Below are 283,936 nucleotides of genomic sequence, written 5' to 3'. Positions count from 1 at the left end.
CTTTGACCAGCTATCCGGGACGGTGTAGCGGAGGACTCCAGATGGACTCCAAATTAGCTAGGACCAGCTATCAGGGACGTTGTAGTGGAGGACTCCAGACTAGCTAGGACCAGCTATCAGGGACGCTGTAGTGGAGGACTCCAGATTAGCTAGGACCAGCTATCAGGGACGCTATACTGGAGGACTCCAGGTTAGCTAGGACCAGCTGTGGCTCTCAACGTGCGCTCACACCGCACAGCACACGCATGCTTTTGCGCTTCGCCACCACCGAAATGCGGCTTCCGCGGCCAGTATCCAACCTGCAATCTTGGGATCAACAGCCTAGCGCCACAGCCGTTGAAGCATCGTGAGGGGTCTTGTTTGGTGTCTGCTGTCTGAGAATTCCTCTCAACGCAAATGTCGCACAACGTGGGTGGGTCTCCACGCCTATGTTTCACAGTTATTTATTTATTTATTTATTTATTTATTTATTTATTTATTTATACTGTCAGCCGTAGGCCGACACATAGCACATAGCACATAGAACACATAGCAGGTGTTCCAAAGAAGACTTTCAAAAATTTTTGAAAATAGGCTTTTTGGGGTAAAAATATCGCTCTTGTGGCGTATTATTGTGTGGGCAGACACCAGAAAGCCGGTGAATTGTCTTAAGCAGTAAGTTCGTTAACTAATTTCTAATAACTAACTTTCTATCACAGATAGGCAAATGGCTGCAATCAGAGATTTGTAGCCAGCCGTTAATAATAGCTATATTAGGTTTTAACATTTCGAAAATGCGATTACCCTCGCCGCTACGGCTCGACAAAATTTGGCCGCATGGTGTGAAACCACATGCGCTTTCGAAAGCATGCAGTCAAAGCAACCCCTCCAGTGCGCGTAACTAGTCGAAAAACAATAATTTTGTCGAGCCACAACGCCAAGAGTAATCGCTTTTCAAAATTCTAAAACTTGATATGGCTGTTACTAACCACCGGCTACAAGTCTGTAATTGCCACTAGAAGCCTAATTCTACTATTTAAAAAGTTAATTATTAGAAATTAGTTACCTAGCTTACTACTTAAGATGATTCAGCGGTCTTCTGGTGCGCGCCAACACTGGTATACACTGTTACGAAAAAAACACCTAAATGGGAGTAAAGAGCTAGTTCTGTAGCGACACACAAAAGGAGATGTTATTTACTCCATATAAACGAAGTATTTTATTTACTCACTTCTACAAGAGAGGTACTTAGGAGTACAGGGGAGTAAATTTCTTACTACAAACAGAAATAAAACCTAAAAATGGCGCCATGTTTAGTCATCCTCATTCAACACGGTCATTTAACACATTTTTACTCCATATTGATGGAGTAAGTGTTTCCCATATGGTATGGTGTGCGCCAACACTGGTATACACTCTTATGAAAAAAACACCTAAATGGGAGTAAATAGCTAGACCTGTAGCGCGCACCCAAAAGGAGATATTATTTACTCCCTATAAACGGAGTACTTCATTTACTCCTTTAAACAAGAGAGGTACTTAGGAGTGCAAGGGGGTAAATTTTTTACTACATACAGTAATAAAACCTAAAACGGGTATCACGTTCAGTCATCCCCATTCAGTCTCAATCCTACCGTGGGGCCAGCGGCGGACACGGACAGGCAGTTGCGGGGGCCACCTAGCCACCCCGCTAGGTGGCGGGGCGGATGGCGCAAAACTGATTTTTTTTTACTTCATTGGGGACTTGGGGTGCATTGAGACCTAGAAACTCTATTAAAAAATAAGAGTTATAAGGAGGAAAATCTTCCTTTATGCCCCATTATTGGGTACAAAGAGTAAAATAGGTAATTTAACACATTTTTACTCTATATTGATGGAGTAAATATATCCCATATGGAGTTTAAAAGGCGACGCCAGCCATTTCAACTCCTTATTTGGTAGATCCTTGTTTACGGTCTACTATGCCGCAAAAGACATATTTTTACCCCAAAAAGCCTATTCTTGAACGTGTTCACTGAAACACTCGGTATTTATGGCACATAATACAAAGAAAGAAAAGTTATTTTAAACATACTTGATGCTTATGAGTTGCAGCAGTGCAAACAATACAATTAAAACCACAGGCAACCATATATGAAAGGGGGAGGCTATGAAATTCAAGATTCCACATCAGTCTGGAGTACAATGTTTTAGTATTGCTGAAAGCACATTACAGAAGCGCAAATTAGGTTTTTTTTTTTTCCTAGACACCAGACTTTTCAGTTTTGTCGTCGCATATAATGGGGGCCATTTTCACACTGCCTAGCTCAAACAGCTTTCGGTGGGTAAATCTAGCAGCTAGCATGTAAGGTATCGGTAGCGTTCGCGGGGGTCATCGGAACGCGGCTGGGGGCACTCAAAGCGGAGCGTCTCCTTTCTTGGAACGCGGCCGCTCGCGAACGCGCCGGGAAGTACGGGTGTCCACCCGACACGCGGTACCGAGCACGAATGTATGTTTGTGTTTATTTTCATTTGACACGACCGTGCGTTTGGGTTTGTGGAAAGGGCGTTTTGCCCTACGGAAGCTGGAGGGCTGGCCAGGCTCTCGATAAACCAATCATGTGAACATCGTAACATGATTGGAAGCCACCAAATGTGGGCCGGGCCTTTAAGTCTTTAAAACCGGGCCCCGGAGCTGGAAGCGGGGTTCTGCGCTAAGGTGAGATGCAACGCATCTTCGGCAACGCCGAGTAGGGGCCTCCCCTAGTATTAGCCAGATCCACCTTTTTGTTGTTTGTCTTTTGCCGTTTAATTTGTCTCGAGTGTCTAAACTTCTGTACGCTGTAAATATCTGTACATAAACCTCAGTTATTGCCCTTTTCTTTATCCCTGCGTGTCAACACATCTTGAGACCGTCTCTGACGGGGCACCGCTGGTGCAGAGATCAAGCTTCAGTCTTCGAGTTGAAACCAACCGTCTCTGGCGGGGGCACCCCTGGTGCAAGGAGAGTGAAAGAACCTGTGAAACTTTACTTAGCACATCTCATTTTGTCGAGAAAAAGTGTGCCCGGTAGCAATAAAAGGGGGGGCTGTACAGAGCCACGAACCGGTTCGGAACGGTTCCTTTGAAGCGTTCCAGTTCGGGTTCAATTCCAACATGACCAAAAATTAATGGGTCCGGTTAGCTTCTGGTTCCGCGGAAAAATACGGGTTGGGGCTTGGTTTCAGGTTCAGGTGCGGTTCCGGTTCCGGTTCCACACCTTGATTTTTGACGCCATGCTGACTGTCATCTAAGGTTCGTGTCGCTTAGATCTGCCTTTCTCTGTTGTAGATGCCATATTGCGTCCCGGTGACACTTTTACTCATTCGGAAAGAACTATAAGTCCCTGGCAAGGACAAAAAATCTACGCAGTACTTCAGGCATATCAGGCGGAGCTCTACTAATCGGTCACTGCTACGGCATCATATGTATATGTAACGAGGGTGGCTCCTCGCATATCGTTATATATTTCCCTAGCAAATTGTAGAAAAAGTCATAATTTATTTCTCTTTTCTACTTTAACACGCTCGTATTTAAGCAGATAAAAGAATTCTGCCAGTGTTTGCTTTAGGTTTTGCGGTGACTCTTCTGCCCTTTGTAACGAGGCTTTGACACGTGGTAAAAGCAGGATGGGAAAATACCACATATTTTATGACCCGGAATGAATGAAATGCCTGGGTCCGGTTACCTAAGCGCAGTGAGTGAATATGCTTGTTTTTCCCTTATTGCTTCAGCTTTTCTTTTTTTTTTTTAATTGGGAATTGGTAAATTGAATTTTGAGGAAAAGAAACGGCGCAGTATCTGTCTCACTATCTGGATGGACACTTGAACCGCGCCGTAAGGGAAGGGAGGAAGGTGGGAGTGAAAGAAGAAAGAGAGAAAGAGGTGCCCTAGTTGAGGGGGAAAAAACGAAATTTGGTTTTGTGGAACGAGATGACGCAGTAACTGTCTCACATATCCCGCTGGACACCCGAACCGCGCCATAAGGGAAAGGAGGAAGGTGGGAGTGAAAGAAGATAAAGAAAAATAAGTGCCGTAGTGGAAGCCTCCGGAATAATTTCGACCACCTGGGGTTCTTTAACGTGCACTGACATCGCACAGCACACGGGCGCCTTTTGCGTTCCGCCTCCATCGAAACGCGGCCTCCGCGGTCGTGTTCGAACCCGGGTACTCCGGCTCGTCTACCGACCAAGAGTACCCGTACCTGGGTTTTTGCGGAATCCAGTTTTTGAAAGTAAACTTGTATTTACGTTTCTGCTTTGCGGCCCGATCAGTTATCATCCCACTGTTGCTTTTTTTCACCGCAATGGCCATTTATACTGCAACCAATAATCTAAACACGATCATGTGTGCGTTAATTACTTACACATAAACTACTCTTCCTAACAAAGAAGCCAGGATACACTATACGTGACATTTGAACGCAGAAGGATGCCGAATGTATCGCCAAAAATACAACAGTAATTACTCCTCTAGGAATGGTATTCGGCAATAAAAATCCATAATGGCATCCTGAAATAAACACGAAGGGAGATATGCAGTCTACTGCTTCAGAACTAAACCAAACCATGTCTTCTGCATTACCACTGCTTGGCGCACCCAAGGCCACAACGCCCAACGGGACAATCTTAAGGTTCGTTGCTATATTTCGGGCCACAGCCTAAAGCTTGTTCCAGATGCAAGCCAAAACGCTCGCGATTTCTTCTGCTTCAGCGAAAAAAACCTGTTTCGAGCGGTCGCGGCGGCTCCAGCGACCAGAGTGACGAAGTTGGAGCAAGATGGAAATTGTTCGCAACTGGTACGGATATTATTTACGGCGGGCTACACGCACCTCAATAATTAAGTAGCCTTAAAGTAATAGTTAAAAAGTTAACTCTTCAAAATTTGTTGATCGTGGTAGTTAGCATGTCGTAGCTATAGTCTGATGTACTACACCGCTGACAATTATATTCCGAAAAAAGTAGTCTTCTAACTCAAATTTCCTATATTTAAAAATTGTGCAGTCTTAGGTGAGACACGCTGTATATAGAAATGCAAGCAAATAGCTGAGTAGAGAGATTTTAGAAGCCAACTGTATTTTACGGATACTGAGCACAAATAGGTGTTGGCTTGTACCGATGCGTTACCACGCTCTAATCGCGAAGAGACCACTCTCGTCGAAAAATTGGCTGGGGTTCAACGTGGCTTGAACCTAGTGATATGAGCGAGACCTCTGTTAAGCATGGTCACCCCTGTGTCATATCAAATGTCACGGTAAAAGACGAAGGTCAAGTTCAGGTACCCAATGGTTACAGTCATATTATCACGTGGTCATACTACCATAGCTTGGGGCATACCACCAGGCATTTAAGTTCGATTTAACCTTGTGAAGTACTGATCGCTATTGTCGATGTGGTGCACACACTGTCTCAAATCAAATGTCAAGGTCAACGGTCAAGGTCAGGTACTCTATGGTCATGGTTATATGATTACTTGATGATACTGCCATAGCTTGGGCCATACCACCCCGCAGTTAACTTTGGTTTGACCTTGTGAGGCATTGAAGGTCTTTGTGTCATCCACATCGAGGAGTAGAACTCGCACTCTAAAAGCTCATAAAGCGAAATACAGGTGACGTCATCACCAGACCATTCAGGAAGTAAGAAGCGTGCGTCGACATCGACTCGTTTCGAGTTATCTAGGAGGCTGCACTACCGTTCACTTCGGTTGCAACTTTTCCTTATCGGTAAAAACGTCACGAGTTTGATTCCACTGACGGGAAGAGTGTGAAATCCAATTTTCTATCTGATATATACGTATTTCGCTGCTTGACAAGCGTCAGCATAGCAAGGAAAAGGCAGAAAATCAATTTTTACTGAGAGCAATAATTGAATAAAGTTTTCCTCCGTGGGCTATGAAAAAACAAGGTGATGAATGTACCGTCATTCCATCCCTGCCTTTCTCACTGAAAGAAATTGCTTGCTTGAATGTCAGTTCCTCGTGGTTTACGTGGGCGCTTGCAACCTCTTCATGTTGTCTTTTATCTGTTATCACCTCATATTTTTTCTTTACGTGTGCAGCTTTCCGAAGTAAAAAGCTTGTAATGTTGAGCGGTTGACCTGTGCGCTGATTACATATCTTCGTCCCTTGAGCTGGCGCACACGTTCAAAGAGGAAGTAGATAGGAACAACACATTTACTCAGTAGATTGGACGGTCTTTCTACAGCAGTTGCAACCAGCGTTTCACGTGTGCTTCAGCAGTTTCATTCTTTTTCACTAATGAAATAGAACTAGTAGAAATGTCAGTATTCAACTGTCATTTTTGTGTGCCAGCTTAATGGGAGAAACTAGACTGTGCAAAAGAGAAGCTTTCCATTGAATGCCTTTCTTGCGTCCGGTACGAACCTTCTCAGACGTAAAACATGAAAGCATTGAGCAAAAACCTGTGTTAGATACATCTCGGATTCATCAAGCATTCTTAAACCCAGCTTTATTTATTCTGATCGGTTTATCTGTAACGTCTTCACATGGTTATTAGCATATCTTCAACGCACTTTTCGTAATGGGTGGACAGGTTTCGGATATATGGAAAGCCCTTAACACACTGTTTAGCATTTACTGCCACGGTTAGCTCATGAATATGCGATATGAATTTAGTGTGTATCGCTATGGTGTCACATGAGTACACTACGAGCCTTTCCGACGTATGATGTACCGAGAGCAGCTCAGAAAACGTCAGCAGGCTGATGTCCTCGGCGCAGCAACCGGACTATCTATCGCGTGAGCTACGACCGTGTCTGAAGAGGACCCTCGAGCTATAAATGTGCGGGTTTTCTTGATTCGCCTTAGGTGTTGCAGTCGGTCGGCGTCAATCACCGCAATCTTCACCAAATCCACTCACGCTCTTCTTGAAAGGAAGCGTCTGCTCTGCTTGACACCTACTTCCTTCTTCGTACTGCCAGAGCTTTTCAACGCCAACTCTGTCCATGACGTCAATGTACCCCTCGCTTCATGGTGAACTTCTGAACTTTTTCTTGAATGCGCTTCCTATTGACCATTTGTTTTTAAAAGTATGCTGCAGAAAAAATTAAGTTAGACTAAATCGATAGGTAACAGCATATAAACTACGAGGAGACCACTACCACCAAATACTCAGCTTTTATGAGGCAGGAGAGCCAAAAACTAAAACGAAATACAGGTGCGCCGTAACCAGTGATGTTCCAATCATACCAAAGTTTTCTCAGTAGATGTAGAATTTCCTATTTTAGGAATTCTTTTCCTCCAGCATCTTGACAACGCTGTCAATTTAGAAAATGGCAGACATTTTCAGTTCCCAGAGCTCATTGAAACTCTGTAAAAAATTTCCTTTTCGCCAAACTTTGCCCGTCTAATTCCCAGAACGGAACATCACCGGCCTTCACTGGCCGATTTATCAGGAGAAATGCGGATCTTGGACGCTTGGCTACTACGCCATTCACTTCAAAACAACTGCAACAACCTGTCCTTATTGGTGCGGTCGTCACGAGTTTGAATGTAGTGGTGGGAAAGCTTTTAATTTCAGTTTTGTCAGCCTTAGAAGGGTTTTCACTGCTGGACAAACGCTAACACACCCTGAAAGAGCTAGAAAGTAAATATTTAATAGATTCAATAAATGAATGCAGTTGTCCTCCGAGTTTCTTTAATGCAGAACTGTTTTGTGCGGTGTTTGCAATACATGATTTCATGCACTTCACAGCCACCATTTTATACGTCCACACCTCGCGACGACACTTTAGCGTTCGCCATTTGCGGGGTTTACCAGGAAACAGTTCAGATTTCCCTGATTAACGACAGAGGCAACCACTGTCTTTCGAAAGTTATATACAGCTGCTGAGCTAGGTCTAGGAATGAACTTATGCAATGTCTCGAGTTCAGGTCTTAATTTAAAACTGAACAATTTTTCACGCGACACACACACACAAACACGTACGCGCGCGCAAGCACGCATACATACACACACGCACGCACACACACAAGCATGCACGCATACACACACAGACACACACGCGCACACACGCGCATACACGCGCAAGCACGCATGCGCACACACACATGCATGCACACAGACACGCAAGCCCACACATGCACGCATGCACGCAAGCACACAGACAGACAGACAGACAGACAGACAGACAGACAGACAGACAGACAGACAGACAGACAGACAGACAGACAGACAGACAGACAGACAGGCAGACAGGCAGACAGGCAGACAGGCAGACAGGCAGGCAGACAGGCAGGCAGACAGGCAGGCAGGCAGGCAGACAGGCAGACAGGCAGGCAGACAGGCAGACAGGCAGACAGGCAGACAGGCAGGCAGACAGGCAGGCAGACAGGCAGGCAGACAGGCAGGCAGACAGGCAGGCAGACAGGCAGGCAGACAGGCAGGCAGGCAGACAGACAGACAGACAGACAGACAGACAGACAGACAGGCAGACAGACAGGCAGGCAGGCAGGCAGGCAGGCAGGCAGGCAGGCAGGCAGGCAGGCAGGCAGGCAGGCAGGCAGGCAGGCAGGCAGGCAGGCAGGCAGGCAGGCAGGCAGGCAGGCAGGCAGGCAGGCAGGCAGGCAGGCAGGCAGGCAGGCAGGCAGGCAGGCAGGCAGGCAGGCAGGCAGGCAGGCAGGCAGGCAGGCAGGCAGGCAGGCAGGCAGGCAGGCAGGCAGGCAGGCAGGCAGGCAGGCAGGCAGGCAGGCAGGCAGGCAGGCAGGCAGGCAGGCAGGCAGGCAGGCAGGCAGGCAGGCAGGCAGGCAGGCAGGCAGGCAGGCAGGCAGGCAGGCAGGCAGGCAGGCAGGCAGGCAGGCAGGCAGGCAGGCAGGCAGGCAGGCAGGCAGGCAGGCAGGCAGGCAGGCAGGCAGGCAGGCAGGCAGGCAGGCAGGCAGGCAGGCAGGCAGGCAGGCAGGCAGGCAGGCAGGCAGGCAGGCAGGCAGGCAGGCAGGCAGGCAGGCAGGCAGGCAGGCAGGCAGGCAGGCAGGCAGGCAGGCAGGCAGGCAGGCAGGCAGGCAGGCAGGCAGGCAGGCAGGCAGGCAGGCAGGCAGGCAGGCAGGCAGGCAGGCAGGCAGGCAGGCAGGCAGGCAGGCAGGCAGGCAGGCAGGCAGGCAGGCAGGCAGGCAGGCAGGCAGGCAGGCAGGCAGGCAGGCAGGCAGGCAGGCAGGCAGGCAGGCAGGCAGGCAGGCAGGCAGGCAGGCAGGCAGGCAGGCAGGCAGGCAGGCAGGCAGGCAGGCAGGCAGGCAGGCAGGCAGGCAGGCAGGCAGGCAGGCAGGCAGGCAGGCAGGCAGGCAGGCAGGCAGGCAGGCAGGCAGGCAGGCAGGCAGGCAGGCAGGCAGGCAGGCAGGCAGGCAGGCAGGCAGGCAGGCAGGCAGGCAGGCAGGCAGGCAGGCAGGCAGGCAGGCAGGCAGGCAGGCAGGCAGGCAGGCAGGCAGGCAGGCAGGCAGGCAGGCAGGCAGGCAGGCAGGCAGGCAGGCAGGCAGGCAGGCAGGCAGGCAGGCAGGCAGGCAGGCAGGCAGGCAGGCAGGCAGGCAGGCAGGCAGGCAGGCAGGCAGGCAGGCAGGCAGGCAGGCAGGCAGGCAGGCAGGCAGGCAGGCAGGCAGGCAGGCAGGCAGGCAGGCAGGCAGGCAGGCAGGCAGGCAGGCAGGCAGGCAGGCAGGCAGGCAGGCAGGCAGGCAGGCAGGCAGGCATTGAATAGGTTGGGGCAACCGAAAAGGAAACAAAAATAATAGGCCCCTGCCTGCACCGTTTACACACAACAGGCTTAACCCAATTGAAAAATAAAAGAGGAGGCCCGTAGGCAAGTTGTAATTTGACCACCCGTGGGTGGAAAAATAAAATATTAGGGAAAATGCTACATTAGCGACCCACAGCCGAGAGAGCGGGCCCGGGGAGGCTCCCCTGACCTCCCCTGGGAAGTAGCAAAAAGGGAAATGGGACGTGGGAAGGGAATGGGGACAGCGAGTTTTTTGCTCTGATCCTTCAATTATCTCGACTCCATTACTGGCCCGCCTGGCCAGGGCAGGGAGAGCATCGAGATTGCCCAATGGTGCGGCCCCACTCACGGGATGCCCGACCACCCACCATACGCAACGGGCTCCGACCGTCGGAGACAGGAAAACCTAACACGGGGTCAGTAGCTACCTGGGGCTCCTCATCGCACACTAGAAGGCCTTTCCCACCTGCCGGCTACTAGCCGTCGAAGGTTTTTCGCGGTTTTTCGGACACCGGAAGTATGTGTGATAGTCCCGAGCCAGTGGAGGTCCAGAACGTCAACGGCCTCGCGGCCTCAGAACTGGTCGCTCCGGGGGGTCCATCTATGCTTCCTCCAACCATCCATGCACTTATTTCCTCTCCTAGCTTACTCTTCTCCTACTGAGGAGAGAGTGTTCAAGGCTGGGCGACCGGGCCACTAACCAAGAACGTGGCTTAGGATGAGATGACCCGGGCCTACTCCACCGGTACTCCACACATCTTCGGTTTTCGCCAGACTCTTACGAGGCAGTACTAAGCCCTCATCCCCCGGCATCCCGCAGGCGGTTAAGCCTGCGGCCGGCCGTAAGGCCGCTTCCCCGAGGCGGCGGTTCCTCAGAGCCTGGCCACTATGAACCCCCGCGCGGACCTGGTTTCTCCGTAACCAGAAACCGACGCGTCGGTAGCCAGACTTGCACGCCCCCGCGCGCAGAGGAAGGAAGGTAGCATGTATTGAAAACCTTTTGGCGTTTTGACATGCCTTCCGGGCCGGATTTCGTGGTTCCAACCTGAGTATAAACCCAGGCCTGCCTCCGCTCAGGCATCGGACCTCACGTGCACGACTGGCCCTCACAGTCGTCTGGGAGTCGCTGCCACTCCCATTGGGGGTTTGCATCCCCAGAGGATGGGTCCCGGCCATCCCATCCCCACTGCTGGCATTGCACCGAAACAAAGCCTAGTAGCCGAAACTACACCGGCCCGTATTCGGTGGCGGGGGGGGGGGGGGGGGGGGCACGAGCAGGCTGCACAGTCAGATTTCCCCCCAGACAGACAGACAGACAGACAGACAGACAGACAGACAGACAGACAGACAGACAGACAGACAGACAGACAGACGTTAAAGAACCCCAGGTGGCCGAAATTTCCGGTGCCCTCCACTACGGCGTCTCTCATAGCCTTAGTCGCTTTTGGACGTTAAACCCCATAAACCAAACCAAACCTAAACCAAACCAGACAGACAGACAGACAGACAGACAGACAGACAGACAGACAGACTCGTCCATTCATGCATTCATTCACTGAGGATTTCTGCGGGCACGTGCTACCTAGTGGATTACGAGGCGCACCTGTTAGTGGAGGGCTTCTGATTGATTGCGATCGCGTGGGGTTCTTTGCCGCGCAGCGGAAATCGTTCTGCCGGTAAAAAAAAACCACAAATTGTGAGATGTAATTAGGAGCTGTCTAACGCTGAGAGTGCCTTACGGCCTACGATGTTGTTTTGGAAGGTAAAAGTCTCTTAACCATAAACATTTGTGCATCTCCTGAAAGCTTCAAACCTCTTCAGCTTTTTGTTCTGCACATAAAGAAATTTACTGTGAAATCGCCGCCAGCTTTCCTCGTCACCAATAACTCAAGCCCAGACACACCTGCTTCCAACCACACAAACAGGGCGAGTCGTAAGAGAGGGAGAGAGAAAGAAAAAAAGCGGTTGAAGGGCGCAGAGGTGTTTCAAGTACTTGTGCGCCTGTGGTTGGGCAAGGGGGAGATAAGGGTTATTTATTGGGCTCCTGTCAGCGGCAGTTCCGCAGTGAGAAGGTGCTTGCCAGGAGCGCTGTGCTACATACCTCTTTCATCAAGGCTTCCGAAGTGTGAGAAGTCCTCCGTCTTACGGTCTAAGGCAAGTAAACGCCAAGGAGGAATCATGGAACATTCCAAAAGGGAGAAAATCTACAAGGTAAGATATATGCCCACGGCTTCTGTATTTTTTCCTTTTCGCCACGTCCCATGTTTGCTCTAATTTACTCGCCACTAATATTTCAGTTTCGACAGGACTTTAAGGCATATTGTTGGCTCTTGTTTTTTATTGCGTGTACGTGCGAAAGTCCTCCCTTACGGAGACCCGTCACTGATTTATTGCTACATTTTTTTATTTCTCCATTTTTATAGCATCATTCGCTTAACCATACGCGTTCAAATCTTGAAAACTCTGCGTCTAGCTGTCAGTGGTGAAAAACATGAAGAATGTCGGATAAATGTTACGGAAACGTCTGTGCGATGGGATGCGAAGTCGTGCTTATCGTTTGTAAGGCTGCTGGAGTCACACAAAGTGTATATGCTCAAAGTGTTTTTATCTGCTGGGGACAGGGTCCCAGAATACTCTCGAGTAGGCGCCTTTTATGCTGTTCTGGTCACCGCACCCTGCTCGTGATACCGGCCCCGTGCGCTGTTTCCTTCCGCTTCCATCAGCAACGTGCTCTCTTCCCACGCTTCAGGAATAGCAGTGCGAATACTCTAGTAACGACAGACTGTGTCCCCCATCCCAGAAGAGGGGCCCGTATAGTCAGCGTGGTCTGTAGTCTTGTATATGATCTGTTTTAAAAAAAAAAGCAAAATAAAGAAATTACACAGCAAATTAAGACTGCAGGAATAACACTGCGCTGAACACTTGAATTGCTGTCTGTTCTAGCTCGAGAATTCAAACATAACTATTTAAATGCAGTGCTCCTCAGGATACTAATATTTCATTGAATACAGACATCAGTCCAGCACGTGTCAAGAATTATGCGTTTACTTATTTCGCTAAGGTTCATGGGCACTGCATGAGCCTCCAAAGTAAGCATGCTTACGAGCAAAAACTTGCGCATTCGAAACACCTAACTGCCGCTCAGTTGTAAGTTTACGGTTATATGCCGGTGAGTCAGACTTCATAACAGAAGAAATTGGGGATGTTTAAGGTTTATATGTTGCAACTAAAAAGTACACGTAAATGGGCTTGACGGCGGCCATCAAGAAAGAAAACACCACAATGAAGGTAAACGTCACGTGCGGTATACTTTAGTACTAATAGGTCTGCATTATAAAGGTAAGACTTATACGTCAGCTGCTTCCGATGGACTAGCTATCAAATCTGCTTAATATATCTAAGCGCTCGTAATTTTTTCGTCCTCTTCGAATAGCTCTGTAGTCACTGCTAAATGAAATTTTTGATGCACGGGATAGTTCATTATATTTCCATGTTCACAATAAAACTGTAATTGTGTGTCTGAAAGTAAAATCTTATGTTCTGGTTTCGTTATTAACATATGCGCCCTGGTGCGTAGTTCGGTGAACGCTTCTCAGGCACCGAGGCTATGATAAACGGCGAGCCTCAAGACTACGACGCGTTGCTGGAGCAGTGTTTGGAGAGTGGAAACCTTTTCGAGGATCCGGAGTTTCCGTGCACTGAAGCCACGGCCTGGGGCACCGCGGATCCCGAGATCAATATCGTGTGGAGGAGGCCTTGGGTAAGAACCCATTGCTGTGACTTTCTTGATTTTCTGAGAAAAAATACGAACATGCAAGCCATGTAGATTACTGCGTGCTTGCTCAACCACCTCCTTTTTAGAGCGTGAGCTCTAATTAATACTCGGATTAATCAAGATCGCGTTAGTATGAAACACAAGGTCATAAAACACAAGTGGGACCAGTCGGTGATACCATTGGTACACCGACTGTGGACCCGCTAATTGGCATAGATTGTTCGGAGTGATATCAAACGATTCAGCGCGTTACGGAGCATGAGATTACTAGTCGAATCAAAAGGGTAGAAATTTGGGCAAGTCGGTATTGATCCATAACATAAGAGTAGCGCAAAACCAGGACGACGGACAAAAGGGGAGAGAACACACACCCACACCACAGCGCCTGTGTTGTTCGTGTATGTTCTGTCCCCTTTTGTCCGTCGTCCTGGTTTTGCGCTACTCGAATCAAAACATAGCCTACCACAGGAATTCGCACCGACGACCTTTGGTTCCCCCAAACCGTGACTCCTTGAAACTTCAAACGTCCATCACGGCCAAACTAATTGACGTAGGACATTCGAAGTGGTGTCAAATCATTTGTCTTCTGGTGCTGTATACGTTGGCGTCAAAGAACTAGGTATCCGGATATAACAAAAAATTTTAACGGATATTGCGAAGATGGCTAATACTGAATATTCGTTCGCTATTGCTAACGCTCGATACTCATACTCTGCCTCAGCGTTTTGCTCTTTTTTTTCATTTTGTTTTCTCGTCCATGTTTTAAGGTGCCAGTAGCGATGGTCCTAGCTATCAGACAGTTTTAGTTGTTCGTCCGCAAAAAATTTGCGCACGCACCGCGCACGCAACGGGCGCACATCACGGCGCATCGGCTCCTGTCTTTGCTACGGCAGTTTTAGTTGAGCGGGAGAGCTATTCGTAGCGCTCGTGAAGCGTAACACACGCCATCTAATTGCACCAAGAGAAAGTTTCTGACCTGTGTGAGCAAAAATGTGCTTATTTTAAAGCGTTAGTATTGGAACACCCATTATCGCCAAAAATACCCGGCGATAGTGTGGTTCTTTGCATGTGAAGCCTGTGCATCTGCTCAGTCTCAATGAAGAAGGCTTTACAGATGAAACTGAACACTGAATGCTTTTACTGCGATATCGTGCTGAGGTTTGACATGTCTATTGGTTTCTGAGCGTCAGGTGTATTCATTTTTCCCACGCGTTGGTATAGCCTAATGGCAATCATTCGATTAAACCCACAGCAGTTTCTACGTGTTCAATGTCAAGTATGCACAATTATTTCTAAAGCATCACTCTGTCGTCCGTGGCGATGAATTATTTTGTGTGCTTACGTGTGTGTGTGTGTGTGTGTGTGTGTGTGTGTGTGTGTGTGTGTGTGTGTGTGTGCGTGTGTGTGTGTGTGCGTGTGCGTGTGCGTGTGCGTGCGCGTGTGCGCGTGTGCGCGTGTGCGCGCGCGTGTGTGTGTGTGTGTGTGCGTGTGCGTGTGCGTGCGTGCGTGTGCGCGTGTGCGCGCGTGCGCGCGCGCGTGCGTGCGTGCGTGTGTGTGTGTGTGTGTGTGTGTGTGTGTGTGTGTGTGTGTGTGTGTGTGTGTGTGTGTGTGTGTGTGTGTGTGTGTGTGTGTGTGTGTGTGTGTGTGTGTGTGTGTGTGTGTGTGTGTGTGTGTGTGTGTGTGTGTGTGTGTGTGTGTGTGTGTTTGAAGCTCTGTTTTTGATTATTGGATGAAACAATTATACCTTCATTTCCATAACGAAAACCAACAGCCACCGAAAGCAAAGAACGTAGGTGATGCTTTTTTATAATTTGTGGTTTCATCATTAGGAGTTCAATAGGGCAATTATTTTAAAGATAGCAGATCTGAAAGCAGAACAAAAAAACGACCACATGACGCATATGGGATCCGAACCTACGACCTCCGAATTTTGCGTTCGGTGCTCTACCAACTGAGCTGCGGCGACGGCCGTCCAGTCTTCTGCTTTTGGGGATATGTGTGTAGTGTAACCGAACCTTGAGAGTGTTCACCAGCGCCACTCTCGTCCATAGCGGCGGAAGTATTACGTCCTGTATTACCGTGAGTGTCATGTAGTAACGTGACCGAAAGGTGAGGACGGAAGCTGTGCCAGAACCTTTGGCAGGAGGACTCCGAGAATCGAGGCTGTCGTTAGCTACTGAGCGGGCAAGGGAAGAGAAAGAGGGGTTCGTTATGACAAACATGACGCGGAAGCCAACAGCCACCGAAACCTTATAGGAGTGTAGGGAATTTCTTAAAAACTAATTTATGGTGTTTATCAATCGGATAATATTAGAGGGAATATTTTACAGATAAATGATTCACTCAGCAAAGTTTCGCAGTCACCACGTGCCTTGTGGCGTTAAGTCCTTTTGGCGGGCTAGCTGGTTCGTCCTTTACTGCGTGTCTCAGGCCACTCTGTGTGCATCATGGCTGAAGAATGAAATAGCGCAAAGTACATGGTAGAAAAAGACAATACATGCACTGTTCAGTGTTCAATGTCCCCGTCTTTTGCTCCCTTTGTTTCTTCAAAATGACACTAAATAACCACTCGCCCATGTGTGTCTTCTTATGCTTCATGGAGTTTGATGCACTACCCCCTGTACACCATCCGGTTCGAAAATTCCCTCACCACCAGCCCTTGCCGTGGCTCCTTCAGTGCGGCTCCCATATGAGAACCACGCTTCATTAAATTTATTTAATTAACTGATTAACATTCTAAATAACTAACCGATTTAAAAGAAATAACTGGAGGGTGAGAACAACTTGCCCCTCGACCTTTCTCAGCTGGAAAGTGTCACGAGTGCCACTAAAGCTCCGATACAGGTGCAGGAGCAAACTCACTTCCAGTGTCCTGGGAACTTTCGAAAAGTGCGTTACTTATCGAGTGGAAATGTTTTAGTCGTTGCTCTGCGTAAGCTTCGTGACGCTCACGAATTGTGTCATCGTACTGGCAGGAAATCATCGACAACCCGGAGTTCATGACGGAAGGCTTCAGTCGCTTTGACATCGAGCAAGGATCGCTGGGTGAGTATATCAAAAACTGTCTTTCATCCTATCCACATTTCCTTTTCACACAACCGCCGGAAGTAAATAAACTTGGGAATGTGAGAAGCCAAAGTTATCAGCGATACGCTCAACCATTATCGCTTGAATTTCAGGAAACTGCTGGGTGGCCGCTTCCATCGCCGCCCTAACGATGCACCCGAAGCTGCTGGAGAATGTTGTGCCTGCGAGACAGAGCTTCGTGGAAGGAGAGTACGCAGGCATCTTCCACTTCCGCCTCTGGAGGTTCAACAGGTGGATCGACGTGCCCGTCGATGACCGGCTTCCGGTGAACGAAACGACCGGCGGACTGGTCTTCATGACCTCCAGCGCCGACGGAGAGTTCTGGAGCGCCCTACTCGAGAAGGCCTACGCCAAGTGAGCAGATACCGCTAGAGACTGAATATTGCGGAGCTGAGCCTTTACTTTGGCTTCAAATGATATATTACCGTAACTCTGAAATGTCGCAAGCTCTGCCGAGGTGCGCTGTAGTTTTGCTATTTTCCGCACAAGCTATGTGGTTGCGCTCTCGCTTACCAGGCGTGGAGTACGAGTAAACAGATTTTACTAAATATATAACCATGCTCTGGCTGGATGGAAGGAAAAAATTATGAGTAAATAATCGCCTTGCGTTATGCGTGTACTTCAAGGGAATGTGAGTTCTAGCAGTGAAGCACAAAAGCACATCATTGCTTTATATATTTTGTCCTAATCCGCGTTGTAAAATACTTTTTAGGCGACTAAGGGGGCACCAGGTGAGGCGCCCAACTTGTATCACCTTTTGTGTTGAACAGCGTCAATACTGCCTCATAATACTAAAGACACAGCAGGAAAAGCCTTGTCCTTATGTTCATTTTCAGTAAGGTACAGACCGTATTACTTCGGTAAAGCCATAAACAGCTGGTTTTAAGTCCGCTATCGTGGCCGTATGCTACAAGCCAAAAAGATTTCCAGGTCGGCGTAAAATCACTTGTCCACTTGCGCATTCCCTGATGGTAATTGACGTTATTTTGTCAGAAGGAAATAAAAAAATTTAGCCCCGCCCGCAGAGATTTATTTTCCGGCCGCGATGAGAATGCTTATCACTTCTTTCTAGGAACTTGTATGGGTTGATAAGGGAATGTTTTGCATGCCGAAAAGGATGCTTTAAAGGTAGCCCCCGAGTGCTAATTTCACAACCATTAATGGCAGAATCAGAAAACTACGGGAGATTATTTTGCTTACTCAGGAAGGTATGTTTTGGGCTCCTCTGTTCTCGTCGGAACTTTTCTTGAAGCTGTGACAGACTGAGAGCATTTGGGAAAGAGCTGAAGTGATACTATGCCAATAATTTTATTCTAGTGAACGTGGTGAATTGTACAGTAGCTGCAGTCCGCATAAAAGTAATACAGTACAGTAACTTTGTTCCGACGCTCAGGGAGATGGGGACTCAGGAAGAACTAGGAGCTGTGTGGCGTCGCTACACGAGCCACCGCAACGGCATTGCGCAGTGGGATGGGAGCCAAAGGATAGAGGAGGGATGGCAGACGCGGTGTAGGTAAGTGGCCATGCGAGGAAAGAAGATATCGCGCGCACCGAATGATGAAGAAGGAAAATGTGTGAAAAATAACACGTTTTCTGTAGTTGTACATACAAGTCTTGCCTGAATTATTTGCCTCAATTTACAGAAAAGCTGAAACAGCTATCTGATGAGCTGCGCTCAAATTTCGCATGAGGAAGTAAATTAATCATCGGAATTTTTTTAAAGCTCATTCAAATGTCTATCCAATGTAATAACATTAAATATTCCCCTGTAGCAGTTAGTAATTAGCAGTGATAAGCAATGGCTTTTATTTCAAATTTCATAAGAAGATTCCGAACACCCGAACAGGATCCAGTCAGGCTTAAGGTGAAGGAACCTAACCTTCAAAATGGAGTTTTCTTCATGAACATGAAAAAAAACGGTTTAAAGTGGGAACAAACTCAAGTCATGCTACACCTATTCCACGCCGATTGGCGGCGGGTATACAATCACTAGATAAACAGATACCATTTATAGTATATACCATTTATACTGTATAGTATGTTGGGGAACCACGTATGCTACTCATCTAAGATCATTGCAGATAATTCAAAATCAAGCCATTCGTATACTTACCTACAGTTCTTATTACACTGATGCAGCCTTCATTCCTCAGGATCATAACATCCTCTCAGTATCACAGCTTGTTAGATATTCTCTTTGCATTCTCATGTACAAACTTGTCAACAATCTAATCGCTCTTCCTCTCATACCACAGTGTTATCTTGTAAACGCCAACATAACTCGGTTCGCACTCGATAACAATATTGTCCTACCTAAAGTACGCACCAATTACGGGAAACAGGCAATTCATTTCTCATCAGTTGCTGTTTGGGACACTATACCGATAGAACTAAAAAATGCTCCTTCAATTTTCAACTTTAAAGCGCACATTGAACGATCAATCCTTAGCAATGAGAGCTAATTCTGATTAATTTGTGTTCATTTCTTCCTACATGCATTTTGCACTGCTTCATGATCTTCATTACAATTCAGTATGACATCAGCTTGCTTAGTTATGTACAACTTTATATGTTTCGGTGGTCCTTTTTAATAGCTTTTATTTCTCACCCATGTGTCTGCTTTAATTGTATCTCATACGTGTATATTCTGTTTTGTATATTTATCTGATCTGTCGTATGCTGTTAAATGTTTTACTAGATGTATTTAATCAGGAGGCCTCATTACAGTCTCTGACTTCGGGACCTCCTTCTGCATAATATGCTGTACTTTCAAAATGTATCAACAAATAAAGACTGATTCTGATTCTGATTTCCCAGTGACGGAATAAATGTCTAGAGCATGGAAATTTAAGCGATATGTGTTAAATTGAAACCACCATTTCGGTATATTCATGTTCAGTGTGTAGGGGTGGCATGCCTGTCACTTATGTTAATGTTCCTATATTTTGGTATTGTGTGTTGTGATTTCGTAACATAAAGAAAATGTAAAATATGGGCTATAACGCAAATGTGGGTAATAACTTCGTTCATCCGCAGTGCCATCACCCCGCTAATCTACATCAATCAATCAGCCAATCAATTAATCAATCAATCAACCAATCAATAAATTAATTAATGAAATCGTCCTGTTTTCGCAGGCTGCATGGAGGCTACGCTGCACTCGACGGAGGCTTTCCGATCGAGGCTTTCCTCACATTCACTGGGGGACTGACCGAACAGCTCGCTGTGTCCAGTGAGTCTAAGGATTTCTTTAGGATCCTACAGAGGGCGCTGGACAGGAATTCCCTCGTGTCTTGTGCCATCATGGTGAGCTGAATTTTAGCACTTTGATCCGCGCTGTATTCAGCTCGACAAACAACCTGAAACTTCCTTCGCAAACTTAACAGGACAAGGAGAAGGCAGCCAAGGGCCTCCGTGGTTTGCACGCGTATAGCGTCACCGGCGCGGAGAAGGTAAGCAAGCTTTCCGAGAATCTCGTGGATGCAAAGTGGCTGTAACAATGGCTCACTGCTCCTCAAGAAAATATCAATAGTAATACAAAATTCCCGTTATTTTATGCACTTCGTTTTCTTGAGTTTCTATTGTCTTTACCTAAAAATCATAGGTTGCGTATGGGAACATTAACAAATACAAATCATCAGTTTTGTTTTTGCTGGTGGAGAAAGTAATTTCTACAGCTCTTTGATCCAGAGTAACCGATCACTTCACTGAGGTACTTTCACTGATGGAAGCATAACAAAAAAAACGTATTCAAAATAATAGACAGGCAGTTTCAAAACGATTTGCTCTTTTGCAGTTTTCCTTTCATCGCACATGTACGTTGTTTTTGACGTCTTTAGAAATACTGCACTCCTCATCAGCTTTTCACGGCAATGCGGGGAAGGCTACAGGGGCCGATCGTTCGTAGCTGTGCCATTTCGCCAAACAATTCGGCTGCAGGAGTGTGCACACCAGGCCACCTGCCCATCGCGTCACTCCACCGCTGGTGTACTTAGCGCCATCTATGTGGTAGTTTTTAAAGCGGCAGCGTAAGTGCTTCGTTCAGCGGTGACCCTGGAGTCAGTGGCGTTGGTGTGCAGAAAAAAGTTTAGAAAAAAATACCGACGATTACGTTACTTCCTAATGCGAAATTTGAGCGCAGCAAATAAGCTGTTTCACCTTTTCGATAGTGAGTCAACCCCAGCTGCGGAGTTGGTTTCAGGGACAACGCCGCCGATGCCGACACAAACAATATGATACCCTCGCTTCCGCAGCGCTAAGAACCAGGTCTAGCCGTGGGAAGGTGGTCACGTATTCGTAGACGTGCCGGGGCCTACGTGAAATAACCGGCGCGTCGGCAACTGAAGAGCACCCTATCCGCCACACAAGAACAGGGGGGGGGGGGGGGGGGGGGACCCTTTCCTCCTCTTTCTGCATGGCGGCGACGGTGTTCTATGCAGTCACGTTATCTTGACTCTCTAGCGGCGTCAGCGGCATCCAGCGGTATCAGTCGGTCGCTGCTAGCGCTGGGGGGATGAAAGGGGGGCGGAGCTGGTTACGAGGCCGATGACGACGCGAAACCCAGGAACGGACGCCAAAGAGCTGCGCTCTAAAAAGAAGGCGGCCCACGCGCCACCTAGGTCCTGTGACCTTGTGACGTCATCACAACCTGCCCATCATGGCGGGTGGCAACCTGCCAATCGAACTTTGAGTAAACACTCTACCGTAGCAGGTGGCAGTTAATTTAATGACCGATCGCGAGAGCCTGCTCGGGAAGAGCCCCCCGAGACGCTTAAGCCCAACCGATGGCTGTGTTTGAAACAGCCACCTGCCTGGGAAGTGGCGCATCGCTTAACTGATTAACCATTTCGCCAGGAGTGGTAAGGCGGAGAACAGTCCCCTGAAGTTTGTAAAGAGACGTTTATAGTTAATTTATTGCAGTCAAGAAAACTGTTTATTCCATAAAATTGCAAAATTTGAAGGCGGCAGTTGTGTTATAAATCTACTTTCACTGATGAATATTGACAGTATACTGTGTTTAAGAGTAAGCTACTACCAGCAACGAGGACCATACTCCGTGGGAAGTAAGGGTGTGTGTCGGCTCCGTAACTCCCCGCTACGCTGCCAGAAAATTTCTCACTAAATATAGGGGGCATTCACGTGACGTCAAGGGCGCCGTGTTGTTCTCCAGGGCGTAGGTTCAGGCCGGACCAGAAAGCAGTAATTCCTTTTGTACACCCTGCCGATCATTTGTAATGTTCCACAGTCAGACACACAAAATGGCGGCGGTTGTGACATCGTGAATACTCCCAGCATATAGTTGGTTAGTTAGTTAGTTAGTTAGTTAGTTAGTTAGTTAGTTAGTTAGTTAGTTAGTTAGTTAGTTAGTTAGTTAGTTAGTTAGTTAGTTAGTTAGTTAGTTAGTTAGTTAGTTAGTTAGTTAGTTAGTTAGTTAGTTAGTTAGTTAGTTAGTTAGTTAGTTATTGCTTCCACGTATGAAGGCTTCGTAGCGGCGCTTAAGGAATGAATTGTTCATGCCCAGTCGTCGAATCGTAGTCTCGCATTCTGCGTTTAACTTTGGCAAAAAAAAATATAAAGCCGCAATGGCGGGAGTGCATGCAAGGCGTCGATTTACGACCGAATTAAAATTGCAATACCTCAACAGGATGTCACTCTGCCTTTAAGGTAACGAGGGTTGCAAATTAGGCATAAACAAAAATTATGCTCAGGCATATTCAAATACATGAGTGCCTCATGCACCGGAATATGCCAAAGAAACGCGGCCGCTGAAATAAGGCAAAGATATCATGTCTCTCATTTCAGAAAAAAAAAATTCAATTTGAGCACAGAGGCAGTATTCAGAAAACAGAACAGTTACAGCAAAGCTGGCCTGTTCGTGCTTCATATTTCTTGCTGTTTCAATTGTTTCAGGTGTCGACAGAGGGAGACGTGGAGGTGAACCTCATTCGCCTGAGAAACCCCTGGGGATGGTCTGAATGGAGCGGAACTTGGTCGGACGAGTAAGCACTGGCCAGTTCTGAATTCGTGAAGGATTGTCACTTCAGCAAGACGCTTCGGCAGCTTGAATTCCTTGCAGTCAGATTAGATCGCGTCATGTCACGTCGAACCATATTTATTCACATCCAGTCGATGAGTCGATGGCTTATGAAAGTTATTTATGTTTAGTTTCGAAGCCTTTTCAGTCTCTCTAATGAAACATTTTCCTTTTAGTTCGATAGTGAATTTTCGCTTTTTCGACGCTCGGGCTACCACGCAACTTTGTTCTTGTAACGATGTGAATTCAGATATCAATTTATAACTTCTCCATATTCCGGCTGAATAGTTACCAGGCAGTAAATTAGTTCAATTTTATTTCATCACAAAATTCACCGCTATGGCGCGTCGTTGATCGGCGGTTGGGGAAAAAAATGTCGTGTCTGTACCGTGGATAATTTGGGGCAGCAGTTTTACAATGGGAGGAAACTTTCAATTAGTAATACGCAGCTTCGAGCGTATTCCATCATCAATAGCTTCGTTTTGGCCCTTCTCTCCAGGCTCGTGACAAAAATGCGGCGACTGTGCGAACGCGGCCACTAATTAAGAGCGTCCGGCTCAGAAAGAATTCTCGCTTTCGTGCGTCACAAGAGAACATTACTCGGATGTAACTGGATTCGCGTCTAAGGCATGTGGCAGCCGGAGACTAAGGACGATTACGCACAGGCATGTCATTGAAACCCTCACATAAACTCAGAGTTTGATTCTTTCGTACCAGAGTAGTCAATGATCAACCCCCATCCCGCCCCCTGACCTCTGAACAATGTTCTTTTCACTTTTCACGACATTCGTGCATTCGGTTCTTTTTGCAGCTGTGAAGAGTGGAACAAGATCAGCGAACAAACACGCCAAGAGTTAGGACTCGTAGTCAACGACGATGGAGAGTTTTGGTGAGTTGCCGCCGTATGTCGTCACCGAACACTCTCACTTTGACGCGTTGGCAGAGGAGATTACCATACGTCTTAGCCGGGAGTCGCTATTCTAATCGGTTGTACCCTGCGTTTTCGTGTGATCCTTGCAGGTCTCAGCCATGCAAGCATTGTTGTGAGATCACTGATGTTGGATCAGAGAGCATGTGCTAAAGAATGTTTCATAAGTCATCACGTGTCCGGGCTTTAGAGTGGGTACAACTATTATCGCTCTCACTTGTACACACCGAAGGAGGAAGAAAAGTGTGGAGAATTTTCCCATTTTTCTGTGTGTGTTGAGAGATTTCTGAAGCTTTGCCCCTGCAGCTTACTGCGTTTGGTGTAGATGCTGTTGCTGCTATCGCATTCGCCGTAGCTAGAGAGCCCATTATGGTGGACAAATTAAAGGAGAACTGAGCAATTCGAACGCGTAAACTTATAAATAGTGATAATAAGTTACGAACGTTACATGTCTGCCCGGTTAATTGCGAGTTCCGGCATGCGTTGACTGCCTTCGTTGGGTGAAAACTAATGGAGCCATTATTTGAAGTTTATCGTCTTATACTGCGGTGTTTCCAACTTTTTGTGTTCGCGTTTTTAATTATATCTTTTGCGGCCAGTCACGAATGTTCACATCCGCTTAGATAGCGTGATCACTGGGAGTCATCATAATGGCACTGTGAAATTGTGACAACAGGGGAAGTTGCCCGAGAACAGGAAATGACTTCAAGAAAAATGGAGCCTCTTAAGGTACGCCACAAAAAAGCTAGAAAAGTAAGAACGCCATCTAAACAACAACAAAATTAACGTTCATGAAATATGTGCTCCTGTGCTTCTCTGCGATCCTCTAATACTTGACAATTAAATTTAGCAAAAGAAAACGAACAAACCATGCAACGCAGTTCTTGAAGCATGACGCTGCTGCGAATGACTAGGGCGAGGTTGCATAAAAACAATGCAGCATGAAACTTTCACGTTGCTCCTAATCTGAGCGGAATTTTTAACGGCAACCGCTTCAGGTGATGTACTATCGGGAAAAAAACGTTCATTGTAGCTTCATCTCGCTACGCAGCCGCCTGATCCATGCGATCCATGCGTGCACGCATGGGTTTAGACGTCCGTTCCTGCATTTGGCGTCGGTGATGATGGAGAAGAGAGTGCAAAGAAGAGAGCGCATGGCGGAAACGTTATCGAAAGCAGGCAGCCGGGATCGGTTCCTGGGACTGCTGAAGTAATAAATAACCGGCTTCGAAGACTTGGAACAGTGGAGACAACTTCGGGCATCGAGGCGTTGGGTTCGCCGCTCGTTTCTGTCCCGAGTGCGGTGACAGTGAGGAGTCCTTAGCCACCCCCCAGGTTTCATTGCTTTGTTTGTTCGAGACGTCTCATCTTTGTAATAATCCGTGTTTTAGGAAAGAAGAAAGAAGAGGGAATATGTGGGCGGGGCAGAATTTGGAGGGAAGAACAAATAATATGCGCGTCATGTTCAAGGATTGAATGTATTGTTTCTTTTACTGCGTGCTTTGGCTCTTTGCATCAAAAATAGATAGCGATTTAAGAGTAAATGCATTATTTTCGGAATTAAGTGTAATGCAGTGACATTACTTTTTCTCAGCGGTAGTTCGTTATGTAATTGAATTACTTCCGGGCGCATTTTAGAAAAGTAACTAGCAATGTAATTTAATTATTTTAAAAGTAATTTTGACATGTGCAGAGGAAGGACAGAATGAGTGGCGTAAAGTGCCACGCTCGCTCTCTGGCGGCTGCTGCTTAAAGGAACTCCGAAACACCTCCTGAGGAGAGTCCATAAACTCTCTAAATCCCTACAGTCTCGTCACGAACACCGAGCCATATGATACACTGTTACAATCAACAAACAATCCACAATCGCTCGCGAAAGTTGGCGAGTCCTTTCCGACGACTTTTTATGCTTGCGTCCTCTTCCGTCGCGTGCTGCTGCGTAATTCTGTTGAGAGATAGCTATTGGTTACGTTCTTTCGGGCGTCACGCAGCTACCACAGCCGCGGCCAGTCAGCCGCTGTAGCGGGTCAGAGAGCAGTACCTTCGTACTCCTGCCTGTTTTACTCCTGCTTTATGTTTTGTAAACTTCTTGAGCGATGCCTGAGCTTCTCATGGAGGCATTCATGACCAGAATGTGGGCATAATACTCAGTGTTACAATCGTATCGTTCCGAAACTTCAAATCGAAGCCCAGGCATGTTCAATTGTCGGTCTGTTATAGTCAACGAACTGCAGCGCCCCTAACGTGTTGCGCAGGCAGCTATCAGATCCGCACTAATACGTTACTTTTACACATCTGACACAATCCTGAGACATCACTGCGCGAGTGGCACGAACGTCGGGGAGCCCTCAGATTTAGGACCACGTCATTGTGATGAATTTAGATGATGATGAAATAACGTTATTTGCACCCGTAAAGGAATCAGAGGGCGATGAAGATGATGATGATGTCATCAGGCTTAATGGCGATGAAGACTAGAGTCTTGACCGCCGTCATCTTCCTCCTCTTTCAGCAGGCTGGGATCCCTTGGGATTCAGCGGTGTCCAGGGCCAGACGGATGACTTTTTTTTGTTATTCTTTCTGGCTGGCCATTAAAGTATCCCAGGACTCTATATTCCTGTCTGGTTCGTTGTGGCTAGGGCATGTCCGCACCATGTGAATCATGTCTGCTATTTCATTGCACTGTTTGCACCTCGGGTCTTGGATCGCCGGATGCCATCTGCTTAGTGCTAGTGGTTTGGGAAAAACTCCCGCGTGTAACCTTTTCCATATGACCTCTACCTTTTTGCTGAGGCCCTTGCATGCTTCGGGTAGTGTCTGTCTTCCTAATTTGCAATGGCTAAGAATATCTTGGTACGTTTTCAGCTCCTCGTTTCTCTGAAGGGGCTATCTGCTCGACGAGACCGCACTGGGCTCCCGGTGTGTGAGTCCTCGGGCCAATGCGTTCGCTGTCTCGTTTCCCCGGAGGCCCTCGTGGGCCGGAGTCCAAACTAGGATAATTAGTTCTGCCGGTGTCGGGCCGGCAGTCAGAATTTTGGCTGCTTCGACAGATACCCTGCCTGCGTTGCATTGTCCCTGCGAGATCAGCAAATGGTATTATACAAGAGTTCCGGTCATAAATGGCCCAAATTATGTAATTGAGCGACAACCATTGAACACTACGAGAATGACGCACCGATGATCGCGTTTTTCGGCAGGATATCTGAGTCATGCTTTCTGGAGCACTTCGATCAGCTCGACTTCTGCCACCTGGACCCTGGATCCATGGTCGAGGAAGCTGAAGACGAAGGTGAAGTAAAAAAACACTGGGAAGTGGTGAAGTTCGAAGGTTCCTGGGTGCCCGGTGTCAACACTGCTGGATGGACGGAGGATAAGGGTACGTATAAGCTAAGTACGAAGTAATCGAAGTTCTAAAATTTGGTATATATATATATATATATATATATATATATATATATATATATATATATATATATATATCACATAAAGTCACCGGAAATTGAAAAACATGACAGGATGTATTCTACGACGTTTAGGCTGGAGGACCAGCCGTTCTCGAGTGTACTTGGAAAAGGCTGGCCCTCCGACCGAAACGTCCTGAGTTAAATCCTGTCATGTTTTTCAATTTCTGGTGACTTTATCTGATATTGATCAATCAGTGTGTGTGTGTGTGTGTGTGTGTGTGTGTGTGTGTGTGTGTGTGTGTGTGTGTGTGTGTGTGTGTGTGTGTGTGTGTGTGTGTGTGTGTGTGTGTGTGTGTGTGTGTGTGTGTGTGTGTGTGTGTGTGTGTGTTTATATGCCTTAGGAAGCATAAGAGGGTTCTCACACAGCTTCCACCCTCGCCGTTCGATGACGTTCCACGTCACACCGGCGGTAACTCAGGACGTACTACGTCCGCCGCTTATGAACGTGGGTGGCGCTAATGAACACTCTCAAGGTTAAGTAACTTGTAAACATAAATACCCCCGAAAGCAGAAGATCCGACAGCCGTCGCCGTAGCTCAGTTCGTAGAGCACCGGACGCATAATTCGGAGGTCGTGGGTTCGGTTCCCACCGGCGGCATGTGGTTGTTTTTTCTTCTGCTTTTCTAATCAGTTATATTTAAAAACGATAACATATTCACTAATATTCCCCACTGATCAACACCCAAAATTAGATAAATATTTTTTTTAAATCCCCTTTGTTCCCTTGGTTTCTGTGGCTGTTGGGTTCCCTCGTATATATATATAAGCCGCGGTGGCTCAGTTGGTGCTCGGCTGCTGCCATGACGACAGACGTGATTTCGATCCCGCGATCCCGTCTGCCGCGGCCGCATTTCGATGCAGACGACGTCGATGCGACGTCAGTGCACGTTAAACATTCCAGGAGGTGGAAGTTTTCCGCCGCCCTCCACTGCCGCGTCCCTCACAGCTTGAGTCGCTTTCGCACGTTAAACTACACACAAGCCAAAAACTAAGTTTATATATAATCCGCTTCGTTTCTGTCATCGGGCCCACCGTCAATGCCACTCTTCGCGCGCCTCAAACTGGACCTTAAACTGTAAACACGAATACACCTTTATGCGAGTAAAAGCGAGGAAGCTGTCCTGTAGCGCACTCTCTTTTACAAAAGGAGTCTGCTCTGCGCCTTATTAAGGCGAAAGCCTTTAACGGCTCATTCTCCCGTCCGTCCGTCCGGCGTTACATCCAGCGCCTGGGGTGACTCACCGACGAGTGCAGCTGCCAATCTTCGTCGACAGGTTGTGGGGTTTATTTGGGGAGATAAATACGTATTCCCCGTTTAACCGTGGCTGACACAGTTCAAAACCGCGCGGACCAGACCCCATGGTCGCGAAGGGCCTTGCTCTACGGGAACAAAGGAACGATACACTGGCTGACACAAACAAGGCATTTATTGATATAAAAAATAACGCCAGCTAGCAACAAAATACACAGAGGAATCGAGGATGTCCGACTCACCAGCACGGTTACGAGCGAACGTTCGGCCACTTTAGGGGAAGAGGGAAGCTCCGAGGCCGGACGGGACGCGCTGACGGGAACATGTTCCGACCACGAGGCGCCCGCGGCAAAGAGCGGAGCGGCGCGCGAAATACCCGTGTGCTTCCCCGGTCCCGAGAAGAAGAGAGCCGTCAGTGCCCGTCACTCCCCGGCGCGCGCACAGCAAAACGCCATCCGTGGCGCTGGTGTCGCTGCGACGCGGGCGCCCTCCCCTGTTAGTTAAAGTAGCACAGCTGAGAAGAGTGCCTTGCGGGGAAGTTAACCACAGTTTGGGTGCATTGCGGGAAAGCGAACTACAGGGGACGAACGAGTGCGTCCCCACAAGGTAGAGTTGTCGGCGCGGCGGCGTCGAGCGCTGCTCCGTCGTCAGTCGGTGTGCGGCAGCTAGTGGAGGAAGATGGCTCCCAAGCGGTGCAGCCGTAACAAACATAGGCAGTCACTGGCAGTCGAAGTAGAGCGACAAAGGCTTTCGCCTAGCACATCCTAGGCTGCCAAAGTGTCCCCGTAGTTTTTGTTCTTGGTGCTCACGCGCCACTTGACAAGGCTGCTGGGCACATCATATACCCCAGTCTACCGGCACTCGTCGAATTCACTTTAAGAAAAGGCGCCTCCTTTCCCCACTGGACGGAAACTCAAAGGAGCAGCGGCGTAGGTACACGGTACAGCCCAAAGGTGAAACAGTCTTTCGCAAGGTGTAGAAAGGTGGTTTAGCATCCGTTGCTGTGCATGAGATGACTGAACTGAGAGCTTTAAAAGAATGAATTGTTTTATTTATTCAATTTATTTCATCGTACTTACACTATAAAAAAGCTACTTACAGCTTCTCTTATCATCAACATCAGGCTTTGCTTATCTCCTTGGCCACCATGAGCACTCGGTTTTCCTGCCGGCTGCTCCAACAATTTTATCTCCTGAGGTCTGAGCAAAGATACTAACACTGACTCAAGAAGTAGAACCAGACATTCAAAAAATTTTTCAAAAGTTTTTCAAGCATTGTTATTTGGTCAAATTTTCCTTGTTTTCTTTTCTGTGCTGCGACCGAAAGTTCTCGAGGGGAGTTGTTCAGTGTTCCAAACGTCTCGGGCGGGCGCCTTCGACTCTAAGGGCACTAGAGACATAGGCGCGACACTTCTGTCGTGTAGCTGCACACCTTTTGCTTTTGAATAGAAGGACCTCATACTCAAGGGCCTTTACGATGCCCGCGTGTTAGACGCGACTGAACCGGAACTTGGCACTCCTGAATAGAGGACAACAGACAGGGTTCGGCAGTCACCGCCACCTTCAATACATAACTTCGGTACTGCGAGTGCCGAGCCCTGACTTTAAGTTCAACGCTCAAGATCAGATTCAATAGATTCAGTATCAGAAAAATCAGTACAATCAGTACAACCAAAATCGCCGCTGGAATTTCTAATTTTCAGTGAATCCGACTGATTTGCTACGGCCGTCCAAAGTAGTTGGTGTGAGCGCAAAGAGCATTGTCGTACCCAAGTATTCTGGACAAAAGCATGTTTGAACGCGAAAGAGTTGATGAGAGCAATTGTTTTTTTCATATATTGTAAGATTTTCCTATAAAATACAATATATTCGCAGATATCCCGTACGCAGGCTTGGAAAAGCGTTCCCCATTGGTTTTCTATGGCAGTCTCAGCTGCTCTATACGAGCGAGGGAAACGCTATAAAACAAAGATTTTGCAACATATAGGATGAATGGACCATTTCTATCATTATTTCTATACCAGTATCTATCAATATTCAATACTTTTGAACAGTAATTTTGGACATGTATACGTCTGATGTTGCAACCAGGAGGAAGCTTTGGCACGCTAATCACGATATCCGCCCACAAGCTCTCGGTACTATGTGGTTTTCTCAAAATTGACAAACTATTCGCGTTCAGTTACGCGGTGTTTTCTACTGGCCACCAGCAGATGGCACTTAGTTGCATAATGTAGGCGGGTGAAAAGGATGTAACGTCCCAAAGCTGCTCAGGCTGTGAGGGACACCGTAGTCGAGGCCTCCGGATAACTTCGACCATATGGGGTACTCTACATAGTAGAGTACTCGCGCCTCTAATAGTTCACCTCCATAGAAAGGCGGTCGCAAAACCCGGGATCCAAATCGCGTCCTTCGAGTCAGTAGCCGAGCTTCATAACGACTGATACACCGCGGCGGCAGTTGCGTAATGTCCAGGAAAGCGCGCATGGGTGCGTGCATGGCAGGGGTTGTCTTTGACCAAAGGAAACGCAGTCATCACGGGTCACGATGATGTAGTTGTCAACAAAAAAAAAAAGCCCAGCAAGGTTTTGTTTTGACTACCACACCAGTGAGCCCTGTTTTTACGTTATCTGTATCGGTCAATCATGATCTCTCTGCGCACTCAGGATCACATATATTAGAAGCCCCTACCGCGCAATATGAGCGCTGGTCTCCATCAGAGTAGGCAGCAGGCACGAGCGAGCTATTATACGAAAACATACAGCCACCGCTTCGATATCCTTTATGTCGACGCGGCACAAAATTCGAAACCAGGAGATTTCACGGCAGTCGCAGCCTATGAAGACGGCACAGTGGGGGCCGCCGCCACTATCCGGACTAATTCGCCTGCAGAAGCGGAAGGAGCCGCCATCGCACTTGCTCTGGCCCACTTCACCATTGACAAAAACGTAACCGAAATTTGCACAGATTCCCAGGCCGCGTACCGGCAACACATTGCATTCTTGCCACAGTCACCTCTCCCGACCGAATGGTTACTCTGTCGTGGGTCCCTGGGCATGCCTCGATCACCGGTAATGAGCGCGTTCATGCGCTGGCCCGAGAACTCTCCTCCCGGACCCCGGATGATCAGGCACCCAACCCTGCGAAAGAGGCTATATCGGTCCTGTATACATATCATCAAATTACAACATTCTACAAACTCAGCCGCATGACACTGCCACCACCCCACAGTACCTTGTCGCCCTCATACAGCGCCACATGGCGACAATTACAGACAGGCTGTTTTATTTCCCCCCACCGTCTCTCATGCTTACACCCCACCTTTCCTCCTGATTGTACCCCCTGTGGCGTGCCCAGATCTACACTTTTCCACTACCTTTGGGAATGCCCTTCCCCAAAGGCAGTACCCCCCATCCCCAATCCCACTCATTTTTCCTGGGAGGCTGCTTTACGGACCGCTCAGCCCGCCGGCCAGAAATGGCTGGTGGATCGGGCTTTACGTGAAGCGCAAGCCCGTGGACTCCTGGACCAGTAGGGAACCACCCTGGAAGATTTTGTTTTGGTGTAATAAAGTTGTTTGCATCCATCCATCCAGTAATGAAGGGCCAGTATATGAGATGTGCACGTGTCTCGAGCTGAAAGACTGAAATACTTGACTCGGGCAGTTCACTGAAAAGGCTGGCTGTACAATACCGAAGAAAAAAAAACTATTTTCTCCAATTCATACTCCGGCGTATACACGCTACACTACACAGAAAGGAGTAAAAAAGGGCAGTAAGCTATCCTCTGGAGCACTCCCTTTCATAAAAGGGAGAGCGCCAGAGGACAACTTTACTCCCTTTTCATTCCCTTACAAGCGTACTCGTGTTTAGAGTGTGCGAGCCTCTGGTGGTCGGAGGGGGTGGCTGACAAAAGCTCAACCATGTTCACGCCAAGGCGCAGGTATTGCGGTCAAGCCACGCTGCATCATTGTTATCGAACGTGAAAGTTCAAGCTACAAGATAAAGCTCGGAACACCTAACATAGCGCCGCAGGCTTCGTTAGAGTTTTTCAGCCCATTCGTTGGCTGCTCTGTGTGACGTTTGCGAACAAGTCCATACTGCACAGTAAAGTTCAGGTTCTTCTCCTTCCTTGCACCAGAGGTGCCCCGCCAGAGACGGTTTGTTTAACTGGAAGACTGAAACGTTATCTTCGCACCAGGGGTGCCCCGTCGGACACGATCTTACGATGACTTGAGACGCAGGGATAAAGGGAATACTTGGTTTTATATACAGATATTTACATCGCATACAAAATTAGCCACTGGAGACACATTAAACGGCAAAACGATAAAAACAACAAAAAGGTGGAACTGGCTAACGCTAGGGGAGGCCCCTACTCGGCATAGCCGAAGATGCATAGCACCTGACCTTAGCTCAGAACTCTTATTCCGGCTCCGGGGCCAGATTTTAAAGACCTAGAAGCCCGGCCCACCTTTAGTAGCACCCAATCATGTTATACTCCTACCATGATTGGTTCATCGAGAGCATGGCCAGCCCTCCAGCTTCGGTAGTGTAAATCACCTTCTCCGCCAGAAAATACAAGTAAAAACAACACACACGCACAGACGTGCCCGCACGTGCGAGGTAAAACATCCTTTACTTCGCACAAAAATACACGCGGGGCGAAGGACACCCGCACTTCCCGACGCGTTCGCGAGCGGCCGCGTTCCGAGAAAGGAGACGCTTCGCTTTGAGCGCCCCAGCCCCCCCCCCCCCCCCCCCCCTCACGCCGGTGGTGTCCATTGAAGACGGCAGCTGGCGGGGTCGTGAGGGAGAAGCACCGGTCCCGGTGACCCCGCGTACACTACCGATCCCTTACATGCACTTTTCCCGAATCCTCATCTGAGCCTTCGTTGGAATTGTAGATGTGTGGGAGACATCGTCTGTCCGCTAGTTCTAACGGTGTGGTATTGCCTCCTCGTGAACGCAGAAAAGTTCGCCACAAATCCGCAATACCTGGTGGAGCTGCGCGAGCCCGACGACGAAGAAGAGGACGGCGAATGCACGATGATCGTGGCGCTCCTTCAGCCGGGACGTCGTTACTTCACAGCGCCCGAAGACATGTGGCTGTCGATCGGCTTCTCCGTCTACAGGGTACTGTTTTTCTTTCTTTTTTTTATATGTGGCCGCAATGTGTCGTTCAGTCCGGTTTTCTTTTTACACATTTATCCGGGAATATGTGCGCAGATAAATAACATAATATCAGCCATCCGCAAATCAATCATGCGAACAGCTGATCGCTCTCTCAATGCTCGAAAACAATAGGAAATGTAGGCCCCGTCGCCGCAGTGGTTTATTCAAGAAATCCATTTCTATTTTCGAAAGCCAAACAGGGAAACCAGCTGTTCAGCAGTGAACGCGTAGGAATATTTCCATGTGGACTGGAAAGCGACGACAAAACAACGTGAACACTATATACACACTCCACAGCCTTCGCTCAGGCTGCTGTTTCTGGGAAGGGAATTCCCTGCCCCAGTACTCATGCTTTTGTTGCGGCATTTTTGAGTAACTTCTTTCTTGGCCCCGACTGTGTCGAAAGCCACTTCCAAGTTCTCTTCGCAAGATTATTTCGCACAATTTTCATTAATTCGCTCACATTCGAGCACTTTCAAAAATATTCATTTCATCATTTTTTTTTCCTGTCCTGGTACTAACGCCGAGCGCAACGAGCTATGGAAAGAAAAATGATAGGTGTAGCGTTGAGAGACAAGAGGGCAGAGTGGGTCACGGATCAAACGTCGGTTAATGACATCGTAGTCGAGATGAAGAGGAAGAAATGGGCTTGGGCAGGGCATGTAATGCTAAGGCAAGATAACCGCTGGTCCTTAAGGATAACGGAGTAGGTTCCAAGAGACGGCAAGCGCAGCAGGGGGCGGCAGAAAGTTAGGTGGGTGGATTAGATTAGCAAGTTTACTGGTAAAAGGTGTCCCCAGCTGGCACCGGACAGGGTTAATAGGAGAGATATGGGAAAGATCTTTGCGCAGCAGTGAGCGCAGTCATGATGATGATGATGACTGATGTTGGCAGCATATAGCCTGACTGGTCTGCTGCTACCACGTGAAATGTATACCTTCTTGTTAGGTTGAAGACCCGGACAGCAGCCCAGCCCCGCTGACAGGTGAGTACCTGACCGAGGACCAGCTTGTTTTCGAACCCGAGTACTTCAAGTCACAGCAGGAGGTGAGCCAGCGCCTGAAGCTCTCGCCGGGCACTTTCTGCATCATACCGTACACCTATGAGGAGCACGCGGCGGGAGACTTCCTGTTCAGAATCTACTCCGAGAAAGAGAACTGCTGCAGGTGCGTACACGCGTGTTGTGAAGAATTATGACAAACTCAATAAGGCGACTGATGATTCGTCACGGTCTGCTTCATTAAGGATTCGTTGACGTAATGAAGTGCTGGCGATCAACTGACTTCTCGTATTAGGCGAAATAGACATGGACTACGCTGCAGCGTAGATCACCAAAAGCTTCCCACACCCGATATCTGCTGTATAAATGCGGAAATCATCAATTTCATTTTATTGCGAAAGCAATACTCGCTGCACTTTCAGCCCGTCGCGTAGCGAGGCCGGTAGCTACCGATGACCTTTAGCATGACCCCCTGCTGTGACGTCATGCCATCTGCCGCAAAAACCAGGGGCCCAACTCGCGCCGTCGCATGCGAGGCCGCAGCTACCAAGCGCGGCCTAACTCCTGCTCCTGCCACGCGCGGCGCGCTTAGCGGTCTGTCGTCACAGCTGCAAGAGCGGGGCTCCAACTTGCGCCGTCGCGTAGCGAGGCCGCCGCTACAACTCGGCAGCACGTCAGATGAGCTAGAAGGGGACTTGGCGTCTCTTGCGCAGCCTCATCGACCCTTCTCAAACGAAAGGGGAGACGCAAAAACAGCTCCGGCGGGCTCTGCACGGGTACCAAGGTACGACGGCGCAACTTGCGGACACTTTGTGCGACAGGTATCTTTGCCGCACAAATGACCCGGTTGGGCCCGAGTACACGTACTCCGGCAAGCCAAATCAGGATTTAGACGCCCCTTTTGAGTTGCATGACCTTAAGGCGGCCCTGGCTAAAATGCGTCGAGGTGGGGCACCGGGTCGGGATCGCATAACAGTGAAACTGTTGGCGAACCTCTCCGACTCTGCATACCTCCACTTGCTACAATACATAAATCAGATCTGGGATGGGTGTCCACTCCCACCCGAATGGAAAACATCGCTTGTAACTCAAAGCAGGTAAAGCCGTGACTACGGACAACTTAAGACCCATCTCATTGACCTCGTGTGTGGGAAAACTCATGGAGACGATGGTTCGGGATCGCCTCTCTCCATACATGGAGGGTAAGGGCCTCTTTGCAGACACTATGTTCGGGTTCCGCCCGCACATGTCTGCACAGGATGTCCTACTCAAACTACACAGGGACATATTACGACCCACAGCCATGCAACAAAACGACAAGGCCATTGTCGCCCTCGATCTTAAGGGGGCGTTTGACAATGTTAAACATGCCACCATACTCTCTAACTTGAACACCACTAACTGCGGGGCGAAGGCCTTCGCCTATGTCAGAGACTTCCTCTCTGCGCGTCAGGCACTCCTCCGGATCGAGGACGAGGAATACGGCCCGTACTCTATGGGTACACGAGGTACACCACAGGGGGCGGTGTTATCACCGCTCCTTTTCAACATCGCCATGATGCACCTGCCCGGCCGACTGGCTCAGGTGGAGGGCATAAAACACGCACTCTACGCAGACGATATTACAATCTGGACCACCGAGGGGAGCCTTGGGGAGATGGAGGACCGCCTTCAGCAGGCCGCCTCCATAGTCGATGCATATGCTACCGACTGTGGTCTCCAATGTGTTCCCGCCAAATCAGAGCTTCTACACGTCAGGACAAACCACAAGGACAACACGTCTCTACACATATCTCTGTCGGGCGGTCCCATCAGAGAAGTGGCAGAGCTCCGGATCCTGGGTCTTTTCATCAATAACAAACTTAAGCCGGACTCTACTATAGCAAAACTCAAGAGCATAGGTGAACAGGTAGGGCGCATGATCCACCGTGTTTCCAACAAGCGGGGTGGTCTGCGGGGCAGGGACGCGCTTCGGCTCGCCCATGCCTTCGTGACCAGCCGGATCCTCTACGCCGTGCCGTACCTACGCACCACCAAACAACAAGACGAGCGCATTGACGCCATCATCAGGAAGGCAACAAAGCGAGCATTGGACCTCCCGGTGGCTACCTCCAACGCCAAACTGAAGGCGTTGGGAGTGGTAAACTCCTATCAGGAGTTGCGGGAGGCCCACCTCGTGAACCAATATACGCGGCTATCGCAGACGGTTCCTGGGCGCCGCCTGCTAAACCGCTTACACATCCAACACACATGCATACCAGAGGGGACGGAGAACATCCCGGTGCTGTGGCGCCACATGCTTTTGGTCGCTCCGCTCCCTCGTAACATGGACATGGCTTCACATGAAGGCAGACGACAAGCGCGGGTTCGCACGCTTGAGAGGCAGTATGGATATAAAGAGGGCGTTTACTACGTGGACATCACAGGGCCGTCGCCCACGGGATTCTTCACGGCTGCCGTAGTCCACCGGGGAATGAATGTCGATGGCCTATCTTTTCGGGCCCCAAATTCAACGCGAGCGGAGGAAGTCGCAATAGCTCTCGCTGCCGCCGATCCAAAATCGAGAACAGTTATCACGGACTCTCGCCGGGCCTGTGAACATTATCTTGCAGGCGAAATATCCCCTCTTGCCTCCCAAATTCTAAGACGCGCTCCCGCCGATCCAACTCGCACAAAAGTGATCTGGGCTCCTGGCCACCAGGGTCTACGAGGCAGTGAGGCCGCTGATGCGGCCGCCCGAGCGCTCACACACCGGGCTCCTCATCCTAGCTTTCCTGGCTCAGAAGCTCATAAACCGCTTCTGCGGTTCCGCGAAATCCTAATTCATTATTGTGACAGCCACCGTCTCTACCCAGTACCTGCCAAAGGGCTGAGTAAGGCGGAGGAGCGAACTCTGCGGCGCCTGCAGACAGGAACTCTTCTCTGTCCTGCCATAGCAAAACACTTCGATCCGAACACAGATGGGCGCTGCCCGCACTGTGGAGAGATCTGCGATATCTTTCACATGGTGTGGGCATGTACTCGGAATCCTCACCTTCCCCCTTCCCCCACCCCCACCCGAGAGGCATGGGAGACTGCCCTCCTCAACTGATCCACACTGGAGTCTCAAAGGGCTCTAGTAAAGCGGGCGCGAGACGGGGCCTCGTCATGCGGTGTCCCGGACTAAGGATACCGACCATGTAGCAGGGTTTCTTGACCCTCAGACTCTCTTTGTAAATAAAAATTTTTCACCACCACCACCACTACGAAGCGCGGCCTAACTCCCGCTCCTGCCGCGCGCTTAGCGGTCGGTTCGGGTGTCCACCGAGATAACAGAGAATTACTGCGCCATTTTCTTTCCTCAAAAAGCGGTGCGTTCAATGGGCAAGGCATGGCGCAGTAATTTTCTGTCATCTCGGTGGACACCCGAACCACAGGCAGGGAGGACCGCCACCACCCGTTCGGCGCGATGCCTTGGCCTTTGAACGCAACGCTTTTTGAGGAAAGAAAATTCTCTGTCATCTCGGTGGACCCCCAACCGCACCATGGAGGAAGGGAGGAAGTGGGAGTGAAAGAAGAGGGAAGCTTCTAGACAATCATCCGTTAGCGTCAGCTGCCCGTTTTGACGACCGAGGCACGCATAAATCTCCCAGCACGAGGGGGCCCTCGTGTGGTGAGTATAATGCCATGTAAAACAAATGGGCAAAACTTTCATAAACATAAGCTTTACTAAGAGCACTACCAAGACACACCACCAGCCAAACCAGGCGCAGCCAGGGCTATTGCTTTCGCAACTTGCCGGGCTTAACCAAGCTAAGCCTCTGGCAATTTTTTTTTCCTGGAACCAAGGGCGCTGATTCACTCAAGTGTGCGATGCTTGTACAGTTGCATAATAGCATACACTGCAATCCATGTAATCTTTAATGAGGCTACTCAGTGTTAAGAAGCCAATTGAAATCTGGTTTAGTTAATCTATTACTCGTCATAAAAATTTAAGGCACCACAAAAAAAATTCAGAACAGCGAAATTGAAGCACGCAGAAACATGTGCAGCGTTCGATCTTTTGTATCTGTGCTTGTATGTCCTCCTGCCTGATGTTTTTTTTTTTTGGCGCTGTCTTGAATTTTCATTTATAAAGCAAATGAACGCAAATAATAAAGAAAAAACACTGTCAGCCTCGTGCGCCACGACATAATGGACGTTTAACTCCCAGAGAACGATGAACCTAGTGGCATGGCAACTTCATTCTTCAAAAAAATTACCGAAGACACTTAGGAGATTCTAAAGTGTGCTTGGCGAAAGGCTTGTGGTCAAATCACTGCCGCTTCCCCGAACCGCTTGGCGCGGAATCACTGGGCCGCTTCGGAGCCATGCGTCTCACTCACTCGACTACAACGAGACGTCTGGGGAAGGAGCGGCGGTGCAGCTGCCACCGCCGACGCGCGCGCGCTCGTTCTACCCTTACTGTGTGACGTCACAGTTGCTATGCACAGCTGCGCCCCCCACCGGCGCGCCAGTTCCTAAGGAGGGAAGGAGGTTGCGCCGCTGCGCGGAGGAGAGGCCACAGTTGGCACGATTCCAGCGCACGGACGGACAGCGCGACCATGAGCCATTAAAGGCTATCGCCATAATATTTGGCACCGTGAAGAATCAGTAGTCTTGGCTGCCTTAGCAGGAAAGGCACATTGTCCCTTTCAGGATGGCACATCAAATTTTCTTTCATATGCGCTGTAAATAAAATCATTTAGCTTTACAGTCTATGCGGCGTTCATTACGCAGCAACCTATACTGTGTCGTTGTTTCAGAGTTTGCTTTGCTTTGACTGTGCTCTTTTTTTTCTAAAAGAACTGCGACAAGCTTCACCTCTGTCGAGGCCTTTATCGTTTCTTTTGCATTTTTTTTTTTTCAGGGAATACGATGAGGAAGTAACCATCTGCCGACTGTCATCCAAGGTTCGTGCCGCTTAGATCTGCCTCTCCTTGTTGTGGATGCCAGGTCGAGCCCCGGCAACACTTTTGCCTATTCGAAAGACACAAGTAGAACAGGTAATCGGCCCTATATTGCTAATGGATGGCTTCACTCTGGTCCTTTGTAAGGCCGGCTTTCGTCAATAATTTCCAATACTGGGCCGATTACCTGTTCTGCTTGGGAACGATAAGTTCATAGCAAGAAAAAAGATTCCGACGCAGTATTTCTGGAAAACGAGACGGGTGCTGTACTAATTTACCACCGCTGCAGCACCGTAAGTATGTGTAACGAGGTTGGTTGCTCATGTATCGTTATATATTTCGTTAGCGAATTGCAGCAAAAGTATCAGATTTTTTTCTTTTTAAGAACTTAAGCACGATCGTATTTACGCGTTTAAAAAAAATACTCTCAGTTTTTGCTTCCGGTCGTGCAGTGACTCTTCTTCTCTTCATAACGAAGGTTTGACGTGTGGTAAATGCAGGGAGTGAATATATTGTTACGCGGCGGCCAGCCGAAGAATGAGACGTGGTGAACCATGGCTATGAGATGATTTTAATGGCCGCTGGCCTAGCGCGGGCGCTTTGTCCCCGCTTTGTGGCACCCATTTTGTGGCCTGGGAAACGAACAAGCACACACGCACACATTTTATAGCCTCTGTCGGATTCCTCGAAGCCCAACTCGTACGTTGTAACAGAAAGCAGAACCGAAAGTCCGGCTGACTGATGATGTCTGACTGGAGATAAGGGCACGTACCCCCTCTGTCAGAAGTAACCGAGCAGCAGGTTTTTGCTTCTTAGCCGTATAACGGAGCCTTTACGGCACCCTTCAGGGCCAAAAGATGTCGGAACTTGAGGACAAGGGTTGACCTTACTCTACACAGATCCATAGCTTAAGGGCTGCCATGGGTGCTTCGCTACGCTGCTAAGAAACGAACCACCTGTGTCCGGTTACTTTTGACAAAGACTGTACGTTGGCTGGGAACAACAATAGCCCTTAACAGTGGAAACGCGCGTGTTACTAGCTATGGAAAACTTTCTTAAGAGTAATGACTGCTTTCCCAGGGCGCAGAGCGGCCAGCCGACACTGTTAACGGTGAGGCTGACGATGGTTGTGAAGATGAGGGCGGCGACGACGAGGACGAAGATGAAGTAGAGGAAGACGTCAAAGAAGCCTTCGATCTGGTGGCCAGCAACGGCACCGTCGACTGCTACTCGCTCCAGACTCTGCTAGAAAATCTGACCGAGGAAAGTACGTTCGCAGCAGCTGCTCCTTTAGTTTGAATGACATGCCTAGTAGTGTACATTATTATTAGGTAGGAATCTCATTAATTCCAACTAGCATAATTAGAATGATTGGATTATTTGAACCAAAGTTCTGAATTTGCAAACAGAAAACTTTTTTTTAATAACAGGTCTGGTAAAATTTGGACTCGTCATAGTTCCAACAAATTTCCGGACGACTTTGAGTTCGGGTTCTGGAGAGTCGACTGTAATGCGCTTAAATTTCTACTTAGAAGTAGGAGCATGCATTTGTCTGCTTTTACGGGGACAGACCACATTCTTACTGGAGCAGCGTAAAGGAGCGTGAAATCAATTTTTGAGAGAGAAGAAGGCAGGAGAGTGCCGATAAAAAAATATGCAGGTAACCAAAAGTGGCAGTTTTTTGGCTCCAAGTTTTCAAGTTTTCTCACAGCAGCGAGATGCTTGGAAAAGCCTAAGCAGGAGAGTGTGCCAAATTCGGTTGTGCTTCGAGCCTCAATGACTGCGTGTGGAGTTCTTGGGGGAAACATTATCGTGGACACATTTGTGGTTTCAGACGGAAATGCCCTGGAGTTCTCCCTGGATATGTGCCGGAGCATGGTGGCACTCATGGATGTATCCTTGGTGACTTTTGTTTGTTCTCTTGTTGTATGTTGGCATCCATAAGCATAGCGCGGATGACGGTCAGCATAGGCGAATTAGTAAGCCAGTAGGTCAGACGGTAACTCAGCATCCTTGTGTTTCATTTAATGTAACAAAAGGAATTCGCATCTATACCTAAGATTGTAAGCTGTCTGCAGTTTCAGGGATCTATATACGAGTAAATGAGCATCGCGGTCTGAATATTGAGAAACAGTGTCTTTACAAGTGTTTCCCGGCCTTTTATGGCCCAGATATAAGAGGAAATTAAAAAAATATAACGTTCAGTGGTCGTTTCACTCGATTCTCGAGAAGAAAGAGACATAGATGTGCACCCAGCGTAGTGCGTTTCATCTGTTATACTTGTAAACGTGGAACTCACACGAAACTGATAGAAACTCACGCTTATTAGGTTTTGTGTGCAAAATTTGTTACCTGCACCGCTGCACAGATCGCCAGTCTCTGCGTGGTGCGTGCCATGGTGATGAACCGGTCTTCATTCAAGCTGGTTCAGGAAATCAATGTACGATGATTACAAGGCCTGTGAATGGATAGAAAAGCTCTCACTTTCGTATCCCAGGTTGTAGTTTTGTTTGGTTACGGGACCATAGGTTTCTGTTATGTAGATCTTTTCTATTGAAACTACTTTGTCCAAAGCAAGCGCAAGAAGAAAGTTGAGAATTGTTATTTTCAATTGAAATCGTGCCCTTCTTGCGAAGGAAGACAACGAATATTCGCTGAGCATACGCCGACTGTCCGTCATGATTGGTCGATGTCTTTTAAGCGTTGTGGCCCTTAACATTCTTTGGTCAGAGCAATTACAGTGGAAGACTTACTCTGCGAGAGTTCGCCCGACTTCACAAGCTTATTACCAGATGGGAGGTAAGTGCTTCTATGGCTCAGGAATGTGACCGAGAAAGCGAGAGCGATTGATGTGATGAAAACTGTAAGCTGAATACTCCAAAAGAACAAGCAACGGATGTTGCTTGAGCACAAGCGATTAGTCATGGTAAAAGGAAAATTTCACAGGCGGCACAGTAATGATGTAGAAACACCATGAGTCAGTGTATACGACATGCAAGCCCAATAGTAAAGTATTAATAAACGGTTCTATAACTACTTCATGGTAACCTAAAACAGTGGAAATAGGTGCTAGAACAAACTCTCCTTTCAATCTCTCACTAAATGGCGCTTGGCACGGTTAATATTTTACAACCAGGGAGCGAGAGCTTACCACGTTTCTGACGTATTGAACTGTATCGAAATTTTCTTTCCATGTTGTAACAGCATTATTTCTTCTATGACAGGAAGCCTTCAGCGATCACGATAAAGACTCCTCTGGCGAGCTGAGCACGTACGAACTACGAAAAGCACTGCGAAGGGCAGGTGAGAACATTTTTCAAACATACAGATGTTCCGGGCCACCACTTTCACAACATGTGAACACTTGTTGCGATGTTGTGCTCTACATGTAATAGTAATCCGTAGTATAGCTAGCTGGTGAATCGCAAACACAGCGGAAAACCGCGCGAAAACAGGACAAGAGACGATATACACAGGGCGCTGACGCTTACTGGGGGGGGGGGGGGGGGGGTAACTAATTGAGAACCATGGCTTGAGAAACTTTCGTCATGCTGGCCGCGTGAACTTGCCCGTGTGAAAAGGAAAGCGAGGCAAGAGGAGTGGTTGTGGGGGATAGAAAGAGGCACAATGGCACCCGAAAAGGAAAGGCAGGGGTGGTTACAAAGGAAGTCGTGTCAGCCTTAGTGCTGCCTTTGGTTTCCATGCGATGAAGCGGCTGCTTGTTGGGGCAACCTCTTCCCAGCGACGGTGATATACGCGGCGTGCTCCATCGGAGATGCCCTCTCGTCCGGTATCTGCACACTCCGGCTTATTAAACAGTGTCGTAATATGCCGCCTCGCCCTGCTTTACTGAGAACAAACAATGCAAGCGAGGATATGCGTCAAGTGATTCTGCACCGAGCGCTGAAGCGTACCGCCACTGAGAATCGAGCGCGCGTACGCGGATCAACACGCGTTTCTCCCGCCCGTAGCCTGCTCCCAATAATCTCAGCCCTCCGTTACCGACAAGCAGATTGTTATATTCCCTTAAAATCTTGTTAGTGTACCTCAGAGCTGGAGCAAAGGGAATATTTTCGAGATCCGCGATGGCGCGGATGAAGCGGAGGTGACCAAGTCAGCGCGCTTCCTGAGGCGAAAACAGATTAGGCGGGAGAAACAATGCTCCGAACCGGAATAGGCCAGAGGTAATCTCATTGCTTAATCGCGGGGGGATTTCGTGGCGTCGAGCGAAAAGTTTTGGGCAGGCAGTAACGAGCGACAAAGGAAGCGACACTGGCGAAACACTCTGCGTGGCGGCGCCTCTCGTAGCTTGCCGCCGTCGCTTGAGCATTGGCACGAAATTTCGCATATATATGCTGCTCAGCCTTTGTTTGTTCGTCGCCATCGGCGCCGGTAAGCAAGACGCAATGGTCGGGACGGCCGGTTTCGTGTGCCATTGAACCCAGTCTCATTTCCTGTGTTTGTCGTTTCTTTATTGCCCCTTTTCTATGCGCTCTTTTCCGTCATGTCTAAATTTTAGTGAAACGTAACGACACTTGAGTGAAGTGAACATACATTGGAAGAGACTAATGTTAGGGTACACGTATACTCAGCGCAGTGCAATAGTGCCGCTTTAGGAAGTATTCACGCGGAAGACTCCAACGCGGATGGATATGTAAATGAGATGGACGACGTCACCGACCTGCCAGGCTCCGCCTCTGTTCCTGGATTCGATATTCACATGGGAAGCAGAGAACCGCCGACAGATACCCAGGAAAGCGAAGCGACGGAGATGAGGAGGAAGAGTGCAGAAGGTCATAGGGGAATTAAAGAAGGGTCCTGAAGCTCTACTGCCATGCTGAAGGAGGTGGACTGTGCCGGCCGGAAGATAGTGGAGGCAAAAAAACGAAACGAGAGTGGACATAGAGAACATATCAGATAAGAGAGTTAAAAGACAGGGCTGATAAGATAGAAAAAAAAAACCAAAGAAGGAAAATAAACTCGGATAGATGGTACCTAAGTAGCACGGATAATCGGACCGATATTGCAAACAGATGGTTTCTCTCTTGTCCTTTGTAGGAGCAGCATTTGTCAGTATGTTCCCAATATTGGGCCATTAACCCAGATCCTAGTGCCGACAGCGAAATCAGCTTCTGTGGCATGTGCAGGCGTCGTCATGCGGGGTGGTCCGCTTGACGCAGACCGCTTCAGTATTCCCAGTAATTGTCGTGGTGTAGTCTGGCCGGCTGGTGACGTCGAGCATGTCCTCTTCACATCCATCCTCGGCGGGTTGCCCTGTCCACGGCCGGTCTCGAGGGGGGCGCGCGCTCTTTCCTACGGCCTTCGCATTCGCCGCGGAAGCAATGCGAGTTTTTCTCCAGGAGTTACGCCGTCCGCCGCCGCCAGGGGCGCGACGACCCCACCGCTCGCGACCGCTCTCTCCTCGCCTGCTTCTGCGGCGGCTGCCGGTGATCGCCTGGTTCCGTGCTGTTTTCCGCTGCTTATCGGTGAACGATTCACGGACAGAAAGCAAATGCTTTGTCTGCATGTCAGCCAAGAAGTTCACACGTAAAAGGAGCTTTTATAGCAAAATTCGGACGTTAGTACCAAAGCGCGTCCTCCGAGACCAGGAATGAACCCGAGTCGTCTGGCTCAGAGTTGAGCACTTTAACCACTGCGCCATCGCGGCGGATTCATACAGGCGTCATTAGGTCCAGTCATCAGCATCAGCGACGCCCTGCCAGAAACCTACGTGCGTCTGGTGCGTCTGGAGCACAGCATCATCCATCATTCCTGGGCCCATAAACCTCGCGTTATGAAAGCAGTTGCGGCCAGTTTTATCCGCGCGGCCGCAATCATTTTCACGGAGGCGAACGGAGAGATCCGAACCAGTACATTGGCGCCTGGTCGGTCAGTTGCAATCAACATGCGGTAGATGACGCGCCGCCGATAGGCCAGATTCAAAGTGTGAATGATGCCCATGTACGCTGCAGCTACATCTTCCACGCAAAGCCGATTGGGCAAGCGATGCCATGCCGCGTGACTGGCTGGGACAGCGAGGCCCACCACATGACTTTAATTGAAACTGCAGATCGCTGCCATTTGTTAATCACAGCCCTGTCAGAACGCTGCCCCTGCCTCAGGCTAATCACGCTTTTGCATCTACTTTGGATTCCGCTGGCACGAACTAATTGGCACTGTTGTCTTCTGGCGCGCGATTGTCCTGCGGTTATATGCAGTTTCAATGCCGCTATATCTATTGCTTTCTTTTTGTCGCCAGGCTGTCAGGAATAAGGGGTAGCATGGTGCTGGGAGACAATCTGGCCGTTAAGCAGGCAGACTATTTCTTTAAAACTCGACGAGCCACGCCGCCGCCCGCAAGGTTTTACTCCCAAGCATCGTGTGCATTCCGCGAAGCCGTTAACGCACTGTTAAAGCATGAACAGATGCAAGAAAACAGCGCAAAGACAAACACGCAACCATGCAGGACCGCTCTAGCCACACTCGCCCTTTCACTGTCCGTCTTCGGGACATCTGATCCTCGTTGCACGGTTATTAGGAGGAATCGACAGTAGCCGTGCCATAAGTTCTGCTTCTTTAATATCTGAGAAATTTCTCAGAATACTTCTTGTTAACTACACCAAGGAAGTCACCGACCGGAACGAGAAGCCAGCTAATTATATGCGCATAAACCGTCAAGGAAGTTTTCCAGACTGTGAACTTTTCTATCGCCGGTCATGCTTATGTACGACTTGTGCGGCTAGTTATGTGCGGCAGTTTCAAAAGAATGTACAGTGTTTGAGAAGAATAATTTTTCCTTTTTTTTCCGCTCTTCTCACCAGCGTTGTTCATGCCTGCTTCTTTGATTGGAAGTGGTTGATCAATCTAATAAACCAACTAAACCTGTGCGCAATTCGCGAGACTAGATATACAGTATTTCAGCCAAATGATATGTTTTGAATGTAAAACATTGAAGTTATGGATATGAACGCTCTGAAATGGACAACTTGCATTTAGCTGTGAATAAAATTGTTTTCTTTTCTCTGAACCCGTGCAGCATCATGATTTCTTGCTAAAGCCGCTTTCCTGCGAAACGAGAACGGCAGATATTTCATGAGCTATATTTACGCTTCGGAACCCTTAGGAACCGGTGACGCAAAGGCTTCAGGTCGCTTATAAATCTGCACACTGGTCAATACCTGTCAGTAGGCGAACTGATGAGGCTGATAGAGTTGTTTTTGTGCAAACTTTAGGGGTAAGAAGTGTTGACGTCAGTTTAACCGACCACGCAGTCATACTGAAGGAGAGAACGCGCTGCCCCGTGGTAATTATTCCGTTGTTTTATAAATCTCAGCTGTCCAATCGAAGAGGCTGATTGCACGGTCTTTGAATAATGCATAGTGATGAAATATCAGGACCTGACGGTTACCGCTCACGCGGGACAGACTTGGAGCGGGCGCGCGTTCTCCTTTCGCGTGAGCGGCGGAAACAGCGGCGGAGCGGTGGGGCAGTGGCGACCTCACCGCGATGCGGTGGGAGGCGGAAACAGACCCCATTGCGAAGGCCGTAAGAAAAAGAGCGAGCGCGCCCCCCTCGAGACCGGCCGTGCCCTGTCATGGTAACACTTTAGCAGAGAGAACCCGCATTCATAACGGAACTCGGTGAGCGTTTCAATGCAACGCCAAAAGTAAAATAAAAATCATGGGCACGTACCAAGCAGCCCGCGCTCTCGAAAGACAAAATGCACTCTCAACAGAGAGCAGTAAAAAGGGAGTAAAGTTGTCCTGTATACACTCTAAACAGAAAGGAGTAAAAAGGGAGTAAAATTGTCCTGTACGCACACGAAACAGCAAGGAGTAAAAGGGAGTAAACTTGTCCTGTATGCACTCTAAACAGAAGAGAGTAAAAAGGGAGTAAAATTGTCCTGTATGCACACGAAACAGCAAGGAGTAAAAGGGAGTAAACTTGTCCTGTATGCACTCTAAACAGAAAGGAGTAAAAGGGAGTAAACTTGTCCTGTATGCACTCTAAACAGAAGAGAGTAAAAAGGCAGTAAAATTGTCCTGTATGCACACGAAACAGCAAGGAGTAAAAGGGAGTAAACTTGTCCTGTATGCACTCTAAACAGAAATGAGTAAAAGGGAGTAAACTTGTCCTGTATGCACTCTAAACAGAAAGGAGTAAAAGGGAGTAAACTTGTCCTGTATGCACTCTAAACAGAAGAGAGTAAAAAGGGAGTAAAATTGTCCTGTATGCACACGAAACAGCAAGGAGTAAAAGGGAGTAAACTTGTCCTGTATGCACTCTAAACAGAAAGGAGTAAAAGGGAGTAAACTTGTCCTGTATGCACTCTCAACAGAGAGCAGTAAAAAGGGAGTAAAGTTGTCCTGTATACACTCTAAACAGAAAGGAGTAAAAAGGGAGTAAAATTGTCCTGTACGCACACGAAACAGCAAGGAGTAAAAGGGAGTAAACTTGTCCTGTATGCACTCTAAACAGAAGAGAGTAAAAAGGGAGTAAAATTGTCCTGTATGCACACGAAACAGCAAGGAGTAAAAGGGAGTAAACTTGTCCTGTATGCACTCTAAACAGAAATGAGTAAAAGGGAGTAAACTTGTCCTGTATGCACTCTAAACAGAAGAGAGTAAAAAGGCAGTAAAATTGTCCTGTATGCACTCTAAACAGAAGAGAGTAAAAAGGGAGAAAAATTGTCCTGTATGCACACGAAACAGCAAGGAGTAAAAGGGAGTAAACTTGTCCTGTATGCACTCTAAACAGAAAGGAGTAAAAGGGAGTAAACTTGTCCTGTATGCACTCTAAACAGAAGAGAGTAAAAAGGCAGTAAAATTGTCCTGTATGCACTCTAAACAGAAGAGAGTAAAAAGGGAGAAAAATTGTCCTGTATGCACACGAAACAGCAAGGAGTAAAAGGGAGTAAACTTGTCCTGTATGCACTCTAAACAGAAAGGAGTAAAAGGGAGTAAACTTGTCCTGTATGCACTCTAAACAGAAGAGAGTAAAAAGGCAGTAAAATTGTCTTGTATGCACTCTAAACAGAAGAGAGTAAAAAGGGAGTAAAATTGTCCTGTATGCACACGAAACAGCAAGGAGTAAAAGGGAGTAAACTTGTCCTGTATGCACTCTAAACAGAAAGGAGTAAAAGGGAGTAAACTTGTCCTGTATGCACTCTAAACAGAAGAGAGTAAAAAGGCAGTAAAATTGTCCTGTATGCACTCTAAACAGAAGAGAGTAAAAAGGGAGAAAAATTGTCATGTATGCACTCGAAACAGAAAGGAGTAAAAGGGAGTAAACTTGTCCTGTATGCACTCTAAACAGAAGAGAGTAAAAAGGGAGTAAAATTGTCCTGTGTGCACTCTAAACAGAAGAGAGTAAAAAGGGAGAAAAATTGTCCTGTATGCACTCGAAACATAAAGGAGTAAAAGGGAGTAAACTTGTCCTGTATGCACTCTAAACAGAAGAGAGTAAAAAGGAAGTAAAATTGTCCTGTATGCACTCTAAACAGAAGAGAGTAAAAAGGGAGTAAAATTGTCCTGTATGCACTCGAAACAGAAAGGAGTAAAAGGGAGTAAACTTGTCCTGTATGCACTCTAAACAGAAGAGAGTAAAAAGGGAGTAAAATTGTCCTGTATGCGCACGAAACAGCAAGGAGTAAAAGGGAGTACACTTGTCCTGTATGCACTCTAAACAGAAGAGAGTAAAAAGGGAGTAAAATTGTCCTGTATGCACTCGAAACAGAAAGGAGTAAAAGGGAGTAAACTTGTCCTGTATGCACTCTAAACAGAAGAGAGTAAAAAGGGAGTAAAATTGTCCTGTATGCGCACGAAACAAAGGAGTAAAAGGGAGTAAACTTGTCCTGTATGTACTCTAAACAGAAGAGAGTAAAAAGGGAGAAAAATTGTCCTGTATGCACTCGAAACGGAAAGGAGTAAAAGGGAGTAAACTTGTCCTGTATGCACTCTAAACAGAAGAGAGTAAAAAGGGAGAAAAATTGTCCTGTATGCACTCGAAACAGAAAGGAGTAAAAGGGAGTAAACTTGTCCTGTATGCACTCTAAACAGAAGAGAGTAAAAAGGGAGTAAAATTGTCCTGTATGCACTCGAAACAGAAAGGAGTAAAAGGGAGTAAACTTGTCCTGTATGTACTCTAAACAGAAGAGAGTAAAAAGGGAGAAAAATTGTCCTGTATGCACTCGAAACAGAAAAGAGTAAAAGGGAGTAAACTTGTCCTGTATGCACTCTAAACAGAAGAGAGTAAAAAGGGAGAAAAATTGTCCTGTATGCACTCGAAACAGAAGGGAGTAAAAGGGAGTAAACTTGTCCTGTATGTACTCTAAACAGAAGAGAGTAAAAAGGGAGTAAAATTGTCTTGTATGCACTCGAAACGAAAGGAGTACAAAGGGAGTAAATCTCTCCTGTCGAGCACACCCTTAAAAAAGGGAGTGCACTAGAGGACAGCTTTCCCTCTTTTTACTCCCATACAGATATATTGGTGTTGAGAGTGTGGTACCAGTGTACTGGATGTTGGCCTTGTGTTGACGCTGCAATAGGCTCTGAGTACACAGCGAAACACGTGCTCGAAATTCTAGAAAGAGCGTTCGAAGCCCCAACGCACAGAACAGCTCTGATTGGTGGAGAGTCATCTAGCATACGCAGGGCCCCTGAATGATCGCCTTGTGTAATACTCTGGCCCTCTTTTTATTTAATAAACAGCCAAGGGAGCTTGTAGACACATTTACAACATTTTGTTCTTGTATATAAGCCTTGCTGCTGGGCACTGCGTACGTCGGCTTTGTTAAAACTCCTGCTTTCCCTCAACCTGCCGCAGGTTACAGAGTGAACCGGCACGTGCTGAAGGCTCTCGTCCTGCGCTACGGCCACGACCGCAAGATCAGCCTCTCAGACTTCATCGCCTGTGCCGTCAAGCTCATGTGCATGCTAGGTTGGTGTGACACGGCTCCACTTGCTGGCACTTGTTAGAAAAAAGAGGGTGATCATGCAGTTTGTAATTTGTAGCCATCCGTCTCTAAGTATAGTTTGCGTAGCGAAAAAAAAAACAATTTTTTAGCTACGCGACGGGCTTGATGAAAAGCGCTGAGGGCATAATAAACACCAGATTTAATGGTTGAAGACTGTTTGCGGGCTAAAAAAAAGGAGGGGAGGGGGGGGGGGTATGTGCATAACGCCGTATAGAGGAAGGTCCCGAATGAAATTCAAGCACAAAAGCAGCTCTGAATTTATTATCCGGCAAAGTACGACCACCAAAGTAGTAATCTGAGGTGGTCACAAAGTCTTTTGGAAAGGGTCTTCGTGTAAAGCCCGGTCTTAAGACCAGAAAAAGCTTTCTCCAGAAACAACGTATGACCGAAGTTTTGTACAGTTTCGATGCGGCCTGAAGCATGGGCCTCGGTGATTTATACTCTCAGTCATGTTTTTTTTTTCTTTTTATTGTGGCAGATATTTACTGCGACTTGGATCCGAACAATGAGAACGCGATTGTACTCAGTCGCAACGAGGTAAATATTTTCTCCTAAGCGAAACCAACATCAACCACTGGTATATATCTGAAAAGCGTGTATTCTTGTACTCCGTTTTTTGTTGTTGTTTTTTTTGCAGTGGCTCAAGTACACAATGTACTGCTAAGCGACTGAGCGACACCATCTCAATGGACATCTCCAATGGGTGCTGCGAGAAGTTCAGGAACATTGGTTTTGTGACAGCTTCAACACCTGATAAAAAATAAAGCGTTATTCTTTCGATCACAATACATCCTCCTATGCAACGTGATATCCATCCACTACGACAATGCGAGCTAGCTGGGCTTCCATCGTGACAGTTATTGATGGCACAGCAGTCACCTGTCCAGAGAAGGAAGGAAGTAGCGAAGGGAAAGGGTTCATACAGTCGTCCAGGTATATGTAAAAAAATCCGGGTAGGCTCGTGACTTGTTCGAAATTGTCTTGAATCTGCCTTGGACGACGGTGTTCGTGCGACACGCAAGTCGACGGGGCCTGAAAACCGTCAATGCTTTACTTCCATTTTTTTTTCAAGGCCGGTTCAAGTGTTTGTCTTCTTGCGGTACAAGGCTGCGCTAGGAGCGCGCTACACGTGTTCAGGATAACTGCGTCGACGACGGCAAATTTCGCAAACAAAAGCAATGATGGCTGAAAAACGATTCCAAGCAAGATTACTCGCGTTACCAGGCTTCGTTTACACGACAAGGAATTCTTAATTGCGCGCAACTCACACGCAGCTGCTCAGCGGTATTTTTAACGAAAAGTTGTGAAATCTGAGCCACTGAATACGGCTTGCGCGATTTTTGTTTTTCTTGAGATCTCCTAGTTTAAAAACTCTCCTTTCGCCACAGGCTGTCAAGCATGCACAGCTGTTTGCATAAAAGAGTCCCGCATACATTTCCACTTTTTCTGCCTTCTTCTGCCCAAGTTGCGTGCTTCACAATAGTGTCTGTGGTTCCAAACCTCTTAAATAGTTCGGCAAACCCACAGCATCTGCTATTCAACCCTGATCTAATTATTTCTTTGTTTGTTTGTTTGTTTGTTTGTTTGTTTGTTTGTTTGTTTGTTTGTTTGTTTGTTTGTTTGTTTGTTTGTTTGTTTGTTTGTTTGTTTGTTTGTTCTAGGTAAGTGGATGTTTATTTTTTTTCGGACGCAGACGTTCGCTTGCCGGAAACATGCGCGCAGCTATTACATCAATTTAGCAAACAGAAAATTTCCTTCATACCTCCCAGGTTGCACAAAATATGGAAATAAACGCCTTCTGACATAAGCAGAAACTAGTGGATTCAGGAAGCTATGAAAGAATACAATTAGGCAAGGGAAAAATAGATTAAAAAAGGTTGCGCAAGATTTTCTTCTCTTTAGAACATAACTATGCTGCGTCTCCTTGTTTCGTTAACGCAACCAAACAACAAGAAAAACTAACCACAGCTCAAGTGGTGGCTGATCTCAAAGAACGGAAACCAAGAGAGAGAAAATAACCAATAAAATTGAACTATGAGTTCCGGTAGACAATTATAGTTCACACATTACGGCCAATATATAGGACTCCCTTCCGCAATTTAAATTTCGGATTGCTTTCCTGTAACTGACAGTGCCCATAGCTTTCTTTTCCTGAGTGTCCTTTCCGCCGGAATTTAGGGACGAAAAGTCGGGCAATATCTATCTTTTGAGCAGCAGTTCAGATGGAACCCGCCTTATTCCTAAAAGAAAAAAAGAATCATACCTGGTTTTTTCGGATATTTTTTACCAAAAAGGACCACTTACTAAAGTCGAACCTGGCTGTACCAAAACGGCATTTAGAGAAATACTATAGATATAACGAAGGAATAGCAATTCTCCTCTAAACTCCAGTAGAAGGTCACATGACAGATATCTCTTTTTTAAGTAGTAAAATTTTCCTACAACTGGATATGCCGATATTCCAGTTAAACCTCCTGGCCATTTTGCGCCGAGCATGTGATTATATAACGGCATCTAACACTTCCCTATCGATCCAAACTTATAAATGGCTGTTCGCCCATTCTCCAACCTGCACACGGCCCAGCGCTGTGCTTCCCATGTGCAGTTCTGTTTCTCTTTCCGCAGCTTGGTCGCACGGTTAAAACCGCTTGCAGTGCGCTTGGTGAGTTTGGCGGTATCGAGGTCACACCGGTTTCTTAGATACAAACAGCGGAAAATGAAAGCGTGCAAGAATTTTCGTTGGCCAGGAGGCGGTCAATATCAAAATTTGTTCTGGAGTACGCGTTCTCCACAAGACATTCCTGTCATGAGAAGTGTTGTGGCCTACGCGCTCGCGAGCTGTGCGGCGAAGCCAGCAAAACAGGTTCTCGTGACAAAATTGCCGCAACGCACCATATTGTCACTTTGTAGTGACGGCCGTCCAGCGGTCAGGAAGACAGCAACAGGACTTGCACACGAAGCTCTTTATTTGAGCTGACTTGCGCCCGCGAAAGAACTCAATCACTCGGCGGCGGCGTAAGCAATTAACAAACGTGCTCGTCAGTCGTCGAACTACGGAATGCCCGCCGCTCGCGGCATCGCTCAATTTAAAGCCGGCAAGGAAACTTCGAGATAACAGGTCAAAATCAACTACAGTAATCTGGATCTTCATGGCTGTGATCAATCGAGATTAGTCCGGTCGCTTCTCGCGTCACGAACGACAATAATAATACCCCTTTCCTGCAGCCTTGAGCACGAACGAACGGACACTACAATGATAAAGTAAAACTCTAGTTTGGATGAGTTGGTTCATGTTGAAAGAAAAAACTGGTAATGGCGCAAGTCCTGTCTTTTGTGTGCCTTCTGTGTCCCCGTTTCTTGCGCCATTACCAGTTTTTCTTTCACTACAATGATACGTGGCAATAATTAGCTACCTGCATCGCCTTCAGCATCTCAGAAAATGAAGCTAAATATTATGACCAGGTCTTTCCCTGTCCTCTAAGAAGATATTCCTCCAGGACCCGTTTTCTAGGCTCTGTTACCCATGCAGGCTGCACCTGGAGAATACACGGGCGCGGGATAGAGACCGTAGCATATTCGGTTGGTGGACGTATATTCGTCCACGTAGAGGACGCTTCGTGCGCTTGCTGGAGGCTCCCGCAACGCACATCGAAGCCGCACTAAACGCTGGCTTTGTTGTTCTGGTAACAGGCAGTGGGAGGTGTGGGGCCTACTTGGGGAGATAAATACGTTCTCCCCGTTTAACCGCGGCTGACACAGATCAAAACCGCGCGGACCCCACCCCGTGATTGCGTACGCTACCGAGCGCACGCCGACCACGGTGGGCCTTGCTCTTAGGGAAGAAAGGAACGACACACTAGCTGACACAAACAAGGTATTTATTGCTACAACAACAATAACGCCAGCTAGCAACAAAATACGCTGATGAATCGAAGACGTCCGACTCACCAGCAAGGTTACGAGCGAATGTTCGCCCGCGGTAAGGCAGAGGAAAACTCCGAGGCCGGGCAAGACGAGATACGGGGTGAACGTTCCTCCCCACGAGGGTTCTCGCCAGCCGACGAAGAGCGGAGCGGCACGCGACACGTCCGCGCACTTTCCCTGTGCCGAGCAGAAGAGCCGGTCTCTCCCCCGCGCGCGCGCAGCCAACACGCCATCCGTGGCGCTAGAGACGCTGCGACGCGAGCGCCCTTCCCTGTTAGTTAAAGTAACAAAACTGAGGAGTATGCTTTGCGGGGAAGCTAACAACAAAGAACGAGTTGAGGGGGCATTGCGGGAAAGCGAACCACAGGGGACGAGTGCGGCCCACAGAGGTTAGCCCACTGGCACGCGGCACTTGCAGCCTGGATCAAGTGTCGCAATAACGGAGAAATGGCGGAGACCTTTCCACTTCATTATTACGAAGTTCAACTGTATTAGCACCCGTTTTACTTCGAAAGCAGTGATTTGGTAACATCCCCCGCTATTCTCCAAAAATCTGCTGTCTGCTAGTGAACCTCCAGCCCAAGCGAGAAGCCATCTCCCACCTCCATAAACACCACACAACAGAATGCTTTTCTTTTTTTTTTCAACGCAAAAAACACAGGACGAAGAAAGGAGATACACGCAGGACGAACGCTGAAAAACAATGCATTCTATGCACCAAGACCAACCAGCCCGTCTTTCCACTTTAACCACACAACAGGCACCTCCCCGTCGCCTCAACCAAACCCAGCCTGACTTTACTCTCCAGAAGCGCCACCCAATGCCAATTCACCTCCCTCCACTGTCCACCCACGCAGCAGCTGAAGGAAGAAGCGAAGGCATAATCCAATTCAAAGACGCTGTGGTAAAGCCAGCTGTCCACCCCACTTGAGCACCAGCCACACCAGGTAAATCTAGAGAATAAATTTATCAATGCTACATCACCTTGGAATTTCCCCGAGCTCCCAGAAAGTCCAGAAAATGTTTTATCAAGAGCCTCTCCGAACGTAATAAATTTATCATTGGAACACCACCCTGGAGTTTCCCCAAGCTCCCAGAAAGTCCAGAAAATGCTTTATCAAGAGACTCTCCGAACGTAATAAATTTATCAATGGTACACCAACCTGGAATTTCCCCGAACTCCCAGAATGTCCAGAAAATGATTTATCAAGAAACTCTTTGAACGTAATAAATTTATCAATGGTACACCACCCTGGAATTTCCCCCAGCTCCCAGAAAGTCCAGAAAATGCTTTATCAAGAGACTCTCTGAACGTAATAAATTTATCAATGGTACACCACCCTGGAATTTCCCCGAGCTCCCAGAAAGTCCAGAAAATGCTTTATCAAGAAACTCTTTGAACGTAATAAATTTCTCAATGGTACACCACCCTAGAATTTCCCCGAGCTCCCAGAAAGTCCAAAAAATGCTTTTTCAAGAAACTCTCTGAAAGTAATAAATTTATCAATGGTGCACCACCCTGGAATTTCCCCCAGCTCCCAGAAATTCCGAAAATGATTTATGAAGAGAGACTCTGAAAGTAAAACCCAGCTCTCATTAGTCAGTGCTAAAAACAAATATTAAGGCCTGTCTAAAGCTTGTTTCGCGTGCAGTTAAAAATGATAGCTATTTCAGCGGCCACAGCGACTAAGTGCCTACGGATTGGAAATTCCGAAGCCTCGCTGCTCAGTCACTAAGTTCGCTCGGTTGCATGCATGTATTTAGTCTTAAGTCCACAAAGTTTTCTTGGTAAATTGACAAATTTTTAAAAACTATAATTTTTGTTACCTAATTAAAGCATCTAATGATCCAAAGAATTCAGCATCCTAGGATTATGTTGCCAGAGCTGATGTCAAAAATATTTTTTCAGCTGCAACACGTAGCAGAAATTGCTACACATGAGCACCGAGCTCGTTTTCACCGCTAATTAGCTAGGAAGTACCATGAGTAGTTCTTGTCCGTATAGTTAAGGCGTGGTTTCTTATGTGGGGCTCAATGTCTCGACGGTGCACACAGACTATACGAAACCCCGTAATGGAGGTCTCAGAATCGATTTCGACCACCCAACATCATTCAATGTGTACTGACATCACACGATACATGAGCGTTTTTTGCAATACGCCTTCATGGAAATATGGCCACCACGGCCGAGTTTTGATCCTGCAACTGCTGCAGGCTCAGTACCTGAGCACCAAACCCACTTAGCCACCACGATGGGCGGGTGTTTGGTTGGATCGCAAACAGTAATTATCTTTATGCAAGCCCGCACGCACAAAAATTTCGAGGGGGCACTTTGGTGATCTAAAGCGCGATGAGGCGAAAGCCTTTCCGCAACACTCTCCAGCTTCCTTCCGCTAGACAAGGAGAACTGCGTATGCGTTGTCAGGAAGTCGGCGTAGCATGTGGATGGGTGGCGCCATCTGTTGTAAACACCACAAATCACAAACGTTTTATGTAACGGACGGACGGACAGGGTCGTCACCGTGAGTATGAGCCATTAAAGGGACACTAAGGAGAAATTGAAGTTGGCTTGTATCGACAGAATACCAGTTCCTGACTACAAAAACGCCACTCATGCTGACAACACAGCTCTAGTAACGTAGAAAAGAGCAAGAATCAAAATACAGGTATCGCCGCCACAGGCCAAACTCGCAAGTACAAGCGTGATGACGTCATAGGACAAAACAGTGTTGCTAGAATCAAAGGCTCTAGCAACACTAGGACACGAGAAATCACGAATCACAGAGGCGCAGCCAATGCATGCGCAAATCTCCTTGACGTCGCCAGATGGCGCCACGTACCCGGCAGCTACGCGCGCGCCTGCAGCATCGGGACCAATCAGCGCCTGCTCATCGGCGGTAGGCGGGCTACCGGTATTCCGCTAGCGGTAACAAGGTACACGGTATGCTAAAGGTGTCTATTTGCGAGAACTTCGTTGACAACTTCGAGAGCGGATCCATCGTAACGCTGGCAAAACGCCGGGGCAAACGTAAGCGAAGCGACTGTAGCGACGGCCGCAATAGCCGATAGATGCCTTCAACGTGCGGCCGGCAGTAGCTTTCTTTTCGGCTGCTTCTAGGCCGCACTGCTGGCCGCCAGAAATCACGGAGTCTGCGTTACGTGATGTACACGTCATGTTTCACGTCACTTAGTCCTGTGTCGTCATAAGAGAATCCCAAGTTTGAATCAGAGCGGCGGGAAAAACTTTTTCAACTTCGAATACAAATTTCTCAGAAATGAATGCATCTTTCGCTGCCGGCCAAGTGGCAACAAAGGCATGAAATGCCGAACTATCGGATTTTGCTTTTAAAAAATATTAATAGAGCTTTCCTCACTGTCCCTTTAAAGACTTTCGCCTTAACATTTCATTGACAAAGTGATCGTGTTGGCGACATTGCATGCGCAGAGGCGCATCTGATGGAGCAGGAGGGCGTGCATGCAATACGTCGCATATAGTGCTGTTCCACGCCGGCAACATCGTAGCAGTGCAAAGGGCTACGCTGCGAGGTTGGTCTACGCAAGAGTCCACCCTGAAATCACGGTTGTAAGGCTACGCGCCCCTTCGGCAGATGCGCTTTGCGTAATTCTTCACAAAATAGAGGTTGAATAATTATTTATTTCTGAAAATATTTTCTTTATTCTCATTATTGGCTAATTCATTTGTAGCGTGAGCTACATTGCTCACAGTCTCGTCGTTTCGCGTGCTCTCTTGCATGATCATACTGCGCATGCGCGAGGAGCAAGTGACGTCACTAGGCACAGCTGGCGTGCCTCGCCGCACGCGCTCGCCTTCTTTTCCTTAAAATGATCCGAGTGTATAAAACATCAACGCCAACGTCAATGAACACAACGAACGCCGACAGCGTATGGTAATTGGTAAATTGGTTTTGAGGAAAGGAAATGGCGCAGTATCTGTCTCACATATCTCGGCGGACACCTGAACCGCACCGTGAGGGAAGAGAGGAAGGTGGGAGTGAATGAAGAAAGAGGTGCCGTAGTGGAGGTCTCCGGAAGAGAGAGAGAGAAAACTTTATTTACAAAGGAATTCGGGGCACGCCCCAGGGTCCCCGCACGACCCCACTGCACTCAAGTGTTTATGTTCCTGAGGTCCATAACACTGGCAGCACGGCCGGTGGCGATGGTCTGCACGGCCGGGTCCTCCGAGCGCAGCAGGGTCTCCCAGTCCTCCCAGGTCTTGAGGTTCTCTAGGTCCCGCGGGGGAGGGTCCGCCGGGCAGAGGGAAAGGATGTGGAGGGAAGAAGCGAAGGGTTCTGGGCATAGGGCGCAAGCAGGAGTGGGGAAGGAGGGATGATAGTGGGTTAGGGTAAGGGGCGAGGGGAGAGTATGTGTTTGTAATCTGCGCCAGAGTGTTGCGTGTCTATTATCTAGGGAGGGGTGGGGCGGGGGGTAGAGCTGGCGAGAGGCTCTGTATGCCTGGGTCAGCTCACTGAATGAGTGCATGCGATCCTTCGTGAATCCCCGATCCGAGGCCACCTGAGCCCGGTTTAAAGAACCTCGGGCTAAAAGGTTGGCGGCCTCGTTTCCGGGATTCCCGGAGTGCGCAGGCACCCATATCAGCTCCACTTGGCGGGGCGGGGGTGCATCGGGCGAGTCCAGTATGCCAAAAGCAGGGACATGAACTCGGCCTCGAGCAAAATTTAGAATCGCAGTTTTAGAGTCAGTTAAAATATACCGGGCTTCCGTGCGGGTTATAGCAAGTGCAATGGCGGCTTCCTCTGCAGCCTCTGGGGACGTATCTGGAGGGAGAGGTAGTGTGAGGAGGGTGGATGAAGAGGAGTCCACCGCAGCTGCTGTCGCTTCATCACCCGTGCAGGCAGCGTCCACCCATACGGCGTCCGGCTGGGGGCCGTACGCTCGATGGAGTGCCTTCGCACGGGCTCTGCGGCGCTGCTCATGGTGGGACGGGTGCATATTCCTCGGGAGCGGCCTGATGAGAAGCTCTCGGTGAATGGATCGTGGGATGGCGAGAAGGGTTGGGTCGTTGGCCGGTATTTTGATTCCCAGGGAGTCCAGGATATACCGACCTGTGGAAGTTTTTGTGAGCCTGATGTATTGGGCCTGTCGGTGGGCCTCCACCAGTTCCCCGATCGTGTTGTGGAGGCCCAGGCCTAGTAATCTGTCTGTGGGTGTGTTGAGGGGAAGATGAAGTGCTACCTTGAATGCCTTGCGAATCAAAGCATCCAAAGCGTTTATGTCATGTTTGGACAGTTGTAAATATGGGGTAGTATACAGTACACGGCTGAGGAGAAAGGCATGAATGAGGCGACATAGGTCGCGCTCCTTCATGCCTCTATGATGTCCCGAAACCCTGCGGATGTGGTGCGATATCGCGCCTGCAACCTGCTTGAGTTTCTTGAGGGTAGTGGTGTTTTTGCCATCGTTCTGGATGTGCAAGCCCAATACACGGAGGGTGCCAACCTCAGGTACCGGGTAACCATTCAATTCAATGGCAATGGGGGAGCGGGGACAGCGGTGGTTCTTAGGCCGGATGAGGAGCAGTTCGGACTTCTCTGGGGAGCAAGACAGTCCGATGGTCCGTGCGTAATTTTGGGTGAGGGTGGCTGCTTCCTGCAAGGTGTTCTCTATGTCGCCGTCACTGCCGTGGGTGGTCCACAGGGTGATATCGTCGGCAAAAAGAGTGTGCTTGAGGTGGGGAATAGTTGCCAATTTCCGGGCGAGGGGTATGAGGGTTATGTTGAAGAGAAAGGGGGAAAGGACGGACCCTTGAGGGGTGCCGATACTCTGAAGTGTGTAGGAGGTGGAAGACAGAGGGCCGAAGTGTATCTCAGCCGTGCGGTCAGTCAGGAATGCTTGAATGTAGGCATACGTGCGCACACCCACATTCAATGGGGATAGAGCAGTCATGATCGCCTGATGTTCAATGCGATCAAAAGCTTTGGAGAGATCCAAAGCTAAGACTGCCTTGGTGTGACCTGGAAGAAGCGGGTCAAAAAGGTCGTGTGTGAGTTGCAGCATGGCATCCTGTGCGGATAGATGAGGGCGGAATCCCACCATGCTATGCGGGTAGAGATTGTTGTCCGCCATGTGACTTGTGAGTCTCGCTAACACAACATGCTCGAGGAGCTTCCCGAGGCATGAGGTTAGCGAAATCGGGCGAAGGTTTTGAATGGTGAGTGGTTTGTTGGGTTTTGGTATAAATATTACCTTCGCGTGGCGCCAGGACTGCGGGAGGTTACCCTCCCTCCAGCACTGGTTGAAGTATTTCGTAATGTGGGTGATCGATTGGTCATCCAGATTACGGAGCATGGAGTTTGTGATTTGGTCTGCACCAGGTGCGGAGTTGGCGCGGAGAGTCAGGAGGGCCGCTCTGACTTCCGTCTCCGTGATGTCTGTGTCGAGTGTTGGATTTGCTTGTCCTGTGTAGTGCGGTAAAGGTATGGGGCCGCCTGGAGATGTGTACATGGTTTGAAGTGTGTCTAGAAGGGTGTCGGGATCGTCAATGTGTTCATGTGTGAGGCGTGTCACGTGGTGCTGTGCTGCTGATTTGGTGCGTGTGGGGTCAATGAGGTGTCGGAGGAGTTGCCATGCACGTTTGCTGGACAGGTTTCCGGCGATGCCGTCACATATCTGTCCCCAGTTGGATCGACAGAGCTCCTCAGAGTGCTGTTGGATTTGTGTCTGCAGCGCGGCCAGCCGCTTTTTAAGCGTTCTGTTGTGTTTGTTGCCTTTCCAGCGTTCCAGGATGCTGTGATAAGCCTCCCAGAGGTGGGCTAGGCGTGTGTCAAGGGTCGGTGTTTCGGTTGTAGTTTCAATGTGTCGCGTGTTGTGGTGAACGTCATGTTTGAGTGATTGCACCCATGCATCGATGTCTGCGATGGGAGTGTCTGGGAGGGCGGTGCGTGCAGCGCGAAAGGCATCCCAGTTAATGAGTTCGTGTGTCATATTTGCGTGACGGGGTGGTTTGTATGGGACAGTGATTTGTATAATGTAATGATCACTGCCCAGTGTATGTTGTGTTCTGTTCCAGGTAACGCCGCGGATACAGCGGCTCAGCGTCAGGTCCGGACTGGTGTCCATGCTGACACTGTTGCCGATCCGCGTAGGCGTCTGAAACGTGTTGTGCACAGTGAGTTGGAGGTTCTGCAGGAGCAGCCAGAGCCTGCGACCTCGATGTGTCGTGGTTGTGTATCCCCAGTCAGTATGCTGACTGTTGAAGTCCCCACCGATGAGTAGGGGATGTTTCCCTGCTAGATGGTGTAGCTTTCGCAGAAGTGATTCTAGCGGGGCCATCGGCAGGGACGGGGGGTGGTATATGTTTGCTATAAATATAGAAGGAAGTGAATGTGTGTGATGTATAATTTCCGTGATCACGCAGGGCGTCTCAGACGTAATGTGATGAGTTTTGTAGGTGAGGCTGCGGTGGATGAGTGTGGACGCCCTGGGTGTGTTAGTGGTATCTGAGTGTGTAGATGTGTAGCTGGGGAGGGTTGCTCGGTGTGCAGTCTCCTGGAGAAGAAGCATGTGGGGCGTGGGTGTGATGGTGGGAAGGAGAAGTTGCAGAGGTGCGCGCTTTGCCCGGAAGCCGCGGCAGTTCCAAGTTATAATGGGGAGATAATTAGTGTTCCCCCCCGCCATATTGGATGGTGGGGGGATTGAGGAGGGTATTAAGACGGGTGTCAATTGGTATGTGTGGCTCAGGGAAGGTGTTTTGTGCTTGTGGTGGTAGGATGGGGGGAGTGGAGGGGGTTTGAAGTTGGGTGAAGCGATGGGTAAGATTATGCTCCAAGAGCTCCATCATCTTGGTAAGCATAGCGTCCATGCGCTGCTCAAGTTTTTCGGTGAGGGCGGCGGCAAGGTGATTGAATCTGGCCTCGAGGCGGGCGTCTAGCTCCTTTAGTTTATGGTCAAATTTTGCTTCGAGTGCTGCTAATTTAGCGTCTATTTCTGGGGGCACGGGAGGGGGTGTGGCGTCTGTGGTGCGCTGTTTCTTTGCAGGAGGGGTGCTCGAAGTGTCTGTGGATGATGAGCTCGAATTAATGACAGGGGGTGCGGGTTGAGGGGGCATGGATGGGGCGGGGGTGCTTAGGAGAGAGGAAAGGCGGCTTACCTCGTCACGCAAGGCCTTGAGTTCCTGGTCTCTCGGGTCTGCCTGGGAGGACTGGGGTGGTGGGGGTTGACGGGTGGTTTTGCCGGAAACGCGATCTGCCCAGGTGAGACGCGTGGCGTACTTGCTGCCATTCTGCCGGCTTGTAGAAGACGACCGGGAAGCCGTCGAGCTGCGTCTGCTGGCTGTGCCTGGTTGATCGCAGCGGGAAAGCCGCGATGTACCCGGAGGAGAGAGAGCGTTCTTCGGGGACGCTAGTTTGCGGCCCCGTCCCTTGCAGTTCCTGGTGCCGGTCATATGAGGGCCTCCGCAGAGAATGCAGCTGGGGGTGCATGAGGGCACATCTTCCTTTGGGTGGGAGTGCCCACAGCGGGGGCACTTATGGGATCTTGGGTGGACACACACGTCTGCCCGGTGACCAGGGACGCGGCAGTTAGTGCAGGCGTCTATATGCCCTCGATAGGGTGTGCACCTGTGGAGGGCTCCTCCATAAAGGACGGCGCGTGGGACAGGTCCAGCTCGGAAAGTGATTAAGATGGAACGCGTGGAGCCCATTCGGCGGGCGTCCACGATGAGGGCGTCTGGGTTGCCGGTGATCAGGTCTTGCAGGAGCTCTGTCGGGGTCTCATTCCAATAAGCATTGGAGATGACTCCGCGTACCGCTCCATCCGGCGGGGCTATGTAAGCTGCGACGGCGAAGTCCTTGCCTTGGTTTTTGATGCTGGTTACGCTAACCAGGGCAAGCGCGTCAGCTTTTATGGGCGTGCTTACTGTGCACGTATTGTTTACGGGGTGTACCCTGATTTGGGTACGCGTTGGTTCGTGTAGCTGGGACGCCGCTTGAAGGATGGCTTCCCGTAGTTGTCGGGGTGGAAGCAGGTCCAGCTGCAGCCCGCCTCGTGATCTGAACACGACCTTGTAGTCTGCAGCAGGAAGCGGCGGCTGCTGCCGCGAACGCTGCGCAGCTGTGCGCGTTGCTTGTAGGTGCGCTGACTTGTCAAGGCGCGCAGACTTGGGGGCACCGGTAGCAGAGGCTGCGGCCTCCTGGCTTCGGGATGGTGAAAGGACGTCCTTGGAGCGGGCAGGCACACTAAGAATGTGCGTCCAGTCCCTTGGGTCGTAGTCGTGGGGGTTAAGAACCTCTCCCTGCACCTGCACCTCCATGATGGTGTTGGTGGCGGAAGCGTCCGACGCAGTAGGCCTAGCTCCCAGCGGAGCGAGGCCTATAGCTCAGGCGAAGAGGTCACAAAGAAAGGGCCGTGGGTGCCCGAAAAATGGCTTAAGCGGGCCAAAAATTGATGGCGTGCGGCACTCACATTCGTAGATCAGTGGATGGTGAAATTTGGGCCGATGATGCTGGCGATTGGCGAATTCCGCTGTCTTTGTGCGGAGCCGATGTGGGGTGCGTCTGTACTACTCGGCCCCCTAGCGGCCAATCCTCTCTCCGGAAAAATTTTGACCACCTGGGGATCTTTAACGTGCACTGACATCGCACAGCACACGGGCGCCTCTTGCGTTCCGCCTCCATCGCAAACGCGGCCGCCGCGGTCGGGTTCGAACCCGGGTACTCCGGCTCGGTAGACGAGCGCCTTACCACTGAGCCACCGCGGCGGGTAGCCTATGGCTTCAGCGCCGCGTTTCTGGCACAACGTTGTCCATGCCAACGAAGCAAGCGCACACCTGTCACTACCACCACTTAGCTTCAAGCATGGTTGAGATGTCCACTGTTCCAAAAGGGGCAGTTATGCGCCTTCCCTCTGGTTCAGGTGTCCACCGAGATGCGGACACCTCACCTCATGCTAAGTATAGCCTAGCATAGCAGAGCTAAGTCACTGCCAATTATTTTTCTTGTTCTTTTAGAGCGCAGCTCTTTGGCGTCCGTTCCTGGGTTTCGCGTCGTCGTCGGCGTTGTCGTCGGCCTCGTAACCAGCTCCGCCCCCCTTTCATCCCCCCAGCGCTAGCAGCGACCGACTGATACCGCTGGATGCCGCTGACGCCGCTAGAGAGTCAAGATAACGTGACTGCATAGAACACCGTCGCCGCCATGCAGAAAGAGGAGGAAAGGGTCCCCCCCCCCCCCCCTGTTCTTGTGTGGCGGATAGGGTGCTCTTCAGTTGCCGACGCGCCGGTTGCCGACGCGCAGTTGTCGACGCGCCGACGATTACGTTACTTTACGTTCTGTGATAGCGCCGACGATTACGTTACTTTACGTTCTGTGATAGCGCATACATGTGTTGCTCGATTTCTTTGCCTCAATCTATCGAAAAGGTGAAACAGCTTATTTGCTGCGCTCAAATTTCGCATTAGGAAGTAACGTAATCGTCGGTATTTTTTGTTTTTTTTTTGGGCCTACAAACTCACGCCATTCCATTTGTTCTCTTTGTGTGCCTTTCGGATCTTTTGTTGTTGTTGTTGTTGTTGTTGTCTCTCACTCTCTATGACTTGTATACCCCCTTCTCACTCTTGTGTGCTTGTAAAGTCAAAGGTGTTCCTCCCTCACGGGGCCTGGAGCACCTTACCACTTGGGAGGCTTGGGAAACCCTACTGCGCTCCGAGGACCCGGCCAAGCAAGCCATCGCCGCATGCCGGGCTGCCAGCGTCATGAGCCTCCGGGAAATGAACGTTTGAGTGCAGTGGGGCCGTGCGGGGGCCCAAGGACCTACGTGTCCCAAACTCCCCAGTTTGGGACACTCCCTCGAACATGAATGCTCGAGGTTTCGTCAGCCGAGTAGGTGAGCCGGACGTCCCGGGAAGGTCCACGAGAGATGGGCTGGTATCCTTTCATGACATTACTAATCATTTCAGACTTGAGCGGAGGATTTACCCACCCCCGGACAAGCAATTGGTGAAGGCGCAGGAATGCGTCTGGCGACGATTGCAGACTAGATGTTTCTTCAACCCATATGTGTTGAGCAAAATCTACCCGGACATTCAGCCGGAGTGCAAATTGCGTCACGAATTGGCAACATATGACCACATATTATGGAGCTGTAGCATAGCACCGCCCCCGGCGGACATTATGCGTGATCCTTCCCTCGAGCAGTGGGAGGCCGTGCTGGCCAGCTCAGACCCGGTCATCCAGACCAGGGCCGTGGAGTGGGCCACCCAGGTCGCCGTCAGCCATGGGTTGATGGCCATCTAACACGGAATCGTCCACACATGCTTTCTGACGAAAATAAAGTTTTTCCATCCATCCATCCCCAGTTTCAAGTAAAGTTTTTCATCATCATCATTATTTTTAATTTATACATACGTTCCACAACTAGGTCACTGATAGCGCCTGCTTCTCCTTGTTCGTGAAGTTTCTTATATGCACTGTAAACTACGCTCCCCCCCCCCCCTCTCCTTCCCATGTAATACCCTCGAACGAGAGCCTTCAGGGGTTACTTGAATAAATGAATAAATATCTTTCGACTTCCGTGCTAGGGTTTATACTCATGCACGAACGGACGATCACGCCAGCTTAGCGCGGTCTCATGAGGACTCTAATTTTAATTACAAGCCATATTTTTTATTTGTTTTCGTTGCGGTCAGCGCTGGGGTTTCGGCAGCAATTTTTGACCGCCACGAGCCACATTTTGAGGAGGAGGAAGTTGCTTTCTGGCTTGGCCAATCCCCCCGCGTGGATATGTGCCATTATAAAGAGGATGAAGAAGAAGAATGAAGAAAGAAGATCATGTGCCATTTTCATAGGGTGAAGAAGAAGAAGAAGATGACAGCGGGAGGACGGCGGCCAAGGCGACTTCTGCCAGCGCTCTGTTTGGCGTGCACGTGTTTTGTCGTCCTATTATTCAACACGAGCTGGAACGACATGTGTGAGTTCTGCGTGTGGTATTCTACTGCGCCGTGTATTGAATATACTTTGGAGAATTTTTGCAAAGCATCGATAACTGTTCATTTGTTTAGCAATAATGTTTTTTTTTTTTGTTTATGGGGTTTAACGTCCCAAAGCGACTCAGGCTATGAGAGACGCCGTAGTGGAGGGCTCCGGAAATTTCGACCACCTGGGGTTCTTTAACGTGCACTGACATCGCACAGTACACGGGCCTCTAGAATTTCTCCTCCAAAGAAATTCTAGCCGCCGCTGCCGGGATCGAACCCGCGTCTTTCGGGTCAGCAGCCGAGCACCGTAACCGCTGAGCCACCGCGGCGGCTTTAGCAATAATGGCATTCATTATGTCTAAATTTACGTGGGTGCTCACATTCTTGAAGTCTTACCGCGATAGCTGTATTAGAAACTTACCCACGTGGCAAGAGGCGCCGCAGTCATACGGTGCAACAAAAAACCACATACGAGACATACAGGCAAGCAGAAAAACCATACAGGATATAGAGGGTGTTTCATCTAAGACTTTATATAATTTTTAAAAATAGGCTTTTTTGAGTTAGCAGACCGCTTTTTTTGGCATTGCATCGTCACCGGTGTAGCACATCAGAATACTGCTAAGACGTGCTAACTAGGAAGCTGGTTGATTGATATTGAATAGTTAACATTTAACTATTACTGTTAGGCTCCTTAATTACTGACAGGCGTGTAGCCCGCCGTAAGTAATGTCCATATTAGTTTTTAAAATTTCGGAAATGCGGTTACACTAGCCGCTGTGACATTTTCGCTTTTTTCTGCGAGTTGCATGCACTGAAGAGGTTGCTTTGCCTGCAAGCTTCTCGAAAGCGCATATATTTTGGCGCGATGTAGCGAAAATTTGTTCGGCCGCAGCGTCGAAGGTAACCGCATTTTCGAAATTTTAAAAACCGATATGGACTTTACTTACGGCGCGCTACACGCCTGTCAGTGATTAATGAGCCTAACGGTAATAGCTAAAAGTTAACTACTATATATCAGTTAACCAGGCTGCTAGTTATCGCATCTTAGTCGTATTTCGATGTACTACGCCGCTGACAATGCTATGCCAAAAGAAGCGCTCTTCCAATTCAAAAAGCCGATTTAGTACGGTCATTGCCGGCAACGTTTAAGACGTTGTTCGCTAAACGTGAGATGCATTAGCTTAGCGGCGCGCACGACAAGGTCTTTAAATGAAACTAGACTCACCGTTTACTATCATTTCTGTCATTTGAAGCACTCGAAGATAACCGTGCCCTTATCTCAGAGAAGCGAATGCCTCTTGCTAATCACCGTGCATCGTTGAGGGGTCTAAAAGATTTCCTTTCATGCTAGATGCCGCCTTCGTGAAAACAGGTCGGGATGTTCTCTGTGGCAGTATTCTAAAAGCTGTTCACTTTCCGCTGTTCATTTTGCGTCTGTTCGGTCTTCTGCCTGCGGTCACTCAGATATACCCTGTACGTACTTTCAAGCGTCTGTTGTAAGCGACCCGGCCATTGGGCAGTTGGCGACCGGACCTTACCCTTGGCCAAAATTGGATGCGATATGCGGCCAATGGTAAGGCGCATCGCAGCGCTCTGTCAACAGCAGGAGACCAGATCTGACCACTGGCTGCCACTTAATGTGATTAAAGGGCCACTGACCAGGGTCCGGACATTTTTGAAAAACAAGCCCACTGCATAGATGAGGCATCGAAGATAACCTCTGCAAAATACTAGAGCCATGCGCGCCCCGAAAAGCTGCGAAAATTCAAATCAAAGCCCGTTCGTTCTTTCCTTCCTTCAAAAACGGGCCCCGCCCACTACTCTGCACCCCGCTGACGTCAAGGGTGGCTACTTTCGCTAAAGGCACTCCATTGGTGCATCGTTCTGACTGACGGGAGAAGGTTGGGCGTAGCCTTGGCGTCGCGTCGTCTGCACAAGGCTTTCCGCAGCGCCTTCTGTTCTGGCTCATGCCTCCAAACCCGCATGAAGGAAAAAAAAAAAAACTGCGGAGGGAGCGTGCGGCGACAGCCTTGAACCCTTGCCATAAAAAGTAAAAAATAGTAAAACTGAGGGAGTTGGTTCGCCCCCCCCTCCCCCCCTCCCCCCCCCCCCCCCCCCCCCCGCCGTGATCACGTCACGAGACGCTCTGCGTGCGCGCTCCCTTCTCAGTTTCTTTTCTTCTATGCGAGCCCCCCAAAACAAGGTTTTAATTAGTAGTGAAGCAGAGCCTTTCCCTCGCTCGTCCACTTGAGCGCTCCGCACAGACACCGCTTATCCTCCATGCATCTTGCGTACGCCCTGACTCCAATGAACGACATGGGCTTCGGAGCGGAGAAAAGACACAAACACACAGAACACAAACACACATGAAGAAAAGCAAACGGGCGGTTGCCGGGTCCGCACTTCGCCGTGTGTTTCGAACAGAAACGACTTCCGCCCATCCGCTCGTGAAACGGTGGGGAGGCCTAAAAAAAAAAAATGAAAAGGTGGCTCGCTAACTGGGAATGACAAACAGATGTATGAAAGGGTGCGCTCGCTAACAAGTCTAGGTGGTCGAGCCGATCGCGCCTCTCGATCGTTCAGTGTGCGGAGAAAATGCGACGACGCTGTTTCGTCGTTGGATGCGCACGCAGCGACTGGAGTCGAAGCACGATCTGGCACAAATTGCCAAGAGATTATGAGTTGAGTCGTGTCTGGCTCCAACGCATCGGCCTTCCGGACACAACGGTAAAGAATGTGGTGGTTTGCGGAAGACACTTCGCTCCGGACGACTACGTCTACGATCCAAGGCTACTTCAGGCAATGAACAGCCTCCTTCAGCCGCGGCTGATGGACCCGCGGCAGGGTCCATTTCAGTGCGAGGACGATCGCGAACTTTCGAACCCAACGACAACCACAGCGCGGGAAAGACAGGACACAGTGACAGACATGGCCGGCGCTGGTCTTCCGTTGGACATTTATTTCGCAGATCGAGGAGCGGAGAAAGAGAGCCCGTCGAAGGGCAAGACTGCACAGGGTGCTAGAAGCAGCAAAATATAGCTAAAAAAACATCAAAAGCGGCGGGAGAAACCACGCACGTGTTGACTTCTCAAAGGCCTGCCGCGAAAAAAAAAAAAAACCTCGCCAAGGAAAAGCGGCCTCAGACAACACGGAAGCAAAGGCACGCGCGCCAAGCATGGCTCAGTGACCATGGAAAAGCGAGGGACGAATACAGGCCGGTAACAGGGGTCGAGCAGTTTTGTTGCACCCCCAACCAGGAAGGGCAGGGAATGGAGTGGCGATAGTGACAAAAAAAGCTTCAAACAGGAAAAAAAACAGCAACTGGGGAGAGGAAGGACAAATAAAAAAAACGCGGCGAAACACCGCGAGGAGACCCAAAGAGCAAAACAGAGAGGGTGTTAGGAAACCCGCAGCGCCCCCTCTCCCCTCGAACAGCCCCAGCAGCAAAAACCAAGAAAAGAATTCTATTGAAGGCGGGGGCCATGACGTAGCCCCGTGACGCACTCCACAGACACCACGCCTCCGGCTTACGTCGGAGAAGGAAGGGGTGATTTTGCCTTGCCGAGCCTACTCGACGAGGAGCGGGAGAGAAGAATTTCGAGGAGGGAATGGAAGGAGAGGAGGCTCGCTGAAAGAGAGGTAGAGAGTGTCTGCTGAGCTGGGGTGGTCCGTGGCCCTTTAATGTGATTCACAGCAGACTTTAGGGCAGCGATCCGAGCGAATGCACGTACTCGCTTCGCGGAAGTAGTCTAGAAGTAATTTATGTTTGTGTCCTCTTTACTACCACCTTTTTTTATTCTATATCTTAACCAGTGAGAGTGATAAGGCAAGGCTACATTGTCCCCAGTGTTTTCTTGGGAACAATAATAAGTAGAGGAGTAAAACAAAGCTACTCTTCTTGCGCTGCAGTCTTGGAAGACGCAGCTTTCCTGGGAGGAGAAGGCAAGCGTGCGCGAAGAAGGATATTCTTTCTGGAAACGTCGGAGACTCGAACCATCGGGGCAAGAGCGGCGTGTGCCTTGGAGTCAGCGTCTCGGCTCCACCCTCTGTGGTCGGTGCACTACCTGCACGCCAGCTCAAAACTACTGTCGCCCTTTTGCCGCTTCTTCAGGCTTCTTCGCACCTTTCCGAACGTGCACCTCGCCTACTTGAACTACATGAACCATTTTAAGGTAATGAGGACATCCGGCATTTTTTTTTCTCGTTTTTACCAGCTTGCCCTTCCTAGGCGCGGCTGAACAAAAGCGTGTCTTGATTTTGACGGCTAGAACGCCATTGTTATAAATGATAAGTTTCCAAAGCAGAATTGCGGAAGCGACGTTTCGAGAATGTTGCCGCACAGCCACCTAAGTACGTTAAATTTATTCGCCTAATTATAGCCGATTTTTCGGCAAGATGCAAGAGTTTTCATACCGACCACTAAATGCATTAATTCGCTTCCGTCATGTAGGTGTTCAGAGGCAGCATCCATGGGGCTTATTCCATAAGCTGTCCATTTTAAAATAGCCATTTCGCGTCCGTCTGGTCCTAGGTAACTGGTCACTCGTGGTATACCCGCGGCTTTCAGGCGTCTGTGGAAAGCAACCCTGCCATGGGTGGTTGGCGGCCCGACCTCCCCACTGACTGGCATTGACTACGATATGCAGCCACTGCAGAAGTACATCGTAGCACTCTGTCGACACCACGCAAACCGGCCTGCTTACTGGCTGCCAATAGTTGCCTGCTGTTCACAGAGCGCTGCGATGGAAATCACCTGTGGTTGCATATCGCTAGTCAATGGGAGCCAATGGTGAAGTACGGCCGCCAACCACCCAATGACCGGGATGCTTTCCACAGACGCCTGAAAGCCGCGGGTATATCTGAGTGACCAATGACAGAGGACCAGACAGACGCGAAATGGCCGCTTTAAAATGGACAGCTTATGGAATACGGCCCCAGGGTGGCCCAACTTTGGCTCCTATTGGCGCTGCCATTCCGTATGCGGGAAGTGGGGTCAGAGATGTGGCAGTCGGAGAACTATGGGTGCTTCCTCTCCCCCTCTCCTTCCGCAGGACACCGCTCTCGACCTGTGGCTCCGCGAGGGGGCCTACAAGCGCGGTCCTTACGAGGTCGTGCACCTGGCCGACGGCCTCCGGCTGGCTCTGCTCTTGAAGCACGGCGGCGTGTACGTGGACACCGACGTCGTCTTCTTGCGCCCCCTGGACGGCGTGGGCGACGCCGTGGTGGCCCAATCGGCCGACGACACGGTCACCAACAACTTCTTCGCCTTCCCCGCCCGCCACCCATTCATTGAGGAGTGCCTCAGCGACTTCGTCTCGGGCTACTATCCCAAGGAATGGGGATACAATGGACCAAGGCCAGTGTTCTGACACTATTTTTAGCGCAGAAAGGCCTTCCAGGGCTTGTGTTATACATTTTGACTACTTCTGCGTCTGCACTGCAGTTCAGCCGATTATGTCTAGGAGAGCGCCTACTGCATGCATGGCCATGTGTAGTCATAGCAGGGTAGATTCTCCTTTTTATCGAGATGAGCAAGGAGAAGTTCAAGATGAATGACGAAGTGTTAGATGAAAAACTCTATATATCGTCGATACAATACGACTTTCTACAGCGTTGCACCTAGCGTTTAAAGTGCGTATCTGCAATTTTTCCGCTTTCACTAATGCCGAAATGTATGTAAATAAGCTGACATTTTTATGTGCCAGCGCAATGAGAAAAACTTCACTCTGTAAGTGAGAAGCTTTTCGTTGATTGCGTTCTTGCATGTCGTGCGAATCTTGCGGGTCATAAAACATGACAATATTAAGAAAAACATGTTTAAGGTACACTTCGCATTCATAAACAATTCCTACACAAACTGCGATTTCGTTTCATCGGCGTATCTGTAACGTCTCCTCATGGCTATTAACATGTTTTCCGTGAACTTATCGTCCGAAGCCACATTTACACTCCATTGGGCGTTTACTGCTGAAGTCTTCTCGTGACTACGTGATATGAAATTAGTATGTATAATGCGCAATGGCAGCGAAGTTATATGCTTTTACGTATACTACGTATACTACGTATAGTATACGTAGTGCACCGAGAAAAACGCATATCACGCCAATGGACCCGTATGATCGCGTCCGGGCTATTGCGTGGCCCAAGCACACTTCTGATGACCCGTGCGCAATTCAATTACTCTTCCGCTTAGTCTTTGGTGTTAAGTCCGCTTACTTTAAAAGTATATATATTGTGTTCATGTCTATGTGAAATGTATGCGTGTTATAATGGCCTGCATGAAGACTAGCGAAAAAGCTTAGAATTGAACTGAGAACGGTAAACGTGAAGAGACAGGAAGAGAGTTGAGTGGATCAGGGAACAAAATTACATCGTAGCTGAGATCAAGAAAAAGTAGGCATGGACAGGGCACGCAGTAGTAACGGAGTGGACTCCCAAGGGAGTGTAAACGTTGCAGGGGGCAACAGATACTTATGTCGGCAAATGAGATGATGTTTGGGGGTGATAAGGTAACAATAGGAGTGGGGCACGGTTTAATTGGAAGTCATTCGGAGGTGCCTTTGCCCGGTAGTAGACCTAGTTAGGCTGATGATAATGAAAATGGTAACTTAAACATGTTACCCAGATGAACAGGGAAGAAGTATTCGTAGCAGAAAAACAACCTCAATAAAATTCAAGGGCTCCAGGACAACCGGTAGAAATGCGTTTTCGAAGCAGTTGAGTCCAGCGTTCTGCTTGTGCATCTCCATTTTCGTCTTTCTTACGAAGCCACTCCACATTAATTCTTCTTGCAGGGTTGTGCGTAGAATCCTACTGCGGTGGTGCAATGCGACCCGTGTGGAGCAAGCCCTCGGGAACAAGCAGAGATGCCGTGGAGTGACCCTACTGGACCGCAACCGCCTGCTGCCCATGAACCACACTGTTGCGGAGCTGCTCTTCGAAGCCGCCGCTGCCAGCAACGTCAGCGAGGCATTCGCCCAGAGCTACCTTGTGCACACGTTCCACAGCGGCACTCACGACATCCCTGTACAGCGGGGATCGTTCGTTGAGCGAGCGGCCATCGAAAACTGCCCGCGCACCTTCGCCCTCTCACAGCGACTCTACGGCCGCTTCTGATTCGACATGCGGAGTAACGCAAGGACGAATTTGTGAAGGAAAGGAAGACGGGATTTTTATCCCGGAGATTTTGTCGCTCCATTTGCATACACATGTCTGACTGTAGGACTAAGTATCTGAATTCGCCCTCTAGAAGAGGTAGCCGCGTTGTGTACGTGTAGATCATATAATGCATCGAAGGGAGAAGATACTCTATGAGATCCCATCCCGTTTTACTTGGCTGCTGAGCAAGGAATTAAATTTATGTAATGTCACAATGTTCTGGTTATTCCAGCATGCACACACGCACACATGGACACACACACAAGCTGTTGAAAACAATTTTGAAGTGCCAGCTTGCAGACACATTGCACTGTAGAAGGCCCATAAGAGCGCACTTTCGTAATGCATTATGTGGGTAACGTTAAAAGTGCGTCTGGTAGCGAAGAAACCAATTTGAAAGGACTGTGAATGCATATGCGTTTCAATATATATGTAGGGCGCGGGCGAATAGTGCTTTTTCGAAACCAAATCTAATACGAATATTTTAACTATTAACCGCACAGCACAGCACACGGGCGCTTTTTTTTTGCGTTCCGCCTCCAGATGGAGCCGAAAGGCAACAAAGGTGCCCGTGCGCTCTGCTATCTCAGTGCACGTAAAAATTCTCCAGGTGGTCGAAAATATTCCGGAGCCCTCCAGTAGGGCACCTCTTTCTTTCACTCCCAATTTCCTCCCTTCTTTTACAGCGCAGTTGACGTGCCCATCGAGAAGTGAGACAGAGCGCTATCTTTTCCCCAAAAAACCCAAAACTAGCAGCAGCACCTTTCGTAGCTATTAGGTCGCAAGCAAAAGTTTTCACCGGAAATTTATTTTACGGTTTGTGTAGTATTACACAACTTTTTATGCACAACTACCTGCCGTATGAGTTGTTGACACTCGTTGAGCTAAAGGTATGGAGCTTGTGGGGACGCATTCGTCCCCTGCGTTCGGTTTCCCGCAACGCACTAGTTCCCTGTGGTTAGCTTCCCCGCAACGCACTCCCCTTTGTTGTGTTGCTTTAATTAACAGGGGAGGGCGCTCGCGTCGCAGCGACACCAGCGCCACGTATGGCGCGTTCGCTGCTCGCGCGCGGGGAGAGACAGGGAAGACAGGTCTCTTCGGCTCGGCATCAGGGAAGCGCGTGGACGTTCACGCGCAAGGCTCCGCTCTTCGCCGGTGGGCGACCTCGTGTGGAAACATGTTCCCCTCAGCTCGTCCCGTCCGGCCTCGGAGCTTTTCCCTTGCCCTAGCGTGGGCGAACGTTCGCTCGTAACCGTGCTGGTGAGTAGGACATCCTCGATTCCTCAGTGTATTTTGTTGCTAGCTGGCGTTATTTTTTTTTATAGCAATAAATGCCTTGTTTGTGTCAGCCAGTGTGTCGTTCCTTTGTCCCCGCAGAGCAAGGCCCGCCGTGGTCGGCGAGCGCTCGGTAGCGTACGCGACGACGGGGTGGGGTCCGCGCGGTTTTGAACTGTGTCAGCCGCGGTTAAACGGGGAATATGTATTTGTCTTCCCCATTTAAACCCCACAAGCTATTGCTTTCACGGCCATTCTCCATAGTCTGTTCTCTGATAGGAGACCACTGTTCATCATCATTATCAACAGCCTGACTACGCCCTCTGGAGGTCAAAGGCCTCTCCCAGTTCTCTCCAATTAACCCTGCCCTTTGCCAGCCACTGGTTGTCAAGGAAAGAAATATTCTCCATGGACATGGGCGTTACCAAGAGGTGCTTTACCAGGATGAAGTTCTCTCCTTGCCGCTTTGATCTTAAGCAACCGAAGCTACGTATCAAACAATTTTTTCCTCCACCCCACACCCTCGTGCGCCGCTGTAGAACCCATCTCAGCATCCTCTTGCATGCACGGTGTGGCATGTAGTGCATATTAGGCAGGAAAAATAACAGTTCAGAAATTACAGATGAGGTGTTTTCTGTCCGGTAACAAACAGCCGCCACTGCAACTTTGTATGATTCGTAGCTGCGTAGCTCATCAAACTACTCTCTCCGAATGTTGATTCCGTCTTCCGTGCCTAATGGTGCGATGGGCATCCTTAGGAGTGCGACAGTTGCTGCAAGTTGCTTGGGTACCACGCGATACAAGTGTTCGTAGGGGTCTCCATCACTGAATGGGTGCCCTGGGATGCCTTCAGAGGAGACTCAAGCTATGGGAACGTCTGCTCTGGCTTTAATGAGGGTCTTCCTAAAGCGAGGATAAGGGGTTGTTTTGGAAGTGGCTGTCGGTACGTAATGTCCCCGTGGTGTAGGCGCGCAGAAGGTGAAAGCAGTGCAATTCATGAACAGGACATCTAGTGACGTCATTCATTGCTCCATTGCACTGTCATGAAAGCCGTCCAGCACAATCCATTCGACTGAAGTGTCAGTGCACTTTCACCTCCATTTTAATAGGAGACTGAGAACTCCATCCAATTTTTGTTCCTGGTAAAAATCTATTTCAGCATGGTTCTTTCTTCGCATGTTGATGTTCGTCCGGAAGCAGTAGACGCAATTGTTGCTGGGAAAATTGCATTTAAAAATGTTCCTTCCACTCGATTCAAACTTTCGATGTATACACTGAAAATGACTCCGTGGTCGCAGTTTCGAAGTGAATAGCTGAATAGCCTGGCCTCTGGGATCCGCGTAGTTGACGGCCAGCCATTGTTTACATGCGAAATCGGTCGGCGATGACGACAGCTGTATTTGACTTTATTCTCGTTTCTATAGCTTACCCAAGCTCAGTCTTAGGTGAAAGCACATTTGTCGTGGCAATGTGGTAATTTATCGATGCAGGGCTACTTCAATGTGTCCTCAGTGTCCCTTTCAGCTCTAAGGCGCACTTAGGCTACTTTTGTATTTATAGCAACTGTTTGTGCCCTTGACATTTCACCTCTTAAAGTGCGGTACCATTGCACTCTCTGGTTAGTCACCTCAGATATTTTGGCAGAGCTGTTAGATTAACTAAATCAACTGACCGATCGGCCGATCGATTCATTCATTGACTCATTAATTATTTTACTGATTCATTGGCTGATTGACTGACTGATCGCGATCGATCAATCCAATCAAGCATTTCGTGCGACAACCTACACTGTGAATTAAGAGGTGCATGCGTGAGTGCGTGTGTGAGTGAGAGAGAAGAGAGAGAGGCAGAAGCAAGAGGGGGCAACCTAGGAGACAAAAACTGCGAGGGCACGCAAACACGTTCAGGTACGTGCAGAGCGAGCAGAGAACGTTGGAGTAACACTGCACGAAGGGGGCGCGGACCGGCACGCCGAAATAGTAAGTGTCGCTACACAGAAAACGCTAGGTGCAGTTAGGAGGAAGAAACTGTGCGGGCACGAAAACACGTTCAGATACGCGCAGACCGAGCAGGGAACATTGTAACGCTGCTCAAAGGGGGCGCGGACCGGCACGCCGCAGTAAGTGTCGCTACACAGAGAACACGCTAGGTGTAGTTAAGAGGAAGAAACTGTGTGGACAAGAAAACACGTTCAGATACACGCAGACCGAGCAGGGAACATTGGAGTAATGCTGCACGAAGGGGGCACGGACCGGTGCGCCGCAATAAGTGTCGCTACACAGAGAAAACACCAAGTGCAGTTAGGAGGAAGAAACTGTATGGTTACGCAACCACGTTCAGACAAAGATATTCAGATTGTGCAGACGAAGAACGTGAAGTGCAGGCAAACTCAAGTGGGAAGGATCTGCATATGTATCAGAATATCAGACGGTCTGTCAACATTCGTTTACAAGAGGAGGGAAGAATGTATTTCACATCTGAAAGCACTTGGGAAAGTCCCGGGAGTGGACTTTCCCACAGGGTACTAAGTAGGCAGAATGGCTATGAATGGTACCCTCATATTTAGATGCAACAATTAAAAGGCCTCTCAGATGTCAAGGTTCCTTCGAAAACTTACAGGAACTAAACGCGCTACACAAACTAACATACTTACAATGTGACGTGTCACAATACGCTCCTGATCCACTGGCTTCAATACCTTGGCCCTGTCATAAGTTGCTTCATCACCAAAAAAAAAGGTACCCACCTGTCTTTGGCCATCTAGATAAACTAGGGTCAATCAAGCACAGAATTGCCAAATTTTCCTGTACGTCGTTTTTATTTTTAATCATAGAGTACAAAACTCTCAATCCACACACAAAAAGAAAGACAACTTTAAACACAACATGCTGAGCTTTCTAGGAGTGGCGGTTACTCATCAGCATCGCCTGCAAAGAAACATAGAAACATTGTGGCTACCAGTAATCACTGCAAGCCCCTCCCTCTGCTGCCAAAATCCCCTCCTCGCTCAAAAACATAAAAAAGGTATAATTTGAGCAAACTTGTAAAGGATGAAAAAGAAAACAGGGAGCACTGCTGCATCGCATTCAAGCCGTAAAAGCACACTGTGCACACACGCCCATGGTTTTTGTGGTTCAAACTACATCGCTGTGGGGCCAGCAGTTTCTGCTGACACAGGCACACACTGTTCGAAGGGCTATTTCAAAAGTGCCATGGTGAATCAGGCCACACACAACAAGAACAGAACTTGCTGCCTCCAATCATATCGTAGGCTATGGAACAGCCGAAACCAAACCGTCAATCACTTCTCAATAATTTAAAATGGGGTCAGTGCTTTATTACACAGAGATTTATAAACTCGTAACAAAATACTTTACCTTCCAAACAATGAAAGACCCAAAATCTTTCATTAAAATTATGTAAAAAATTCCCATACTCATTCAGCCAACCTGTTTCGTCTCAATATTTGTAAGAACTCGTGGTCGACACTCCAAAGAATAAGCCATGTTATACAGCTGCACATCTGGCAAACTCAGTAAAGTTGATGTTTTTGTTAGGTAATGCACAAGAACAAGAAATAAATTTTGCCTTTCATGCGCCAAGCCCCAGTGCACAAAAACATTTGGAACGTGGCATAGCTGGCACTACCATCTTTAAAAGTTCGATTAACGGGCCACAGCAAGCCTCTCTTGAGTGAATTAAGGAAGTGTGTGCTCAAAAACCACAACTCTATTTTTGCTCACCACTTGTCTCAGCCATTCATGCCTGTACATTCAAGAAATGTACACAAAGAGTCCAGAGTGCATCTGGCAGGAGATTAACGCAGAAAACTAAACTGCAACCAGTGTTCCCAGTCCTAGCAATGTGCAGAAGATGAACTCGTTTTGCCTGAGGCAACGTAACGCATGATGCGGCACCAGATCACCATGCTGCATTTGCCAGGTCACAAATGTGGACAGTGGCTCCCCTGAAAACAGCACGCTTTTACCTTGGATCCCTCTCTACATGCCTGGTTCTGCCACTACCACACAGCTAGCACGCGCCAGTGAAGTATGGTGCAGCAGGCGACGTGGGCTGCTCTGGCTTCAGAACAAGAATCTTCAGGACAATGCCAAAGCCGCACGGGACAGACGTCGTGCTCATACCATAGCCACGCCTTGCCCTGAGCATTTCCTCGCCCACTAGTTTGCTGCCCCTCAATACCAAACACTTCCCTTCAGAGCAATTCATCACCTGTGGAGTATCCTTTCGTGGCCGCGGATAAAATGGCATGAAGCATGAAGAGACGACAAATGTGAGAGAGAGAAAGATTGCTTTGTTCAATGCATAATGCAATGTGTGATGCCCTCCACCGCGCACACGTGCACTCACACATCACACCAAGACGTGGACACCCCAATACCTTGGCCATGGTCAACCAGAGACTCACTGCAACTGAGCAGTCTCCACCCAAGAATACACCTGGAACCAGCGGGAGCCTCCCAAAACAGCCTCTCGGGAAGGACAACCGCAGAGCTCGAGAGCCCATTGTGGTAATGTGACTGAGGCATGTTATTGGTGCAAAGCCTGTACCATGTTTCACATGCAGAATGCGCAGGCCCCATTGCCTGTCCGTTTTCAATACCACCAGAATGCACTCCTGTGGCACATGCATGACATTCCAGCTGCTCATCACTGATGAGCTAAAAGAAAAAAAAATGCAAGGAAGCAAAAGCTGTTTGCCGTCAGTCACATTTTTTTTAAATCCGGAAGAAAGGTAAGCATTCTTCCCAGGTCGCAGCAACACTCCCAGAGCTCTGCGGCTGGCACACTCAAGTTATACTGTCCTATCGAGTGACTGTTTCAGGGCTCTTCATGACACATCCCAATTTTCACCCGAGTTTCTTCCTTCCAATCGCGCCATCCCCGCACACACACCTTTCATGCCACCCACAGGGCTACTTAATAATGCAGCAAAAATGAAGGCCCACTCCACACGAAGCACGGCCAAACAAACGGACGCATCTGAAGAAGGTGAACGAAGAGAACAGCCAAAAGAGAGAGAGTGAGACAGAGGCTTAGTAGAAGGTAAGAGTAGACAGGCCAGTCCACTGAATGTAATAATGCCCAATAGAAGAATGCACCACACGCTTGGCTCTTGCGAACAGCGGTGGAGGTTGTGAGGCAGCCAGCGAGACAACCCAGGAGGTAAGGAGGAGGGGCCACCACCAGGCACACAGTTCTGTGGAAGCAGCAGCGGCCGAAGGAGAAGAAGAAAGTCGATGGGAAGAAGGAGGAGGAGGAGGACAGAGTGCAGAAGCGGGAGACAGGAAAGGCCGAGCAGTGGCGGCGGCAGCGCAGACAGCCCGGCAAGCTCAGTGTCCCCGCCGGGAGGCTGAAGGTGGTCCCGACGGGCGGAAGGAAGGCAGGGGGTCCGAATGCGGGAAGTCATCACCTTCGGAGGTCTTGCGGGTCTTCTCGTACACCTTCTCGTCTCGAGGCTTGGCCTGACCGAAGATGGCCGAGCGGCTTGATGTGTCGGCGACGTCGCACACAGGCGCACGGACTGTGCGAGGCAGCAGCTTCAGCCGCGGGCGTTGAGACAGCTCCTCTGCATTACAGGACATCGGCGACCGCAAGAAAACAGCTTAGCAAATCTCTCCAAACGTCTTTACCTCTCGCAGAGCTAGGCCGACAAAAATCTTTAGGAGAAGCATCATTTTTTTTGCCTTTCCTCAAAATTTTTGGTCACTGCATAGTTTGGGCATTGATCCACTGGCAATCTATAAGGGCATGGGGATTCAGACGCCAGACCGGTTTTAGCCCGCAGACTAGGCATCGACATGACGTCCCACTTCTGATCCACGAGGTCCCCACCTGGCCCAGCGACCTTTCGCCATCACATAGGTGAACATAGATAAAAGGACACACACATGCCCAATCCACTTATCGCCACCTGCTCCAACCATCACTTTTGCAGGCGGCAATAAGCGGAGTAAGCATGTGGGCGGCCATTCACAGTGATATGTTCACCCACATCACAGACAAAAATCCAGTGGCCACCCCCTCCTCCATCCCACTTCCCCCCCTCCAGGAAGAAGGCTCTAGCAGTTCTTGACAGCTACTGTCACACATGGGCCTCACGGACCAGAAGTGGAACATCACACGGCGCTTGGTCTGTGAGCCAAACAAGTCTGTGGTCCGAATACCCTTTCAGAAATGGCAGTGCACCAGAACAGCACATCCTTGAGGTGTGTTCCAGTGCACTGCCTGGCGGCAGTCATAACACTACATCAGAGTGAGTGACGACTGAAGCCTGCGCAAAACCAATCACCTGATGTGGGCTCCCGAAACTCCTCACTATCCGCAGGGCGCCTGTCACGGGGCGGTCCTCTGGACTGGAACCCACCAGGAGGGCCCCTGTAAACCACAAAACATTATTAGACACCTCCAACAAACACAACCTCCCAAAGACATAAATCTCAACAGTCAGCCATACACTGGACTTGAGAAGGCACTGCTATCAGATAGCAACCAGGCGAAAGTCCAATGAAAGCCATGGGCTTTCTGCAAATGACAATCAGTATATGTCGCTGTGACTAAAATAACGAATTAAAGACCTTGCAACATACTTTACTGACTCTACTATTTACTGTACTGAGGCTTGCTTTCTTCCCTAAGCACTGTTCACATGATCAAAGGCATAGAGTGCAGCACAGCCCTCAAGCCTATCATTTTTCCCCACTTGATCATGTAAGCTTCGTCACTTGTTGCAAGGACAGCGAAGTTCTATATTTCATGACCAAAAAACTTAAAACGCTGTTGTTAGTAAACTGCTTCATCAGATGGAACAAGCGTTGGGTAGAGTGATAAAAATAGGGAGTTTCAAAGCAAAGGACCTAAATCATTTGGGGGAGCCAAAAGAAAATGCCTGTTGCCAATGTGCAAATGCACAACCTAGATTACACTTTGGTTATTGAATCTGTTTTCGACCTCTGGAGCAAAACATGACAAATCATATGACAACCTAATGCTGCCAGCATCAAGAAACTCTCACTTCTTCACGAATACAGTAGCTGCCTGATTTTTCAGACTCAGTTGTTTATGGCAACGATGTCCGCTCATGTCTCTATTAGGTCAAAAAACAGAACTCCACAGGTTCACAACATCAGTCATGAATAAGTACTGTAACGACGAAGAAGTTCCTGTTCAAGCGAAGACGACGACGAACTTCTTACCGTTGTGTTGAGCGGCATTGCCTTCGCTTTGTGTGTGTGCTCGTGGTGCTCGACCTCTGTGTCTACGAGGCCTGTGTCTCTGTGTCTACCGCCGGCGCACAGTACTCTAACCATCCCAGTACCCATCTTACATTTGGTGGAGGTGCTGGGTAGAAATCTCCATCGTGGAGCTGCGTAACCGCACTCTTCCCACTCTTGAAATGCCAGAAGACGCCCAAACCCAATCTGTGCAAACGGGACCAGCTCTCATCTGCGCCGGCTCCCTTCGCCAGCGAGATCCGGCAATCTTCAGCGGAGCCGATGAGAATGACGTGGAAGACTGGCTCGCGTCATACGAACGGGTGAGCCTGTACAATAGATGGGACGACGATACGAAGCTGAACAACGTAATTTTTTATCTAACGGGGGTCGCTAACCTCTGGTATCGGAACCATGAGGGAGACATCCGAACATGGGCGGCCTTCAAAACGAAGCTTGCCGGAGTCTTTGGTCGCCCCACTGTCCGTAAACTTCCTATGTTCCTATGGGGGTGCATTATGGTCCCTCAAAAAAGTCCACGATTGTGCACAAGTCCAAATTATCAGAGTCTGAAAAATTGGTCAGTTACAGTATTCAGTAAATTCTAACAATCTCGAAGTGCCCTTAAGTTTGGGAGTGCTCATACTCCCATCTTAATCATCCACAATCACAGCTCCCGTCTCACTCTCGTTCGCCCTTCGACCTACGCAGTCTCACCTGTCAAATTCACGGTCACTTGGGCGGTCTGGAAAGCCTCCACGGAAGCCTCCGCGGTCTCCCGGCCGGCCTCCTCGGTCACGATCTCCGTAACGCGGCGGCCCACCGTCCCTGGGTCCACCTCCTCGGCCTCCGCCCCGATCGAACCCTGCAACCAGCCAACCAAGCCACACTCACGTTTAGAAGGCACAACGGTCAACAGTTTGACTCTAAAATGTTCCATCTTGGCAACTCCAGTCAAAACTTGGAGAACACCGCCCACACAAAAAGCTGAAGCTATCTGCACAACTGCTATCATTCCCCTCTACTGCATCACTTCCATGCAATGGCAATCCCCAGCCAAGAGATTGATTTCACCGTGCTCACTCCACTTTAGCATGGCTTTAGCGTGGGCCTCGCGACACCAGTCAGGCAACAGATCTCAGGATAGGCCAGCAAATGTGAAAACAAGAAATGCTGTGGTGAGAACACACACTCGCCTACACAGTGCCCGTCCAGCACGGCTGCCCACAGGCTCTGGCCCCAAAGAAACTATGGTTTTCATACAGCCATCCATCTATAACAAAGTCAGAAATCACACCAAAACACTCAACACATGCACGGTTGATAGCCCCCTAAATCTACACAGGCTTTAAACACACCTTTCCATCAGCCACGTCACGTGGTCAACAAGACCTAATACAAACGAAGTCACAGCGGTGGCAGAGGCGGAACACACTGTCATGTCGGTAGTGTGCTCAGGGCACTTACAAGAGGCTGATGATGACAGCAAAACCTAAACTCACGACAGGTACATTGTACCCATCATCCATGAGACAGCTGGCGCGATAGACGTACCGAGGCGGCTTGCAAGCTCGCAACAAGACACGCGAAGTGCCGTTGGTGCTAGCAAAGAAAGGGCAGAAATAAAGGCACCAATTTAATCGCAAATAAAGGATTTTCCCGTGAGTTATCCACAGCGCATTTTTGGCGGATTCTTAGCATGCCAGGAGACAAATTTTGACATAGCAATATTTCAATATTATGAAGTAAACTGCCAATTTTACCAACTTCGTTAAATCAAGGTTTAACAGCACTACTACTGTCAGTGTGTCCGGCATGACATCGTTGACATTTATACATCACCTGTTCCTTATCTACCTCCTTGTAGGCAACCACATTCGTGCGTGAACCCTTGTCTTCAAGGTGAATGCTAGCTATAGCTGGCACAGTGCTAGTTTTCTCACGAGCGGCCCACACAGCAATTATATGGGTGCTGACTCCAGACAATTGCCGCTAGCCAAAGCATCTAGGAACTCGAAGTATGCTCTTTGAGTTGTAACCTCAGGCACAGAATACCACCCATTCGGGAGCTCTTGTGGAATGCTGCCCTGCCTTCCTATCCCCAGCGACTGATAGCGTTCAGGCTTTCAGTTTTGCTTGAAGAAAAAGGGGCTATCAACATGTTCAAGACAAGAAGCAAGTTTTCTAATGCGTCCATTCGTAGCAACCAGCGCATATGCTTGCATGCATGCACGCACCTCCTCCTCCTCCGCCTGGTCCGCCTCGCCTGTTGCTGAATCCACCACCGCGGTCACTCCGCCGGCCCTCGGCAATGTCCACTCGCAGAGACCGTCCTTGAAGATCCTGGGCAGGGCACACGCACACAGTTACAGTGCTGGGAATGGCCACGAGCATTTGTAGGCTTCGCAGCCAGCAGAAAGCTAATTTCGAGCAGCCTCCTAGTGATACTGAGAATAGGGTGAAAACATCAATTTTTGCTCTTTAAAGGAACACTGAAGAATAACTGAAGTTGGCTTTTACCAATACATTACTGCATTCCGACGACATTGACGCTACTTCCATTGAAAATGAAGTTTTTACAAGAGAGGATAGTTTGTGTTTGTGTTGAGTTTTATGACACATAGGCAGCTAAGGCCATCAGGCACCAAGCACAAGGACAAGAGAGGATAGGGCAAGAAATTAACACAGATGTCACCACCCTGGCCGTTCTTTCAAGCAAACTGCAGTGCATCTACACAGATTTGTGTGCGTGGATCCTCGAGGCTAAGTAACATTGACATCCACTCCCGCATGGTGGTAACAAAGTCCATTTCGATGAGGGTGACACACGAGTATTGAATCAAGTCGCGGGAAATTTTAGCGTACAATTTTCACACCAACAAATATGCTTTTTGCTGCAGAATGATGCCGTGATAGTCTACTAGAAGATTCACAGAATCAATTTTTACTGATAACAAAAGTTGGGTGGAGATGTCCTCAGTGTCCCTTCAATATAAAAGCATCTCTACACCGGAAATACAAAATGTGGGCACCTTGCACCAGACATCTCTGCAAGTATCTGCAAGTATCTTTCACTAAAATATACTTGCAGCCATTTCGTCTCTCAAACTTGCGTAAATATTGCTAGGCTGTTCTCAGAGCAACCAAGTGAACCATTACACTACTCCAAGACATGCCATCTGCCTCAACTGCCTCACTTATTACAGGCAACAGCAGATATATGTGGCCTGCTGACAAGAAGATGACAGATGCAGGTGCATCACAACCTCACAACGCTGCTCACTCTCAGGTCCACCATTGTTAACGTCAAGGCCATAGGGCAATAAGAACCCTTTGCAGCTGGCTCAGTCAAAAGACATTACCTAAACTGCTGGAGACCTCTTTCTACAAGACGAGCAGCCAACTTGAGAAATTTGTAGTGGCCATCACAAGAAACTACTAAACGGTTCCGAGTAGCTTCGATGTTTCAGCACGGAATGAAGTCATGAAAAATCAAGCTTACAAAAAATAAGGCATTTAGGGATGCTGTCAAGAATGTTCGCAATACACATTCCTTCCATCCCTTATTGTGTCGCAACCATTTTTACAATGGCCGTATTTCACCGTAACAATGAATGCTGATGGGTCCACTCACAGCAGAGTCAAACTCCAAAGCCTCCTTCAGTGAATCAAGGTCAAAGAACTCGACATAGCAGTAACCTAAAAAGCAAAGTAACACACTTTAGTAAAGATCATAAACAGCAAGAGAATGAATGCGATGAACACTGCAAGGAGAATGTGGAACATCCGCTTTACCCCTAACTTCACTTTTAACTTTTGCACTTTTACCCCAAAGAATACCGAGCATGAAGCATAGTTCCTCTACTTCTGCCCACAGCCAAACATCGCACAAACTGCTCGCACACTGTAACCCACCTTTGAATTTGTCCGTCTCCTTGTCCCTCACAAGGCGGGTGCTCTTGATCTGCAAAAGAAATTACAACATGCAAGTATGATTAGTAGGGATCAGTAACATATGGTGGCAAAACGCAAAACAGTTCCAAAACAAGCCTTAGCTTTATTAACTACTCAATGAAACAGGTTGGTTTAGTTGGTTTATGGGGTTTAACGTCCCAACATACCCGGCAGCTAAGCGCGCGCCTGCAGCATCAGGACCAATCAGCACCTGCTCACCGGCCGTAGGCGGGCTCCCGGTAATCCGTTAACGGTAACAAGGTACACGGTATGCTAAAGGTGTCTATTTTCGAGAACTTCGTTGACGACTTCAAGAACGGGATCCATCGTAACGCTTTCAAAACGCCGGTGCAAATGTAAACGAAGCGACGGTAGCGACAGCCGCAATAGCCGGTAGATGCCTTCAACGTGCGGCCGGCGGTAGCTTTCTTTTCGGCTGCTGCCAGGCCGCACTGCTGGCCGCCAGAAATAACGGAGTCTGCGTTACGTCATGTGCACTTCACGTTTCACGTCACTTAGTCTTGCGTCGTCATAAGAGAATCCGAAGTTTGAATCAGAGCGGCGGGAAAAACTTTTTCAACTTCAAATCCAAATTTCTTAGAAATAAAGGCATCTTTCGCTGCCGGCCAAGAGGCAACAAAGCCATGAAATGCCGAACTATCAGATTTTGCTGTAAAAAAAGTATTAATAGAGCTCTCCTCACTGTCCCTTTAATAAAAAAACCTATGAGGCTGTGCATCAGTAGCAAAGGCCTTTATGAACGTGACGATTTCTGTGGCATTATCCTCCATAATACGTGATCAACACACTAAGCTCAAATGTGGCTGAAGAACTGCTTCCCCTGCATTGGGATTAGCCCTGCACCTTCACTGTATCCACAGCACTCCACACTCTACCTTCAGCGGAACTGTATTCAGTAGCACGGACATGCCACCAAGCCACCTTTTTGCGACCTCCACTGCACTCCACACAGATACTCAATTCTTTGCTGGGAAACTCAGAGCCGTTGCGAGCGCATGCTAGCCTGTATTGTTTGACGCACGGTGCTCATAGAGTAGGAGGTGTCGACAGGAGGCATGGTCAGCAAGGACACAGGCACAGACATTCCAACACATGTAGCAGATGAACTCCTCAGCCGTGTGACAGTGTGAGCAGGTTACGTACGGATACCATGCATGGCTGGTGAGCACTAGCCATGTTTGCAAGCCCTCCGCTGTGGACCTCACAATGCAGTTGACTGCCACAGAAGCTGTCACACAGAAGCTCTATCCTGGCGCTGGTCGTATGGGCACAGTACAGCAACAGTGACAGCTTCTGCCCTGAGGACATCGACTCAGTTCCACACTCTTCCCCAGGTCCCTAACCTGTCATCGCCTGTCATGCCTGGGTGCTGCTGCGAGTCAGATGCCACTCTAGCAGCACTTATAAAGACGTTTCGCTACCACCTCACATGCCTCACATGACAACCAGCCGAGGTACCCCTGCACCAGTCCATTCAGGGTGCCGCAATGCACACCACGGGCGGCATGGCCTGTTACTCACTGCCAGGTCTCATGGACTTGCCACCGACATGCAGCCAATTAAGTTGGTGAAGGTCAAGTTTGGTAAGGCCACCGCTTTCCATGTAGTCCGGGTTACCTCAAACCAGCCAAAGGCCTACAATGAACGCAATCCAAGGTACGACTGATGCACTGCTGCCTTCATTTTCGGGGGCTCCTCGAAACACTGGACGCAGTTCAGCTGCAACAGCAGCTCTGCATCCACTCAATGCAGTCACCCTGCAAGCGTAGCAGCAAGTCGACAGCTTCTGACTGGAGAAAAGAATGGCTGCCAATTTCTTTACATTGGACCCCAGAGCAGTTCGTTCCTTTGCGCAGATGTCAAGTCAAGATTGGAATTCCTCACAGCCAGCAAAACAATGTCACTGGCGTAGAAGAGTGCAGGCAGATGTGTGTAGCTGACACCCTCGCTTCAAATCCAATCCCCTGTCTGTGAGCTGCAGTTCAATCACAGACATGCAGATTATGAAGAGGAGAGGAGACATCAGGCAGCCTTGGCACACTCCCCCGGTAAGTGGTCTCACTTGCCGAATGGACTACAGCTTGAGTGCTTGCATAGAGGGCTCTTTAAGCAAGCATAGCATTTGCGGTACCAGTCCTATTCTTCAACATCAGCAGGATCTGGAAGCATCTCCAGCTTGCAGACACTTTCTCTGTCAACATGGAAGCATTTCAAGCTTCATCCAAAAAGTGTTATGTTCATTTTCCAAAGCCCTTGAACAATTAAAGGATATGCTTGCATCAAGCCCAGCAGCAATCTTGCTGCACAAATACTCAATGATCCGCTCAAGCTCATCCAGCACAAACACATCGCAAGTGACCCAAGTTTGCAGGGAGAGTAAGTATTGTAAGGAGGCAGCACTTTCGTACTTCTGCCTGGCAGCCATATCCGCAAAAATGGAGAGGGAGGGGAATTTTGAGTCCTGGGAAATATGTACTGCCACAATTTGTTTCTTGCATCTCACTCTACTGCTTCTACTTCTCAGAGGAGTGTCCTATTTGCCATTTTCATTTTTTTTTCACTGTGGCCATGCTGTCTTTCACTTCTCTGCCTTGTGCCCAGAGACGGCAGAATTCCTCGTCACCTCCTCCCCACTGCAAGGCACAATGGTGCTCTCGAAAAGCCTGTTTACAAACAGTGAAGGCTTGAGCCAGTTTAGTTTGGTGTACGGTTTATAAGGGTTTAACGTCCCAAAGCGACTCAGGCTATGACGGACACCGTAGTAAAGTGCTCCAGAAATTTCGACCACCTGGGGTTCTTTAACATGCACTGACATCGCACAGTACACAGGCCTCTAGAATTTCACCTCCATCGAAATTCAACCGCCGCGGCCGGGATCGAACACGCATCTTTCAGGTCTGCAGCCGAGCGCCATAACCAAGCTTTAGTGCGTACTCTGAGTTTGCATCTAACTTCTTTACAGCATATGCTGAAGACAATGTTTTCAAAATGCTCATCACCCACAGCCTGCACACACTGTGCATCCTCCAACAGGACTGCTCCCATCAATAAACCCAGTCAGGTAGAGCGCAACGGCTGGTTCTGTGCCTGACAAGTGGGGGATGGCGGTAGCAAAAGAGCCGGAAGCTACTGTGATCACTGCAAACACTGTACTGTCTTGTCATCTGGAATCAAAATCATCTCAGCAAAGACAGGAGAAAATCGTAGGAAAGACAAAGCAATAGTCGACGCATGGAAATTCCTTGCCACTGCCCATGCATTTTACAAGCTGCACTTGTTTGTGTTCGTCATCATCAGTTCCCTTTTGTCAGCCCATTCTGTTTGCCTCACTGTCCAGCTCATCAATATGCCCACTCGAATGTCCATCAAGGAAGAGTTGGGAGGTTCAGGGTCACTATGTCTTTTCCCGTGCGGCCCAACACTTGTGTTCTTTCGGTATGCATTTCTTCCAGTCCACACGTGCACTACACCTAATGCAACCTTCCATGCACCGCTTTTACCAAGAAGCCACCTTTGCTATAAACAAGCCTTGTGCACCCTGTCTCATGACGCACCTGCTCTGCAGAGGACAACCGCACCACCACCTTTCTGTTCCCCTAAGTGACAGTTCCGCCCCTGCCACGCATAGCTTTGGCAGGGTGGAGGAATTGCTGCACTGCGTGTGTGAGGCAACAGCAGGCAACAGTAAAATCACTTTTCTCCAGAATATGGAACAACACTCCCCATTTTGATCCCGGACACCCCCATGGATGATAAAATAAAACAGCACCTGTTTCTTCTTGCCAGCCCCCTTGCATCACCATTTGCTCGGAGCTGACTTGTGTTTGCTATGCACTGTTTCGCGACTGTGCTCCACGCCACATTTGTCTTTGCTGTCTGCTGCCCTGCACTTGCCTCCTCCTTTCTTTGGTTGGTGTGGTGCTCTTGTCATTTACAGAAACATTTTTTCTAACACCTTCATAAGAGCAGGAAGCCGCACAGCAGATGCACCGATGTAGCCATATCATGCCGTAAGAACAGCACAAGAACAGCAGATCAAACCAGCTGTGAAAGTGAAACCTGCTTCCAGGAATGCACGTGTCCGATGACAATAGCTTTCAAAAGTTTAACACTGCAGTGATGCCTAAACTGCTCACAGCCAGGCTCTAATGCAGATGCTCAACCACCACACCCCTCTAGCAAGGGCAACCAACTCTAAAGATAAGAGAACTACATCTATGCCAGCTCCCTTTAGATATCACTCACATCACTCAAGTGCATGAGTTCAGACCACACTCATACCTTCTGATGCATGCTTACCTTGATGCCATGGAAGATCTCATCAATATCGCTCTGCACAACACCATCAGGGAGGTTCCCTACGAATGCTGTGAAAGGTGGCTCAGTGGGCATCGGTCTAGATGGCTTGCCATAGTGATCTCGATGGCCACCAAATCTGGAGGAAATGACATGCAACCCAAGTGATCTTCAAGCAGTCACTGACACAAGAAACCACTCTACGCGCAAGATGCAAGCACAGAATGGTAACACGTCCCAATAAACAGCGGCAATGGCTCCAAAACTGCCAGCATATGACATCAGCACTTGACTGGCTAGTGCAGCTTGTCACACAATGCTAACACAGCAGCACGGCACTCAAAGCACTTTATGGTTGAGGTCAGTGACCAGTAAACAAATGGCACAGTGCACATAATGAAAATGAACACAGAGCCAGTTCATGAATCACATTTTCAACGGGCACTTTCTTGAGCACCACATCACGACTCTCATGTCTTCCTTTCACGCGTAGGCATATCGCAGGTAGATAAGAGCGCTTGCCTGATATTGATTACACATTACAGACTCTACATATTGCTTCAGACAAAGCTGTGTTTGGCAACTGACAATGGCATTATGGTGGCTCATCTGCAGATTGGTCTCTGGCATTAAAAGCCCAAGGAAAGCGGGATCACTAAGTACCTTGAACACATTGTGATCCAGCAACGGTGTAAATGAGTGCAACTGGCAAGGCTACACGTAATGCGGAGCTAAGTGCTGCGACGAAATGCTGCTGTTCTAACGAGAATTACCCTACCGATGCCCTATACACCGCACGGAGCATGCACGCAATGCCGTAACTACAGAACATGTTAACTGTTAGCAGTGAATCGAAGTTAAATTGCCAGCAACCGGTGGCCAACGGTCAAGTTCACAAGAATATTTCGTGGACCGGCGCGAACATGCCGACTTTAGCTTGCTGCCGTATCCGAAATCGAGAAGCTCGAACTCACACCCACCTTAAAACTGCCATCACGATCCAAAATGAGCGAAAATATCAGTCACAATCGCCTAACTTTGCGCTGCTAAAATCAAACACACCGTTTACATCACCGGGTCACGTTTTCTTGGCGACGATCACGACCCGCCTTCCGAAGCCAAGTGCAGCCCGGGTTTTATTCGTCAAACTACTTCACATGCCAACCAAATACAAACACGCAGTTCAGCCACGACGTTCAGTGGTACGAATGGCACTGTTTTTGAAGTTCGGAGGAGGCTACAAACAGCAAATGCGTTTAAGCCAAACGTGTGGCTGTTGGGCAGCCGTTTTTTCATGCTAGCGCCGCACGACGCTCCCATGCCAAGATTAACACAGATCAAGGGGCCGACGCCTGGTATTCCCTTAGGTCAGAAGCTAGCGCAGCTTTTACAGAGCGCGATGACGTCGCGTAATAAACTGCTAGAGCATTTAAACGACAATTTTACTTACCTAGACCCGTAGTCACTGTCATACCTGTCCGCCATGATACGATACAAAAGCCGCTGGGCGAGTGCTTTTCAAACCTAAATGTTTAGCTCTTATAATTGTTTCGTTTGCTTAATTTTTATTAATTTTAGGATATAACTTACTCGCTGTTATTGAATTCAATAAAATATGTTCTGCTTTACCGACCACGTGCAGACCGAGATAAATATGGCGCCGCCCATCGCAGCCCTAATGGCTTCGCCGAGGCATCCGTGGTATCGTGGTGTACCGTGGTCGACTCAAGATCGGTTTTGCGGTGAACCACGGAACGGCCGGTGCTCTACCCGTCTCCGAAGTGCATTCTTCCCGCCTCTGACGCGCACACGCACAACAGCCTGTCTTGGCGATTAATATTTGGGCGCGCACGAATTCCTCCTGGCCCCAGAGTTTCTGCTGCTTACGTTTTCGCTTGCTTTAGCTACGCTGGTTTTCACTGCTCGCGTAGACGACAAAGTAAAAGAGTACGTTCTTTAAAGGGAAGACAATGTAGAAGAAAAACCTCGTGCAGTTTCCATGCCCAGTTAAATGTAGAGGAAAAACCTCGTGCAGTTTCTTTGCCCAATTAAATCCAGCAGTTCACCGCCCGTGTCTCGACCACTCCCCCGTAGTGGGTATGTGCCATCTATATTTGAGGCCGACCAACCAACCCAATCCTCCCCACCTGAATCAGCTCAACATCAGTCTCGTTTTCAACTTTCACTTGCCAAAATAATTTCTTATCGAATTAGCAACTGCCTTACGCCTTTTAATTCTCGGCCGCCGTTTGACATATGAAAAACAGCTCTGGTCATTGTCATATTCCCCTTTACCTGCGCATCAAGGAAAGAAGGAACAAGTTTGTGCTGCCTTGAAATCGGGACCATCGCAAGGAGAAATCAACAGTGCGATATCGGCAACAACTACGCAGTAAACAGAACAGCCAAATACTTTGTGATAGTTTTATTCATATACTCGTATCCATAATGAATGTGTAAATGGTAAATTAATCTGACGCACGGTCTATTTACAAGCGCCGCTATAAACTTGTGTTCTTTGTGCTTTTTGAAGAGTGTTCTGCTGATGTCTTGACCGATGGGAAGTCCACTGCTTTGTCAATCATCTGGGGATAAAATAGGGAAAACAAAGACAAGAGAGCATAAGGTCACATGGCCAATACTTGCATGTGCTAAGTCATTAGCAAAGTACAATTTAATCTTGTTTTGGTAATTCACAAAACAAACAATTATGCGCAAAATTGTAACCAGCAAACCTGAAAAGTGGCCGAGATGGTAGAATGGACGGAAAAGTTAAACCAACTGCCAAAAGCCAACTCCAGCCGTGCATCATATAACGGAAGTGATTTCTTTAACAGGAGTACCTGTACATATGTCAGTTTGTAAACAGAATACTTGTATATAGTACCTCTCTCCCGAGACACTACACTCTCTACCTGTCCCCTCACCTCTCTCATTTCATTTCTCCAGTCTGCCTTCTATCCCTCTATTTCCGCTGCCCCAGCTCAGGTGCTTCCTGTAGCGATGACAGATGCAGGGGCTAGCAAAAATCTTTTCCTTCCTTTTTACTATTATTTTAAATAAACCACTACTACTACTACTTAACAGGAGTACTTTGGTACGATCTGTACCAAAGAAACAGGAAGTTTGTGCATGCAGTATCTTGTTAATGTCTCATCACGTCACAGAGACAAGCAAAAGCAGGACAAGAACTCACCGCATTCGGCCTGACGTACGACAGCACAACATGGGTGATATGCAGGATGAGGATGACTAGCCAGAAGATTTGAGCAAAGACAAAGCCACAGCCTTTTGCCCTGTTCCAAGACAGCAAACGCACATTGTCACACAACAAGAAAACGGTGCCTTTGCTGCAATGGTGTAACAAACGACAAGTAATGCAGCACATCCCACTGTTGCCCCACTAAAGTATAGTACATGTCTAGAGCACTCAAACTGTGCACCAGCAAGTACATTTGTGTCATTTATGAGTGGCCTAGGGCTCAAAACAAGACCATCATTCATGCACATTCCCATGGATCGCGTTTAAAAGCTATATCGGGTCAAGTAGGTGAGCATTACGAGTGAGCAAATTTGTTAATTCAGGCCACTATCTGTCAGTAGGCATAGCTGCCAAAGCACCTCATGACTTTAGTTAAGCAGAGTATATATTCACTTTTCAACTCGAGAGAATTATGGATCCCGTTGTGCGGAAGGCCCGGCATCGTCGGCGTTGGTGTGAGTGAAAAAATGGCTGGGGTTCAACGTGGCTTGAACCTAGTAATACAAGCAAAAGCTCTATTAAGCATGGTCCCCACTGTTTCAAATCAAATGTCAAGGTAAAATGCCAAGGCCAGGTTCCCAATGGTCATAGTCATATGACCACGTGGTCATACTACCATAGCTTGGGCCATACCACCACGCAGTTAAGTTCGGTTTGACCTTGTGAGACATAGAAGGTCATTGTCTCATCCACATCGAAATCGAAAGTTGTAGCTCGAGGAGTAGAGCTCTCACTCTAAAATCCCTTAATATCTCACAAGCCCCGGAGGTTGCTCGGGAAGAGCAACCTGGGTCTTGCAAGCCCCTCCTGTGTGCCAGGAGTATTATGAGGACTCCATCAATCTATGAATGTAAAGTGGAGAATGACCAAGTCTGCTTATATGGGCATTAACCAATTAAAGATATAGCGTCATACCAAGCGATCCTAGCATGAGCCCAGTGTCCTCTAGAACCTAGAAGTACTGCAGGAAAGCTGGTTACCTTAACACCTATCTAATCGGAAGGCCCTAAGAAGACATGAAGAGCAGGTATTCTCATTTAAAAGAGGTCTCTGAGCATTGAGCTTCAATGTAAGCAAGAATCAATATTCATCCTCAAAACACAACCAGCCTACAAAAACAAAACCAGCACATCTCAGTTTCCCTTTCAGGACACAGACCCATAAGCTCTGTGTGTGAATCAACTAGCAGCATAGCCTGGTCACAGTAATACACAGCACTCTTTGTATCCTTCACTGCTCAGAAGGCACTTCGCCTCAGGTGGTGCCTACCTTTCCAGCCTCTCGCTAAGCGAAACCGGAGGCTCATGTTCAATGGCATCGTAGACAACTTGTGTCCGCCTGGCCACGTTCTCCCACTGGTACATTCTGCTTACTCGCGCGTGTGCCTCTGCAGCCGGCACAACGTCGCCTCGGCGGTGTCGCTCTATGGCACACTCCAGCCCTTCGAGAAGACCTGCACAGTTGAGCGCATTCCAATTAACAAATAGATCACGCGCTCCAGGATAGCACAAAGCTCGTAACACTGCAATGTTCAAACTCCAATAGCTATCATAAATAATATACTGGAAACATGGCAATGGAATAACACAATCATGGGAACTAGACCTGTGAGAAATGGAACTTGCATATACACAAAATTCCGCTTTTAGTTCACTAAACAGATGCAACTTTCCTTCCATAAAATTTCTCTTATGACTTCGATCTGTTGTGATTACTTGACCTAGATCAATATACTGCATCACTACTCGAGCAACCTCACAACGAGTGCATATTGTCACACCTTTGCCAAGCTGTTGAATGCTACCCTGACTGTTAATTCACATCAACCTTTACGCTTGCCACTGCACTTTGCACTTCTATGCCCTTAGATGTTTGTTGCAATTCACACCGTAACTAAAAAAAGAACACTTTCACCTTCAAAATTAGTTAAGAGTTCTACAGAAAAAAATACTCTAATCTAGCACCACACCGGTGATGCACATCATGATAATTTAAATACAGCAAGTGCAGTGCATACTCCTAGCACGTTTGCATGATTGATGCTGTGGCACAACAGTTAATGTGTGAAAGTGACGGATGTGTCAAGTGACCAAGGCTAAACACATATAGCTATGTTTCACGCCTCACTCACTCCCGCCCCTCTCAGAGTGGAGAGGAGAATTTAAAAAAAAAAATGGCTGAGGCTTAGCTAAGGTTAAGCCTAGTCAGATGCGAAGCATATTGATGGCTAGGCTTGGTAATACATGGCTTTCCTTGGTTGAATACTTGGTCATTTTAATACAACCACTAGAAGCCTTCGTCGTGGGGGAAGACAACGGCATGGCTACAGCGGAACACCGACTAACTCCGAGACGCGCATTGGGTGAGCGCCTGGATTGCCACGGAAGCCGCGTCCGCCTGCCCGGTGGAGCGAGCGTTTCACCTACACCGAGTGTGAACGCGCGTTCGAAATGCGCGGGAATGCCGCTCGAGGACATTCCGGCGTCTGTGCGATGGCATCGTTCTCCCTCTCCCAGCGCGTGACGGCGATCTGTCGTGACGTCATCGTGTCACGTGGTTGGTCGCGTACAGCTCCGAGCGACGGCGCGAGGTGGGGGACCTGTTTCTCATCTGTCATGACGTCATCGTGTCACGTGGTGTGACGTCATCGTGTCACGTGGTTGGACGCGTACAGCCACGGTGACGGCGTGGGGCATAGCTCTAGCAATATGCTTCGCATAAAAACGGAGAAAAAGATAAAGCCTGAGCTGGGCTCGACTTGCCTCGCACGCTGGGATCACAGAGGTGGATCAGGTCTGGTGGCAGCACCTCGGGCACGCCTCCAACCCTGGTGCTCACAACCTGCAGGCTAAGCAGTTGGCACAGAAACAATTAGAACGATCGGCATACACAAAAAAGTGTGCCAGACAAGAATTTGCCCCGAGGCTTAGCAGAATAAAAGCCAATTCCACAGGTTCTTTTCTCCACCAACAAAGCCCACGAAAGTAAGCTCACCCGCAAGCACATGCCTCCACAATAGCCATGCAGAATGCTTCCGTCAACGAGGCATTGAGGAAGATGTCCCCTTGAACCATCACCTGAGAAAGATGGTCATTGCAGTCGGGCAGTCAGGTACATGACTTAAACTATGATTGTTATAATTCAGAGGTTACAGTTCAAATAAAAAAGTAATAGCAACACAAAAGTAATATAAGGCTGATCCTTATCAGGTCAAAAAACTAGTTCAAGTCTAATAAATTCAGCATGGTAACATTACACCAATTACGCAGTGAAGAGTGATCTGGAGGAGTGAAATATGAATGGGTTCTATTATACTCTTATTAATGATCAGTGTGCTGAATAGCTGATCATGGGTTGACATTAGGGCTCAAGTCACTGGTAAAGAATATGACTAGAATAAAGCACAAAGGAAAGCTAGAGATGTTCATGAAGTATATGCCATTGTAGCAAATGTCAGTCTTAACACAGACCTAAAGCCTTTGTTGATTATTCCTTTGTTGCTGCCCAAATTCAATAATATAAACCAAATAATTTTAATAATACTGCAGCTCATGCACCGAAAAAATGGCAAATAACTGTCCATTCTTCATAGCTTGCATTCTTCATAGACTGATCACAAATGAAAGGCTACCCTGAATGCAGCACTCACATCTCTCACAGAGTCATGCTCAATGGCTCCCAGCATCGTAATTCGTTCCTGCAGGCGATGTCTTTCCCTAACTTCTTCAATCACCAACCGTTTTGGGCCATCACCACCTGAAGTTAAGATCGGAATGGTGAGAGATCATTTACATGCAGCTCTGATTTTCTGATTTCATCAAGAAAAGAATAAGAAACTGGGCAATCAATATAAATTTTGAAACACGGCTAAGACTGGACAACACAGAACTGAGCAGCACTGGCACTGTCCAATCAGGCACTGATCTAGTCGCATGGATGTCAAACACTCACTGTGCACATTTCTTCAAAAATACTTTAAAAATTTAAAAGCAGAGTGAAAGAGGCTTTGACATGCTCCAAGAGATGCCTTGAAACAACCATACCTATCCAAGGAATACGCTTTCCCAAGATTTAACATCAACAAAATTTGTTGCCAATAATTTGAGTACGGCAGCAAACTACTTTGCAATTCAAGCAATTTACTCGAGATTGTGTGTGAGATGGATAGAAAAGCATTACAGATATTACCACTGTACGAAACAATGGGGAGCATAACTAGATCCCTGTAAGATGGCATAACTTTGCTGAGATCTTCACAACCATGCACACTTCTATGCTGAGTTGGTTTGTTTGCCATGCCTAAAAGACAATTAAGAACCTCTTTAAGGTATCAAAAATTGAAAAAAAAAAAGTGTTGCTCCACAAAGGGCAAGTGTAAGCATGGCCTCCTTTCAAGGCATTAGCCTAGAACCATCCTGCATAACACAAAGAAACTTAACAGCAAGTATCCAACTGCCACATCACTGCAGGCACAAACAGCTGCTATATGTGTGATATTACTCCTATAGCCTGACCATAGTAGCTGTAGGTGCATTCTCTATTGATAATTTCAGCATCAGTATCAACACAAAGGCTTCCACCGGTTCAACTCCACCATTTATAGCCTTTTTCCTTTTCTCAGCGTAACTTCAAAAATCATAGGAATAAACATACTTTGTAATTTCGTGGCAAAGTTTACTTCAGTCGGTGAATTCTCTGTCTCCTCAACAACACTGACCACAATAGACGCTTTTAGCATAACAGAGGTGTAACATCGCAGACGTATACCAGTTTACCAGATGCCTCCTGCGCACATGCGGTGGCATGGATGGGGCCAGGTAGGGCCACTGTGCGTACGCAGCCGGCGTCCGGTTAACCAGTATGCGCCTATGCTAGTACCTCTCTGCTATGCTAAATCTCTCTGTTGAAACCCCAAAGCATTTCATGCGTTGAAAAAGTCAAGATCACCAACAGCAGCTGCCAAAGAAAAAATGAAAGTGAAATGGAAGTATGTGAATGCTAAAGGTAGTCCTGACAAGTAATGGTACAAGCATGGCCAGTTGGCCCGATTCATGTATGCCAATACATAAATCTGTGTTAATTGACGCTGCTTTTATGCACAGGCCAAGGACACAGTTCTGTCGGCGAACTCTCCTGCTTACCTATGATGAACTGCACATCAGGATGCCTGTTGCAGATCAATGGGATGACACCAGCCATCAGGTCGACACCCTTACGGTACACCAGCCGACTGACTACAATGATCGTCACTGAAAAAGGAGACCATCATCTTGGTGATTGTAGCAAAACATGCCTCTTATAGACATACACACCAATATGTTACTTTGTTCCGGTGTGCGAAAGCAGGCTGGTAGCACATACTGGTGTGCACACAAGATGAATATGGCAGTGTAACACACAAAATAGATTTATTCCCTGCTTTCAAAGAGTAAGTAGCAGGAGCGTGTGAATATTTGAGATCTCTAGTGCAAGTCCAATACATGAATAAACTCTACAAGGACAAAAACTAAACAATGTGTGCATGATACCACTGAGCACTGGCTTACCCTTGCTAGCTGTCTACAGGTGACATGTTGTCTAATATGTAATTCAGCACCCAACTGGTACAGCAAATTTTATTTCACAAGAAAAAGTTGGCTCATTTACGCACACATAGTTAGGCAAGGCATGGGAGAAGCACATGGGAGGATGCTCTCATCCTGTGTCCAGCCTCGTGTACATGTAATTCCCACACACTTTGCTGTATTGAAGAATGTACCAACTAGCCTGATAACACGTTGTGTTCAGGTACTGAAATACAGGTCTTCACCTTTGTTTGAAGGCTTTTTGTTCAGGTCAGGGAAGAAAACTGCCGTCTCCACAGCATTCGGAATGACAGACACCCTTGCAGGGTGCACTTTTGCCCTTAAAACAGTGTTCTCTTTGCTGAAAAGCAAGTACAACAAAAGCAAAACTCTGTTTAATGGCCCAGAATGACAATAATGTGACGGCTGCTATCAATGCCATATCATAAGAATAAGGCTACACAAGCAGACAGCCTGAGCTTTAAGACAAGTGCAAGCTGACTTTCCTTATAAATGCGGAAACAATATGTCCTAGCTCCTTCAAGCGCTCGCACATCAGATCTCTTCTAATGCACTACAAAGTAGGCACCAAAGTTTGTGCAGTCAAAGCAGGTATCAATGCGCTCTTTCCATTCTGTTATCATCATGCAGAGAGAGACTGCATGCATTTTCATCACCTATCCTGGTTAAATCAAGCGGCATATTTCAGGATCTGCTAATGCCAATTCACAATAGCCCCTAAAAGAAGCGCATTCATTTCTAGTGCCACAGCTATATACAAGGCAACTAAAAGTAATCCAAATGGACATACAATGCAGTACCAGCCCAATAATATGCGGTTGCCCAGATTGAGCGCAAAATGCCACCAAGCTGTGGCAGAGGGGAAAAAATAAAGTACAGCCAAGCAAGAAAGAAAGGCCAAACAGAGTTACCCGGTATGAGAGACGCATATCACGTGGTTGGCAAAGGAGAGAGACATGCTCAGTAGTTTGTTTGTGATGATTGCACTGGCATCCGCAAAGCCAAACAGCGAATGGTCCGTGAAGACAGCTCGAAGGCCCAAGGTGGAAGCATGGAGCATAACCTCCAATGCTAGCGATGAGAATGCCTTCAGGAGAAAAAGGGTTTGAGGTCAGTTAAGAAAAGCATAAACTGCCTCCTGCAATCTGAATAGCGTAACAAAAAAATTATCAGGCGGTGAATGTTTAGCGAACCATGATGAACAATCAGATATCTACAGGTTATTCTCTCTGTTACAGTAGTGCTGCTCACAATGTGATACATTTTTCACTGTCATTAATTGAGCGTCTGCATATTCTTTCCTTGTACTTGATGTGTTTAGTTCAGGTAACAGTATTATTTATTCCAGTGACAACATGAGCCAAAGGGCAATCGATGCTTACTGAATGTGCGTGGACAACCGTGATCTCTTCTCTTATGAGAATGTTCCGTATGAGCGGAAAAGAGATCATAATGGTAGGCAGAGTGCACTGGTTGTATATAACAAGAAACGGAAGGTAGTACACCTGGAAAAGATAAGACGAGTAACGACAAAGCAGCGCTTAAAAAAATATTCGGCAAGAACGTATCGTACCTTGAGTCCAGAAGTCATGTACCGTACCCCCTTCCTGTCGCCATAAGCGTGTGTTATTACACAAACTTTGTGTCCCAGAGATAACAGACACTGTGAGAGTTGATAAATGTGACTTTCTACGCCTCCTGTGTTGGGATAAAAGAAGTCCGAGACCATGCTGCAAGAAATGAGCAGGTATGTGACGATCCGAAGCACAAAAGTGAAACTAGCCATCACGGACTTGTAAGCGAAGAACGATCAAGCCATGCTTAGTAGGAGGAGATTATTACCAAATTCGATGCCGCTTTCGTTCCATTCTCATAAGCTAGTGAGTGTGATCCTACAAGTGTGATCCGAAGGGAACGCAGCACAGTCGAGTCATCGCAACACACCGCACACAACGAAATCGGTGGTGGGCCGAAGAAATCGACGACATGCGCGAAAGTGGTCACGTGACACAACAACTCTAAAAAAAGCTGGCCTTATGTAGACAAATGAACACAAATGGCCCTCAAAATGTTAAGGTGGTAGCTACGACACCACAACTCAACTTCAGTGTTCTACTAGCTTTGCAGTCTTGTCAACTCTATTGTGGCGCCGCACCCAGTTCAACGTCAATATAGGAAAAGTTTCATTCATTGCAGTGTGCAGGCCGAGTGAAGCCGCCGGTTCCGGGTTTCGGTGTTTCGGTGGTTCGTCATCTCGCTGGCTGGGGTCGCGGTGTCAAGGGTGTTCAAGGGTACGAAAACTGCCCTCAGTTGGTGTCGGCTATTTCTTGGGAGCCCGAGTTTCAGTTCAGTGCGCGTTTACCGTCTCAACTGCCGCAGCATGTCGAATGTGTGCCTAATTGTCATCGACGGGTGGGGACTTTCGAACGACCCGCACGGTAATGCCATCCTCAATGCCAAAACACCGGTGATGGACGAACTTTGCAAAGCGGAAGGTCAGTTCCTGCCGCTGGAAGCATCGGGGCTTGAAGTAGGCCTGCCCGCTGGTCTGATGGGCAACAGCGAAGTCGGCCACCTCAACATCGGTGCCGGCAGGATTGTGTATCAGGATATTGTTCGTATCAACATGGATGTGAAGAGCGGAGCCATTCAGGACAACGAGTTCTTCGTGGAGGCCTGCAATCGGGCCAAGTCCAAGAGCGGTCGCCTCCACCTTCTTGGGCTTGTCAGTGACGGCGGAGTCCACTCTCACATCGACCACATCTTCGCCCTGCTGGAGGGCGCTAAGAAGCACAACGTGCCCCACACCTTCATCCAGTTCTTCGGCGACGGCAGGGACACCAGCCCTACGAGTTCCATCAAGTATGCCCAGCAGGTCCTTGACAAGACTGCTCAACTCAAGTACGGCTCCCTTGCGACTCTGATCGGGCGCTACTACGCCATGGACCGAGACAAGCGGGAGGAACGCGTCAAGATCGCTTTCGAAGGTCTTGCTCAGGGTATTGGTGACAATGTGGACCAAGGCAATCTCATCAAGCACATTCAAAGCCTGTACGACGCTCCTGAAGACAAGAGACAGACAGACGAGTTTTTCAAGCCCATCATCACAGATCCCAACGGCCGCATCAAGGACGGCGACACGCTGGTCTTTTGCAACTTCCGTGCAGACCGCGCCCGCCAGCTCTCTGAGGCTCTCGGAATCAAGCCCAACTTCGAGACCAGCGTTATTCCCAAGGACATCAAGCTGTACACAATGACCCAGTACAAGAAGGAGTTTCCTTTTCCGAATTTGTACCCTCCCACCGTGCCAAAGAACGTACTCGCCGAATGGCTTGCCGCCAAGGGGAAGAGCCAGTACCACTGCGCCGAGACAGAAAAATACGCTCATGTGACCTTTTTCTTCAACGGTGGCCAGGAGAAGGCCTTCAACGCAGAGGAGCGCTGCCTGGTGCCCTCGCCCAAAGTGGCCACTTACGACTTGATGCCCGAAATGAGCAGTAAGGGAGTGGCTGACGAAATGGTGAAAGTCATCACCGAAAAGAAGCACCCATTCGTTATGTGTAACTTTGCTCCGCCTGACATGGTCGGACACACCGGTGTCTACGAGGCCGCCATAAAGGGTGTTGAAGCAACCGACATAGGAATCGGGCGCATCAGGGACGCCTGTAACCAGAATGGCTACGTGATGCTGGTCACTGCGGACCACGGGAACGCAGAAGTCATGAAGACCCCGGACAACAAACCTGTCACCAAGCACACCACAAACAAGGTCCCCTTCTGCATGACTGGGAGCCACAAGTTCTGCAAGCCAAGCCACACCCCAGCTCTGTGCGACGTGGCCCCGACTGTTCTGGACCTGATGAAGATTCCCCAACCTCCCGAGATGACCGGAAAGTCTCTGCTAGCGCACTAGGATGAACTACAAGAAAACACATCCTCCCGGTGTCCTGGAGGCTCTACTCAGTTCCTGACCTTTCAGAGAAATTCGTAGGTTCCAGACCCCCTAATTTATCTGTCACTGTGTGTCAATAAACCTGTCACTGTTGTCCATTCGTGGCTTTTTATTTCATATCACAATTGGCACTGGCAATTGTGTAACAATTCAACTGGTTTCAGGTGACAGCTAGTGTACCCAGCATATACAATCGCCGTGAAAAGTAACTGGAAGGCGACTTTGTCAAAAAAAATTATTTTTTTTTAAATCTAAAGCATAATGGTCCATGTTTTTTGGTGCACAGTGCAATTCGCACAATCACAATATAGTCTTGCACATATGTATTCAAGGATGCGTGAATTGAGCGGGCAATGATTAAATTTTTTCGTTAATATTGCCTTCCATTTACTTTTGACGGCACCTGTACATGTGCATATGTATCAATTTTTTTATAAACGGAGAGGTTGATATCCTCAAATGTGCTGCACTGGCAGCCAGCGTTGAAGAGTAAGCAGAAAGGCTAACGATAAGAGGTTATTGCGAGCCGAAGATTAGCTCTAGCAAGGAATTTCGCAACGCATGCATATGGACAAAGCGACGTCGGCTCTGCCCATGACGCAGGAGCGCCCGGACTACGCGCCACTGCGCGCGATCAGTCACACCCTCTCCACATCACGGATGCTGACGAACCACCGCGCGCGTAATGACGTGAAGGCGCGCTTACGTGCGTGGCACCACGCGCGCACGAGCGCATTTGTTTGGCGCCAGCGGCGTTTTTGAAGGCGCTAAATTCCCTAGCTAGGGACTTTAGACGGCGCCAGCGCTACAATACATAGATAAAAAAAAAAAACGCTAGAAGTGTGAGCGAAAGGCACGGTGACGGTGAAAATAGACCAAGACATGCGATGCTAAAACAGTCAACAGGGTTGCTTCAAGGCCGTCGCTCTCGCGATCTTCGCGCAGTGTCACAGTTCAGCCGTCAATCAGGGCCATGTCTCACTGGAGAATTGATAGGGAAAACTCGAAGGATGCGCGGAGCATCGTTTAGTACGAGGACTCTGCACCGTGTACAGACTCAGAAACGTGGCCACGACACGGCGGTCAAGTATGACACCAGGATAAAATTCCAAAACAAGCTGTGTAAAAATCATTTGCAGTGCATGAGAAACGCTAACTACGGCTTATGGCCGCTTGTGCTACTCCAATTAAAATGTGCTTGTGCGCACATTCTAATTCTAGCAGCATAGAATTCAACTGCATTTTTTTTAGTTGTTAAATGACAAAATTTTTTGAACCTTGCTATGAAACTCAAGTATGTAACTGTATTTGTGAGCAGCATCAACAGGGTTTCGCACACCTGTGCAGGCTTATAGAATACTGCACCCAAGCAGATGCCTCTGAAAAGCTATAATACACAGTTGCGCAGACATCAAATGCAATATAATTTTTTTGCATCACTTTACTCATTTGCATAAATAAGCTTTGCTATTCTGTGGCTTACAGCATAATTTGATATGTCAAACCTGAAGCCAGGCATTGCTTCATGCTAGAGTATTTACCGAGCAGAGCTATTGGCCAAAACCCACGTGGTATTTCCACAAGGGACCAGCTGGTCACGTACCATGCCATCTCGATGCATTACCAACTTGTCGTGTCCGGTCGCTGTGTTGAATGCAGCGAAAGACGCACACGGTACTTTTAGACTTCGTTTATTTAAAGCCGATGAGGGTGCGACCAGCGTCGACCGAGGTAGGAGCCGAACTGGCCGCCCGAAGAAAGGAGGGAGCGTAGAAGCGTCCACGGGAGGGAGTGGCTTCCCAGAACAGGAGGAGGGTGCGGGGGCGCACCGTGGGGGGGCATCTGGTGACAGCGTGCGACGAGGGGCAAGTGTCGTTAGGAGGAGGATTGAGTGGTCGTTAGGAGGAGGATGCGAACTGTCGTTAGGAGGGGAATGCGAGTGGTCGTTAGGAGGGGGCGCACACACACAAAAGCGATAAGGGGACACAACACTTCCTTCCCCCTTAGAAAGTTGCCTGGTATCGTGCAGGGGGTCGGCGCTCACGCGTGGAGGCGCGCTGGCTTTGTGCGCTCGGGGGAGAAACACTTGTAGGCTGGCTGTTGTTCGCTGTGTCTCCTAGGTCTGTCCTGGGCGAAGTCTCTTCTTCCGGGAAGGGGTGCCAGGCTATGTGGGAAGATGGTGCACGTGTTCTCTCCGCTGGCGGACAGCTCTCAGACGGCGTCGTAAATCTACGCAGCTGGTTGAGATGTCGGCGTGCTACTGTGCCATGTATGTTGACGAGCCAAGAGCGCAGGCCTATGCGTCTGACAATTGTAGCTTCCTCCCAGCGTGGCTTTTTCAGAAACTGTCGGGCGAGGACGCGCTGCCCCTCATTAAGCGTGCCGCAGCGCGGAATTGCTTTTTCTTCCCGGAACGTCTCTGCCTTTGGCTCGGGGAGGATGGCTGTGAGCTGGGTTCGCATTTCACGCTCGAACATCATTTTCGAGGGGGTCTCGCCTGTTGTGCTCTGAACCGTCGTGTGCTGCTTGAAGAGAAAGCGCGCAAGGCGGCGCTGCAGCGAGCCTGTCTGATCTCTTTCAAGGGCGCGTTTTAGCTCGGCTACGTAGCGCTCGGCTTGTCCGTTTGTCGCTGGGTGGTAGGGGGCCGATGTAACTGATGAGATCCCGTTGTCGCGATAAAACTTGAGGATCTCCGCAGACACAAACGGTGTTCCGTTGTCCGACACTACCTTGCGCGGCAGGCCGAACGTTGCAAATAGTGATCGGAGGTTGTCAATGACTGCTGCCGAAGTCGTCTGTCCCATTTGCCTTATCTCAAGCCACTTTGTGTAGGCATCTACGACCACAAGGAAAGTGCAGCCCTCAATTGGTCCTGCAAAATCAATGTGCAGTGTGTGCCATGGTGTGTCTGGCTTTTCCCATTCTGGGACAGGAGCTTTCGGCGGGGCGCTCCGGCTGCTCTGGCAAGGCTTGCATTCTCGCACCACTGTTTCGATGTCGTTGTCAATGCCAGGCCACCACATGTAGCTTCTGGCACACTTTTTCATTGCAACGATGCCCCGATGTCCGGCGTGGATGAGAGACATAGCTTGTGCGCGTAGTTCTCTCGGCATCACAACTCGGGACCCAAATATGATGCAGCCGCGATGGGTGCTCAACTCTGTAGCTCGCCTGCGGTAAGCGTCGAAGTTGTCCCCTTTGAGTTTATGCACGTTGCCTTGTTGAACAGCTGTGTAAACTAGCCGGAGAGCTGCGCACTTCTGCGTAGATGCTGCAACTGTGCCTGCTGTAAGCGGAGGTTCTGGCAGTGCTTCGAACATCAGAACGTCTCCTGGTGGAAATGGTTCGTCAACAGTTGCGTCTAGTGGCAGACGGCTTAGCGCATCGGCGTTTTGATGTTTACCAACCATGTTCTGGCTCGGCGTCTGGTGTATGCCGCATATCATCACGCCTAGTGGAGAAAACCAGTTTCTCCCTAGAAGGCTTGATCCTGTGCCCTTCACAACAAGCAGAGGTAGCGTATGGGTCTGGCCGTTGTAGTTAACCTGCACGTTGGCAGAGCCCAATAGTGGCAGATTCTGTCCTGACCACGTTCGCAGGTGCGTGTCGTCTTGTTGCAGGGCGGGTGCGTCAGATGGCCATGAAGTTCGGAACGTGTCCTCACTGATCAGAGTACAGGCTGCGCCGGAGTCCACCTCGAACTTAATCAGCTGGTGATGTACGCTTACTTCTGTAAAAATCTTCGGTCGCGTGCCGAGATTCATGGTGTTCAGGTCGTACAACACAGATGGTGTTGCTGATGTTGTTCCATGGAGATCAGATAGCGGCGTATTCTCTGAGGCGTTGACGCTGTGATTAGGCTGGGAAGGTGACTTTATCTTGGCAAGTCTCCGTTTCGTAATGCATGCTCTTTCGATATGCCCTCGCTTGTGGCAAAAATTACACGTGGCTGACTGGAATCGACATCCCTGGGGGTTGTGTTGGTCGTCACACCGCCAGCAGCGTTGTGCCTTTTTGACCGATTTTACAACAACAGAAGGCTTGCGCACCTGGTTGCTTGTCTGGTGTACCGGCTCGGTGTTCCGGCGAATCCCTCTCTGCTGGTGACCGGCGCTCTCCGCTCGAACGGCGATGTCGTAAGCTTTGCTGAATGTGAGGTCCTTCTCAGCGAACAGGCGCTGCTGCAGTGACTCGTCACTCAGTCCACACACAAATCTGTCGCGTAACATCACGTCCAAGGGAAGCACGGTGGTGTTAGCAGAAGAAGCTGCGTCTCCCTCCTGCCCGGTAGCTGTTGTCGACAGCGTTCCAAAATTGCAGTCGGCAGCGAGCTTCTTGAGCGCGGCTACGTAGTAATGAAGGTGTTGTAACGATTGACACTGCTATAATAAATTCACTATGCCGAGTACCTAATAGCTAGTGCTTCATTACTTGAAATTCAGCCAAACTCCGCGAAAGTCTGTGACTACAAAAAAATGAACCACCACGAGAGGAATGCCTACGTTCGCAATGAGCACACACAGTTGACCCAACACGCCGTGCTCCAGCCCAAGTGGTGCCTTTCCGTGGCAAATGTCTCCACAGTTTTTGCAGTGTCACACCAAGTGGCACTACAACAGTTCATGTTTGTTCATGTTTGAACGCACTGCAAATTGATGCAACGCAGCAAAGAAGGCAGGGTATGTGCAGTGCATGCTCATCGCAGCCACATACGATGGAGAGCGGGGAGAGTGGCAGCGATATAAGGCGAAGGCAAGTCAGCTTCCTAGGGAAATGGTGGCCAGGCTAGCATGCTAGTCGGGCAGACCGAGAGAAGGAACATGAACAAAGAGGCAAATTCTTCCGACTCTCCTGCCTCCCCGCTTCCCTAACCACACAGAACACGCCTAGTTATGGTGCGCGAGCCACAGCAGAGATGGTGGTAGCTGCTGATGCAGTCGCATTACCAACACGACCGCGAAATGTTTCTCGCGGTCGTGTTGGTAATGCGACTGCATCACGTTCACTTCACGTTCACAACTTCGAATAATGTGGGTTTACTGTGCACAGCTGCTATGTAATTCCATGTACGTTTATTTTAGAACAGAGCTCTTAGGAGCCCCGTTCGTGGATTCTGCTTCGTAGTTGTCGTCGGTGGCATTGTTGCCAGCTGGCAGGTGACGTGTGAAGAGCTGTGCTCAAATTTCGCTTTACCAACTACTGCAATTGTCTGTCAATTTTTTTTATTTTAGTTTCTATTATGCAGTGTCCTTTCGAGTTTTCATGGGAAAACTGCACCTCACAATAACCTGCTTGTAATGAAAAATCGCAGGCTATCATTTTCATTTTATCCAGGTTTGAATGTGTTGCAGTTCATTTGAACGGTTGACACCAGTAAATTACCAGAGGATTTATTTGACAACTATATTGCATGCAAAACTGAGTTTTGCAATAGTTAAAGAGAAGAACCTTTAACTCAATTTACCAACAGGTAAGTTTCTTACATTACTTAAAAAGGTTTGGTTTGGTTTGGTTTATGGGGTTTAACGTCCCAAAGCGACTAAGGCTATGAGAGACGCCGTAGTGGAGGGCTCCGGAAATTTCGACCACCTGGGGTTCTTTAACGTGCACTGAAATCGCACAGTACACTGGCCTCTAGAATTTCTCCTCCAAAGAAATTCTAGCCGCCGCGGCCGGGATCGAACCCGCGTCTTTCGGGTCAGCAGCCGAGCACCATAACCACTGGGCCACCGCGGCGGCATTAAAGTCTAAGTCTTTTGCACAAGCTGTTGCAATGTGACCAACTTGTGTGTGAGCAAAAGCACCTTACTGAAGTGATGGACAACATGATTTTCACCATCAGCGGCTTAAAAAGACCCTTGGGGCTACAGAATCTGCATTGCATATTTATTTCTCACGTACCACTTCATCTGAGACTTAAAAAGCAAAGCATAGTTGGTTACACAGCTTAAATAACTGCTCGTATGAAAAATGTATTTACACAGCAAGCTTGCATTAGGATCACTCCTCGATTCTCACATGGCGCTGTTCAAGCTTGCGTTGTACAGTCACTTCAATTTCAAAAGCACAATGCGCCATGCGTGCCCCAGCAGTAATGTTACCAGCTGGACACCAATCCTCCACATGCCTCCACATAACAAAGGGTGGAGCGGCAAACAGTTCATTCGGCTGGTTGTAGCAACCCAGAAGTTCACACAAAGAACAGGCCCTTCCCCAAGAAGGACAGTCTGTCGAGGCGTATAAAACAGCTTCAGCTTCACAATGCAGGCAGCCGAGAGGTTTTTCCTGGTTACTGTTCGTCGATGAGCGGTGTGGCATCGCCAGCCGGTGTTGACTCGATCATTGGGCTCGGTGACGCGCGAGTTGTTGGCGTGCGACCGCTGCGTGCAGTCGAGCGTCCAGGTGTCTCCTGCTGCTGCTCCATGCGTTGTTTCGCCCACTGCTCCGCCATGCGCTTCCAGTCGGCAATCGACGGGTTGCCAGTGCTCCTGCAAGGATATGTTCACACTGTCAAAGAGAGACCAGGGACAGAGCCAGGACTGAATGCCTTCTCTTCGGGGACACTAATTCATATATTTCCACCCAGTTGCGTGTGGCAGCTAGAACAGTGTCTCGAACATCAGGCAAATTACCTGGCAGAAATGCAGCCATGGTGTGCTGGAGTGCCAAAACATAGACATTGCTGCAGGCCTCACAATTTGTTGTGCTATGTTTTCATTCAAACTAGACAGAGTGCACTGCTCTATTGGTGCCAGCCTGTACTAATGGAGGTACGAAAGGAGAAGAACGATACCCAACCATAGAATGATACAAAGGTTCACTCACAATGCCCCAATTACAGTCACTGCACACACACATGATAACCGCGCTAAACTCGTTTACCTAGCTGGGATGTTCGAAGATAACACAGCATTTATGATGAATGGCTTTCATAAAGCACACAAATTCAATCACAGCAAGCAACATGCTGCCCCCAGCAGTCCCACATGCATTCAAAAACGTTATTTCAAAATCAGCAGGCAAAGAAATGATGAAAAATGCATTTCAAGGTTTCAGTTTACATTTCTGTCAACATCTTGGTCAAGTTTTCAGTTTCTGGAGTCAAAATATTATGCACTTTTCTCACAGCATCAGAGGCCTAGAAAGCTGACGACTCTGGCTTGTACTTTAGTGCCATGGCCCTCCATCAACAGCTCAGAGCAATTTCCCTCAGGCCAGCCTTGCTGTTTTTTTACAGCCCCTCAGTATCCCCACACTACCCCCTCTCTCAACATTTTTTACAAAAAAAACTTGCAATAAAAGTGAAACGCAGCACGCGAGGAAGCTCAAGAGGAGCGCCTGCACTCACTTCGTGCCAGACACGACGGTGGGGATGGGGTTGGCCTGGATGACTGCGGCAGCGGCTACGGCTGCTGCGGCTGGCGTGTGCCGCGGGGTATGTGCGCCCCGTGGTGTCTGCTGGGCAGCCCACGACGTCTGCGGTGTCTGCGGGTACCGCGGAGTCACCGAAGGCGTGGGCACAGCGTGGTGGTACGAAGGGGTCACCAGTGGCGTCGCCATCGCTTGTGAGGGTGTGTACGGTTGCTGCAACAACAAGTGGCAACAACACAAAGTCACACTTCTGCGGCACAACTGCACAACAGTTCTCAGCCAGCTGACCAGCCCTCATTCTAGCCAGTGAGGCACATGATTCTCCATACAAGTGTACACCAGGCATTTGCCCGAATACCTAAACTATGGACGCAAAAAAGAGTAAAAACGTAAGCAACGTCACCTGATGGTATGGATATGCATTGGCATAGGTTCCACCATAGGGAGTTGGGAATGATGGCGTCTGACCGGCCACTTGCGACAACGATGCAAACATGTGACTGGAAATATTCGCCGCCGCTCTCTGGATTGCTTGAGGGTCCACGTCTGGTCGGGCAGAAAGACAACAAACATCAGTTTGAGACAAGCAAAAACAATATTACAATGTCTACAAGACACTGAGATGTGTTCCAGTGCGAAATTCTTAACAGCAATGTATAAGCCACCAAAGTTAAAACAGTTTTGCATACTGCCACTGCTAGAAATCGTGCATCATAAAGAACTCTTCTTTTCTCTGTGGTTCCCATTCTGGCTTTGCAACACACATTAGTCTATCGTGGCTGAAGCAGGGTGAGATTAACTGAAACTGCTTCAGTCTTCACTGGTGTTTGCCAAATGCTCCACAGGCACCACTAGTTTCTCCCCATCTAAGCACGCCCCAATGTAAGTCATAGCTTGGCCAAAATGCACCCTGTAACAATGCCTCACATGCCCCGAGATGAAAGATGGCAACCACAAATGCAGCCATCATTAATGAGTGGCGAGCACTCACTTGAGATGTTGATGCTGGGCGTCGCACTGATGAAGGATGACTGGCCCATCGGAGTGCGCACAGCTGTTACGCTGCTCGGCGTCCCTGGGATGGGGTCCCGGAAGTGCTCCTTGAACCACCGGAAAAGGGAGCCCACCGAATGGAACATCTGCTGCCTATACCGGAATCCCTCGGGGGTCACCGTGACATACTCGTGGCGCACCTGCCGGCAAGAATACACACAAGTGGCATCATGTAACCGGTTACAGCCCAACGAGTAACCCATGGTTGCTTTTGCTGCACAGCATGAAAGCAGTGTGACAAAGCAGTGATGGAAACAAGCGAAGATGAGGAGAGGTCCATAATCTCCATGTGCCTCCTTCACTTCACAACAGTTTTATTTGCCATCAAATGCTTTAAACGTCTTAGTTCCTCCGTTTAATTGTGAATGGCAAGAGAATGTGCTAAGCTGTCGTAGGCCTTCATGAGGAGCAGTGCTACAAAGGCATCATGGTGGCCAAAAACCTTACCAACCCCTCTCCGCCACTCCACTACGAATATTCTGGCGCCGTGCCTGAGACAAACCCACGATAATGGCGAGTCCGAATGATAGACTGCAAAGTGGAAAGAGCAATGCTTACTGCAGTCAACATATCAGACGGCAAATCCTACTCTGGGAAGTACCATCTTCCCTTGAGAAAGCTACAACCAGGCTCCGAGGCATGGCATTACGAAAAGCTCTGGCTGCAATTTGGCCACTTGGGGTTCTCAGAACATAGCTGTCTTTTGCCGCAGCCTAGCAGTTGAACATCCAAAATCATGCTCACCAGTAGGATGTCATGCCCTCTGAGTAGGTACCAGCCTGGCAGAATAAATTGCGGCGCTCTAAACAGTTGAAATAAAGTTCACGTTGCAAGCATCGCTGTTTCAGTACTAAAAAAAAATGGTGCTGCAGTTCACTCACTATGCTGAAGGCAAGAAAAAAAAGAAACTCACTACAATGTAAAAATGACTGTAATGATGAAAACTGCACCGCAACATAAGGAAATAAAAAACATCAGGCACTGTCAGAGTCAACAGTAAGCTGGTAAACAGCATGCCATCTCCATGTAGTCAAGGCTTGTCAATTCGAACCTCGTTTACTTATCAACTTTGATCATTCAAAATGCCCGCACCATTCCAATGAAGGCGCGTGTTCTTCTGGGGGAGCAAATACTAACTTATTAAAATATAAATATAACATAAAAATGATTGGCGACAACACTGGTGTCACCAAAAATTTCTGAGCAGCTGCTTCAAGCACCGAAAAAAAAATCTGCTGCAGACGCAGCAGAATCGCCCGAAGTGAGATTATTCTGAGTGCGCGCCATCTCCCCGGCCGATGCTGTCCCACGAGCGCACTACGCCGGAATTTCAACTTTAAGGGCATTTCAGAAACTACCGCCTTGCAGAAAAATACAAACTATGCAAGATACTAAAGTATGGTGTCTAAACAACAAACTAGATAGCGCAACAAATCCTCGGCAGCCACAGTAGACTGCAATCGCGCTTCGAATCCGTCTATCACCAGTGATCGACGTATACTGGCGTGGTAACGAAAGAGTTAAATGATGGTCTACTGTATGTAGATGACGCACTGGACGACGATGGAGCCAAGACGAATCCCCATCATCTAATAACGCAAGTTGATAAGGCATGCAGTGTGGAAATACAGTAGTAGGAGTAAAGCACGGAGGTCGACAAAGAAGTGATGAGATAGCTGCAATCAGAGCTCCACTTTGCCTAAGCTGGTGAGTGGCTGTGCCTCTCAATAAAGATCCAAAAAATGCGTAGTAGTTCAAGGGACAATCCTGAATAGATAACGCACCTTGACCCGTGGCAGGTAGGAGAGCAGGAACTTCCCCGGGAATTCCCGAGAGGCCGAGACGAAGTAGTGGATCTTGGAGGGGTTGCGCTTCTTCTCCTCCACGAGCAGCTTCTCGATGACTTCCCGCTTGCCCCCTTCGGCGTCCCGGAAGTACCGGAACGTGGTCAGGTCCCGTGCGAAGCCAGCCATGGGCTGCACGTGCCTGGCTATGATTTCGTCCAGGTCTTCAAACTCCTGCGAGCAGCAACATTTATTTGTTTATTTTCACCAACGGCAGCCTCGCATGAGGCCGTGGCAGGAAGGAATAAAAAAGAAAAAACATCTTACAAGCTCAACTGCGACAACTATGAAAGCACAAGGAAATGCAGAGGAAGAACATGTCAGCTACAAATCGCAGAATCTAAAAGTTCTTTTAAAGGCAAAGCACAAGTAGGACCAGGAAGGTTGCTCCAATTTTCAATAGTATGCAGAAAAAAAATGTCAGTATGATATGAAAGGTGAAATGCTTAGTTTGCAATAGCTTCTTAACGATAATGGTGTCGAAAACTAGTTCCCAAGTGACTCAAACAGTGCAGAGTGAACTGACGCGTATCAGAACATTAAACATTCAATATGACGTGAAGACAGAGTGAACCCCTATATCAGACAGATGAGAACCAGGCGAAAAATCTCTGCACATTGGATAAATATAGAACGGGCAGCATTTTTTGAACCAATCCCCATTTGTTTAAATCCACAAGCTAATAGGAATTCTAAATGACACAGCCACATTCTAGGAGTGGGTAGATCAGGTCTTTTATCTAGTAACGCAGCATGCAAAGTGTAGTGCACATATTCATCCGCGTCTTTGACAAGCTCGATTAGAAATCAAATCAACGTGTTTAGACCGTGACATATCCTACGTGAATGTAAGGCCAAGGTATTTGTATTCTACAAAGTGCAGCAAGTTTGCGTTGATCAAACCCCTTTCCTCCTACAGCACTTGGCTTTATTTGGACTCTGCAACTTCCGATGGGTCCTACTGGAGCAAGCGCAGCTTTTCAGAAGGCACTGGTTTTGGCCAAATAAAGTGACTCTCCTCCTACACACCGCTCATGTAAGATAGACAATTAGGTGTCAAGTCAGAGTCTCCTGCCCTTTTTCATTTCTCATCCATGTCTTTCCGTGCACAGGGTAATATAACGCTTCAGTACAAATCACTAGGTCAACCACCTGCACTAATTAAAAGTATGTATTGGCAGTGCAGTGAGCGGTACAAGAAGATAAATGCAGGGTGCCCACCTCGTTGTTAATCATCAGAGAAGACCCAAGGCTGAAAGCATTCTCCTTGCCCTGCTCCTTGACATCGATGTGCTGCAGGATGCCATCGTACACCTTCCACGTCACGGTGAGGTGGTCGACACCCTGTGTAGACAAGACGAGAGCAAGCCCTTCAGAGACACCAGGTCAAGAAGACAAGCAAGATCTGCACTGCCCAAAGGAGCTTCAACCTGCTGGAATAATACACAGTCAGTCTATGGAGTTAGTGGCTTTGGTAAATGAAAAGCTTAGTACTTCAACCTGGTTTTTGAACTGCTCAAGACGACAAGAGGTTTAGACACAGCATTGCTCATTCAAAATGGCCCCAACATACAAAGGTTACAGCCTTCCCATGGCATACCTCAATAGAATGAATGCTAACTAAACTGCGGCTCCTAGCAGTCAGCAAACAAGACACCTGGGCTGTTTCCTGACAATAATTCCATTTCATTTTCCCTGACTACTGCTTTGAATGGCCGATGTTTGTGACAATGACTGCCTGGTGCTGATCCAGGCAATGGCACAATCAAGTGTACTGGAACAGAATAACACAATGCTGGCCTAGAACAGCACCTATTGCAAGAGAAAACTGACTCGGAAAATGCATTCAAAACAGCACCACACAACGCAAGAAATTTTACCAATCTTCTTCCTTGTTCTCTCCGCTACTTTGTGCCCCCCTCCCCAGCAACCCCAAAAATGTCGGCAACATAGAAGGCATCCTCACCTTGCTGCTAGGGCGGATGATCACATCACCCTGGTCCATAGTGCTGAGCAGCTTCTCAGCCTCCTTGTAGGAAATGTTGTGGAACGACGGGTGCACAATCACACGCTTCACATACGCTGCAGAAAGCCACCACAGGAAAATGTCACTTTAGCAGGCGAGGCTCGCGAGGGGAATCACGGCAGTGAAAAAAAACACTTGTTCCCCCCTATGACCACAATAAATGCCACTTTGTAGCTCACTGACCAGATGACTGGCACCAACATTCTATACCGACAGGCGCAAGCTATGGCAATGAAGAGAACAGAACTAACAACTCACTCTGTCGATTCTGTTTCTTCTTACTGTCATCATCGACCTTCCGGTCCTTTTCTTCAGCTTCATAATCATAGTACAGGTCCTTTGCAGGCCTGAAAAGAAAAAGCACAGGGATGTGAGGCACTCACGCCTGCACAAGCTTGGCAGGATGATGCCACCATCTGACACCAGGACAATTAACATCAAAACCATCCTAACATGTGCACAGCTTGGCAATGGCACAAAATAGCATAGTTCCTTAAAAAAAATTTTACTCAAAATAAAAAATTTAGCTGAACCATGCATTGCAACAACAAGACTACTGTTAAAGGTTGCAGCCTTCCACTTTGAGAGAATTTTCAGTTTTGTTTCCAGGAAAATAAAGTACCGTATTTACTCGCATAATAGGCGCACTTTTTTTCCAGAAAATCCGGCTCAAAGTTCGGGGTGCGCCTATTACGCGGGGTAAAATTTCCGGAAATTTTTCGACTCTCAAAATTGAACACACCGCGTAAACGCACTCGTGTACGGGCCGCACCCCGTTTTCCCGAAGAAAATATAAAAAAAAAAGATCCGTGTAAGGGCCGCACCGAAACTTTCCACGACCCACGCGGGAATAGCCTTCGGAATGCACGCGCCGAGGCCTGTGCGATCGGCTCCAGCTGCGCGCAACGGGCGCTTGATCGTGGAGGCCACACACGCGCACAGGAGCTTCCAGACGCCACCCACGGAGGGCGCCCGAGGTAGAGCTTATCATCATCATCAACGTTTTCCTCCGCCGCGAGCTTTCGCTATCCATATATATCGCCATCAGCATCTCCAGCTCTTTTTTTGTTTTGTTTTTTGTTGTTGTCAAGTGTGGGGATCTGCGGTAGCGCGATAGTTCATCGTGGTTTATGGCTTTGCCGCGGAGCGTTGCTGTTTTAGCTCGACGGCCAAGAACCTTAACAGCTACACGGCTGGGAGTTTGCTCTTGAACACGGCTAGCGCGCGGCAGGTTGGAAAATACGACGTGGCCGAAGTTGCGACTGCGGCGTCCCTAAATTTTCGTACGCGACTCCAAGCGCCGAGGTTTTCGCGGGCCTAAGTCGGGAACGTTTCCGGCTCGAGATGAAGCTTTCCAAACAGACGTTTAAAGTGAACATCCCTGAAAACTGTGTGCGGCTGTTCTGCGCGATGTCGTTGTACGTGCTGTGGGTCCGCAGCAGCACTAGTGAGGACTAGTAGTCAGTTCAGCGAAAACTTTGTTAAAATAAAGATTGGGGAGCGGGGGGTGGCGAAGTGTCGGCTTGCAATCGTGTAAATACAGTATTGATCACAGTGCCAAGTTCGGGGTGCGACTTTTATGCGCAGAATTAAAAAAAATCTGATTCTTCGCGCCCAAACTAGGGGTGCGCCTATTATGCGAGTGCGCCTATTATGCGAGTAAATACAGTACTGAAAGCAAGCAGCTAGCTACACATGACTTTGTGGACAACTACGTTCAATGAGAAGTTTCGCTATCACGTTCAATACAATGGCTTGGGTGTCAGAAAACTAAAAATGCCCCCCCCCCCCCCCCCCCCCCAATCTTTTTTTTTATATTCAAATACGTGCTACAGCCTATGGTCATCATCAACTACATTCTGCTGTTTCCTCTGAACTATAACAGAAGCAACTTTGAAAAGCGTTTGCTTGACAGACACTTGTGACTAATTTGGATGACAAATACAGCTTAGTCCTGCCCATTTGTCATCAAATTAAGAAAAACCTTTTGGGCAGCTGCCAAAGACCTCTTTTTAATGCACAACTAGAACCTGGAAACAGTTCTCTGCTGACAGAAAGTGCACTAATTCACTTTGGAAGACCAGAATATTTTGTAACCCAAGATTTTCATTACGCAGTTTCATCAAACCCAAGATATCCCACTCTCAGTGCTCAGAAACCTGAAGAATATGTGTGACACCCTAGAGAACATACACAACCCACCTCCATTCATTGTTGACATCAGCAAGGTCCGAAGATCGGCAAGTGAGATCGACTGTAAACCTTTCAATGTCAATCTTCGTTATTCTGCAGTGGAGGATCATGCCAACCTAGACGACAATACAAGCAATATAAGAAGGCATTCTACAAAACTCTGATGAAATGCATAAAAAGGAGATATCAATGACCTAAGTTTGTTTCATTCAAATTAGCCTGATAGCATCCTCCGAGCCATGCCATCACCAACAACTGATGCAGTAAAAAAAACTTTTTTGCGTAAAACCGGCTTCCAAAATCGCGAAAACCGCCGCTCCCCATGTTCCGCCTACAAGCGATAATATTAGACTATATCTGAGTCATAACCGTGCTTTCTTCACGTCCGCAGCCTATCTCATCATGATACCAGATAGTGAGGCGCAAATTTCCGGAGCCCTTCACTACGGCGTCCCTCATGGCCCGAGTTGCTTTGGGACGTTAAACCCCAATAAACCAAAACCAAGATAGTGAGGCGCAAAGGGCGCGCGATCGCATTGATAACGGTACAGCGGGACAGCTGCAGCGTCCGCCGCGGCTTGGACGACGCACCCCGCGGTGCTTGAACTTAAAAAAAAAACTTTTTTGCATAAAACCGGCTTTCAAAATCGCGAAAATCGCCGATCCCCATGTTCCGCCTACAAGCGATAATATTACACTCTATCTGAGTCAAAGCCGTGCTTTCTTCATGCCCGCATCCTATCACATCATGATACCAGATAGTGCGATGCGGCCGCGGTCATGCCACGAATGAATGCACTCACTGCGCGAAGCAAGAACAGTCGGTTTGCATGGGGCAATAACGTTCGCGAAGACCGCGAGATAACCCGCGGGAAGACGCGAGCGGGAGCGAGCGCCTCCGATTGCAGTCCCACCTTCGCCCCCGTCTACCGCATTTGCTGTCCCGCTGTACCGTTTTCAATGCAATCGCGCGCCCTTTGTAGGCCATTGCGATGGCAATGGAGATCATCTCATATCTCGACGATAGAGAACAAATAGCCAAACCTATCCAAGCCAGTCCGACTGCGCCCGCCGAGCCAATTCCGTTTAAATCCAAGATGGCGCCTTTCGCGGTGGCGGCAAACGGTTTGGTAGTGACAGCGATGCCCGCTCGCGTCTACATTAGGCCGAAATAACAAATTTTCGGTTGAAAAACGATCACTGCAATATTGTTGGCGTCTATTTTAGTCCAAAAATTCGAACATTTAGACTCCACAAAGTCCGAATTATCGGTCGTGAAAATGTACACGTTCCTATGAGGTGCGCGACGGTTCCTCAGCGAAGTCCGAAATATCGCGCTAGTCCGAATTATTGGAGTCCGAAATATCGGTCGGCTACTGTAGTCCAGACCTTGCCCCTAGTGATTTTCACATTTTTGGTCCGCTGAAGAAGTTCCGGGCAACAAAGCGATTCACGTGCAACGATGAAGCCAAGACGGCAGTCTGACGGTGGTTCCATAGTCAGCCGGACGAATTTTATCACAAGGGCATCTCAAATTTAGTGCTGCGCTGGAACAAATGTCTGGAGCAATGTTGGGACCATATGGAAAAATAGCGTAACGTACGTAGAATAGTACATATATTTGCAATTACCTGCGTGTACCTTATTTGCTTGATAAAAAATAGGAGCAAAGACTTCCTGATTCACCCAGTAGTGGCCTGCAGTGCTGTCAAAGCTATGAAGCTACATCGACTGTGTCACTGCACAGCAAAACAAATGCACCTACAGGCACCGTGAAGCAAGGGCTGCATGAAAGCCATGATTTGGGAATTCCTCCCCTCCTTTCACGACATCCCATATGAGTGAGAAAGACAGGAGAGAGCACAAAGGGGCTCACCTGCACTCTCTCCTCGGGGTTGGTGACCTTCTTGTCACTGATGAACTTGGTCAGGATGAAGCCGTTCACACCGTTGTCGAGGCGGACCCGGACACCCATGGACTGGCCCGGACAGCTGCCCGCGTCAAAGTGGTTCCACACCTGCGTGCAGAGCCAGAGCAGGGCACTCTCAGGCAAGCTACTCACCCGCTCATACAAACAGCTAAACGGTCACTAACGACGACCGAAAACAAATCTTTCATCACATTATTCTCAACAAGGGAACAATTACAAGTAGGTCAGTCTTCCTGCAGCTTCAAATGAAGGCCACACAGCTTTACCCAAGTTTTGTAATTGCAGGAAAACTTGTCCTGGTCTATGCACTGGTCCTGAAACTCTACCAGAACAGGAGAGTCAGCCCCTTCGTGATTAGGCTAAGCATACTTTATGAGCCTTATCATACTTTATGAGCCTTATTTGACATATGTGACAGTTGTCTTCGGTTTGTGTCTGTTGTACCATGTTTTTCATGAAAGATTTTTTTCATTCTGCTGTAAAATGCACATTATTTTATTTTTTCCTTGTTGTATGATGTATTTGGGTCTTTCGCCGTGATTTTGTGCTTTTCATTTTTCACAAGTGCTGTGCACTGCCTTCATATATTTTGTTTCTGAACCCCACACTAGCCTCTGGCTATGGGTTCAGTCAGTGTTTTGGTAATTTGTATGGCAAAAGTAGAAATAAAATTAATGAATAATGAATAATAATGAAGATGATGACAGGGTGAGGAAAAATTGGTCAATAATTCAAGGTGAAGATTACAGGAGCATTTTCGTTGCATTGTGTTTAGAGCAATGCCCACAGTCGAGAGCAGCATTCTTCCTTCTCCTTTTTTTTTTAAACAGAGAAGACTACGAACGATTAACACCTGCATCATAGGCGCATTTTTAAGGCCTCTGAATCAACGGTCTTCAACTCAACGCCAACACAGGTGACTAGAATCGGCACCGAATTAAAAATCCATTGAATCAATAAAGCACTGTGGAACTCCACCAAGATTTCAGCAGCGGCAGCATGCACTCTCAGACATGCAGCGGTCACATCTACACGTTGGGAAATAGAAGGAGAGAGCACAAGTACAATCGCTCAAAAAACTGCCCAACTCAGACCCAACACCTTTGAGCAGAATGCGACAAATGCAAAGTGAGCCCATGCGCACAAGACAGACAGGCCCACCTCGCTGAGCTCGGGGAAGTCGTTCTTGAGGCAGAAGGGGCACTGCCAGAGGCCCGTGTCGTCATTCCGGATGGGGTTGGCCTGGTCCAGCTGCTGCCCATGAGGCTTGCGGCGCGCTATGCCCACCGCCTGGCACGTCACCATCTTGCCTGCATGAGAAGACAGGTGCACGACATTTACGTGGAAGAAGCCACACCAAACAACCTCATGCAGCACAAGCCTCACAGATTAAGTACCGCTGACAGTGCTCCCAGCCACAAACTACTGCACACTGCTGTGTATAAGTCTACTCCAAATATACTAAGTTGACAGCCCAAATTGCAGCCTTCGCTGACTACAGAAAAGTTGACTCTAAATATAAATAAAAGTGTAAGCCGCCCAAACTACACGAGATGACATCGCAGCATGTGCAGCTTTAAAGGGTCAGTCTACTGAATTTTATCGGCCATATTTTCTTTGCGCCAACTGCTAGCTCTTTACTCAAATTACTGTTTAGCCAGGTGTGGTGCCAAGAAGTGCGGTAGAACATTTTAAAATAGAATTTATTGATGCGGGAACACATCTGTATGCGATGGTAGTCTCATCTGTCAACCATCTGGATTTCCGCCGTGCGGCGACAAACATGGCGGCGCCCGTCGAAGCCGGACCTCTCACTTCGAATTGAATTCTCGTTGTTGCTGCCTTTTTCAGCGCGTTCACTGGCCATAAATGGGGCGCCGGTCTTTCGCTTCGTCTCATCTCGCCTATAAGAAAACGTATAAGTGATAAATTTTCTTTATTTTAATAATTAGAGTGACGATTCTGCCGCTTCTAGGCTTAAGTGGAGAGTCGATTTGTTTACAGCAATGGTTCTCGTCCCGACAACCAGATGGCGCCACTATAGGCCGAGTTTATTTTTGCGCCTCTGTTAGCATACGCTGAACTAAAAGTGGGAATGTGCCTAAGTTTAGCGTACGTATATTCATGTGATTTACAGAAAAAGCGAGCGGTACACCTTCTACAGTTTACTAGAGCAAAACGTACGTTTCTCTGACATTGGGGTATACAAACGGTAGGCAGTATATACACTTATGCTTCTACAAAAAAAGACTACCACCTGCTTGAACAAAATGAACGTTTGGGGTCACCACCATGCATATTTACGAGACTTTTAACGCCGAAATAAAATATAAATTCCTGCCTAAACCGGGAGCAGTTCCCTCGTTATTGATGCTATAGGGAGCCAACTACCAAAATATGCCTTTATTTATATACTCATATCGGTGAGTAGACTGACCCTTTAACAAAAAATTGCTGAGGCTCAGCTTGGCTAAGCCTGGGGAATGCGAAGCATATTAGTGGCTAGGCTAGGTAATACATGGCTTTCCTTGGTTGAATACTTGGTCATTTTAATACAACCACTAGAAGCCTTCGTCGTGGGGGAAGACAACGGCATGGCTACAGCGGAACGCCGACTAACCCCGAGACGCGCTTTGGGTGAGCGCCTGGATTGCCACGGAAGCCGCGTCTGCCTGCCCGGTGGAGCGAGCGTTTCACCTACACCGAGTGTGAACGCGCGTTCGAAATGCGCGGGAATGCGCGGGTGTGACGGCTAGGGGTCCCACGGCGACGGCGCGAGGTGGAGGCCAGCTCTCTCATCCGATGTCACGTGGTGTGACGTCACGGTGTCACGTGGCGTGACGGCTAGGGGTCCCACGGCGACGGCGCGAGGTGGAGGCCGGCTCTCTCATCCGATGTCACGTGGTGTGACGTCACAGTGTCACGTGGGGGTCCCACGGCGACGGCGTGAGTGGTAGCTCTAGCAATATGCTTCGCTTAAAAAAAATTGGCTGTGGCTTAGGCAAAGTTAAGCCTGGATGTCTTGAAGCGAAAAGCTGCGGCAAGGCGGAGCAGGAACCGCGCGTGTAGTGAATACGGTGCCGCTGGTGTCGCGTCCGCTGTCTCCGACGTCTCATCTCCACTCTCCGTTCTCTCTGTGTCCCGTGCGCGCGGCCGCCGAAACCGAGAGGGGCGGGAAAGGAGGGCTGCCCGCACGCGTGATGACATCGTTCCGGGGTAATCTGAGGTAGGAGGAGGGAAGGGCAGGCCCCGAACGAGAGAGGGGAAGCACTGGGCACCCCCCGCGGGAGAGGGTTTTTGCACCTCTCCTGTGTCGTCCCTCGGTTCTGCGCATGTGCAGCTGTGGCTTTTTCTAACGCCGGAGCACACGCGAGACTCGGAGTTTACTAGCCTAGTGCAGCTTTTCACTTAAAAAAAAAAATGCAACAATCCAATCGCAAGGCCAGCAGTTGGAAGAAATCTAAGGCAATGAAACAGTGCCCCATGTTGCCTTCCATTCTTCTTCTGTGCAGCTGGCTGACTAGCAGCAAACCTAACTTCCGGCAGTCCCGTAGTTCGGATTCTGGCATGATGGACACTCTGGAGGTTACCGGAAGCCTGCTCTCGTGCTATCTACCAATCACTTGCAAAGCCAGCCACGAGCACGAGCAATGGCTCGCAGTTCGAATTTTTATTAGAGGAACCCATCTGCATACAATTTACTATTTTTGTTTTATGGACACTAAGCTCCATGCATACCAATGAGAACGGGTACCAGTGCAGGATGCGCACTACCTGCGGCTTGGCAGAAACTAACTCAGACCCCGCGAATAGGTCTGCTCCGTGTACATGTTGGCCCCTTAATCTCAGATGGTCATTTAAAAAAAAGAAAAAAAAAAGAAACACTGACTGATATATATATGCAGCAATATACGGCAATAATGACTGGCTGTACAGTGAAGCACTCTGAAATGAACAATGGTTGGTTTATGGTTTATGGGGTTTAACGTCCCAAAGCGACTCAGGCTATGAGGGACGCTGTAGTGGAGGGCTCCGGAAATTTCGACCACCTGGGTTTCTTTAACGTGCACTGACATCGCACAGCACACGGGCCTCTACAATTTCGCCTCCATCGAAATTCGACTGCCGCGGTCGGGATCGAACCCGCGTCTTTCGGGTCAGCAGCCGAGCACCACAACCACTGAGCCACCGCGGCGGCCTGGGGCTGAGCCATGCATGAATTTAGGTGCTCAGGGAGCCACACAAAGCACTCCAAGCAATCAGCCTGACCTGCAGAAACAAGTACGACAGCCCCTGGTCTACACAGAGAACATTAAAGGACAACAGTTTCTGCCCCTCACCACAGCAGTGGGTGAGCAAGGGACCAATAGTAGCACGCCGCTCACCGATGTAAAAGGTCTGTGGGGTCTCCTTGGTGAGCATGTTGAAGGTCTCCTCAGGGTTGGGCGGCCGGAATGGGCTGCGCAGGTCCTTGTACCTGTGGTTCAGTTCAGCCCGGATGTCGTACAGCGTGATGCTTTTGTTGCCATAGCCTTGCCGTTCGAGCTCCACCGCAAATGCATCCAGATCCAGGTCCTGGAAGACGGCAAGGACAAAACCTGCAGCGGCAGTTCTGCCCTGCTCACTCCCTAGCCCAACACGCTTCTCTTCGCCAAAACATGCTGACAAGACCAGCATTAAGGAACCTATAAATAACCATCAGAGGCCCTAGTTCAAGCACCCCAAACACAAAGCTACAGAAAAAAAATAGACGGCAAATGCACCTGAAACACGCAGGCAATGCATACACCAAAGTTTCCAATGGTGCATCTTTTACGTCGCTGGCCAATGCGTAACCTTTTAACCCTTTGAAGGTTTTTGCCGTACGGGTACGGTTTCGATCTTCCGTTTGAAATTTTGCGCCAAAAGAACAATGCGTGCTCACTTCTTGTAAGTCTTAGGACTTACAAGAAGTGTTTGAATTTTGTGCTGCCTTCTTACGGAGATAAGCAGAACTTATGTCTAGCTTTAGCGCGGCGGCACAGACTGCGGCAACACCCCTTTTGTAGTTTTGGTTTCGCCGCGTGATCGCAACGGAGTCGCGCGAAATTTGAGTTTTCTTTTTGTCAGCACTATCTTGCAGGGGCTGCCGAAGTAAGTTGATTTCTATCTTTATTGGCGCTGCTCTTGGCTTGCTTATCACCGTTGCTCGCGAGGTATTCTCGCCCTCTGTGGCAACGCGCCTACGTGGTTTCGATTCCGCCACGGGATCGCAACGGAGTCGCACGAAACATGTTTTCTCTTTGTGGGCACTGTTTTGCAGAGGCGGCGAAAGTTGATTTCTATCTTTATTGGTGCTGCTCTTAGCTTGCTTATCACCGTTGCTATTCTATTCTATTGAACATTTTCCAGTTGTGAGTGATGCTGTCACCAAAGTACTGTTCCTAATTTTTTTTTACTATTTATTCTCGATTATATACATTTTGTAGATTCAAGATCCGCAATAAAGTAATTTGACCACCTGGGGAAGTTTTCTTCAAAATAATTCGACCCTCAAAGGGTTAAGTTATCATAATTAGCAGCACAGACGCAAGCTAGGCTAACAACTGCAGGACCTCCGGAACAGCAGAAGCAGACATCAGCAATGAGCGGACAACATGAGACATGACCGACAAAAGACTGTGTGATGGCTCAACTGTGCGACTGCCCCGAAAAGATAAGGACCTAGCTATGTTCACGCTACAGACTCTTCCTAGGACCACCATATTTTATCTGCGGTTTGTGTGTAAATACTGTTTGCTTTTTGATCACAAAAATCTGATGGGAGATAAAACCTTGGGTGCAATGACATTTCTCCCATTTATTAAGAAGACTGCCTACATAAAGTGACACGTCACTAATTCAACCCCCGTCAATTCAGAAATCTGGATAATTCTGACACCCTGTCTGCTCCCATCAAACGTACGCACTATTGAATGGCATGAAACTCTCGTTAATTCAGAGGAATCTGGCCACGCTTCTACAAACTTGGACAGGTAGCAGAACTAGGATGTGCAGAGGGTGCCGGAGATGGGCTCATGATGATGGTGCATAGGAGACTCAGAAGTCGTGCCCACTTACAACGGAACTGACGATCATGCGGAATGCGTTCATTGTATCTGAAGTTCGTACAAGTTCGTAGTAAGCAGACTTTCAAAAAACAGCCAAAAATACAAAATCATACAAAAAGGGGCGCTTGTTTCTTGAAAAGAGTTGTGCGCATCTGGTTCTTCAAAGCAGACCCGCGCTTTGTAAGCTCTCAGCGCGGTCATGTGCTCCTTGAAACCTTTGCTTCCAGAAGGCTGCTTGCGGAAACCAATAGAAGTAATCTGGGTTGAAACATTCACAGCAGCTAGCAGCAGGTCAGCTTCCTTGCCATCTTTTTCCCCAGATTCCATTGCCCCTCAGCATACTTCAGCATTTGGCACAAGGATGAAAAATAGTTACTGTAAATTTCTTGCGTTAAGCAATCAATGACTGAATATTTGTTTCAAGAATTAATGGTATGGGGATGCAAGACACTTAACTGTTTTTTTTTTTTCATCCGCCCAATGATACAAACATATTTTCTGGTCTCATAGAATTCTAATTAATGGGGTTTTACAGTACTAGAAATGAATATGTGCTGAATCGAAGATGCGTTAAATTCACCGACATGGCACATCAAAGCGACAATAAACCCACAAGTGCATATTTGTTGACCCCATTTCATGACGACATCCCGTTGAAAAATGTCTAACACCAAGACTCAAGACGAAATTTAAGTGCGAACGTTTTGTGAAACAAAACAGTAATAGGAAGCCACGACTCATAGATTGATGAAGCATTTTGCTCTAGACAATAAGAATACAAGTACCAGTCTGTGTTTTCCGTGCTAATGATATGCCACAATTTTTGTCTTTCTTTAGAACAAGAACCCCCCATAAAATATTACGTTTACACTGCCGCTCAAAATGGACTAATGCAAAGGAAGGCCTGACCACATCCTCCACTGCACGAGACAGGCACCCAGCATCACCGTGAATCATCAGCACATTTGGGTATCGCCCCCTCCCCCAACCTACCCTCAGCTTCTCAGGATTCTCCAGGATTTCCTCCAGGGCCTCGGCAGGGTTAACATCTTCAGTGACATCATCGTACTCCAGGGCATCCACTGCCATCTTGCGAGCCCACTCGTACGCCTCTGGATGCACCCGTGAGCCATCCAGCACCTCCACATAGGCATTGGTGCTGGAAGCACACAGGGGAAAGACTCAGATCCTGTACCCCAAAGAAGACATCAACAAACCTACATTGTATAACTGAGCAGCAGAAAGTGAAGACGGACGTTGAAGAAACGTACAGACGAGAACGATGCTGCCTTCAATGCCCTTGTTCGCTTTCTGCTGCTCAATTACACGATCATGAACCAACTAGCTCACCAATCTGCAATACTGCAGAACCAAACGTTACACTTGCCAAACAAAAACCTGTTTCTCGTACTGAGAATGCAGAGGGAACAACAAAATATGTAAGCGTTGCCAATCTACATGATTTTCACGGATCCATGCGTCTGCTCAAAATATATGTGGATTTAAACTAGGTGAAACTGTGTCAAGATCCTGCGATGCCTTGGTACAGCGAGGCCTCTGAGCCTACCTGTTCTCAAAGGAGGTGGTGTCGATCTTGACGAAGCCTGCACAGTTGATGAACACCTTGGGTCCCATGTGGCACACTGTCACAAGCTGCGTCCGGCTCTCCAGGCGCTGGTGGGCCTGCTTCAGTGTCTGCAGCACAGAGAAGCCATTCGTAAATGTGGCACACAGACAAGTCAGGACTAGCTGCTAACAATCAGTAATAACTCGTTAGAGAAGACAACACTACACAGCAGTGCAAGTCAATCTGAATAAAAAGCAGGAACAAAATAATTACAAGGTAATTTAGCTACTACACTAGATATGCTGGCCGTTCTGGGGCCTCAGGTATATACATAATAAGTGCACATGCATTTGCCACAGAGCACAAAATGTCAGCACCCTGACCTTGAGCAATGCGGCACCCTTGCGAGGACCGAGGCCGCACACAAACTGCACCAGGAAGGATGTGTGCACGTGAGAGATGGCCAGGTTGATGTCGACGCCCACTTCATTTGTCCGGTTGACAAACTCCAGGTTGAGCGCATTGGTCAGCTCGTCCCTCGGCACCAAGTCCTAAATAGGTGAAAACGTATCGTTTCGGACAAAATGGCTGTGTGTAGTCATGATCTTGAATGAGAATAAAAAATACAAAGTAAAACCACACCACACATTTTCTGTACTAAGAAAAGAGCGTATCTGCAGCAGCTGTTCCAAAAGCGGAGTTGGCATCCTTCGACATGACTAAAGTATAGTGTTTGGCTATTCATTACATCGCAGAGCAATCTCTGCCAAGGCTGCAAGTCGCAGACGTTATGCGACCGTTTTGGTCAAAAGGTGACAGTTGCAAATGATCACATTGGTCGAAAGGATCCGCTGCACGGTGATTGCACGCTGCTTGATTCACACCCCCCCCGAGTTGCAATGCAAATCTTTAAACCAATCAGCATTGCATCAGAAGTTTGTTCGGCGTCCAGCTTCTCTTTCCAGCCATTGCGAAACCCTTCGGGAAGGTGGCCCACAGGTCACTGCTTGGTCAAATATAGCAGCCGGTCGTACACCCTTTATTATGACCCTGAAGTGTGAATGAGCCTTTAAGGGGGGACACTGGTCTTGAAAAAATTTTTTTATTAATTTAGTCATAGTTATGAAATTTTCAGGGCACATGTGTTTTTGTGCGCTGATTCTAGATATGTCATTTAATTTCATGTAAAACAACTCCTTGAGCACTTATGCACTTTTTATGCTAGTATTTTGCGGAGAGTTTTGAAGAAAATTTGCTGCAGGAAACTCGCTGAAATGTATGCCATTGGGTTCTCTCGACACCAAGGAGTACAATAAGGGTAAAATTATCATCCTGGCTCTCATAGAACTTGAGTAATAGGGTACTGAAGCTGCCACTTCACACACAGGAATACACATTTTCCTTCTCAGTTCTGAAGCGACAACTTCAAAACTTTATAACTTAAGTTCTATGATAGGCAGGAAGACAATTTCACCCTTATTGTATTTCTTAGTGTCAAGAGAACTCAATGGCATACATTTCAGCGAGTTTCCCGCAGCAAATTTTCTTCAAAACTCTCCGCAAAATACTAGCATAAAAAGTGCATATGTGCTCAAGGTTACATGAAATTAAATGACATATTTAGAATCAGCACACAAAAATACATATTCCCTGAAGATTTTGTAACTGTGACCTCATTAATAAAAATTTTTTTTTCAAGACCAGTGTCCCCCCTTAAACATGCACTGCAAAAATTTTGGTGCAGCACAGATCTGGTGGCTGCAGTGGAAGTACTGCAAGCCATGTTTTGGTGCTTGCCTAAATGCCACACAGCAGTGTAAACTTGATCATGTTTCAACTAAAATCATATCTTTGGCTTCAAAAGCAACAGTGCACCTCTAAATTTCTAAAAGCTACCCGATCAAAAAAAAAAAGGCACATAACCACTTCGCACAGTGCTCACCTGCAGTGGGTGGTACTTGAGGCAGAATATCTCCTCATCTGGCGTACACAGCTGTGAGAACTCCACCAGTGGATCCTGCATCCGCCTGGCCAGCGATATGGCCTGCCGTAGCAGCAGTGGGTAGTCCCTGAAGTCGTTCTGCAAAAAAAAAAAAAAACAAGCACCAGGCTCAACTTGCTGCTTCTACACACTTCCACCTCAGTCACAAGGACATTTTTACTGCTCCTTACAATGCCTCCCACAGTTTCACTGCAACCTGCTTGCATGACAAAACATACACTTGATAACACTGCAGGTAACGCAGTTCTTTCAAGCCAGACAATTTTGCTCTGCCTGCGACTACCATGTTGAATCATGGGCTTGTCTGGTTGCATTTACAGGCAGCTCACATACTGCTACTCAGGCATGCTTTACAAAACAAGTCATCACTAAAGGCGTGCCTATCAAGTGCGTGCCTGTCTTTCCCACACTGTTCACTGCACAGTGCAGATTCGAGCCGAGAGCAGATCGACTGCAGGGCAAATTAAAAAACAAAGCCACGGCAGAACATGCAATGAAAAGAGAACAGACCTCGGCCTTTTTGGAGTTCATGTACACCAATGCAAGGTCATTGTCCTGAAGCTCCACATTGATCACGGGCATCTGTTCATTCTCCGCAAGGTCTGCCACTACCCCCTTGATGTCTTCCACAACCATAAGCGCCTCTCTGAAATGCAAAGGTACAAGCTAGCAAATGCCCCCTGAACATCACGGGAAGAAAGACACATCCGGTGAACAAAGCTGCCAACTTTTTCTTTTTTTTTTTTGACAGGAGAAATTCGGACATCTCCATTACTCAAACAGCACCACGGAACCATCCCTACCCACATACAGTTATCGAAAGGGCTCCGTTTTCTGGACTGCTTGATTACTTGAACATTTTCCCCCGCCTCCAACAAGTCCAAAATACTATTCGTCAATGAGTACAGTCATGCTTTGCAGCATAACATTCACTGGAAGAGGCAGTCTCGAAGCCAAATGCCAGATGCGCCCAAAAAAAAGCTGTCTTGACAATCATAAAGCGATACCCCCATGCTGATGAGTAAGCTGACAGTGGCGTCTTGCCCCCTCTCCCCCCCCCATATGCTGAGTGGTGCCCTTACCGCGACTGTGCCCCGACACATATCACATGAGGCTTCTTGGTGCGGATGAACTTCCTGAGAACCTTGAGGTCAAGCTCCTGCAAGAGCAGTCACACCAGTTAGTAAGGGCACCTTCAGCCCAGAGCAACTTCCCGTATGCAACACAACAAAAAGCAGTTATGCCCCCAGTGCGAGTTCAATTTGCAGCTGGCAAGGGCAGCTGATAATTTTAGTCCCAGTTTGCACCCACAACAACTCTCGTTAATTCAAATTCACTTTTTTCGAACTTCCGCTTACTTAAACTGATGCCTTTGCTTCCGTCAAAGTCAAATAAAAAGAAACATACACATACAGAAACGAAATGTTGGCCCCTTTCGAGTCACAATTACCAAGCAATGACCGTACTGGCCGTCGTCCATGACTCCTGCTGAGAGAAGAATCAGGCTTTGGAAGTGTGCAAACACAATGAGCTAACACAAGCGCACCCAAGTCCGTGGTTATCTGTATCCCTTTCACAAGTGAGGTCGCCAGCAAAGAGTACGAAGTTGAGAAACAGTTCGCAGGTGGAGCCAAATCATAACAAGAACACCAAAACCTTCCAACACTCTGTGCACTGAAGATAGCACTGAGTGCAACCGCTATTGCAAAGGCGATGTCGCCCCTTGCCCGAAAGAAGTTGCGCGCACCTTGAGTTCCCTCTCCTTCTCCCTCCAGGCGTTTTTCCTCTTGAGTATGTGGGGCAGTCGCAGGTACTCCATCACCTCACCCGTGCCATCTATGAGGGCACCAAAAGCAGGAACCTCCCTGCACAAAGCACAAGCACAGATCGAGTCCGCATTTCTCCCTGAAACAAGCTTACTTTTTTCACTGAATCATGCACAAAAAATCTGTGGCTTAGCTTGGTTAAGCCCAGTAATTGCGAAAGCAATATATCCGTACGTACGCCATGGTACAGCTGGTAGTGTAGCTGGTGGTGGTGCTTGTGGTTAGACTTGTGGTGATGCATCGGTTATACAACCCAATCCAATTCAATCCAATGCAATCCGAACCAATCCATTCCAATCCAAACCAATGTAATCTAATCTAATGTAATCTAATCTAATCCAATCCAGTCCAATACAATCTAATCTAATCCAATCTAATCCAATGTAATGCAATCAAGGTCAAATGAAGGTCAATGGTGGTCACCGCTGCGGCGCGATGGTGGCCACCGGCCGCAGCAGGATGGTGGTCACCGGCCGCAGCACGATGGTGGCCACCGGCCGCAGCAGGATGGTGGCCACCGGCCGCAGCAGAATGGTGGTCACCGGCCGCGGCACGCAACGGCGTGAAAGTGCAAGTAGTATTGCTTTCGCAATAAAACGTCCACCACATTTACAAGGCAAATGGCTGAAGATGTGGCTCAGTACACACAGCTGGTTACATCAGTGCCCCCTAGGAGCATCCGTACTTAAACACTCAATATTTTTTTATAAATTTAGTGCAGGGGCTCCTTAACACCATGCACATGGTATGAGATGGAAACGAATAGTGAGAGAACGACAAAAATCAAACGCAGAATTACAAAGTGGCCAGTAATGAGCAAGGATTTCAGCAGCAGTGTAACAAGCAAGTTAAATGGACTGTCTTTGCATGTGCAATAGACGATATGCGAAATGCGCAGCGCCATCTCTCGGCGCTCCGAGAACTAAGTCCTCCATGTTGGCACGGTACAGAAAACGAAACCGCTGCCCAGCGTTGGGTTAAAACGGCTGCGCTTCGTTGGAAAAGTAAAATGCCGATGCAGTGTTGCGCTACCCTCTCCACTGTGAAAAGACACTACGATGCGTGCCAGAACTAGGTGCGTTCAAGCTTTTCACTTTGCTATTTTTTTACTCCGTCCCAACGTTTTAGTAACACAAAACGCCATGCGAGGTATCATGTGTCAGCACGCGGATCAGTGCGCAGCTTTCGCTTTCTGCGCTGATTTTTGACAAATCTCTCGAGGTGATTTGCGTTTAAATTAAGATAAGGACCACAGCCTTTGTTGTCTCTGATCAAAATTAGAAGCCGATTTCGTGCATATATCAAGCTCTCCGGTCGGGCGCGAATATATATAGACGCATACTTGAACAACGTAATAGAGAAGGTAATTTTTTTGAGCGGGCCAATCGCTTGTGCCGTGGCGAAATAAGTTCACTCGAAGAACCATATGCCGATTACTGCTTAGTTTGCTACGTGTTCAGTTAAGTTTTTCCCGTGTTCAATTAGTTTTAGAAGGGCGAGCAAACTCTCTGGACCATATACGCATATGTTATACGCGGTAAGGAGTCTTTGTGAAGCAATACACCCTACGTATAAAAACTGAGGTGCGAATGGTTTATTTCTTGAGGATTCCTATACCTTCGATATCTGCGGCGACGAAAATCTGAAAAAAAAAAGCGAATAATATAGCTACTTTATTATGAAGGAGGGACGCATGTCTAAGCTAGAAAGTATGTGCAACAGTGTTCTGAAAACGCTTCAGGCCATCAGATTTTATTATCGTTGTGGCAAGCTCCAACAGCTTGCTTCGCAACAAAGCCATTTGTCCAAGTTTGGGAGTAAGCTAATTAAGTTTCGGAAGCAACCGAACATGCTAATTTCGCCCTGCACACACAGCTTGACCAGCGTATCGAGTCCGTGCATGCACCTACAGCTGTAACATCTTTCTCTAATCAAGCCGCCACGGTGGCTCTGAAAAAACAAAAAAGGTGCGTCTTTGCTTACAATATTTTGAATTATATGTGCATGCTTACTTTCCTCTTGTTAATGTCGATTGACTGCGTCTTAAGCAGGACGCGGTTTCAACGAATTGTGGCGAAAATCAACCGACGCCGGCCTCTGAAACGGTGACGTTGAAAACCGCGGATGCGCATTGCACATTGCAGTAAAGGAATCGAATTACGCAGCTGGTCGAGGGTCTTGTGTGATTATACTGCAATGCACGAAGCTCCTGGCGTCGGCGCGAACGAAAGTTCGCACTGTCACAGAAGTTTGTCAACACACGTGCGCACTCACGGCAAAATAACCGCTCGCTACCCTACCAGATGAATTCGCGTCCACCTGGGAATAAAATAGCCATGATAATGCGTGATGCTTGAAGTGGTGCTTTAATGCGAGCATTAAAACGACAGCAGCACACGGTCACGGTTCGACTTTCCAACCCATTTTCGAGTGCAGATTATCGCGATCATCAGCGCCAGACTTCAAGCAAAGCTGAGGATGCGGTAGGAGTAAGCTGGCGCTTATTGAAAGCACCTACATTTGGTCGAAGATCAGCTGTGAAAACAACGCAGCAGCTGAAGCTTGCCTGTTGAAATTCCAATCGCAAGAAGAAAGTACGCATAGCAAACGATGCACCAGCTCGACGAGCTCGACCGCGCCAAGATGGAAACCGGAAGTTGTGGGCGCGGTGTTGCCAGACCGCCAAGCAATTTCGCATATCGTCTATTCCACCAGTGGTGATGGCAATGCAAGTATTGCCTGGTGTAGGCAGCTGACTAGGCCAAGTGTGTGGGGACGCCTTCGTCCCCTGAGTTCGCTTTCCCGCATTGCACACCCCACTGTTGTTAGCTCCCCCCCGAAAAGCACTCCTCTCGGTTCGGTTACTTTTAACTAACAGGGGAGGGCGCTCGCGTCGCAGCGACACCAGAGCCACGGATGGCGTTTTGCTGCGCGAGCGCGAGGGATAGCTGGCTCTCTTCTCCTTGGGTCCGGGAAGGCAAGTGGACGTTTCGCTCGCGGCTCCGCTCTTCGTCGACGGGCGCCTCTTGGTCGGAACTTGCTCCCGCCAAGCCCGTCCCGCTCGGCCTCGGAGTTTATCCCTTTGCCCTAGCGTGGGCGAACGTTCGCTCGTAGCCGTGCTGGTGAGTCGGACATCCTTGATTCCTCAGTGTATTTTGTTGCTAGCTGGCGTTATTGTTGTTATAGCAATAAATGCCTTGTTTGTGTCAGCCAGTGTGTCGTTCCTTTGTTCCCGTAGAGCAAGGCCAGCCGTGGTCGGCGTGCGCTCGGTAGCGCTCGCGACCACGGGGTGGGGTCCGCGCGGCTTTGAACTGTGTCAGCCGCGCTTAATCGGGGAGAACGTATTTAGCTCCCCATTTTAAACCCCACAAGTGGCAGCGACATTGCTGCTTTGAGGTCAGAGCAGTCATTTGCTCAATGACATCTCACAAATGAGGGCATTGTAAATTTTCAGCAAACAATGTGCTCTGGCCAACAAACCAAGTTGCAAGGAGATGTGCTCCGGTCGACAAAAATCAAGCTACAAGGAAACTGCGGACATAAAGCAGCTCTTTCTTCCACTGTTACCAAGGGTGGCGACAGACAACACATGTGAAGCAGAAAGGTTTTTGCATGCTGAAACTGCCGCATTCAAAAGTTAAAGCAAAAGTTAAGGAAAAAAAAAGATGCCCAGGCTTAGCTTGGTTAAGCCAAGAATGCGTTGCATATTGCGCGGTCTTTTTGCGCGAGGTATTGCTTGGCGGCACTCGATTTTCTCAGCAGCTTTTCCTCCGTGACGTATGGATGGATGGATAGGAGCGCCCCCTTTGAAACGGGGCGGTGGCAACCACCACCATGCTCAGCTGTTCTTTTTTTTTTCTTTTTTCCCCCCCCCCTTTTTTTTAAAGTATTTTAGTGACGTCACGTCACGTGGTTTGGTGGCTGCCCGGCCGCGCCCAAGGGCTGAACTGAATGATTGCAATATGCTACGCATAAAAACTACCGTACTTAGTTGTGTAATGAACTCCCCCACAAAACTACAGGATTGCATCGTAATACAGCAAAAACCTTTCGAAGCGAACAATGCTGAACAGCACTGAAACAAACGCGGCTGACTGCATGCTTTTACTGATGATGGATGGACAGGCAGGCAGGCAGGTGGGTGGATGTACGATAAGAAATTTCAACTCTTGCAAAAGAACTTTTTCGCCTCGCGTAATCAACCATTCCCCCAAATTGATGTCAACTTTTTTTTTTAAAAAAAAAAAAGAGGTTTAATGTGTGAGAAAATATTGAATTAGTCTTGATAGACAAAATTTGAATTCCACGGGAGCACTTAAGTCTACTTAGGTTCAATGCGAAAGCATTTCTCTTACTGCTGCCGATTATGTTGCTCTGTGTTCGTTTCTTTATGCCTTCGCCATTTCTATGTCGTGTTTTCACTCTAACTTCGGTTTTACCACATCCAAAGATGTGGGTCCCATTGCTAGAGCGTCTAGTAAGCACACCAAAGTATTACTTAATTAACTAGTTAATTAAAGTCATTAATTGACTAATTTGGTATTTAATAATTTATCTATTCAATTAAATTACCAATGAACATGCAAATCAATTCAAAAAATGGAAATTATTAACTTGGCAATTACTACATCAATTATTTGGTACCTCAAATGAATACAACTGAATTGTTTATTTTGTTAATTCAATACTTAACTAGTTTGTCAATTTGATTAAATTACAGATTAACTTGTTCAACTAATTACTTCATCTGCTTAATCAATTACACATTTAATTATTCGTCTGGTGACTTAATTATTAATTGCTAATTACATAATTATTTAATCAACCATTCTATTAATTGGTTTGGTTTATGGGGTTTAACGTCCCAAAGCGACTCAGGCTGTGAGAGAGGCCGTAGTGGAGGGCTCCGGAAATTTAGACCTCCCTGGGGTTCTTTAATGTGCACTGACATCGCACAGCACACGGGCCTCTAGAATTTCTCCTCCACAGAAATTCAGCCGCCGCAGCTGGGACCGAACCCGCGTCTTTCAGGTCAGCAGCCGAGATAACCACCGAGCCACCACGGCGGTTATATTCTATTAATTACCCCTATAACGGATGACAGACAATGCATGCGGACAAGCTCTGCCGGCACGCTCGGCTGCCAGGTCCTGTACACGCCACTAATGACACAAGAAATGCTTTCGCATTAAAAAAGAAACTAATGGTGAATTCCAATCGCAGGCCTGGAGCAGTCTGCACGCTCTGTGACAGAGCACCTGAATCCAGAGCATGTAGGCGGCGCTCGTGAACTGCCTGAGGAACGCGGCAGACGCGACAAGCCACCGGAAATGGAGGGCACCGCTAGCGCCGCTGACAAAGAACGTCACGCAAACTTCCGGTTGACTCCGCCGATTTCGGCGGAACAGTCCCAACTGCTCCACGGAGCGATCTCTGTTTGGCAACCGCTCCCTGTCTACGATTGGAAGATGCGATCCGTGGCTCAGATCTGCGTTTGGAATACAGTTGCTCAGAAAAGAGCAGAAAACGTTGCTCCTGAAGTGCTCCAACTCTGTGTTTGAAAGTCACCATAAGATTATCTAAGACTACAGCAGTGTCACCATGCATTCGCCTGCCCAGGGGGTATCATCTCTCACCAGTTGTTCTCGTAGGCAATGGCGAGCACCCGAATGCCATCACGGGTGTCAAAGTCCTCGTCCTCCTCCATCTGGGGGTCCACCTGGTAGGGGGCCACCTTGAGCCAGTTGTACAGTTTGCGACAGCACGCCTGGGGACAGATGGGAGACAGAAAACACAGAAAATCAGCAAACATCACCTGCTACATGTCTGTGACACGCCGATACCCTTGTGGCCATAACAACGTCAACGGCACCTAAATTAGAACACAAATAAAAGCAGCAATAAAAGCAGCCTTTGAAGGGGCTCGCAAATACCAGCACTTGTCACCTTCCCTTTGTTTGACACTGACGTTTCCCCCGTTCAGCCGTTAGCCTCATGACTGTGCAAAGGCAATGCTCTGTAAAACAAGTTGCCATGCTGTCTTTGTGCTGCCTTACTTTTTGAAGCCTTTGTATAACGAATGCACTCTTTTCTACCAAAGCCATATTGACATAGCAGTACCCCCGCCCCCATAAAACAATGTTGTGCAATCAACCGAATTTGTCATAGGTGCACATACTCCCAGTGCAGCCACTTTGGCAAGTTCTCGCAGCTACGGCATTTTTGTACTTCAATTTCCTTCCTTCCTTTTCCATGAGCAATTCTAGCTCCATGATACATGAGACTATGTGATAAACACCGGGAATTTCGTCACCACAGGGGTGTCTCGCTATGCAGCCTCTTTCTCACTATGCTAAAACTAGAATTTTGAGTACCTCAGTTTCCAATTCCTTCAAGGCCAAAAATAAAACCGACGCAGCAGCACCTTCGTTGGGTGAAAAGGGGGGAGACCCGAAAAGTGTGCACCGCACCTTGACGATGCCGTCCTGAGCCTCGCTGAGCAGTTGCGCCTTGAGCTCCTTCTCAAAGCTGGGGTAGAGGAACTTGCTCAGGGCAAAGCCCAGGGCCTCACTCCTCTGGTTGTTCCACTCCTGGACATTGTTGCTGAACTCGTCCTGGGTTGAAGGAACAATTAAAAAAAAAATGCTCCAGCACCGGCCAGCGAGGTAGCACAGAGTGGCAGTAGGAGCAAGTGCAGGTAATTACCGTAACACCGCACCAATTACTGTAACAAATTTTAGCAACTTCTTCCCACTGTGCAATTCCCAAACTACAGTACACAACAAATGCACATTATGCATCTGCAGCACTGACCCGCCCTCTGCTTCCAAAACACGACAACAGTCAGCAGCAAGGTTTTCCTTACCACCTCTTGGAGACATCACAAACACTTGACCTACTGGCAAATCCAAGATTATACAAAATGGAATTGCCATAACACTGTCACCCTTTGCTATACATCTGAAGCAAGCAAACAGTCATCAAAGAAAGCACAGGAAAGCATAGGGAACAAAGCATAGGGAATGTTTCTTTCTTTTTGTAATTAGTGGTGTTAGCCAAAGAGAAAGTTACCTGACTAGAAAATAGAAGGAAAAACAACCACATGAATGAATGCATAAACAATCAATTATCTTTCAGGGAAAAAAAAATCATTCATTAATGATTTCCCACTGATCAACACCACAGATTAAAAAAAAAAAACATTTCCCTAGGCTTTCCTTGGTTTTGGTGACCAATCACTTCCTTCAAGTGCCCGTCACAACGAGCCCCCATGTCCCTACCCTTGTCTGCTGAACACTTTGCTGTAGCGGTATCGGCATAGCTGGAGTATCCGAAAACAGGCCAGATTTTCTATTTTTTGTTTCTTCAAAAAGAAACGAGCTTCGGTATCTACCACCAGATGTGACCCCTGTCAAGGCCACATCAAGTGTGCAGTAATGGGCAGCTTCTGCCACCACAAATGTCAAGCTTACCCTGTAGTAGAGCTGCTTAATCTCGTCAAGGTACACGCCGGGATTTGACTGTGAGCTTCCATCCATGGAGATGGTAATCTTGAGCAGCTTCTCATTTTCAGCCTATTGAATTAAAAAGCCGTGGATCAGTCACGTTTCACATACTGAGGGAGCACTTTCAATAAACGCATAGAAAATGCCGTCACCTGTGTCATATTGAGAAACTGGGCCCCTTCCAAGTCCCGAACAGGCTTATTTTTTAGGTACTTCACTGAGTAACATGGGTGGTTCTCGTCAATTTCCTGCGGAGAGAAAGAAAAACTGACGTTCACAAATGCACTGACAGCCCCCCCTCGATAAATCTGAACACGTTAGCCTGGAGTGCACGTTATTGCTGCCAAATTAGTGTATACGCCTTAGAAAACTGCTGAAACTTTCCCAGCTACTGTAGAACCTCGATGACACAAACCTCATGGGGTCGAGAAAAAATTCATGTAATCCAATGTGAACAAAATCTGGGTGGTGAAGCATGGGAAATGCAATCACACAGATCTGTTTACGGCCGATGGAATTAATTTGCGCTCGTGCGGCAAAGCTCTCCACTCGCGGGACACACAGGACGACTGATGTGCAGGCAGTATGGTTTGGTTTGGTTTATGGGGTTTAACGTCCCAAAGCGACTAAGGCTATGAGAGACGCCGCAGTGGAGGGCTCCGGAAGTTTCGACCACCTGGGGTTCTTCAACGTGCACTGACATCGCACAGTACACGGGCCTCTAGAATTTCTCCTCACTGACGCTCACTGTTCCCTGTGCGCACAGCGCAACACGAAATCGGGGCAATGGCAATGTGTAGCCAGCATTTAGTGCTCGAGGTTGCAGCTCCCGCATTCCTATCATCCGCAGTGGCACAGGAGAGAGTTCAAACATCAGAAATTTTGCACACTGTACGCAATGCACTCCGGAAGGCAAATTTTACAAATTCATATAAACCTTGTTGATATCATCAAGATTCTGCTGTAGTACCAAACTGTCCACATGATTTCATTTCATTTATTCATTTTTTTAGGCAATACAAGTATTGCCTACAAGGCAAGACAAAAGGAGACTATTGGTCTCCTGACTAGGTCTTGGCCTCACCGGGCGCCGCGGTGGCAGTAGTATAAAACATATCACCTCAAGCATACATCCTAATCACGATCGGATCAGATGATTATATACTCCTACATGCAATATACATATGCACAGGCTGCAAGACATAAATGGCACTTTGCTTAAGGGGGGACACTGGTCTTAGACCTATTTTCCTTATTTTTTGTGCAACAATAATGAAACTCTACCACCTTGCTCAGTTTTTTATACTTATTTCAACAATGAAATTATCTTTCTTATAAATTAGTTGGTTCCCAAGATAGTTAATTTTAATTAGTCATTCATTAGTACCTCGGTGCAAAAAAACCTGCTCAATAAAAGATCATTTTTAATCCATGGCTGCGTAGTATGGTGAGCAAAGAGTGCAATAATCAAAGCAGTTTTTCCATTTTACCCTCATTAGTAATTTTACAGCACTTGGAATATCAATGTTCAAGGTGTGAATTCAATGCATTGATAAACTTTGCGAAATTATAAATTTTTGAAGTGCGATTGAACAAATCTGCTTCGATTATTGCACACACAGTGCCTTCAGCTTCCCTTAGCAAGCAGTATGACATCTCTATCTGTCCTAGAAGTTGAGATGTCGACATACTAAGACAGCCAGATGTCCAATATTTTCATGCCATTAAACTGTCTGCTCCTGCATAAATTCAGCCCACACGATGATCTGAATTTAATATTATGGTCAATATGTTGAATTCTTGAAGGAAGAAATTGATACAGTTGGAAAATAGTAACCGTACATTCCACAAATGTGATTTTTTGGTCATTTTTCGGTCTCAAAGACCAGTGTCCCCCCTTAATGCCGATGTTGCACCACTGAAAGTGTGAGACTACTCCTTGCCTTGAGGCCCTTCTTTGTGGGTGCGATGCTGATCTTGGCCCTTTCAAAGAACGTCTCGCGGATGCACCTCCGCACCAGGGGGTCCATGGCAATCATCACAGCCACCATGTAGCGGGCCGCCTTCAGGGCTTCTTCCGGGGTGGTGAAGCGCCTGTGAGGCAAAAAAAGTCGTAGACTATCAACACAATGCATGCCGCAGAGTATGTGTTAGCATTAGCATTCCTCCTGACGGTGACTTGCTCCAGTCCATCCTAAAATTACAGTGTGCCATGATGTATCCCTCGCCACCCACCCACCCGACTCTGATTGGTGACTGCGATTCCCCTCTCGCCACCCATTGCCTTCCACTGACTCGCCCTCTCCCCCAGGGCTTCACAGGACAATGCCGGACACCTTTTCCGCTAATGGGGGTTTCAAATGGTAACAAATTAACAACAAAATGCACTCAGGACAACGCTGGCCCACCATAAACCCAGACAGAGAAAGCAAGCAGCTGGTTCTCCTAGCGCAATGCAGAATGTGTACACATCCTAGCTGTTACATTCACTCTGCGCTCAGATGCATCATGTTCTTCGCTTGATAACCCACTGCAGGACAGCATGCGGCAGTGAGATGAATAGTGGCTAATCTTCCATGCAGGTGAAAGTAAGACAAAAGAGGGAAAAAAAAAAACCTTTAGGACACACAATGCTCAATGCAAAACTCACCAGTGGGTGTTCTGAGTATGCCTGACATGGTTTTTAAAGCATGCACGCAAACATTATGACACTCATGCACTTTCCTTACGGGCTTTGCAATAATGGTTCGATTTCGAAGACGCACGCTCACACTTTCAGCACGAGTCTCGAAGCAAAAGACTCCCCAGCTCTAAAAAGCGAGTAGCAAGAGGAACTCACTTGCTGACGTAGTCGGCAGCAGCCACCTGCGGCTCGACAGGAAACTGGTCCACTTCATGTCGCTGATAGTTGTCCCGCAGATTCTCCCCAAACTGCTCCGGCGTCAAGCCAAATTTCTTGGCCAAGCCCTCTGGAAGCGCATGCAACTAAGCATTGCATTACCACATATTATACCACTGGCAGCAAATGTAATGGAGCAATGCAGGCACAAGTCAACGAACTCCTGACCACTGCAGTTCCCGGGTGCAGTTGAAAAGGTGAACCCTTGGCAACTGCCTCACTGCTTGCTTTGTGTAGAAGTTTTTTTAATTTTATCCAAAAAACTAGCAACAAACTAATGAAATCGTATTTCAAGCTGCAGCGGTCGAATATGTATGTGGAAGGCAATGTCAAAAATTCACACGCCATGCTAACGCTTGCTACGTACGGCAACACTAATGTAGTAGTACCTTTTGCAGTTTTCATTCTGTCTGCGCTTCACACACTGCTCTAAAAGAGTCACTTCTAAACACAAAGAACTTTCTCCTTTATCATGCTCCGTCAGTAGTCATTCCTTAAAATTAATGAGGCACATCCAATCAACTCGCTTATCCAAGAATCATTACTGCTTGCAAAGCAACAACACGTCTGGCGAATCACCAATGGTACCCAACATTTACACAGTTTTCACAATTAATAAGGCTCTGTTGTTGGTGAAATCTCCACCTTTAACACAGTTGCAAGGTAGGTAAGATCACAAATGACTTCACCATCCTTTCGATATGCCTGAGTAAGGCACTTCTACATGGTCGCCCAAAGTTCGCGCACACAAACACATATCGCTGCTTTTCACTGTCCTGAGAATATTTTTCACCTAGAAGCATGTCTCAGGTTTTCACTTTCTTTAGTCATTTTACAGCACTGAGACAAGGCCTCAGGTCACTAAAAAAAAAATCTCGTAATAACTATCAGAAAAAGAAGGTGATGCAATATCTCTTCAGCTGCCCAGCAGGTAAACACTCATCTCCCTAAACCTTGGCGAGAACAGGCCATCATCTATGCACACCTTAAGTCTTGCTCTTAAGATTAAGAAAAAAGAGGAGGACCCACCGAGGCCCATGTCCCGGCAGATGTCAAACAGCCGTTTCCGAACAGGGTGTTTGAGTCGCTGGTTCTCAGCATCCGAGTCCTCGCCGTCCCTGGCCGACGGGTTCTCCACATTTTCACCGTTCTCGGCTTCGGCCTCTTTCTTCTTGCGCTTGCGCATGGCCTCCTGCATGTCGGGCACGTCTTGCGCATAGTACAGCAGGAAGAACTGGTACACGTCCCGCAGCTCCTCGGGCGTCTGCACCTCCTTCAGCCTGCAAACGAGGCAGGCCCACCAAGAGGCCGGCATCACGCTCAGAGCAACGGTAAAGGCAATCCCACAGAACCTCTATTTGCTTCCAGAATCTCTGAGACCATAGCCTCGACATGTCATGCGACATGTCCTTTCACAACAACACCTTCAATGAAGCTGGGCTGTATGTCTCTCGCCTACAGCATTCCTGGTGACGCCATGAAAAACCTGATGGACAAAAGTTTTAGGCAATGCCTATTGTAAAAGAAACCACCTCCTTGGTGCAGCGTGGTAGCACCAGCTTCATTAGCAGCGCAGGCCACCAGTAAAACCAACATACCCAAACCAGCATAACCAAATTATACACAGTTTTCAGCTGCGTCCCGAGCAGTAGCTCACGTGAGCTCCCACAGACTAACCAGCAACTTTCTCAGCTTCTACATTTCATCAGCAAACTATAACCCTTCAGGGAGGCTGAAAGGTCTAACAGCATCTTGCTCTGCAACATGTAGCCAGAAGCCAGAAGTCAAATCCGCATCAGTATCCCTACAAGCAATCAATTGCCAGCAGCTTCAACTAAAGCGCAGCAGTTGTTAAAAAGTTTGAGAAGTTTCAGAATGCAAATGCCCTCATAAAACAAGCAGCTTTTAGCAGATTTCAACCTGCCATTTTTCAGAACTGCCCATCACCGCAATTAAGTAATGAACAGTACAAAGAGGGACAACAATGAAAAAGAGAAGGAACACTCACAGGCTCTATTTTCTTTGTAGTCTTTTCTGTGGAATATTTAAGATACAGTGAAAGCTTTTTAATTAAAATTTCAAGACAATTCGAACTGTACGACTTGGTCTGCCCACACTCCATTGGAGTCTGCGTAAAACAAAGCCTGTTAACACGAATGTGGATTGGTTGCGCCACTAATAAATCGAACCAAGTGCTGCCGCGCCTAGGCGGCCTGGGCATAGGCATGTGGCCAACCAAGCAACGCTCCTGCGAGGCTGTGCCACCTCTTTGTAGGAGATGTGGAGAGGGTAAACAGGGAAGGGGTGTTCTCTCTTCTCGCTAGCAGCGGCCATTAACTGCATGAACTCCTGAGATTTGTGCCTAGCTTACTTGGGTCCGTTGATTTTGAAGGCTTCAGTAGCTTGCTGTGTTATCTTTTGTTGTCGAGCAACGGATGACATGACCATTGGCAAGATTCAGAAATTCAGGCACGTCGCAGTGTCTCCGGCACTCTGAATTCAAAACCATGCTGTCATGCACAAATCCATGGCATGCGCGAAACAAATGAATTGGAGCTTTCATTGATATGTACTGCGTGTCTTTGTCTCGGTTTTCCAGTGCCCTTTGCATCACATTCCGTGGAAATGGTGTGCCACGGCGTAGTTATTTAAAAACCAAAAAGCATGCTCATCAGTTTGACAGTTTGTAAATCAGGATCAGAGAGATGGAAAATTGGGCAAAGTATGTGCCGTCACCCTGCGTAACCTCTGCAACTCGCAAGTGTGAATTTGCAAGTCGTGGAGATTGCACTACTGTTTTGATCAAAAAACAGCAGTCACAGGACGGTCGCACGATGCTCGATTTTTTTAGCTTTGCGATCATGCTCGCAGGTGGCCGAATGCCTTTCGCATTCTGATGCAGCCCTGCACTGTGCCAGTTGAGACTCGATGAATGCCGCCCACATCTTCTTAAGTTCGAAATGCAAAGAAGAGGCCTTTCGATAAGTTCGAGCAGTAGAATAGAAAGTGTTGGCCATTTTCCTCCAGGAAAAAAAAGCTGAAGGTGATGACAGAGTATTCTAGAGCAATAAAATAGGAAACCTCACTACCCGACTGCTTCCTGATCTAAGTGTTTCTGCTCCCTTTCGTTCGCTCAAACTTCAATTCAAACTGCATCCCTCGTGGAGTTTGAATTAACAAGCTTTTACTGTAAATCTCCAATAACAATATCCACAGGTATTACCACCATACGCTGTGAAAGTCCTCCTCCAAGGCGCTAACAACCCTGTGCCTAGTAAAAATGCAGCTGCTGTAACCCCACCCTTCAGGAGGGCATCAGAGTGTGCAAGCGAGCTGCATCCAAGTGAGCTGATAAGTTCATGCCCAGTAAATCCCTTCAATGAAACAGTGTTTACAAGGCGTGCTGAATGCCAGCATGCAAGCAGCCTCAGGAAGAGGAAAGAAAAAAGCAGGAAAAGATGCCCAAAGCAACAGAGCCAGCACCTCTGGAAGTCATTCTCGTCAATGGGCCGCACGTTGTCTGGCAGTGGCTTGTCCGGGTCGTCCTGGAGGATCTGGTCGCACTGGAACTCCTGCATGCGCTGGAACAGCTGCTGCAGGTTCTTCTTGCGCTGCTGCAGCTGGCACCACTGCATCGCACAACAGCGGGAACGTGGAGAGGGCACAATCTCCCTCACACACAGCAACAACCGTAACAACGAACTGCACTTTCCCCTCCATACAATGCCATGGGAAATGTACCCATGAGCACCAACACACTTCACTTTACACGCAGGTCGTGAAATAATGGCGGTGAAGTAGACGCACCTACCAAAGCATCATTTTTAGCAAATCAAATTAAGGGGGGACACTGGTCTTGAAAAAAAAAATTTTTATTAATGAAGTCACAGTTACGAAATCTTCAGGGCATATGTATTTTTGTGTGCTGATTCTAATATGTCATTTAATTTCATGTAAAACAATTCCTTGATCACTTATGCACTTTTTATGGTAGTATTTTGCGAAGAGTTTTGAAGAAAATTTGCTGCGGGAAACTCACTGAAATGTGTGCCATTGGGTTCTCTTGATACCAAGGAATACAATAAGGGTAAAATTGTATTCCTCCCTATCATAGAACTTAAGTTATAGAGTTTTGAAGTTGTCACTTCAGAAATGAGAAGGAAAGTGTGTATTCCTGTTTCTGAAGTGGCAGCTTCAGTACCCGATAACTCAAGTTCTATGAGAGCCAGGATGATAATTTTACCCTTATTGTATTCCTTGGTATCAAGAGAACCCAATGGCATACATTTCTGCGAGTTGCCCGCAGCAAATTTTCTTCAAAACTCTCCGCAAAGTACTAGCATAAAAAGTGCATAAGTGCTCAAGGAATTGTTTTACATGAAATTAAATGACATATCTAGAATCAGCACACAAAAATGCATGTGCCCTGAAAATTTCATAACTATGACTAAATTAATAAAATTTTCTTTTCAAGACCAGCCCCCCTTAAGCAGTCACTAGCAAAACAAGCAATGAATGCGTGCTGTGCTGAAGAACCCAAGCCCTGTGAAACAGCAATGGACAGAAGTGGTTCAGCACCTTTTCATCCCACTTGTACACAGTCCAGAGGTCGTTGATGTTGAGGTCCGGCTCCACATACTCCTTCCGGTAGAAGGCAATAAATGGGACCTGGAACCACACAAGAACACCGTGAGTAAGAAGCGACAAACTGTAGTGTTGAGCGATCCACAAAACTTGCATATAAGAAAACTGAATAAGCCAATAAAAATAAACGTGATTAGAAACAAAGCAACAAAACTTTTGCATCGACATCCAACCAGAAGCTCCCCACAATTCCCTTCTAGAGCACTTCCCTACGCTGAAACAATACCCCACATATGGGTTTGATACAACACTGTTCCCATTGCAGTTTTGCACACAGTCAACAGCAGTTGATCCGTACTGAAAAAAAAAAAAAAAGGAATGAAAGAAAGTAACAGAGTGGTGCGCACCTCAAAAAGCTGATTCCGCATGAACTTGAGCGCCTCAGCAATCTTGGATATTGCGGTGACGCTCTTGCGCCCTGCTGGAGGTTGATGCCGGCCTGCCAGGTCAGAGGCAGCAGACGATCCCTTGGTGCCCTCTTCCGCAGACGTCTGCACCGAGATGGTGGGGTTGCCGAACGCCTGCTTGTAGATCCACTCCGCCTCGCGCGCAATCTCTTCTTCCGGCGCCGAAGTCACCGGCACCACCCGCAGCTGAAACCTCTCGGGTATGTCCGTCGACCGGATCTCATTATCCCTGTCGGTGAAGTGACCTCGCTCCAGCTCGACGGGCTCGTACACCTCAAAGATGCTTTTCTTGGTCTGACGCTTGCGCGATGTCTTTTTGGGGCGTGGGCGCGTCTCTCCTTCCTCCTCTTCATCTTCATACTGCGGAAACAGACAAATGGTGCCACCTTAATAAAATGCAGTGCATGGGCTTTGCCAGCTTAACTTCGTTTTATCACAGCTTGGCTGAAGACAGAATAGGACAATGAGATAATAACAGTATGTCATGAGACTTCAACTTTATGCAGTTAAGCCTGCAACGCCTGGTAACGTAGACACAGTTGTCGGCTGCTCTCTTCAGGCTACATCCCATTTGGAAACACTGATGCCTAAATGGCACCGTTTAAAGGTGTTCCCTTGTAGATTAACAATGTATAAACACAGGCACAAGAACAAAAACAACAAACAAATCCTGCTTTTAAGAAAACATATTTGCCAAGTTAAAGTAAAACACGGCACGCAGAACAAGTCCTCGGACAGAAGAGGAACCTGGCTAACGAGGAGATGTTGCTTTCCAAAAGTCAGATCCTTTTCCCAACACTTCAGTGTCCTTGAAATGCAGCGTAAATGCATTCATTTTCCCTCAACGATAATACGATCAGCACACGGCAACACTGGGAAGTCCTTCAAGCCTTAGACAGGTCAGCAACACAAACCAACTCAACCACCTTGCTCTGCCTGCTACACTGGCTTTTCTATCCAAGTAGAGATCAGTCATAATAGAAGTATAGTTATTAAGTGAGATAGAAAAAACGCACAGCTGTTAAAACACACCCATAATGTTTCCTAAAGCAACCATCAACAGCTTCACTAAAATAAATATTTGTATTCCCATGGCACCTCGAGTGATACTTTTTATGCCTCATGCATAACAGCCTACAAAACAAAAATTTCTGAAAGCTTTAGGCAAAGCAACAGAGGACTGCACGAGGTATTGAAACGTAATCACGGCTGCTATTCCACATGACACTGCATAATGGGCATTACACGCTAGCAAAGAAAAAATAAGGTCACCACAAAACAGCAAACACTCACTTCTTCCTCTTCCATTTCTTCGTCATAATCATCCTGGTACTTGGAGAACTCATCGAAGTCAAAATCAACACCAAAAATGTCCTGGGCTTCTTGCAGAGCTCTGAAATGACACAAATCTGTCAGTGACACATTGTCCCCCAAGCAACCAAAGAGCAGCTGGATGAGTCAAGATATGCCCTTCTGAAATGGTTGCCTAGCATGGACATAAAAATGAGGAAAGTACTACTCACTGGTCGGTGTACTTGATGTGCCGCTTTTTCTTGCCTTTTGTGATGGGCTGACCATCATCATCAACAATGAAATCGTCGGGGTCTAATAAAGAGAAATTAATCGCAAAATTTTACTTTCTCATAAGAAGACAAGAACGTCAAAACACAGGACTGCCCATGAATGAGCCTTGCATGTCTGCAAAAAACAAATACGAGCCCACCAACATTCCCATGAGAGGTCGTTTTTAAAGAGGCTACTTAGCGCTATAAACGCAAGATGTAACTGGAGACGGAAACTGCCACGAAATTAGACCAAGTAAATGCAAGCACTGAAGCCTCCCAAGCAAAATAAGTCACTGATTTATGTATCATTCTAGCACATTCCACAATGTTTCCTGCACATTGTACCCCCTGCACTCTGAAGAAACAAAAAACGCTTGAAGACCTAGCCAGCTTTCAAGGCATAGACATCAGTGCGGCATGAGTGCAGCTAAGAAAAAGCAATGATTTAAATGTTCTTAATGCTACAAGCAGCAGAGGTCGACTGCCCAAATAGCAAGGCATTAGGTTAAAACCTCCGAAGTAGAAGCTCTATGGCGTACCAGATTCAAGCTCGGAGCCGGAACCTTCCCTCCCTTCTTCCTCGCCCTCTCCCCTTTCTTCTTCTTGCTCGGCAGCTGCCTCCTGAAACACACATCGTGTCTGCTGTTGTAGTAATAGCATTGGCACCGCATGGGAAAGATGTCCGGTTACTCACAGCGTCAGATCCTTCAAACAGCTCATTGGCAATGGCATCACGATTGGTGCTGTCCTTACTCTCCTCATTGTCACTTTCCTCGTCCTCTATCCTCCTCACACGCTTGAACTTCTTTTTCTGAAAGCAAAGACACCATAAAGAGGCTCTGAGTAAGATGTCAAGACTTAAAATGTGTGCTTGACATTTCACTTGACAGCTTCTCATAGTACATAAATACCAAAGCACAAGGCGAGCTTTTAGATGCACTAATCCCTCGACTATACAAACGTAAAGCATACAATAAGCTCGAAACTCATACAGAATTCACTGAAGCACCACTGTGTATTCACAGCTATTATTTCCACCTGAGAAAATAGCAAGAGATTACAGTATGATGGCAGAACCAGCAGTGAACCTGGGGTGAATCTAAGACCAACTTAAGGGGGCCATTAAACACATTCCCCACACAGTGGTGTTTCTTTGCATCCAGGGCTTTCCATCTCAGTATGCACAAAGGTAGAGCACCAGTCCATGCCTCCCTGGGCACAGCTTGTACTCGCTGTGCATGCACTAAAACATTCCTGATGCTTAGCTAATAGGGTGCGAGCTCATCACTACTCCTTTTTTTGTTGTTCTTGGAACACATAAAGGCAGGAGACTGGCCAATGGTGACAGTCTATGTGCTATAGTGGAATATAAGTGAATCCGATGAAACAGTGTCAAAGAGAAAAAGGCAGAGTTGAAAGAGGAAGACAGATCTGTGTTTTAACTTGCCCTTTGAACTTTGACTCCTAAATTTTCCTCTATGAGGTCATAATCTTCATCTTCTAGATTGTCGTCGAAGTCATCTGAAAAACCAGCAAGAGCAGATGATCGGTGTGCCCTCAAACAGGTAATGAAGCACATGACCCTAGTCGCAGTGGTTGTGGTACAGACCGTGATGCCGCCGTTTCTTTTTGCTTCCTACATCGTCTTCCGAGTCCTCTTCAACCTCCTCCTCTTCATCGTTGATAAGATCTTTCATTTCTTCCCTTAGCCTCTCGTCATCTGGAAGAGTGCGCCGATTATTGTTTTGAAACAAATGCACAAAATGACCACACGTCTCCTGTTTAACAAAAAGAACGTCCCAATATGTCAAAGTGAAAAGTTAATATGAAACTTCTCGCTTCCTGAATCTTGGAGCAAGCCAGTGACAGCAATCGCAGTACTGCGGTGCGGACCTGACACCAGTTTAGCCATGACCGCTAGAGGCTCCCAACTTTTGACAAGACAGTACACGTCCTACGTTTTCTGCCAGAACAGTGGCAATCTCCTTTAAGAACATTATAGAGTGGAGACCAAATTAGAAGTATCAGAGGCCATCTGGTAGCAGCAGGGATCGATCCTGCCTAAAGAAAGGACACAGAAGGCACCCCCAAATGACGAATTGGTCATTTCGGAGATAGAATCTAACACAATACTACGGACTGCTATCAATATGGAGCAAGATAGCTTGATGCACTTGGTGCAAGAGTGGCATCAACAGTTTAAGAATGAAACGTGATCATTCCTTCTGAAAATAAGGTGAAGTCAGGAAGAAATTTCATACCTCCTGTTCATCCAATGGAAGCAGCATAAAGATGAAAGAACACACTTAGTTTGCATCATGTACACCCAATTGCAATATATATGTGATGTTACTCTTGCAAGCCCACAAACGTCACAGTTAGGCAACTCTTCTTGAGTACTAAGCTGGTGGAACTGAATGTGCCCCTGCCTAAAGGAAATGGCTGCATGACTAAAAAGGAAAGTTGGGCAAGGTGCTTGATTGATGCCTACAATGGGGTCACTAGCGTGAAAAATACACAACAGACAGCGAGAAGGAACAGATGAAACAGATCAACGGACGGCTGCACTCGACCGTCTTGCGATAATCATGTACAATGGCAACAAACAGCATCTGAGCATTAATAAGAAAGATAGTTGGCACTCGAGGCACCAGCAGCCAGCGCCAAAGGAACATCAGAACGAAACCTAAGCTGACGAAGCTCGGGCCTATAGAACAGCAACATTTAAGTAAAGGTCATTAAAATTAAAATCATTCAAAGTACACATTACTCAAATTGGGATCGTGTTTGACCATCCGTAACCTACGTTTAAAAATCTGCCAAACAACTACTAGAGTCTCACAGTATTTTCTTCTGCATGGCCGTGAGCCTTCCTATACAACATGACACCATACTCCCTTACCGACCCGCTGATGCCTCTGAATTTATAGCATTCTCCCAAGCTACTATGTACGCTGAAGACTGCTGTCAAATCGCCCATTCCTTCACAGCTCACAACCAGCACAGTCAGAAAAGCACCCAGGCTGCTTCTGCCAGTCTGCCGCCTTCTTATCATCCCTACTCCTTGGTTTGGCTTTGGGTGCCATCCTTCAGCTCAGGCCAGACCACCAGACTTCTGAGCAAATACCAGGGCCCCAATCGCATTCTTCAGCAAACCTCTTATTCATTTACCTCATTAAGCCCCTCACACCTCTGGCTGATCACCGTCACCACGGCCATAAAATTGTTCACTCTGACCGCCTGAAATCCTATTATGACCCTGCTATCATCTCTCTGCCCTTAAGCCGCCAGGATGACGCCCTTTCACCAAATGGCATTGTTAAGAAAGATAGTTGGCGCCTGAGGCAACAAAAGCCAGCACCGAGCCAATGGAAGAGGAACATCTAAACAAAGACAACGCTGATGAAGCTCAGGCCTGCTATCAGAAATGCTGGCCTATGGAGCAGCAACGTTTTAGTAAAGTTTGTGGCCATCCACATTAATTGTAGGGTTCTCCATGTGCCAGCAAACTTAAGCCATGCCTTGAGAAAAATGCTGGTACAGGTTGAGGCAGTGAAAATGAACCAGTATTACTGGAAAAGTCACCCAGAGAAAACAGGTATGTGTATTATACTTCCCCCCCACAGAATAATTAGTTAAATTAATCTTTAGACGCGTGAATATACAAAAGTTTCAATAATAATGTTGAATAGCATGAAAAGAATCTCAAAATGGCATAGTTATTGAAAAGACACCAGTGTTCTTAATATTTCTTCCATGTATTGAAAGCTCTGCACAAGACACTAGGGAGAACCGACTTTCACACACAGCGATGGCGTCTGCAGTTGTGTTAAGTTGGGTAATCCATGTCAACAACCATTACGGGCATAGCGCCAGTCACAGATTTGTCAAGACACATGCTCCTTCCATGAGCATTTCGATTCATGTGCTTTGTTTGAAATACAGAAAATGTTTTGCAATGAGGCTGCCACAATGAAAATTAAGCAATCTGTGGTTTCATTTGAGTCTGTAATTTTCTATCGAGAACGTTTTGTCTCGAGAAATTCAAAAGTTGAACTGAATTAGCAGGAATTCAAAATACTCATGCCAGCTTCAGGTGGCCAGCAACAATACCGTCTGAGTTTTGCTTTCACAACTAATACAAGTTTCTACACACCCGTGACTCATGTTGTTAGCTGGAACACATTGCATATGTGGTAACACGGTTACCTTGTACTGCTCCTAGAAACCTTCGTGGACTCTCATAATAAACACTCAACTTGCACTGCCTATGCAATGATAATGGTGAAGATTACAAATGCAGGGTTGGAAAGCTGGGCCTGTTGGTAACAGTTCACTTTGGACGGAACAGCTCTCGTTTGTGTGCGCCTTCTTCTTCGTTTCATGCTGTTCCATCCACGATGAACCTTGAATCTGCCATTGGTGACTTTACAGAATGTGTCTACCGTGCAACGACAATCTTCGTAGCCACTAGTTATGCCAACATTCTCAGGATTTCTGCAACAGGGTGTGAAACACCACAATGCTCCCTTGTGGCCAGAGTACCCACCATCTTCTTCCTCCTCCTCTTCTTCATCATCATCCACCAGCGGCCGTTTCCCAGTCACCTCCTCATCCTCCGACTCCTCGGCCTCGCTCTCCAGGAAGTCAGCCATGGCCGGAGGATGGGATCTGTTGAAAGCAAGACACGCATGACAGAGATGAACACAAAGAGAATGGGGATTTGTAAAACAGCAACCAGAGGGACTGGGAGTCCCTCAAAGATTTGGTACCACATCTTTTAAATGCTACATTTTGAAAGTGTCGTTATAATAAACTAGAGTTATGATTTGGGCTTGTTGGTCAGAATGCATAATAAAAAAGGTTGGTTTTGGTTTTTGGTTTTTTGGGGTTTAACGTCCCAAAGCGACTAAAGGCTATGAGAGACGCCGTAGTGAAGGGCTCCGGAAATTTCGACCACCTGGGGATCTTTAACGTGCACTGACATCGCACAGTACACGGGCCTCTAGAATTTCTCCTCCAAAGAAATTCTAGCTGCCGCGGCCGGGATCGAACCCGCGTCTTTTGGGTCAGCAGCCGAGCACCATAGCCACTGAGCCACCGCGGTGGGCATAATAAAAAAGAGCAGTGCGAATAGACAAGGACGAACACAACACAGCACATCTATTCGCACTGCTTCTTTTTATTATGTCATTATTGAAAACAACTGCATAACAATACAAAAATGCACTGGAATGCTGAACAGCCAAATCCAACAGAGATTAGCAGTTTACGTGCTGTTTTTTAACTGTCCTATTCAGGGCTTTACAGGCGCACGACTGGCACTGTGTGCCTATGTAATGCAAATCAGAGGATAATGCAAGTCAATGAAATTCAGACAGAAGGGAAGGAAATGGTCCAGGGCAAGAAATTTGATATGGTATGAGGGATTCTACGCCCCTCATAACATGGCCTATGAGAAAGACTGTAGTGGAGGGTTTCCAAAGTAATTTCAACAACATGGTGTTCTTAAACCAGTGCTTACACTGCACAGCGCACAGACGTTTTTTTTTTTAGTTTCAGCTCCTTCAAAATACAGCCACTGAGGCTGGGATATGATCCCGCAACCTTTGGCTCAGCAGCCCAACAACAAAGCCACTGAGGAAGCTAGGTCATCTAATGCAAAGAACCTAACCTAACCAGAAGTCTCTAAAATCACACTCAAGAAACCATGCAAACTAAATGTGGTCGAACATAGCAGACAACCAGACGGAGAATACTTTAGAGTGGCCTTTGGGTGATGATACCATCAATAAACATTTTCTTTTTAACTTCTAAACCTTACTACACACAGCATGCCACATGACATAACACTTCTAACATTTAACCCTATTACTGCAAACTAAAAGTATGTACAGAAGCCACTGAAATCAATTCCTTTGAGAAACTGTTTCCCACACAACTCGCAACCTTACAGCCAATATGCGTTAAAATAAGTGCAACACTACACAAAGAGTACATGAGCTCATAACAAGATAATGCACTTTTGGAACTTTGGACTTGCAATGCCCAGAAAGTATAAATGTCTGTATATCCTCACCAGAAATTTTATAGAAATGTAGTTCTTGTGTTTTAACTGGAAAAAATAAACACATTCCTTTGTTCAAGGCAACTAGGGCACTTCAACTTCTTTTTCCAAACATTTCTTTTCCCTTCCTTCCCCCATGCAGTGACAGTCTAGTATGATGAGCATTTCACTCCTGTTCAGTGCATAAGAGGTTTCTACAGTTGCATAACAACGGGCATTGCTATAGCAACAGTGCAGTTTGGCTGAGCTAATAATGAAAATTCTGTTTCCCGCTGCAGACAGTTTTGTGCACTGTACACATTTCTGGCATCTTTTAAACTCCATTACCTTGGGGACACAATGGTTTGGTTTATTTGGTTTATGGGGTTTAACGTCCCAAAGCGACTAAGGCTATGAGAGACGCCGTAGTGAAGGGCTCCGGAAATTTCGACCACCTGGGGTTCTTTAACGTGCACTGACATCGCACAGTACACGGGCCTCTAGAATTTCTCCTCCAAAGAAATTCCAGCCGCCGCAGCCGGGATCGAACCCGCGTCTTTCGGGTCAGCAGCCGAGCACCATAACCGCTGAGCCACCGCGGCGGCGGGGACACAATGGGGCCCCTGGTTTGGACGGAACTCTAATGCAACAGCTGTCCATCTAGATTGTTTCATTTGGATGGAACCGCACCATAGACTATACTGTTCTGCTAATTCTGTTTCTCAGCAACCTCTTGACAGGTTGTCAGCAGCAATTTGCTGAGGATTGGCTATGCAACAAAACTGCAGCTTGTTCGACAGTTGTTTGAAAAATTTAGGTGAAACTAATTCTGAGCTTGATAAGCTTTACAAGAGAAAAAGAGAACAATCATGACACAAAATAGATTACTTGTGTCACATGGAAAGGAACAAAGGTGAACAATGCACCTACCCTACCTCCACCCATTTTTCACCTGCTGCTAATGCATCAATGCCACAGCTACTCTGTCACAGATAGTGCAATGAAGAGTCACTGAACTGCATCAGCTTAAGCATAAGAAACGCACAACTGTTTCAGGTGCCTTTCTTCCTGTTAGCTACAAACACAGTTGCGTCCGAAGCATTCTGTATGTCTCCATTCGTCATTACTGAGCACTGTCTCAACAAGGATAACATTTTCTTTAGGTTTGGTAACATGACAACCTGATGGTACAGTGCATAAAAACTGAACTACAGTTGTCTGTGAGCGACAACTAGTAACGTGTGCAAAAATGTTTTTTTCTCGGTGCACGTAACTTCTGTCTTCTAGTGAAAGCAATTATAAACATGATGTTTGGATGTCGCGAGCTAATGGCACTGGCTATCTTTATAGATGTGCAACTAAATACCAACTAATAACATTTATTCATTGGCATTTATTAGTTGGTAGGATGAAAAAACCGTTTACTTTCAAGCTATCAGATGAATTCGGCAAAGCCACATAAGGGTTCGGTGATACAAACAACCCTGTTCAGAGTAAAATGTGCCCTGCAAGCAATGTATTCGGGTCTTTTACTCTCAAGTTGGAACGTGCGCACCAATATACGCGATGATTAGCTATGCGTCTCCGTGATGTCATAAAACTATTGTACTGCGTTCTAGACATGCATGAATGATAAGGTTAAAGCGCTTCCTTCGTGCTGTTCATTCGAAAGCCTCCTTTAACTATGTAGTTCATGTGCATGTTTTATAGCGCTTTATCGCTCACTTCTTGCAAATCAGTGCCTGGACAGACTTCCTATCAACAAATCAAACGGCCTAGATGATATGGACACTAAAATCTCACTAGAAAAAACAAAAAGCAGTCACTTGCTCTAATACAATTTCCTTCGCCGACCCAAGGCCATACAAACAGCCGGAGCGGGTTGCGTCGAGAAAGGTCAAGAAAACGCTCGGAAGAAGCTATCCACAAGTATGGCAAGTTGGCCATGAACTACATAAAAAAAAAAGAAAAAGAAAATTGGTTTAACGCCGAACTCGGAGCACCACATCTGTCGCTTAGATTTTGCACAGAATGTTATTTCTGAGCGAACTAACGATGGGAAACAGGCAAGACATGGGCAAGGAAGGAAAATGTCTCTGGCTTTCGCTCGGAGTCAGGCCTAGGACGGAGCCGTACTTGCAGCTCGCGCATTAAGTGATCATGCTTTTCACCTTGTGCGACATCGTGAAAAAAACTTACCGGCGGCGTCAGAGAATGGCTCTGGGCTTGTAACTTTATTATCCTTAAGTGTACGCTTTGTTTCTTGGCAAATATGGATTGATGCCGAAACACACGCAAAATACGCAGCGCTTCAAAACAGGACAGAGCGTGCGAGGGCGCTGAGAGCGCTGTTGTAAAAAGTGGCGATGGCGCTCTGGCCCTTCTTTTTAATGAGGCAACAACCCTAGTGGAGATCAGTGGCACCAACAACAACAACAACAATCATCGCTTTATAATGGTCATCTATTTAAAAACTCTATGAGGCCATCTACAAGATAATGACAAACTCTGACTGCCTATGGCCTTGGCCATAAGTTGTTTGATTAGTTTAGAGCAAAATTGTTGGAGCCTTGACCCTGACAGCTCTCTACTTGAACAACATCAAAAGATCTGGCCTATTCTAATTTAAACACCGATATCAGTGTCCGAGTGGCTTGAACCAAGATCACTCAGAAAGTTCAAGCTTGTAAGTACATTTTGAGGTAATGGTGATAATAATTATGTAAGGCATGCGTATGTTCCAGTTTCGTTTCTATGAAAAGTCTCTACTTTCTGCGTCAAGAAGACCTGCGGTTTTAGGAAACCACAAGTGGAATTTCTGTGAAATGAAGAACATGAGAAAAAGTACAAAATTATGAGCACATCTGACCGTCTACCGGTCAGCTTTTCAAGTGAATAAAAAACGAAACAGTTATGTCCCGCCTGCGATTCCTGTCCTCGACGTCAGATAAAGGAACTCTGTGACAGCCCATGGCTGGAACCATACGTCTTGGGACCACTTGCTGGTGGTGCTAACAGTTGGGCCGCAGTACTACGTAGTAGAGATGCATGAATGGTTGGTTTTATGTGGTTTAACATCCTAAAGCCACAAGACCTCCAGACAACTTCGGCCAGCTGTGGACATCGCGCACAGTACCAACCAGTTTAGGAGGCACTGGCAGGCTTCTATAAAAGCATTTCGTTTTCATAAAAATGCGATCGCTGAGGCTGGGATCAAACTCTGGTCTAATGATAAGGTGTTTACTTCGTGCCATGCTTCGTGCTGTCATTCGAAAGTCCCCTTTTACAATGCTGTTCTCGAAAATCAGTGCTTCGACGGACTTCCTTTCGACAATCCAAACTGGCGCCAATCAGAAACTAAAAATTTTACAAAAGAGCAGTTATTTGCAGCATTGCCATCAAATTAACGGCAATAACAGCATAGACCCATGGAGGAAGGACATAGACCGGTCGATGAGGCATCGGTCTTGAAGTCTCGATCATTAGATTTACTGTGGCGCTAGCTGTTACTCTAACAGCGGCTCTTGAACGTGACTTACGTCTCCTTCATTTATCCAGGCGTTATTCTTGTTTATTTCTTTGAACGCCATAATGGAGGCTGCGGTCTGATTTGAGAACGCTGTGCCCGTAAGAACGTTCCATGGTCGCTTCGCATCGGATGCAATGACTTATCGCCTTAGCACCACCTCTAGTCAACGAAGGCCGACGTAACGCAAGCATGTCAGAAAAGCTGCGAGCGGCGTTGCAAGAGGAGTATCCCCTCCACTGGCTGGCCTGGCATAACGACTACGAGGGCCTAAAAGCGCTCCTCGAAAAGAGCACAGTGAGTTATCGGTTGTTTTGATCCGCTCCACTTCATGGTGAAATCGGACAGTACGAACAAGTCGTGAGATCACTTTCAACGATAGCACGGACGGTGCTGCGCTGCGTGTTGACGTAGCCACCGTTCTCACGTTTTTGAAACTAGGCGTTGGAATAGTAAATTTTCTCTTGGATGAGCAGCTTTGGCTAAATATTACGGGTGTAGTTTCGTCCCAGCGTCCTTTCGGTTCGCCTTTTTTGAGAGACTGATTTCGTGCATCTGTTAATTGGGATCGTAGCTACTAAAATCTGCTGGCGTGTCATAAGAACAGCTGTCAAAACAACGTATGCGAGATAAGAGGCTTGTAGAGCTGTCTTGTAATAAGGAATGTCGTGCGTTTTTGATTTTTATATGCGTCGCTGCAGGGGCATTGCACAATTGCCGGCAGAATTGCACTTGGGTCTTTTTTTCGGTTTAGGTTCGTATTCTGCCTTGCTTTTGAAAATATTTTCTTGTGTTGAGGAAACGTTGGCTGTCTTTAAATTCGCATCCGTCTATCAAAGTACAAGAAATAGCAGTTTCTAGGTTAAGACGGTGTCCTTAGAGGTCCGGTTCACTGCTTTCGGTCTGCAAAGTTTCAATTTAAACTTTACCTTCGACGACAGTTAGGAGTGCTCTGCATAAAGTGAACCAGTTGTTTAATGTGTATAATTGTCAGAAACCGCGATAAGGTAATCAGCATGTGCAGAAGGTTGTCCGACAGCTCTAACACCAAAGGGGATCGAAGACTGGCTGTGTTGCTTCTCCTTGCACTCCATTGCACTGAAAAACATGGACACACAATGTGGCATTAATACTACTTGTGCAGTGCACGGACTTAGCAAGGTTTGCCTTGCCACAAATGGGCAATGAAGTCGGTTGTCAAGGGGTCATCAGAATGGTGCGTGCTGTAGGGTGGGTTCTCTTGTACAATGAAAAACTGGTGTAGCTTATCTCGTGCCCCGCTGCTGCATGTTTGCTGTCCGAACGGGGCAGTTTGCAGTAAACAGGGCAGGGCTAGTGTGGGCTGCAGAAATCTGTTCTTGCTAAGGAATGTGCTGTGCATTTGAGCTTTTGTGTGCTATCTCGTGTGCCATTCCCATGTTCACTCAAGTATTATATAAAGGTTGTTAAAACTGTGTGTATTGCTAGGAAAGGCAGCAAGTGCGAAAACGAGGTGACGTATTGGGGACACAGCATGCCTGCACCTCCAAGAATTGGAGAATAAAATTTCACACATTTGAAGTACAGTGGGGCCAGCACAGCTGAGTGCTGATCTCCAAGCCGCTGCATTAGTTATTGCGACATGTGTCTTGTCACAGAACCCTCACTCGTGTTTGAGAGGATAAGGAGGGCAAGCTTTTGCAAGGCTTCGAAAAGGAAATGAGTCACATCGACCTTCTTGAAATGCCTTTCAGAATCAAGCAAATTTCACAGTTCATGAGTGGTCACTGCTTGATATCCCGCCTTGCAGTGCTCTTACTTGTTAATGACCATTTCAGTGGAGAATGTGACGTGAATACATATGCATGCAGGCCAAACTTGAGTGTAAATGATTTCTTGCTTATAGTTGATGCGTGTTACAAGCATTTCAGTTATTATGGTAGACCAAATGAAAATGTGTCAGCGCCTGTGATCACCAGAGGTGCCCATTTGACAAATGTTGTGGGGGTGATATAAAAAAGAGGGAGATGCTGATGTTAGAAGTCCAAAAAGCTCTTTCATTGAATTTAGAACTGTTACTAAGACTCCAATTACTAAGTTTCTAGCATGTTACTAGGTTTAAGAGCCATACTTCGTTTCAGAGCCTCCGTTTGGCTGACCCTCCCATCTTCTTTCTTTCATGTCATTGTTTTAGGATCCTTCTGTAGGGAAGCCAAAGTGGAGCTCGGCAAGTAAATTTTCGGCAGCATTCGTGTGCCTACAACGCACTGTGGCAGCAGACACTGCCTGCATTTTCTCGGAACATTCTGTGGCCTTGCAACTGGGTCCTGTCTGTGCTGTTGCAGGAAACCATCGAGCAGCGCGACTGTCGTGGGAGGACTGCTCTCATGCTGGCTGTCACTTTGGGTCACCTTGAGGCGTCCAAGATACTTCTCAACCATGGTGCCAATGTCAACGTGGAGAACAACGATGGTTACACAGGTATAATGCCTGACTTAGCTAGTAGAAATCCGTAAAGATATTGGGTAGGTTTTTTCGTATGGTACAGCAAGTATGGCGTTGAAGAGGTACGTTTTCAGACACAGCCAGGCACATCATGCTGCAGAGTTAGCGTTCATTTTCTTTACTTGCATATTTGTGTGATTAGCAAATTGATTATTTTTAGGTTATTTTGTGAAAGTCTTGAACAGTTAAAAGATGTCTGCAGTGATTTGTGTTATGATACTATGCCTGCACTCAAAGTTCGCTTAACTTTTATGCGCAAATAGCCGAAACAACTTTAATTTCCACATCCATCATTGGTACATGCTCCATTTAACTTTGTCGACTGGTGTTCAATCGGATCGCATTGCTGCAGAGTTGGTTCATATGATTTATCCAACTGGAATATCTTTCTGAACCAGACGAACATGTCCTATGTGAAATTTTCTTGTACTTTACTGATTTTCCTGTATAGCTGCTGCTGTCAATTGTGTGTGTGTTTGGTAAATCTTTTTCTACTTCATGATTTTCAAACCTGATTTGGTGTGTGCCTCGTAACATGAGAGTATAAAAGGGCCAGTTATATAGTCAACATGCAATTCGGTACGAGCGACTGCTTTTAGCTAAGGCAGAAGCTTTGTTTTTTATTTTGCTCTATCCTAAAGCATTATTCACTCAAATTCTCACAAGAGTGACTGTAATAAATATTTAATTTTGTAGCATGCTTGAATTACTCTAATGTGACACGAGGTTTTTTATCAATAATAATGGTTTAAAGTCAGCCCAAGGCTATAATGGAATAACTGAATTTAGATTCATTTATGTTTTCCTATTTTGCTCTGGCAAAAGCATCCCTCGCTTTAAATCATGGTCACACTACATTCGGGGAAATACAGTAAATACTTTGTCTTCTATGCTCGGGGCATGAAAATATATTATTTTTTGAAGGTATACTAACATAACTGGATTATATACACTTGCTCACATGCAAAAGCTCACTGGGTTAGCTGGTATCACTTTCTGATGCGCTTAAAGCTCTGCTCCTGGGAGCTCGTGACGTTGTCCTCTCGCGTGGTGTCGTAGTTCAGGCTCCCAGCTTCCATGCTGACGTTGCTGAGCCATATGCGAAATGCATATAATGCATAGTGGTTATCTGGTTATTGCGTGTGCTTGGCTGCATGTTGTGGCATGTCTGCTCACAGTGCCGAGTGGTGCCTGGCCATAATGAAATGGTGTACCGTGCACATGCATCCCTGTCGGGGGCAACCATGCACAGTAAAGCACTCCCCTAGGGCATCCATGGTAGAGAGAGGGAAGGTGGATAGGTTTCTTGACCGCCTCAGTGGTTGTCGTGTTCAGCTGCTGACCCGAAAGATGCAGGTTTGATCTCCGCTGCTGCGGTCGAATTTCTTTGGAGGCAAAATTCTAGAGGCCCGTGTGCTGTGCTATGTCGGTGCAGGTTAAAGAACCCCAGGTGGTTGAAATTATCTAAAGCCCTCCACTATGGCGTCCCTCATAGCCCGAGTCACCAGGGAGCTTGCCTGAGGCTTCCCCCTCCTCTGTTCACTTTGTGTTCCCCTGCAGTGTGGTAATGGCAAAATGAGGGAAGCATTTTCAGTGAAGGGAACTTGCTGAACAAGTGCAGTCATCAACTGAAGTTTTGGTGTCGGGGTCTTCTTGCCTGTCCTTTACAAGGCATGGCAGTGAGTCCTGGGAGTTAAAAGATCTTTGGTTGTGCTCTTCAGTATTGTGTTACAGTGAAAGAAACTTGACAGAGTTCCCGAAAGCATTGCTTGAGATGGCTACAGTGGCATCTGTGGTGGTAACAACTTAATTCTTCTCTCGCCATTCAGTGGTCCACGAAGCAGTGAGCACAGGTGATCCCGAGCTTCTGGCAGAAGTGCTGACCCAGCGAGACCTCCAGCGCTACAGCATATCCGTTGGGGGTATCCCAGATCTACTGAAGCGCATCCGGGACGTGAGTACAAGCTGCAGAAAGCCTCTGGCAGCTCTTGGCTCTTTTGGTTGTGTATGGCGTTTGATCATCTGTGGCTGAAGTAGCTATGCCACACTTCTTTATGCATGCCTTTTCTATCAAGGCAAAAGCCTTTAGTGCCTCATCGTTTTCGATAGAAGGTTGTCAGCAGAGGTATCACGCTTTTTCTAGTCAGGCCAGAACAAAAATGTTTTGCACAATGAGATTCGAACCACCCACTATACTTCCGTTCCCAGCCGAGCGTGCTAATGGCTACGCTACTTCCTGCCAACGCATATGCAGTTCTCCTTGTCTAGGACGCTGGAGAGTGTTTGCAGAAAGGCGTCGAATCAGACGGATGCCTCCCAGACGCCCTCCAGTGTCTCCAGCATTGAAGATTCACAGACAATTGTGTACTTAATTAGCATCTTAACCACACATCAGTGACACAAGCAGCAACACCGCGCTAAAGGCTTTCGCCTCACCGCACTTTAGGTCAACAAAGTGCCCCACTGAATTTTTTGGCCCTCTAGGCTTGAGTACTGAGAGGAGAGGCCCATGAGAGCATTTTATTATCAGGGATGCGTGCAAGTCTTCCTTGAGCTTCCGTGCATCAATGTGAGTGGCAAGGGACAGACGATTAGTCTAGCAGGAGTGGTGCAGGCTGTGTTTAAAAGAGAAATTATTGCAAAAACTTTTTTTTATGATACTTTTTATATAAACCGCAATTGTTTTCTTAGTTTGCTATGTTTTCTAACCTTAATATTGCTACAGTCTTGAAGTCTCGTGACGGGCAAAAAAGCAGAAGCAAGGACAAGGAGGTTGAAGTGTGCTGACCACATTCGACGCTCCCTTGTAGCACCTGGGTTGCTCAACCGCTTGCCGTGTGTTCCTGGCCTGTTGCACTGGCTAGGACGTTTCAGTTGTAAAGTTACGAGTTTAACAATATCAGTTTGTAGCCTTTATTTCAACCTATGTTTGGCCTATTCCTTGCTTCCCGGAACGTGAATTTCTTGTTGCAATGTTTCAGCCCTGAATCCCCATAAAACAATTATTCTTTCATCGTTATCGGATGTTATTCAAAGCAGAATGTCAAATTTCATTTGGAACTCCAGAACATTGCGTTTGATTGGAGCACTGCCTAGATGCTTCTCTATGGGACATTTTAAAACGCTGCAAAAACACTAATAGATGGTCAGAATCTAGCCCCCCCATGTTGTGCTTGTGTTGCATGGCCATGTGTTTGAACTTTTATCTACAATTTCCTCATAAACTAAAGATCTTTACACTGCATCTACAGTCAAACCCACTTATAACAATACCAGTTATAACAATATATTGGATATAACAATGCTCAGTCGCGGCACCATCAGCTTTTGCATGTGTTCTATGGTATTTTCAGCACAACCCTGTTGTAACAATTATTGGTTATAACAATGGTATTTCCATGGCACTTCAGTATTTGTTATAAGTGGATTTGACTGTAATTCACTTTTTGCAAGGGTAATAGCATACTTGAAGTCAGTGCATGAGATTGAATCAGATTTGCTTGTTTCATCGACTTCGCCTTGACACAGTCTAGATGGCTTGAAATCAGTGCTTTGTCATAATGCATAGGCACATCATCATTGATGCCCATTCATTCCTACCTTTGTTGTTTTTAACAAGCCTCCAAAAGGAAATATGAAATGTTTACAGAAACATCACCATCAACAGTGTTGGATCAGGGGTAATGTGGTGCCTTTGTGTGGCATGACCAGTAGCTCTGTGTTCAGAACTGTTTACATAGCACTTCATACTTTGTGTTTTTTTTTTGACATACTGTATTCATTCATGGAACTGTATTCATGGAACTAAAAAGCACAAGTATTTGTGCTAAGCAAAAAACACAGGATGCACCTTCCCTTATAACTGCATTTCTTTTAACGTTCGGGGTATTCATACTTCTGATGACTTGATGAAAAAGGTGTCCCCAGGATGTTTGAATTAGTGAGAAGCAACTAACTGAAATTGTAAAATATCCTTGGCAGAATTGCGACTTCCCAGATTGCCACTTAACAAGTGCAAGGCCTAGCTAGGGCAAGAAAAAGGCGGGGGTGCACTATAAGGAAGGCCGATATGCACTCCGCTTATCAGGTCACACAAGGAAGACAGCACTTCGTCTCCCCTCTGTGACCGAGGGCAGTGTTTGTAACTGCTGGGAGCTTTCCGGGGATAGCCAGAGAGAAAGATAACTTAATGGCCTTTTGCTGATGTCTTGTGCGGTCACATGCTTGTTGTTTCACTGCGCAGTTCCTGCATTGTGAGGCTTGAAGTATACTTGCAGCAATAAAGTTAACTAAGACAGAGGGAGGCAACACGCATGACTTGTGCATTTGTCTTCGTTATTTTGTGTTGCAGATATTTGAAGTGGAGTGATGAGGCAGCATAAACTAGACGAGAGCAAACCAAGCTTTTAAATATCTTAAGCCTTAGAAGTGACCAGCTAGCATGCCATAAATTTTACGGGCTTTGTTAGTATTTGTGCGGTTTCGTGTAAATCTTTTCATATGTATGGTAAAATAAACTACTGTCATGTGTCCATGGTATAGAGAGAGAGAGAGAGAGGTTTGTCAGATGTTTCTTGACAATCACAAAGCGAACAAGGGAGGGGAAATAAGGGTGCTTGCCAACGTTTTCGACACGAGGACTTGCCCTGACGAAGGCAAGTCCTCGTTTTCGACACGAGGACCTGCCCTGACGAAGGCAAGTCCTCTTGTCGAAACGTTGGCAGACACACTGAGGCTTTCTTCCCTCCCTTGTTCACCTTGTGATTACTGTCATGTGTGTATCATGTGTGAATGGCAGTATACCATGCGTGCTTGGCACATGAGAGCACTGTTATTCTTTTTGCCTCTGTTTTTCATTTTGTTCGCGTGCCAAGGCTTAAAACTGAAGAAACAGTTCTTAGCTTTTTAAATCCCTAATAATAATAATAGGTAGTAAAAAATGAGTGAAATGACAGTGCGTGCACTGGTAGCTTCTTTTACGACAGCTAGCTCAATTGAATGGTGTTTCGCCCTCTTCTTCACTTTTTTTTTTATCATTTGTATGCAGACCCCTGACTTCTATGTCGAGATGAAATGGGAGTTTACGAGCTGGGGTGAGTGAGCAAACCTTCTTATATATACTACTCATACTAATGCAGCACGAGATGCTAAATGTGATGTCTCTGAGGAAGATTAGCTGCCGTGTTTAAAAAAAAAAAAAAAAAACCCGTGAAGGTGCCAAAGATCTACATTTTTCATTCCTTTTGAGTGCATGGTGGTTTTAGTGTAACAGGCTACAATACTTCGCTCCTTATTGTACCATATAATTCACAGCATCAGTCAACCTGACACATACCTAGGTTGATTGCTGGTATGCCTGAAAAAGGATTAAACTAATGACGTTGCTTTTATTAGCTCTCAGCTGTCCACGTTTATGATTTATGAAAGCTTATGGTACGTTAGCATAAAAGCATACTTATAATAGAACAGTGCTGAACAAAAGCAGGCAATAGATTGGCCTTGCTCGGTGTATTGTGTGTTTTTGTGTGCGTGTGTGCGTGAAGCTAACGGCTGATTTTGCCGCCATGGTGGCTCAGTGGTTATGGAACTCGGCTGCTGACCCGAAAGACGAGGGTTCAATCTCGACCACGGCGGTCAAAGTTCGACGGAGGCGAAATTCTAGAGGCCCGTGTACGGTGTGATGTCAGTGTAAGGTTAAAGAACCGCAGGTGGTCGAAATTATCCAGAGTTCTGCTTGCTGTATGAAAATTTTATTATTGTGTTCAGTTGTTTAAGACATTCAACACATATACGACAGTTTTTCTGGTGGTGCTTATGATGTCATCACTGCATCAGAAGCGTTATTGTATGATAAGTGAAGCTTTTTTCTAGCTACACAGCTGAGTTTTAGTTTTGGTCTACTTTTTTTTTTTTTCTGCCTAAAATGGCTCTACTTCAAAGTCACCTAGAGTTGCCTTTTATGAACATGAGTTGAAAACTTCAGATCTTATTTTACGTGTGTCCATTAGTAGAACGGAAAGTTGAGCTAGCTGGTGCATGATTGTTCACAACGAAATAGCATAGTGACATCACGGGGACCCATCTTATTTGCTGAGTCCTGTGTTGCTTCATGGTTTCTTTGTGAAGTGCACGTCTGTTGTCATGAGGGCAGTGGTTGGCATTTTTTCGTGTTTTTTTGCAGTTACCCATTGCATAACAGGGCTGAATAATGCACAGTAGTTTTGTGTCTTGACTAAAGGAATTTTTGAATAGTTCTTAAAAAAATTAGCAGTTTGTTGAGAGAACAAAGAACATTGTTCAATAGAAAGCTTGCTACTTAGTCTGCTTAGCAAGCACATTGCAGTTCTGGAACAAAGTAAAGATTCATTCTCAGCAAATGAAAAAAGGAGCTTTCCTATTACTGGATATTTCTTTTTTTTTAACCATGCAGTTTTCCAGTGGTGCGCATTAGATTTACTTTTTTTGTTTGTTTTTTACAGTGCCACTGTTGTCCAGGGTGTGTCCAAGTGATACCTACAGAGTCTACAAAAGTGGCAAGTTCTGCTGCTACTACTTGCTCTTTTTTATGCGAAGCATACTACTTTAGCTACCACTTCAGCCCTTCACCGTGGTTATGCGCCTCCAAATCACGTGATACATGACGTCACGACAGTGGAGAAACGGGGGCCCACCTCACGCCGTCGCTGGGGTTGTGCGCCTCCAAATTACGCGACACGATGATGCTTCGCATTCTCCAGGCTTAACCAAGTTAAGCCTCAGCCATTTTTTTATAGTGAAATCTACTGGGGCACAAAGTGTCCAAGTGATCATAGTGCCATTACTGCCTTGCTTCTCATGGAGGCTGCTGACTATTGTGCATCATGTCGCAAAGCTTTGTCGAGTTGAAACTTGAGAGTAAAATTACTTTGTGAACTTGTTGTAGATGGAAATAGAAATCAAATGAAATTGTTGATACACATTTTTCTTGTGTTTTGTTATTTGGTCCTCTTCAGTGTGACTTGCTGCTCTTTGTTATTCTACTCTGCATTCAGTTTTTCCTGTTCGTCGTTATCTCGGTTTCACTGTAGGAGCCAACGTCCGGATTGACACGACTCTCCTGGGGTTTGACCAGTCCAGCTGGCAGCGTGGGCGGAGAAGCTACATATTCAAGGGTCAAGGTGAGCGCAGCCTTCTCAAACATGCTGCACGAATGCTCCGAAGGAATCTAGAGAGACACAAGAGTGCCGAGCTTGGTTGAGGAAAACTATTTCCTCAACCAAGCTCAACTAGTGACTGTTTCTCACACTTCCGTCTTCCTTATTGCTGGCATACAGTCTGAAGTGTGGAAGCAAAACTGCTGCAAAATTATGAGGTTTTGTAGGGGGGGGGTAGCAAACATTACATGCCAATCAGCATTCGAAATGTCTTTCATCATCATCCAAATCTTTTAATGTTAATTTATCCGTATACGTTAGTTTAATGCTTGCCTATGTCGCCAAGTTTTGTAAGTTTTGTAATGTGTAATTGAATATTTTTTTTTTTCCTTTTAATGGCATGGCAAGCACAAAGTGACGAAACACGCTTAGACAGGCAGAGGACACACATGAACACTCAGCCCCGGGTTTCACATGTTATGCTTGCCATGCCATTTTAAAGAGGAGACCAACTAGCACCGCACCATATACCTTTGAGCATCACGTTTTATTCCTGGCAGCAGACTGCATGCTTTTATTCTTTCTCCTTGCTTGGTAATGCTTTAGACATCTCGTGACGTTTACAGGGTGTGCTGGTTTGGTTTGGTTTATGGGGTTTAACGTCCCAAAGCGACTCAGGCTATGAGAGACGCCGTAGTGGAGGGCTCCGGAAATTTCGACCACCTGGGGTTCTTCAACGTGCACTGACATCGCACAGTAGACGGGCCTCTAGAATTTCTCCTCCAAAGAAATTCAACCGCCGCGGCCGGGATCGAACCCGCGTCTTTCGGGTCACCAGCCGAGCACCATAACCACTGAGCCACCGCGGCGGCTTACGGGGTGTGCATCGTTCAACTCACAGTGTGCTATCGGAGACAAAGCCCCCTTCAGGATGCGTGAAAAGTGATTAGATTAATGGATTATTTAAGTGTCATGTCTGCCAGTGACCCTCATAAACCGTAAACCGAATCACTTCCACACATTATCGCCTGCTGACCCGAAAGACGCGGGTTCAATCCCGGCCGCGGCAGCCGAATTTCGATGAAGGCGAAATTCTAGAGGCCCGTGTGCTGTGCGATGTCAGTGCACGTTAAAGAACCCCAGGTGGTCGAAATTTCCGGAGCCCTTCACTACGGCGTCTCTCATAGCCTTAGTTGCTTCGGGACGTTAAACCCCCATAAACCAACCAAACCAAACCAAACTTCCTCACATTAGAGCACGTGGATGCTGCAGCTTTCATTTCCACAAGTCTGGTCTGTTACCGGCTACTAACAGAACTAGTACAGACCTTTGTTGTTATTCACGCATCATGAAGACTTTTGTACCTGGCTGTACACACGTCATGTGGTCTTCAAACTGTCTCCTGGTGTCGTCTGCTTTGTTTCGTATGCCTGGTGGGCTTTCGCGGACTGCGTGACGAGACCGTCGTGCACAGTGTTTGTTTGTTCCTCTGCCTGCAGAGGACCTGGCGCTGATGATGGAGGTGGACCACGACAGCTGCCAGGTGCACATCGAGCAGATGCAGGTGCTGCCTCCGGAGTACATAGACCTGGCAGGGAGCCTGCGGCCCTCCCAGGATGCCATCTCGGCCCGCCTCACCTCCCCCGTGGTGGCCACGTACATAGACACTGACAAGATCAGCTTCGAGAGGTAGGACATGTGGCCGTTTCAATCCCACTGGATACTGAATTCTATGGTTGTGTTTGTATTCAGGTTTTGTGGGGTTCGTTGGCATGCACCAGACACTAGGTCACAATGGGCTGCCTTTTCTTTTCTTGTGGTCAGTGTATCTAAAAGCATCGTAGTTTGTTTAAAGTCTCCGCATCTCTTTAAAAAAAGCTCAAGGGTTCATGAGCGAATCCTCCCCAAGAATTGAAACAGGGTGAAATGGTACACTTTTTCTTCATGGAACAGCGAGAAATGCTTTTTTTCTGTTCTTGTATATGAGTTTTTCTTTTTCAAGAAATGAGTGGAAGGATTACTGTGACCAGGTTTCCATAACATTCACATGTGGGTTTGTCTTGTTTAGTGATCAAAAATCTGAACTGCATGTTTCTTATAAGTAGACAGCATAAAATCACTTCCATGAAGCTTTCTTGGTGTCTTCACGACTTCTGTTCACCCAAGGTAGGCGTTTCCAGGTGATTACACGGTTGTGTGTTCTACCGAGGTAGACCTTAGCTGCTATGGATTTGTGGCAAGTAAATTCATTACCAGTCTGAATCATAAAACCACTTTATTGTGTGCTCTTAACCAAGAGAAGTAATCAGGTCAGCATGAAGTAAACGGCCTTTACTTCACCTGAAATGGCTATAGTAAAACCTCACTAACTCGAGGCATGTCGGACTGCGTAAAATTTTTTAATCAAGCTGGCTTTCGAAAGCGAAACAAATCGAAAAAGGCAAGCGCAGAATGTTGTTCAACCACTTGAAGCACTTTAGAGTCGCAAAAATTGCACTCGGCAAAGCTGTGGTCAACATTTGTTCTCTCGCAGAAGCTTCGTTAAGATTCGTCGTGTTTTCCTCATCACTGCCAAGAGCCAGAATTTCTGTCACCCGGTTTTGACATCTGCAAGACATGGTTGTGCATCTGTGGGGTTTCAATAAGTGCTTTCATAGTCATCATCATCACTCTCAAGGTGACTCAGTTACTGGCAAAGCTGTTTACCTTTCATCTTTGCTTTTGTGAGATGACAATCTCTGCGCACATGAGAGCGGTGGCTAAGTTTTGATCATCATCATCAGTCTGACTACGCCCACTGCAGGGCAAAGGCCTCTCCCATGTCCCTCCGGTTAACGCTTTTCTTTGCCAGCTGCAGCCACCGTATCCCCGCAAACTTCTTACTCTCGTCCGCCCACCTAACTTTCTGTCGCCCCCTGCTACGCTTGCCTTCTCTTGGTATCCACTCCGTTACCCTTGAGGACCAGTGGTTATCTTGTCTTCGCATTACATGCCCTGCCCAAGTCCATTTCTTCCTCTTGATTTCGACCAGGATACATCAGGTTAGTGGCAAGGTGCAGAAGAGCTGCAACAGGAACAGCTGTCAGTTGAAAAGGAGGAATGAGGAGAGAGTACGTGCAGTGCATACGAGCTATGTGGGGGTGGTGAACTGTATGTTTCGACAAGAGCGGTGCAGTGCGAGAAGCACAAAATAAAAACTGCAATGAAACTTCAAGCCATGCCTCGAGGGAAAACTATGTTTCTGATTTAGAACATCTGAAATATGTCCACTGACCTAATAAAGGATGATGCAGTTGAACCTCATTATAGTGAACATGTAAAAAAAATAGTTTGGTATATCCGAAATTTGTAATGTAAAATTTAATCACAAACATGTGCAAGAGCTGCACAATTTAGTGAGTAAAGGGACTGCTACTCAAACAACTCTTAGTAGAGAGTATAACGATCCCCTTTTGTGAAGTTGTAATGCCTTTTCGAAGGAACTCGTGGGGATTGCCAGACCTCCGTGGGTAGCGTTTTGGCTATGGCAGTTAAATCTGAACAATGAAAGCTAAGGAACTAGTAAATGCAGCTCAGAGGGCTTTTACGCACTTAATGAAATATACATATGTTCTGTTAATTAGACAGGAAGCTATTGAGCCTCTAATATGTGTAATTTCTGCGTTTGTCATTTTTGGTCTTTTTTAAAGTGCTGATTCTAAATAACTATCTGCTGGAGCCAAGAACCGCTCTCAGAATTCCAATGTTAACATTTCAGTTAGATGCTGCACAAGCAGCCCTCTTTTTGGTGCAGTAATTGTTTCCGAACAAGACCTGCAACGAAAATAACGAACGAAAATATTGTTTCATGCACTACGTTTTTTACTCACTCCGCTTGTATCAACGATTACTGCTGTTAGCAGCGCATACACAAATACATTTATTTTTCAGTGACCTAAAACTTTTGTTATCATGAGTAGGAGGATTACAGCATTTGTGCAGACGTTGTGAAAAACAGCCAGTGGCTGGCGAGAGCGTGGGGACCTCTGCCTTAACGGAAGTCGATTCGGGGATTTCATGTGGCTACATGCTAAGCGGAACTACTGCTTAAGCGAGTACTACACCGTAGCTAGATTTCACTATGTGCTATGCTGCCACGTTTTGAGCGCTCTGGACACCACTGAATGCGTTGGAAGTCGGGCACAGGGTTGCTTTGGCCATCGTGACGTCATCGTGCTACGCACTGAGTGTCGCTACTCTGCGCGATGGTGCGTGTGTTGAGTTCAGTGAAGAGCCGCACTGCTTAATGCAGGCTCGCTGGTCATTTGTAAGTGGCGTGGCTCTGTGTTATCAGTACCGTATTTACTCGCATAATAGGCGCACTTTTTTTCCAGAAAATCCGGCTCAAAGTTCGGGGTGTGCCTATTACGCGGGGTAAAATTTTCGGAAATTTTTCGACTCGCAAAATTGAACACACCGCGTAAACGCACTCGTGTACGGGCCGCTCCCCGTTTTCGCGAAGAAAATGTTAAAAAAAAAAGGTCCGTGTATCGGCCGCACCGAAACTTTCGGAATGCACGCGCCGAGGCCTCCGCGATCGGCTCCAGCTGCGCGCAACGGGCGCTTGATCGCGGAGGCCACACACGTGCACAGGAGCTTCCAGACGCCGCCCACGGAGGGCGCCCAAGGCCAAGCTCATCATCATCGTTTTCCTCCGCCGCGAGCTTTCGCTATCTATATCGCCATCAGCATCTCCAGCTCGTTTTTTTTTGTTGTTGTTGTTGTTGCTGTCAAGTGCCGGGATTTGCGGTAGCACGATAGTTATCGTGGTTTATGGCTTTGCCGCGGAGCTTTGATGTTTTAGCTCGACGAGCAAGCACCTTAACAGCTACACGGCTGGGAGTTTGCTCTCCAACGCGGCAAGCGTGCGGCAGGTCGGAAAATACGACGTGGCCGAGAAGTGCGGCAGTTGCGACTGCGGCGTCCCTAAATTTTCGTACGCGACTCCAAGCGCCGAGGTTTTCGCGGGCCTAAGTCGGGAACGTTTCCGGCTGGAGATGAAGCTTTCCAAACAGACGTTTAAAGTGAGCATCCCTGAAAACTGTGTGCAGCTGTTCTACGCGATGTCGTTGTACGTGCTGTGGGTCCGCAGCAGCTGCTGCTAAATAAAGATTGGGAAGCGGGGGGTGGTGAGGCGTCGGCTTGCAATCGTGTAAATACAGTATTGATCACAGTGCCAAGTTCGGGGTGCGCCTATTATGCGCGGAAATAAAAAAATCTGATTTTTCGCGCCCTAACTAGGGGTGCGCCTATTATGCGAGTGCGCCTATTACGCGAGTAAATACGGTATAGCTTGGCATTACCGGGTTTGCAGTTAACTCAGTCGTTCCCGTAGTTACTCCAGGTCTTTGAATTAATTGAGTTGGTGCAATCTGCTTGCTTGAATTACCTGGTAAAACTTGCACTAGGAATTACAGCACCACAGAAATTTCATGGATTATCTTGTCATTTCAAATTAACTGATATCAGATCATCAAGGTTTTGTTGTATGCCTTCACTGACGAGATAAGGTTTACGCTCATCTGAAATTGCACCGTAAGTTGAGTGCAGCAGCACATCAAAGCCTATGCTCAGCAATGTTAGTCAGCATTCATCTAACTCTTTTGTTTCAAGACTTTGCAGTAGATGTATGGATAGGTGCTAGTAAGCAGGAGTCTCATGACTTTTCTTTGTTCTTTCATGCAGGAACAAGTCTGGGATCCTCGGCTGGAAGAGTGACAAGAGTGAAACCATCAATGGCCACAACTGCAAGGTGAAGCCTTTTCCAGACTGGCTCTGTTGACAAACACATACATTACATAACCAAGCTGGAATAGCATCGCCTTTGGACAGCAGTGCCCCGGTCCCAGCATTTGTGCCACTGCTGGAAAACGGTCTGGAAGTCGCATTGTATGAGCATGTCCATAATCTTAAGCAATTCACACTGGATCTCTGCAGTGGTATGGAAACAGTTACCTTTCAGCTGCATCTTCATCTTTTGGGAAAAGAATAAATCATCAGGCACTGAATATGGTGAGTAGGGCGGATGCAGAAGTGATAGCCTGTTGTGGTTGACGAGAAACTCTTGATTGAGGAGTATAAGGTGAGGGTGTCCTGGAGAATCTCAGTTTTTTTTATGTGCCACAGATTCGATTTCTTTCGCCAAAACATTCTCCCTCAAGCGCTGCAAAAATGTCGCATTAAAACTCTGTGCTGACTGTCTGGCCCGAGCTGCGACCATTTATTTGTGCCTTCTTCACTCATGGTGATGATGGGCTTAAGGGGGGACACTGGTCTTTGAGACCAAAAAATGACGAAAAAAATCGGTTTTGAAAATGTGACATTTGTTGAATTTCCAGCTATTATTTTCCAACTGTACCAATTTTTCCTTCAAGACATCGGCATTTTGACCATAATATTAAATTCAGATCATCCGTGTGGGCTGAATTTATGCAGAAGCAGACAATTTAATGGTATGAAAATTTTGGACATCTGGCTGTCTTAGTATGTCGATATCTCAACATCTAGGACTGATAGAGTTGTCATATTGTTTGCTAAGGGAAGCTGAAGGCACAGCGTGTGCAATAATCGAAGCAGATTTGTTCAATCGCTCTTCAAAAATTTATAATTTTGCAAAGTTCATCGATGCATTACATTCATGCCTTGAATATTGATATTACAAGTGCTGTAATATTACTAATGAGCATAAAATAGAAAAATGGTTTTGATTATTGCACTCTTTACTCACCATACTATGTAGCCATGGATTAAAAATGGTTTTTTATTCAGCAGTTTTTTTTTGCAACGAGGTACTAATGAATGACTAATTAAAATCAATTATCTTGGGAACCAACTAATTTATGAGAAACATAATTTTATTGCTGGAATCGGTATACAAAAATGAGCAAGGTGGTACAGTTTCACTAGGATTGGACTGAAAATAAGGAAAATAGGTCTAAGACCAGTGTCCCCCCTTAATGCAGCGACTGCTGCTTTGTCTCCGGGTCATATCAGTAGACCCAAGACTCATGACCGTTGATGATCTCGATTAAGGATGGAACTTTCATATTGAAGGATGGAGCCTTCGTAATCTCGCTGTAAACGCCCACATGAAGTGCTTATACATGAGACTTTAATACTGTAACCGCCAGTTTAGGGGTAGCCATGCAGTGGCAGGCAATGAGTGTTCCTATTTGAGCTGCTTTAGATAGTGTGCAGTGCCTTGCATTAATTTGCCATTAGTTCAAGTTCCAAACATTAGTTTGTCTGCACATCAGTGGCAGGCTGAAATCGGTTAGTGCTAAGTTTTCAACTGGGTTTTGAAAGTTTTTTGGGTTAAGAGCAGGTTAAGAAGGAACAGTGCAGCTGTTGTGAAGATGTGAACGTCTCTCTGGTGGTCTGTGTTGCTGGTGCAGGTGTTCAGTGCGACAAACGTGGAACTTGTGACCAAGACCAGGGTGGAGCACCTGTCAGAAGCAGACAAGGCTCGCCACAAGGCCGCGCGATCTCCGCTGCAGTCCTTCCTGGGCTCAGTGGAGGTTGAGGAGGGCTCTGCACTGGAAACGCCAAATGGGGTGAGCTTGTTTTTGAAGCGGCAAACACATCTAGTTGTAATTGCTGTCATTGTCTTTGGAACTTTCCTCTGAAACTGTTCTCAAAGTTTGCACATCAACTTCCTTCGAACTTTATGATAGACTTCCATCAAACTTTACATGGAAACGAATTCCTCTGGAGCAAACAGACTTTGACCTCAAGTTGCTACAGATGCTCTATCCTCGTCAGACCCCGCGTACATTATATATAATGCACATTTGTTTTTTTACGGAATTATTAAAAAACGCATCGCTCCCACATCCAAAGTTCCATTGGAAGTCAGCGAGCACTCACTGTGCCCCGACATATTTAGCTTTTCAACAAGTGTGAAATGATAGATACGCTCTGAGCGCCCTTTCGAGTTGGTTTATTTGTTTAAAAACAGATTTTTGCTCCTGTCGGCCAAACAACTCCCAAGTTTGTCGTGCTTTTCCATGAGATGTCTTGTAATTCTGATTTAAGCACGCATTCTGTCATGCATGTATTCAACTAAATATACACCATAAAATGTTGCATGTTTATGTTGGCCCAGAGGCCCTCAGCAGAGAGCATGGAGAAAACTCACGAGGGAAAAACTGTTGGACCTACTACTGCCAGATTTTGTGTGTAGATTCACGGGACCGCCGAGGCTTGAGATTTTGATTTGAATTTGGATTGTATTTGGATTAATGGTGACATGCGAAATGGTTGCTTGGGTCTGACGAGGATGTGTACATTCTCTTCTTGGAAAAAGAGGCAGCTTGAGCCAACAGCTTGGTGCTGCGAAACTTCATGTGTCATGATCTATGAAATTTATTATTGGTTGGTTCGTTATGACGAATGGCAAGAAGCGCAGTAACTTACGCTGGGCACCTCAACCACACCATGAGGGAAGGGACAGAGGAGAGAGCGGAAGGGGGAAGACAGAGGTGCCACAGGGAAGGGCTTCAAATTAATTTATACCTCTTGGGGTTCCTTGACATTCGCTGACATTGCACAGCTCGTTATGGTTTTTCGCGTTTAGTCTGCATTGAAACACAGCAGCGGTGGCCTGAATTTGATCCGTGTCCTTGCGCTGAGGAGCGGAACTCCGTGACCGCTGAGCCACTGTTGCAGGTGCTCCGAAATTCGGAAAGCAACTGCAGGGTATAATTGAATAATTAAATTAATCTGAAAATTTTTGTTTTTCGTGCATTGTAAACGGAGTACCTCCTCTGTTGTTTCTTTTTTGCTTTTGCAGTTGCAGTCTTTACTTCCTTGCTCCGCAAAAAAAATTGAGGTAGGCAGCAGCATTGCATATGGTACGCTGGCCTGACTTCTGAGTGTTCAATTACGCAGGCACAGTTGTGGGGAGGGTCAAAAGATTGGGCGCAGACGCACGGTGCCTTCAGTGGGAGGCATCTGGGGGTGTTTGTGTGAAAAGTGTGTGAGACACCGTGTCGCTTTCCTCCTCCTCCTCTTTACTTGGACCGCAGGACGTGACAGAGTGGCGGGGCAATCCGTGCCACATTCGTCCGGAGGAGTACTTCAATGCCAAAGTGGACCTGGGCGGCCGAGACATTGGCCGGCCTCGGGAGGCCACTGTGCGCACACAGAAGTTCCGTGCCAACCTGTGGCTCTGCGAAGACTACCCGCTCTCCTTACCACAGCAGGTGAGCCAGTTCCCAGCGGGTAGCAACAGATGAGCAGCAAGTTCTCCTCGGTCGTGTTACCTATTCTCTGCTCTGTGGTCGTTCTTGGTGTGTGCAACCGTAAGGAGTTTATGGAATGCAAGAACCGATGAAAGGAAAAAAATCTGGTTAAAATGAAAATTACCTTGTAGATTTATTGTGCCGGAGCTATGCCCACTGCGGCACTTGGTAGTGGAATGCTCTTAATTCTCACTCCTTGGGCTTTTTTGGCATGTGCTGTGAAATCATGCTACATGGGTGCTTTTTGTTTCACTTCCGTTGCAATGTGACCACTCTACCCATGACAGAACCTGCAGGCTCCTCAGCATAATGCCATATAGCCACTGAGCTATCACAAGTAACAAATTAACTTCTTCCCATCAAGCACCTAGCGTCCAGGAATCGAGAGGTGCATTCTGTAGTGCTCAGTGTGATTACCTGGGTTCCCTTACAGTTTTGGGCGGTGCATGCTTTTGCTGGAGGATGCATATTAAGCTTTTGTGTAGCATTCGTGTTTGAAAAATTTTCCCAGTCATCTTTGGATCAGTCGTATTTGCAGGGGATGGCTCGCTTGAGTTCCAGAGCGTGCTGCTGCCAACTAAGAGGTGCAAATTCGCCCCTTGCATTGTCCTATGCTGCCCAAAGTATACTTCTGTAGAACTTGAACGGGCCGTGGAAATTCGTTGTACTTATCAGAAGGTGCCCCCAATAAACATGGGAGCATGCTAGGTGTGAAAATACCGTGTTCTGCAACTTTATCGGCACAGGTTTGAAAAATTCTGCCGCCACAACCGTTGGCTCGTTTGTGGTGAAACCGCCCACAAAGCTTCCTTATTTTTGTCCGTTTTAGGGCATAGTAAGTATAAAAGTGGTACTTGCCAGGTTTGGTCACGCGAGATGCGAAACAAGAAGCACCCGTGTTGAGATCGAGCCGCCGTCATCGAATTTCTGCCGAAAGATACTTGTGGCGCCATCTGGCATCGCTGAAGGAAAGCGCCGCAAAAGCAGAGGGCAGAAATACGACGAGACAAGGGACAACATCTCTTTTATTGGTAAATCACCGTCAAGTCATTTAATTTGTTTACGATAGTTTTCAAAATGCGTTGGCCGAAAAATATTTCACGCGCTTAAGCAGACGACATGGCTCGAACGACGCATTCAAAGCAAGCCGCCGCGCTCGCTGCAGTGCTCGCCTCAGCGCTTTCCTTCAGCGATGCCAGATGGCGCCACCAGTACATTTCGGTAGAAATTCGATGACGACACCTCGATCTCAACACAGGTGCTTCTTGTTTCGCATCTCGCGTGACCAAACCTGGTAAGTACCACTTTTATACTTACTATGCCTTAAAACGGACAACAATAAGGAAGCTTTGTGCGCGGTTTCACCACAAACGAGCCAACGGTTGTGGCGGGAGAATTTTTCAAACCTTTGCCGATAAAGTTGCAGAACACGGTATATGTTGCATAATATAAATGGATAAAATGACCTAGCGGTGATGAAATAATTGTGAAGAAAGCATTATATATGAGTGGGCCGAAGAGTGAAGGTATTAGAAAGCTTATGTCATCCTACTTCAGTACACTGGCATTGGCCTAGTTTCTTTTCTTCACTCTCATTTTCGCTTCCTTCTGCAGTGACCACCATTTGTGTGCTTTTTCTGTTTTGTGCCTTCCCAAGGCTCCAAGCGCATTGAAGGCGCTCATCTGGCTAGTCATGTGGTACAGATTGTGAAAGTTTATGACCGTCATATCCCAATCCTTCTCTAGCGCTGCTGGGGTCAACTATGCGAGCAGGTACACCTCGTGTCTTTCTGTTCGCCGAAGGCGACGCAGCGCTGATATCTGGCCATGTCAGACCTCTGCGCCGTGAAAACTCATGCTGTTATGCCGCATCAGTTTAAATTTTGGCTTCCATAAAATTGTGTAAGCACCAAGTCGAGTAGCAGGTATATTCTGCATCGATGCGGCTTTCCATCCATTGGAAGCAGCGTGCAGCAAGTGACGCACACGCAACGCTGAGGCCAGTGCAAAGGAGTCCTGCCTCCCCTACTTGGAGGAACGCTTCTCCGCACACTTGCGTGAAGGCGTGGGGAAGCTGTCTTGAGCGGGTGAGCGATAGATGTGGGGCAGCTCATTGCGAGGTGCGTTGTCGTACAAGGAAGCGTTCTTTTCATTTTGCAGTGTGACGTGCATCTCTTACGGTTTAAAGATGGTTTCCTGGGATGAACTTAAGTTTGAGTGAGGCACTGAAGTGAGACGCTGAAGTCAGACCAGAGTGAGAGGGGAGAATGGAAACAGGTCTCTCGCCGCTAAAGCTTTCAGGGACAAGTAGTATCCCTGCGAGGCAAGGCAAGTAGTATATTGCTGCGAGGCAATTAGTGTATTATACTTCCGTGGCACCGTTGGTCCTCCCCCTGGAGTCCACCACACTGCGTTGGAGGCCTAGCTGTGGACAACCAAAAAGGCAGATGTACAGGGACCTTCTGCCATTCCAGTTTTGCCCACTAATGCCTATCAGCTCACACTGATTAATCCACTAAGCCACTAAACTTAGCTCTACCATTTTTTTTTTCTTTAGCTTGCCTCAAGACTGCCTCGCAGGCACTCCATGAGTACCGTTGCGCGGACTTGTCATGGATGGTCGCTGCGAAAGTTCATCTTAAACGAAGAACACTCTAAACAGTTTGTCTAATACAGATTTTTTTTTTTTTACAATGAGTCTATGGGAAACGAAGCATCTGTTCTCGCACTTTTCATCTTTTTGGAGAATTTGTCTTAGCCAAGTTCGTCTTAACGAGAGTCTGCTATACTTTCACCCTTGAACCGGAAAAATTCATGGTTCACGGGACAAAAGATATTTGAACTGAAATTTGGGAACAATAGGTTAGTTTCCTGTCATATCTCGCTGCACTGTACATGCCACGACAGGACAGCAGCTAGGTTACTTGGTTCCTAATTATCCTTTTTGTTCTTTTTGAACCAGTGATACAATAAATAAGGAAAAGTCTCAGACATTTTTCCTCTGAACTCAGGAGTTCACAAGTTGGATTGCTGGCTATAGTTTTCAGTATGGAAAAGTGCTCACTTGCCGAGATTTTGGCATATGCGTCCATAAAATACAACTCCACGCTGTTTGCATTGGTCCAGTGCACTTTCCTGCAGCAGTTCACAGCCTTGAATGTGTGGGGGGACTTGCAGTGGATATTGTGAGTGGTTTGGTCTCCACAACTCTGCTTTCTTGCACATTTTGTGGTTGTTTTATGAAATTTAAGAGTGGAGCGAATGCAGATGATGTTATGACTGCAACTGTCATATGCTTCTCACTGCGAGGAAGAAGAGACTGCAGCACGTATCTGGAACGAATAACGTTGGAAATGGCTTGAAATTGGTCCCGTGACTGAACTACCCTTCGATGACAGTTCGCATGATCTGATCTTAGGAGCGCCAGCTTGTAGTTTTATCTTGTACTTTATAAAAAAGTCAATGTAGACCTGACTTGATTGTGATTCGTCAAGGAGAGGACGTGTCGATTGGATCACGTGCAGTCCAAACGAAATGCGCTTCTCGCATCTAATTAACTGAAGTTAAAGCTGGCACGTTTGTGCACGGTTCTGCTCTCTTCTGCAGTGGCCATTTCGGACCAGAAGGAAATGTCCTCTTGAGCCAGTGATGTTCTGTGGAAAACGGGAGATGCCTCTAGTGCTTTGCAAAAAGATGGCCGGTCCCTGTCAGATCACCCTCTTCAAGCCATAGGTCCTCCCCTGCTCGACGCTTCAGTGCTGTCAGTTGTTTCTCTGTGCCTGACTGGCTTCACAGCAGATTAACCGTTTCCCCTTTTTAACCCTTGCCTTGCAGATTCTTCCCATCGTGGACCTCATGTCCATAAACAGCACCCACTTTGCCAGGCTACGGGACTTCATCACTCTTCAACTTCCAGCGGGCTTCCCTGTCAAAATCGGTATGGCTGTTTTTTCATGTTCATGTTGTTGTGAAGTGCGTAGTTATCATTTGCCTGGCCAAACCCTTCTAGTGCCAGTGGAATCAGAGAAAGTGGTATTAGCCATACAGGGACTGAATCGACGAAGCTCGTACAGTCGAACTGTGTTGCAACAAATTCATGGGACCAGCAAAAATTTCGCTGGAACGAAGTGTTGTCATCGTGAAGTTGAGCCAGACCATTGATAGATTTGACAGACCATTGCCATTTTCTTGGTGTTCCGGAAATCTTGCACAGCACATGTATTCGCTTAATAAATATTATACGCCGCTGCGGTGGCTCAGTGGTTATGGTGCTCAGCTGCTGACCCAAAAGACGCGGGTTCGATCCCGGCCACGGCGGCTGGAATTTCTTTGGAGTAGAAATTCTAGAGGCCCGTTAACTGTGCAATGTCAGTGCACGTTAAAGAACCCCAGGTGGTTGAAATTCCCGGAGCCCTTCACTGCGGCGTCTCTCATAGCCTGAGTCGCTTTGGGACGTTAAACCCCCATAAACCATAAACCAATAAATGTTATGTAATGCGTTTGTAGTCACGAGAACATTTGAGCAAGCATTGCAAAGTCGTCACTATGGATATGCCAAAGTCCCACATATGTATGTTCCGCCTGGTAGTATTTTGCAAGAGTTTGGGGAGATACCCTGGTACCCTCCCACACAATGCTAGGTATTTCCCGGACAGACTTCTCCAGGTAACAGATCCCTGCTTGAGCGCAGGCTTTCTCTTGCTTGCCATGTTTTGGCGCCTTCGCAGTATGAGTTGCCTAAAAAAAAATAAGAGCAGGAGATAATTGTTCGAGGTCACCATGCTGGACCCCATCTTCATATCCAAATTGGTGGAAGCGCACCAGGGAGGATAGAGACAACCTAACACCACCAAAAAACGGCAAATGCAGAAACGTAATTTGCATATTTTGAGCATTTCATCAGTAATAAGAGCTTGTTTTATCAAGCTTATGACAAGTGTGGCATGTAATAATTCTCCAGGCAAAGCATTTATTATTTTTGCTCACCAAAAGCAGCAAACTACTTTTTGGTCGTGGATGGAGGCAACGTGAACAAAAGCACTTTCTTTGAAAGCATTGCACCTGATGCATGAAATGAAGTATATACCGTAAAAACCCGCGTATAATACGAACCCGAGGCTAAGTTTTAGAGACGCGAAATGGGAAAAAAAAGTTTCACCCCCGTATAATACGAGTAACACAAGCTCATAGAAGACATTTATTCAAATCGCATCCCGCGCTTCACTTCAATTATTTTCTTCTTCAGTAGCGCTTTCTTCGGACATTTCTTTGTCCGACAAATCATCCCAAATGTACTCATCTTCCGTGCCATCGAGGGCGTTCGAGATGCCGCACTTCTTAAGCCCTCTTCAGTCGCCCGGTTGGCGTCACTGCAGGCTCACCTGAGCGCATCCACTCTGCGTAGCACCGCTTGACTGCGTCCTTGAACGGTTTGTTTACACAACCATCAAGCGGCCGCGAAAGCTTCGTCACGGTCCGCTGCACGCGAAAAGGGCTTCTTTCTGTTGTGGCCATCCACGAATGCTTCCTTCGACCACACCAAACTGCCTCCCGGCCGCACCGTTGCCGATGTTCTCTGCTGCTAAAATCGCTTGAAAGTAGCCGAGTACTGTTTTCGAGACCGTGACATCGTGCTCCCTAAAACAATATCCATTTCACGAAGCGTGCCTTACATGCGAGCACGTGTGTTGTCAACAGGCGCACAGCACACCGCGACCCCCCGGCACACCCAACGGATCAACAAAGAAACGACGACGTGACGTCGTTTGTCGAGAGTAACGAAGCCAAGCCGTAGCCACGCCGCAAAAACGAAACCAAAACTTCGAGCAACTTCAAAAATTTTTGTTCGGATCCGCAAATAGTACGAGGCGGAAATTTAGGACGCTAATTATGGGAAAAAAACCTTGTATTATATGTGGGTTTTTACGGTAAGTGACCAGTTTTTTTACTTGTGGTACATTTAGTCCAAGTGTACACAGGCTATAAATCTGTTAGTGACAATTGCACATGCTTGTATTTCGTGTTTTCTGTACTCAACAGAGATACCCCTGATTCACGTGCTGAATGCCCGCATCACATTTGGCAACATAAACGCCTTCGATAAGCCCGTCCCAGGAGTGACCACCATTCGTGATCAGGGGACGGTGATGTGCACCATTGAAGACAGCTGCTTCGAGGCTCCAAGTGGCTATGCCCGGCTGGGTGAGTCGCGTGGCACGGGTTGGTCGTGCCGAACGCAGGGTTGTCGCGGTACACACGACAGTGGCCAGATACGTTGTGGCCCACTGTGCCAGTCAGCGTGGGCCAGTGTTTTCAAGACGAGAAGCCTTGCTGCCATGTCCTTGTGTTGCCTTTCCACAAGGTTGCTCTTACTCTTCCCTGTCTCGCTTTTCCTTTTTTGTTTTCACTTTTAACACTGCAAATTTCCAGAGTGCTTAAAGGTGCACTGAAGAGGAATCTGAACTCGTCTTTTTGCCGCGGGAACTTGATCTACACGCTCCGAGCTTTCTTAGAAACTCCGATTTCTTGCCTTGTGTGGCCGATTTCCCTAATTAAATCGAATTAATGCCCGGCTCCTGCCTTTTTTTTTTTTAATTCTGCCTCGTACGGTGGGCGGAGTCGGCCAACGCGGGGAGTGCCTTTCACCCAGTCCCGTGGCGGCTTGCCGCTCTGCCATCGGCGGAGTGATACATAGTAGTCCGTAGAAGCAAATAGTCCGCGCGTATTTTTATTTCTGCGGGCTTATTTTGCGGTTATATTATCTGCAAATGAAACTATTTATTCACGGAAACCTAAAAAACAAAATGAAGCGAAAGCAAAGCCTCCACGGAGCTGGCTGAAAGGCACTCCCCGCGTTGGTCGACTCCGCCCACCGTACGAGGCAGAATTAAAAAAAAGGCGGGAGCCGGGCGTTAATTCGATTTAATTAGGGAAATCGGCCACACAGGGCAATAAGTCGCAGTTTTTAAGAATGCTAGGAACGTGTAGATGGAGTTCCAGCGGCAAAAAGACGAGTTCAGATTCCTCTTCAGTGCACCTTTAACTTCATAGATATGTTTAGCTAGCATAAGTTCCCCCATTTGTGTTCACAGAGCTCAGTATCTCTTCTTTTTGTTTTGGGATGTAATTCATAAATGATTGACCCTGTGTAACTATTTGTCTTGTAAAAAAAAAAAAGCAGGAACGATCGCCATTCAAAGACTGTACTGTTTGTAGGAACATCAAATCAAATGCCTGTGTGCGTGGCAGCAGTTGAACACAGTCACTGCATTCTGTTTTTGCAAAATCGCGATGCCAATTGACTGTTTGGTGCCATTAACTTTCTGAAGTAGTTTGCTGGCAATGACGATAAAGCTGAAGTCACCCTAAACGATCTTGGAACTGTAAAAAGGTACTCCCAAGGTGCTGGTAAAAGCCTGTGCCTTCGCAGGCTTTTTTTTTGCTTCGCAGTAGATCTTGTTCCCCAAGTTTGTTGCTTAATGCTACAAAGTTCCCTGCTTAACAAATAAATTCTCGGCACTTGTCAACATGTTCGCATCAGCATTTACCTGTAAATAGTGAAGCAAGGGAGTGCCATTTGCCAGGATGAGAAGAGGGCGTTTACAGCAATATATACCAATGGACGGTGGTTGTACTGGTCACACTATGATTTACTGCCATTCATGTTCTTCTGAATACTTTTGAAATTCCCGTTAACAGTGAGAAATCAAAAGGGGCAGAGACCAAGAGTAGTAATTATATGGTAGGAGTGTAGAGGTAGTGCCTGTTGTAGGTGTGTGTAGGCTGGTAGGAATACTTGTGCTGCTCAACCTGAATGTCAAGTTAGGTACTGGGCTGTTCCGCATGACTGCTGTCATGTAGATGCTGTCGGTGGCTGCTGTTGGAAATTTATTTGTTGCTTTCTTTTGTTGCTGCTGCTTCTGCCAGCATGATAATTGCAGATTAATACTATTGCCTGCTTTTCTTTTAGTAGGCCGCAGCCTCTTGCGTGCATTTAGTTCTGTTGTTGGAACTTTGTTTTGTTTTGTGCCATTCCTTTTTTGGGGTGAATAACCGCTGGAACATGCCGCATGTTACTGAGAAGAGCGGCAGTTGAGTGGCAGTCGTTAGGACAGCTTAACGTCTTGCAGTCTCTGAATGTGACGTAAGACGCGTTTAGTTCTTGATAGTTACGTGTGTGGCCTCCCCTGTTCAGCTTTCCTGAAATGCCTTATCCGTTTATGAGAAAGGGGTTGAGGAGGAAGAGAAATGAAATGCATTGATCCATCATTTTGAGGGATACAACCACTGGAGACGTAATGAACTGTCTTGCCAAGCCTTAATTCTTTAGAAAATCGCTGCTGTTGTTGCTAAAAGAGAAGTGCGTTGGCTCCGTGACAGTTGTGAAGGTTCGTACAGAAGGAGAAGAACATAGAACAGCCGAATTTCTTTGTAAGGAGTCGCATACTAGTAGACCTGTCTGAAGCCTTGCCACTCGTGCTGTTGTGCATCGTGATTTTTTTTTTCTTCTTCTCTTCTGCTCTGGCGGCAGACGGCCTTCGCGCTCACCGTCGAGCACCGCAGAGCCCCGAGAGTAGACGCAAACATAGGGAGAGGCGCCGGCAGGAGATCCGTGCAAAATACGGTCAAGGGTTGCAGCAACCCCCGGCCATGCCGAAAGGCCCACAGCCGGTAAATAACAACAACAGACGATACGATTTGCCGCAGCAGCACCTTGTGCCAGAAGCTGCCGCTAAGCTCTGGTCTTGTTACACGGGTCGTCTCTGTGTGCGCGCACAAGCCTCTCGCTCTGGCACCTGGTCTCCACCTCTCTCTCTGTCTCTCCGTTTTCTGCTCCTCTCAAGTGCATTCCGCACATGTAAAAGTGTCATACAGCTGTAAACTTCTCTCATAGTGCAGCTTAATAGAGATGCTAGATGCCGCACCGACCAGTAATGGCACATTCCCTAGCAGTGTACGTAAACGGACATGCTGCGTGTTTGGAACTTTAATTCGTTGTGCATCACAGTCTTGATAAGCTGTCTCATAGTGAAGGAGCTTCGATAACAACTACTTCAAAAAAAAAAAGGAAAGTCAAATGAAATGCCGGTGCATTTCGCCTACTGGAACAGCATACTGTTGTCGTGGCATTGCTGCTATTTGCAAACATAAATGAGCTCTGGGGTTTCTGTTATTGAGAAGCGGACCAATCTTATGGCAGTGATAAATTAGACGGGAAATGGCCATTTCATTCTTTTTCAGCTTTGTAATGTCTGTGACATTGATGTTGCTGTAAGGGGAACAAATTGACTCCCCCGTCTTGTTTATACTTTTAATGCAATAGCGTTAGAAGTATAACTTGGAAAAAAAAAAAAAGTTACGTCACATGATTCCCAGGTGGCAGGTTGTGTCTGGGAAGCGCTGTCTCACAAGCCGCACGAGTCACATCCGGCAAAGGCATCAACAGCTCCAAATGCTGTCGCTCTGCCAGCAACATAATGTAATCAGGTGTCCCTGCGAATTTTTTTTTTTCACTAGATTGTTGGTCAAGCTTAGCATTAGGAGAATTCCATATTAAACCCTTCCGTCTTAATAATCTTGCAGTCATTGTCAGCCGGGTTGTAGCTTGTTTAGCTTATTTTCATCTCGTGCAAGTTGAGATCAGACCTTTTAACGCTGAGTTGTTGCTGTGGCCTGTGAGAGCGCTGCAGCCTTATCGCGCATAGCATTCCTTTCCACAAAGGCATTGAAGGGAAGCTGGCATTTTTCTAGGCAAGTGTGCCTTGTTAAACTGAGGTACTTCAGCAAAGCCACTGCATTCCCATTTTCAGGCTTTGTCAGACTTGTAGCTGTTACCTGCTTTGAGACCCTGAAAGTTTGGTTTAAGCCTAAGAAAAGCAGTTGGGATTTGTCATTGTAAAGTTTTAAACACAGTACTGTTTAAGCCTCACTGTACATGAAGTCGTTTAGTTAACTAATTTTAATTCCATGCTACACATTGTGAGCTGTTCCCATTCATAGTTGTTGACTAATTTACTCTTGCCCTACCATCTGATCTTCTAGCCGTCCTGTTAGCTCAGTGGGTAGAGTGACTGCCCCGGACAGGCGGTGATCCTGGGTTCGAACCCCAGACCAGGTTTTCAACTATGAAGTTTCTGTGACAGCTCTGTAGCTTTCCTTTGTAGCCATATGGCTGCACTTTATATGGATATTAATGACATTCCAGTTTTGAGGGGCTGGCTTCTGTAATCATTTGGCTTTTTGTCTCTTTATAAGGGACTGTCGGAGTTAAAGGGGGGGGGGGGGGGGGGGGGGGCAGTTCTTGCTGTCTGTAATTTCGCCACATACCTTAGCTGATTATATTGTGATTTGTGCACTAACTCCTTTGTGGCTTTGGAGATGGTCGTCATGTCTGTCTTCTGTGTGACTGGGACACACTGCATGTTTTATGTTGGTTTGCTTGTGTGTTATTTCCCTCCTGTGGCATGGTTCCTTTCATATTGGTTTGCAGTAGCCTTTCCTTCTCATCTGTTTTTGTGCTTTGCTCCTAACGTTGGCAAGTAGGTTTTTTTTTTTTTGCTGGATTTCTAGTGCTTCTTTTAGTGCTCTGGCAACTTCATTCAAGTTTGATGGAATTTCCCTCATTTGCAACTTCCCCTCCCCATCTCCACCCCTGGCTTTTTTTTTTCTTCCTTTAGCTTGGGATTTTGCACAAGACATTTTACACCTCTGTTGTATTGTCTACATTAGGCTTATAGAATGCATCAGCAATTATTATCCAAGGACAGCCTTCGAAAGTCTAGTGGCAACATTTGCAGAATATCGGCAGTGAGGTAGTGAATTTGGCGAGAGGCGCTTGTAATGAGCTAGTGTCAATATTATGGGTCAAGCCATTTTTAGGTGAGCAAGTCGGTTGGTCATAGCACCGTGGTACCCAACAGCTTGCTTCCACAGAAAATATTAGTGTGCTGCTTGAGTATGTGAGGACAGTGTTTGCCAAAAGCTTTACTTTTCGCAAACAGCCACCGCGATGACCTATGCTTGCGGCTGATGGAGGGTGTAGAAAACATTTGGAACAACTTTGAAACCTTGGTGTATTCACTCCCAGGCTGCTTGGTGGCGTCGAGCTGCTTTCTGTCTTCGTATAATGAGAAAGTTCTCCGCTGATTGCTTTCAAGTTTCTGGCTTGCGGTCCAAAGTTCCACTTCTTGGCAGCAGATCTAGCTGTAGTGCCTCTGCTAGACTTTGTTGTGACTTTATTCATTCAGAAGCAGATCTCCTTTTGGGGGGGGGGGTGCTTCACCGTCGCCCCGATTGGTTGTCTCAGCATTCACCGATTCTTCTCTTGCTCCCCCCTCTCCAGTGTAGAAACAAATCTGCACCGCTCCACTGGGCAAGGTTGGTGAGACGCGAGGTGTTTCCCCTGGTGCAGGTGCGTTGACGCTGCACACCGTCGCCAGCCCAGGCCCCACCGCACCACCGGCGCAGCAGCAGCAGTAGTGCACGTGCTGCACGCTCAGCTAGCGGGAATGCGCAGGCAGTGAAAGCATGCACGAGCACAAGGGGGCAGGCAGCATCGCGCAAGAGCATGGCAGCCTTTTTTTTTCGCGTCCGGTCTTTGCACCAGCTACTGCTTGCGCAGAGAGAGCCTGTCAGTCGAACCGTTGGTTCTAGCAGTGCCCAGGGCAGCTAGTGCCCGTTCCCCTAGTGCGATAGGAAGCCAGCTTGAAGGCCCTGTAAGTAAATCGTAGTGATAGTGTTCGAGTGTAGTTTTAAGCTGTAGTTCTGACAGATGGAAAAAGAAAGAAATGTGAATGTATTAAGGTGTTTTACGAATTGGAAAAAACAGTGCAATCAAAGACGACACAAGAGAAGGACAAAACACCAGCGCTGACTAACAACCAAATGGTTTATTGCTACAGGTGAGGCAGCATATAAATGAAATGGCCCGGGTAAAAACACAAAAAAGCATGAGAGAAAGATACCGCGTTGTGTTGTTGTGTGGTTGCGCGGTATCTTTCTCTCATGCTTTTTTGTGTTTTTACCCGGGCCATTTCATTTATATGCTGCCTCACCTGTAGCAATAAACCATTTGGTTGTTAGTCAGCGCTGGTGTTTTGTCCTTCTCTTGTGTCGTCTTTGATTGTGCTGTTTTTTACAATTCGTAAAACATGTACCAACCAGCCCGTATTTGCCCTCTTCTGGTATTAAGGTGTGTATTAAGGATTATTATAGTGAAGTGAGAAACATATTTGAAGCCAAAGGTTGTTTCTTACAATTTTGGATTCTAGCATGTTTGTCGATCCACCTATCGTGTAATCTTATCTTACTCTCCCCAGACTAGAAACTTTCAGCACTCTTTGACTCGATATTTTCTGGCCATACTTACACCAACTAGAAATGCAGCAAAACGGACTCCATATTTAAATCCGCCTCGAATTCATGTTTATTTAGAAAACTCTACTTAGAGTGGTGTCGGAATGAAGGCAGGCAGGGTAGTCTCCTGTTCTTTCAGAAAAACAGCTCGTCGTCATGGAGGGACGATGCAGTGCTTAATTATGCCTGAACCAATTCTTGCACATTTTCACCTGTTCAAGAAACTTGTGGCTTTTAAATGTAGCGCATATGTAGTGCTGCATTTTTATCGTACTGGAAACTGCTGAGTCAGCACTAATGGTGAGCGGTGGATTATCTGTTGGCAGAGACGTGCGGTGCTCTGTTTTGCATTTCGTTCCTACTTTTTGCCTTGCACAATCATGAGCAACCCTTTAGCGGTTGTTACTTAGTGCAGTCCATACGGCGGTACCAGTGCTTTCCGCATAAGGCCTCACAAAATGCTTTGCATACAGTGCGGGTTTCTGCATGGAGCTTGGTTAATGCTCTGGACATTTCCTGTTACACACACACTTCTTTTTTTTTGTGCGTGTGTGTGAATTTCTAGCTATCATGTACGTCCTCTCCTTCCCCTTTCCCCCCTACTTTTGTTTGTGGGTTGAAGTATAAAATTTTATGAGGCTGCTCATACTATCATAATTAACTGCCACTTGCTACGAGTCAGTGCCAAGTGAGTTATCGAAGACTTACAAAAAAGCCAGTGTATAAACGTGCACAATTTATATTTATGGAGAACAAGGAGTTTGTGAGTTTACGAGGAGTGAAGAAGTGCTGCATATCTAGTGCCAGTGCAAGTCAAGTTCAATGATTCCATAAACCGCATCTGTGCTGACTCGCCAATTCTGTAGGCAGGCATTGTTTTTTGTGATTATTATTTGTGTCCAATTTCTTTCGACCTGATGCCTATAGATTCAACTACACTAGCGCAGAATTTGACTAATTTTTCCCTACCTGGTGGTGAGGCATGCCTCAATAAGTGGGTATAGAAGAGGAGTCAGGTTCTAGAAAAGTTCCAGCGTGCCGCTTGTCAGTGTCTTGTGTGTGCTGAGTGGGACTGCCCCCTCCTCCTTTTCCTTCTCTCTGCCGTGCTGATGCAGGTGCGAACAAGCTGCGACAATTCAGCGTCAACGATGAGGACGACGAACTCCTCCAGTACGCCATCGAGCAGTCGTTCGTGGAGGCAAGCGGGGAGGAGGATCAGGTACGAGAGCCTCGTATAATAACAGACAGTGGAAATAATAAGAAGAAAAACACTGGTTGGATTGGTGGAATCGAGGGTGTGGTCACTATGGCTGCGTGTAGTGACAACCATAATGACCGCATCTTCCCTTCCCTACCGCATACAAGTGGGCTTGAATGGAACTTCTTAATCTCATGAACAATAATGCCTTTTAGTATAAGACAAGGAAATTTAGTCAGAAAGGCTGCTGTAAGTTTGAGCGAGGTGAGGCTACATCATTTGAAAGTTAGAGCGCAACGCAGGAGAAGAGCGTGAGAAAGATACTACTCAGGCTAGCACTCTTCTGTCTCCTGTCTTTCTCATGTCCTTGGCTTGTGTTGTGCTCTAATTTTGAAATTATGTGATAAGGGACAAAGGATGCTTGACTCACGCGCTAGCGCTACGAGCATTTCGCTATGGAGAACTATTACTTTGAGCCTGCTTTGAGTTTCTTAATACAAAGACAAGAACATGGTTCTTCGGGCACCCACACCACTTAAGCGTGTAGGTGATGGTAAAGTTTACCGCACTGATGCCGTCTCTTGGCAGCTTTTGTAACCAGCTCCAGGCAAGCACTTGCTATTATGTGACTTCCCGTGCAGAGAAGACAACCTCAGGGGACACAAGAACAGTGTGTCCTCACACGCATTGGCACATCGCGAATGACATTAAAGACGCGACCTGTTTTCTCTCTTCCTTACTGCAGCATTCTGCCTATTCGGTACATGTATCTGTGTATGACCACAGTTCATGATGCTGTGGCATGTAGTAGCAGAGGCCTTAACTGTAATTGTTTTCGTTCGTTATTGCTGGTACTATTTGCATATGGCACCACAGAATCTTAGAGCCATTGGGACACCTTTAGCATGCCATGTACCGTGTTACCATTACGGAAGTACCGGAAGCCCGCCCACCGCCGCTGAGCATGCGCTGATTGGTCCCAATGCTGCAGGCACGCGCGCAGCTGCTGGGTACCTGGCGCCATCTGGTGCCGTCAAGACGATTTGCGTATGTGCATTGGCTGCATGCGGGCTTCCGGTACTCCAGTACCTGTAATGGTAACACGGTACATGGTATGCTAGAGGTGTCTATTCAGGCAATTGGAGCATCTGATTTTTCAGTGGCCAGCACATCCTGCCTGCCAATGTTACACTAGCGACAAGTAAGCGTTGCTGCATCTAGTGCAAGTTTGATTTCTAGTTAGAGGCTGCTTGGCCTGTTCTTGAGGAAAGCTGTCGTTTGCACTCAACTTCTACTCTGGCCCCTTCATACAGGTTCGCGCTGTCTTTCTCTTATCAGGAATACCATTGCTGATGTAATTTGATCGCTTTCTCACTCTTGGCATTCCACCGGAGCCCTTTATGAAGTACTCCGTTGGAGGGCTATGGGGCTATTGCTAGCCCCTTGCTTACTCTTCATCCTGTTTCCTTCTTGTCCAGGTCACTGTTTGGGAAGCCCTGACAGCCAACCAGCCGGCCGTTGCGCCAGAGCTCGAAGAAGACCATGCTTTGCAGAGGTGAGGCACGTTGAAAGTCGCTTTCGGTCGCTCCTGGCTATGTTTTCCTTCTATTTGAGTTCCGCTCTGATACCCCAACTGATGACCAACTGTTTATTGCTGTTCATGTTTCACACACACTTGATTTTTCACTAGGATGTCATAATGGCCATATGGCCATTATAGTAGCAGCAACCCGATTCCAAGCTGGGTGCATTGTTTTCTTTGGTTGACAGGGCCATCCAGGAGAGCCTAGCCAGCTACCAGAGGTCGGTGGGCGGCGGGAACGAAGCATTTGCAACGACGGGTGAGGCGCAGCCACAGCAGCAGGAACCACAGGAGCAACAGCAGGAGCAGCAGCAGCAGCAGCAGCCGCCGCCGCAAGACGGCAACGAGTGGATGCTGGGCGCCGGGGGCGGTGCCGACTTGGCCATGGCCCTGCACCTGTCGCAGCAGGCCAAGGAAGAGGAGGACCGGCGCCGACGGGAAGAAGAGGAAATGCTCGAGCGCGTCCTCCAGCTCTCCATGACCGAGAAGTAGGCCTGCTCGCCCTCTTCTGCTCCTCCGTGGTGGAAACTGACTCGCACCAGGACTCGGCCTTGCTTTGTTGGCAGCGCATCCCACTCCTCATATTTCTGCCTTCTTCTTCTTCTCTCTCGCCTGTCTCTCCTTTTTTTTTTTCTTTTCTTCGTGAGTTTGGAAAGTATGTTAAGAGAAACTTCGTGTTGTTTATTCTGCACAAGCCCGAAGCCGACGCATGCAGCTCGGGTTGGCTGCGTGCCCAAAGCGGTGGCGCCTTGAGGGGCTGTCCGCACACTCGCAGATTTGAAATGAGATTCTAGTTTAAATACCAGGTTGAGGCAAAAACGTTGTCTTGGTCATAGTGAAAGGCACAGGGTCTGCTGGGCAGAAACGAGCAGCTTCAAAATCAAAAGATGATGGCAAGGGTTAAAGCGAGCCGCCAAACTACACCCATTGCATCAAAATGGATGTGCCTTTGAAGACTTGGCAGTTTATGGCCTCACGAAGCGCACAACGCCGAGCACAAACTAGCAATGCAACATTACTGTGGCGTAGTCCAAAAGTGTACTTCTGTGTCAAAACCTGTGTAGCAAGCCAAAAAAGAGGGTTGCTAGTGCCTGAAGGAAGAATGAAAGGGATATCCTCCAGCTTTCTTGACAGAGATTGCTATCCTATCATTGCTATCCTTGGCTGGAAGAGGGGACGTTACAGGCCAAGAAGGAAGTACGCAGAACATGCTGTGGCATTCTAATTCCAATAACACTGCGCTTTGCAGAAATGGGGAGTTGCAGTTTAAACATGAATGGCAGTGTTGCTGGTGCAGCCGTGCATGTAATTACTATTACTTCTTTCGTGCAAGCAGAGATATGAGTAGTACTTTTGTGACAGGAGCACACTCGTGTTTACTTCTACTGGCACGCTTACATTGACATTGTTTTGGTAACATTATGAAAGCTGAGCAGTTCTATTTCACATAGCTACAGCAGTAACAGGTGCAAGTTGCAAAATCCGAAACAATGCTATGTCCAGCACAGTGCTTTTTTTCTACCTGCCATTTCTGTGTGTGGAACAGAAGGCATTTTTCAGCCTGTTAAACTATAGTGGGAATGTTTTTGTTTTTTTTACATGGAACGCACACACCTGTTTCATGTCCAGCTGTAAACAGACTGAAGTTTCAGTGACTGGAAAGAGGCGCATTGAAGTAGTACGCAATGAGTACTGGGGTATTGCATAAGCAACGGAGCCTGTCCCTACTTTCAAAAAACAAATTACAGATTATGGTTAACGGCTCAGTTCTGTTTTTCTCTTTGTCACTTCTGCTCTGTTGATAACAGTGCCCCCTACTGCATGTGGCATTTCTCTTGGACCACTCGCTCCATGTTGCATTTTCTTACTTGTCCCAGCATAGCAGAGTTGTCCCAGTCAAAAAATCTGATCGCATTTCTTACATTCTCGAGTCTTTCTCCTTCGTGCTTGGAGCTTATTATGGCAAAGACTCCACGCATTTTGTTTTAAGCGGAATGTTTACGTAGCATCAAAGCTGCTTGTAGTTCACTCTCTTATTTTAATGTTATTAACCCTATGAATGGTGAATTTTGTCTGGAGTAAACAAAGCAGAGGGTGATGGTATTGTTTGAGAGCGGGTAATAAAACAATCAAAAGCACCAGTCAAGATAAAAGTCTGCTCTCGTGTGCCTCCACAAGAGAGATGACGCATGCAAGGAAATAAACTACGTGAACGCTGAATCGTAAATCTCTTTTAGTGGTGAACAAGGCAAACATTAGTTCTTTTTCTTTTTTAACATAGAAGCACAAACAAAATGGCTCTTCTGTGTCTCAAGAGCTGGCGATACCTCCTTTTTTAAGCATCTACTTTCAGCAAGGTGCAAAATTTAGAACACACGATTGCCGCCACATTGCAGTAGAATCTCAGTGATAAAAATTTGTTAAATTTCCTGGTCGATGATACAAGCATCCGAGTTGCAACAGCATCCTTCGAGCATCACCAGTTGCACGCCGTGAGCAATGAGTGGCTGTGCACAGCCCACACATCACCAATATCTCAAGTGACCGGTGGTGCATGGTCAAATCCCATCAGCTGCAAACAGATCTGCGTCAGTTTATTTCCCGTGTTTCCGCATGGGGATTTGGCTTGTCTGGGGTGATAAAAATATTTCCCGTGGTCCCATGAGATTCGTATCATCGAGATTCTACTGTATCTGGCAGTGACCATGTAAGACACGTCCATGCCACCGTTCATGTACAGCAGCAACCATCAAAGGGTTAAGTACACGTCAATGTTTTCACTGTTCCCTCCACTACCAAAATGCTGCTTACAAAGCAACCTTGAATCTGTATCACAGCCGACGATTGTGTTCAGGCAGTGAAAGCAGTACAAAGTAGCTCCTCAACTCCATACAGATGGCTGCCACATCGTGAGAGGCAATATTATAAGAGTGCGACATCATCAGAGTTTAGAGAGTGCCAGCTTGGAGCAGCAGTGCTTGCCATGGAAAGTTTTGTTCACTGCTTCACAGCACGAGGGAGTTTGTACAGTGGTGGGGCTGTGTCAATGTCAACTGGCTGCGATTTTGCACCTGATGGTGAAAACGTGCTCATGGGGTGAAGCCATGGCCTCTGAGGAGCTTTAGCCATCCGTGTGATTGTTGTGATGCGCTTTTGTTGTTGTGCAGTGCTAGAGACTACCATTTCACTATTGTACAAGGCATGCCGATTGCAAGTGTTTGATTAAAGCTGTAGTGCTGCCAAACAACACTGCTTCGGGGAAGCTTAACTGCTGCAATAACACTACAACAGCTTGCAGCACTTGACGGTTTTTTCTTTTTTGTGCTCTAATGCACAGTCTTATTGAAGTGGCCATAATGAAGCAGCTGTTTCGCTCGGAACCCTTTGTCCAAAAAAGCACTGGTGGTTTTAAACACTGCTGATAACCAGGAGGATGCTCTGAAAAATTGCTTCAACCTGTGGCTCTTGTCAAGTGATTACTGGTATGCCTGTATTCCGATCATCCTTGTGCCACTTTTTCCCGAGTCATAAACCCTGAGCAGTGTGTGTACGTTTTTGGCCCTGGCTTGTCAGTGATGGATAATTTGTAACAAAACAAACAAACGAAAACCTGAAAAACCCAAGCATCACCAGCAACAGGGCTTGAAGTGGTTGCTGCAGCCTGAGTCTACGCTGTCACGGTAACGCAGTTGTGATGGCACTGTGTTCTGTGTCTGTGCGCCTTGCCAAAGAGGCAACCATAAGTAGCCGCAATACATGATACAAGTTGCAGCTTCCTTCAGTTGTGTGGTAGTGATTGTTTTGTCATGTGGCAGCTTTTACGCGTGTGTTTTGTTCTAAAATGTTTTAAACATTTTCTTTTCTTGATTGTGTTTCACAACTTAATTCAATTTCTTAGTTCACTTCAGCTGCTGAACATTACCAGAAAATAGAGCTACAGGGGTTCTTGAAACAAGTTTGGTTTAGTTTATTGGGGTTTAACGTCCCAAAGCAACTCAGGCTATGAGGGACGCTGTAGTGAAGGGCTCTGTAAATTTCAACCACCTGGGATTCTTTAACGTGCACTGACATCATACAGCACACGGGCCTCTAGAATTTCGCCTTCATCGAAATTTGACCGCCGCGGCTGGGAAGAAACCCGCGTCTTTCGGGTCAGCAGCCGAGCGCCGTAACCACTGAGCCACCGCGTTGCAGGAAATGTTCCTCTGCACTGTGATACCAGTTCTCTGAAAAACTAGCATTGTTAATGTGATGCAAACAGAACTGCAGAAGCATTTGTGGCGTACACATTAGAAAGCTAGTCCAGTGGCTAATGAAGTAAAGTAGGCGATTTCAGGGACTTGGAAATGAGATGTCTTTGAAAACAAAATTTTCCAGGCTTGACCTTTGTTTGTTGGCCCTGTTTTTTTAAGATCTTTTTTTCACGCAGCTTTGCTGACTGCATAAGTGATTACACTGGCTTTCGGGGAGCCAGTTGCTTGACAGACAATGTACAAGAAGGAACAACATCTTGGGCATTTCAGTCGAGATTGGCTTGTGTGACCATTGGTGAAATGGTATGTTTGTTCGCTGTCACCCAAACTGGTCCTGGGAGAAGGGATTTTGGGAAGCTGCAACAGGGCGGATGGTTGTGGGCAACACACGAGTGTGGTGCCACAGAGGCTTGTGCATGATTGCTTCTTTGTGGCCAAGCTAGCACAGATGCAAAGGTGGTTCTTGTTGACTGCACACTTGTAAGCAGAGCATGCCACCACACTGCCACGGAGTCCGCTTTGTTGAGCTTGGCGTAGGAAACGCGTGTGGTGTTGTACAGTGAAGAAGCATCTATTCTGGAATCCGGAAGAAGTATGCTGCAGTTGGAACTCCTATGGAGCTGTTGCGAGAAACTAAATATATGTATATATATATACACACACAACCAGAGGTCTGCCCTTTTTCCTATAAAACTTGAGAAATATAGAAGCGGTAAGGCACTGTGCTGCTCTTGCTTGTTTTTTTTTCTTCCAAATTTTTGGTGATTTGAGTTGGAACCAGGGAAAAGTGGCTTGCCTGTAAAATATTTCCAAGTGCATGAGTCAGGTTTTGGCGAGTGGATGCAATTCCTTCATGCTCTGGAGCTGCTGGGGAGTAGAGGTGCACATCTGAGTGTAGTATGAGATCTTGCTGCAGCATTGTGCTAAACATTCTGTTTATGCTGAATAGAAGGCAAAATGTTTTCTTTCTTCGTAAGATATAAACCTCTAGTCTGCTTATCGTGACCTGCATCTTTTGCTAACTGGTGCACAACTCAGTATTTCATGAAAGCAAAATGTGTATTAAATGCACTAAGGCCTGATTTGTGCAAAAATTGGCTACAGTATGATCCGAAGCATACAGCTGGCAAGCTGAATTGTTTGACACAATTTTTCTTGTAAACAGAAGAATAGCATTCAGTGTTTAATTGACGCATTCATACCAACACTACTTGGGTCTCCGATAGAAAGTTTGCTGTGGCAGAACATCTGTTGGTTTTTATGTTTTTACATGGCGCTTTACCATATTTTTGGTTATGCTCTCCAAATCTTCGGTTGAGTGCTTTTTTTTTTCTTTTATTTAAAGAATGTGGCTCATTGCAGGGTGTTGTACGCAGCTCGAGCGAAGCGTTTAAGAATGTTTTTTAGAGCGGCAGGGGTACTGAACGCTGTGGAAGTGAAACAGACAGTATTGTCAGCAGTTGCTCGAAGCTGACAGGAATACGTTGGCGCTGTGTGCTATTTTAGTTAATTTTTTACCTTTGTGAATTTTTAAACCACTACAAATAAGTGGAAATTCTTAATTATAAAATTAAGAGCACCAAACCGAACCACAAATGTTGCAGTTGCTGTGCGTGTGGTTGTATTCTGAACTATTTTTTCTCCATACTGTATGAGGGAGGTGCTCAGAGCCTCGGAAGAGCACAAGGCTACAACCACTCGCTTGTGCTGATGGTGAATGTGGCTGCCACAAGTTTGTTACACTGTGTCAACAGCTAGCAGGCAAAAAGTGCCCCCGAAAGTTCTGGACATGCACCCTGCATTGTAGACAATACAGGTTCCATGCAGTTTGTTCAGGGTGCAGAAAACATCCTATGCTATTGTGATGATAATTTTACTATTTGGGATACCTTTCGGTACCCTAAAGCTTCCTTATTTAATCTCTGCAAATCTCGAGTGATTTATAGGCTGACAAAGTATTGCTTCTTCAGTTGTACTCCCGCCACACGAACCAGTTTATTTTTTCATTTTTTTCTGGAGATTACTTGCAGAAGCTTTTTCTTGGTTTGTATGTTCAGGTTGTTGCTCTTCTATTAAACTTCGACTGTGGAAGCTACTGCAACAAAAAGAGTGTAGCTTATGGCATTTGATGAGCTGTAATGCTGTCTGAGTCACAGGGGGTCATGTCAGTGGGTCTTATTCATTCACGAATGCAGGGTATGTATGATGCAGCCTTTGTATTTGCTCCAAAGATATAATTAGTAAAGATTTCATACCTGGAAAGTCTATAAAATATCAATAACAGGATTAATGCAGTTTAATGATGAATGTCATTCCCACATCTCTGAAGTAAATAGTTTGATTTCTTATTCATTACTTTTTGTAGTGTGCCTAAAATGCTGGCTGGCAGAGTATCCACCTTTCAGCTGTTAAACTGAGCAGTTGGTGGATACGTTCCTAGTAAAAATCTACTCTTGATCAGCAGGACATGGCTCGTGGTGGTGTCCTGGGCGCCTTAAGCATTCTCGAACTCGTCTGACAAGCTTTAATAGGCACCTTGCCAATGTTCACAGGTGTCGGCCACCAGAGAAGCCTTTCTGAACTGAAACATTTACCAAACGCACATTCTTCTTGAGTGCAATGAAGCTGCATTGCATTTCTGCAAAGCAGTCTGGCTTGTGGTCTCCTCTACAGGGTGTAAGCAGCTGAATACACTGGCATCGCTTGTTTTTTTTTTATGCGAAGCTGACACATTCACATTTTAGCTTGTGTGTGCTGTGCACATTAAAGTGAAATCATTCCTGCACCAACACGCTTTTGTAGCCGCTTCCCTTTTAACTATGTCCGTGAGTGCAAGTGCTGAGGTTATTTGCAGTTATTTGTGAGAAATTGCCCCCAAGCTTTTCGTGTCGATGGTGGCTGTGCTGGTGGATAACAGTTGTGTCAAAGTAATTGGTAGCAGGACTTGTGTCGCGCTTTATTTTTTTTTTTCGCTTTCATAGTACAATGCAATACTTTGGTGCGTGAAACAATCTGTGACGCTACCGTGCAGCTTTCTTCTTCTTCTTCTTTTTTTTCCCCCTAATATTCATACTTCTTTTGGGCCCAATCCATTATGGCTCATAAGCCCTGGATAGTTTTTCAGTCATGGAAGTATCTTTGAAGAAGGCTACTGTGTGACGTGTGTCGGAACGTTATGTATAATCGGTGTACATTCATATTCTTTCAGAATTACTTCAGTTTGTATAGATTGACAGCCTGCTCTGTAATTCTTGAATTGTTCTGTTATCAGGGTATTTATGTATCTTATTTATTTATCTGTTGTATTGAATTGTAACAGTGCTGCTTGAAGGCCTGCTACTCCGTTTACCTCAAAAGAGTGGATACATTCCTTACTGTAGTCGACACATTTTTTTTTTGCTTGTGTGTTGTGAGAGGGTATCAACAAGGAGTGGCCAGATGAGGTGGTTTGCCAATGGACACCTCATTTCTGGGATGTGTTGCAAGACACGTGCAGAGTTCATCGGGGCTTTGTAAGCTTCATTGTTAGAGTTTTGTTGTGCCTGTAGTAAATTGCGAAGCCATTGGTGTACCAAGTGCGAAAAGAAATGCAAATAAAGTGATGAATTGACTTGCTTGTCATGTGACCCTGCAGTCAGCTACTAGACAGTATGTCATGTGGTGCAGCCATATTCTTTTTTATATATATATTTGGCTCAGGTTAGAAATGCATCTTCCTCTGTTATGCTACCATGATAGTGTGCCATGCATCCTATACACTGCTTACAGGGCAACACAGAGGGATGCAGGGGGGAATTAATGCACTCCAGCAATTACGCTTCAAAATTTCGTACGTAATATTGAACATAAATAAGAAGGAACTGGTTTATCAAAAACTATTATTAATATCAGCCACTCCTGTGTTGCTGCCCTAGCTGACACGTTCCATGTCAGTTTCATGGGTTGCTGTGTGTTGTAGATAGGCTGTGGACTTTGCTATGTTTGTTTCCGAGAAAAATCGTTTTTCAGCTAGTTGTGTGATGAAAGCTCTAATAGCAGTGGTTGTCAGCAAAGAAATTCTTATAGTTTACAGGAGGGGTTCGTTGCAATTTGATTTGCTGTTCCCTCTGTCCAGCGGTCTCTGAAGCCCCTTGTATATGCCTCTCGACGGTTGTTGTTGTCCTCAAAATATGATGGCACATGCCCAAAAGGGGATTGGCTATGACCAGGTGGTGAGTGAGTGAATGAGAAAAATGTTTAATACTCAGAATAAATCAAGGTTAGTTGAGTGTCCGCACATTCCTCCAGTGACTTCACCATTCGCCTCTTCTTTCTTGCTCTTCTTCACATTTCTTGCTTTTCATCTGTTTCCTCATCCTGTTTAGTAAGGTTATACTGTCTTCGCTGCTCTACTGTGGCTTGCCACCTCACTGTGTCCACTGGATTGGTTGACTTGTATTAGTGCTTTCTCCTTTTGTGATGCTGTGCAGCTCGTTCAACTTTGGAATCTGTCGAAGAACCGGCTTCTTCCATGATTTAATGTTTGCTCCACTGCACATTGTTGTTGTTCACCTCAGTAGACATGGCACATACTCATGCTGGGTGATGGGCCAAGGTTTGATGGTGAATGTCAAGGAAAATCACATAGGCGATTGCGAGGAAAAGAGAGGCATGAGGCGGAGAAGTAGAATAGTCAAAGGTTTGAAATTAGAAAACGTAATTAAAGAAAAATTATTTTTAGCCGTGCTGAAGAATTTTGAACATGATTAACAAGATAACCTTCCAGTTGCAGTAATGTAGTCGTGAAGGTACGAGGGCGGACCCAAAAGAAACCGGATTTTTTGCATAAAACCTTTATTTATTAACTCTTGCACAAAATTCCTACAGTCACCTTCAAAGTACTCTCCATGAAATGCGATAAACTCTTCAAGTCTTTTTTCCCACTGTTTGAAGCATCTCTGGAACTCTTCAACTTTGATATCGTCCAGTGCCCTTTGCGAAGCTGTTTGTACGGCCTCCACATAACCAAAACGCTTCCCTTTTAGACTTTTCTTCATTCTCGGAAAGAGAAAAAAGTCGCACGGGGCTAGGTCTGGTGAATATGGAGGGTTGAGAACGACAGTCCATCCCCGAGAGGCCAAATAGTGGGTAACTCGTAAGGCCGTGTGTGCGGGGGCGTTGTCGTGATGAAGGAACCAGTCACCTGATCGCCAAAGTTCCGGGCGTTTCCTCCGCACATCCTCTCGCAGACGTCTTAAAACTTCCAAATAAAAGTGCTGGTTAACAGTCTGGCCAGGGGGAACAAATTATTGGTGCACAATTCCGCGAAAATAAAAAAAGACAATGATCATTGTCTTCACATTGGACTTCATCTGTCTTGCTTTTTTTGGTCTCTGAGAGTTGGGAGACTTCCACTGGCTTGACGCTTGCTTAGTTTCTGGGTCATACCCGTAACACCAACTCTCATCACCTGTAATGACTTTGGTAAAGAAGTCTGGATCACATTCAATCTCTTTTTTTTAATCCCGGCTCAAATTCAATCGAATCTTCTTTTGATCCTGTGTGAGAATGCGAGGAACAAATTTAGCGGAAACAGGTCTCATTTGCAACTGCTCTGTCAAAATTCACTGACACGAGCTCCAACTCACACCTGTCTCTTCTGATATTTGGTCGATCGTGAAACGACGATCTTCGTTCATTTTTTGACGGATTTTTTCAACGGTTTCATCGTTTCGAGACGTTGAAGGGTGCCCAGAACGAGCATGATCTTCGACTCTCATCTCACCACGTTTGAAGCGCCCAAACTACTCGAAAACTTGTGTGCGGCTCATAGCATCCTCCTTAAAAGCCTGTTGCAACATTTGGTAAGCTTCAGTCGCCGATTTTTTATGCAGGAAACAAAACTTCAAACACACTCTTTGTTCTTTTAAATTTGCCATAAGGATTTCGCAGGCGGAACAAAATGACTGCAAGCGAATCACAACACTACGCTCAAATGTTTACCTACAAACTTATGTCATCTGCACTGCTGTTTCGTGAAGGTCTCTACTAACCCCATCTAGCGGTAGAGCGATCTACTACGTCTACGAAGGCAGCGCGCTCTCAGTTCGGTTTTTTTTTGGGTCCCCCCTCGTATATCCGCAAACACTACTTAACGTGAATCCCTTGGCACTCACACTGAACGAGAGAAGCACTGGGAGTGACACAGTGCAGTCCTAACTTCGGGAGAGGAACCCAGATAAGTCTCTCTTTGAAATGCGAACCACCGGCAGAAGAGGAGAAGATGTTCCATTATTTCAACTTCCCCGCATGTGTCGCAAAGGTATGTCAAGGCGAACCGGCATCTGCACAAATACCAATTAAGGGGGGGGGGGGGGGATTCTGCATTGCAAACGCGTCACTGACGTCTCACACATATCCTTGATTTGCATGACTGTACATTTCAAGGGTACTTTCTTACTCCTTTCTTTTTCAAAGCACAGAAATGCAGAGGATGCACTCAGAACAGTATCACCAATGTTTTAAACCCGCGTCAACGAGAATGTCACCGCAAGGCTTCGTTTCAGAAGTACTTGCTATTGTGCTAGCTGGTTCATAATAAATTCGAATGCTAGCTGTGAGGGAACGAACACAGAAAGATAGAAAGAGTGCCTATCTTTCTGTCTTCATGTGTTCATTCCCTTGTGCCATTCAGATTTGTTTTATTAGGCTTCATTTCCTGTAGCTGAGTGGAGAGAAGGTGTGAAGATGAGCGAGAAATGCTTTTGTGTGCACATGCAGATTTTAGAAAGAAGAGGCGAGGGATGAATATATCTCGTCACTCACTTCATTCTGTTCGAGATTTCTCATTTCCAGCGGTACCAGTAATATCTCTGCAGCCACGTAATCTGTTGCTCACTACGCGGATTTTCAGCACTTACCCAACGGAGCAAATATCCGCTGGACCTCCTGTTCAGATCCGAACGCCCGCATGCCACTCGATGTTCACGGGATGTTTGAAGGGTGTTTTTTCTAGACTATTAATAAGGTCCAATTTTGATGAACCAAGAGATGTCCGGCAGATATCCGCTTTCGGACATGGTCGACAGCTAACCGGTGAATGTCCCAACTCAAGTTTTTTTTGGACGTATGAATTTGCGCATGGGCCTCCGCTGCAATTTCTTTTTCTGCAGCAATTTTTATCAGCGCATGTGAAAGGTATGATTTCTGAAGTGTAAAATTTTCACGTTTTGTGAGGGTGTGAACGAGATGAACAGGGTATGAAAAACGTGCGTCATGCATGCACTCCATAACAGCTGCTCCCTCGAACCGCCGGTTCTTCACAGCTGATGAGCTTTCTCCGCAGCATTGTCTCAAGTATTCTGCATGATGATGGTGTCAGAGCGCGCTGTGTGCCAGGTAGCACACATGGTCTTTAAAACGTCTATTTTAAAAATGAAACGGCTAAAAGCTATCTTCAACCAAAAACGCTTTCAAGAGGTCTAGATCTTACCATCAGGATTCAATCTATCCTAACAGCACACTTAAAAGAGTACTTTAAAAAAGGTCCTATCTCCGTTGGATCCTCTCGAAGAGATCTACAGGCCATAGAAGTTTTGGCGGGCTTTTTGCACTTGTGGTACGGGGTATAGAAGACGGGTTTTATTCCTGTCCTCGGAAGTTTCTAATTCTGACCGGCTGTTTCGGCTTGATGTTTTTTCCCCAGCGGGCAGTTGCCCATCTTGACTCTAGCGGGCCCTGCCATGGCCCGGTGCATGTGACTGGAATGGCGCACGCTTTCTTTCCAATTCCTGCATCAAAAATTGTTCATGATGTGCAAGTTCCTCGTCATGGTGGTAAGAAATTTGGGGTGGCACATAACTCTGCCGTGCTTCAGAGCGGATCCCTTGTCGCTCATCTGGCTTCGCTATTATTAGCAAGAGCGAATGTAGATTTGCACACTAACTTGATAAAAGAAATGAATCAAGCTGCACCCATGCATGCGAAAACATAAGGGGTTCGGAACCCGGGGTTGGAGAACAGGATTGGGGGAGGAGGGGTCAGGGTGCGCAGGGACACAGGAGCAGAGGAGGACGCGGAGCGAGTAGAGGGGAATGTGGTTCCCGAGTGCTAATCCAGGATTCATGGAAGACATTGTGTCGAATGACACACGTACCACGCACCGCAGCTGGTAAAGGGCAACGGGTGGCGGGATGTGCGGAGGTACAAAGAGTCCATACGACAATTACCGCATGAGCAGAGGGGCCTCCTGGTCCACACCCGGTGGTGACTGCTACGGTTGGCTGGTGACCTTATCTGCTGCAGCGACTCCAGCCATTGCCGTTGCACCAACTAGGCCTGAGAGACGGCGTTGCTACAGCCAATCCAGAAAGCACGAGCCACCACCAGATATGGTCACCGTGCGCACCACCAACTCTGCCCAGATAGCAGCAGTGCGCGGAGAGAGACCCTAGGCCTGCATGAGCTCCAGGGAAAGGGACGCGAAGTTCTCTGAGGTCGGACGGCAGTACTGCGAAATATGGTATTCACACAGAGCTAGGCGCGTAGCTGGATGCAGCACGATGGAAACGATGCGCAGGAACAGGGAGGCTGAAGAACCATTATATAGCGATAGTGCGAAGTGTTCGCGCTCGATGGTCGCTGCACGGCGGGAAGGTAGAACAGCGACGGAGGGTTCGTTGGATACCATCGCGCAGCGGTGGCGCGAAGAGAACGCGCAATATCCACCGTGCATAGAGGACCGCGTGATGGACAGAGGAACCACCGGTACGTGTAGGCAGCGATGCGGATAGGGCTGCATACAGCCTGCAGGCACGCGAATGTACGCGCGAAGACGTCGCGAGATGAGCACCGGTCGGGCGATGATGGGAAGTACGCAGGGCTCGAAGAACAGGGGAGCACGGCGAGCGCATGAAAACGCAATGGCCGCCTTACAAACAGAAATGACTGCATTTTATTTTTTTTATAAAAAGCTTGTGACGGTGAACGAGATTCCGTCATCGGCTTGTCAGTGCCCCGTTTGCCTTGTAGATAGCCGATCGCGGTGCGACTCAGTGCCGGATATGCAGCGCGAGGACCCATGAAAATGGGCTCTGCGGCGAGCTTACAAACGACTCAGGGTGCATAGAAAGCGTCATGCATCAGTGACAGGAATGCAAGTTTTCTGTGCTTGGTAAACTTAAAGAATAAAGACTCGTGCACAGTGGCTCGGGGAGCAACGCGGAATATATACTGCGCTACGGTCAACGGCCCCAGTTGATGCCACAGAGGATCGATGCAGTTCGAAGCTAGGCTACGTAATCGATTGCTCAATGCATGCTACAGAAAGTTGAAACATGCTTTTATATGGAGCGGGAATGTATATCAGTTGTGTGCCATCGTGCTCCACGGACGCGGTCGTACGCGCACGGCGACTCTGAGAGAACGTTTATGCAGCACTTTCGAATTTACCGCTCTTTTAAATTTGCGTAACGTGAGCAGAGTGGCCCTGATAAACAAAAACGTAACTCAGTTTCCCGAGCACACCAGTAAATGTTTCATCCTAGATGAAGTCATTGCTATAACGGGAATTACAGTTCTTTCCTTCCTCTACCATTGTCTTTTCTCATTAGGGATTTTATGTGGCTCGCACTATCACCATCAAGAACACACCTCACCATCATCATTGTTAGCACATTGAAAGCTGGCGGCTGGCAAACACGCGCTAGCAGACAGTCGCACGTGTGTGTATGCGCCCGTTTGTGGCAGTTACAAAATGACTGGGAACGATCCTGCCGCTGCTGAAACCAGTGCTGACAAACAGCGCAAGAGTCGCTTCCTAGATGCCTTCTACAAACTGGCGGACACGAATAAACAGCATCGCGTGAGTGGAGCCGAAACCGTCATCAAAGAGCTGACCAAGTCAACAGAGGAGGTATGATTTCATCGGTTTGGCAGCTTGGTGTCTGTATCTCCTATCAGTAAAACGGCTCTATGAAATCTCTTTTAAACATTTTATTCAGAGCAATCCTAAAGCTGACGAATACCTAACATCGTGATGAGTTCACGCATTCCTTGTTTGAAAATGGCATGGCCATGTCACACAGCATTTAACATGATACATGAAACACTGGCAGTTTGGAAAGCTGCGGCATTGGTTCCTTACTGTGCTTGTGTGTTTCATTTTTGCACCTGTCCAGGCTGACTCCAGCAACAAGCTGCAGTACACGGTTGAGCGGTTGATCAAGGGCCTTCCGTCAACTCGAAAATGTGCCCGTATCGGATTCGCCGCTACGCTCGCAGAGGTAATGATATATTTTTAAGTTTTATTTTGCAATACAGTATCGTTAGCTTACATTTGTTCTGTTTACACTTGCACATCTGCGCCACTTTGTGTGTCATGCTCAGCTACGTTTGAGCTTCATTGAACAGTGGGTGCATTTTTAGACTGCCACTTATTGTCTCAACCTTTTCGTTGTCTCCAGGTTCTCCGAATGTTTCCAGATGTCAGTGCAGAGGAAGTTCAAAGTTTCATTCACAAGCATCTTCCTGAGGACACGAAAGAGGTATAGTTTAAGTCTGTCACGCATTTGTTCATTGGCGCAAACTTAGCTACTTGATCTACTTGTTTAATACATCTTTTGGAACAAAATTAGTTATTAAAAGACGTGTGTAATTACTTGACAACTTCACAGCTGTACCCGTGCTGACGATTTGGTTTGGTCTCGTTGCTTTTTCAGTTGTCTGTCATGCAGTTTTGCATAATGTGTTAAGATGTTAAGCTAAAGCAAAATTACTTCAAGCCGCCGCGGTGGCTCAGTGATTATGGTGCTAGGCTGCTGACCCGAAAGACGCGGGTTCGATCCCGACCGCGGCGGTCGAATTTCTTTGGAGGAGAAATTCTAGAGAAGAGTTGAAATCTGGGTTAGTTGGTACATTATACTTAAGAAAAACCAGCCAAAAAGACGGGGACAAAGGAGAGACGAGGCACACAGTTGATAGTCCAGTTGTTTTGTGTGCCTCGTCTCTCCTTTGTCCCCGTCTTTTCGGCTGGTTTTTCTTAAGTAAATTCTAGAGGCCCGTGTACTGTGCGATGTCAGTGCACGTTGAAGAACTCCAGGTGGTCGAAATTTCCGGAGCCCTCCACTACAGCGTCTCTGATAGCCTTAGTCGCTTTGGGACGTTAAACCCCATAAACCAACCAACCAAAATTGCTTAAGATACATATTAGGCCTGTACCTTCCATGAAAAGACGGGAAACTTTTTTTTATGGAATAAAGAAAGTATATTTCTTGAGAGTGGCGTTACATGATGTGGCAGAGGTCCTATAGTTCAGTTTCTTTTGGTAGACCTTAGATGCTACACACAAGTGGTCTAGAGATCACTGCCTTGCATCTGTTTAATCTAGTGGCACATTTCAGGATCTTTGCATAGTCATCTATGTAAATAATTATGTGTTTATTTTATTAGGATATTGTGAAATGCAGCACCTGTGGCATTATAATAGGCGTGCGCAGGTCTCTCCGTAAGGGGGGGGGGGGGGGGGGAAGCGGGGAGTGCTAAAGCTCATGGTATTGCCCTTTCCTGGCTTTGGGGTACAAAATATGGTTCAAAATTTATGCCCACTTCCCCCTCTTCACATGCACCACCCTTTGTGCACCATGTTTATTGTCGTAATAGTGAACCAGAAGTCTGAGTTTTTTATGTATTCATACCTGGCAGTATGCAGGAAGCTGGACTTAAAACTTCTCTGTGATGCTCTGTGGCTCCAAGAAGCCGGTAATTTTCAAAAGCGTTGTGCTATGGGTTTACTGTTGAATCGTGATGTTAAAAATGATCATTCTGTTTATATGGCCGCCGCGGTGGCTCAGTGGTTATGGTACTCGGCTGCTGACCCAAAAGACGCGGGTTCGATCCCGGCCGCGGTGGTTGAATTTCTTTGGAGGAAAAATTCCAGAGGCCCGTTTACTGTGCGATGTCAGTGCACGTTAAAGAACCCCAGGTGGTCGAAATTTCCAGAGCCCTCCACTACGGCGTCTCTCATAGCCTTAGTCGCTTTGGGACGTTAAACCCCATAAACCAAACCAAACCATCATTCTGTTGATATTTGTTGTTAGTGGTGTAACCGACTTCCTAAAGGGCATCCTGAACATCAGAAAATTAGAGCCCCTTTGACGCAGATGCTGTTTAAAATGATCAGGAAGTTGTCTTGCTTCTTACAGCTGCAAAGCCCATTTCTGCAGCTACAGAATTTATGAAGTGTAAAATGATCATTCTGACTTTTCTAGGATAAAAACCACGTTGTGCTGGGACGTTGCCTTGCCTTTGCTGCGCTTGTTCGCTCCGGAAAGGTGGCTGATGCGGCGGGCAGTGTTGCACGGGAAGTGTTGGAACTTGGCACACGCTACGCTCACCTCCAGCTCATGGCATGTGACATTTTTAAGGAACTCCTTAACCAGGTATGTTTTTCAGCCATTCCTTCTCTTTGTAATTGCATGATCATCTCTCTATTTTTTGTACAAAAAGTTACCAGGCTCACCCCAATATATTTCAGCCTACCAAATGTATACAATGCACAGAATCCCGTTTAGGGGTACTTAGACTTGGCGAAATCTATCATGTTGCTCATGAGCAATTTATCATCTGTCAGTCTTTTCTAAAAACGTCTGAACAGAAGTTTCTTTGAGCCATTGATTGGTAACTAGAAACCCCTCATACTTTAAACTCCCATACTTTTACCCTCCTCTGGGATGTACAGATGTGTGGCTGTAAATTTTTAACCAAACATGGTCTGCGGACTTTACGTTCACTTTTTTTGAGCTCTTCTTTCTTAAACAAACAAACAAACAAACAAACAAACATTTTTGCTGATACCAATTGCTTTCTTGCATTTGCAGGTGAACGAAAAGAAGTTCAGGAAGAAAGTGTGGCCAGAGTTGCAGGAAATGTTGTCTTGTGGCTGGGAGAACTGCACACCTCTGAAGCTGTACGTCCTCGTCCAAGCCGCATCCAGATTCCCAGTGAGCTTCTTACACTTGTTCTTGTCACATTTCATTAGAGAGCATGTCAGCTGTTGAAAAATTTTTGCTGGTTTCTTGCTGGCGGGTCATGCAGTGGGAGCTTGTTCTGTGGATCCTGCCGTCTGAACAAAATGCCCCTGTAGTAAAAATATTAGGTTGTTTGAAATTTGTAAATAGAAGTTCACATGTGCTCTTGCCTTTCTGATAGCCTGCACATCACAAGTTTATGGACAACATAAAGGGATGGGCATAAAGTATCCTTGATCTGTTTCTAAGCAACACTAAGGCTCCACTAGAGCTTGTTCCGGGTGAGCTGAATTGTAACTTTAAAGATGTAACAACACAACACGTGTGAGAGACATAAAAAAGGCTCCTCTTGTGCTATCTACGTTGTGCCTTCTGTGCTTTCTTGGTCATATGTTGTTTCAGCCAACGTTTTTAGATCCCTTTCAGTTTGCAAGCTCCCCCGCGCCGCGCCTGAGAAAGCGGCCCCCGTCCGCTTCCACTCACCACGCGGCGCTGCTGTCGCTGTCGGCCCGGAGACGCCGGAGCGCTCGCGCTTGGCAGTTGCTGTGACAGCCTGTTCTCATCCGCGATAACAATGGAAGCGAACACGTCGAACTCAAATTTGCTGTACTTTTGGAGCTGTCACGTTGAAACTTCAGCCTCATGGTTAAAGAAATGTTTCACCTGGCCAGTAAGGGTGAGATAAAGAGCAGGCTGATGCCAGTTCGCAAAAAACCAATCGTTTGCATTGCGCTTTATCGCATCACGTTTGCGACGTTTAGCGCTGATGATATGCGTATGTTGGAGTAGAGCTATCAATATTTCTTCGGGAGAATGCACGAAACATTAATGAAATGATAAAACTAGCGATCTTCCGCTTCTAGATCAGTCACGAAATTCAGCGCTATATTATCAACGAAGCACCGCACATGCGAGCAGCATTTTGCACGTTCTTTAGAATTCCAATTTCAGAGAACACAAGTGTAAATGCAGACACACTTAGCTGGATGCAGGGAGGGAATAACTATAGAAGAGCTTTTTATTTGCAATGATAGCACAGACAGGAGCAGCGTACTGCACTTTCATTTTTAGAATGTTAATTTCATTGAACACAGACAAGCATTAAATGCAGACAACTAAGTCGGAAGCACGGAGGGAATGGCTACTTGAAGGCGAGCTTTTTTATTTGCAATGACAATATTTCTCTGTTCTCTAGCCGACGGTTCACGTCTCTCGCCTAGAAGTGGATGCGTGTCACTATGACAAAATGCAGCACTTGGCATGTAAAAGTGGCCATATGCTCTGCACATCCAAGCCGAACAAAGTTTTGCAATTCAAGCTCGTCTAGCAGCTCCCAAAAAACGTCCCTTTCAAAAACGGGACCTTCCTTCAAAGAAATCGGGATTGCTTTGTTTACAATGTTGGTAAACTCTAGCATCTTTTTGGTGGGATGCTTTAAGCACCCTTGCTTGAAGCTTTTGTATACTGTAAGATAAGCGTCACTGCCAACAACTGGCACAGGACAGCTGATATCTTCCATGCTGATATCTGCTGGCTGCTCCAAATCAGGCGGCGGCGACCATGGCGTAGACGCGAAGGGCCACGCTGGTTGGGCAAACAGCGTGGCGAGCGCCACCGCACGGAAGGAAACGGAAAGGCGACAATCCGCGCACCGCAGCTTTCAAACTGAAAGGGATCTAAAAACGTTGGTTTCAGCCTTCTGAACTATTGATATGAATTTTGGTGCTTGTCATAACAGTCTAGTAGGTATGTTCAATGCATGAAAGACCACCTGGCTTTGACTAATTTCTTTAAGACTAACTTTTTGAATCTAATGACTTATTGGCCTCTGATGCCCATTGGAAAGCATTGATTTCTTAAATGTCTTTCACAAATACGCTGCAGGGTGTATTCTGTTTTCCTTTTTTTTTTGGCACTGCATTTTTCTTGGTCATGTTCAGAAAAAGGTTTCTTACCGACAGTAACTGTGTCTCAAAGCATGCCGCCGAAAAAAAAGAATGGCAGCTTGATGAGCAGTGTATTCTTTGAGCTCATGCTTGGTAGTGGCAGTGAGAATAGCAGACATGGCAGTCTTGAGCTTACCTAAGTTGATGGATATAAGGAAAATGGGAGAAGCGAGTACAGTATGACACTGAAGATAAGGGGTGTGTGGTGCAAAACCAGCCTGCGAAAATTATTTGATTCAAGGGGGCATCAAGATTGCATGGATACTTTTTTGTTGACCAGTTTGGGGCAAAATAAGAGCAGGAAGAAATGCTGGTTGGCTTCGGTTATTGTTGCAGCTACTGTTACAGATTTTGTCAATGTCACTCAGGGTTTGCTTGTGGCTATGTGGTGGAGACTAAAAAATCGTCTCATTTCGAAGCTTGTACGTCAGCTGTGCATATTGCTGCAGCACTGAGGAGAGGGTGGATGTTTCCGGTAAATGTGCAAGAATATGGCAAGAACAGACGTGAGGATGTCTTTTATATCATCACATGCAATTCAGATATCTTTAGCAAAACTATTGCAGCAGGCTTACATGTGTACCTGTTTGACCTGCCTTCCTTTACATGGGTCCCGCTGCACTTGCAACTGATCTCCTAGGGGTGTGACTACTAACTCTGTGCTCATATTTCGCATGCTCGTAGGGCATGGTGAATGGAGCTTTTCTGCAAGAACACTGGGCCTGTGAGAGCATTCTGGACAAGGAAAACTTTGGCCACATTGTGCAGATTCTTCAGGTAAGCTGAAGAAGTTATTCAAAGCTGGGGCGCAGTAGTGCCTTTTAAGTTCTTGTTTTATTATTTTTTATTTGTTTATGCTCACTGCAGCTCCAACGGAGTACACACTAATATGGTAGGGTACACCACAATCAGCTGAATATAACATGGTGACATCTATAGCACATGCTACGTAATTAAGATGCAGCAAGGTAAATTGAAACATCATATGGTGCATATGAGTGCATCATGGGGGGCTTACGGTGCATGCAGTGCAGTTGGATACATCTCATGTGGCATAAATTGGTGTTAAAAATGAGTTTAATGGAAGAGAGCAGGCTGTTCTAAGAATTAAGTTCCAGTGTTCAGTTGTTGGTAGGAGAAAACTATTTGAAATTTCCTTCCTTTTATTTCTTCTTTTTTTTGAGGTAGTAGACTGCACTACCCAGTCATTCATGGTGTTTATGTTAAAACAGAACCAACTGAAATGAGAAACACAAATTTTTATGCTGTCTTGGAGGGTCTTTTTTTCTACACATTGATGTATGGGAGTCTGTCTGTTGTGGTTCTGAAGCTAATTCGTTGCAACAACACTTTTGTTTTGAAGTGTTTTTTTTTTTTTTGCTAATGATGTGCAGCAGCCGTTTGTAAAATTCTCTTGATACCTTTACTACATGGCAGCAGGTTTGGTTTGAACTGGTTCGTATAAGGTCATGTTTTGCCAGCCACTCCCCATCCGCTATACCCATGCTCTCTTCTCATCGTGAAATGTATTGGAGTAGATGTGTCTGCGGCAGTGCGTTGAGTGCCATTTGTACTTCATCAAAATGATTGCTCGAGAAATGGCAGGAAAGAAAAATATTTCACCCTCGTTGATCAAGAGTATCTTGCTGTGAGAGGCTGTGAAGCAGCACGTGCACATTACTGATTAATCAGTGTGTAGGTAACCATTTTCTTACGGTTGCAACTTTTTCCTCTGTGGGCATGAGTTCAAAATGGGACATTTCTTAGAGGGCATCAGTTTGCTTGTTTCATCTCATACATGCTGATAGAAAGATCTGACATGTACGGACTTTATGTCGCCAGTCAGCAGCACAAAAGTCCTGTTGTGACGCTGAAAGAATTGCAGTGAAAAAACCCCCCATTTTTTTTTAAACAATGTGGTGTTGAACATAACTCAGAAGAACATGTAAAGAAAGCCAATGGCCACTGAAACCAAGCAAAGGTTATGAGAATGTTTCTATATAGTTTTTAAAATTAGTGGTGTTGATGAATGGGAAATTAGTAGCTGATTAGAAAGTAGAAGAAGAAACAGCCAGTTGTGAAGAGTGTGTTTCAGCATGAGTCGTGAGCTGATTGTGAAGTATGTGTGTTTTTCTTTTTATTTTTCTCTTGGCCTGCAGAAGTCAACAAATGTTCACCCTCATGTTCATCCTGTCTGCACCCTTATCCTGCAAGCTGTGTTAAACACGAAAAGTTTCAAGAAGTTCTGGAAGAAGTTTGTGGATGGTGAGATGCAGTTTATTTTTTTCTCTTTTGCGCACACACGCCGTCTAGTGGCTTAGTGGTTATGGCACTTGGCTGCTGTCCCGAAATGCCAGGTTCGATCCTGGCGGCGGTGGTCGAATTTCGGTGGAGGCAAAGTTCTAGAGCCCCGTGTGCTGTGTGATGTCAGTGCACGTTAAAAAACCCTATGTGGCCGAAATTTCCAGAGCCCTTCACTACGGCGTCTCTCGTAGCCTGAGTCGCTTTGGGACGTTAAACACCCATAAAGCATAAACCATCTACTGCATGCACGTGCGTGCACGAATGTGTGTGCAATGTAATAGCTCATCATGCAGAAAAAATTGCTTTTGTGAAATCCGTCTTTTCCACAAGGCCCCTCTGCGCATATGTGCCTCTTCTTCCCCAGCTCCACTGGTTGAAAATAAAACCGCCAGCTCCTACTTGCTGTGCGCAGTTCATGTTAGTGACAGGTGCATGCAACAGATGGCAGTAGCTGTCAAGCACACACACACACACACACTCGCTAATTTGCAGGCACAGCTGACTGCTCGTGGAATTGGATTGCTCCTGCATATCCCATGTGCGTTTCTTTTCAACTAGTGGCAGACGAATTTTCGCCACATTTTCGCGAGATAACTGCTGTATGGAATGGCGCTTTTTCTCTCTGCAGCCCTATCAGGCAGGAGCAATTTATTTTTGTTTCTTTATGTAGCCTCAACATAGCACCATACATAAACGTCATGCAGTACAGACATATAAAACCAGAGGATGGAAACGGAGTCGGGAAGGAGAGTAGCATTGTGCTGTACGAGCTCTTGTCCAGTGGTAGCCTGTAGTGCTGAAATCTTGTGAAGACTTCCTCCCTCTATAGCCGGATACAACATGAGAATGAAATGCCCCTCAAAGGAGGCATCGCCCCTACTGTCATGACAATGCATTTAATCCCCTTGCACCAGCTATATTGTGACATCGCTGGTGGTGGGCAAACACAGGGAGAATAACCGCAGTGTCATGGCACTAGTTTCAGGCCACTGGGCCTCCTTGAGGGACATCTGCCACAGTTCATTCTCCAATTGCTTGCTAATGTACAAGTGCAAACTATGGGGTAGATGGACATGGCAAAATGGCACCGATGTAATCAAATGTGCTCATTGCGCAGTGGTAGGACAAGCCAATGTGCATTGCTATGCCCTATGCATAGTTCACTAAACATGTACTTAAAGCCATTGGCTCTGACTTTGGGTGCGTGCTAAATTGGCAGACAAGCCACAAAAAGACCTCAAAGCAAATCAGCCTTTGAGGATGCGAGTGGTTATAGTAAAGTAGAACTTCATCCCCTAATAAGGTGGTTTTTTTAAGCAAGCAATTTTAGCCAAGACATTTTTGAGCTGGTGGTCTTATTTATGGTGGTCATTTGCTTAGGAAAGCAATCACACTTATTCTGAGACCTGCCCTAAGCATGACCGATAGTTGAACCTTGGTAATTTAAACTTGGTGGGCATTGAAAATTGGTTGGACTCGTGCACAGTTTGAATTAAAGGAGTGTAGACACCTAACTTTTGGGTGCGTGTTTTCTTCTCTGTAATGATGCGTAAAGCCTTATTATACATGGATTACCACATGGTATCCTCCTGTGGCCATCAAACAATTTATAATCGAATTTCTTTCTTGTGCTGTTTTGGTTACAACAGCTGAATGGTGTCTGTGATGCCAGAGTTTGCTTATGGGTTGCATGAGGCATGAAAAACAGCGTTGTAATCACTGCTTTGGTGTTTTAATTCACTGCAATGCTAAAGCCAGCTTACCTCAAGAAAGGGAATAACGGCGAATGTAGATGCAGTGATTATATAGCAGTTTTTTCATGCCTCGCGTGATCTATAAGTGCAAGTTGACGTCACAGTCATCATTCGGCTGTTGAAATCAAAACCAAAACAGCGTGACAGAAAAATTCGATTAGAAATTATTTAGTGGCTGTAGGTGAATACCATGTGGTGATTCATGCATAGTGTTGTCTTCTGCATTGTAGAGAAAAGAACATACCACTAAAATTGGGTGTCTATACTCCTTTAAGAGCAAGAAGCCTTTTTAATGCCCATTGTAATGACAGGACTAAAGCATCAGTTCAAGTAAACTGGAACTTTGATCTAAGCGAGCTCAAACAAGTGAGATTCCACCATAGAAAGCATTAATTTCACGCAAATGGATTTGAGTGCTGTTGTGGCACACTGTTCCAGCCTCTAACCAGCTTGGCGTGTTTTTGCAGAGGGTCTTCTCGCTGCACCTCGTGAGGAGCGCACATTTCTGGCTGTGCAACTTGTCAAGTGGTGCTTGCCCCAGTTCACGGCCGCCGACAAGGTTTGTAGCGTTCTCTCTGGTGCCTTGCATGCTCTTGGTCGAGCCCTGTTTGTCATATCAAGTGATTTCTGCATTGTGCATGTTAACAGAGGCAGCATTGTCGGTTAATTACAAATGCGCATCATTGGAGGTGCAGAGTCTATTTTAATACAGTTGATTGAGGAGGCAGGTGAGCCAAGCAAAGGCTTGCTATTCTGAGCATAGTCAGTGAAAAGGTGTGGCAGACAGCTGCGTGCAACAGATCAGAGTGCCTGATCAAACTTCAGTAAACATTCTTTTTTTTGCGAGATTGTTGTGGTGAAAAGTGTGCACTCTCTTACTCTGTTCTTTGTCTCGTTTCAAAGCATTGCTGTGCATTTTTTTCTCTGCGTTTCCTGCGTCTTTCAGGTCGAAATAGTTCTTTCACCAGAACTGAGGAAACAGACTGTTCATGCCATATCCAGCAACTCCCACGTTTTGCATTCTGTAAATTGTGACCTGGTAAGTTGCCACCATTACGTCATTCAATCCACCAAGTTAAATGTTATGCCGCACAGGTATTTGTTTTCGTGTTTTCTACTGCTAACAAACTGGTTTTTGAAAATTTTATGTGCTTTATACATTCACAAGATATTCATTTGGCATTAGTACTTCAAATGTTCCAGTTGTTCTTGCCTAACGGCTGCACACTGCTGCGATGTGCAAGTAAAGCGTGCATTATTGTGCTGTTGCAGGCACAGTTCCTGGTGGACTATGCGAAAAAGTCAGAAGATGCACAGATCCAAGTGGCTGTCTTGAACTTCTTCGTGCAACCGTAAGACAATTTTGAAGCTGTGGTACACATTAGCACCACTAAGCTTTTTTTCTTGTCTTTTTTTTTTTTTCAGGCCTGGTAGCATCCTGTTTGACCACATGACAAAGACGAAGACGATCCATGATGTGCTGCTAGCTGTGAGTGCACATTTTTTTCCTTTAACTTATAAGCTTTTCGTGTGTAGGTTCTCTATTGTACAGACCTTTGAAAATAGTCGGCCCTCTTAGCATTGTTGCCTTTACATATTTCACATATTTCGATGAAAAAAAAAATGCACGCTGGGTGTCCCACGTTATGCCAACAAAGATTTTAAGATTGGGCGTGGCTTCAAAAATGGTTTTCAAAAATTGGCTGTAGAGTGGTTGTTATAAAAATGGCAGCTTTGAAATTAGCTAGCAGTCTTCTAAATGTATGCAGCTTGCAGTAGAGCTCAAAGGTAGGTAGATTAAAATTTTGTCTAGTACTGCTTTAGTTTGTTAGTTTTTCTTCACCAATGCTCCTTTTTCTTACAGTCTGCTGGGTGCAAAGTCTTGAAATGATGTGTTAAATAGAAATGGTTTTTCTGCACGACTGGAACCAAAATTATGCACTTTGGACAAAAAAAAACATATTATATTTTGTTTCTAGGTGCAATAAAATTGCCACTGATGAACAGTTTTTTGTTAGTCATAAAAATGGAGATTGACTTAGACTACTGATTCTAGTTCCAGTCATGTAAAAGTCATTGCTTGAAATCTGAAATTTTGCTTGCTTACGCTTTATGGTTCCTAAGAAAACAGTACATAAACCTCCAAAAATGCCTAGAGAAAATTCAAGTAAAGCCTGTGAGAACTCCCACATTTCCTTTCGATGTGACAACAAAAAAGGATTTAAAAAAAAGCCTTTTGAAGTCTCCAGTACTCGAGTGTTATCGTTTTCTGGGTTCAGATCTTCCGCCGATCTCTTCATATCCTGTGCAGTCGATCATTAAGCAGCACTGGAGAAGGGATAACTGAATCCACGCTTTGGAACAGTCCAAGCATTGAAGCTCGAGCTGAGAAAGTGGGCTCTCACAAGTGGATTTGGCTCATTCTACAGCGAGAGCTGTTAAGTGCCCATTCCTGGGTTTCATGTCGTAGATGTCGACATAACCGGTGGATGCGTTCAAATGGGAACCACTCTGAAGATGATTACCGTGCAAGGAGGAAGGTATGATGTGAGTGGAGAGATGCATAACCGGTGGGTGGTTACCGTGGAAGGAAGCGGGTTTGGCAAGAGCGTAAAAAGGCACAACCAGATGGTGGTTGCCACGTAAACCACCCGGGGGGTATTTACCCTGGAAAGACAAAGAGACTTATCATGGAAGTATGCCTTATTGCGAGAGCTAGGAAGGCATAACCGGAGGGTGTTTACCATGGGAACGGACCATAAGGTGGTTTCTCTGGAGGGAGGAAGGTGTGGCAAGAGTGTAAAAAGGCGTAACTGGAGGGTGGTTACTCCGGGAACCGTCCGGAAGGTGGTTACCACGGAAGGAGGACGGTGCGGTGAGAGCGAAGGAATCTCCAGCCAGTTGGTTACACTGGAAGGGGGTAGGGTATGGTGAGGGCATAAGATGGCACAAGTGGTTGGTGGTTGCCATGGAAACCATCTGGATGGTGGTTACCATGGAATGATGAGAGTATGGCAAGAGGGTGGGAAGGGGTAACCAGAGGGGGGTTACAATAGCAACTGCCCGGAAGGTGGTTACCATAGGAGGAGGAGGGCGTGGTGAGAGCAGAGAAATCCCCAACTTGGAGGATAATTACTGTGGAAGGAGCAAGGGAAGGTGAGAGCATGAGAATACTCAACCTGTATGTGGTTGCTATAGAAAACAACTGGACGGTAGTTACTTTAAAAGGAGGAGAAGGATGCGCAAGAGTTTCGGAAGGCATAGCATGGTAACCATCCAGAACGGGGTCACCGTGGAAGGAGGGAGGGTATGGTGAGAGTGGAGGAAAATAGCACGGTCCATCTGTGGCAGCTGCTACAAAACGGGCTGCCCGAGGAGAGGATGATCAGCAGTATACTGGAGGGGAGATCTAGACGAAAAACGACTATGTGTGGAAAACTAAAGGCGGCGCCCTAGAACTATACAGGTGTGAGGTCACTCTCATATTCTCTACCACAACATGTCTTAAAGTACAAATACCTGAACAGCTGTTGCTGAATCTCGTGTTAGCCAGTAGTAACTGTCCCGTTTTTTTTTGCTTTTTTTTATCAAATAAGATTTGCATGCAAGTTAGGCTTTGCAAAAACCGTTTTGTTATCATTCAGAGGAAAGATGCGTGGATGTCCTTGTCATTACAGTATAATTCGACTTAGTTTCAGTTTTTGGATTTTTTGCATTTCTAAAAAAAAAAACTCAATTTATTCCACCTTGGGAGATTCCCCTAAACTCATTGGATCAACATGCCTGAGAACAGCCAGAGACTGTTTTTAATAAGAACAAAGATTTGATGGAGTTGACCGCAGTGTCCCTTTAAGATGAACTTTTTCTTGGTGTTTCACTAATGGCTACATTTATTCTTTTCTTTGAATATATTGCACTAGATCTTTCAGCCCTAAAAAAGATTTCTTAAAACAAAGTTGGAGGCTAGATTTTACACTATTTCTAGTTTAATAGGCTTGGTGGGGGAGGTTCCTGTTCGCAGCAAGAGAGTAAAAATACAGCACGCACAAGACTTGTATTGAGCTCCACACACTTGTCTAGAGGCGCGCAAACAGCACTCTACCAGATAGCGTGCTTGCATGTGGCCTAGGTCTTGGATCAACTTATCGTGCATGCATTTTCACATGAACTGAAGCTTACTTCTTGTCTCTAGAAGCCACGATTATCCCAACAGGGCATGGCACATATCACCAACGCACACCGCAGTCATGCTTATGCTGAAAAATAATGTGATCATTGCCAGATTAGAACCTCAGATTTACAAGCCTTGGCTACTGTGTAGATCTTATGTCAATGCTAACTAATGCTGGTGTAAAAATCACATCATTGACCGGCCAGGTCCATTTTGCAGTTTGTTTCTTAGGAAAAGTTATGCATACTTTTTTGTGTAAGTTGAGCTTCAGAGTGCTTTTTATGCACCACGAAGAATTTCTTGAGACATGAGTGATCAGCGCAAAAAAGACCTTTTATAGGCTACAGTATAGGAACTGATTTTGGACTGTAAAATGCAAATAAAATTGTAATTTTATAAGCGAAGAGCAAGCGATGGCACCAGATACCGAGACAATCAACGCAACTTTATTTACAATTATATGACAAACGAAACACTGTTCACTAGAAGTGGTGTAAAGAAAATAATTTCAATGTAAAAATGGAAAATGCAGAATGCAATGACAGATCACTCGTCGTCCCCACTTCCCGACATGTCCTGATCTCCCGAGGAAGCAGGAGTGCTTGCCGATGCTTCTTCCTCATCGTCGGACTTGTCGTGAACGGGAGAGCTTTTGGGCGACTCCTTGGGCTCCTTCTTGACCTTCTTGCTTGACTCATCGTCATCACTGCTGCCCGAACTACTGATGTACTCCTTGCTCTTGAAGTTTCCTCCCTTCATGGGCGATGTTGTCGGCTTCGATTTCGGTGCAGATGGTTTGCTCTTTTTGACAGTCTTCTTCTGCTCTTTCTCGTCGTCGCTGTCATTCTGTGGTCGGCTCGACAGGCTAGCCTGGTAGGCAGCCATGGCCTCCTTGTACTTGGCGGCAGCCTCCACAGCTTGCTGCTCCCACTTGGACTTGTCGGTCACCTCCTTCCAGAGCTCACCAGCGCGCTTGGTGACGTCGGTGATGCTGAAGCTCGGGTTGTCCTTCTTGATCTTGTCTCGGTTTTCGGCCAGCCACAGGAAATAGGCGCTCGGCGGCCGCTTGGGCTTGTTGGCGTCGCGCTCCTTTTTCTGGCGCCGTGGCTTTCGTTCCTTCATGCCGGGCTCCTTGACTGTTTTGGCGCTCTTCGACTTCTTCTTCTCCTTCTTTTCTTTCTTGGGTTTCTCACGCGAATCACTGCCGCTGCCACTGTCGCTGCCCTTGCCTCCGCCACTGCCAGCCTCACTGTCGGAGCTGGACTCTACATTGCTGTCAAACTCTTCAGCCACTTCACTGCCAGATTCTCCTGGGTTGAAAGACTCGTCGGACGATTCGTCCGAATCTCCTTCGTCCCTCTGGCGGCCTTCGTCTTTGACTCGGGCCAAGTAGGCATCGGGAGCATCTTCTGCGTCCGAGTCAATGAGCTCATCGTCGTTGTAGTTTGGTTTCTCCTTGGCTCCTCCAAGTGATCCGCGGTTCTTGATACGCAGCTTCTTGTCACTCACGTAGTCAAAGAGCCTTCCGTATTCCTCTTTCTCGATGCTGCTGAAGGTGTGCACGAGGCCACTCTTGGCCTCCACTTCAAAGTCAAAGGAGCGTGTGCTCCCACCACTACGCGCAAAGTTGACACAGGCAATCTCATCGAAACGGATGTGCACGGGTGGCTTGTGAATGTATATGAACCCTCGCTCGAGTGGGTAGAGCAGTCCGTTGCCCGCCCGGTACGAACAGGTGATGCAGTTGGTGCCTCCATGGCCCTTGAAGTTGCCCGGCACAGTGATCTTTCGCTGCACCACGGCCTTCATGACACGGCTGATGACCTCGAATGTGGGGCCCGACATGTTCTTCTGCAGCTTGTCCTCAAACTTCTCCTGGATGTCTGCGTCCGACAGCGCCAGCTCGATGCTGGTCTCTTCCTCCTTGTTGAACAGCAGGATAAGGAAGTGGTACCGCGTCTGTCCTTGCTTGATGGGCGGATCGAGGCTGAGCACAAAGAACACCTGCCGGTTGTCCTTGTGCGGCAGCAGGAAGAGGCGCAGCACCGTCGTGAGCGGGATCTTGTAGTCGAACGTCTTGCCGTGAAGTTGGATGAACGAGGGGAAGATCTTGATGTCGTAGCGACCGCGAGGCGTGAGGCACTGGAGCTCCTTGAAGGTGACCATGGCGTCGCCCGTCGCCTGGATGATGCTGGCCTTGGAGAGCACGTTGTTTCGGAAGGCCTGTATCGGGTCCGTGTCCGAGTTGGGGTCGGTGGGGATGTGGAAGCGCAGCTCCATGAGCGACACGGCCGCGTCGTCGTTCTGGTGGAACTCGAGCGTCACCTCGTTCTTGGCCGTGGTGCAGTGCGACACGTTGCCGAGCGGGATCTCGTAGGCCGAGTTCTTGTCGACGTCGAACGAGAGCACGCTGCCCTCGAAGCGCGCCGTGCCCCAGTTCCAGCCCTTGAGGCACAGCTCGCGGGTGGTGAGCGGCATTTGGAAGTGGTGCTGGAAGAACTTGGCCAGCCGCTCCTGCTCGTCGTCCTGGAAGCCGCCGAAGCGGTACATGCCGCCCGTCTTCATCATGATGCGGAGCCCGTAGCCGGCGCCTAGGCGCTGCCAGCTGATGCTTTCCATCTCGGAACCCTGCACCTGCTCCACTTTTCCTGTCTTGCTGTTCTTGAAGACGACCCCTTGGTTCGTCATCTTGAGCCGACCCGACGTCATAGCGCCGCGATCCTCCTTGAACACGTCCGGGAACTCGAGGAAATCCATCTCGGCGAGCGGAGAGTTGCTCGGAGAGCGGTTTGACTGACAAGCACGTGCACCGACTTTACCACTTTACTGCGTGATGTTTGCGCGGGCCGAGACTTTCCTTTGATTCGTAGGCCTACGCAGACTGCGAGCCGCGCGACACATTGTTTGCGACTCGCGTTTGCGCTTTCGCCAATCTAGCGAAAATGGACAACTTCGCATCCGGCTGCAATCCGGCTACGCGTCTATCAGCCGTCTGAGGGCGCTGGGCGGCATGGCGCGTTTTTTAAAACTTTTCACCGTGTTTATTTTTTTGGGGGAGGGGGGGGGGGGGGGGGGGGGGCAGCGGACAGGCGCTTTTTATTTTCTTGTATCATAACTACAGCGAACGTTCACATGGCTCATGTTTTTCTGTGGTACACTTCACACGGTCGAATTTCGATGGAGGCGAAATTCTAGAGGCCCGTGTACTGTGCGATGTCAGTGCACGTTAAAGAACCCCAGGTGGTCGAAATTTTCGGAGCCCTTCACTACGGCGTCCCTCATAGCCTGAGTCTCTTTGGGGCGTTAAACCCCAATAAACCAAACCAATAAACCAAACTTCACACAACACTCGGACTTCGCTGCATGCGACCAACTAGCCCAAAAGCTCGTCTTGCTCAGGTGCTTTTATTTTCGCCATCTGTTTCGTTTGTTTTATTTTTATTACATTATTGAAGTTTGCTTTTTTTTTAGAAAATTAAATTAAGTTTATTTTTAAAAATAAAATCTCTACCATTATCTTTGTGCATATTCATTCTATTTTGATATACCTGGTTTGCATGCATCATATATGATTTTCCTTTTTTTCTCTTGGTAATACAGAAGTTATCTTGTTTAATGACAACTTAACTGAATGAATGTTTAACATCAATGTCACTAATTTCTTTTTTTTTTTCTGGTTTAGGTTGGTTTTGCGCTATATTATTTCACTGTTCCCGTGCTGTGTTCTAAAGCATGTCCGTGCTTAAAGCTAATTTGTTCACTGTGACATAAAGTTGTATATTTAATTTCCTAGTTGCATATTTATGTGACTGTGTCATTTTTCAGGCAAAACCAGAATGTGTACAGTGGTATGCAGAATTCCTAAAGGGTATTGCACAGTCTGAAGACAGCACGAGGTAAGTAGTGTACTGGAACCACTTGGCAGATTTTCACATGACCGAGCTTTGAGATAGCTATCGTATGCTGTTCCAACACCCTTTTATACAAAATTCTTGCATTATTCTTTATGTTGCTTCTTGTGAACACTACAAAAAATGTTGAGTGTCTAAGACCCTTAGTAAGAGTAGAAAAATGTGCGTGGTTGAATTAGTGTTATTTTTTTTGTTTACTTATTTCCTTTTTAGAACTCTTGGTTATTTGAACATAGTATTATAGCACTGTTTGTTTTGCAAGTACATTATTTTCATGTTTTTTTTTTCTTGCTAAAACTTTGCTGAACTTTCAGGCCGCAACATTTGTTGAAACCCCAGCGTGAAGCCTTTGAGCAGGTTTGTCCACATATCTACTCTTCTGCACGGTGCTGTCTTTGGTTCCTTCTTTGCTTGCTGTTTATACTGATTTCTACCGATTTATACTTTTACCACTTTGTTTGCTTATTTGCTGCAGTTGTCCAACTTGCTTCACCTTCCGGCCATGACTACTGACGATGACTTCAGGACCAACACTGTCTACTTCCTGATTGATGCCTATGTTGCGAGAGTCAGAACTGAGGACAACTCACAAGTATGCCATAGAATGCTGCCACTTTTTGTTGATCATGCTTGCTTTGAGGAGTTTAATGTGTTCTTAATTCAGCGAAGTGATACGCTGTGAATCTGGCATAATGAAACTCTTGATAGAACTTGTGTATCTGTCTGGAAGCACTATCTGACTATCTGACTGAAGATCAGCATGTGGAGTAGTACTGTGGATTGTGAATAAAATAACTGCGAATAAAGTGATGTTTCTAAATTTTGTATCATTATGCCACGGGGGGATTGACTAATGCTGTGATTGTTTAGCAAGGCAAGTGTAGGCAGGTACTGAGATAAGGGCTGCTAAAGAGTGTCCAGAAAGTGGAGTGGAATAATGGGAATGATTAGACAGTGTCTTCTGCTTTGAAGTAAATATGAAAAGCCGCATGAATAGTAGACCAGCCTTACCCTATCTCTGATTACATGCCTTTGGCAGTGAAATAATGAATATGATCAGACAATAGCATACATTTTGAAGTGAGTGCATACAACACTTCGCCACTGGAAGTGTTGTAGCCCAAGTTGCCCTGGTCATTTAGTGTGGGCTGTGCGGGTGCAATCAAGACCATCACTACTACTACTACTACTACTACTACTACTACTACTACTACTACTACTACTACTACTACTACTACTAATAATAATGGGCCAGCCTTACTATATCTCTAATCACTTGTCCTTGGTCGTATAATGGCATTCAGAGTTACCTTTGCCCTAATTGTGCATGCCTCGATTTTTTGTTTTGTTCATCCGTTCTACTTAGGGTAATGCTGTGCGCAAGTCCATGCAAAGTGCCGTGTTGAAGAGCATCGTGCCATGGAAGAAATCCAAGTTGAACGAATTTGGGGACCTTCTCTCTTCTCTTCTGCTTAGAATCAGAGGTGAACTGCAGCTCGTGTTTCTCCGTGCTAGACTTTTATGGAGTGAGCTTTGTCATGCGTGAGTGTTAAGAAGGACTGTGCTTGCCACCCATGCTAAGCAGGTGGCTGGTATATGCAGGGCACATTTGGTCCCCTTTGAAGCTTTTTCTTTCTGTGTTGGCCCAATTCTTATCTTTTGAAACAGTGGGTGTAGTGTACTTGAGCGTACTTTCATAGCGCTCGATAATTCAGTGAGGTGACTAGAACCGACAACGCACTTCCTCACCAGAGCAGGTTTTGGCCTCCCTAGTGTAGTACATGGCCGCAACCTTCTATGAACAAGATTGGGGTGGAGCGCATATGGCAGGTTCTCTCACATCATGAATGGCAGTTTACCAATATCCCTCAAGAGAAAAGTATACAACAGCTGTATCTTGCCGGTACTCACCTATGGGGCAGAATCGTGGAGGCTAACAAAGAGGGGTCAGCTTAAGTTAACGACAACGCAGCAAGCTATGGAAAGAAAAATGATAGGTGTAACATTAAGAGATCGGAAGAGGGTGGAGTGGGTGAGGGAACAAACGCGGGTTAATGACATCCTAGTCGAAATCAAGAGGGAGAAGTGAGCTTGGGCAGGGCATGTAAAGCGAAGGCAAGATAACCGCTGGTCCTTAAGGGTAACGGAGTGGATTCCAAGAGAAAGCAAGCGTAGCAGGAGGCGGCAGAAAGTTAGGTGGGCGGATGAGATTAAGAAGTTTGCAGGGATACAGTGGCCGCAACTGTCAAAGGACAGGGTTCATTGGAGAGACATGGGAGAGGCCTTTGCCCTGCAGTGGGCGTAGTCAGGCTGATGATGATGATGGTGATGTGTCATATGATGTATTCTCCCCAATGCGATGCTTGTTGACAGAACTTGCTGGCATCACCTGTGGAAAAAAATAATCCACATTCGTTGCCTGAGAGCAGTGAGTGGTTACATTGTAAGAGCTGTGCTGTAAATGGCTGTTTGTGTATACAAACCAGGCAAGTTCTGTAATGAAACATAGTGCATCACATAATATGAAAAGAGGTATCTTTATGGAACATGAGCCATTTGTTTGTATTCCAAGCAATGAATTTGCGTGGAAATTCATGATACTGTACAGGGCTGAATGGATACATGTCATATGCTCTGCCTTTTCAAAGCCTCTTGTACTGCAGACATTGAGATTTCCTGGTTTTTATGTTAGCCTTGTTACTCTGCTCGGCAGGAGTGGCAGATTTGAATTCTGCTAATTTCTCTTTCTCGTTGCATATTGTCTCCATGGAAGCAGCTTTAGAAATGCCACCGCAAAAAGCACAAAATTATAAAAGATCGGAATTACTATCAGGCTGTTCGTTTTATTTTACAACATGCAGAAAGCTGTGAAATGCTTTAAACTGAACGCCTACTACCAGCTGTGCAGCTATGGTAACAGTGGATATCACTTTTTGCCTGTAGAAGAACAAAAAAAAAAAAAGAATTTTTTTTCTTTTTAAGCTAAGCTTGATGTGTTCAAGGCAAGTGTCTACAATTGTCTTGTGGCTGACCTCTTTCTCTTGCCTTGGTTAGCATCTACTGGGGAGGATGGAGGAAGTGCCGATGTGAAGAAGTGGCTCAAGAAGACCAAGCGCACGCTGGAAAGAATGGAATCCTCCTCAGCCAACATGGACGAATCTGTAGCGACAGCCTTCAGGGTGCTTCTGTTGTACCTTACCATTCTGACTGCACTGGGAATCTCTGATGACCCCACATCGCTCCAGGTGAGTGACCCCTTCCTTTGGGCCTAGTTATTAGTTGACCGTTTGTTTTCTTTTTTGTTTTCTTTTTTTTGGGGGGAGGAGTGCACATTTTACCTTGTGGTTGACGTCTGACACTGTTTTTGACCATGTGACTACACCTTATATGTTATTTTCATTGTCTTTTTAAATTGATGATTATTTAACATCGGCCACAATGAAGTGCCATGTAGACAAATAACACAGGCATTTCTTACTGAATGGTGTCCAAGAGAGTGTTTTGTACGCATATTTCGGTTTTTAAATTGTCTCGTTAGCTGCAAAAACAGCTGAACATGCTTTATTGAGGGAACAGTACTTCACCATAACAGAGAACCAAGTTGTCAGTGAACATATTGTCAATGGCCAGGTTTTGACAGATTTGATTTATTGATTTATCGGGGTTTACCGTCCCAAAGTGACTCAGGCTATGAGGGATGCCGTAGTGAAGGCTCCGGAAATTTCGGCCACCTGGGGTTTTTAATGTGCACTGACATCACTCAGTACATGGGCCTCTAGAATTTCGCCTCCATCGAAATTCAGCCACCGTGGCCGGGATCGAACCCGCGTCTTTCGGGCCAGCAGCCGAGCGTCGTAACCACTGAGCCACCGCGGCGGGTGGTTTTGAGAGAGGAAGAATGGATGTATGGGTGAGTTTGTAGTACGCAGATGGTGAAATGAGAATGGCTTTCTCGGAAAAAAAAGGACGCCAGCATGGGAAGGCTGTGTGACCTAGTGCTAAGTGCTCGGTTTCCCGCATTCTGTGCAGGAGGTGTGCAGCTCTGCCCGGGACCTGTTGGATGAGGCGTCCAAGGCGGGCGAGGAGGAGGAGGAAGAGCGGCGTGCCAGGTGGGCCCAGCTGGTCGTGGACCTGGTGCTGAGCATGCTCTCGATGCAGAGCCTGCACGTGCGGGCCGTTGCCACAGCCTCGTTTGCTCTCCTCCACGACCACTTGTCCGACGAGGCACTGGCCCTGGTGCTTGACGTGAGTCGCTGGCACCACCCCCCTTCTAATCGACTCAGTCTTGGTTTTCTGCTGTATTAAGGCAAAAGCCTTTAGATATATTACCGGTTAACTATTCGATGGATAGTTTGTTCATTCTATTATTTGCTTAGCCTTAATGTCTTTTATTTTTTGTATGCCACATAATTGTATTTCTGAAACAATATATGTAAATTTCCTTTGAAGTTATAATCGATACTTCGTCAATACTGTTTTCTGTAAAACTGGTGTCAAGCTCTAAAATGTAATTCTTGTTAATGTATGTTCTTGTTAATGTATATTTTTCTACTCAGCTATTATCCATGTTTGTAGTCATATATTGTGTGTTAAACATATTTTATTCTTCTTCAATATTCTGCATCATCAGGTCATCACCTACTGCCTCGTTGGTGGTTTTGTAGGCCTTTGTCAAGCTGTCAGGAACAGCTTTTTGCCTATGAATCCGCCAGAATCTTTCTGGAAAATAAAATGAATTGAAATTGAAATGCCTCATTATTGTCGACAGAAGGTTGTCAGCAGAGCTGTCACACTTTTTCGTTGGTCGAAATGGTTATGACGTCAGAGTGCACGGATTCGAAGTAATGAGGTCACCCACGGATGCCTGACGCCCCCTCTTGGAGCACACAACAACTAATAAAACAGTTGTTGTCTGCTCCGACAAGGGGCGTAAGGCGTCCGTGGGTGACCACATTATGTACCTCATTACTGCGAACAGAGCCATGGATACAACCGAACTCATCGAAGCAGAGAGAGAATCATGCTAAAGAAGCAGTCAAAGGCGGCAGTCAAAGTGTGTGGTTGTAATGTGTAGTCAAATAAAGCACTAGTACAGCACAAACAGTCTCGCAGTCAATGCCAAACAGTGCGCCAGGAAAGGCTTTCACCTTGCAGCACTTTAGAGAGCCAAAGTGCCGCCTGAATTTTTTGCGGCAGCTGTGTTCACTTACCCTGCTGAATGGTGATTCAGGGTTGCTTTCAAGGAGTTTTTCTTTTCCATTTTCATTTTCTTGTGCAGGTCTTTTCGTCGAAAAAAAGTGGCGATGAAGAAGAGGAAGAAGAAGAAGGAGAAAGCGACATTGATGAAGAAATGGAAGGTGCTGGCTTATGCATTTTGACCATATCAGCCACTGCAAATTTAGCGGGCCTTTGAGGTGCCGATAAACTAAACAGATAAATAAAACCCCTTTGTGTGGCTAAAGACGCTTCGCCCCAATCATTTCACTCCAGGAGAGCTGAGCATAAGGTCAGGAGTACCCAGTGGCACTGGTGATCGAACCCAGCACCTCCTGAATGCAAGGCAGATGCTTTAACCACTAGGCCATCACTTCAGTTCAATTCTTTAAGCAGGAGCGTAATTTAGGGACTGACTGCACTGAGTTTCTAGCCTCCAAAATGCATGAGAAGAACTGTTCTGTTAGACATCCGAAGTTGATATTGTTCATTATTGCAATCTGATGAATGTGTAGGGGGCAGACTGAGTAATTTGACTTAGACCTTTTTCATAGCTTCAAGCGAATGCGTGTGTACAGTTCAGTAAGAGTGTGTACATCTTAAAAGGGCACTAAGGAGAAATCGAAGTTGGCTTGTATCGAGAACGGGATCCATCATAACGCTGGCAAAACACTGGTGCAAACATAAACGAAGCGATGGTAGTGACGGCCGCAATAGCCGATAGATGCCTTCAACGTGCGGCCGGTGATAGCTTTCATTTCGGCTGCTGCTAGGCCGCACCACTAGCCGCCAGGAATCACAGAGTCTGCGTTACATCATGTGTACGTCATGTTTCATGTCATGCTTCATGTCACTTATTCCTGTGTCGTCATAAGAGTCTCAAGTTTGAATCAGCGGCGGGAAAAACTTTTTCAACTTCGAATCCAAATTTCTTAGAAATAAATGCATCTTTCGCTGCTGGCCAAGTGGCAGTAAAGCATGAAATGTCGAACTATCGGATTTTGCTTTTAAAAAAAATGTTAATAGAGCTCTCCTCACTGTCCCTTTAAAATTTTTTTTTTTTTCCCAGGTGGCACGGAAAGTGAAGAAAGTGATGAAGCCAGTGACGCAGAGAGTGAAGAGAACTGCGATCCTGATGAAGAACTGAGGGCAAGGCTCAGGGCGGCACTAGGAGGCGCAGCTGCTGATGAGGATGACTCGGTATGTTTTGCGCACCAGTTTGGGGAGTTTGATTCCTGTGCAGGGGTGTTTTGATACCAATCTGCAGAGACAGATGTGCAGTGGCTTACGCATCACAGACTGCCATTACGGTTGCGGAGAAATTCAACACGCAGACTTCCACCCTTTATCTGCACATGTTCAGAGAGTGGGTTGTATTCATTAAATGTTAGTTAGCTTAAACATTTCATAAGTTTTTGTGGCTTTTACCAATGACACGGCAGCTCAGGAGCTGCTGGCGAGTTTTTCAGCCTTATTACTCCTAGGTAGCTGGACACGGTAGAAAGAACCCTTGTCACAAGTATGCCATTTGGAAGTTGCCTTGTCATGCTGTATGCAAATCGTCAGGTGTTTGTCGAGATTTACATGCCATGAGCGGAGTGGATTTTAGAGTTGAGCATACAGGGATAACGTTCGCTACTGCATACTTTAAACATTAGCCTGTTGTTATATATAAAGTAGTGGGATGAGACAGTCATGATGCGTTGTGTCGCTGTGTCTTGCTCTGATGCAAGACTTCTGTGCGTAATCACTGGCAGAAAACCATTGTGGTGCATTTAATCATGCAATATGTTTAGTTTTTCAAATTGTTTTTGCTGCGCAGCCACCGTTTTTATGATTTGTGCATCCAACGTTTCACATAATGTGTGGGAACAGCGTGGGACTTCGTCATGTTTATGTGGAATGTAATACATGAAAGTCTCTGTGCATTTTACTGGGACTGGGCTCCTGTGATGTAGAAGCCAGGAAAGCATACCAGCTGGAGGCCGCCGCGGTGGCTCAGTGGCTATGGTGCTCGGCTGCTGACCCGAAAGACGCGGGTTCGATCCCGGCCGCGGCGGTTGAATTTCTTTGGAGGAGAAATTCGAGGCCCGTGTACTGTGCGATGTCGGTGCACGTTAAAGAACCCCAGGTGGTCGAAATTTCCGGAGCCCTGCACTACGGCGTCTCTCATAGCCTTAGTCGCTTTGGGACGTTAAACCCCATAAACCAACCATACCAGCTGGCTGCATATTGATGAGCTTCAACTATACTAATGCCACTGTCGAGTCTCATTTTTCACCTCTTTTTTTTTCATCTGCACATCTGCTCACATGAACTGAACGGCGCACAATTCTTTTCGTCTTCATTATTTTTTCCAGGATGCGGACGAGGTTGTTCCGACGGATGAGCAAATGTTTGAGCTGGATGGGGCCATTGCCGAAGCATTTCGTGGTAGGCTTCGGCCTGACAACAAGGAGAAGAGCAGGGAGCGGACAGTGAACATTCATTTTCAGACAAGGTACGCTACACTTCCCTAACTCTATGACCTATTTTAGGCATAAGTGGGACCATCCACATAGGGTAATGCCCAGTGTAGGAGTTGGGCGTGACCTTTGGGTTTCTTGAAAGTGCAGCTACAACTCTGCAACAGCAACTAAAGTGTGACTATAGTTTGTAAAAAAAAATTGTTCGGCAGATGACACTCTCTTTTAAGACTGATGACACAGTAATGCTGTTTGAGTTTGGTTCGACTAAGTTAACCGTGATTATACTCTTCATTTCTATCTGTTGTTGTCTATAGTACCCCCCCCCCAATCCCAAGATAAACGAACACTCAGTCATCAGTACATACAAATGTTTAATTCAGTACCACCCACAAACGCGTGACGCCCCCTGTTGGAGCGGACGACAACTAATACAATAGTTGCCGTCCGCTCCGACAGGGGGCGTCAGGCGTCTGTGGGTGACCTCATTACTGTGAACACAGCCACTGCTGTGCACGACTAACGGAACAACCTCTGGCTTAAACAGCATCGCTGTTAAAAAAACTACATAGCATATATTTAAGGCTTTAGTGAAGATTGATCTGGATGCACCTGTAAGTTCTTCCTCGTTGATGCATTCATTTCATAGTTTCAGTAAGATTACTACGTGGCACTAGTCCAATTTAAATTATGATCTTAATTTCCTGTCACCTGTGCACTTGCAACTTTGTGCTTCCAAAAGCAAGAAAGAATTGTTTGCAGACCAAAGTTTGCCCTTTAATGGTTCCCACTAGTGCGGAGATGTGGAAAGGCGGAATTCAACACCTTATTTGGAGTGTAAGCACCGAGAGCGTACTGGAACGAGCAGGTTTTTATTGTGCTCCATCGTTGTGCTGGAACTTTTTTTCCTCGCTTGGAGACCTTAACTATACGCTCAGCCTACGGCCACGATGGTGCACGCAGGTGTTTGAACCTCCTGAATGGCTATGCCAAGAGTGGCGTGGCACCCCTGCACCACCTTGTGAGGATTGCGGAGACCCTGGTCAAGGCATCGTCTTCAGGCTCCCTGCGAAGCAGCCACGAGGCCCTCAGTGTCATTGCTGACACCCTGCACATTGTTAGTAGCACGCGAAAGGTGAGGCACGCAATTCCTGCTCTGCCTTGTTTTCGGTGCAATCTTGTTTAATTTTTTTCCAGTGACTAGTCTCAGCCTTAATGCATGCACCGCACTGGCATCTTAACTGTTTGTAAATGAGCGCAGCTTGTTTTGTGCACTTCTGATTTAATTGTGGATGCCTTATCCGTGTTGTGCTAGTTTAGATGGAGGCATGGCTTTCACGGTGCGTAACTGGTGACCGGACAGTACATTGTCCTTTGAGGCAGGAAAAGAAAAAGAGTGTCCTAGGTTTAAAGAGATTGAGAGCAAATCCATCCAAGTTTTGTTCTCAACAAAAATTGATTCCATTGCTCTTTACTGGTTATGTCCACGCTTGTGTGGCTGCAAAAGACAGTTGTTGCTGAGAAAATCAGATTAACAGTTAGACAAATCAGCGTAGCCCGAATGCTCCATAAAAATTGCCAGGAAAATTTTGTGTTTTGATCAGCTCCGCATTTAAGGGGGGAAGCTGGTCTTAGAAAAAAAATTTTGTTAATGAAGTCACAATATGTAATAAGGGCAAAATTATTATCCTGCCCAATATAGAAGTTGAGTTACAGGGTTTTGAATTTGCCACTTCGCAAGCGGAACAAACTGATGATTTCAAAATCCTGTAATTCACCTTCTATAACAGGCAGTATGATAACTTTACCCTGATTGCATAGCTTGATGCCAAGAAAAACCAATGGCATGCAATCTAACGAGTTCGCTGCAGTAGAATTTCTTTCAGACTCTCGGCGAAAGTTACGTAGCAAATTGCATAAGTGCACAACAACTTGTTGTACTTAAAATTAAATTACATATTTGTAATCAGCACGCAAAAATGCATGTTCCCTGAAGATTTCATAGTTGTGACTTCAATATTAAAAATTTGTTTCTAAGACCCTCTTCCCCCCTTAATGGGCTAAATACTACTGCTAATAGCACCTTGAAAGCAGCAATATTACATCATAGGATTGTTGGAAAGTTCACCTCGTTGAAATGACTGCCATTTGGTTTTGCTCGAACATGTAGCGAGCATTAAGGGCACACCACACTTGATTTTCTTTTGGGTGTGCCAGAGAAGTGTTTATGTTGGAGCGAGGGGAGATTGTGTTAATCCTGCTTTTTGAGGCCATAATTTGTTGCTTAGTATAGTAGCGTAATCCGGCTGCTTTCTGCGCAGTTTGGTGCCACTTCGGATGTGCGGAGTGATATAGAGTCCCTCACATCAACTGTCATGGAACAAGTGATGCTGGGTGAGTGCAAAGACTTTCATCAAAGTTTGCGCTGTTACTGTGTGGTACTTTTTGATGTAGCATGCAAAAGTGTATGTGCCATTTATAGAGAGATGCCAAAAATTTTGCTCGTTTGTAATTTTTTTTTTCGCCATCTCCTTTTCACAGTGTCTCATGTTGCAATGAAGAACTCCTTGAGTGCTCTGTGTGCATTCCTGGTAAGTACAAGGCCAGCCAGCAGGAAAGAGTACTAGCTCATGGTCTTAACCGGTGTTAGAGCATTGCCCTGCGGGAGTGCTGTTTTGTTGACTGCGTGCGTATAGTAGCAGTTGACCTAATGTATTATATGCAGCTGTCTGAGCAATGTTTAGCTGGCACTAATTCTGCATCTGACACCCCTCACAGATTCGTTGCCACAAGAAGGTTTGCAGTGAATTGGTATGTACATTGCCACATGGCCTTTTCTTTTTTTCTTTCAGTTTTATTTTCTTTAGATGCGTGACTTTATCATATCTGTTCTGGCGCTGTGTGTGCTTGGGATGTCAGAGCGTACATGCGCCCTGACGTTTGGAAGATTTTCTTGAAATGTAGCATAAAGCTTCAGCTGGTCAAGAGTTCTACCTTGACCATTTATGTATATGGGTTTGGCACACAGCACGTGTTCCAGGTTCAGATCACCCTCGTTGATCAAGTTTTGGTGCCTGCGTATGACATGTCACACTTTGATCTCAGATTTCTATTTGGTATATCTATTTGTGAAGCAGGCTGGACTGGCGTTGCTTTGCAGAGCATTGCTACAGACACCTTGATGTGTTATGCCATGTAGTGATACCATACTGTGATCATGTTGAAGAAAGAAAAAAAAATAGTGTGCATACTCACTTTGTAATCTGTTTTCAGTTTAGCACATGCCACAGTTATCAAATTTGAAACTGTATGGCGCGCTGCAATAAAATCTGCTTGTCTTGGTGTGCTTTTGTTGCCTAGGTGTTTGTTTATCCATGCCAATTAGCATTTTTAGTTTAGTAAAAGAAAAGTGTGAGAAATGCTACCTAAATATTTTTAAAGGCTCAAAAAGTCAACTGAGTTTTGAGGAGATGGTTGCCACAAAATACCAAGTTTTTTTTTTTTCTTTTCGATATGAGCCAAAATTTCCCTTGACAGAAACCGAGCAAAACGAAGTTTTTTATCCGCAGCAAAGCATTGGAAGCTTTCACGTGATATACTTTACAATGCTGGTTATAAGGTTCATTAAATTTTATTAGATTTTCAAGAAAAAGATCTATGGGTGACCTTACAATTGCAACTGAACTTCAGTTAAATTCGGTATCTGGATTTGGCTCATTTCGGAAAAAAAAACTCCTCATATATACTTGCTTCTTTATCTGTTTTTCTTTTATATGACTTGTATTAAATGCGGCACGCTTAAAACCTGCCTGCAAATGAAGTTGATAATATATGAGTGAAAATTCCGTGTTCCTTCTGTCACTTTGTTTAGAACATCAAGAAGGTTGACAAGCACTGGTACATGCCACTTTACATGAAGACGCTCAACTCCTACTTAGATGAAAAGTAAGCTCTCTATTGTTTGTCTATGTCTGCTGTGTCAATAGTTTGGTGAATATTTGATGCTTATAATCACCTTTTTTTGTGTGTGTGACAGAATTTTGTACTTTTCTTGGATCTTCAGTTCATTGCACTTGCTTCCATTATTAGGCCTTATTTTCTTTACAGCAAGCTCGTAACATGATGCCGCTGTGCCTCTGTAGTGTTAACACTAAAGGAAACACTGGTTTACCTTAACCATCTCTGTCAGAGATATAACGGTGGCATTTCTCTCTTCTTTTGTAGTTCTCACGTCAGTCCACAGCTTTTCGTTAAGCTCATGGAAGCATTTCCGGTGAGTGCGCTTCTGCTTCATGGTGCTTTGTTTCCTATCTTGGAATACTTCATCTTGTAATACTTCAGTGTTTCATTGATTTAAGCATAGGCAGCACAAAGTATTTCTGCTGAGGTATTCGAGACAAGCCTGATGCTGAGCATTGTCTTACCTCCCATCTCAGGAGCACTGTCACGACTTCATTGAGTACCTCACGCGGCGAGCGACGGACTGTGCGGAGCGCAACTACAAGCGGCTTCACATTCTTGGTCTTCTTGTGGCTGCTTTCCGGATAGTGCAGGTAAGCAGAAACCTGAAGTGATGGCAGAAGCGGATGTCCCGGCTGCTCTCTTTAGCATTTTACCTCTGAGCCTTCCTTCCGTTCTCTCTTGTCATTCAAGGTGGACGCTAGCGCCAAGGACCAGTTGGCTCCAGCCATGACCACACTGAGCGAACTGTCTATAAAGGTAAGCTGTGCTCATGGTGTGCTGGTAGTGTTTCTCTTGTCATGGACTGCATGAGGGAATGCTCACAATAAAATGTTGTTTCTTGCAAGTAGCAATTTAATACGGCTGTTGCTTTCAGTTGATAGTTGGCTTAGCATATTTTGTCGATTTCTCAATAGGGCAGTTCAGCGCTTCACTTTCAAAGCTAGTCTACTTCTTGCACAGGAACTAAATCAATCAAGTTTGCCTTGCAGTCTTCTGTTGCACAATTGTTTTTACTGCACAGGCTTGAAAATGCAACCAGTAGTTATTCTATGGCTTCTTGTCGACGTTTCTTAAACTTTTTTTGCCTGTGGAGCATTGCTTGGCAGATGGTACAAGTCTTGAAGGGAGTAACGACTTTTAAGGATCCTGCTGTCTGTAGTACAACAAGGCACTTGCTGTGAAAAGTACCCAATTCCTTATTAATGGCACTGACATATGTGTGAAGAAATTTAAAAGGTAGTTTTATTCTGTGGTTGATTAGGTAATCTATGCCTGAAGGCTGAAAACTGACAGTAGTCGTAACTGCATGCTGATGAAATTAAGAAACAAAAATGTGAACATATAGCAGATAGCTTCATTATTTCATTGTGCTAATAAAATACTTTGAGGCTTATTTTGTTCTCATTCTCAATGTCGATGTGCATTGTTGGATTACAAGCTCTGCACTTGTTTTACCAATATAAGGGGTAATTAACGTGATGTCACCGGCACCGTTATGCTGTCCAGCGCTTAACTTCAGCAGTGCAAGCCAGAGCAGGTAACAATAAGCCTATTAGAAGTGTGTGGTAGCCTTCTCCCGTGATGCAAGAACAACAGAATTGCGACAGCTGTGATGTCGGTCAATACTTCCTGTAGTCATTGAGGTGGAAGCATCACTGCTTTTCAACTTAACAAACTTTTTTCGTATCAAAGCATGCACTGAAGAAAAACGAATGCCTGTAGAAGGTAACAAAACTTTTTTTTGAGAGAAGACTGAATATGTTTAAAAAGTCAGTACGTTTTTGTTCCAGTGCAAAGGCACGTGGTGAAAGATGCTTTTAAAAACAGTTTTCACGTGTAGTGTTGTTTCTTCCAGCTTTATGTGACTTTCTGTTCCAGTTGATTTCTCTAACTGCTGATACTGTGTATAATTTTATAAACACAAGGCAAGGCTTTTTCCTTTTCCTTAATAACATCATCACGCATTGCAGCAGATTGCCAGTCGGTTGAAACATTTGCAGACGAGAAGGCAGCTGGGCACATTGGTGCAAGGCAGAATGGGAAAACCAACAAAAGAACCCACAGCAACATGTTGTCTTATCCACTTAATCTGTGTGTTCTGCTGTTGCTTTTTTTTTTTTCGTCTGCTAGTTTTCCCGTCCTATCTTAACAGCCGCGTGCATGTCTTTGCAGATGCTGGGTGAGATGGCAGACAAGCAGGAGCCAAAGTTTCACCTCCTTGTCGAGCTGTGCGACCTGTTGCTGCTGATTGCCAAGCAGTGCAGCAACATTGGCATGAAGGTGAAGTACAACCTTCTTTCAGATTTAGTTTGCCTCATCTACTCCAAGATCAAGTTCTCTACTGACAGGGGGATATTTGTCTTTGGTATTCATCACAGGGATCTCCAGATCCGCGCAAATAAATATTAAAATGCCCCTCATTGGCATGCATAGCTTTCTAGTTGACACTTTTACGTAGTCACCGACCAATTATTTGGACACTTCTAATGCGGACATCAGTATTATTCAGACAGTTTCATGGAACCATCAGTGACACCACACAGTTGTTGGTGGGGTTCTTTTTTTTTTCTTTTTTGACTTTTGACACTGAGTTTGACATTGAGAAGAAAACATGCTTGTGAAGTAGGAGTTCGTCTGCTATATGCACCTCACTCAAGCGTGGCGGCTGGCGATGGGGCAGCACTGCGGCACGGCTGTGCGCCAGTGCATACGCCCTATTCTTTTCGGCAGATGAGCTGCGAAAGATGATGTACTTCAGTGTAACTAACACACCGACTCACTGTTTAAGCAATTCATGATATTGTTCACAGCGCAACAATGAATACTTACCAACTCGCCCAGATTTCTGCTTTGCTGAATGTTTAAGCAATCTCTGGTACCACCCATTCTTGGCTGAACACGGACTTCCACGCGGTAGCGGTAGTTTTCTCTTCAAAACAGCCTGCTGTCGCATTGCACTCACTGCAGCCGAATGGGAGAGTGGGGCCCAGCGTGCCGCCATTGAGAGCAGTGTCTTCACCCCGGACCCCTCCACCGCATGCACTGGGCGAGATGCCACTGTCCCGGCTGACTTGATGTGGTACATGTAAACAGTGGCGTGTCACCTCTACGAGGTTCATATTCATGGTACTCATGTAAATGCGGCTGGAGATTACGCAAAAGGGAAAGTCCCCGCTGCCACCACCGCCAGTTGTCCTTCAGCTTTCGGAGAGTGAGGTGTTGGCTTATTTGATGGAACGAGTAGGCTTTCAGAACTGGTTGCGGTCCCAACTATATCATAGTATGCTTTACATTTATAGTGTTTTAGAACTTAAGTGCATGCCAAAAGTCTGATTACAACATAAGCGGTCTGAAAGTTGTGGGGGGAGACCACCTCTGTTGCGGAGTCTCTGAATGCTATGCATTTCCCTCAGATCGGAGCATCAATCTAGAAGCACCCTTGCCGCTCCCACGCTAATGTGTGTTCCCTGAACTTACGTTCGCATTGTTTTTAGTGCAAAAGCGCTACTTCACTAACAAAGCCAAATAAGCTGAGGTATGTGCGATGGAGCGCCAGCAGCAGAAGCCTTGCACAGCTGCTCCCTCAACGCGCGAAACTCGCCCCCGCCCCCCTCTCCGCTCTCTGCGCGTGGCTGGCGATAAGATCTTGCCTTTAAGTTGCCGCAAGTGCTTTCGCACGTCCATTTTTTTCAGCGCGCTTGTCTCGGTCTGTTCACTGTTTGTGAGATAAAGCCTTCTCATAAAGCTTCACAGCCTTTTCGGCATATCTTGTTTGTTTGTTGTTTTTTCCCACTGGCGCGGGGGAGCATTTCACTACTCGACCTTCCGGAATGAAGGGGGTTTTACTATGCCCATCATGTGTCAATTTCGATTTCATTGTCTCTCATTTTGCATGACCGCATTACAGGCTGCATATTGTTTAATTAAGTAGTATAGATCTCTGTATGTGCAATGCTTTTCTTTTTATAGGGTGCCGAGTCAAGCCTAGTTGTTTAATTTTGGCAAGTTGCAGCAAACTAAACAAGTTGCAGCACCATCTCACCTCCTGTGAGATGGTGCTGCAACTTGCCTTGCACTATGCCCAACTCAGACTTCCACACAAAGCATGGAGCAACAACGAATTGTGGCACTTCATAGAGGACTTGGACACTACCATCTAAGTGTTGCGTGACTATGAGCTGTTGCTCAAGGTGTCCATGCGTTATAATACCACTCTTCCCTCCAGCACTTACACTGACAGGGTGTTTTATATAGCTGCTGATCTCTTCACAAGGAAATGTGGGGTAATTATCGACACCTCCAAGAATCAACACCTCTTGAAAATTAACCCGTAACAAAATATCAAGCAAGCCGCAGCAGTACTATTGTAGTCTTAGTAAATATGTGTTGCAATGATCGTGCATTGCATTGGAAAAACTAAATACAACAGCGTTTGCCTGTTCATCTCTTTCAGAAATTTTTTTTTCACATTGAAAAAATATTCGATTCAGTATTCACCGGCACTTTTTCTTCATATTTGATTCTTATTCGAAAACTTCAATATTCGCACACCCCTACTTGAAAACATGGAGACCTAGAAGTGATGTTGAAACAGTTACTTGCATGAACTTTTAAAACAGCTGTGAAGTTGGCAGACACCTTTCAAACTCTGCTTGAGTTTCTGCAGTTAAGTCTTCCGGATGACATTAGTAGCAGTCTTGTACATGTTACAGAAAATAAGTGAGTGATTAATCCATCTGAAATGTAATGTGATTACAGTGACAAATTACAGCCCCCGGAAAATAACTGAACGATTACAGAAACATAATCAATTAATGTTGTTAGTTTCCTTCCAACTTTCAGTGCCATAACACTAATTTACTGAGACTGCAATGAACTGCTGTGGCTTACTTGATATTTTGTTGCACGTTAATTTTCAAGAAGTGTTGATTCTTGGAGGTGTCGATAATTATGCCACATTTCCTCATGAAGAGATCAGCAGCTATATTAAACACTCTCTCAATGTATGCATTGGAGGGAAGGGTGGTACTATATATGGACACCTTCCTCCTGAAGAGATCAGCAGCTATATTAAACACTCTCTCTATGTATGTGTTGGAAGAAAGGGTGGTATTACTTATGGACACCTTGAGCACTAGCTCATAGCTACGCAACACTTAGATGGTAGTGTCCAAGTCCTCTATGAAGTGCCACACTTCGTTGTTGCTCCATGCTTTGTGTGGAAGTCTCTGCTGAGTTGGGCTTAGTGCGAGGCAAGTTGTAGTGCAATCTTACAGGAGGGGGTGGGGGGGGGTTGCTACAGAATGGTCACGTGATATTTCTCGGGACGAGAACTGCCATAGAAGACGGCGGTGACCCACTTGTGGTCTGGACAAGATAACACACGAAGCTTCTCTGCAGCCAGTCTTTGTAGCTCTGTCACAAAGGAAACATCCTTGCTTGCACCTGTGTTTGCCTTGAGTTCAGGTTCTCAAGACTGTACCATTGGTTACAACTTGTTTTTTGGAAAAAAGTAACTGATTACAAATGATCAGTTACAGAAAAAAAAGTAATCAATTAATTACAAAATTACAAGAAAATATAGTTGATTACAAGTGATCAGTGACTTGTTATGCATTACATACAATTCTGATTAGCAGTCATTTAATATCACTTTTTGCACTCAGAATTAGCGCTGTGAATACGCATTCAGTATAGTCAGCTGGCTTCTGAAGTGGTGTTATTTTTGGCTAGTACACTGCCACAGCAGTTGGGCTTGTATAGTCGCAAAATATTTGACGAGATATTTCATGACATTATTTTCATTTGCAATCCACAGTGTCCAATCAGAGGAAACAGTAAGCTTCAACAGTCTCTGACAACCCTGCGAGGTATTAAAGCCTGCAAGAAAAAGCCGCTCAAGCTGAAAATTGCCACTCTCGTCAAAAGGCAAGTTGCCCTGTTATTCATTTTGTATTAGTTTAGAGTGTCTAGGCCTGAGAAGGAGTTATCATAAATGAGTTAAGGAAAAGTTCTGGCAGTCTCTAAAAAAATTTATGCAAGTGCTTGTATACGTATTATTTTGGCGTGCTTTGTGATATCACGTTTTTGAGGTTTTACCAGGCATGCAATGGACAAAATCTCGTGTTCATCATACAAATGCCTAATGGTTTTGGCAAGTGTTATTTTTGTCAAATGTGAAAGTAACTTGCATCACAATAGACTCTGTGCCGAGCTGTCGGCATTTGCTGCCTTGATCAGACACTGAGGGCAAAGCGAAGTTGGCCTGTACAACAGATTACAACATTTTATCGACAGAGACGCTGTTTTACTTGAAAATGGCCCCTCTGTAAGCTAAAAAAAGGCAAAAAATAAAATGTAAGTGTCACCATCACCAGCCGATTGTGCAGGTAAACTATATGTATCAAAAGATTTTTGGTGCAAGATATCAGGCTACACAGCCATTCACTTAAAAAACGGTGATTACAGTCATTTTCAATGGAGAAACGAGTGTAAATCGAGTCGCAAAAAAATTTGTAATGCCATTTTCTTAGCAATAAACTAGCTGGAGCATTTTTACCGAGAACAAAGATTAGATGTAGTCTTCCTTTAATGAGCTCGATGGACAGCAGTGTTAGGCAGAAATTTGCCACGAGAATTTAAAGCATGACTCATTCTTTTTTTCCCTGCAGTGTTCAGGCAAGCAGTGGGAGTGCAAGTGAAAAGTCTCCAAAGCGAGAAAAGAGGAAATCAAGTGGACTAAACGGGAATGCCTCGCCAGAAAAGCGTGTACGGAAGAGTTGAAGCTTCAATGAAAGTATGCCTAGGCACGTTTTTAAGCTTACCACCTCGTATATTTTCTTTTTGCTTGCGTTTCTTTGTGGCAGCAAATAAGGCAATTACAGTAGTACAGCGTGACAAAGAACACAAGTACAGATTCAAATATTTATTGTGCAGTACCACGGTGAGGATGACAAAGAGCAATGAAGTAAAATAACTTATCTAATGCAATACGAAAACAATGTGAGACAAGCAGGTTGTCTCTTCAGGACTCAAGAAAATGAGGATAAATGCCGTGTAACACATAGTGGTAAACAAGCATGTGTGGCAAACCGTGCTTTGAAAACACCTGCATCGTGCCATAAAGGTAGTCTTCAAAGGCTGTTCACTTGATCATAGCTCGTGAGCAGTGTTATGTACGCTTTCGCTGCAGAGCAACCAAGTGCATGGGTAAACAAGATGATGAGCTGTACATGAAATATTCACACGTAGTGCAAGAAGGCATGGCTCCCGTTAATCAGCCATGCGGGCACATTGCATGCTGCCATGTGTACCCGCATTCCGCTGGGCTTATTATTCAGTTTCCAGGCTAAACCTCTGTTTTAGACTATCAGATTATTAAGCATGCACAAATACATTTTACATGTTCTACACAACAAAACTAAAATAAATATGCACGTCCGTCAATATAAAAGTTGCTGAAAATGCCTTGCTGGATTACAAACGTAGATGTGTAAACTACAAAATAATAATAAAAAAAAAGACTGGGGGAGTACAGCAGAAAAACAAGTGCATTTTCATAGCTAAAGTCATACCACATAGGTAGGTGCCAGCCTTTACAGTGCATCAAGGCAGTAACGACTGGTCTGTTTGGTGTAAAGGATACTAGTATAGTAACATTGGAACCAAAGAGCTATGTGAACTCCCTGGTGGCAGTGTGAGAGCACTCTCCAACGTTGCCAACTCATAGCAACACCCCAGAGAGCATATTATGTCGTTTACTCCTGTGCTAGACTATCAAATGCATGACCAACAGAACCAGCCCACGGGCTCTGCTAGCCGGTTGTAACCTTGCATCGCAGTTTCCTATGATCACTAAATAGTACGCGCTGTTGCCAAACTCCAGGAACATCCAAGTTGCCTGTGTTTCTGGCAGGCAGCATTGAACACTAATGTAGGCCAAGTCGGTGCAGGACAATACAGCAGGCTATTTTACACACATTGAGTGTGTTCCGGGCATAACTCTTGGACATACTCGATTCTACATTGACCTGTCCACGAGAAAACACGGCTGTCTTTGCTGTTTAAACAAGAGGCTCGGGTGGCTGTGGGAACAAGTAACATGAATTGTGTTTGGACCCACATGCAGCCAGAATGCAAAGGCATAAGTCTTGCCCACGTTGAAGCAATACTTGTAGTTAAATTCAGGCGGTTGACAAAACACCCATAGCCTTGCTTTTTCAAAAGGTGAACTTATTTACAATTGAAAATGCAGGAGCAACCAGTGATGTGTAGCGAAAGTGTTACAAATTATTGTTTTTGGCTCATGTTTTGTGCAGGCGTAGCATTAGCGGCTCTTTTTCATATTGGACATCACTGTTGGTATAGGGCTTACGGACAGACATCATATTAAAACTATACTTGTCAGAGCTTAGATGTCACTACTCATAGGAGTTGTGTGATCTTTCAAAGCACCTTGAGGCCAGCAAAGGCTACTGTGTGCTGTACATCCATAGAGCTCCTCTTCCGAGATTTGGAACGAGTTAGCTCTCGGCCAGTGCAGTGAGCGCGAAGAGGACAAAGTGTGACCGCTCGTGCAACCAACTTTGACTGGTTAGCTTCTGCTCCTAACCTTGCATAAAACTGCTTCAGAAAGGATGCTGGTATATAGCAAATGACTGCTGCAAGTTTCCCATGAGGACAAAGGCAAAAGGTAAAGTGCGCATGGTGCTTGAACATGATCCCAGAGTGTACTTGTTTGTAATTCACCACTGTTCTCTGCCTTTGTGAGGCACTACAATCGTGCATATGGCAAATCACTGGCGTTGCTTCCCGGAATGGTGATGTGTGCTCAGTGTTTGCAACAAAAAAAGAAAAAAGTGCAAGGAGCCGAAAGGCAGCCAATGTGACCAACTTGCAGGAAAAAAAAGAATACTGTCGAACAGCGGGTACACTTAATGTCTATGCACATACACACTACTTACACTGGAATTTGCAGTATTGTATTGTTGAACGCTTCCACTGTCCATCACAGCAAATGCTCCCTGTTCAGCGAGCACCATCTCCTCCAGCCAGACACTCCCTCTCGTTTCTTTCCCAGGGGAAGTGCTCGATTCAAAATACAGCCATCCAAGAACGTGGCTAGTGGTGTTTGTTTGTTTCCAATGCAGCAAGTGGGACCTCAACAAGCCTGCAACTTAGTCCTTGGCTTGGCTTTGGATGATGTTACTGGTCACGGACTGAGCAGCTTTTTTGAATGACTGCATTTACTGCGCGTAGTTACATTGGAAACAAACTTTGGACAAGGGCATATTCTTCTGCACTGAACAGTGCTCGCTGAACAAACCAAGCTGGCTCTTTCTCTGCCAAAGGGACACAGCACTCCAACACTTGTAACCACTACCTGTGCTATCTTCCAGCATCCAAATTCTGACAAGCAGTTTTACACTGTCTGCCCTTGCACAACTTTACACAGTGCAACAAGACGACCACACTCAAGACTTCTATCTAAAACCACAGTTCTTTTCAGAAACCAAACACATTCTCCGGAGCAGTATAAAACAGGCTAGTTGAAACAACCCTAGGTATAACTGAACTGAGCCGGCTGAAGGCAGTTCCAGGCAGTCATTTGGGTCGGAGGACTGCGACGGACCTCAACAGCATCAGTTCCATGTCACTGTGCCCAGTGGAAACAGGTGCAATGCCGGAGTGACCTTAAAGAGCCAGCCAGGGATGGAACTGGAGCGATGCCTTGCTCCGGTCTCCGTAGTCGTAGAGCAGCTCCTCCCCGGCCTCAATGTTGCGCTGTGCCACCAGCACCAGGTGGGGGACACCCTTGATGACGCACATCTGTGTCTTGAGGTTGCCCCGCTTGCTGTGGTTCACCAGCCGCCCAAGCCGGCCCGTCTCCTTGGTGGCATCCACACTGCACACAGGCGCACGCTCTTTTGCATCCGCACCACTCTCTTACCGCTGCTCTGGACTTGCGGGTGAGGTTCCCTATTGGCTGCTGCAGCCACACTTAGCAAGCATGAAAATACTGGTGTGGCAGATCCAAAACCACAGGTCTACCGTTCAAATGAGCGGCAGAAAGGCGTAGCCACCAATGACTATTTCTTAATAAGCTGCAGTGACAGCAGGCGAGATTTCTTTTGTTGAACAGAACAGAAAATGGAGGATTACGCAGTTGAACATGGAGGTAACTTGTGTATCGCTATCACTAGTGCAGTTTTATAACACAAAAACTAAATTGCATGGCATAATACGTGGGGTTCAATCTCTTGAAGCTGCACGTAGGCTCTAAGGGACGCCGTAGTAGAGGTTTCTGAATTTATTTCGACCATATGGGGTTCTTTAATTTGCACCGACACCGCCCAGCAATTTTCCGTTTCATCTCCATAGATATGGAAAATTGGAATTGCGACAGGTAACATGCCGCCATCCGTGCATATATCAGTTTTCTTTCATGCAGTGGTGCGAACAGCTTCAGTGGGAGTGGATGAAACAAGCAACCTACTCACCAATACTGTTTGTTCCTGCAAGTGAAGTAGTACATGTAGCACCCGACAGATGGGTCAGCTGCGTAGATCTGTTCACGCAGCTTGGCCTCTTGCATGTCAATGAGTTCGCCAGCATACTCGAGCACAAAGTCCCCGCTCTTCAGTGGCCGAGTCGACGTCACTCCCCGGCCCTTGTCGGCAAATTCAATGATCTTCGCAAGGGACAGAGAAGAAGACAAGCAATGCAATAAGGAAATGTTGCAACACTGACAATTTGCAACTCTGGCCACTACATTTTTTTTTCTTTCCTCCTGCTTTCAATGAACAACTGGATACGTATCTTCACTGTGCCACACACCTCTTGTGAGCTCAGATTGCCATGCTTGAGTGCTAAGATAAATGCAGTGCCAAGAAAGCTGGCTGTTACAGAACACTAGCACTATTAGGAAAGAAACGAAACATGTACATAAAAATGTTGTGAGAGAACATGGTCTAAAAGGTTTAGTGAAAGGGATTTAGTACTAATAATGACTGCCATAAAGTGAAGGGCCGGGGCTCAACCGGTGGCAGGGAGCTACTTATTGGTGCGTTACTCAAGAACTAGTGTTTAGTCTGGGAAAGGTACCTTTTGTCAAAAGGAGGTCATAATGTCACAAAATACAGAAAATGCATAAAGGATTCACTGGGCACTTCTGCACCCCAACAGTGTCCTGTCTGCTGCTTTTGTATTGAACTAGGATGGCTTCATCAAAACATGAACCACTGCTGTGTTATTTTGGGTCCCAACTTTCTCTAACCATGCCATGGCAAGGCAGGAATATAGTTCCATTTGCACCCAGTGGATGAAAGTGTTGCAAACAGCAACGAAGCTTGTGCGTTCATTACCTTGAAGCCGTCTTCAATGCCATTCAAGATGGCATCTTCCACGTTCTTCTGCTTCTCCTTCTACAATGGGAAAAAAAGAACAGTAAAAAAAATGCTGCCAATGTCAGGAGCACTTTCCGCCCCACTTTTTGATGGTGAATTGGGCTCTTACCGCAAGTGTAGTCTTTGTCTTGCGTACACTCCTTCTGATGGGAAAGTACTCCGTCAAGGAGTGGCACTGTACATCCACTTTCCTGCAAGGAAGATATCGTGGAATACTGCTGACAAAATGATCACGGCTAAGGATGGAAGATGATGGCAAGTTAATATTTTGTTCAGGCGCTAAAGCTCGAAGACAGTATGCAATGACACAAGATGAGCGAAAAATGGCATACTTCGATAAGCTCATTTTTAGCAGCCACATGGGGGTAGGCTAAACAGCATGCGATTATAATGAAAGTGTTCTCGAAAAACTAGTTCCGAACTTTTGCAACTTTTATCACACAAACACGTTTGTTTCATTCTCTCAAAGGCTTCAAAAACAGGAAACTTGCCAAGGGTGTAGCTCAGTACAAAGCACTTGAGGTAAATATTGATTCTGCAAGCACAGCTCTCCAAAGGTTAAGCTTTCAATTCATGATTACTCCACAATAATGCGTGAAAAGTACACTCATCTCTGTTTTCTAGCTAGTTTTTCTCTTCATCTTCAACTTTAACACAGAAATAACTGGAAAACTTCTCCCTTTTATGAAAAATTGGAAGTTTCCTTTTAACTCTGAGAGACCTGCACAGTTAAGGATGATGATTCGCGACACTTTAAGATCGAACTATGAGTGCTGTGGCATCATCATCATCACTGCACACTCCTGCCACTTCATTAACTGTGCATGGCTCAGGGCAGAGTTCCAATCCACAAGCAGTGCAAGTGCTGGCCACTGTTTTACAAGCGCATTCCATTGTAGCATGCAACATATCGTGTATAGCGTTTCCTACATGTTGTACAGAGTCGATCACACTTGTCTGGAGCGCTCGAGTGGTGTGCTGGGGAGCAAATGAACTGAGATCTTATTGCAGCTGCTTTGCTGGGGGTAAGGCGCTCGTGCCTGTGTGGTGCACATACATGTCTATTAGGCTTCTCCCCAGCGCAAGTATTACCAGTGAAAGTCAATGCCTACTTTAGAATTTCACTTCATTTCCACCGGACGGCACCACTCAAGCACTCTAGACAAGTGCGACCGACTCTGTACGCACAAATTAGGGCCTGCTAATCAATGCGCCGAGACAGTTTTAAAAAGCAGTATGGATGAGAATGCAGTAGCCTGCTGTCAAGTACCTCTTCATTGGCTTTGGGGCATCTTGCTGCGCAGCTGGTGCAGAAGCTTTAGCAGTGACCTTTGTGACAGAAGTGGGTGCAGCCCTGGAAGCACTCTTCGCACTTTTGTTTGATCGGCCACCGGGCTTGGTGGCAGCCGTCTGTGTGTCCGTGCACGGTGGGGACGGTGGCTGAGTAGCTGTGAGGCTGAGGCCAGCAGGAAGCGCCGCCGCGTCGGGGCACGGGATTTGAACCTCGGGTTCAACAAGCTGTGGCAGCGGACACGGCACCCTCTTGACCGGACGCCGCCGCGAGTAGCTGTGCTCATTGGCTACCTCCTCAGCAGTTGACATTTCAGCGCCGACAGTAGGGAAATAGTCATCTATCCGAGTGCTCCTTGTGACTGGAGGCGTAGTTCTGGTGGAGCTAGCTGAAGATGCCTTGCCCTGGCTCTCTGTCGACACATTGCTGCTATCACTAAGTGGAGACGAAGGAGGCCCGTTTTTCTTGCTGCGTGTTGTGGCCACAGTTCGCTTCTTTCGTCCTGCAGAAATGGAGGGGAAACTGCTGCAAGAGTTGCATCCTGAGTCTACAAGCCCTAGCATGTGAATGTTGGCAACTAACTCGCACTGACCGCTGCAAGTACACAGTACATTTGCTCGTTCTCTTTATTTCCTTTCAACACTAACACCCTGTGACAGTAATGTTATTAAAGCAGATTAAGCATTGCAGTAGGTGAGAATGCATAACAGATTTTATGCCCAAGTATGGGAATATGCTAGTAAGCACTGAAGTGCAGCATGACAGCGTATATTCAAGGAGAAGTAGAATGATGTGCCATAATGGTTCTCTTTGGAAGCAGTACATCTGTGAACTAGGGCATTGAATAGGTCTAGTGTTTCTTGGGCTTTGAAGATCACTGAGCTTTGCCTATGTGGCAAACACTTCAAGTTTTGAACACATCAATTAAACCTTCAGGTTGGGATAATTTGTGGCCCACAACAAATGTGTCAGTAAGTGACACAAGGAACAGGGGAAGTGAGAACACCATCATCGCTCTTTCATTTTCGCTGTTCTCTTTGTGTGTGTCATCTCTCGGGCTTTTGCTCGGAGTACTCAGTGCATTAATGATGCATAAAAACACTCAACAGGAATCTGCTCACAGCTTGCTATTACATCACGAGAGAATCTGCGAAGCAGTAAAGAGGAAGAAAAAAAAACTACAAAATACACCAGTGGGTCCTAAAACGAGAGTAAAACTTTCTCAAGATCCACCAATCACAAATGGGTCGTAGTGTGTTTCGTTGACACCTTGACATTACGCCAGCTAGCGAATGACTTTGTCGTAGCCCAGGTCCTACGCAGGCATTACCGTTTATTTAAACCGGGGCGCTGAGGAATGTCCGACCACTTAATGCATGTACTTTGGTTATGTTTTCCCACGTGCGCCAGTGCGACTAAATTTATGCTTCCGGGCGCAACTCGGCAGAACGCTGCCAGCGCTGGAAAAAACCGAGTCACACTTCGAGCCAGCGCAGTGGAATAAACTCACAGAACCACCGAAATCAAATTATGGGTCAAGACCAGAGCCGTATATTCCCTTCTGGTCAAGACAAACGCGAACGTACTCATGCCGATGTAACCAACGGCGCGGATCACCATACCAGCAACGACCGTTGCAAATGAAGTAAAGCTTCCAAGTGCAATCCACAAAAACAAATTACCATTAAGTGGGTTTACAATAAGTCAAAATACGCTGTAGGCAACGCCATAATCTGTTCTCTATGCTGCAGTGCGAACGTAAGGGCCGCAGGATGCGTTGCCAACCAAACCCCCAACAACAACAAAAAATCCCGCCAACTTTTGCCCACCGCTAACGGAGAAAAGCCATTTTGAATTTGCGCTCCTGACAACACGTGCGGACGAGACTGAACGAACGTATACGAATGGATGCTGAAAAATCACTGGAAAAATAATGCTCTGCAGGCGTGCAAACGATTGTTTTTTTGTGGTGTTCACCGACCTTTTACCATCGCCCCAGTTCACGCCTTGGGAGGTGGCGGCGGTGGTGGTCTCGTTGCCCGCACCGAACTGCAGCGCTAGAAGACGGCGACACAAAGCCATTCATTGGATAGCGCTTCCACGAGCCATAAAGCTAACACGGCTGCGTCACAGCTGCTGCACAAAGCGATCCGACGCAAAAACCATATGTCCTTTTGAAAATGCCCACAACAGCACAATAACAACAAATTCGCCAAGCGGCTTTCCCGCTGGGCTCAGTAACCCGGCTTCCTCAACAACGTATTGCGAAATGCCTAGCGGTTGGCGCTAGTGAACATATAACCGACTTAACAATTTTATTCTTGCTTTCACATAATAATTCTGCACAGCTAACAAACTATCTTTAAATGCTTTTTAAGTATGTTTTTTGATGCTTAGATAACGTGCAGTAAATTTCTTGTACTAACCGAGAGAAAAGGTGACACTTTCGACGCTTTCTTAACATTGCCCGCCAGGTGTCACCGTCGCAGTAATGAGCTTTATGCGAAACTAGCGCTTGTCCAGGGCGCAGAATGAAAGGCTGCTGCTGCGCGGTGCTGCGAGTCTTTCCGGGCATCTTGTAGTGGTTCGGTTGTGTGGACCCGCAGCTGTAAAAATAAAATGCTGCTTGTTCTCGCGTTGTACTCGACTTGAGTGACAATCCACCGCCGGCAACCTGGTTACCACGAAAGGCTGAGGTAGGAGGACTACGCATCGCGCTTCTCTGACCTGTACTGTGCGCGGTTTGTGCCGATCACCGATGCCGATTCTTGCAGTATTGGTTAGGCCTAGTCACCGCTCGGCATTTAAGCTGTAATAAATTATATAAATGCTGCCCATCTCCTTAAAACAAGCTCTGTCGATAGCGCACACCCAAGCGATTGACGTGAACTCCTTTCGTCTGCCTAGCATTGCGACTTGTCATTGTTTGCGACACCCCGGGTGCACTTTTTTTATTGCAGCCTTAGCGCCAAGATTTTTTTATTTATTTCGTGCAACATTTCGTTCTTTCGGAATAATTTGGTTTGTTGCTTTAAGCTGAGCCGCGGCGGACAGCAATATGCATCAGAGCGAGTCTGGCGCAAAAGGCAGCGAAAGGCCAGCCGAAATCTCGCTTTCATCGTAGCGCCCGAGTTACTTTCGCTGCTTCGTTTTCGTAGGCTTTCATTTTTTTTTTCTTCCTACCGTCTTCGATTAGGTCGCGCGCGTGTGACATTGTGCTTTGCTGCTCGAGTTAGTTGTCCATTTCTGTTTGTCGCAGCCTGTACTGTCGTTACATGGTCAGCGTTAACGGCTGGCCGACGTATTGCTTTTCGAAGGTCCGCTTGTCACCACGCGCGCGAAAGAAAAAAAAATGCAAAGAATCTCTTCCGGCGTGCCGATGCGAGGCCTTTGTTTTGAATCCGGCGTCCGATTGTTGCACGAAAAAGTATTCAAGCGCGTGGGGTTGCACGTAGCGTGGTGGTGGCGCCGTGCACGTGTTCTTGTCAGCTGTGCCGTAGGGAAAACGTGGTCGCGTGCATTGTTGCACGAGGCCGGTTAACAGCGACTGCGAGCTTGCAGCTTCCGCTCTGCAGTCACCAAGTATACAGCGCAGGACGTTATCAGCCCCATGAACGATTAGAGATCAGTTAAAGGCAGGGTTACTTCGCGGAGAATGCATGGCTTGGTCCGCGACGCGCAACCGCGTCTAGGGAGGTCGCGCAACGACGGTTGCATCTCTATCAACTATTCCGACGGTGGCAGCTTTGAATGAATGACTTTGAAATGGGATGTGGTTTTAGCACTTTCAGGTGAAAAATTTAAGCAGTTGGAAAGGTTCATGGCGAAGTTTCCAGTTGTTGTACAAGTTAGAATCAGTGGTCCCATGTGCTTCCAAGAGAACCAATTGCTAATTCCCCCTATTTGGGCCTGTTTGTCCCAAGTAGACATTTTGACCTGGTTTTGCTGATAGTAAAACAGCTGATTAGAGGCTCATTTTGTTTTCTGTTACTTCGGAACTTTCCATTCTCTTTGTTTATTGTTGTAATGCACAGAACACTGCTGGAGTTTGTGTAGTGAGAATCTTGCCTTTTGCAGTCATTTACTGTTGTCTCATAGATTGCAGATGTATATCTCAACTACGGCAGATCCTGCTACTACAGCATGAGACCTTTCTTTGTTTTTTCCTCAAATCTAGTTAAGCTTGCACCATGGGTAGATTTCTTTGTCTCGACATCTGTGCCAGCCACATCATTGCAAGTTTAAACTGGTGGACACGCAGTTTAGCGGCTGCTGCTTTTCTAATCTTGTCACTTCAAGGCCTGTTTGCCCAAACCGTGCCGTTCTGTGGCATTTCTGGTTCGTGTACGTTTGAGCGCCTCGGCTGTTTATGTTCCAGGAAAAAGAAAGGACATAGCAGCTTGAGTTAAGTCATTTAGTGTGCCTTTACATAATATACTTGCACATCTGCTAGGTGGGAGTGAGAGGATGCAAGCATGTACATCAGCTGTCTCACCCATATGTCAGGTAAATGGAAGTGGCCAAGTGAAGTGCAGGGGTAAAGATTTGGTGTGTCCAGAGTGCTTGAAGAGAAAAGGGGGGGAAGTTCGGTTTCTCCGGTTGGAGACAGGCTCACGGCTGGTGACCATGCTAGCTCGCTAAACATTTCAAATGCTTAGTGCAACAAACAATGCATAGCGTCTAGAGGTGACGCCAAAAATTTGGAGAGGTACACAGGAGGGTGGTAATAACATTTTAAACTGGGCTAGTTGGTTTTTCATATTCTTGCGTGGTTGCACTTTTCAAGGAACACGGACAACACTCTGTTGCGTCACCTTGTGTAGTTTGTAGCACTTCCATCTGGTCCGCTTTTTTTTTTTAACAAGCATACAGGAAAAGATTGTTATTGATAGTTTGGACTTGTTAATATTAGGTGAAATGATGTCAGGGGCCCCTTCCCCCATTCTGTTGTATCAGCACAAATATGCAACTTTTTATGCACATTTCAGAACTACATCTTTTAAACTAGCTGTTACAATTCAGGGATTACATTTAACACCCTCATAAAGTCGCACTGGTGTGTTGAATAACTAAGGAGTAGTAGTGCTAAAGTTTTTTATGTCAGCGTGTTCATCAAGCCCGGTTCTGTGCAATAAAGCTATTAGTTTTTTTTTTCACAGATGCCCAGTACTCATGAAAATAAGTTAAAACTCCAACATGCATTTTTACATGGTCATGTTTCTCACAAAAACAACTGAAAAATATATTGAATGCCTGGATAGAAAAATTAAGAGCTTTATTGCACTTATCAGTGTCTTAAAATGATGTGCAAAGAAAGACATCATTCTGCTATCATTCATTACAAAATGCCATGGGGATGAATGATAACAATTGCAGAAAAAAATGAGAGTTGAGAAAATCAGCCTCAATGTTCATTCCCTCATTTCCCTCGTTCATCTGCTCGTTTGTGTTTGCAGAGAAGTGCTATTGCTGAAGCTATGATTTCGCCTCTTTACCAGGATACAAAGATGAACATTCTCCGTAATCAAACTGTCAAGACACACAGTTCGCTCACAATTTTCAATGACCGCATTAAAAAAAAACGTGATTTTCAAAATTCGTACTGCACATGATCGCGATAATTTTTCGTCTCGAGGCAGGTAAATACCTGCTAATTGCAAAATAAAAATAAATTAAGAAATTGAAAGTTTCCACCAAACTGGCCACTTTATTGCACCCCCCCCCCCCCCCCCCCCCTTAATGGCCATGGAAAAGCAAGCTGGGTTGTTGTTACTTCTAGGTAACGTGCCACTTCAGAGGCTGTCTGCAAACAGTGTGACTCATGCAGTTGAGTTTCTTGCACTTGCAGTGCACTGTTCGCAAGGTGCATCACGCTGTTGTGCTGATGAGAACCTGTGCTGTGCCTTTGCACTTGCTTTGTGATTCAGTGGGCCCAGATAGAAATAAAGCACTGGTGCCTCAGAGATGAACTTGTATTTTCAATTACGGCAACTGCTGTGTTATCATCTGTGGCGTACGAAATTTGTGGAGGATGGTTACCTGCAACCTTCCATGTGCAAACACAGCCATTTCTGCAGTGCTAGGTAGAAAGTGTCTCAGGTGTTCTTGGAGGGGCTCCCAACATCAGTCACAAAATGGCTGTGTTGTGGAGGTGCACAAAGCTTCTTGAGCAAGGAACTGTGTGTTTGTTCTTTGCGCAGTTCGAAAATGAACTTCAGTCACCAACTAGCCCGCCAGAAAACGATTCTACCAGGAACTGTGGTAGTGTGCAGTTACTAACTTTCAAGACATTGTGAATTAGTGTGCAGGACTGTCGTGGTTGACTTGTAAGCAGTCAGAAGCATAAACCATGCACTCGCACTAATATTGGTTTGCGATTTGTACATTTGTCCGATAGTGTGACACGGCTGTTGTGTGTAAAAGTTGCATGCAAAGTATATGAGTGGCGATGTGCCTTGGTTTTGGCCAAGGCTGTCCTTTATGCTGCTTTTAGTGGTTTGAGGCACAAATTTTGTGGGCAAGCTATGTTTTCAAGCATTATTTGCGTGTCACCCTCGTATTGACAAGGTGAAGGAGTTGGGCTTTCGAGTACAAGGTTGTGGTGTGTTCAGCTTGCAGGGAGTGTGAAAGGCGCCAGAAGGATGGAGACCCCAGACCTCCTGTCGGCAGCCCTGGACGAGTCTGGGATCGGGGAGGAGGACATGGCCAACAACCACTCACAGGAGCCCCTCGTGAACCTGTCACGATTTGTGAGTGGCACATCGTGGCTCTGCGCACTTGCCCGTCGCAGTGCCTGGGCCCAGGGTCCCAGGGTTGACTTCTAGTTGCAGCAACCTCGTATTTGATGAGCACGAAGTGCAGGCCTGATGAGTGTTTGGCAAGCCTCTAGAAAATGTTGGAAGTAGCAGGGAGATCGACGGACCAGCAGCGAGACACAGTACTTGCAGAGTACACTGAGCTGTTGCAAGAGCAGAAGCATCAACTGTGACTTTTCGAAAAGGCCACCAGTTTAGACACAGTTTTTAGTGAGCTTCTGCAGTTCAGAGCTTATGCAGAACTGTGGAAAATTTTAAAATTGTTGCTTGTCTTGAGCCATGGCACCTGGTGAGACAGGCTTCAGCTTAAACAGACAGATGTGTGTAGAGAACTTCAAAGGCCCGTCTTATATCTTGCAGCGAAATGTGTGTGATGCAGTGGAAAAAGCAGGCGGTATTTTTATTATTGTCATCACAAAAGACATGAGGAAGGCCGTATTAGCTGCAAGGCATCATTATAGTGCTTACCTGGAAGCCGAGAAGCAGGAACAAGAACGTGTTAAACAGTCGAAAAGGCACTGCGCTGAAGACCAGCTTGACAGTCTCAACAAAAATAGGAGGACCTGACTGCATCAGCAGATGACTATGCTGAAAAGGCGGAAACAGCTAATGACCTCGTTTTCCTAATCAAATCAAACTCCATGAGATAAGCTGCAAAGTCTTGGGTTGAAGAATTGTTAAATCTGAACAGAGAGATTGAGGCAAAGCTTCAGGAAGTCTCTTGAAATTTCCTTGGCACGCATTGGCCATTGAGTGCACTTACTCAGTGCAATAAAAGTGACGGTGGTATTTTCTTAAATATACTGTGTTGCAAAACTAGGAAATAGAGCTGTGTAGTAGGTCCCTGAAAAACTTCTAGAAGGGCCTTGAAAGTCCTTGAATATCCTTGAATTTTTTTCTGTGTACCTGTACAAACCCTGAGTAAGCAATCTTCCAAACATCCCTCCTTGGGCATAATTGAATGGTGGAGTGTAGCCTGCGAACCTCCAATGTGCATGCTACGGCAGGCATGACGATGGTCGGGAGTGCCTGCCTCTGGCAAACGGTCCTTGTTTTCGCTTTTCTGAGCTTCGCGTTTAAGATGGCCTTTTCTTTATAAGGTGTCGTGCTGTTGTGGTGCTGATGCGCTTTCCTCTTTTCTAGCTGTGTGGTACATTCATACTTGTGGCTGCCTTCAGTGTGGGCCAGACGCATTCTTGCGACAGTGCTTGTTGCGGGGAGTCGGAGGAAGAAGCTTGCCCTGGCGTGGTTTGCCATTGCAGCAGATTCCTCCGCACCTGATGAACTACCTGCCACCACACATGATCCAGCAGATGGCGCAGCACATGGCCCAGCAGATGGCACACCACATGGCTCAGCAGATGCCCTACCACCACGGGGGCTCCAGCAGCAAGTTCCCACCGGGGGGTGGCGGGTCGGCACCCGGCATGGACACCAAGGGGTCTGGCAGTGCCCCCTACTACATGGTGCCCCCCTTTGGGTTCAAGGCCGGCAATGGGGCTACACCTCCATACCCCATCTTCCAGAGGCCACCCTTTGACATGAAGTTTGCCATGGGGCCCACTGGCATGCCCACCCAGGTGTGTGAGCACGCTTTGTCCTAAAGGGTTCCTGACCAGTCAGTGGTGGCTGCTTTGACTTCCTGTTTCATACTTTGCATGGGGGGACTTGTCGGTGTGCTTCGGGGGTGCCCCTGATTGCTGGCATGCTCCTTGCCTAGCCACCATAGGCGCATTGGCTATGTGCTGCACATAATTGAGGGAAGAAGCATTACTGGTTGTGGCATCTGGCAAATACATGAAGATGTGCATTGTTGGTTATATCGGAAATGGCTTGCAGCACTCATGGTACATCATGCGTATGGCATTCTATAAGCAACGATTGTGGGCAGCTTCCAGGTGAGCTGTTCACAATATTCACATAGGGTCTGCATGCACCTTACATTTCAGGTAGGAATTGAACCTCTGGGAAGGTTAGTAGGGCAGGACTGCGGATTTTGACATCATGAATGTCTTTGGATTCTTTAGTTGGGAGCTAACTCTTCGTGTACCGTATTTGCACGAATGCATCGAGAGGTTTTTTCTCCTTAGTTCATCAGTTTCAGAGTGCATGTCACGTTACGTCTGAAACCAGGGTACAATTATAATTTTTTTTCCTCGGTACTCAAGATAGCTTTAGTGAGCTTGTCACCACCAGACTTGTGAGCTGGTAGGAGAAGCAGACCTTCCGACTTTCTTAAACTTTCTTCCCGCACACAAGTGGAGGAGAGGGTGGCTACAAAGCGTGTAAATGTGGTATGTAGGCAGGGGTTACATAGGTTTGCGCTTTGCAGGCCCAGCACACAGGGGAGGATGCCGAGGAAGAAGAAGAACTGGGATTGGCTGAAACATATGCTGAGTACACACCATCAAAACGTAAGTCCCTTCTCTCTTTTTGGTTCACTTTTTTCTTCTTAGTCACTGCTAGGCAACAATCATTATGCATTTGTTGTATGTTGCATGTTGCCTGGTTTCCAAATTAGTGTTTTCTGAACCTGCGATTTTGCCAGGGTTACAGCCTTGTGGTCTTTGTCTCTGCCTGTCGTTGACATACATTTCCTGTTTTCCTAGTTCGAACTATTTTTTGTATATACTTGATGACATATCACTGAAACGAGTACAATTTATGGTGATTGTTGAATGTTCATCCTCTCTGACTTCTTACTGGCCTGCTTCCGTGGAGTAGAGAGGCAAGTTTGACGAGCGTTCACAGAGACGTAGCTGGGCTGAGATTATCGCTTTTGCAAAGAGACATTGGTGTAGCAGCAGGTGAGACCAGTGCCAGTTGCTTCCAGTCCTTACTTTTTCTTTGCTGCCTTTGCTGCAGTGAAGATTGGTGAGCGGCACCCTGACCCCGTGGTGGAGACCAGCTCGCTCTCGAGCGTGCAGCCGCCCAATGTCTGGTACAACCTGTCTATTCCGGAGGAGGTCATCGACCGGGCTCTCCTCTCTGCTCTCCAGCTGGAGGCCATCGTCTATGCCAGCCAGCAGCACGAAGTGCTGCTTCCCGATGGCAGCCGGGCCGGGTTCCTCATCGGTGAGTGCTGCCTGGGCAGTTATACAGCGCTTATTGAGCATCAGGACAAAGAACAAACAACTGCATTGTGTGCAAAAGGCCATGTGGTCTCACTCCAAAGCTTTGCTTTGTGACCCTTGACATCTTCGTTGCCTACTTGGCTTTCGGCTTCGGATGCCTCATGCTTAGACTGGTTCGCTGAGTGCTCATAGGATATGTGCGCAACTTTGGGACCAGTTTTGGGACTGCACCTAGGTGCCAGTTTTTCTTTCGGTTCTTTCGATAAGCTCAATAGCTCGTAGACCTGTGTTTAGTTTTTCACAGATCTACATACCTGCCAACTCTCCCGAATTGTCTGGGAGTCTCCCGAATTTTGATTGCATCTCCCGATTGTATGGACGCAACCTTAAATCTCCCGAAAAGTGGCCGCCACAGCCTAGCGCTTTTTTTTTTCTTCAAATTTTTCTTATTTTTTTTGCTCGCTATAGCTATAATCCTATAGTGTCCTATAATATAACCATGCCGGACAGCAGCGCGGGTGCACTAAGTCACCAGCATGCACATTGAATCGAGGTAGCGGCCGTTGGCACCACCACGAACGCGAGCAACTGATGGGCGCTGCCATATTGGATTTTTGCGGATTGGATCGTGTCAGGCTGGCTTGCGGATTTAGCAATTCATTCATTATATGATCGTGGTTGCGCTAGCCTCACTAGGCTTCTGTTGGCTTTCTCAGGTCGTCGAGTGAAGTGCGGAATGCCAAACTACTCTCTCTGTTTCCCCGAGAACGCCAACCTATTCTTTGTGTTTCCCCGAGTTGGAACGATCGATGGCGCTTTCGAAAGCCAAGAAGTACTTGCAAGTATTTCGGAAATCGTACAAGTCTGGGTTTCCGTGCTTTGTCAGTTCGCGAAAAGGTGACAAGTATGGATTCTGTACTACGTGCGCCTGTGATGATAGCGTTTCGCACGGCGGCAAGAACGACATCAAGGTACACATCGCTTCACAAAAGCATAAGAACTATGTTCGTGCTGCAGAAGTGCAGGCAGGGCACCATCGGCAGTTTCTTTCAAAACAACGCCGAAGACAGTGTGATCCGTGCAGGGTGCCTTTTCTCGGGATTTCTTGTGGAACACAACCTGCCGCTAAGCGGGAGTGATCACGCGGGACCGCTATTTCGGAAAATACATTTCGGAAAATATTTGTTCCCGAAATGTGACGACGCGAAGCGCTACGGATGCGGACGTACCAAAGCAACTGCCATCGTCGGGGAAATGGCTGCGTACGCCGAAAGGTCAAAGCTGGAGTCTCTGAAACGCCGTGCTTTCGCAATCGCTGTCGCTGTGGGTGGAAGCAACGATAGCGCTTCGCAAATGTATCCTATCGTGGCAACTTACTACGTTGAGGAATCGCAGCGTGTCGAAAGCCGATTGCTTTGTTTGCAAGAACTCCATGGAGAGGCCACCGGGCGGAAAATTGGAAACCTCATTCTAGACTCGCGATATATCGTATTTACTCGCATAATAGGCGCACTTTTTTTCCAGAAAATCCGGCTCAAAGTTCGGGGTGCGCCTATTACGCGGGGTAAAATTTCCGGAAATTTTTCGACTCAAAATTGAACACACCGCGTAAACGCACTCGTGTAAGGGCCGCACCCCGTTTTCCCGAAGAAAATATTAAGAAAAAAAAGATCCGTGTAAGGGCCGCACCGAAACTTTCCACGACCCACGCGGGAACAGCCTTCGGAATGCACGTGCCGAGGCCTCTGCGAATGGCTCCGGCTGCGCGCAACGGGCGCTTGATCGTGGAGGCCACACACGCGCACAGGAGCTTCCAGACGCCACCCACGGAGGGCGCCCGAGGTAGAGCATATCATCATCGTTTTCCTCCGCCGCGAGCTTCGCTATCCATATCGCCATCAGCATCTCCAGCTCGTTTTTTTTTGTTGTTGTTGTTGCTGTCAAGTGCCGGGATCTGCGGTAGCGTGATAGTTCATCGTGGTTTATGGCTTTGCCGCGGAGCGTTGCTGTTTTAGCTCGACGGCCAAGCACCTTAACAGCTACACGGCTGGGAGTTTGCTCTCGAACACGGCTAGCGTGCGGCAGGTCGGAAAATACGACGTGGCCGAGAAGTGCGGCAGTTGCGACTGCGGCGTCCCTAAATTTTCGTACGCGACTCTAAGCGCCGAGGTTTTCACGGGCCTAAGTCGGTAACGTTTCCGGCTGGAGATGAAGCTTTCCAAACAGACGTTTAAAGTGAGCATCCCTGAAAACTGTGTGCGGCTGTTCTACGCGATGTCGTTGTACGTGCTGTGGGTCCGCAGCAGCACTAGTGAGGACTAGTAGTCAGTTCAGCAAAAACTTTGTTAAAATAAAGATTGGGGAGCGGGGGGTGGCGAGGTGTCGGCTTGCAATCGTGTAAATACAGTATTGATCACAGTGCCAAGTTCGGGATGCGCCTTTTATGCGCGGAAATAAAAAAAATCTGATTTTTCGGGCCCAAACTAGGGGTGCGCCTATTATGCGAGTGCGCCTATTATGCGAGTAAATACGGTACCCATGGAGAACTGCATTGCATTTTGTGCCGGACCCTGCACTCCTGCAACAACGCAGAGATCAGTTCAAAATAAACTATATAGTGGGCCGCAACTCTCACCTCTTTCCGATGTTGTCGGCCTCAATAATTTCCGAATTGCTAAACTAAAAAAAAATCCCCCCCCCCCCCCCCCCCCCCCCCCGCCCCCTTTCGCCGGTCTCCCGAATTTTCATGTTGCTAGGTTGGCAGGTATAGATCTAGTAGGAAAAAAAAATCTTGTTGAACACGAACTCTGATGATCTCACATTGACTGGCATCCCTCAACAAGTGGCCAACAGGTGACTGTGTTGCATTGGAAAGAGAATGCAACACAGAGGTGACAGAGGTGTTGAGAGCACAGTACAGAGAGCACAGCAGGCGTAGACGTTTTAGTGTGGTGAGAGGCGCCAACTAATTGTGGCTGGCCTTGCATGTGCAATGCAGTTCACCACATTGTGCTTTTATCATTCACAACGGGCTTTTCAGAAGCACAGGAGGGCCATAAGTGTCTTTTGTAACTATTTGGCATATGTTCTCCGAGGGAAAAAAAGAGGCTGTCCTAGAATTAGTAAAACCCACAGAGGCGACTAGAGGTGCTGTGCGGAGGACTTCTGGGATAGTCGTTGGAATGCGTGACAACGTTTATTTGCAAACTCTTCTTTGTTTACAAGCTTATGGTTTGTTCCGACATGTTCTCGCACCATCCAGGGGGCTTCGGAGTGTCAGGTGTGTGGATGAGATTAGGAATTTTGTGGGGATAATGTGGGCCGCAGCGGCCACAGGGCTGGGTTAATTGGAGGGATGTGGGAGGGGCCTTTGCCCTGTATTGGTCATAGTCAGGCTGAGGGTTATTATTTGCAAGGTCCTGTCGTTGTTGTGTTAAAGGGAGTCCACAATATACTTTCATCATCACCAACACATTAGCTTGATCTGCGAAGCTGCATTTCTCGCCATTCTTCAACCAATCTTGTTCTCCCAGGTGATGGTGCCGGTGTGGGCAAAGGCCGAACCATCGCAGGGATCATCTATGAGAACTACCTCTTGGGCCGCAAGAGGGCCATCTGGTGAGTGATCTCCCTTTGTGTTAACACCACTGCACACAGGCAGCCTAGTCTCTCAGGAACCACCTCCTCTGGTTGTGCACTTGCGTTCTTTGTTAGCTCCTTATGCTACATAGCAAGAGGTCAAGTGCAAGAGCTCCTCATAGCAAGATCTCAAGTGTAGCTCTTGTATGCAGTCAAACCTCATTATGGTGAACAGGTAAAAAATTTGTAAAATATATGAAAACCATGTAAGTTCGAGCTTCAAGGGAGTGAGAAAGCGTCCCAATTATCCAATTGTCAAATTACTGAATGGCCTCCCAAAACTGCCTAGAAACTGTTCGCGTGAAAGCAAAATTTATCAGGGGTGTTGAAAGCAGAGCTGCTATATGATGGTGAATAATAGCAGTGAAGGATTTTGTGTCTTCTCTTAGTGTGTGGCATGGTATTGCTGGAGCTTGTTCATATGTGGCGTCAAGCATGACGAGTGCGGAGTTTCAACGCGCTGGAATAACAGGGAAATACCATGTGAAGGGAAGAGGGGGAATCTCACATTGACACTGGAGCAGCAAGATGATGCCCTCGAAAAAAAAAAAAAAAATTAAACTTCAGCCATGAAGCGAACAGTGCAGCTTTAGGCTTGGCTGGCTGGCAGTGAAGCTCCGAAAAGGAAGCCACAGCCGGACTCTCTCTCAGCCTCTTGATGGGGGCCTGGTGATTGTTGACGGGCCTGCCACTGCAGGCTCATAGGGGCGCAGGAAACAGTGTGGTGTGCAGTTGAGGTCTAAAGAGGGTATTGCAAATGCACAGTCTCCTTTCAAGAGCCGTCTGAATCAGCCGATACATGGCCTGCTTTTTTTTTCCCCGAATTAATGTTTGTACTTTATTAAAATCATTATCCTCCTAATCGGGATGTGCATGGGCACTTGCACATGCATGTCCTCTACATGAGTGGCCCAATTCGGTGATAAATTCTTGTGAGGATTTGTAGCTTCCATTCACTTATTCGGTTATATGTTAGTCTAGATCAGGCTTTTTTTGTGTGTAATGATAGATGTAGTTTAATTGCGCGTGAAGTGCCACCTTGATCTCATCTCGCCCCCCATGTACCATTTTTCTTTTTCTTTTCCCTCCGTAGGGTGAGCGTGTCCAATGATTTAAAGTATGATTCAGAACGAGACCTGCGGGACATTGGTGCTGGAAAAATTGAGGTTCATTCTTTAAACAAGGTATGTCACCATGCAGTGCTCATTGAAGTGCAGAATGTTCATTATAAACGCAAGGGTTGAAGCATGGATTGGTTAGCGAGCACCCCCTTTGGTCTTGTGTGGCACCTTGTCTGATGGTGTTGCATCTTGTTAAAGCATTGCCCTAACTGAGCCGTCCAGAATAGTGTCGGGGCTGAGAGCTCGTAATCACAGGACTGTTGTGTCAGAAGCTGCAGCCATGCGTGTGTGCGCTGTTTCAGTTCAAATACGCGAAGATCTCCTCCAAGGTGAATGGCAGCGTGAAGAAGGGCGTCATATTTTCCACGTACTCGTCTCTGATTGGTGAGAGCCAGGGTGGTGGCAAGTACAAGACACGACTCAAGCAGCTCCTGCACTGGTGCGGGGATGACTTTGACGGTGTTGTATCCTTTCGTCCGTGTGTTCACTTTCCATTGGTGTGTCTAGATGTGATTGTTGCCTCTCTACTGTGTATGCACATGTGCTTCAATGTAGCGATTGTGTGGACTATTGTATTGCGGCTTTTCATGTACTGAGTGCTTATGACGCTCGGCTGCCGACCCGAAAAGCGCGGTTTTGATCCGGGCCACGGCGGTCGAATTTCAATGGAGGCGAAGTTCTAGAGGCTCGTGTACTGTGCGATGTCAGTGCACGTTAAAAAGAACCCCAGGTGGTCGGAATTTCCAGAACCCTTCACTGCGGCGTCTCTCGTAGCCTGAGTCGCTTTGGGGGTATTAAACACCCATAAACCATAAACCAATGGTTTATACGTCAGTTGTCAGGTAAGTGGCTGGGGTCAAATCGTAAATAACTGCATCTTGTAAGTAACCATAATAACTGCGTAAGAACATTCAAAGTGCCATTGTTTGCTAGCAAGTTGTCTTATGGGAGCTCCAGAATTTGGAGGTAAGGGACTTGGCTGCTATTTGAGGCTAGTGTGGGGACAGTGCCTCTGTAGCCATGAAGCATTGCACTGAGTGTAAAACAAAACAAGAGAAGGCCTTTGAAAAGAAAAAAATGAAAAACAAATGGTGTTTGAAACAGAAGCATTTATTCCTGCCTTCATGAGCAATGCGAAATTTATGAATTGGCCAGGACTTTCAGTGCCCAACCTGGCTGTGAATAGTCGGGGCTTGTCTGCAGAGAGTTTGGCTGTGGGGGTCCCTTAAGAATTTTTCCTGCAAAAGTGTCCCGTGGCTGTTTCGTGTTGCTAGACGTGCGCCACCTTCCTTGACTCTGGTTTTCGTCCAGATTGTGTTTGACGAGTGCCACAAAGCCAAGAACCTCTGCCCTGTGGGCTCCTCCAAGCCAACAAAGACTGGCCTCACTGTCCTCGAACTGCAGAACAAGCTTCCAAAGGCACGAGTGGTCTATGCTAGTGCAACAGGTGAAGCATTCTGGTCTTGCATTTACTTGCGCATTACTTTATTGCCTTCATGAGGAGAGCATTGCTTGCATTACGAACAATAGACAGAGGCTTGAAATGGTCGTGTTGGGTCTTTCAAAGTCCTAAGAGGTATAGTTGCATGAGAGGAAAGTCCTTTCAGCTTGTAGAAGAGGTGTAGTTGCATGAGAGCATATGAGCACTGTAAGTTGAGCATAGATGGAAAGAATTTCTGTCTACTAAGTGCTCCAAGGAGAATGTCTGGAAATATTAAACAGCATCCAAAGTCAAGTACTGAATTGTTCAGGAGGGGTGCTGTAGCTTTTTTGACAACTGCCCTTCTATTTTTTCCATAAGAGGAAATGCATGTAGTGTTCGCTCAAGTCTGCCTACAGCCACAATGTTCCAATGAAAGAACAGTGTGCGTAAAGGACAGTGTAGGCCTAATTACATAAACACGCGAGGGCCTCGGCAGTTCGGTGTTGTTTTCTTTGCTGGGCGAATGTCTGCACTACAAACCTTCCAGTTATTCTCATGTGGAACTAAAAGAGTTTGCATCAAAAGCATTCTCATCAAGTAGTATGGTCCTTGTAAACCAGGTGTCTTCCTTTTTTGCATGATGTGTATGGGAGACTATGAAGAGGTTCCTAATCTTTTATTTATCAAACATTTTGGCTGAACAGAATTAGCCTTGAAGGGAGTCCTGTGTATTTTTCATTTTTGTTCACTCTTGGACAGGGGGCTCATGCCTTGAAAAACATGGATCACTGTCTTGTCATCAGCCAAGCTAAGAAACCTTTTGTGAGGTCCCCTTGATGGTGTGTTCATTACTCCGACCCATGTTTTCCATTGCGCCAGGTGCATCGGAACCGAAGAACATGGCATACATGACTCGCCTAGGCATCTGGGGTGAAGGAACGCCCTTCCGGGAATTCTCAGACTTCATCTCAGCTGTCGAAAAGCGAGGCGTTGGCGCCATGGAGCTGGTTGCCATGGACATGAAGGTCAGGCTACAGTTTGGGCTCTTGAAAGCAGCATTAGGCATAGCTAGAGTGGGGGCTGAAATGGTGCTTACGGCCAGGCTGCTGCTTAAGTTCCTGGCCTCTATCAGTAAAGTTTAGAATCCATAGGAAGGCAGGCATGTTTGTACCTTTACCTTTAAAGTACCATGCACTGTTCAGTTTGGTACCAGCTGAAGTCTAACCTGTGTGTGAGCTTGCCCATGACACTGACAACCATTATTACTGCTGCTGTTGACTTTCATTAATTTGAACTTGAGGTGGGGAGGGAGGAACCTTTCCAATGTGCTTGATGTTGCCTGGCCAGAGCATCACTTTGAGCAAACATGAAGTTTGAAATGAGTGAGTTGAAATAACTTGAGACCACTCTAGCTGTAGGGCTTTGTGGGGAGGCTTGCTGGCGTGTTCTCTAAAAGCAGTTTCGTTCTCAACTGCACCGCACTATTTGCCTCATGATCGGATTTTTCAGTCTGGCATGCAAAAAATGTACACACGCCAAGATATTTTTGAAGATAGAGGAAATAGAGGCAAACAGCCACTGTAATTGGTAAGGATTCACATGAAAACAATGCCTAGACATAGTGCGGCATGGCCGTTGGTGTACAAAAGATAGCCGGGTAGAAATGTCCTTGATGTTTATAGAAATATTGAGTACTTGTCCCTTGTAAGGTGTTTGCAAGCTTTACACATGTTCTGGCCGATTGGAGCGTGGTGCTGTCTTGGCACAGCTTGTTTGCAAACGTTAATTTGGTAGCAAACTCAGTGGTAACTGACTTAGGCTCAAGCATTTTATAACTTCTCCTAGCTGTTTACTGGGCATGGCTCTGTAGATGCTTGTGCAATGGCTAGTACCAGCACTGCTTGCTGCTGGACATTCTATGAAAAAATAAAAATGGCAGTGGTTGAAGATCGACCCGTTATGTGCTTGTGTGAGTGCCACCTCCAATTGCTGTTCTGCTCTGCTCTGCAGCTGAGAGGGATGTACATGGCTCGCCAGTTGAGCTTCGCTGGTGTGTCCTTCAAGATCGAGGAGATCCCTTTGACGAAGCAGTTCATTTCCATGTACAACGAGTCAGTGAAGCTGGTACGTTTCCTCTCCCTTCTTCTTCGTTTGTTTTTCATGCTTGGATCTCCAGTTGACATTCAGTAGCTTAGCACTTGGGCTAGTGTTGGTAAGTTGTGATCAAACGCAGTACAGTAAAAGCTCGTTAATTCGAACTTCACGGGACCAGGAAAAAAGTTCGAATTATCCGATGTTCGAATTATCGAATGGCCGGGAAAAAACTGACAAGAACCATTTGCATTACGGTATATGTAGGGTATTTACTCGCGTAACGAACCCACTCACATAATGACTCCCCCCCCCCCCCCCCCCCCCATTTTTGCCTAAGAATCTGAAAAAAAAAAAAAGCGTCAGTCGTTAACGCTTCCCTCCGTTTGGCACCGTCACGGCCCACAACGCTTTTGGCGGCGCGCCAAGATTCTGCGCAGCGATAAGTGATATTATCGCTGCGCACCATCTTGGCCGCCAAGAAATGCGTTGTGGGCCCTGACGGTGCCAAACGGAGGGAAGCGTTAACGACTGTTATCGCTGCGCAGCATCTTGGCGCGCCGCCAAGAAATGCGTTGTGGGCCGTGACGGTGCCAAACGAAGGGAAGCGTTAACGACTGACGCTTTTTTTTTTTTTTTTTCAGATTCTTAGGCTGGGGGGGGGGGGGGGGGGTAGCTCCAGCAAGGGGGAAGCGAACTTTGGCAAAGTGCCAGCGCTTGTTCGGTTGCGCAAGCCTAGTTTGTTGCGGGCGTCTTGTTCGCGGCTGAGCGCGTGCTTCCGTCGCGTCCGACCGATGGGTGGAAGCATGGACGACACTCGCAAAGAAAAAAAGTTTTTCGCTCGTAATTTGTAGCGCCGGTCCGAAGTCATAGCCTTCATGGGCGTTGGCTGGGACCGCGCTGACAGTGCTTATCCGTATTTTCGAATTAACAGTGCTCGAATTAACGAGTATTTAGATGCGAGTTCTGGAGGTTGCGCGGAAAAGAGGGTAGGCAGCCGCCAGTGCGGTCGCCAAACCCTACCCTCCGGTGCCGCCGGCCACCGCGCCGGTGATGGTGCCATTTAAGCTTTACCCACTTTTCCAAGGTTTTATCTAGTTCCATCTTCTGTGCCCGTTTAGGACGTACGCAGCTAACTATGCGGAGGAGGTGCTTTTTTTTTTTTTTTTGGCCACATGCTGTGTGCCAAGCCGCCCAGACGCGGTGGCGCGTAGTTCGAATTATCCGTAACGGAACCGACTCGCTTTCGAATTAACGGGCTTTTTTATACACAGATCTCTATGGAGCTTGGCCGGACCAAGTAGTGTAGTTCGAATTATCCGAAAATTCGAATTATCGAGTTTTGAATTAACGAGCTTTCACTGTACTCATATTTGTCCTGTCTTCTCCTTTTATTTCCAGTCTTGTCATGCACCATGTTCTGTCATGATCTGTTGGGATCTCTTGCACTGATGCCTTGTTAGTTGGTCTCTATGTGTGGTCTAATACCCCTGTCACACGGGCACTTTCGATGCTCATTGAACTCGATCTGCATCGAGAGTTTCGAGCACGCTTGATACATCCGGTGCTACACGGGCATTTTCAATGCTCCTTGAGAAGTTTCCCACGTGTGTTAGGTGGCGCCAAATGTTCCTACAACAGCCATAACAAGGTGATGTCCGGCAACACTGTGCAGTCGGGGGCAGCGGCAGCCAAATCCGTAGCCAGACGTGCGATGCACCTCGGCACCTCTGCTATTGTGCGATGGAACCCGGGGGTCTGCAACGCCTCCGCGATTTCTGCGTAGACTACGGCGTTTCTCTTCTGGCGCCACAAATTATCTAGGCGGTCTAGCCAGCAGTCAATGAGAGCGGCTGTCTCGCGCTCGCTCCGCAGTTTGTGCGTCAACAAGCAGGAGGACGCCATCTTTGTTGTTTACACTGACGGCGAAGCTTGGAGCGTGGTGTAGAGATTATTTATAAATATGTTTGCATATAAGCAGGCATAGTGCCTGAAAATATTCTGTCTTGCATTTTAATCAATTACAACAACAACAGTTGTAGTTTTGTTTTGTTAACTAGTGTTTATTTTTATAGCTTCGTGAGAGCGAGAGTGCTTTCGATTGTGCTTGGAACCTCAGCACTCTTGAGGGGCCGGCATCGAGTCAAGCAGGATCGAGCTCGATTGCGCTTGAAAGTGGCCGTGTGACAACCGTCGATCTGCATTGAGTTCGATGAGAATTGACTCAATGAGGATCGAAAGTGCCCGTGTGACAGGGGTATAAGGGAGGTAGCCTTATTTTTGTCTTTGTGTATGGGTTATGAGAGGGATGTTTACTGTTGTGCGCCAAAAATTGACTGTTATTGGTCCACAGGTGGAATGGCTGCAGCCATTGTAACCATGTGATCCAATCTTGCTTTGTCCTGCCTGCACTGTGTAGTGGGTGGACGCCCGCGCGATGTTCCAAGAGGCGGCTGAGCTCATGGAGGGAGACTCGCGCATCAAGAAGACCATGTGGGGCCAGTTCTGGGCCTCACACCAGCGCTTTTTCAAGTACCTCTGCATCGCCTCCAAGGTGCCCTACGTCGTGTCGCTGGCTCGGGAGGCGGTCAAGAACGACAAGGTGGGCTTGGGCGCACTATTGTTCAGCGTGTAGTGCGTGGAAATGGCAAGTTCCAGTGAATTGTAAGGGTGCATTTACGGGAGAACCATGCAGAACCCCATTTTTTGGTGAATAAAGTCAAAACGATGCACGGATCAAATGAGACCGCCCCTTGTAAAAGCTACTCTATAAATGCACCCCTGTGGAGTCAGGATTTACAAACAAGAGTGGAGAGATTGCTTCAGGGGCAAGCAGAGGACTTTTTATTTCCTTTGTTGTTATGTTTCTGTAGTGTTTTTCTTTAATTCCTGCATCTTTATCTGCACGACATAAGAATTCACGTAAGGCATGCATTGCTTGAAAGAGTGTTCAGGGCCACTTATAATTGTAAAAAAAGTTGGAGTATCTCGTTAGTTCCTTTTCAGAAGCAGTAGTCAGCTCACCTCTCCTTCCGATGGGCTTGGAATTCTCAAGAATATATGTGCCAGTGCGCACACGTTTTGTTCATGACATAGCACAATGCGACAGTGTTTGTTTGGTTGAGTGACTGATTGTCCCCATCCGCTCCCCTCCAGTGCGTTGTGATCGGCCTGCAGTCCACAGGAGAAGCCAGAACACTGGAACAGCTGGAGGAACAAGGTGGAGAGCTCTCAGACTTCGTCTCTACGGCAAAGTGAGTACACTGCTCTGCAGTGCACAGAGCCATGCAGCTTTCCTCCAAGGGAAGCCTGTTTTATATGTGGCTGGGCAAAGGGACTCTTTATAAGCAGCCATAGCTTGTTATCCAAGGAGGGACATGCGCTTTTTTTTAGAGGAAAAGAGCTGTGAGGAAAAACCTTAGTTTTTTAACGGTGTTGTTTTGTTTTTCTTAGCTGCTGTGTTCCCCATCTTGGGGATTAGTGTTCTAGGTACTGTGTGTTTATTGGAAGTTTTTTTCGTGCCCCGGCTGCTGGGAATTAAATAAAAAACGGGGTATGAAGTAGCGGCAGTGACACAAACTAGCATCTACTATTCAGACATGAAGCACACGTGCTGCTTACTGCCTTCTTTGTCTGCAATCTGTGAAGCTTGGCCAGTGTTGGGAGTTTTGCTGGTTAAACTTTTCTAGTTTGGTTGGTTGCAATGGATTTGGCGTTCAGGTTATTGCTTTGTGCAGATGGGGTCCTGCATCTTTGCAAAATGTGTTATGCAGCAGTTTTTTTTATTTCCCTAGGCATGTGCATAGTGGTTCCTTGGATAGATGTGCTTGCCTGTCGGTTAGTGGTACTCCTCACAAAGAACGGATTTTAGGTGCACTGTGTTATGGGCAGATAAATAGAGCAGCACATTGTGGGCCGCAACCTCACTGCCTGTCTTTGCTGCTCTGCTGCTGCAGGGGAGTCCTGCAGACTCTGATTGAGAAGCACTTCCCGGCACCCAACCGCAAGAAGACTCTGAAGCTTCTGGGGCTGGGTGGCATTGTAGATGAACTGAGCCCCTCGCCGCCCCCGTCGTCTTCGACGGGGGGACACAAGCGGAAAAGTGCTCGACAGGCTCGGCAGGGGGTGAAGCGCTACAGGGAAGCTTCCTCAGCAGATGACAGTGACGTTGACGTTAAGAGCGAGCCGGAGAGCGACTTTGAGCCGTCTGTGTCCAGTTCGGCTGCAGAAGAGTCCGAGGGCAGCTCGCCTGTCGAATCGGACGCAGAGGACGACTTCAACCCCTTCGGCGATGACTCGGACAGTGACGGTAAGACCCTTGGGCACTCTTGCTGCTACTGCAGTCTGGGCTCGTGGTAAATGGTGCTTCCCCACCTTCATTGTTTCCAAAACCCTTGACTGCAGTAAAGTACAGTTGGGCCCGCTTATAACGAACATGACCCTCATGCCCCAATCATTCATTACGTCCCAGTGTTCGCACTAAGTAGACTGGAAAGAACAGACTGGACTTTCATAATGCAAATTTCGCAGTGCACTTTGTACACGGATATACAGGACTCTCCATAGGCCCGACAAAGTTTAGGCACTGGTTGGTGCATTTTGGCGTTGCCGTCAGTCTCGGCCTTGGCTCGAAAGCAACGCAAGCAGCGTGCACATTGCAGGCAACATGCCGATTATTATCTCGCGACATGCATTTAGGGCTATTGAGTATCAACGGTTGCTCTTAGTTATGGTGCATATGTCGGCCAGTTCTGAATTTTATACATACACACATGGTTATCTCTACAGTGCTTAGTTTTTCGTCAGGGCTCCGTCTTTATTGAGTGTTCACAGGCAGCAGCCTTTTGGTGGAGAGCATGCCAGTGCTGATGCGGCAGGATTGGTTAATTCACTTAGAAAATGTTCAGTGCTGCCTGTGCTTAGTCTTAGCAAGGAACAAATTTTTGGCCCAAAAGACAGGGACACTCTCACAAGTCTAGCACAAACACGGTGCAAGAGTGCCTTTGTCGGATGCAACTATTGCCGTGGCGGACAGCGAAAATGAGCTGCCACACAGCACAACTGCACAGATTTGACGACGTACGCTGCTCACATGCTGCGTTAAAGGGCCACGGACCACCCCAGCTCAGCAGACACTCTCTACCTCTCTTTCAGCGAGCCTCCTCTCCTTCCATTCCCTCCTCGAAATTCTTCTCTCCCGCTCCTCGTCGAGTAGGCTCGGCAAGGCAAAATCACCCCTTCCTTCTCCGACGTAAGCCGGAGGCGTGGTGTCTGTGGAGTGCGTCACGGGGCTACGTCATGGCCCCGCCTTCAATAGAATTCTTTTCTTGGTTTTTGCTGCTGGGGCTGTTCGAGGGGAGAGGGGGCGCTGCGGGTTTCCTAACACCCTCTCTGTTTTGCTCTTTGGGTCTCCTCGCGGTGTTTCGCCGCGTTCTCCGCACACTGAACGATCGAGAGGCGCGATCGGCTCGACCACCTAGACTTGTTAGCGAGCGCACCCTTTCATACATCTGTTTGTCATTCCCAGTTAGCGAGCCACCTTTTCATTTTTTTTTTTAGGCCTCCCCACCGTTTCACGAGCGGATGGGCGGAAGTCGTTTCTGTTCGAAACACACGGCGAAGTGCGGACCCGGCAACCGCCCGTTTGCTTTTCTTCATGTGTGTTTGTGTTCTGTGTGTTTGTGTCTTTTCTCCGCTCCGAAGCCCATGTCGTTCATTGGAGTCAGGGAGTACGCAAGATGCATGGAGGATAAGCGGTGTCTGTGCGGAGCGCTCAAGTGGACGAGCGAGGGAAAGGCTCTGCTGCACTACTAATTAAAACCTTGTTTTGGGGGGCTCGCATAGAAGAAAAGAAACTGAGAAGGGAGCGCGCACGCAGAGCGTCTCGTGACGTGATCACGGCGGGGGGGGAGGGGGGGGCGAACCAACTCCCTCAGTTTTACTATTTTTTACTTTTTATGGCAAGGGTTCAAGGCTGTCGCCGCACGCTCCCTCCGCAGTTTTTTTTTTTTTTTTCCTTCATGCGGGTTTGGAGGCATGAGCCAGAACAGAAGGCGCTGCGGAAAGCCTTGTGCAGACGACGCGACGCCAAGGCTACGCCCAACCTTCTCCCGTCAGTCAGAACGATGCACCAATGGAGTGCCTTTAGCGAAAGTAGCCACCCTTGACGTCAGCGGGGTGCAGAGTAGTGGGCGGGGCCCGTTTTTGAAGGAAGGAAAGAACGAACGGGCTTTGATTTGAATTTTCGCAGCTTTTCGGGGCGCGCATGGCTCTAGTATTTTGCAGAGGTTATCTTCGATGCCTCATCTATGCAGTGGGCTTGTTTTTCAAAAATGTCCGGACCCTGGTCAGTGGCCCTTTAATAGTAATCTGCTCATTGCACAGAATCGCAGCCTAAGCGTGTGAGAACAAAAGCCTTCAAAAGCCCGTGAGAGGAACCGAGCACCCACCCACTTTCCACTTCCCCAAAGGCTGCCACTCACGAGAAGCCCACCCATCAACGGAACAGAAAAGTGGCTGTGGAGTCAAATTCAAAGACCATAAGGAAGGCAACTAATGTAAAGAGAAGGGCAAAAGCCCCTTGCTGTCACAGCTTCGCCGCATCAGCTTGTATCATCATCCGTCGCTTTTTTTTTCTTCCCCAGCTTTTAACATTTAATCTGGATTTGCAGAAATCTGTTAGCGTCGCATACAGCAGAAGTGATACTTAGGACACACTGCAGCAATGGGTGAGATTGCGGCTCCAGGCAAGCACGATAAGATGTCTTCCTTTACGGCCCACCATAAACATGAATGTGCCCTTCCACCAGCCACTTGGTCATTCTCTGGGCCAACAAGTGGCATATACTAAAGCTGTGGCAATGCACTGGCCTAACGGCCTTTTCTTTTATCCCCCCCCCCCCCCCCCCTCTCTCTGTTTGTGTAACCAGCGTCCTTTTCATGGTATTTGTGAGAAAAGCATAAGCTGTAAGGTTTCGAATGCTTATGTACATCCCCGGCATGCTTCGCGTGCAGGTGTGTAGCGCTTGCAATTTACGTTGTAGCTAGGTCCTGTTGTCGCAGATGTTCGTTATGTTTGACACTTGATGCCATAATCATAGCATGGTGCATTGTAGCCGTCACATAGTCGTCCTCTGTACCAAGCGAGTGTTCATTATAAGTGAGCTCAATTATATTACTAGAAAATTGGTCGTCATTATGATGTGGGATCACTGGTGCTGAGCTCTTGACGCAGTTATCATGTGAACATATAGTGATGGAATTTGGCAGGTCCTTGGTAATGCTTATGGGGACATTTAGGAGGCCCGATTAATTTTCTTCTACCTGAGCATTCTTGTACATTGCTTTTTAGAGAGAGGTCATTCTGTGTCAACTCATACAATTCGGGAACGAAAGTTGGGGTCGGATGAGCTTTTGTGTGTGCAAACATTTGCCGACTCCTCTGGATTTCTGGTGTTGTTTTATTTTCCCTAACTGCCCCTCTGTGGCCTTTCTTTCAGATCCCTGGGCAAGTCGTAAGAACAAATCTAAAAGCAAAAATAAAAAGCAAAAAACCAAAAAGAAGAAGAAGAACGAGAAGCCCATGGGGAACGGTAAGTGGACGGCATTGATTTGTGCGGTTGTGATGCAGTTTCATGCACTTGTACTCATCGTTACTCCCTGCTATTGGGGTGGTGTACGTAGAGAATCTATGGCAAAGGCTCGGTATCTGACAGGAGCCATGCTACGGTGCTGTCTGTACATGGGGCATCGGGAAGGTTGTTTGCACCTTAGTTTGCCTAGTGATTCTTTCAGCTCACAAAGACAGAGAGGCACGTGCAGAGGGGAGGGGTGTCTGTGTGCAGTTGACTGCAGTGTGGTGAGTGCCCCCCCCCCCCTTGTGGCAGGCACCGTTCCGCAGCCAGTTGTCCGGAGTGCACCCACTGTGGACAGTGAGAAGAAAGCGGCAGGCATGAAGCAGGAGCTTCTGGATCGGCTGGAGAAGCTTGGAGAGAAGCTACCGCCCAACACCTTGGACCAACTCATCGACGAACTCGGCGGGCCCGAGAACGTCGCTGAGGTGAGCTGGAGAGCACGTTGCTCACCCAGTCATGTTTGTCATCAGTCGGGACGCAATGGTGGCGACACTGCTGTGATTGGGGCCTTACAGCAAGTGAATGTGCTATTTTGCACCAGACCAAGCAAAACCTTGTTGAAATGAAGAGGTTAAAAAATAACAAAATAGTTCAGTATTGCCGAAATTCATAATAGAGAATTTCGTCAAATACTTCTAGAAGAGCTGTGCACTTTAGTCAGCGAAGGGACAGCAAATGGGGCCCTCCTTGGTTGAAAACGGGGAGATCTTTTCCGAAGTTCTAGCTCAGTTTCAAAGGCGCTCTCTGCGATTCTGGAGACTGCAAAAAATAGAATGCCAGTTAGGTTGGCTTGGATAGCACTGCCAACAAACAATGGTGGCCGGTTAAGTTAGGATGGCTTCCTTGCATTGTAGCACACTCGCTTCCCTCAATCAGTAACCATTATCGGATGTGCACGATTGCCTTGGTAATTTTGTAAAGAAATGTATGTAATGATCAGGGAGTCTTTTGAGCATGCAGGCTTTAGTGCTGCTTTGTGTTCTTGTCTGTAGAGACAGAGAAGTGCTTTTTGAAAAGGGGGGCAGCATGCTTGTGGCAAATGTGCATGGTGATGTTAGCAGTTGTGGGCATCCCGTGTCACTTCAAGTTGCAATGCAAGCTGACTGGCATCCTCTGCGTTGCAGATGACGGGCAGGAAGGGCCGTGTGGTGAGCACGGACAGCGGCACAATCCAGTACGAGTCTCGGTCCGAAGTCGACGTGCCGTTGGAGACCCTCAACCTCACAGAGAAACAGAGGTTCATGGACGGCGAGAAGGTAGGCGCATCTTCTTCCTTGCTGTGTGCGACTGGCATGCACATTTTCTGTAAACTCGTCTCAATACCACTGTGAATGCCGAGTGAGGAAAGGACCTTTGCTCGTTTTTTCAGCACATAGCCATCATTTCCGAGGCTGCGAGCTCCGGCATATCGCTGCAGTCGGACAGGAGAGCCAAGAACCAAGCTCGCAGGGTCCACATCACCCTTGAGCTGCCCTGGAGTGCTGACCGGGCAGTGCAGCAGTTTGGTATGACCACCACACATGGTTCCTTCTATCCTGTGTCGCGCTCATTGCTTTCTGATGACGGGAGAGAAAAGAAAAATGGAAACGAAAAGAGCCTGATTGCTAGTCCTTACTTCATCCTGGCAGGACGAACACACCGGTCAAACCAGGTGAATGCCCCAGAGTACATGTTCCTCATTTCGGACTTGGCGGGCGAAAGACGATTTGCCTCCATCGTGGCCAAGCGCCTTGAAAGCTTGGTAAGGCCTCTTCCTGGGAAGTGTTGCATCCCTCTGAAAATCCAGTCTAACTGTGTTGGACTGCATGCTTTTAGGCCTCTTTGGTTTCTTGGAAAGATTCAATCACTGTGCATTTGCAAAACTATGAAATGTGTTTCAAACAAGGTTTTGTTCTATGTTGCTTTGCTTTTGTTGTTGTTTCTTACAGGGGCTGCCAGAAATCCTGTGTAAATCTATCTTGCAAGTGCAGCTTAAAATTACTCTGCTGAGTTGCTACATCAATAAGAACTGCTTGTTAATAGATGCTACTATATATAGAAGGGGGATATCTTAGACTGACTTGACCTTGCTGGATTTAGTACAGATGTCCATAGACTTGTCTGGGGCGCTCGAACAGCATGCTCTGCGGTGCTGCTGCAGCACCTGATATTGGCCTTGTGGTTAGAGATAGCCTGTCTGTGAACGCGTGCAGGGTGTGCCTACTTACAACGTGCTCAGGTGGGTGCCAGTTGTTGCAGGCACCTTTCACTGCCCAAGGCAGTGTTCATAATGGCAGGAACAAGGGGAATCATGCCATGCTTTTTACTGCAGCAGCAGTTAAGGGTATGTGTAGCGGCGCTAACTACTGCTTGTGGCATTCGCCGTGGGGCAGTCTGATTGGCTACACCACATGTGATGTTATGGAATATTCTGGAATAAAATGCATAAAAGCAGCTGACAGTGGAACTTGCATCAGTATGCTGTATGCCATGGGTGACCACTTCTCTTCAAAGGCTCTCGAGCCAAGGTGCAATGGAAAAGTTGTCATTATTGTGCAACGTGAGCTGCTGAAACAGAAATGAAGTGGAGAAGCAAGAATGTTCCATCAGCTATTGCAGAATGTTGAGCTACGCTGGCAGGGTAACTGTCGGCAAGTTCTCGTATTTAGAGACACAACTGGCATTGCGCACCACCTCTTTCACCCATTGCTAAACATAGTGTGTCGGGTAACAGATGATGCAAACCGCAACTAGCAGCTAGTTGAATGTGAGAAAGTTATTTGGCACACTGACGTGATCACAGATGGGCTGTCTCATAGAGGGGCCAGTGGAAACTGTACTCAGTGTAGAGCATCTTGAGTAACGTAGATGTGTGGCTGGACATCTGTGTGCAGTATGGTATTAGAATTGCTGGGAACTGGTCTGTGTGTGCGCACACAGCAAATGCATGAGTATGTACCAACTGCACAGTGTGGCAAATGTAAGACAAAAGAACGCTGTTACTGTGCTTACAGTTGTGGGGAGTTGATGTGTGTTGCCATTCATGGTTTTCTTACTATATGTGTAAGCATCGCTTCAAACCTGGTTCTCCTAATTGATATCAGGGCACATATTTCTCATATATCGCACCTGCTTACGATGGCTGCATGCCTTGGCTTCGCTTATTTTTAGTATCACAGTCTTGTTAGGAGAGAGTGGTGCAGTGTTGGACTTTTTCTGTTTTACATGGTCGCATCATTTCTCTGTCCCACAGGGTGCACTGACCCATGGTGACAGGAGAGCTGGGGAGTCGAGGGACCTTTCACGATTCAACATTGACAACAAGGTGCGTGCGCAGTCAGGTTGCATGGCTCTGATGGGTGTGCGTGTGGCTCACGTGGTTGTTCACGTCTTCCCAGTATGGCCGAGCCGCCCTGGAAACCATGATGCGGGGCTTGATGGAGATGGAAGTCCCGCCCCTAGTTCCACCGCCCGAGGACTACGAGGGGGACTTCTTTGCCGGTGGGTTGACGTGTTTGGCTTCAACGCTGCTGCAGAGCGAAACGTGAAAACTGCAGTGTCACCTAGCTGGTAATAGAGCGTAATGGTTCTAACTTTTGGATAATTTGCTGTACCTCGGGGTCGTCATATATTCTGTACATTCCAGGGGTGAACCTCAAGAAACTTGAACATAAGAGCTGGACCAAGTGTGAAGGCATGGTTATGAAAAGGGGGTAAATTTAATACTTTACCAGTTTGGTATACCTTCTTAACCATGTGCTAGGATAGGGACTATAGGTGACCGAAAAACATGTACAGGTGTAGCCAAAATAATAAGATTTCTTGGAGTTGCATGTGAGCACCCAAGTAGCATTCTCGTGCGTAGGTATTGAATACAAACTGGTTTATAGAGGAGTTGTGGGGGTTAACTGCTTTGAACTCGGGTGGCACTGCTTGTGTCATGTAATTGCTGCAGTCTCTTTTTTTGTGCTTAGCCCTGTAGGGCATATTTTGTTTTGAAGAAGCAGCCGTACTCACCCAATTTTCTTGTGCATTTCTTTGTTTAGATTGCCGAAAAGCACTGGTGGGCGTCGGCTTGGTTAATGAAGATGAATTTAGCAAAATGCAGACGCTCGACAAAGGTGAGCGAACTGGATTTCCTTGGGAGTAGAAGCTGCATGCGTCATTTTGCTTTTATATTTTTCATCCTTGGGTGTGTATGAATGATATTCAGGAATTCTTGACAGTATGCATGTGCACCAAATAGCCTTGCATACCTGGTGCAGTCTCTGTGTCACTGCAGAGTCCTAACAGTTTCCACTAAATGACATTTATCCACATACATTCTGTTTAAGCCACTGTTGCACAACAAAAGTGTTAGCAAATGCTGGCAGTCACTAGAGGAACAGCGCCACGTGAGGGTGATGTGGATGCATTAATGATCTCGGCCATACTGAATTATCATCGTTTCAAACAGCTTTACTAACATTTTTGAACACGGAAAATGCGTCATAGAGTGCTAGATGATTTACCGTGTCCGTGACCTTTTGGCAGTCCTTTTTTTGCTTTGCCATTTCTTGTGTGCTGAACAGCTTCGGAGCCTCTTTTGTGTGCCATTGTATTTTTAGTTACTTATTTTGCCCCAATTATTACTCACTTGTTTGAACGTGTTGAATTTTGCGGTTTCAATGTGTTATACTGCACTTAACCAAATGTTACCCAAACTCTGCCTTCTGTATATTTACCATCATTTGTTATGAGTTGATTTGTTATGTGTGTTTTCTTTTAATCATTCCCCCCCCTATGTAATGCCCTCTTCTGGGTCTTTAGGGTAAATAAATAAATATTCCATGAGCACATCCCAAAATACATTCAGATTTAAATGGAACATGAGTGGCTGCCAGTGCCAAACAGAGGAGGCAGGTAGTGCGCTATTAAAATGTATTTGTTAATGTGCTGCCTTTGACATATCAGCAGCTTCATCTACTGCTCAAGTCTCTCTCTGTGCATGTGTTGAAGTTGGAACTGCATTCACGCTCCTTGTGTTTCTGAGGCTGTGTGCACTGCCCTCTCTCCCCCAGACTACAACAACATGAGCAAGTTCCTGAACCGCATCCTGGGCATTGAGGTGGAGCTTCAGAATGCCCTGTTCAAGTACTTCACGGACACCCTGGACGCCATCATCTCGGAGGCCAAGCGCACTGGCCGCTACGACCTGGGCATCCTGGACCTGGGCACGGCGGGCGACAACGTGCGGCGCGTCAAGGTGGACGAGTTCATTCGCAACCACGCCACTGGCACGGCCAAGACCGAACTACACACGGTGGGCGTGGAGCGGGGCCTCTCCTTCGAGGCTTCCCAGGACATCTGGAAGGAGTTGACTGGGAAGGAAGAGGGGTACTACCTCTCCAACCAGGTGAGGAAGAGGAAGGGGCACACTGCACTGTAGCGCATTCTGTTGTGAGCTTTTGCTCTAAAGCGGGAGGCTGAAATTGTTGTTGCAGGCAGGTGTTGTGGCTTGGTGCTTCATTGGTTGTGTGTGTGTGAGCAAGAGAGAGAGGAAAGCTTCTTGACGTGGTTGTTTGCAGGTGCGCAATGGCAAGAAGACAGCTGTGCTGGCTGTCGCAGACCAAGCTCGGCGGTCGAAGGAGAAGAAAGATAAGTTCTTCCGCCTGTACAGGCCGAACACGGGCCTCCAGGTTCGACAGGAGAGCCTCACTGAGTTGAAGAGCAAGTACAAAAAGGTGGGCGTGCGCTCCTTTTCACTGCCGCACTACTGGCATCAGTGTCTGGACTCTGCTTATATACGGTGTGCTGGTACTTGCCTCTCAGGTCACTCCAGATGAAGCTCAGCCACATTGGAAGGAACAGTACGATTCTTCTGAAACAACATGTAGCCACGTTTACTGGTAAGTTGCTGCGTGCTCCGTTCGCCTGACAGTGGAGGAATATCAGTTGACCCACCCTAAGTTTATTTTTCTTTTTTCTACCAAACTTGATGAAATTTGCTGTACTTATTCAGTTTCTTGCACTAATTTCAAATATCGGACTTTTTTTTAATAGGTCATTTAGTTACAAACAAATGAAATTAATGATTCATTGTTTACAGAAACAATGAAGAAGTAACTGCTCTATAGAAATTGATATTGACATATGGCTAGGTGGTAGAAAGCATAAGGAATACATTGTTAGCTCTACTTCTTTGGTTCTATAGCAATTCAGAGTTCACTGTCCCGAATGTTGGTGTGCAATTGTTTCATCTAGAGCAGACCTGCAAAGTGTTAAAGCATGAATGCCAAAATCTGTTCTTAACATTGTGTGCTTTGCACTCTTAGCTACATGACACAACAAAAATTCTGGTTCTACCTGCCTTGAAGGCAGACATATTGTTGCCGCAAATTAGCAAGAAGTAAAAATGGGTGTTGGGGAATAGGGAAGTGCATTTGCAAGATTGCCTGCCTTTGCCTTTTGCACATAGACAGGAATAAACAGGTTATAGTAGTATTCAGTCGGTTTTTTTTTTTATTATTCAAATAAAGAAATGCGCAAGTCATCAAAATGAATGGTCTGATTGTGCTCCTAAGCACTAATGTAGGTGACCCAAGGTGACGTTGGATCTGTTGTCCTTATCGATGTAGGAATTACGTTTTTATCTCTGAAAATGAGTGGCACACGGGGCTTTGCCTCCTTCAGGACCACGTCAGTTGTTTCTTGTCATTTCAAATGGGTGCTGAGTACGGTGCATGCAAAGAGTGATGCTAGAACAGTCTTGTCCTAGGCTGTGAGCCTGTGTGACTGGCGAGTGATGGTGTGCTTGGTGGAAACAGGTACAGCAGCTGCCGCAAGAAGAACATGGGCCTGCCGTGCGAGGTGGGGCTGAGGCGGCGCACCTACCACGTGCTCAGCGGATCGGTGCTGGCCGTCTGGGCCAAGGTGGAGAGCGTGCTGAGCTCCATACACGGCCACAGCAGTTCCTCCAAGCTGCAGGTGGTGCGCCTCAAGACGGAGGACAACCTGCGCATTGTCGGTCAGTGCCTGGCTTTTGCAGCAGCAGTTCTATGCACGCAACTTCGTGCGTAAAGTGATAGTTGATCCTTACGTATAGTCAAATCCACTTATAACAATACTGAAGTGCCATGGAAGTACCATTGTTATAACCAATAATTGTTGTAACAGGGTTGTGCCGAAAATACCATAGAACACATGCAAACGCTGACGGTGCCGCGACTGACCATTGTTATATCCGGTATATTGTTATAACCGGTATTGTTATAAGTGGGTTTGACTGTATATTAGTTCTGGTAATGAAAAATTGAATTCAGCACCATTTGCCCTGCTCCCTGGCACTGATGGTCGCTTTCCAGGACGAGTGGTAGATAGCACAGGAGCAAACTTCCGCTGACCTACGGTGTGTCCCTTGTGCCGGAATCCAAAACTGCAGGATCACTGGCAGTTCTTTTCTCTTTTTTTTTTGCCAGGCTGGTCAGCAGGGCCGTATGAAAGGCAGGAGGCCGTAATCTGCATTTGCACCATTGCATCTGTTGTTTCAAGCTGATGATGACGATGATCCGATGGTCGTGCTCTTTGTAACAGGTGGACATTACAGTGTCCAGTTTGGAGAAAAAGGTGTGCGCGTGAACACTTGATGGTGCCTATAAAAGATGGCGTCTTCGCGCAACCTGGCAGGTGGTAGTTAAGTTGATAATTAATAACCGCTGCACCACCATGCCAGGAGTGGTATGAGTACTCCAACACATGCAGTGTTGCTCCCTGAAGAGTGCACTCCGATTGGAGTGCGTACATGGAGCACACTTCACTGGCCGAGTGTATGGCCTCGCCATTAGCAACTTCAAAAGCACCATTAGCGACTCCAAAAGCACAGAATGTAATGTAATAAAAAAGTGCTTGCAAGTGGTCAGGCGCATTCATGTCGCCGATGTTTAACATCGTTCACTTTGACGCGATCCAACAATTTTGCGGTAGCTAGCGGTGCCTGCCAATCACAGCGAACATATTGAACACCAGCCCTGAAGGTCAAGTACACAAGGTCAAAAAAATCACACGGGATGGTTTGGACTGTTTACAAGGGCGAATGTTTAAGCCTTAGCTCAGGACTCGCAACATCTTGGCACTCTTCCAAGTTGGTGGAAAGTGCCCCCACCCACTTCTTAGGCAGGAGCTCTCCTCAAAAGATAAACAAACACACAGTGGTGCAGGCAGCATCTTGGCACGAGTATATGCGGTGTATTGAGAGCCCACTCTTACGCGCGAGGTTTTACTCAGCATTGCCTGTGTCTTTCGAATATCATCGGTCACACGTATGCTGCACATGACACCGGCATTGAAGCATGCCTTTCACAGTTCTTGTGGCCATTCTTTGCTGTCATGTGTCCCAACTATTACCAGTGGCCCTGTGCGACTTCTCTGGGCTCATGTGCACTGTCTCTCTCTGCTTCCCAGGTACCATTATTCCAAGTAACTGTGTTGCCCCGCTGGTGAATGTCCTGTCCCAAGATGCCGAGAAGACCAACAGCGAGACCTTTTGAGGCCGGGCCTCTTCATTACTCTGGTGTGCTTGGGCCTCCCACCGTGCTGTGGTCGTTGGGGGCGCTGCCGCTCCCTCCGTGCTCGGAAGCATTGTTGGTAGCGGGAAAGGCTTCTTCCTTTGTGGACTCTTCCTCCTCCTCATCCTCCTCTCCTGTCCCGATCTTCCGTGCATGTGCGTCACAGTGCTGCTTTCCTTCCACACAGATACAGCCCTTCCTGTGTTGGTGGGGTGTTGCGTTGTCTTTGTTTTTCTCCGACTTGTTCTTCCTTTCGTTGTTTTGTTTTCTTTCTTTTTTTAAATGAAGGAAGTAAGTCTAGCAAGAACCAAACCAATGGATTAAACAGCATAAATGGTCTAGGAATGATGTTTCAATTTTTCTCTCTCTCTCTCTATGACTTGAGGGAGTGGGAAAGTTTAGTGAGAGAGATACTGGACGTGATGGAAGTCTTGTGTGTGTGGTGTGAAAGGAAATGTATTTAGTAATGTATGTGTGCGTGTCTCGATGGTGGTGACTTCGTTTGTGGGAAAAAGGATGCGAAAAAAAAATGAAGAAAAATCAAGGACAGCTTTTGTAGATATATATTCTCTCTCTCACCCCTTCTGTTGGCAATTTTTCTTTTTTGTACTCACTGCCTTTTACTCTTGTTCTGTACGTGTTGCTGCTGGGCACAGTCTTCAAGACGTGGTGCCATTATTTTTTTTTGTTTCTCTCGCTCTCTCTCTCTCAGCATGTTGTTACACACTCATTTGTTGTACGTCACTCATCATTTTTGGCCGACTGAAAGGAGCTGTCATTCCCATGGTACCCATCTCTCATTTAGCACACAATTCCCCACTGCATTTCAGGTCGTACCACCTTATCTTTGCCCTTTCTAGAAACGCCACTCTAAGTTTTGGATCAGCAGAACAAGGCGTAAATGTCATGCACTCTATCGGTTTAGTCAGACCAACTTGTGATGTCCTTTCCCCAGACTGGAACAGCGTAATAGTGGTGGGAAAGCAAACGCGAGCCGGCAGGTGGCCATGTGTTTAGTGGCGCGTGTTTCGTAACTATTTATTACTCTCTAGCTCTTGAAAACAGTGTTTATAATAGTCTGCTGTGTTGTTATCAGTAGCGGAACAGTGATGCTTCTCACCCTGGATGCTTCTGTGTCCTCATTCCCCCCTTCTCTGTGTTTCGCGATTTTCGTTCTATGCATCAATCAGCGAAGGCAAATGATCAAGTTGCTTTTGGAATCATCATGTGGCCCCCATTCCCGAGGAAGTGACTTGGAGAAAAGTTCTGAAATAAAATGGCGATGCAAAACCTGCCCCCCGAATTGCTTTTGTTGTGTCGAGTCAAACTGGTGTTTCCTGGATGCTTCAGCAGAAAGGTGTAAGGCTGAGATACGTATCCCTTGCTTTCTCAGAAAGCCGGATACAATTGAAACACCTTGTCCTTTGGGAACTTCACTCGGGAAGACATTGCAGTTTTCAAGCTTGGCAAGACTGCAGGACATTTACTTTTCATCACTGCAATACAGTTGTCAAGTGCGACCTTATTTTCTTTTTCTTTTACAATTTATTTTTATGAATGGTTTCTCTCTCTAAGTACTTAAGAATGTTTGCGACAAATTTATTGCTCACTTTTTTTCTTTTTGTGGAACTATGGCACATTCTGCAGCAACTGGTGATGGCAGTTTTCTTTTTTTTTATTTTAATATTTACATTTAAAACTAATGTTGCATGAAGAATATGGGGAAGAGATTATGCCCATCTGTGTGTCCTGTGTCATAGGAAGCAGTTGCTGTCGCTGTTTGCAGGAGACTTTTTTTTGCCTAAATAGACATTGCCCACATGCAATGCTTGCTGTGTTGCCTAGAGTTTTGGAGATTGTGCCATGCTAAACAGCCTTTGAGTGGCAATGATGTGCTGTCATCTGTGTTGTACAAAGCAAAACTAAGCAGATGAATAAGATTTGCAGTGGTCTTCAGTATCACGACTGGCTAGGCTGTTTTGCAGCACCTAAGGGGTGCAGAGTCCTCTTTCATGCGAGGATGTTAAGAGGGGGGCACTGATGAGGCAGATTCATGCAGAAACCAAGTAGGAACCGGTCAGTGCACAGATATAAGCAATACGACAAATGGGCATGCTGTAAGCAGTCTGCAGTGCAGCTGGTCGGAAGGAAAATGTGTGACAGTCTCCACTGCACACGTGAATGATGGCAGCTTGCACCTACCTACTGCCATTGCTTATTTGAGGCGCATTGTCTGCATACTGCATGGCTGTTAGTGCCTGTCAAACAGTTCTAAATACATCTTGGTTATTTATGGGAATGCTTTTTGCTGCACCATGATGCATTACCTTGGGCATAGTTTGCACAGAAATTGATGTCTTTGTCTGCACTTGTTCCTCGCATACGAGGTTTTGGTGTACTCTAAGATGATTGATGCTACTATTTGCCCATGAACTCTGTTAGAGCTGGAGCCCTTCACTACAGTGTC

At 46.9% G+C, this 283,936-nt stretch overlaps 11 protein-coding genes across 16 annotated transcripts; 6 read left to right on the top strand and 5 right to left on the bottom strand.

The window, feature by feature from the left end:
• The first annotated feature begins 11,772 nt into the window (after nt 1-11,772).
• On the top strand, nt 11,773-51,118 carry LOC149363267 (calpain-A-like). The gene is made up of 19 exons (XM_089573421.1): nt 11,773-11,927; nt 13,294-13,476; nt 16,467-16,536; nt 16,671-16,932; nt 19,716-19,884; nt 19,965-20,030; nt 22,489-22,577; nt 23,424-23,501; nt 26,738-26,916; nt 33,227-33,390; nt 34,378-34,595; nt 39,318-39,360; nt 40,438-40,624; nt 41,192-41,250; nt 42,088-42,156; nt 42,582-42,660; nt 50,182-50,295; nt 50,811-50,869; nt 50,970-51,118. The coding sequence occupies exons 1-19, from the start codon at nt 11,895-11,897 to the stop codon at nt 50,994-50,996; spliced, it is 2,148 nt and encodes a 715-aa protein (XP_089429547.1). The 5' UTR covers nt 11,773-11,894; the 3' UTR covers nt 50,997-51,118.
• Nucleotides 51,119-66,093: 14,975 nt separating this feature from the next.
• Nucleotides 66,094-73,462, top strand: LOC149363266 (lactosylceramide 4-alpha-galactosyltransferase-like). Its single transcript, XM_089569906.1, has 4 exons — nt 66,094-66,196; nt 70,116-70,378; nt 71,258-71,562; nt 73,001-73,462. The coding sequence occupies exons 1-4, from the start codon at nt 66,094-66,096 to the stop codon at nt 73,320-73,322; spliced, it is 993 nt and encodes a 330-aa protein (XP_089426032.1). The 3' UTR covers nt 73,323-73,462.
• A 3,976-nt stretch (nt 73,463-77,438) lies between these two features.
• On the bottom strand, nt 77,439-91,742 carry LOC149363265 (eukaryotic translation initiation factor 4H-like). The gene is made up of 9 exons (XM_089573420.1): nt 91,596-91,742; nt 90,149-90,284; nt 85,790-85,838; nt 85,509-85,573; nt 84,112-84,217; nt 82,592-82,739; nt 80,953-81,038; nt 80,074-80,229; nt 77,439-77,566 (listed from the first exon to the last, which is right to left on the bottom strand). The coding sequence occupies exons 1-9, from the start codon at nt 91,628-91,630 to the stop codon at nt 77,550-77,552; spliced, it is 798 nt and encodes a 265-aa protein (XP_089429546.1). The 5' UTR covers nt 91,631-91,742; the 3' UTR covers nt 77,439-77,549.
• An 813-nt stretch (nt 91,743-92,555) lies between these two features.
• On the bottom strand, nt 92,556-101,018 carry PIG-A (phosphatidylinositol glycan anchor biosynthesis class A). 2 transcript variants are annotated; one of them, XM_089573418.1, is made up of 12 exons: nt 100,835-101,017; nt 100,566-100,722; nt 100,375-100,497; nt 99,904-100,079; nt 99,217-99,332; nt 98,549-98,656; nt 97,057-97,163; nt 96,402-96,484; nt 96,170-96,255; nt 94,677-94,860; nt 93,342-93,441; nt 92,556-92,730 (listed from the first exon to the last, which is right to left on the bottom strand). In XM_089573418.1, the coding sequence occupies exons 1-12, from the start codon at nt 100,864-100,866 to the stop codon at nt 92,647-92,649; spliced, it is 1,356 nt and encodes a 451-aa protein (XP_089429544.1). In that variant the 5' UTR covers nt 100,867-101,017; the 3' UTR covers nt 92,556-92,646. The 2 variants fall into 2 exon arrangements, with proteins under 2 accessions (XP_089429544.1, XP_089429545.1); XM_089573419.1 differs by lacking the exon at nt 100,375-100,497 and having other exon boundaries at nt 100,835-101,018.
• Nucleotides 101,019-101,149: 131 nt separating this feature from the next.
• LOC149363263 (2,3-bisphosphoglycerate-independent phosphoglycerate mutase-like) lies at nt 101,150-103,042 on the top strand. The gene has a single exon (XM_089573417.1). The coding sequence runs from the start codon at nt 101,373-101,375 to the stop codon at nt 102,903-102,905; it is 1,533 nt and encodes a 510-aa protein (XP_089429543.1). The 5' UTR covers nt 101,150-101,372; the 3' UTR covers nt 102,906-103,042.
• A 6,159-nt stretch (nt 103,043-109,201) lies between these two features.
• On the bottom strand, nt 109,202-156,274 carry Spt6 (transcription elongation factor Spt6). 2 transcript variants are annotated; one of them, XM_089573416.1, is made up of 37 exons: nt 156,111-156,274; nt 152,415-152,539; nt 149,475-149,585; nt 149,313-149,386; nt 148,560-148,676; nt 148,405-148,486; nt 147,824-147,905; nt 147,594-147,693; nt 146,241-146,660; nt 145,828-145,917; nt 144,733-144,878; nt 142,279-142,529; nt 141,190-141,319; nt 140,294-140,444; nt 138,503-138,598; nt 138,318-138,419; nt 137,316-137,459; nt 136,482-136,612; nt 130,767-130,884; nt 130,102-130,178; nt 129,530-129,665; nt 128,960-129,097; nt 127,401-127,568; nt 127,018-127,145; nt 126,444-126,609; nt 123,747-123,936; nt 120,523-120,671; nt 119,308-119,448; nt 117,441-117,547; nt 115,497-115,585; nt 115,179-115,294; nt 114,434-114,556; nt 113,153-113,386; nt 111,307-111,508; nt 110,719-110,861; nt 110,293-110,528; nt 109,202-109,432 (listed from the first exon to the last, which is right to left on the bottom strand). In XM_089573416.1, exons 2-37 carry the CDS (start codon nt 152,518-152,520, stop codon nt 109,234-109,236), a joined length of 5,193 nt encoding a protein of 1,730 aa, XP_089429542.1. In that variant the 5' UTR covers nt 152,521-152,539; nt 156,111-156,274; the 3' UTR covers nt 109,202-109,233. The 2 variants fall into 2 exon arrangements, with proteins under 2 accessions (XP_089429542.1, XP_089429541.1); XM_089573415.1 differs by having other exon boundaries at nt 152,415-152,536.
• A 1,204-nt stretch (nt 156,275-157,478) lies between these two features.
• On the top strand, nt 157,479-199,332 carry LOC149363261 (ankyrin repeat domain-containing protein 13D). Of its 3 annotated transcripts, XR_016289073.1 has the most exons (17): nt 157,479-157,734; nt 159,762-159,897; nt 161,751-161,875; nt 164,969-165,014; nt 166,401-166,454; nt 166,989-167,078; nt 168,554-168,743; nt 172,779-172,845; nt 174,488-174,646; nt 175,885-175,923; nt 176,120-176,296; nt 180,170-180,272; nt 182,375-182,536; nt 184,866-185,005; nt 189,805-189,908; nt 191,366-191,442; nt 191,658-191,795. XR_016289073.1 is itself a non-coding variant. In XM_089573413.1 (16 exons), exons 1-16 carry the CDS (start codon nt 157,630-157,632, stop codon nt 191,959-191,961), a joined length of 1,938 nt encoding a protein of 645 aa, XP_089429539.1. In that variant the 5' UTR covers nt 157,479-157,629; the 3' UTR covers nt 191,962-199,332. The 3 variants fall into 3 exon arrangements, 2 of the variants coding, with proteins under 2 accessions (XP_089429539.1, XP_089429540.1); XM_089573413.1 differs by lacking the exon at nt 184,866-185,005 and having other exon boundaries at nt 191,658-199,332; XM_089573414.1 differs by lacking the exons at nt 175,885-175,923; nt 184,866-185,005 and having other exon boundaries at nt 191,658-199,332.
• A 6,027-nt stretch (nt 199,333-205,359) lies between these two features.
• Nucleotides 205,360-241,277, top strand: LOC149363259 (myb-binding protein 1A-like). The gene is made up of 31 exons (XM_089573412.1): nt 205,360-205,614; nt 205,880-205,984; nt 206,165-206,245; nt 207,968-208,138; nt 208,577-208,699; nt 211,357-211,449; nt 212,832-212,937; nt 215,198-215,289; nt 215,677-215,769; nt 216,003-216,082; nt 216,156-216,219; nt 222,727-222,797; nt 223,127-223,169; nt 223,288-223,404; nt 224,179-224,296; nt 225,867-226,057; nt 226,842-227,057; nt 228,091-228,169; nt 229,096-229,226; nt 230,387-230,526; nt 231,455-231,626; nt 232,813-232,885; nt 233,033-233,082; nt 233,270-233,302; nt 234,363-234,436; nt 234,716-234,764; nt 234,928-235,044; nt 235,145-235,210; nt 236,627-236,734; nt 240,273-240,382; nt 241,126-241,277. The coding sequence occupies exons 1-31, from the start codon at nt 205,456-205,458 to the stop codon at nt 241,235-241,237; spliced, it is 3,237 nt and encodes a 1,078-aa protein (XP_089429538.1). The 5' UTR covers nt 205,360-205,455; the 3' UTR covers nt 241,238-241,277.
• On the bottom strand, nt 219,326-221,813 carry Ssrp (structure specific recognition protein). Its single transcript, XM_089573410.1, has one exon. It carries the CDS (start codon nt 221,656-221,658, stop codon nt 219,448-219,450), a length of 2,211 nt encoding a protein of 736 aa, XP_089429536.1. The 5' UTR covers nt 221,659-221,813; the 3' UTR covers nt 219,326-219,447.
• Nucleotides 241,278-241,364: 87 nt separating the features above from the next.
• Set8 (SET domain containing 8) lies at nt 241,365-249,414 on the bottom strand. Its single transcript, XM_089573411.1, has 6 exons — nt 249,132-249,414; nt 247,130-247,652; nt 245,969-246,050; nt 245,818-245,877; nt 244,954-245,144; nt 241,365-244,358 (listed from the first exon to the last, which is right to left on the bottom strand). Exons 1-6 carry the CDS (start codon nt 249,139-249,141, stop codon nt 244,148-244,150), a joined length of 1,077 nt encoding a protein of 358 aa, XP_089429537.1. The 5' UTR covers nt 249,142-249,414; the 3' UTR covers nt 241,365-244,147.
• Nucleotides 249,415-249,662: 248 nt separating this feature from the next.
• sno (Protein strawberry notch) lies at nt 249,663-282,764 on the top strand. Of its 2 annotated transcripts, none has more exons than XM_089573409.1 (27): nt 249,663-249,846; nt 253,762-253,899; nt 255,231-255,545; nt 256,298-256,379; nt 256,831-257,040; nt 260,573-260,657; nt 261,772-261,862; nt 262,102-262,263; nt 263,111-263,246; nt 264,102-264,247; nt 265,233-265,346; nt 267,733-267,915; nt 268,470-268,567; nt 269,270-269,622; nt 272,813-272,905; nt 273,200-273,372; nt 274,072-274,203; nt 274,317-274,452; nt 274,576-274,688; nt 276,180-276,251; nt 276,325-276,427; nt 276,973-277,047; nt 277,987-278,321; nt 278,494-278,649; nt 278,738-278,814; nt 279,733-279,932; nt 281,366-282,764. In XM_089573409.1, exons 2-27 carry the CDS (start codon nt 253,792-253,794, stop codon nt 281,449-281,451), a joined length of 3,834 nt encoding a protein of 1,277 aa, XP_089429535.1. In that variant the 5' UTR covers nt 249,663-249,846; nt 253,762-253,791; the 3' UTR covers nt 281,452-282,764. The 2 variants fall into 2 exon arrangements, with proteins under 2 accessions (XP_089429535.1, XP_089429534.1); XM_089573408.1 differs by having other exon boundaries at nt 255,228-255,545.
• The last annotated feature ends 1,172 nt before the right edge of the window (nt 282,765-283,936 follow it).

This window comes from Amblyomma mixtum, chromosome 2 (assembly GCF_055824585.1).
Source record: "Amblyomma mixtum isolate Tamu chromosome 2, ASM5582458v1, whole genome shotgun sequence".
Lineage (NCBI taxonomy): Eukaryota > Metazoa > Arthropoda > Arachnida > Ixodida > Ixodidae > Amblyomma > Amblyomma mixtum.
This window is presented reverse-complemented; position numbering and strand designations above follow the sequence as displayed.

Coding starts and splice junctions, on each gene's coding strand:
- LOC149363265 (XM_089573420.1), bottom strand. CDS start 91,630: ATGGCGGACAGGTATGACAGTGACTACGGGTCTAG. Junction 84,218..85,508: donor CTTTGGAGTTTGACTCTGCT/GTGAGTGGACCC, acceptor TGCCCTGCCCAG/GATCTTCAAGGACGGTCTCT. Junction 82,740..84,111: donor ACCAGGCGGAGGAGGAGGAG/GTGCGTGCATGC, acceptor GGCTGGTTGCAG/GGTTCGATCGGGGCGGAGGC.
- sno (XM_089573408.1), top strand. CDS start 253,792: ATGGAGACCCCAGACCTCCTGTCGGCAGCCCTGGACGAGTCTGGGATC. Junction 263,247..264,101: donor GGTCTATGCTAGTGCAACAG/GTGAAGCATTCT, acceptor CCATTGCGCCAG/GTGCATCGGAACCGAAGAAC. Junction 279,933..281,365: donor GGACAACCTGCGCATTGTCG/GTCAGTGCCTGG, acceptor TCTGCTTCCCAG/GTACCATTATTCCAAGTAAC.
- Spt6 (XM_089573416.1), bottom strand. CDS start 152,520: ATGGCTGACTTCCTGGAGAGCGAGGCCGAGGAGTCGGAGGATGAGGAG. Junction 148,677..149,312: donor TAGGAGTCAAAGTTCAAAGG/GCAAGTTAAAAC, acceptor CTTTGCTTTCAG/AAAAAGAAGTTCAAGCGTGT. Junction 147,906..148,404: donor CGGCTCCGAGCTTGAATCTG/GTACGCCATAGA, acceptor TCTCTTTATTAG/ACCCCGACGATTTCATTGTT.
- Ssrp (XM_089573410.1), bottom strand. CDS start 221,658: ATGGATTTCCTCGAGTTCCCGGACGTGTTCAAGGAGGATCGCGGCGCT.
- LOC149363259 (XM_089573412.1), top strand. CDS start 205,456: ATGACTGGGAACGATCCTGCCGCTGCTGAAACCAGTGCTGACAAACAG. Junction 206,246..207,967: donor TTCCTGAGGACACGAAAGAG/GTATAGTTTAAG, acceptor TGACTTTTCTAG/GATAAAAACCACGTTGTGCT. Junction 211,450..212,831: donor ACATTGTGCAGATTCTTCAG/GTAAGCTGAAGA, acceptor CTTGGCCTGCAG/AAGTCAACAAATGTTCACCC.
- LOC149363266 (XM_089569906.1), top strand. CDS start 66,094: ATGACAGCGGGAGGACGGCGGCCAAGGCGACTTCTGCCAGCGCTCTGT. Junction 66,197..70,115: donor CACGAGCTGGAACGACATGT/GTGAGTTCTGCG, acceptor CTTGCGCTGCAG/TCTTGGAAGACGCAGCTTTC. Junction 71,563..73,000: donor TGGGGATACAATGGACCAAG/GCCAGTGTTCTG, acceptor TTCTTCTTGCAG/GGTTGTGCGTAGAATCCTAC.
- LOC149363261 (XM_089573413.1), top strand. CDS start 157,630: ATGTCAGAAAAGCTGCGAGCGGCGTTGCAAGAGGAGTATCCCCTCCAC. Junction 159,898..161,750: donor GAACAACGATGGTTACACAG/GTATAATGCCTG, acceptor CTCGCCATTCAG/TGGTCCACGAAGCAGTGAGC. Junction 166,455..166,988: donor CTACAGAGTCTACAAAAGTG/GCAAGTTCTGCT, acceptor GTTTCACTGTAG/GAGCCAACGTCCGGATTGAC.
- LOC149363263 (XM_089573417.1), top strand. CDS start 101,373: ATGTCGAATGTGTGCCTAATTGTCATCGACGGGTGGGGACTTTCGAAC.
- Set8 (XM_089573411.1), bottom strand. Junction 246,051..247,129: donor GCCCCAAAGCCAATGAAGAG/GTACTTGACAGC, acceptor TCTTCCTTGCAG/GAAAGTGGATGTACAGTGCC. Junction 245,145..245,817: donor GCATTGAAGACGGCTTCAAG/GTAATGAACGCA, acceptor TCCCTTGCGAAG/ATCATTGAATTTGCCGACAA.
- PIG-A (XM_089573418.1), bottom strand. CDS start 100,866: ATGAGAATGGAACGAAAGCGGCATCGAATTTG. Junction 99,333..99,903: donor ATATGCGTCTCTCATACCGG/GTAACTCTGTTT, acceptor CTTGCTTTTCAG/CAAAGAGAACACTGTTTTAA. Junction 96,256..96,401: donor GTGGAGGCATGTGCTTGCGG/GTGAGCTTACTT, acceptor CCAACTGCTTAG/CCTGCAGGTTGTGAGCACCA.
- LOC149363267 (XM_089573421.1), top strand. CDS start 11,895: ATGGAACATTCCAAAAGGGAGAAAATCTACAAG. Junction 11,928..13,293: donor AAAGGGAGAAAATCTACAAG/GTAAGATATATG, acceptor CCTGGTGCGTAG/TTCGGTGAACGCTTCTCAGG. Junction 50,870..50,969: donor TTGTACTCAGTCGCAACGAG/GTAAATATTTTC, acceptor TTTTTTTTGCAG/TGGCTCAAGTACACAATGTA.